General features: G+C 48.9%; 4 protein-coding genes and 1 non-coding gene across 37 annotated transcripts; 1 reads left to right on the top strand and 4 right to left on the bottom strand.

Moving 5' to 3' along the window:
- Positions 1-10,781: 10,781 nt before the first annotated feature.
- On the bottom strand, positions 10,782-19,549 carry CTRC (chymotrypsin C). Its single transcript, XM_009000456.5, has 8 exons — positions 19,487-19,549; positions 17,651-17,742; positions 17,452-17,549; positions 15,445-15,570; positions 13,658-13,794; positions 12,481-12,626; positions 11,490-11,642; positions 10,782-10,857 (listed from the first exon to the last, which is right to left on the bottom strand). Exons 1-8 carry the CDS (start codon positions 19,524-19,526, stop codon positions 10,843-10,845), a joined length of 807 nt encoding a protein of 268 aa, XP_008998704.2. The 5' UTR covers positions 19,527-19,549; the 3' UTR covers positions 10,782-10,842.
- An 8,358-nt stretch (positions 19,550-27,907) lies between these two features.
- On the bottom strand, positions 27,908-48,315 carry EFHD2 (EF-hand domain family member D2). Its single transcript, XM_009000455.5, has 4 exons — positions 47,958-48,315; positions 32,602-32,749; positions 31,419-31,553; positions 27,908-29,623 (listed from the first exon to the last, which is right to left on the bottom strand). Exons 1-4 carry the CDS (start codon positions 48,266-48,268, stop codon positions 29,492-29,494), a joined length of 726 nt encoding a protein of 241 aa, XP_008998703.2. The 5' UTR covers positions 48,269-48,315; the 3' UTR covers positions 27,908-29,491.
- Positions 48,316-57,941: 9,626 nt separating this feature from the next.
- Positions 57,942-206,565, bottom strand: FHAD1 (forkhead associated phosphopeptide binding domain 1). 32 transcript variants are annotated; one of them, XM_035307802.3, is made up of 36 exons: positions 206,422-206,565; positions 205,583-205,747; positions 201,943-202,049; positions 184,391-184,597; positions 167,037-167,304; positions 161,851-161,960; positions 156,964-157,200; positions 151,332-151,455; positions 146,630-146,760; positions 142,444-142,533; positions 140,976-141,080; positions 134,023-134,130; positions 131,270-131,353; positions 130,027-130,179; positions 128,327-128,519; positions 118,436-118,506; positions 115,790-115,939; positions 112,075-112,182; positions 111,736-111,843; positions 107,227-107,334; positions 104,183-104,290; positions 98,948-99,121; positions 96,687-96,912; positions 95,061-95,145; positions 91,424-91,530; positions 88,890-89,049; positions 86,763-86,895; positions 81,952-82,081; positions 81,119-81,246; positions 76,912-77,007; positions 76,278-76,498; positions 75,310-75,475; positions 69,319-69,399; positions 67,457-67,510; positions 61,514-61,623; positions 57,942-58,128 (listed from the first exon to the last, which is right to left on the bottom strand). In XM_035307802.3, exons 3-36 carry the CDS (start codon positions 202,033-202,035, stop codon positions 57,999-58,001), a joined length of 4,557 nt encoding a protein of 1,518 aa, XP_035163693.3. In that variant the 5' UTR covers positions 202,036-202,049; positions 205,583-205,747; positions 206,422-206,565; the 3' UTR covers positions 57,942-57,998. The 32 variants fall into 32 exon arrangements, 27 of the variants coding, with proteins under 27 accessions (XP_035163693.3, XP_078186549.1, XP_035163696.3 ...); XM_078330423.1 differs by lacking the exon at positions 206,422-206,565 and adding an exon at positions 205,845-205,862; XM_035307805.3 differs by lacking the exon at positions 205,583-205,747 and having other exon boundaries at positions 57,942-58,265; positions 61,471-61,623.
- On the bottom strand, positions 60,171-60,277 carry LOC118143351 (U6 spliceosomal RNA). Its single transcript, XR_004727578.1, has one exon. It is a non-coding gene; the product is annotated as a U6 spliceosomal RNA (small nuclear RNA).
- On the top strand, positions 206,268-209,545 carry LOC144576934 (uncharacterized). Of its 2 annotated transcripts, none has more exons than XM_078330428.1 (3): positions 206,268-206,626; positions 208,062-208,195; positions 208,847-209,545. In XM_078330428.1, exons 1-3 carry the CDS (start codon positions 206,283-206,285, stop codon positions 208,891-208,893), a joined length of 525 nt encoding a protein of 174 aa, XP_078186554.1. In that variant the 5' UTR covers positions 206,268-206,282; the 3' UTR covers positions 208,894-209,545. The 2 variants fall into 2 exon arrangements, with proteins under 2 accessions (XP_078186554.1, XP_078186555.1); XM_078330429.1 differs by having other exon boundaries at positions 206,346-206,843.
- Positions 209,546-232,468: the final 22,923 nt, after the last annotated feature.

Genomic DNA, 232,468 nt, shown 5'->3' with positions numbered 1-232,468 from the left:
TTTCTTCTTTTTTATTTTTGAGATGGAGTCTTGCTCTGTCACCAGACTAAAGTGTAGTGGGGTGATCTCGGCTCACCGCAACCTCTGCCTCCTGGGTTCAAGTGATTCTCCTGCCTCAGCCTCCCAAGTAGCTGGGATTATAGGTGTGTACCACCATGCCTGTCTACTTTTTGTATTTTTATTAGAGATGGGGTTTCATCGTGTTGGCCAGGCTGGTATTGAACTCCTGGCCTCAAGTGACCCACCCACCTTGGCCTCCCAAAGGGCTGGGATTACAGGTGTGAGCCACCATGCTTGGCCTGGATTTGTGTTTTCAATGCAAAGATGAAGGTGGCATGCTGAACACACAGCGTTCTAATGCAGTATTTCTCAGTGGGGCTGGTTCAGCCCGCCAGGAGACATTTGGCAGTGTCTGGAGACATTTTGGGGTTGATGTATTGTTGGTATCAGGTGGGCAGAGAGCAGAGCTGCTGCTAAACATCCTACAATGCACTGGACGATAGGACTTGCCCTGTCCCAAATGTCAGTGGTTCTGAGGCTGAGAAAGCCTGTTCTAGGCCATGTCAGGGCTTGCAGTGTGACCTTGCTGAGTCAGGTGCGCCTCTAGACCCATCTGTGAAACAGGGAGAGACCTGTGCCCAGTGTGTTCCACAACATTGTGGTAAGGATTTGGATAATGTGGGGAAGGTGCACACATAGCGATGGCCAGGCAGATAGGCACAGTTGGGGTCTGGCCACCCTAAAGATGGGACAAAGCAGAAAGCCGGCAGAGGAGGGCTTCATTGGGTGGATCAAAACACACTTTATGGCCGGGCGCGGCAGCTCACTCCTGTAATCCCAGAACTTTGGGAGGCCAAGTTGTGTGGATAGCCTGAGGCCAGGAGTTCAAAACCAGTCTGGCCAACATGGTGAAACCCTGTCTCTACCAAAAATACAAAAAAATTAGCTGGACTTAGTGGCTGGTACTTATAGTCCCAGCTACTTGAGCGCCCGAGGCAGGAGAATCGCTTGAACTTCAGAGGTGGAGGATGCCGTGAGTCGAGATCATGTCACTGCATTCTAGTCTGGGGAACAGAGCGAGACTCCATCTCAAAAAAAAAAAAAAAAAAACCAGGCTGGACAACTTAGTGAGACCCCCCTTTCGCTACAATTTTTTTTTTTAAGTTAGCCAGGCGTGGTAGCACACATATGTGGCTCCAGCTACTCCAGAGGCTGAGACAAGAGGGTCACTTGAGACTGGGCAGTCAAGGCTGCAGTGAGCTGTGATCGAGCCACCACAGCCTGGGTGACAGATGCATCTTATTGTCCTCTTCTAAGAGAATAGTGGTTTGTACTTCTCTAATAATGTCACCTCCCAAATAGGGTGAAAGCAGAAGCTTCTTCAGAAGGGAAACAAAAAAGGCAGGCAGACACTCTCCCAGCATCACACAGACGTCAGATGCACTCACATTCCTTACTTAATCTAAGTCTCCTCGGGAAACCCTGTAAAAGGCTTTCTTATTTCACAGGAGGAAGCTGAGCTTCAGAGAGGTAAAGTGACTTGCCCAAGACCATACAGCTCCTAAGTGGCAGAATGGGGATTTGAACCAGGTTGGTCTGATTTCAAAGCCCATGACCTGACGCCACATGAGACAGCATGCTGCCTTACCTCCCAGGATTTCAACGTGTATTGGGGGAACCGTGGAGGGAGCAAGGTTTCCTGGTGGACTTTCTTATTCTTCCCTAGGCCTTCACTCTGTTTGCCTTTTGAAAGAGCACAGTGCCAGACAGGCCCTGATGCTGATGAGAAAACTCTGCTCTGTGATCACAAACTCTAGTTTTTGTCCCAGTCAAAAAAGCAGAAGGGACAGTAAAATTCAGCTCTTCTTTGTGTGTGTGTGAGATGGGAGTCTCTCTCTGTCACCCTGTGGTGCGATCTCTGCTCACTGCAACCTCTGCCTTCTGGGTTCAAGCAATTTTCATGTGTCAGGTTCCTGAGTAGCAGGGATTACAGGCGCCTGCCAACGTGTCTGGCTAAATTCTGTATTTTTAGTAGAGATGGGATTTTATCATGTTGGCCAGGCTGGTTTTGAATTCCTGATCTCAGGAATGATCCGCCTGCCTCAGCCTCCCAAAGTGTTGGGATTACAGGCCTGAGCCATCATGCCTGGCCGGACTTCAACTCTTAAGACTTGAGTTCAAGTCTTTGATCCGTCGATTTTGAGTGTGGTGGTCTGGACAAGCCACTTATCTTCTGGGCTTTAGTTTCCTAGATAAGCATCCCGGCCTGGATTGCAGGATTGTTGTATGGGTAAGAATACTGGTGGGAAAGAATTCTGTAATCTCTCTCTCTCGGATCATACAAAGGTGAGAAAGATTGGTCGGGGGACAGAATCCCTTGGACTGGGTGTCAGAAGACGTGGGTTCCAGTCCCAACTCCATCCCATACTCCCTATAACAGTTTGGACTCGTTTATGGTCTGTGTCAGTCACTACAGCAACCAACTGCTTCTTAAGCCTCATTTTTTTTTGAGATGGAGTCTCATTCTGTTGCCCAGGCTGGAGTGCAGTGGTGCAATCTTGACTCACTGCAACCTCTGCCTCCCGGGCTTAAGCTATTCCCCTGCCTCAGCCTCCCAAGTAGCTGGGACTATAGCTTGTGCCACTATGCCCTGCTAATATACATATATATATATATATACTTTTAGTAGAGACAGGGTTTCACCATATTGATCAGGCTGGTCTTGAACTCCTGATTTTGTGATCCACCTGCCTCAGCCTCCAAAGTGCTAGGATTACAGGCATGAGTCACTGCACCTGGCCACTTAAGCTTCATATTTTATCTTAAAGGTTCATGTGAATTTGGTATTCTGCTCTGTATCTTTGTTTGTTTTAATATAAAACTAAAGTTTGTCCTGTATGAGGCCACTGAACAAACACCTGCTGTGAATTTGCTGTGTGACCTTGGGCCAGTTCCACAGGATTTCCGGCCCTGTAGATTGGGGTGCCAATCTACAAACAGAGAGGAAGAGGAACAGATTCTCGGTCTGTTCCACCATGTTGCTATAGGATTTTTTTTTTTTTTTGAGACAGAGTCTCGCTCTGTCACCGAAGCTGGAATGCAATGGTGTGATCTCAGCTCACTGCAACTTCCACCTCCTGGGTTGAAGCAATTCTCCTGCCTTAGCCTCCTGAGTAGCTGGGATTACAGGTGCCCGCCACCACACCTGGCTAATTTTGTATTTTTTAAGTAGAGATGGGGTTTCACCATGTTGGTCAGGCCGGTCTCTAACTCCTGCCCTCAGGTGATCCACCTGCTTCAGCCTCCCAAAGTGCTGGGATTACAGGTGTGAGCCACCGTGCTTGGCCACTGTCAGGACTGGAAAGTGACACAAAACTTCACTCAGTTGTGCTTAAGCCAAAAGGTAATTCATTGGGCCACAGAATGGCAAAGTCCAGGAGCAGAGCTGGATTCAGGGCCCTGGCGATAGTCCTGGACTTGGCTTTTCTTCATCTTTTCCTTCTGCCTTCGGCTTCGAGGTCTCATCTCAGGCTCCATTAAGTGGCCTGTGGCTGCTCCGGGTTCTCCCTTCCTTGGAGACAAGATCACTGCAGCATCTCTGGTCTAGAGTTTCTCAACTGCAGCAGTGTTGACATTTTGGGTGGGATGATTCTTTGTTATGAGGGCCGTCTCTATGTCCCATGCATTGCAGGAATGTGACCGCATCCCTGGCCCCAGTCTGCTAGATGCCAGTCCCTACCCCTCTCCACAGAGTTGACACAACCAAAAATGTCTGCACACATTGCCAGATGTACCCTGGGGAGCAAAATCATCTCATCACCACCTTCCCCTCTCATTTTGCTTTGTAGCCTCACATCCTCACATTCCCATATTCCCACATCCCCTTATCCCCTGCAGTGAGTGAGTGACAGCCTTCCGGTAGCTCCCTGCAGAAGTCCTGCAATCTCTCTGATTGGACCTGCCTCAGGTCACATGCCCATTCCTGAGCCAATTGCTGTGGTGGGGAGGGGATGCAATGCATTGATTGGCCAGGCCTCTCCCCCTTGGTCCTGGACCAAGAGGTTTCACCCAGAACCTCTGGGATCCGGTGGGGTGGTGCCTGCACAAAAATCCAGGCTTCTGTGCTGGGAGGGGAGGAAAGAGAGGTGGAGGAGGCAGAGTGCGGGAGCTGCTACAGCCCACTTCCTACCCTGGAGCTTAGTTCTCCATTTATATGTTTTGACAATGATGTAACGTGTACAATGATGTACTATACTGAGCTGGGTCCTTGGTGTCTCAGTGGGGCAGGTAGATGAAGATGCGTAATTCTTTTCTTTTTCTGAGTCAGAGTCTTGCTATGTCTCCCAGGCTGGTGTGCAATGACATGATCTCACCTCACTGTAACCTCTGCCCCCCGGGTTGAAGCAATTCTCCTGCCTCATCCTCCCAAGCAGCTGAGATTACAGGTGCCCCCACCATCACCCAAAAATTAGCCTGGCTAATTTTTTGTATTTTAAATAGAGACTGGGTTTTGCCATGTTGGCTAGGCTGGTCTTGAACTCCTAACCTCAGGTGATCTACCCATCCTTCCAAAGTGCTGGGATTACAAGCGTGAGCCACTGCACCCAGCCAGATGCAAAATTCTCATGGGGTTTGTGACTCATTCAGATCAACTGCTCAGAGGAGCCATGTGGCTTAGTGGCTGGGGCCTGGGGTTAAGCCCCGAGTGCCTCTGTATAGTGAGCCTGTGGTTTGGATCCTCTCTATGGAGTGTGGCCTGGGTTGGCAGCAGCAGCACAGCTCGGTCGCTGGTTAGAAATGCAGAATGTCCCATCTTCACTGTCTGTGGTTTAATATAATCTCGGATGATTTCCCTCCTCTGCATATTAACATTTGAGAAGCACTGGGCTAGGGCACATTTCACTCTATTCCTTGGGTTCCTCACCTATCAAAGAGAAACAATAACCATACCATTATGTCTTAGGGTTGTTCGAATGAAACAATAGTTTGATAACTCAGAACAGTAACTGTGCAATAAAGGTTTACTCTTAATTCCTTAGACCTGCAGGCCTCAGATATTAGAATAGCACAGAATTCTTCAAACCTTTTTGTCAAAGAATCCAAGTAGTTTAGCGGTTGGCAAGATTTCTGTGTAAAGGGCCAGACAGTAAATATTTCAGCAGGCCATATGGTCTCTGTCACAACTAGTCAACTTGGCCGTTGCAGTGCAAAAGCAGCCATATGGGCATAGCTGTGTTCCAATAAAACTTTATTTACAAAACAGATTTGGTTCGCAGGCTCTAATTTGCAGTGCAGTGATGATCTGGGGTCGAGCATACAGCACTCACGATAGCCAAATGTCTTGGAAGTCTCATTCCTCATTTGGAAGCTTAATTTGAATTTTGCGACTTCATAACACAGCTGGGTTTATTTCAATATAAAGTTTTTTCTTCCCTCCTGATCGTCACAGAAAATGGATGCGATCGGAGATGCTGCTGTTTATTCTCTGCCTTCACGTGGTCCCATGGCCCACTGCTATGAGAACCTCTGTAGACTCAACCTGTGTCTCAACTTGGTAGGACTCAGTTTCTGGGACGTGGACCCCAAGGATATGCTGGAGGCCTGAGGCCTGAGGCCTGAGGCCTGAGGCCTGCTAGGAATGAGGCTTCCTAAGGAACAAAAAGAGAGAGGGAAGGCCGGGCTCAGTGGCTCATGCCTTTAATCACAGCACTTCGGGAGGCCGAGGCCGGTGGATCACCTGAGGTCAGGAGTTCGAGACTAGGCCGGCCAACATGATGAAACCCCATCTCTACTAAAAATACAAAAAATTAGCTGGGTGTGGTGGCAGGTGCCTGTAATCCCAGCTACTCAGGAGGCTAAGGCAGGAGAATCGCTTGAACATGGGAGGTGGAGATTGCTGTGAGCACACAGCTGCATTCCAGCCTGGGCAATGCAGATTTTTATTTAAAAATAAAAAGACAGAGGGAAGATTTGAGTCCAGGGACTGAGGTCAGTGGTAGTAACGACCCCCTGCCCCATTCACAAGCCTCCATTATTTCATCAGCTCCCAATAAGAAGACAGGGCAGTTGTTCATTTCACAGATGGGGAAAACTAAGGCCCAAAGAGGTTAAGTGACTCGGCCACTGACCGCCTGTTGGTGAGTTCAGAGCTCCAGCCCAGTGAGTACCCTCCCTCTGCCCTGCCTTAGTTTATGCTTCTTGTTTGAGTCAGAGAGAATGTGGCTGTGGTGGCTGGCCAAGATGGCCCTGATTCCTCACCCTCCCTGCACCCATGCCCTTTGCCATGCAGTACCCTCCTGGGAGGTGGGTGAGACCAGGCTGTCCAGTCTGACCCACAGAAGCAGGCTGTCCAGTCTGACCCACACTGGATCAGCCAACCCTGGCTGACCCCTAAAGCTACGAGTGAGTCCAGCCCCAATCAGCAGGGCTGCCTGGCACCCCCAGTTGGGCCCAGACATGTCAGCAATAAGTGCTCATCACTGGATGCCACTGGGAGTTTGGGGTTGGTTGTCAGGCGGCAGTGTCATGCTTCTGGTAGCTGATACAGCAGCTGAAAATCTTTACTGAGCATCTGGGAGCAATAATTCTCCTCTCAAGCCTCTCTCTCTGAGCTTATGGCCGGTTTCATTGAGATTTCTCGGCACCCCCACAGCCTACCTCTCCCTGGTCACTGGAGGAGGTCAGTGTGGGAAGGCATCCTTAGACTTGAGGATTCATGGCAGAGCAACAAGTTGTTTGTTTCACAGGCTCTGGAGTTAGACTACCTGGGTTTAAATCGTGGCGTCCCATTACTAGCTGTGTGATCTGGGCTGAGGTTTGAAATCTCTCTCAGCCTCAGTTTCCTCATCTGTAAAGGGGGATGATAATTAGGGTTGTCATGAGGATGAAGTGAAATTGTATATATGAAGTCTTAGGTGGAGCCTAACACAAATTACCAAGTGCTCAATACATGCTAGCCACGCAATGGCTATTAGGCATGCAGTGGCACACTAGCGGATCAGTGGCTCATGGGGCTCTCAGCAGCCGCTTCTAGGCCTGCCAGCCCCCAGGCAGAAGGTGGAGATGGGAGGTTCATGCCTAAGTTTCCAGTTTCCCTCCCTTCCATCCACCCGTTTGTGACCTCTTGGACAAAGTCCACAAATCCCTACTGTCACCCAAGCCAGATTCCAGGGAATCCTTCCTGACCCCTCCCTCTCCCTCCCCACTACACTCACCACAGTGCACTTTGGATTTGCCTTCTAACCTGGGAGCAAGGATGGTGCATTCGGTTCCTATTGCTGTTGTAACAAATCACAAACTTAGTGGCTAAACACACACATTTATTATCTTACAGTTCTGGAGGTCAGAAGTCCACAGTTTGTCTCACTGGGCTGAAGTCCCAGTATTGGCAGGACTGTTTCTTTCTGGAGGTCTAGAGAAGAATCCATTTCTGTGCCTCTACCAGCTTCCAGAGGCCGCCTGCATTCCTTGGTTCATGGCCCCTTCCTCTGTCTTCAGAGCCAGCAGCCCAGCATCTTCAGATCTCTCTCTGACCCTGACCCTCTTGTCTCCCTCCTCTGAGGACGCTTATTGATTACATAGAGCCCACCCAGATAATCCAAGATGGTCACTCCATGGCGAGACCCTTAATTTAATCATATCTGAAAAATCCCTTTTGCCAAGTAAGGTAACATGTTCACAGGTTCTGGGGATTAGGATACAGACATCTTTTGCAGGGAGCATATTCTGTTTATCATACATAGGCATTGATTATTGGGCACAATAGTGGATCTTGTCCCCAAAGCCGAGAATTTTACCTTTTTTTTTTTTGAGATGGAGTTTCACTCTTTCACCCAGGCTGGAGTGAAGTAGTGCGATCTTGGCTCACTGCAATCTCCACCCCCCGCCCCACCACCTCCCCACCAGGTTCAAGCCATTCTCCTACCTCAGCCTCCCGAGTAGCTGGGATTGTAGGTGCCTGCCACCATGCCCAGCTAATTTTTTGTATTTTTATTAGAGATGGGGTTTTGACATGTTGGCCAGCCTAGTCTCGATCTCCTGACCTCAGGTGATCCAACCCCCTTGGCCTCCCAAAGTGCTAGGATTACAGACGTGAGCCACATGCCTTGCCAAATTTTACACTTCTGTTGAACAAACCGAACTGTGGCTTGTGTTTCACCATGTATTAGCTAACAAATAGTAATTTTTGTGGTGGGTGGTGTTTTTTTTTTTTGAGACAGGGTCTCACTCTGTTGACCAGGCTGGAATGCAGTGGCATGATCATGGCTCACTGCAGCCTTGACCTCCTGGGCGCGAGTGATCCTCCTGTCTCAGCCTCCCAAGTAGCTGCCACCACAGGTACATGCCACTACACCTGGCTAATTTTTGTACTTTTTGTAGAGACGGGGGATCACTATGTTGCCCACACTGGTCTCGAACTCCTGGGCTCAAGCATTCCTTCTGCCTCAGCCTTCCAAGTAGCTGGGATTACAGGTGTACACTACCATGTCTAGGTCCTGATAAATAGTGGTTTTGATAACTAATCAGATTCCTGGAAGTGTATGTAGCTGTGGGGCTGGGGGCCTGCTGCTCAACACTGCAATTGTGCCTCTTAAATAATTACTGAGGCCGAGCACAGTGGCTCACGCCTGTAACCCCAGCACTTTGGGAGTGGATCACAAGGTCAAGAGATCAAGACCATCCTGGCCAACATGATGAAAACCCATCTCTACTAAAAATACAAAACTTAGCTGGGCGTGGTGGCACACACCTGTAATCCCAGCACTTTGGGAGACTGAGGCAGGTGGATCACAAAGTCAAGAGATCTAGACCAGCCTGGCCAATGTGATGAAACTCCGTCTCTACTAAAAATACAAAATTTAGCTGGGCGTGGTAGTATGTGTCTGTAATCCCAGCTACTCAGGAGGCTAAGGCAGGGGAATCGCTTGAACCTGGGAGGCAGAGGTTGTAGTGAGCTGAGATCACACCACTGCACTCCAGCCTGGGCATCAGAGCGAGACTCCATCTCAAAAAGAAAGAAAAAGAAAGTAAAGAGGTTAGCTGGGAATGAAGTTTGGGTTAAGCAAACAGAACTACCTTCTGAACTTGGGTACCTCCCAGTCAAATTTTAAGACCAAGCTTGCTGGCGGTGGCTCACACCTGTAATCCCAGCACATTGGGAGGCCGAGGCGGTCGAATAATGAGGTCAGGAGTTCAAGACCAATCTGGCCAACATAGTGAAACCCCTTCCCTACTAAAAATACCAAAAAGTATCCAGGTATGGTGGTGTGCGCCTGTAATCCCAGCTACTCGGGAGACTGAGGCAGGAGAATCGTGTGAACCAGGGAAGCAGAGGTTGCAATGAGCCGAGATTGCACCATTGCACTCCAGCTCGGGTGATAGTGCGAGACTTGGTCTCAAAACCAAACAAACAAAAAAACCACCAGTCTTGGGTATCATTACCTCCAGGAAGCCACCCTGGACTCCTCCCATCAACTGGCACTGGTTTAAGTGTCCCGTTTCTATGCTCCTGGTCTGCCTTTCTGTTTTCAAATGTATTCCAGGGAATTTAATGATCTATTTACGGGTCTGTCTCCTGCACAGCTGGGGTCCCGTTATCCCTGGGTTCCGGGTCTGGGGGGTGCTGGGCTCCCTGTAGACCCTGTTACTTGTTGAGTAAATCAAGTCTTTCCTGAGAATTGCCTTGGCATCATGGGGGTGTGGGAGTCATGCCATGGTCCTCACTTCTAGGGGACAAAGTCTGGTGGACAAAAGGGACACCTCTTGTGCCAGTCTGAGGCAGCTGCAGCCAAGGGCTCTCCTGCCAGGGGTCCAGAGGCTGGGCTGGTGGGACCTCCACAGAACAGGACATCCCAGGAGCACACCAGCCCAGAGACCCCTATCATCAGGGTCCATTCCTCCTGGCACGTCCCTGCCTGGACACTGGGTCTCTCTCATCTCTGGCTGCTCTTGCCCTTTTGTCAGCTTCAGGAGAACTCTCCTCCTGAGACTCCTGGATCAGGTGTTGCTGGCTGGCCCAGCTCTTTCCCTCTGGGCCTCAGTTCCCCGACCTGTCTAATGCAGTGAAAGCATACCCAGCTCTGACCACTGTGATTCTGTGTGGAATCCATTGCCTTCTTCAAACGTACATCTTCTGAGGGTGGGGTGGGGTCTTCTCCTTCTCCTGTACCCTCACCGTGCTCAGCACAGGGCTGGACACAGAGGCTGGCTCACTAAACATTTCTCAAAGCAGAAGGCCCCGACCAACAGCAGCTGTGGGCTCTGTGCTGTGGGCTGGGAGTGGGGAAGGTCCCTGCCAGGGAGCCCCTTCCCCAGGAGTGGTTGTCCCTGAGCTTTGGCCATCGTCTGTGGCCTGGCCTCTCTGGGCTGGGGGAGGCTGCTTTTGGGGACAATCTATCTTCCACCTGCAGCTGGAGGGCTGTGAGGACCTGCCAGGCCCCCCTCAGTGGAGGTAGGATCAGAGAAGTGAATGATTTCATCAGGGTCTCACCGGCTCACAGCTCGTGAGGTGGAGTGGGGAAGGCTTCTGATGTGTCCTTAACTCCCATTCCCTCCGGCTTCACACAAGACTCCCTGGGATCTCCATCCCCAGCCCCTGCCTCCCATGAATGCCCCAGGAGGCTCCTTCCTAGGCCCTCTCCCTGGGCCTCTGTTTCCCCACCTGTATAATGAGGGGGGGGGGACTGGCTGGGTGGGTGTCTCTGGCTCCACAGTGTGGAAAGGGGCAGCACCAGAGAACCTGGGAAGCAACAGATGCCGTGCAAATCAAGGATCCAGGTGACTCGAGGGAAAGGAGGTTTATTGCTGTTGCAGGCACCCGCTGCCGCCGTTCCCAGCAACAAATCACAGCTGCATTTTCTGGAGGAGTAGAGAACAGTGTGAGGGACTCAGGGCTGTGCCACCTTCAGGGGCAGTACAAGGCTCCACCCAGTGGGTGGGTCTGTGGGGGAATCCCGGCCTTAACATGCCAGCCTTGTCCCTGTCCAAGGGGTCTGAGCCCCTTGGCATTTTAGGCCACTGTGCAAATGGAGTTGGAACACATGCTCTTCCCAGCGGGGATGCCCCCAGCTCTGGGTGCCCCTCTGTTCTCCCATGCTCAAGGTGATAAGTGGTCATCCACACTATCCCCCTCCTCTACTGGGCTATACCCTCAGGGGGTCAGTTTTGGGGGGAGACCGGTGTGGAGCCTGGATGAGGACGTGAGTATTTGCTGAAGGCAGTGGATGAATGGCTGGAGGAGTTGATGCCTGTTTCCTTATTGACATTCAACTCAAGGCCTGCTGCTGTAAGCACTCAGTCAACACTTCTTGAAAGAGAGAGCGAATGTTGAATAAGTGTATGAATGAATCACAGAATGAGTGAGTGAACGTGTGAATGAGTGTATAAATGCATGAATGAGTGAATAAGGGCATGAATGAGTGAATGAGGGAGTGGGCGAGTGTGGGTGAGGGGCTGACAGGTGCAGAGACAGCTGTGGAGGCAGCACCCACCTCGTTGATCCAGTCGATGTAGGCGGACACCCGGGTGTAGACTACAGGCTTCTTGACGGTGTTGCAGCCCAGCCCAGAGCCAAAGCTGACGATGCCAAACACCTCCCAGGAGCCGTTCTCCAACTGGCAGTTCAGTGGGCCACCCGAGTCCCCCTGCAGCAGACCAGGAGGGCATCAGTCCTTCACTAGGCCCCCGAGAGGCAGCTTGGGAAGCGGGGCTGGGTGGGGTGGGGAATTGGGTTGGCTTTCTCAGCCTCAGTAGACAGTTTTGGACTCAGGCTGCCCAAGGCGAGGGAGGCAGAGGAAATGTGTTTGGGGCTGCCTTGGCCCTATTCTGGGAGATCCTGGGGTGTCCGACTAGCTCTTGGTTTGCTGTGTGATCTTGAGATGATGTTATTTCTCTCTGTGGCTCAGTTTCCCTAGCTGTTCAGGTCACCTTGTCTAAGACTCTGTGAGCTACCCAGAGCAGTGACGATGCTGGCATCTGTGCTAGAGGCCTGGGAAGGCGAGGAAGGAGGGCGAGAATGGGGAGAGGGTCGTATGTTTGAAAACAGGTCATTCCCTGATTATCTTAGATGTTTTATGGTTCTGGTCTCCCTGGACTGGTGGAGTAAATGCCATGGAGGAATATGTGTAACGACTTCAGCGACACCTCTTTTGTGTCTTTAGACTCATGTAGTCCTAATCCTGTGAAGTAGTTACTAGAATTCCATTTTACAGATGGAAAAACTGAAGTCAGAGGCTCAATAGCCTTCCCAAGGTTACACAGCTCATAAATGGTGGGACTGGGGCTTGAACTCAGATATTTAAGATCAATGCTCATGCTCTCACCACAGTGCTGGGGGGGTGATAGCCTTCCCCTGAGCCTGCTGGGCCCAGCCAGGGCTTGCTCAGTCTCCTCCTGGGGAAGGGTTTGGCCCATTGCACCCCCTTTGCCCATGTCCACTTGGCCACCGGGAGTAGGGACAAAGTGCAGAACCTAGCCACTCACATTGCAGGCTGAGATGACGCCGTCGCCCCCGGCGCACACCATGGTGTCCTTCACCCTGAAGCCCCACCAGTCACTCCTGGAGCACGTGGCGTGATCCACCACTGGCTGCAGGCCCTGCTGCAGCTCATCTGCAATGGGGCCGTTGGCTGGGGAGAGAGTGGGCAGTGAGCAGGGGGGCAGCCGGCAGCCCAGCCCCTCCCCAGGCCTTCCGGGAGCAGAGGCCTCGGACAGGACCCAGGGGAGTGCCGGCTGAGATGCTGTGAGTACCACACACCTGCCCTTCATCAAGAGGCCAGCCAAGACCCCAGAGGATTGGGAGCAGGCTACTGAGAGCCCTTGGGGGAATAGCCATTGAGTTGAGTTGTCTTTAAATTCATTCTGGGGGGTTAATCGTCGTCATTCCCTGCAGGTCTCTGCCTTTGCTGTCACACATTAAAAACCCTTTCTCACCCCAAGATTTTCTTGTTTTCTTTCCTTCTTTTTTTTGGATACAAGGTCTCACTCTGTTGCTCAGGCTGGAGTGCAGTGGCAAGATCACAGCTCATGGCAGCCTCAAACCCCTCAAGAGATCCTCTGGCCTCAGCCTCCTGAGTGGTTTGGGACTACAGGCACACACCACCATACACCACTATTTAAAGAATGTTTTTTGTAGAGGCAGGATCTCACTATGTTGCTCAAGCTGGTCTTGAACTCCTGGCCTCAAGAGATCTTTCCTCCTTGGCTTCCTAAAATGCCGACATTACAGGCGTGAGCTGCCACACTTGGCCTCTCCCCCAGGATTTTCTAAATAGTGATCTGCATGTTCTTCCATATCCCATAGTTTCATTATTTGCATTTAACTTTTAATTCAGCTGGGATCTATTTGGGCATATGGTATACCATAGATGTCATCCTCCCCACAGACGGTTTATTTTAGTTTATTTATACGACACTACGTGCCAAGTACTGTTCTGAGCACTTGGCAAATTCTAATTCATCTAAGCCTTACCACCTCTCTCAGAGACACTTGTTAGCGCGTCTGTCACATGGTATGTGCTTAATAAATATTAGCTGTTATTGTTACAGGGTTTACAAAGACGTGAAAATGTGAAGGCAAAAGGGAAAGCGGTGGGCAAATGTGGGTGGCATGCTGCTTTCTTCAGGAAGGCTCTTGGGATTTGCCAGGGCCAATACTCACTCCAGAGGCGGCCCCAGCCAGTGACATAGCAGGGGTAGTCCTGGGGGAGCAGGGAGTCCTTCTCTGGCAGGCAGGCCACCTGGATGGTGTCACTCAGCTCCACGTGCTCTGCAAGCTTGATGAGGGCAATGTCATTGCTGGAATCCAAAGTGGAGAAGGTGAGGGGCAGGAGGGCCCTGGCCCCACAAGCCCAAGCTACGGAGCTCAGGCTGTGAGTTGGGAGTCAGGTCAAGGGTGCTCAGGAGTCCTTCACAAACCCAGCTTCTTCTTGGCCTTTGGGGATGCCAGGACAAATGATTCACCATCCAACATGATCGCCTGCCCTGTTGACATAGCTGCTTCTCACATTGTCACCTCGGGGAAGGGCTGACAGAGGGAGATGGGGGGAAGTGTTCCCAACCATTGCTGGCTGTGCTTTAGTGAGAAAGAGGCTATAGCAAGTTGAGAATTCTAATCCCCAAAGATGGCACTTGCAGATGCCAGTTTTAATATTTTCGCGTTATAGGAGTAAAAGCTGACCGCCCCAGACAGACCTGGGGACCTCGGTAGGCTGTGTGACCTTGGACACATTTCTTAACTTCTCTGAGCCTTGGTTCTTTGTCCAGGGCTGTTGTGAGGATTACATAACAAATGGCATATAAAGTGTCTATTGCAATGTGGGCATACAGCAGGCCCAGCCTCTGGAGAGACACTGTGGAGGGCCTTCCTTGTGGATCTTCTTGGGAGCCTGGCCAATGAAGGGATAAGAGGGGTATTTGTCTCCACTTAGCATTGTGCCATTTTGTGTAAGAGAGTCATTTGCTGGCTGTCCAGGGTGAGGATGGGTGTCAGGTGTTAGATGTAGTGAACCCCAAGTTTCTCCTCAAAGAATCAGTATGTCAGTATGTTCAGCTCTCTCATTCTTTAATTCTCTGTTTTAAAGGTTGACTTCCTTGTAGTCCAGTAAACAACCTTCTCCTCTGGTTCTAATCGGTAGTTCACATCTGTTTCCCCGGCCCCCAGCTCCGTCCTGACTCATCCCAGTCATGTGCTCCCATCACCTGCTCTGGTTACGTTCTTTGCCCTCGGTCACCCCTGGCTGCCTGCTCTGACCCGCCCATAACTGTCCTTCCCACCAAACCACCCACCCTGCCACTCCAGCTTGGACCCCTGCTTTCTTTATTTTATTTTTTTGAGACGGAGTTTCACTCTTGTTACCCAGGCAGGAGTGCAATGGCGTGATCTCGGCTTACCGCAACCTCCGCCTCCTGGTTTCAGGCAATTCTCCTGCCTCAGCCTCCCGAGTAGCTGGGATTACAGGCACACGCCACCATGCCCAGCTATTTTTTTGAATTTTTAGTAGAGACGGGGTTTCACCATATTGACCAGGATGGTCTCAATCTCTTGACCTCGTGATCCACCTGCCTTGGCCTCCCAAAGTGCTGGGATTACAGGCTTGAGCCACCACGCCCGGCCCCCTGCTTTCTTTAAAATAGCCAATCGGGATTAGTCTAGCTTGTGTGGTCTAACCCTAGCCAACAGGGGAACGACGCAGCAGTAGAGGCATCCCCCATCAGGAATAAGTGCCCCTTCCTCTCCTTGTCCAGGTGTGCAGCCACCATGGCTCCATCCTTGAGCCTTACCCTTCTATAGAAGTAAACCACCTTGCTGAGATGATTTAGCTTCAACTGCTATTTCTTTGCGGCATTGAAATTTTACTTACAACACAGGTACGGGTGGGACAGGCTCTGTGGCTCCATCTTTCGCACTGCCCCCAACAGCTGTGGGATGAGCAGTTCCTTACTCACCGCACGAGGAAGGAGTTCCATTTCTCATGGACATGGATGGTGTCCACACCCACAAACAGGGATCCTTTCTCATCTTCCACCTCCAGGTTGTTCTTTCCCAGGCCGACACGGTAGGTCAGGGTGTTGCTGGGTGAAGGAAGGGAATCAGGTCAGAGTGGCCCCCTGGTCCTGCCAGCCAGTGGGACAGCGAGGAAGCTCAGGGCTTTAGTGGGACTCATTTGGGGGGAAAAGAGTGTCCCCACTGTCCTTTCCCAGGGTGAGGAGAAAGGGTCCAGGACTTGGGGTCAAGGGACTTGGGTTCATGTTGTGGCCTTTCTGTTCCTGGCTGTGTAGCCTTGTGCCTCAGTTCCCTCACCTGTAAGAAGGAGACAATGCTGGAACTCACTCCCAGGGCGGCTGTGAGCATAAACTCATCCCAGCTTCCACCGCTCTTGCCTGCAGGTTTGCGGCATCCACCTAACTGCCTCTCACCTGCATGCGGGCCTACTCCTGTCTGTTCTGAATTCAGCAGTGTGAGTTACAAAATATCTCAGGCCAGGCGCGGTGGCTCACTCTGTAATCCCAGCACCTTGGGAAGCCAAGATGGGAGGACTGCTTGAGGCCAGGAGTTTGAGAGCAGCCTGGGGCACATGGCAAAACCCCATCTCTACAAAAAATGGAAAAATTATGTTGAGGTTTGGGCTTCTACGTTTTTTTAAAAAATGAAGACGACAAAGAAGAAACATTAGCTGGGAATGTGTGGGGGCCTGTGCTTAGAGTCCCAGCTATTCAAGAGGCTGAGGTGGGAGGACCACTTGAGTTCAGGAGATCGAGGCTACAGTGAGCCATGATGGTGCCACTGCATTCCAGCCTGGGCTATAGAATGAGACCCTGTCTCTACCAAAAAAAAAAAAAAGTATATATGAAATATACAAAATGAAATATATTTAAGTATATATTTTATAAAATATATTAAAAATATTTTATGGAATATAGAAAAATACCTCAGTCCACAACTCTCCTTTGCTCAGAAACCCTTCCAGCAGCTCCATCTTACTCAGGGTCAAAGCGGAAGTCCTGCCACTGACCTGCGCTACGCGGCCCTCACTTCCTCTCCAGCTCACCTCCTCCCGCTCTCCTCCAGCTCACGCTGCCCCTGCCATAGCGGCTTCCTCATTATTTCTCAACCACACCGACAAGTCTCTTCTCCAAGCCTTTGCATGGCTGTTCCCGCCGCCTGGAACACCCTACCCCTAGATCCATCATATCCTCCCTCACTTCCTTTAGGCCTTTGCCCAAATATCCCCCTTTCAGCTCTCTGAAATGTCCCAAATATTTGCCCGAATATCCCCCTTTCAGCTCTTCCCCGGCCATCCCATTTAAAATAGAACCCCTCATTCTGTTTGTCCTCTTCCAAACTTATTTTTGTATTTTTTACTTTCTTGAGATGGAGTCTCGCTCTGTTGCCCAGGCTGGAGTGCAATGGCATAATCTCAGCTCACTGCAAACTCCATCTCCTGTGTTCAAGTGAATCTCCTACCTCGGCCTCCCTAGTAGCTGGGATTATAGGAACCTGCCATCACACCTGGCTAATTTTTTGTATTTTTAGTAGAGACAGGGTTTCACTATGTTGGCCAGGCTGGTCTTGAACTCCTGACCTCAGGTGATCCTCCCACCTTGGCCTCCCAGAGTGTTAGCATTACTGGGTGAGCCGCTGCACCTGGCCAAGACCTTATTTTTTTTTATCACCTGAGGTGTTATATATTTACTTGTTTAATTGTCTGCTGCTCTGCCTTCCAGAAGAATATAAGTTTCCCGAGAGCACAGACTTTGTTTTCACTGCTGTTTCCTGGCACATAGTAGATGCACAATAAATGTTTGACTGAATAAATGCACAGCTGAGTTACTGCATGTGAGTAGCTTATGCAGCCCAGTGCCTGGAGTGTAGAGAAGCTGCTCAGTAAAAGCAGAGTATCAGGCTCCCACCCCTGGATGACGGCCCGGTCTCAGGACGTCATCCCTGCACACCTGATGCAGTGGGCTGCCGTGAGGACGAAGTTGCTGGCAATCAAGGTCCCGCCGCACGTGTGCCTCCATGTGTTGTTCTTGAGGTACTGGAGGGAGATCTGCAGGAGGGTGGGGAGTGCTGTGTGTCAGCCTGTGCATCCGTGGGACCCTCACCCCATCACCCTCTCTATCTCTACCTCCTAGCCCCACACAGGCTTACCTGCCAGGGCCAGCTGTGGGGCCGGGCATTCTCTCCTCCCACCACGCGGGCGGATAGGTTGGGCAGGAAGGTGGGCACCCCGCAGCTGTAGGCTGAGGAGACAGGAGGCCATGAGAGCCGGTGAGGGGGCTGGCTGACCATGAAGAAAGGGGTGGGAGGATGGGCAGATGGAAGGAGCACAGACTTGGCGCGGGGGCAGACACGGGGTTTGTGTTTTACTGTGTGACTTGAGGGGAAGCCATCCAGGTCTCTAGGCTTTGTCTTCCCTTTCTGTGAAATGGGAAGAATCACACTAACCTGGTGAGTTTGTCCTGAGAACTGAATTAGACAACACATAGAAAACAAAGCGTTTGGCCGGGCGCGCCGGCTCACGCCTGTAATCCCATCACTTTGGGAGGCCCAGGTGAGCGGATTACTTGAGATCATGAGTTTGAGACCAGCCTGACCAACATGGCGAAACCCTGTCTTTACTAAAAATACAAAAATTAGCCGGGCATGGTGGTGCACACCTGTAATCCCAGCCATTTGGGAGGCTAAGTCAGGAGAATCGCTTGAGCCTGGGAAGCAGAGGTTGCAGTGAGCTGAGATCGTGCCATTGTACTCCAGCCTGGGCGACAAGAGCAAAACTCCATCTCAAAAAAAAAAAAATGTGTGTGGCGTGTGTGTGAGTGCCTGGTACACCTGTGTTCTTCTGTTACTTTCTAGGCCCCTGCATCATGCTGTGTGTGTGAGAGAGAGAGAGCATTAACTCCAGTGTGATAGCTGGGAAGCTGTGAGGAGTGGTCAAGAACATGTGCCATTCTGCAAGACAGATGTGGACTCAAATTCTGCCTCTTCCACTAACCCGCCACGTGATGTCAGGCAAGATAGTAAGTTGCACTGAACCTCGATGTCCTCGTCTGTAAAATAGACCCTACCTTTTTTTTTGAGATGGAGTTTCACTCTTGTCACCCAGGCTGGAGTTCGATGGCCTGATCTTGGCAACCTCTGCCTCCTGGATTCAAGCGATTCTCCTGCCTTAGCCTCCTGAATAGCTGTGATTATGGGTGCCCACCGCCATGCCGGGCTAATTTTGGTATTTTTAATAGAGACGGGGTTTCACCATGTTGGCCAGGCTGATCTCAAACTCCTGATCTCAAGTCATTTGCCTGCCTTGACCTCCCAAAGTGCTGGGATTACAGGCGTGAGCCACACACCCGGCAATACACCCTACCTCTCAAGGTTGTTTTGTGGATGAAATTGGCTTCTACATGTAAGGGGCCTAGCACAGTGCCTGGCACACACTAAACACACAGGAAGCGGGAGCTGCTGTTGTTACTGCTGTCGTTGCTGTTAGATGGAAAGACTCTTAATTAAGTGCTCATATTTGCCAAAAAAGCCAGTGCAATTTAGAGCGGTGACGTGACTTTTCCGGGTCCCACAGAGAAGAAGTGGCATTTAAGCCAAGTCCCTGGCCTCCTAATCTGGGAAAATGCCACCAAAATGATGGAATGGAGAATCCCCAGGGGGGAGAGAGTGCTGGGAAAGGCAAATCCCAACAGTCCCTGGGGTGACCCCAGGATAGACATCTCGTGTCCCCACCCCTTGCGTGGTGTTTCCACGCCTCATTTCTAACTAGGGGCAGGTCAGATCACCTTCCCTGTTTTGCAGATGTGGAAACAGTTACCAGGCCGGGCTGCGGCTTGTGTGGCACACAGCTGGTTGGTAGCATCTGAACCCACAGGGGACCCTAAGGGGCCTTTCCTGGAGAGCAGAGGCCCCCTCCCATCCTATCCTCACCCTGGAGGCCAGCCCCGGCTCACAGCCTGCCGGCGGCAGCCCCACCCCACCACTTACCGCAGGCCAAGAGTGCGGTGAGGACAGTGATGCCCAGCATGGTGTGGGTGCTCAGGACTGACTGACTGTCAGGGTGGGCAGGCAGCACACTTATAGGCAGAAGCGGGGTGAGTCCACCTGGTCAAGGCCAAACCGCCCCTTGGAGAGGGAAACCTGCGCTGATAAGGCCCTTTCCCTGACCTTGGGTGGTTACTGTTTAATTTGCCTAGGAGACGGGCTTTCTTGGAAGTGTGGATTTTCCAACTATCCTGAGACAGAAAATTCTGAGGTGCAGTGTTTTTTGGTACTCCCCACCCCACTCTGCTTGAGGTGTGCGTTCATTCTCTCTCCCTAACTTATACGTTACTTATTTATTTATTGGAGATGGAGTCTTGCTCTGTAACCCAGGCTAAAGTGCAGTGGTGTGGTCTCAGCAATCTGCAACTTCCACCTCCTGGGCTCAAGTGATTTTTGTGCCTTAGCCTCCTGTGTAGCTGGGATGACAGGTGCCTGCCCCCATGCCAGGCTAATGATTTTGTTTGTTTGTTTTGCTTTTTTTGACACGGAGTCTTGCTCTGTCGCCCAGGCTGTAGTGCACTGGTGCGATCTCAGTTCACTGGGACCTCTGCCTCCTGGGTTCAAGCGATTCTTCTACCTCAGCCTCCTGAGTAGCTGGGACTACAGGCGTATGCTACCATACTTGGCTAATTGCTTGTATTTTTAGGAGAGACAGGGTTTCACCATGTTAGCCAGGATGGTCTCAATCTCCTGACCTTGTGATCTGCCTGCCTAGGCCTCCCAAGGTGCTAGGATTACAGGCATGAGCCACCAAACACAACCACGCCAGGCTAATATTTTAAATTTTATTTATTTATTTTTTTGAGACGGAGTCCTGCTTTGTCACCTAGGCTGCAGGCTTGGCTCACTGTAACCTCTACCTCCTGAGTTCAAGTGATTCTCCTGTCTCAGCCTCCCAAGTAGCTGGGACTACAGATATATGCCACCAATTTTTTTGTATTTTAGTAGAGACACGGCCCAGGGTGGTCTCAAACTCCTGAGCTCAGGCAATCTGCCTGCCTCAGCCTCCCAAGTGCTAGGATTACAGGTGTGCGCCATGGGGTCCGGCCCCTACCTTATTCTTTTTAGTTATTTATTGGGCACCTACTACGTGCCAGGCATTGCGCTCAGGTCTTCTTGTATTATCTCACTCAATTCTTCCAACAATATGAAATAGACACTATTATCTGCTCTGAGATGAGATGGGAAAGGATCAGGCACAGCGGCACATGCCTGCAGTCCCAGCTACTCCTGAGGCCAAGGCTGGAGGATCGCTTGAGCCCAGGAGTTCGAGGCTGCAGTGAGCCGTGATCATGCCACACTGCATTCCAGTGCGGGTGACAGAACAAGACTTTGTGTCTACAAAAATAAAATAAAAGTGAGGAAGCTGAGACTCAGCGGGTAAGTGACCATCTAGGGTCATGCGACTGAGCAGCAGCAGAGCCAGATTTTGAAGTCGGAGCTTCTAACAGCAGCCTGGGGCTTCAAGCCGTGGAGACACACTGCTCCTCCTCTGTCATTCTAGTGCTATTAGATCATTTCCCAACTCTCTTTCTGTCTCATCTATCTAATTGCTGGGCTTGGTGCACTCCTGCCCTACCCCCAGGGCTGTGGTTGGAGGCGGAGGCTCAGGAGACCCTGGAAGGTGCTTAGTTGGCCAGATTCCTTCCTGGAGTCAGCTTTGTTGTAGGCCCTCACTTTCCTCATCTCTAAAATGGGCCGATAGGACCAGATGGACTCTCGGGCTCCTTACAGTCCTGCGATTTCATGACTTGATAGTCAAGGTCAGTGGCAGGTCTGAGGGCCCAAAGCACTGAATGACAGAAGTGCTGTGAGAGCCTCTGGCATTCGGGGCATCTCTTGGAACACGTGGGTTGATCCGTTCACCTCAAGGCCTAGCTTCAGCCTGGCTGTTTAGATTCTGTCTTCCTTTTCCCCTCTACTCATACTGAGCTCCCCCTTGAGGGTTGTTTTCTGAGCTAAGCCCACTGGCCACCTTAGAAATTATTTCCTGAGGCCGGGTGCAATGGCTCACGCCATAATCCCAGCATTTTGGGAGGCCAAAGTGGGTGAATCACAAGGTCAGGAGTTCAAGACCAGCCTGACCAAACCCTGTCTCTACTAACAATACAAAAATTAGCCAGGTGTGGTGGCACGTGCCTGTAATCCCAGCTACTTGGGAGGCTGAGGCAGGAGAATCGCTTGAGCCTGGGAGGCAGGGATTGCAGTGAGCAGAGATTGAGCCACTGAACTCCAGCTTGGGTGATAGAGTGAGATTCTGTCTCAAAAAAAATTTTTTTTTCCTAATAGAAGAGTTCAGAACGCTACACACCCTGCCATTCATAGTGGTTTTCTGGGGGTGAAGGAGGATTCTAATTTAAATTTTTTTTTTTTTTTAGGTGGAGTTTTGCTTTTTAGCCCACGCTGGAGTGAAGTGGCATGATCTCAGCTCACTGCAACCTCCACCCCTGGGCTGGGTTCAAGCAATTCTCTTCTTCCTCAGCCTCCTGAGTAGCTGGGATTATGGGCACCCACCACCATGCTCAGCTAATTTTTTTTTTTTTGAGACAGAATTTTGCTCTGACGCACAGGCTAGAGTGCAGTGGCGCAGTCTTGGCTCACTGCAACCTCTGCCTCCTGAGTTCAGGCAATTCTCCTGCCTCAGCCTCCCAAGTAGGTGGAATTACAGGTGCTTGCCACCATACCTGGTAATTTTTGTAATTTTTTAGTAGAGATGGGGTTTCACCATGTTGGCCAGGCTGGTTTTGAACTCCTGACCTTGTGATCTGTCTGCCTCAGCCTCCCAAAGTGCTGGGATTACAGGTGTGAGTCACCGTGGCTGGCCTCTAACTTAAACACATTTTTATGCAGCTTAAATTCTTTTTAAAAACAAGCCTGTGTTACTTTGGCAATATAAAAGTCAATAAATTGGATTTTCAAAGAAAGACAGACAAGGAATTTGAACATGCTCCGTCTGGCTCCATTTGGCTGTGGTGACTTCAAGGCCTCAGTCCTGGGACATCTGGGGACTTCAGACTGTGGGGATTTTCTGTTTCATTTTGGAGGCTGGTCGTGTGGGCTGCAGGGGTATCAGTGGCTACTGCCCAGTCTGCTTCAGACCCAGGGCTGTTGGTTGCCAAGCCTTGGAAAGGGTCACTCTAGCCTGGAGATGGAGAACATAAGCAGAGATACGGCTTGAGCTAGGTGGCAGGTCTTGGAAATTAGCAGGGTCTGAAGGCAGGAGGCAAGACACCTGACTTCCATCTCAGTCAGTGACGGAATGGGTGACCCCAGACCCTGAGCATCCTCTCTGGGCCTCAGTTTCTCTCATATCCTTTGATCAACCTGGGAAAATGAATTAACTGGGCTTCTTCATGTAGGAGCTCATCAATTCATACTCGGTGATATAGCAACTTCTTAGCACGCATCCCAGGTGCTTATACACGCTCATGGGTGCACAGATATACCCAGACAGGTGACGCACAGACACATGCACACACACGCCTCTCCATGTCCACAGATAGGCACATGCTGATGACATACATCTAAAGCATTTAGTTATGTGTAGAGCCAAGCAGAGCCATGGACCACACATTCAAATGAGTACACAAACATAGAAATAGCCACAAATGGATTGATAATGAGGTGCCAGGTGAAGAGAGGTATTGTTAGCTATTCAAAGGTACACAGAGAAACTGACCTTTTTGGAGGGAGGTTGCTGGCTGCTCAGCTATAGGGATATTCGCTTGTTTTGAGACATCTACAGGAAGGACCCTTTATGTAAGGCAGCACCAAACAATTGTCACCAGAGAAAACTGAGGTCACCCTTAATCTGTTTCAGATGCTAAGGATGGGTGTTGAGTACTTTGCTTAGGGTTGGACTATATCCATCAAGGAGGGAAAAACATCCTAGCTGTGTGACCTTGCAGTTTTGACTCAACCTCTCCGTGCTTCCTTGTTTATAAAGTGAAAGTGAAAAGGGTACCTCCAGGCTGGGCGCAGTGGTTCATGCCTTTACTACCAGCACTTTGGGAGGCCCAGTCGGGCGGATCACCTGAGGTTGGTAGTTCAAGACCAGCGTGGGCCACATAGTAAGATCCCATCTCTACTAAAAATACAAAAATTAGCCAAGTGTGTTGGTGGGTGCCTGTAATCCCAGCTACTCGGGAGGCTGAGGTGGGAAAATTGCTTGAACTTGGGAGGTGGCGATTTCAGTGAGCTTGGATCACAACATTGCACTCCAGCCTCGGTGACTGAGAGAGACTCTGTCTCAAAAAAAAGAAAAAGAAAAGAAAAAGGTACCTTCCTCCTAGGGCTGTTGGAAGAAAAGCCTGGCATATGGTAAGGACCTTCTAAATGTTTTTTGTTGCTATTAGAATTGTTGTCATCTAGATCTTTTGAGAAGGCTTGAGACTGGACTTGGTCATTGAGTACTTTTGCCTTTACTGGCCCCTTTCTCCACTAAAAAAATATTAAAAACCTGCTGGGCGTGGTGGCTCTTGCCTGTAATCCCAGCTACTCAGGAGGCTGAGGTGAGAGAATCCCTTGAGGCCAAGAGTTCAAGACCAGCCTGGGCAACATGGCAAGCCTCCTCTCTCTAAAAGAATTTTTAAAATTAGCTGGGTGTGGTGGCACATGCCTGTAGTCCCAGCTACTGTAGAGGGGAGGCAGGAGGACTGCTTGAGGCCAGGAATCTGAGGCTGCAGTGAGCTATGATCATGCTGCTGCATTCTAGCCTGGGTAACAGAGAGATCCCCATCTCCAAAAAATAAAACATAAAAAAAATAAAAATTATGTTTTCTTCAAAAATAATAATGATAATGTTTTGTTGTATGATTATAACAATGAATGGAATCCAGTTTGGATCCTTTTCATTTTTTTCCTATGGATTTTAAAGAAATAAAAACCTTTTTGTGGGCCCCTAAAGGTGTCATGGGCTCCAGGTTCTGTGGCTCCTCTTTCTGTGAGGTTCTAGAAGACCCAAGGGCTGAGAGAGAGAGAGTGACAGAAAGAGACTGGGGAAAGGTCTGTAGACCCCCCTGAGCACCTTCTCTGGGCCCTGGAGGTGCCTTTAGCTGTGTTCCGGGGCAGCCAGGAGAAACTTGTTCTTGCTGGAAACGGCAGACAGGCGTGGGAACTGCCTTGTGGCACGCGTGAGGTTGGTGCCAGCCCCTCCTGATCCCAGCCCTGGTGCAGGGAGCAGCTGGTCAGAGGACATCATGAGCCCAGTGGCCGGTGACGCTGGGTTGGCTGACTTGATTTTCTGGCCGTGATCACTGAGACTGAAGAAGTACCCAGGGGCCTGTGGGCATCTACGGAGGGAAGCCCTGGGAGAGGGGCTTTCCTGTGATGGGAGGGGTCAGGGCTTGATGTTGGATTAACTTGCGTATTTAAGTCTTGCTCTGTCACCCAGAGCAAGGGTGACATTGCTGGAGTGCCATGACACAATCTTGGCTCACAGCAACCTCTGCTTCCCGAGTTCAAGTGATTCTTGTGCCTCAGCTGCATGAGTAGCTGGGGGTACAGGCATGAGCCATCACGTCCAGCTAATTTTTGTATTAGAGCCAGGTTTCACCATGTTGGCCAGGTTAGTCTCAAACTCCTAATCATCTCAAGTGATCCATCTACTCCGGCTTCCCAAACTGCTGGGATTACAGGTGTGAGCCACCACGCCCAGCCTAACTTGCCTATTTTAAAAATGACTGTTTTGTTTGCCCATATTGTGAGGCACTGACATACCATATATACAGAAAACATTCATTTGCTCATTCATTCATTCCTCCTGCATTCACTGAGCAACTACTGTGTGGAGGCTCCATGATAGGATTGGGTACATAGAGATAATAAGATCCTTGGGGGGGTCTTAATCAGCCTTGGGGAGCTCCCTGCTGGATAGGGCGAGTGTTCCTTGGAGATAATCTCCCTTGGATAGATGGGTCAAGGCATGGAGTTCTGCGTGAGAAGAAACTCGTTCTGGGTGGGAGGCTGATGGGCGGCAGGCAGGGAAAGGATTCCTTCTGTACAGAGTCCATGTCCAAAATGAATCTGAAGCTTTGAGGGTGGGAGAATGCCAGGATTCACCCCTGCCCCACTGCTGAAACCCAGGGGCATTTTCAGGGCCTGGAGTGGGGTCTTCTAGGACTTGGGATCTCAAAGTTCTTGAGCCACTTGGGGCCAGACTGTGCTGGAAAAATAACCACGGGCGACTTGGTAGAGGCAGGCGGGAAGGGGTGGGGGATGGGTCAGGTGGTGTCCTGGGGCCTCAGGAGGAGAAATGCCAGGGTAGGGGTGGGGTGGGGTAAGAGCCTGAGAAAAGAGGCAGGTGTCACTGACAGGACTGGGATTTTCTGGCCGCTGGAAAAGGACTCTCAGGTGGCAGCTGTTATGTCTGGGGTGAGGCCCACTAAGGGACCAGCTGAGGGTCTGGCTGGGCTTCTCCTCCACACCAGATGGAAGAACTGGGGGTTAGAGAGGGCTGTGGGGCTCAGTGAGATGGCATTCAGTGAGAGGTTCATGGTTCTGAGAGGGGCTGAGGGTTCCATGGGGATTTGGAGCTGGGACTCAGTGCAGGGAAGCTTCATGAGAAGAAGGAAACTGGGATTTTTTTTTTTTTTAAGTTGACGGGGTCTTGCTCTGTTGCCCAGTCTGGAGTGCAGTGGTATGATCATAGCTCACTGCATCCTTGAACTTCTGGGCTTATGTGATCCTCCTACTCGGCCTCCTGAGTGAGCTGCCTAGCTAGTTGTTTTAAAATTATTTTTTCAGAGATGAGGTCTCGCTATGTTGCCCAGGCTAGTCTTGAACTACTGGGCTGAAGTGATCCTCCTGCCTCGTCCTCCCAGAGTGCTGGGATTACAGGCATGCAACACTGTGCCCAGCCCCAGAAGGGTTTTAAGGAGTCCTCTCTCTCAATCCCAGGATCACTCCAGGTCTCTTCCCTCCTCAACCTGCTTCCTGCCAGAGCTGGGGGTGGGGGTCTTGTGCAGGCCAAGGCTGGGGAACCCTGATGGGCTGAGACCCTTGGTGGAGGGCCCTGGGATGGGATAGCTGGTCTTGGCCTCCCACGGTCCAAGGACTCGAGGCCCTTGGCCTTCACCATCAGGAGCTATAACATTCAGTATGATTTGTTATATTTTGTAGAGATTGGGTCTCACTATGTTGCCCAGACTGGTCTTGAATTCCTGGCTTCAGGTGATCCTTCCACCTCGGACTCCCAAAGTGCTGGGATTACAGGTGTGAGCCACTGTGCACTCTTCCCTTGTCCCTGTCCCTTGTTCTTGAAGCCCTTTCCAGCAGGATGTCAGGGATGTGGATGTTCCTCCCTTGGGGAAGGGGTTTTGAAAGGCAGTGCGGAACTGAAAGTCCCCAGTTGGTGGTGGGGCACAGCAGCGTCTCAGGCCGTAGGGTAGCACGTGGGAAGAACGCTGCCTTCACCAGGCATCCTGGCTGCTGCAGTACCACCCCTGGCCACCCGGGGGCAGCGATGCCCAGCGTAATCCAAACTCCAGCTCCCACACCCTGCCGGGGAAGACCCCAGACCCTCGCCCACCGTCATATGGAATAGATGGAGAGACTGAGACCCACTGGGGCCCTGATCTGTCCAAAGCCACACACACACAGCTGCTGGTGTCTGCCCCACCACCCCTGGTAAGACTTTGGGTGTCTCCATGACAGGGGGTGCTTGGGGGGTCACTGGGGTACACAAGCCAGAATCCCCAGTGCCTTCATGCCGCTGCCAGCTACCATGTGGCAGCCCCTCCTCTCTGCTCTCCTGGCAGGTTTGCAAGCCATGACCTCAACAGTCTTGGCCCTGCCTCCTGCCGCCCCACTCGCCTTTGTCTCTCTGGGAGACTTTCCAGGCCTCCCTGTTTGTTTGTTTTGAGACAGAGTCTCTCTTTGTCACCCAGGCTGGAGTGCAAGGGCATGATCTCGGCTCGCTGTAACCTCTGCCTCCCAGGTTCAAGCCTTAGCCTCCTGAGTAGCTGGGATTATGGGCATGTGCTACCACACCAAGCTAATTTTTGTATTTTTGGGAGAAATGGGGTTCCACCATGTTGGTCAGGCTGGTCTCGAACTCCTGACCTCAGGTGATCCACCTGCCTCGGCCTCCCAAAGTGTTGGGATTATAGGCGTGAGCCACTGCACCGGGCCACCTCCCTGTTCTTATCTGCAAAAGATGAATAAAAAGATCACCCCTGGCATGGGCTGGTTGCAAGGATTTAAACGAGTTAATAGACACAAAGTGTTAATTAGTTAATAGACACAAACCTCCCCCACTGGGGAGGGTGGCCTCTCCTCCCAGGCTCTGACACCACTGTCCCCGCATCCAGTGACCTTGTCATTCCCTCCCCACTGACCATCAAGAACCACACACACATAGGAATATAGAATTTTATCTTCTTTTAGTTAAAAAAAATAATCGTACCACAGAATGAAGAAGTTGCTTTTTGGGGGGGGGGGGAAAGGAGGGTGAGAAGGGAGGAAAAAAAAAAGCAGAAAGCCCAAATAAAAGAAAAGAACCTTTTATATTCATCTGTATAAACATATCAGCTAAGGCAAACGCAATCCGGGGCCGAGGCTGCTGCGCGGGGCTCGGTGCCTCCTCATCTCTGCAGATTCTAAGGCCAAAAAATAAAACCTCTGCAAGTCCGCGTAGCTTAGAGGACTCCTGGGGCATTTTACTAAAATAAAGAGTTATTGAGTTTACAAAGCAGTGACGCTGTTATGACACACACTGAAAGTTGCATAACTGTGGCCTCAAGGGCCACTCACTTGTTTGGACTGAGTGATGGTCACAGTTTCACAACACAGCAACAGACACCACACACGGGCACACATACGTCAGCGAGCACGCGGGAAGCTGTGGCCGAACCGGGCCGGTGGTGTGGGCCTGACCACGACCTGTCTGGTGCCAGGCACAGGGGGCTAGGGTCCCCATGCTTCCTTGAGGGGGTGGGCATGACAGGCAGGTCGCTGGTGATGAGGCAGTGGACATCACTTGGGGAAGGATGGTGGGAGAGGGCTGGACAGGCCCTTGCTGCCCACTGCCCGGCGCATGCAAACACACTAAAAGCACTTCTCGGACACTTCTCAGAGAATCAAGATGAAACACGCTGGTTTCCTTCCCTAGGAAGGCGCCAATTCCTCCTCCCACCCGTTTCTCCAGAGCCCCCTGGGACCCTTGGGGTGTTCTGGTGGGGTGCTAAGGAGCAGTGTCTCTGACCCCCAGAACATTCCCTGCCCTTGATCCCACAGCATATTTGGCAGGGGGTGGGCCTGTGAGGTAGATTGGCGCAGCTGCCCCCACACCCTGCCTAGCTGGGCCCCAGAGATCTGGGGGTCTCCAAGTCAGCATGGGGGGTCTGGGTCCCTTCACCAGAACAGAAGCTCCCCACCCCCTGCCCCATTTCAGCAGATAGAACAGGCAGAGGTGGACGAAAAGGCCCTGGGGAGGGGTCCCCTGGTGCCTCCAATAAGCCCCTTGGGTCCCACTTTTCAAGGGAAGCCCTGATTCTTTTCTGCTGTCTCCCAGTCTGGGAAGGGGCTGGCAGGGGGCCCCAGCGGCGGTGCGGCCAGCTGGAGGAGGGCAGGGGTCCCTGGGTGGGTGGGAGGTGAATGCATGGAGGGCAGGCACACGGGCCGGGAAGGACCCAGGCCCAGGAGCTGGGCCTGGGGCAGCACTGGAGCAGGCAGCAGGGCAGTCAGGATTGCAAGATCGCCCAGGGATTGCCAGGGAGGGCCGGGCCAGGCAGGGAGCCAGTGCCTGCGTCACAGCCTTGAGAAGAGTGGAAGGGAGTGGGGAGGGCTGGGCCACCTCTGTCAGACCCCTGAACTTGCTCCGATCACAGACATTTTAAAGTTTTTAGTATGGTCCCGTCAGACAGAGGCAAGGATTCAGGCTCGGCCTCCCATGCGCCACCCTTGCCCACCGCACTGGGGCCGGCACAGGGTGGTCAGCTGCAGCCCTCGCTACTTAAAGGTGGACTGCAGCTCCTTGAAGGCCGCTTTCCGCTGCTTCATCTCCTCTGCCTGCTTCTTCCTTTCCTCCTGCTCCGCCTTGATCTCCTCCTCAAAGCGGCTGGACACGTTGATGGCCTGGACCTGCGGGGGTGTGGGGGTGAGGGCGTCAGAGCTGGATGGTGTGTGTTGGGGGTGCTCTGTGCTATGGCTGCTGTTTCTTTTTTGTTTGTTTGTTTTGAGACGGAGTCTTGCTCTGTCTCCCAGGCTGGAGTGCAGTGGTGTAATCTTGGTTCACTGCAACCTCCACCTCCCGAGGTGAAATGATTCTCCTGCCTTAGCCTCCCAAGTAGCTGGGATTACAGGTGCCTGCCACTGCACCCAGCCAATTTTTGTGTTTTTTTTAGTAGAGACAGGGTTTCACCATGTTGGCCAGGCTGTTCTCGAACTCCTGACCTCAGGTGATCCACTCGCCTTGGCCTTCCAAAGTACTGGGATTACAGGCGTAAGCCACCAGGCCTGGTCATTTTTTTTTTTTTGAGATGGAGTCTCGCTCTATTGCCCGGACTGGAGTGTGATGGTGTAATCTCAGCTCACTGAAACCTCTGCCTCAGCCTCCTGAGTAGTTGGGACTAGAGGCACGTGCCACCACACCCGGCTAAATTTTTTTTTTTGAGACAGAGTCTCACTTTGTCACGCAGGCTGGAGTACCATGGCACAATCTTGGCTCACTGCAACCTCCGCCTCCTGGGCTCAAGTGACTCTCCTACCTCAGCCTCCCAAGTAGCTGGGACTACAGGCACCTGCCACCATGCCTAGCTAATATTTCGTATTTTTAGTAGAGATGGGGTTTCACCATGTTGGCCAGGCTGGTCTCGAACTCCTGACCTCAGGTGATCCACCCACCTCGGCCTCCCGAAGTGCTGGTCTTACTCGGCCAGGTATACAGAAATCACTCAATATGTGCTCCCTATGTGAAGGAAGGGATGTCCTCCCTGAAGAGCCACCGAGCCCGGCTATGGCTGCTTTTTCTGCGGTCTCTTCTGGCTCAGGCTTCTGCTGAGTCCTACCTGGCAACACAAGCAGCTTGACCTCACCAGCTCCAACCCTGGGTCAGGCACGTCATTCACCTCCCAGAGCCTCCGTTTTCCTACTTAGAACCTGGCACCAAACAACTCCGATTTTATAGAGTTGTTGAAAGAATTCACAGAGAATGTATGTACTGCGGCTGAAGCAGACCAAGAACGCTTGGAGGGAGTCACTCATGCTGCTGCCATCCTGATCCTCCGCTTCCTGTCCAGGGAGCCCAGCCACCCAGTTCCAGTGATGAACCCCGAAAGGTTCCACCACTGCTTGGAAGCCCAGAGGGCGGTGGGAGGCAGTCCCTGGAAGGAATGTCTTTAGCTTAGCAAAAAATCAGAAACGAGGCGGGAACACTGGGATGCTAGGTGGGCAGGACCCAGGAGCCACTGGACCACATGTGTCCCTTCCGTCTGAGAACCTGCTGGAAGGGGACGGTATGGTGTATGCAGGTGCCCTCTGGGCCCCCAGGCTTCCTCCCAGGCTGGGGCTGGTGGGGCCAGTGTCTCCCGGGAACCCTGGAGAGCCAGTGCTGTTTCTGGGCATGCCCTGCGGTCTCTTGGGCCCTTCCCTCCTAAGGCCCAGTTCTCTGGGGTAGCAGCTCTAGGGCAGCTCAAGGTAGTCCCTGTCCCCTTTTCAAGAGTACACCCCCTCATCCACCCCCTGGCGGCTGCGAAGGCTCTCAGCCAGGAGTGGGAGGGGACAGAAGACAGAGCGCGTGGGCCTGGCCCAGTCTGGCAGGGTATCAGCTCCATCTCTGCAGCCTCAGCAGCAACAGGAAGGGGATGTATTCACTTTGCGCTGACCGAGGGTCCCTGTGTCCTGGAGCGTGGGTCAGGGCACCCCTCGGGCTCCTCACCTTGGCCTCAAAGAAGCTCTTGGCCCCCTTGACGCCCTCACTGGAGACGTCGATCTCGGAGAGGCGGGCCAGCACGCACAGCCCACTGTCCTCCTGAAGCTCCCCAGCCGCCGCCTTTCGGAAGATCAGGAGGAACTGCAGTGGGGAGAGAGGCACGAGGTGTCAAGAAGGGACGGCGGGGAGCCGGAGTCCCTGGCCACACCCAGGTCCCAGTCTCAGGCCTCCCCTGGAGAGAAGGACCGGGGTCCAGTGAGCTGGGTCTCCCCTCGGTGCTCCTGTGGCCCCCCCTGCCCCGGGCTTCTGCTCATTTGTACAATGGGAGGTGATGCGACTCATCTGCACCCCAGGATGCTGGGCCACCACAGCCCTGCCCTGTCCACGCCAGCTCCCGACCACACGGCCTCGGCTGACTTCTTACCTTTGTCTCCCACTGCTCCCCAATGAACCTACTCTGTGTTCCATTTATTGAGTCCTAAAGGTATCATGACAGAATGAGGGAGCCTCCGAGACAGTAAAAGATGTGCCCCAAGTCTCGGTGCCTACAGGTGTCAAAGGGATTTGAACCCGTGTCCTTGAAGCTGTTGCCCCGCACTGCCCACACCTCCCTCCCAGCCACCTGCATGCATCCGCCTGCCCCACTACCTCTCTCCTTCCCTGCATCCTTCATGCTTCCTGCCAGGCCTCCTGGGCCCCACTTGGGCCTTGAGTCACCCACCTAACCCTGTGCTGCCCAGGGTCCAGTATCGCTGCTGTCTGGCCTGGGGCCTCAATTTCCTTCCCTGCAACACAGGCTTGCCCCTGGCTCCCGTCTCAGAGTGAGAGCCCGGGCGTGAAGTCACCCAGTGCGTGGCCCTCTTCCTCTGCATCACAGCACCGATTTCCCTCTGTGGCATCTCCCCCTCTACACGTCCAGGAACCTTCCAGCACAGGGCCTTTCTCTACCCCAGAGCCTGCTCAGGGCATATATGCTCCCTGTGTGAAGGATGGGATGTCCCTCCTTCCTCTTCCTCCCTGAAAGCATCTCAGAACCCTCCCTGGTGCCTGCCCCAACAGGCCCTCTGAAGCCTCACTCAGCCAAGTAGCAGCTGCTTACAGCTGCTGTTCGATGGCATGGTCTCTTCTGGGCCACCAGATCCTCAGGTGAAGCCCCCACTGGGGGAGTGACCCTGGGGACGGGGCTTACCTCCCGGAAGCTCAACTTGCTGTCAAAGTCCTCATCCACCTCCTTGATCATGTTTTTCAGGCCTAGGTGGGTCTGGGGGGCCCCAAGTTTCTCCATCATGAGCTTTAGCTCCATCAGGTCGATGAAGCCGTCCCGCCCGGCATCATATCTGCGGGTGCAAAGAGAGAGGACATCTTGGCACTGGCTCAGTGAGTGAGGCTGCAGGCTTGAGTGCCACAAGACTAGGGGCTCAGAGGACATCTCCCACCAACCATATCATCCCGTCACCGCCAGAAGGGACCTCAGCCCAGGCAGAGGACCCATATATGGCTCAGCTCCTGCTTGGTTACCTCTGATGACGGGGAACTCACCACAGGACCTGGTGGCCTCCTGCATGCAGAACAGCGCTAACTTTTGGACAAGCCTGAGGGACAAGGAAGCTGAAATGACCGCCTCCCTGTGCGGAATATGATGGCACAGACAGTGAGAAGGAATTCTCTGTTTTTCTTTTTTTTTTTGAGATGGAGTCTTGCTCTGTCACCCAGGCTGGAGTGCAGTGGCTCAATCTCGGCTCACTGCAGCCTCCGCCTCCCGGGTTCAAGCGATTCTCCTGCCTCAGCCTCCCAAGTAGCTGGGACTACAGGTGCGCACCACCACACTCAGCTAATTTTTTTATGTTTAGTAAAGACAGTGTTTCACCATGTTGGCCAGGCTGGTCTTGAACTCTTGACCCAAGTGATCCACCCGCCTCGGCCTCCCAAAATGCTGGGATTACAGGTGTGAGCATGGCCAAGAAGGAATTCTCAATACCATGGCAGCGTGGATCAGGCCGTGAGCTGAGCACTCGCTGACCACCTCTGTGACCAGCTGGCTTACTGGCATCTCCATGGGCACTTGGGGGACATCTCAGCCCCACCCTAGGTGGCAGAACCTTGCATGGTTTCTCAACCTCAGACCTTAAACAATCTGGACAGAATAAATCCTTGCCGAAGGGGCTGTCCCTGTGTATTGTGGGATGTTTATGGTAGCATCTTTCCCAAGTTGTGACAGCTAAAAATGTCTGCCAGACATTGACAAATGTCCCTAGGGGGTAAAAGCACTCCCCGTTGAGAGGCACTGGAACAGGGGATGCGATGTGGGTGTGGAAGGCGGCTTCCTTCCATGTGATCAATGACTGTTCTTACTCAGCACCCTCTGTACCAGGGGTGGGGAGGGGTTCTATTTCATGCCCCCAGCTTGCCTTACATACTGGGAAGGAGGGTAAAAAGCACAGAGTAGGTGCTCAAAAATGTGGAATGGAGAGATAAGACGTGAATGAATGAAAGGTATCTAAGGCAGGGTCTCTGCCTTTGTCAAGGGTACAGAGCAGGAGGGAGGTGGGAAGCAGGGTGAGGTCGCAGGAGATGGCCTGGTATGTCCTGGGTGGTACAGTGCCGGCAGGGAGTGGTGGAGACTGGCAGGGCGGTGGAGAAGCCAGGAACAGGCATCAGGTGATATAGACGCCTCCCCTCCGCCCTGCACAGTCTGGTTCTCTTTTTTCTACCACCAACAACCTGGCAGAGACATGGATGGGGTCGGGGGCAGAGTCTAAGTGTTCCTCGACTGGCCTCTTTGTAGTAAGAGTCTAGGTGGCCTCTCTGCCTGTTCCCTGGCTGGGAAGGCGTCAGCAGTTCCTGGAGCGCACAGTCTGGGGCAAGAGGGTGAGGCGCTGTTTGTCCAGCTGGCCTCTCTTATCAACCAAACACCTGCCCCACCGGTATCTGGGAACAGTGTGGGAGGAAGACAAGATTGGGGCTGGGGAAAAGTGATCCTGGAGTTGGTAAAGTTGGCTTTTCTTTTTTTTTTTTTTTTTTTGAGACGGGGTGTCGCTCAGTTGCCCAGGCACGATCACAGCACAGAGGTAGGAGCCTCTACCTCCCAGGCTCAAGCGATCTTCCCACGTCAGCCTCCCAGAGTGCTGGGATTGCAGGCATGCGCCACCTCGCCCCGCTGAAATGGGTTTATCTGCACCTAAATAAGACTTGTGCGGTCCCCAAGGCCTTGAACTGGCTGGGTGACAGTGCTGGCGACAGCAACACAACACAGGGGCTGTTCCAGAACCCTATGTCCTGGGCGCTGGAGATCCTGCATGAATATGTCTCATTTCTGCGCTTTCTTCCAGGCTCCCCAGCTCCCGGCGCCTTCTCTAGATAGGTGTACTTTGAACACCTAACCTAACAGCAACCACCTGCTGAAATTTGTCTTTGTGCTGGGAACTGCTTACTTTACTTGATCCTCCTAATAACCTTATTTTATAACCAAGGCTCAGAGAGGTTAAATGACCCAGCCACAGTCACACAGCAGTAAGGAGGGAGCTGAACTTCCACCCTAGGTCTGCTGGGCTCATAAACTTGCACATTTGCTCTGTACCCAACCCCTCCCCTACATGTCCTGAGGCTGCTGCCGAACACAGACGGCTGGAGCTCAAGAGGAGCATTTGTGCGAGGGGTATAAATAGTTCACAAGCCAGTGAGTCAGGGGTTGGAAGTGACACAGCACAGAAAAGATGGGTCTTGGGAGCCCTGGAGGGAACACAGGGTCCTGAGGCCTTCTGCCCCACTGATGGGCGAGGGCTAGGGTGGAGGCAGATGGGCCAGCAGCCCATGTGGGCAGTGCCCACCTCTGTGGCAGTAGAAGGTGTGGGACTCAGAGGGTCAGGCAGGCCGAAGCTGTCATAGTCCAGCCTCCACCTGGAGCTGGAGGGCTCTGTGGGGCACAGTGGAGGTCCGTCCTGCCATCTCTGGACCCTGTTTGCTGGCTGGTGGAGGGCTGGGCGGGTTCCACATGACTGCAGTGCTGTGCGGGGGCATCTGGTGAGGGACCCAGTCTTTCCTGAGCCGAGTCACAAGGACTCCCCTCCTCAGTGCCCCCCAAGGAAAGTAAAGCCCCTGCCACTTTCTGACCCTGGGCTCCAATGAAGGTCAGCGATGACTCATCGGCCTCTGGATCCAAAGTGCTGCGCTGCTCAGCCACAAAATGCAGCAGCTCTTATGCCGGGGAGCATGTGCCCTCCAGGGGAAATCTGGCAAAGTCTAGAGACGTTTCTGGTTGTCACTCCTGGAGAGAGGGGTATCAGTGGCATCTGGTGGGTGGAGGCCAGAGAAGCTCCTATAGGGCACAGGGTAGACCCACCACAAAGAATGACCTGGCCCCGGCCACACACAGTGGCTCATGCCTGTAATCCCGGCACTTTAGGAGGCCGACATGGGTGGATCACAAGGTGAGGAGTTCAAGACCATCTTGGCCAACATGGTGAAATCTCACCTCTATTAAAAATACAAAAATTAGCTGGATGTGGTGGCACATGCCTGTAATGCCAGCTACCACCTAGTCAGGAGGCTGAGGCAGGAGAATCACTTGAACTCGGGTGGCAGAGATTGCAGTGAGCTGAGACTGTGCCATTGTACTCCAGCCTGATCAACAGAGAGAGACTCCATCTCCGAAAAAAAAGACCTGGCCCCAAATGCCAGTGGTGCTAAGGCTGAGAACCTTCCTGCAATGGGGCCTCTCTCATGGGCCAGTGTGAGGAAGGACTGAGCCCATCCCTGTCAAGCACTCAGCACGGCTCCCAGCACACAGAGCTAGCTGCATAAATGGCAGTCACCGGCACTAAAACAAGATTGAATCACCTTCACTAAACTCCCGACGGGCCAGTACTTTCTCTTTACAACCCCTGCGCTCAGCAACCCTCTGGGTCCAGATTAGGGAAGCCGGGCTGTTACGGGGAGGCTGTCGGCCCCATAACCAGTAGGTCAGGGGTTCGGGCCCCAGCCCTTGGGTCCCACATGCCTTTCCCTGAGCCCCAGCTTTATTTATTGCTCAAGTGCATGGGTTTCTTCTGAAGTCAGGGGCAGCTCAGTTTCAGAGGAAGTGCAGATAAAGTGTCCAGACTTGGATGGAAATGCGGGCTGTGGATCCCTCTGTCTTTGGCAGCTCCCAGCCCTGGCTGGGCTGCAGCTCAAACCATGATTTGAACCGCTGCCTCTATCAGTGAAGGGCCAATCAATTACTGGGCTGGGCTCCATCCAGGGCAGGCTCTGGCCCCCAGGGGGGCAATATAGGGGCTGGCTGAGGTGCCAAAGAGTTCTCACCAAGAGGAGGTGATGGGGGCTGCGAGGGGCCAGGTGGTGGGGTGGGAGGTGAGGCCCCCAGAGGCAACCACGGAGTGGGCCGTTTCCAAGAGACTCCCGGGGAGTGGACATCTGCCCTGTGCCCTGGGCTCTGACGTGCTCTGGGGGCAGGGGATCAGCTAGGTTTTGGGATCAATCTGATTGAAGATGGCCTTGAGGGTTTCTGCTTACATCAAATCCGCTGAGACTGACCTAGATCCAAACCCCAGCTCTGCCACCTGCTGGCAGAGTAACCCTGGTCAAGCTACCAACCCCACAGACCTCAATTTCCTCTTCTATACCATAGAGATAAAAGGACTCATCTCAGGATGGAGGCAAGGATTAAAAGGGATGATACAAGCAGACCCTCAGCACAGAGCCTGGTCCATGGGAAGCACTTCATACACACCTACTATGCTAAGAACCAGTTAGTATTATTGCTAACATCTACCTTTAAGATTATTAAAGAGTAAATGAGGCTGGATGCAGCGGCTCAACAACTGTAATGCCAGCACTTTGGGAGGCTGAGGTGGGAGGCTCACTTGAGCCCAGGAGTTTGAGACCAGCTTGGGCCACACAGGGAGACCACATCTCTTTAAAAAAATAAAAATAAAATTAGCTGGGTATGGTGGTGTATGCCTCTTGTCCCAGCTACTTGGGAGGCTGTGGTGGGAGGATCACGTTAGCCCGGGAGGTTGAGGCTGCAGTGAGCCCTGATTGAACCACTGCACTCCAGCCTGGGCAACAGAGTGAGACCCTGTCTTAAAAAACAAACAACCTGGCCAGGAGCAGTGGCTCATACCTGTAATCCCAGCACTTTGGGAGGCCGAGGCGGGTGGATCACAAGGTCAAGAGATCGAGACCATCCTGGTCAACATGGTGAAACCCTGTCTCTACTAAAAATACAAAAAATTAGCTGGGCATGATGGTGCGTGCCTGTAATCCCAGCTACTCAGGAGGCTGAGGCAGGAGAATTGCCTGAACCCAGGAGGCGGAGGTTGCGATGAGCCAAGATCGCGCCATTGCACTCCAGCCTGGGTAACAAGAGTGAAACTCTGTCTCAAAAAAAAAAAAAACAACAAACATGCTGACTTTTCCCACAGGCTCCAGTCCTGATTGCTGGTACAGGGCTGGGAGGCAGGGCTTGTGGTGGCTTGGCCTGGAACCGGGGGTGGACTCGATGACCCAGGGGTCCCCTCCATCATGGCCCCTCCTTTGAAGCCCACTTCTTTTCCCCTACTAGGCCTGATGCAAAGCCCCAGCATCTCTGGGAGGTGGGAAGATAGATGGCCACCAGACAAAGCCCCTGAACAGGGAGAGAGGAGCCTCAGGGAGCAAGGAACCTTCCCTCGGGGTTGGAGGGAAGTGATAAAGGGGACACTGTCACAGTGCTGGGTGGGGGTGTGAGGGGCATGGGTGAGTCAGAGGGGGAGGGGGACAACTGCCAGCACTGAGAGAACAAGGTTCCATGATGCAGAAACAGGCATCTCCCCGGCTAGGGGGCTTCTCACCCACCAGCCCTTCTCCCTGAGCTGAAACTGATGTTGCAGTTGGCTTAGAGGATCCAGAAAAAGTGAGGTCAGCCCGCAAGATCCACCCAGACAGCCTGCTCTACCTGTTTTACATCATGTAGGGAAACTAGGCCCCAGAGTGGGTAGTGACTGGCCCAAGATCACACAGCTGGCAGATTGCAGGATTTCAACAGCTGGAAGTTCTTCTCCCTGCCCCGCTGCTCTTCTTCCTGGTCCCATGGAGGGTCTGAGTACCTAGCGTGGTGCCTGTTTGGGAAGGCCAATGCCATTCGGTAGGACTGGCAGAAAGCGCCTGGCCTGGGAGCTCAGCACTTCTCTCCAGCACTGGAGGGAGGCTGCAGGCCTGGCACCGTTCCCACATTCCTATCTGCCTCCCCCTGAATAGTTCTCGCCAGGGAGGGCTCAGCAGCTGCACCCTGGGCTGGGGACAGAATCCTGACCCATCCCCCTCTTGAAAGCAGAGCAGCCGGCTACCCCTCAGGACAACTCTTCCCTTTGGGGTGAGCGTGGTCCCCAGCTGGTTGCTTCCCTGCCCCTGCCCCTCTCGCCCGTTCTGATAACTAGGGAGTCACAGGGGTAGGCAGTAGAGGCATCAACCATGCGTAGTGCGGACGCCCCAGCCTTCCATCCAGGCCAGCCCCACGTTATAACCTATCATTATTCCTGGTACTGAGTCTGCTAAGCACTTGCTGTGTGCCAGGCACAATGCTAAATGTTTGCATCAGATCCTCACAAGAAGCCCATGAAGCAGGCATGAACATCCCTCTTTAACAGACAAGGAGACTGAGGCTCAGAGGGGAAGTGACTTGGCCCAGGCTGTAGGTGACAAGAGCGTCTCTGGGCTTTGAACCAGGCCTGATCAAACACATGCACTCTTACTATGCTATGCCCTGAGGCCTATCGGGACACAGAGAACTTCAGGGTTGGAAGGGATATTGGAGGCCATCCCACTCAGCCCTTCCTGAATATCAGATTCCTAATGCAGTTCTCTGTTTAATGCCTTGAATACCTCTGAGGACAGGAAGCTCATTGCGTACCCAAGGGGCCCAGCTTGGCTTTGGAATTATTAGAAAGTTGCTCCTTGGCTGGGGGCAGTGGCTCATACCTGTAATCTCAGCACTTTGGGAGGCTGAGGCAGGCAGATCACTTGAGGCCAGTGTTCGAGACCAGCCTGGCTCGAGACCAGCCTGGCCAACATGGTGAAACGCTGTCTCTACTAAGAATATAAAAATTAGCTGGGTGCGGTGGTGCATGCCTGTAATCCCACCTACTCGGGAGGCTGAGGCAGCAGAATCACTTAAACTCGGGAGACAGAGGCTGCAGTGAGCCAAGACTGTGCCACTGTACTTCAGCCTGGGTGACAGAGCAAGACTCTGTCTCAAAGAAAAAAAAAAAAAAAAGAAAGTTAATCCTCACACAGGCCCCCTGCAGCTGCACTGCACAGTCTGATGGCAGAAGAAAGCAGAGTCATCGCAGCCACTGCACACCGGAAGGTGGGAGCACAGGGGACCCCAATTCTGTCTCTTCTGACTCCTGTCCCAGGCTTTGCTGATGGCCCCTCTGGGTGTGTGGGTTCCAGGAGGACAGACAACTGGATGGGGTGGGTGTTGTGTATGGGCTCAGGAGCCCTCAGGCCCCCCCTGACTCCGGGCTCAGCTGTCCCAGTTCCTGCATGTCCCCACCCCCAGACCATCTGACTCATGGGGAAGCCCAGCGCTCACCACTTCCTCTAGTCCTATCTGGGAATCTCACACTTGATCTGTTGTCCTGGGTCAGCCAAGTAGGGTATGGGGGTGGGGAGGAGAAAGAGAGGGAGGGGGGAGAGAGAGAGAGAGAGAGAGAGAGAGAGAGAGAGAGAGAGAGAGAGAGAGACACAGAGAGACAGAGAGCATACAAGTGTGGTGCTCAGTGCTCCCCCATGGAGGATAAGGTGGGAGCCCCCAAGCAATTTGCTGGCATATGTCAGGGCTCAAAGGCATCCCAACTTGGAGTTCAACAACCTCACGCTGCACCTGCCGGCTGCCCTCTTCACTTCCTGCTCCTAATAATCATTATTATCATAGTGATTATAAAGAATATTTGTTGTATGCCTAATATCGATAGACCCCAGAGCTTATAATGTAACTTATTTACTCCATTCATCTTATCCTCTTACAGCTCAGACAGACAGTTACCTGCCTAAGGATAACCTTAGGTCAACCTCAGGCAAGTGGGGGGAGATGGCCATGCGGGGGCCTCAGTCTCAGCTTAGCGCTTCTTAACCATCCGTGTGTACAGCCGGTGAAGCTGGTTACAGGGCAGATTATGGGCCAGGCTCCATGGCTCATGCCTGTAATCCCTGCACTTTGGGAGGATGAGGTGGGAGGATGGCTTGAGGCCAGGAGTTTGAGACCAGCCTGAGCAACATAACAAGACCCCCATCTCTACAAAAATAAAAAAATTAGCCGGATATGGTGGCATGTACCTCTAGTCCCGGCTACTCAGGAGGCTGAGGTGGGAAGATCACTGAAGCCCGAGAAGTTGAGGCTGCAGTGAGCTATAATTGCACCACTGCATTCCGTCTGGGTGACAGAGCAAGACCCTGCCTCTTGAAAAAATGCAATCTGGTAAATCTGGGGTGGAGCCTGAGCCTCTACATTCCTTTTTTTTTTTTTTTTGAGACACAGTCTCACTCTGTTGCCCAGGCTGGAGTGCAGTGGCGCAATCTGCAACCTCTGCCTCCTGGGTTCAAGCAATTCTCCTGCCTCAGCCTCCTGAGTAGCTGAGATTACAGGGGCATGCCACCATGCCCAGCTGATTTTTGTATTTTTAGTAGAGATGGGTTTCACCATGTTGGTCAGGCTGGTCTCGAACTTCTGACCTCATGATCCTCCCACCTCGGCCTCCCAAAGTGCTGGGATTACAGGCGTGAGCCACCATGCCTGGCCGAGCCTCTGCATTTCTAACACACTCCAGGGTGGTATCGTTGCTGGTATTTGGGCCACTGTAAGCGTTCAGAGGACTTGGAGCCTGGGAGGCCCAGGTTCAAATCCTGCTTCTGCCCACCAGCTATGTGACTTTGGATGGGTCACATACCCCTTCTGAAAGCTTAGCTTCCTCATCTGTGAAATGGGTGAGGATAGTGTTGCAGGATAAGGAAAGACTGAACGGGAGGCAAAGCGCCTGGATGGAAGCGTCTGACAGCTCAGGACTCCCTGGGCGGCCTGGCTCCGATCTGGCCACACCTTTCTGGCAGTGACCCCTGCTTCTCTGCTGTCCTTGAAAAGCGGAAGTCAGCCAAGGAGAAGTCTACCCGGCAGTCAGGGGAACTCAGCTGCTCCAGGGTGGGGACCTTCCCTGCTGAGGCTGCAAAGTGACTCCACCTCTGCCCGCAGGGCTGGGCTTGCAGAAAGGACCTCTGACCTTCCCTGAGGCAGCAGGGCCTGCAGTCCTGGAGCCTAGACTCTCACAGCACCCGGGTCTTGGACCTAGGTGGCATGGGGGAGAGCGAGGAGGCAAAGAGAAGGCAGGGTGTGGACCAAAGAGGAACCAAAAGACCTGGGTTGGGGATGTGGGGGGAGGAGAGGTGACTCAGACACTGAAGCAAGGGGAAGTGGGAGGAGCAGAGTAAGGACTAAGGTCGGGAAATCCTCTGTCCGCAGGGGTGTGGGGCATTCTCCCCACCCCCTGACCCTAAGCTGCAGGTGAAGTACTCCACCTCTCTCAGGCTGGGAGGCTCCCCCAAGCCCCAACCACAAACTTGGCTTCACTTGGCCCCCAGGGGCTCCGTGCAGGAGCATCTGGTTCTAATCCTGTCACTGCCGCTTAATATAATCTTAGACAAGTGACAATCGCTTTGAGCCTCAGACTCCTCATCTGTCAAACGGGGATAAAAATGATAGTATCAGGCTGGGTGCAGTGGCTCACGTCTATCATCCCAGCACTTTGGGAGGCTGAGGCAGGCAAATGACTTGAAGTCAGAAGTTCAAGACCAGCCTGGGCAACATGGTGAAACCCCATGTCTACTCAAAAAAAAAAAAAAACAATAGATGGGTATGGTGGTGTGTCCTGTAGTCCCAGCTACTTGGGAAGCTAAGGCAGGAGAATCACTTGAACCCAGGAGGCGAAGGCTACAGTGAGCCAAGATCACGCCATTGCACTCCAGCCTTGGCAGCAGAGTGAGACTCCCATCTCAAAAAAAAAAAAAAGTATTAATCTCATTTTGCTGGTATGAGAATTCAGTTCAGTTCTCCAAATAACATACAGAGGCTCCTCCAGGAATGGCTGGAACTAGTGGCTCTATTTAACAAGGAGGGGCACAGAGGCAGGGGACTGGCTGCAAAGAGAACATCGGTACAGTGTCATTCATGAAAGCTTTCGGTCCTCCAGGAACGGCTGGAACTAGTGGCTCTATTTAACAAGGAGGGGCACAGAGGCAGGGGACTGGCTGCAAAGAGAACATCGGTACAGTGTCATTCATGAAAGCTTTCGGTCCTCATGGCAGAAAGAAAGAAATCTTCCATTGCTAGCCCTGTGTGTACATCCTCTCTACCCATAAACCTCTACACGTTTGTTCTATCTAAGACTGTAAGCCTCTTGAGGGCAGGAACTTGATTCATTTAACTCTCTGGATCCTGTAGTACATAAACTTAAGAAAATACCTGTTGGAAGAATGACCACGTGTGAACTTTATATTTTTCTTTTTTTTGAGACAGAGTCTCGCTCTGTCACCAGGTTGGTGTGCAGTGGTGCGATTTCGGCTCACTGCACCCTCTACCTCCCGGGTTCAAGCAGTTCTCCTTCCTCAGCCTCCCAAGTAGCTGGGACTACAGGCATGTGCCACCATGCCCAGCTAATTTTTGTATTTTTTTTTAGTAGAGATGGGGTTTCACCATGTTGGCCAGGATGGTCTCGCTCTCTTGACCTCGTGATCCACCCACCTCGGCCTCCCAAAGTGCTGGGATTACAGGTGTGAGCCACCGCGCCCGGCCGAACTTTGTGTTTTTCAAAAACATCATCTATCCTGCAAACAGCCCAGATGCCATGATGGGCTCTTTACAAAGACTCGGCTTTTTTATATCTAATCCTCAGAACTTTACCAGGTAGGTTCTGGAGCCCTAGGGGAAACCGAGGCTCAGAGAAGCTGAGTACCCTGCCTGGAGCAACCCAGCTGGGTGGTGGCAGACAGGGAGAGCCCCCCAGAGCTGTTGTTTGCACTCTCCTTTTTTGTGCCACCTGCCTTCCCCGAAACTAGGTGATAATGAATGCATTTCTCCCTTTTTGTGATTTATCGAAGCCATATGCAGCTGTCAGTCAGAGTGGCTTTCAGCAGGAGAGAAGGAGGGCTCTAACCCTGGGTCCTGTCACTAGGGCCCAAAGCAAAGGGCTGTCGCCAACCGGCAGGCCCAGAAGCTCCATTGGCAGTAAGTGGCGGCAGCCAGTGGGCACTGTGGAGCTGCCCCTGAGCCAGCCGCAGTGACCACTTCCGGGACCCCATGAGGGGCGCTGGAGTGGGTGTATGCTCAGCTGGGGATGGCAGTGCCAGTATTTTAGTAATGATTCACTCTATGCCAAGCACTGGGCTAAGCTCCATACAACAACCCTGTGAGGTGGGTCCCCTGTCATCCCTGTTCCAGGGTGAGGAACAGAAGCTCTGAAGAGCTCCAGGGCTCACGGCTGGATTCAAACCCAGGGCTACAGACTCCAGACCCTGCTGACTGCATCCAGGAAGGGCTCCTGGGAGAGGAGTGTTCCCCAGAGGTGGAGGGGTAGAGAGGAGGGGAGAGGAGGACGGGAGGCCTTCAGAGCCTGTGTAGGGAAGAGCTGGCCAGAGGAAAGGGAAGCCTGCCTCTCTGATGCAAGGTGTCCTGAGATGAAGTGACTGGGGACGAGGGTGGGGACTGTGAGGCTGGGCTAGAAGGCAGACAAAGATCTAGGGCATCGTCCTCAGATTCCACCGAAGCTTCAGAATTACATTTCTGACAGGTCTCGGCTTACAAAACCCTCCAGAGCCCCATCTAGGCTGTTGTCAGCCCAGGGGTGGGCACCCCCTGGGGCTCTCCAGGGCCATCCCATTCACCACCCTGAGAGGAAGGTTCAGAGCCAGCCCTGGAGGGGCAGAGAGAGGGAGGGAGCAGCTGGGGGATCAGAGGTGCTGGGTGTAGCCTGGGGCTGCAAGGGGAGGAGGGGAGAGTCCTGGCTCCCAGGGGCAGGGAGACAAGACTCTAAGTGTGTCATGTCCTCTGAGCCCAACCCTAAGACACCAGGGCCACTCTCTCCACCGTACAAGGTTTCAGCCTCACTGAAAACCTTTCTGTAACCCCGAGCAAGTTACTGCCACACCTTTCTGGGTCTTGGTTCCCTCTTCCGTAAAATGGGGAGAGGGGCTGGAGTCAACCCTCTAGCTCTCTCCCAGGAGGAACCTGAATGACTCTAGCTGTGAGACCAGTGATGGCTAAGAGTGTATCTTCCCCCATCCCCTTTCTTCCCCCTCCATCTCCAGCCTCAGGAAGTACCTGCTGAACCAACACGGGATAGGTGGACCAGAAGGCCCTGGAAGGCAGTTCTAACATCCAGAAGGGCCCAGGACCCCTCAGACATATGCAGGTCAGGGCTGAAGGACCTTTGGGGGTCATCAGGGATAGCCTGCCCTTTTTACAGGTGGGTAGACTGAGGCCCAGGGAAGAGAAGCAGACTAGGGTGGAAGCCCAGCTACCTAGCTCCTGGCCCCCAAGGAAAGGCCGGCTCCCATTCTGCTGCTGGCCTCATGGTCTCCTGCCCTCTGCTCTGGTGACTGGCTTCCCAGGAGGGTAGCCTCTGCTTCTCCCTGCCCTCTGCTCTCCCCAGAGCCCTGGCTCTGATGCTCTGGCTATGATCCGGGGCCCTGCTTGGACCCAGGAGGCTGCAGCCCCACTCGGACAGCAGAAGCAGAACGGGGGTTTTGTCTTCCACGAGAGCCCGTCTGTTGGCAGCGGGGGTGGGCTCCATTGGCACAGTGAAGCCTTGTTTCCTTGAATACACAGTCTGCAGCTTTCCACCCTCTCCCCGGCCCTGGCGGGCGGCACTTCCTTCCTAGAGGTCCAGCTTCCTGGCCCCTGCCTGTCCATCCCATCAGCCCTCCCCAAACGCTGGCAAGTGGTGCCGGTGCCAAGAGGTGGCTTGGAGGGGTCCGGCTCCCCTCAGTCTCCCTCACAGCACCTCTCATCAAACTAGCACCAGAAACAGCCTGTTTAAGAAAAAGTGAGTTTGCTGTGCAAAGAAGCTTCCAGAGTGTGCCCTCAGCCGCATGCCACTTCCAAACTGCAGCCTCCCAAGTCCCACTCATTTGCAGTGTCTGGGTTCTCCCAGCACAGCTCCATCTTTGTTTGGGTGGCCAGTGAGCAGCGAGGCTGTGGAAGCCCAGGAGGAGGCAGGCTCTGGGGGAAAGGAGAGACTGAGGCTGGGGGTCTAGGGGTGGGGACATGAGCGGAAAATCCGACACACACATGGAAGCAGGTGTTGGAGAAGGTTTTCCAACGTGAAAGCAGATGTCTGTGATAGGAAACCCAGGAGGGGAAGAACCTGGGTCTTGGAATCACAGACCTGGGTTTGAATCCTGACTCTAACGTTTTCTAGCTGGGTGGTCCTGGCAAGTTATTTAAGAGTCCTTGTCTGCACAAAGGTGAGGAAGAGCTCTGAGTCCCGGGGCTGTTTGAAGGACCTGGTGAGCCCCTCAGCATTATCAACACGGGGATCTCTGTGGGATCTGAATCAGCTCTGTACTGCCATCCCCCCCTGGGGCCGTGACAGACAGTGACCCAAACTCACCCCTGTGTCCACCCGCCCACCGGAGAGCATTCAAGTTATTCTTCCGGGAACCCTGGAAATCCTGCTCTCCAATCTCGCCAGTCTTTGGCTAGGAAGAAACTTTAGAAGAACTCCAACCCAACACCCTGGAGTCAAGGAGGCAGGCACTCTGGGACTCTCTCAAAGAGGTTCGGAGGGGCCGGGGTCAAGGACTTGATTTTCCCCCAGATGGACCTTGGGAAAGTATGGGACTCCTCAGCCACCCCCAACTGGGAATCAGAAATCTTTCCCCCTGCCTTGAGGCCAAATGTAGAAGCTGCCGCAAGCTGTGGTGAACAGGGGGAGAGCCTTTCTCAAACTGTGGGGTTGCCAAATGCCCCTTCCTTGGCTTCTGGCTTGATGTCTGGGCACGGACAGCTGCATGTGGCTGAGACTCACACCCCTGGTCTGCCCCCACCTCCTGCCCAGCCAAGGGGGAGCTGGCCTTGCGGCACCCTTCCCTTGGCATTGGGATGCGGTGCCAGGTGGGTTAGGCCTCCTGGCTCACCCCCAGGACTCAGCCTCAGGGCAATGCTATCCCTTTCTAGAACCACTCCAGACCAGCACCCAGACCATGGCTCCCTCTCCAGGAGCCAGGGGCAGGGGAACAGGGAACGGGAGGTGGGGAAATGTACCAAGGGGAGGGGCCCTGGCACCTTCCCCACCTCCTGGGCACACACATCTGGGAGAGGGTGGCTGTGCTTCTTAGACCCAACAGAGCGGGACCCAGGGATGGGCCAGAGGGGAGCTAGGCCCTCTCTGTAGCCCCTCTACAGAGACATTACAACTGTTTTGTGGGGGGACAAGGGGATGAGCCCACAGGCCTGGGGGTGCCCATCTACTCTGGTGAGGGCACAGTTTGTGGAATCTGATAGAAAAAGGGTAGGGGTAACAGGGCAGGTCACATAGGAAGGTGCCCCTTTTCCAACTCAGATGGGTGTGGGACATCGGGGGTTCCTGTGGGGAGGGAAGGGGCTATATGGAGTGGGGAGGAGAGACAGGGGGCCTTGCGACAGAAGCAGGGGAGCGGTGACTGCAGGCTGCTGGGTGCAGGGGGGTGGAGCAGGCAGGGGGAGGAGGGAGGGCTTCCAGCACGAGGGGACTCAGCTCCCAGGGATGACTGGGGTGAGGTTTACTCGCCTGCAGAGGGGGAACAGGGCCCAGGGGTCCCTTCCTAGAGAGACCACTGTGCATGAAGGACTTGGGTCCTGGCTAATGAGTGGGTGGGGGCTGGGGGTGGAAGGGGCAAGTCTTTGCCCCCAGTTTGCTGGTAGATGCTGAATGACTGGAGAGGAAGTTGGGGGGGGGTCCCTGCCCAGAACCCACCTTGAGGGACACCTGAGATAAGCAGAGGAAATGAAAAGACCCTAAGGAAAGGAATGTGGTTGGCATGCGGTGTTGCTGGGCGCTGGGGTTGGTGTCTACGGCCAGTGAGTGTTGGGGTGGGGGTGGGGAATGCGAGAGGCTGGGATGCGGGAAGGAAGGCCGCCGAGTCTTCAGCCTGTGTGTGCGGTGTGGGGTAGGGGAGAAACGCCACTAACAGGGCGGGGGCCCCGGGACCCACACGTGTGGTGGTGGTGGCGGGGGTGGGATCGCAGGGTCTGGCGATTATCTGGAAGGAGGCTCAGGGTTCCCCACTCTGTAGGCGCGTCTACGGTGTACCGAGGGCAGCGCAAATACGAGGAGTCGCCGCCTGCAGGGGTCGGGGGTCCCCCAGACCAACGTGCGTGGTGGGGTGCCCGGTCTCGATCTGGAAGGGGCCGGGGCGTCCGGGTTGGGGGAGCTTGGCTGGAGGCAGGGGTCCCGGGGCGGCGCGAGATTCGGGGATCGGGGGGTTCGGGGCCCGAGGCCGGGTCGCGGGGAGGACTGGGGGCCGGGTCGCGCGGGCACTCACTGCTTGAACATCTTCTCCATGTCCTTGATCTGCTTCCTGGAGAACTCCTTGAACTCGGTGTAGGGGTTGAAGACACGGCGGCTGGGCGACTGGGGCTCGCCGATGCCCTGGTTGAGGTCGGCGCGCCGCAGCAGCTTGGCGCTCAGCTCGCAGTCCGCGCTGCCCAGAGCCTCGGCCGCTTCGTCCGGCGCCCCCGCCGCCCCCGCCGCCGCCGCCCCGTTAAGCCCGGGCTGCTCCGTGGCCTCGCCGCCGCCCTCGCCCTCCATCTGCAGCCGCCGGCTCAGCTTGGTGGCCAGCTCGTCCGTGGCCATGGTGGCCCGCGCGGCGCTCGCCTCGGCCCGGCCCCTGCTCGCAGTGCAGCGCCGCCGGCCGCGCTCTTCCTCTTCCTGACACTCCCCGGGCCAGGCGCCGCCCCCGAAGGTGGGACTTGGGCCCCGGCGGGGACCGTGCGCCCCGCCCCCATGCCGGGACCCGCGCGCCTTGCGCGTGATCGCTCCCTGCTGCCGGGTGTTGAGTGTGCCCTGCGCTCTCCGCCCGCCGCCGTGTGCCCCCCGCGAGGCTGGGGAGCGCGGCGGAAAGCCATAACCCCTCTTGGTACCCGCTGTGGCAGCTGAGCGGGAGGGGTCCCGCTGGGGGCCCGGGAGGGAAGGAAGAGGGCTCCTCCCCCGCGGCTTGGGTGGGGAGCGGGGCTCGGGGGGCACCGCCCCACCCCCTTCTCTGGAATCCCCACGCCGTGAAGTCATAATCCTGTGTCTGTGACACCCTGTCGGTTGCCATGGAGACGACTCGCTGTTAAACAGTGGCGTTCCCGATGAGGGCTGCAGGGGTTCCGAGGTGGACCTGGGCAGTAGAAACCCCTGTTTAGGGTGAACCGTGGCGGGCGCCGCTGGCCTCTTGGAAGAGGACAGACTAGCAGCTGCGAAGGAGATGGGGCTGGGCTGCACCCCTGCAAGGGCCCCGGAGACAGGGGATGAGGGACAGGGGAAGGGGCTGGTGGTCCTCTCTCCTGAGGCCCCGCACCGTCACATGGATGACTTGGCAGAATAGCTGCTGGGCCAGTGTTGTCGCCTGTGGCTCTACTTTAGGGAAACTGACTAGGAAATCATGATGTCGCCATTTCGATGGGGTCCCCAGAAGAGAGATGTCCTTCCCAAAAGTTCCTGGACAGGGCTGGGGAAAGAGTTCAGATAATCAGTATCTTGGTGTTCTGGGCTGTTCCCTTACAACTGCACAACTCTGGACCTCCAGCATCAGAACCACTGGGGCCTAGGTTAATAATACAGATTCCCAGGCTCCAATTTGGACAGACGAAACTGATCTCTGGGGTGGGATCCAGGAATCTGCATGTAAACAAGCACCCAGGGGAGTTGTCACTGAAATCTGAGAGTCACTGATTTAGAAGGAGGACTGTGCTGTGTGCTTGTTCTCTGAAATGTTAGGTCAATCAGGACCCCTCTACTGAAACTGCTCCAACCAGCCAAAGTGCAGAGAAAAGATGCGTCCAGGGCCCCAAAGCCAGTGTGCTCTGGAGGCAGGGAGCCCGCGGGAATGTAAAGCCAGCAAGCTGTTACCGAGCGATTTGCACAGAACAGACACTCACTTGATATTTGTCAATTTGCTGTGTTTCAGAACATTGCCGAATTAATCTTTTAAAATTATATTTTGCTGCTGAACTAATTTAAGAGGTATTTTTAAAAGAACGAAATTGAGGGAAAAACCTTCAAGGTTCAGAAAATGGAAAGTTCTCATTTACTTGTTTATGAAATTGTTTTTGAGTCCAATAAAGATGCTCAACTTAAATGATTTTTTTTAAAGCTCAGAATTAAGTTTCTCTTAGTTTGGGGCAGTTTGGTCCAGCTACTTGCAAAAGACAGGCTTCCATATCTCTCATATGCAGCCTTGAAGGTCCCAACAGAAGTAAAACAGTTATTTAAGGAATGTAAAGTACTAAGGACAGGATGTAAATTAAAATGTTTAAAATGATGTCTGCAGATGATGTTTGTAGATGCTTAAGTTTGTCGAACTTTTAGTCTTCCTCACAAAGCAGCTAATTACTTTCAAGACTCTGCGAGATTTATTTTACTCCAGCTTATGATTTCCAATGGTTCTGCTTGAGGCTGGGCTGCTGTTTTATGAAACGGTTTGCATCTGCTTGACGTGGGAGCAAACTTCACAGTGAGGCGATAATGTGAGGGTTTTGCTTTCTTGCAAAACAACTTACATATATGTCGAAAACTTGGGGTTTGGGTTTGAATTATGTGGACTGCGTGTGCGTAGTAAGCTCTCTGGTCAGTTACCCATTTGGCTTGTGTGGACATAGCCCTTGGGAGGGAGGGAGGGCGCGCTCCGGGACACACAGGTTGGAGAATTCCTGTTTATTACCTATAGCATCTTGCAGAAGGGCTGCTGAACGCTGGAGGCTTGCAACTGCGAAACTCAGAACTCAGGAAATGCTGCCCGGATGGGTGAGTCCTTTTAACACCTCTTGGGTTGATTTTCTCACAGGTTTTTGGTGTTTGCAAAGCTCTGAGACTGTGACCTCAAGCTGCTCAGTACTTTGGCCCCATTTCAGAGGCTTTAGGCCTGGGCCAGAGATGAATGCTGCAGGGGCTGTTTTATTCTAAGTTTTTTTCTTCATTGGTCATTTCATTGGTCATTGGGCTTTAAGAAAAGCACTTCTTCAGGATCAAAGAAGCAGTGATGGAAGGAAAAGCAGAGAAACCCAATGAGCCCCGACTGGTGGTGAAACTTCCAGGAAATATCACTTGCCTCTTGATTAGGGGAAATCACTTTTAAATGACCCTGAGTCCTGTGCCCCAAGCATAGATTCTGGCAGAAAGAAACGAGCTGGACTGATGACACACTATGGCATCTGGTCATGGGGAAAGAATGATCTTCAGGAAAAATCACACCCTTGGCAAAGGCTTTTTACAGAGGCAAGGGCGAGCCGGCCAATTCTGACAATGCTCCAGTGTAGCAAGGGAGCCAGGCACTTAGTCATCATTACTTATGTGTCTTCTCTTCCTCCCACGTCTCCTTGTATAACTGTCTTTTGGGGAGGGGTGAAGTGATATTAAGAAAATCAACAGCGCTTTGAAAAAGGGGCAGGGGGAAAAAACAAGAAGGGGAGAAAGAGTTGGGAAGAGCTCTTGGGTGATGGGGAGATGGCATGGGGATATTCTGGAGCCTGACGGAACTGTGTGGTCCCACCAGCCGGAGATGCTGGGAAAACAGGAAGGAATTCGGGAGGTGGCAGAGATGAAGTTGGCTCACAAAATGCAGGGCTCCCTGAGCACTTTACAAATACCAGCTTGCAAATTAATCATGATGAATACTCCCCGGTCATCAGGAAACCCTTGATGGATGGAGGACAATGCACAGAGATCAAAGTTCAGGGGCAGCACCAATATTCATTTGGGGCAGTTGGAGTGAGAGCAGCACGGGGTGACAGCCTGGTTGGCCTCAGAGGCTTTCTCATCTTTTGCAAGATCTGGAAACCATGCAAAGGGTGTAATGGGAGAGGCGCTGACATCAGGCATTATGCGACCACTGAATGGGGGCAAAGAGGCAGGAGGAGAAGTGAGTGATGACGGGTCAACAGCTGCAGGTAGACCCATTTGCAGGTTATCAGAAACTAACTTAACTATTCAGCTCTCTTTTTGTGGTTACCTTGAACGCTGTGAATCTACTTGAAAACCAGGATGATCCTTCGAGTGAGCTGCAGATGTCCAACTGGGCATGTTTTCTGCTTCGAAGTCACAGGTAATTCGGTGTACAAGTTTAACGCCCTGATAGGCCCTAGCCTTAGCTCCGTTTTAAATTCCCAGAGTGTTTTTGTGTCTGTGTGCATGTGGGGGGAACACCTGAAAACCCAGCAATGCTGCTCCCACAGCGATCTCCTGGGCCCCTTCCAAAGATGGTCATATTATGGGCAGCTGGTTTCGATTTTTACATTTGCAACAGCTACTTGGAGGATTGCCAGCAACAGGCAGGCAATCAGGACATATTTATTAAGTGTACTGGGCACCGGGCACTGGTCCTGGAATTCTCCTGGTTGTAAGCAAGTGAGGGGACAGGGAGGTGAGAGCTAGAATAGCCATTTTGAAGTGTGAGATTTATTGGACCCCATACTGGGCAACTGACTGAGAGAGGCTACCAGTCTTCCAGCTAAACTCGCCTCTGGTCAAGAATCAGCAATTGCTTTCCATAGCAAAGTGTTAATACAATATCTGTTACTCCCAACACAACCTCCTGTGGGAAGGGACCATCTGTCTGCTTTAACCTTGGATCCTCAGCGTCCACATCAGGGTACCTGGCCTGAGGTGAGTGCTGTAGAAATAGTTGTTGAACGAATGCATGAAGACCTGCTCTGCCTAAGGGCTGGGGACAGATTGGGAGTCTTCTGTGTCCCCTCCAGAGCATCTGGTGGCCCATTTTTAGGTCTCAAGGTCACTGCCAAGAAAGAGAAGCTGCTAAAGTGACACCTCTGTGCACCCACATGACTTAACACAAAAGTTAACACGAGCTCTTCAAAAACAAACCTCTCAAGTGTCTCCTGCCTTCCCTGAGGACAGCATTGGTGGCATCAGATAGGGGTTGGGGCTGGGTGACCTGCTGGTCCTTGGCCATCACTGTGGCCCAGAGGTCATTTAAGTAGCTCTCTGCTCAGCACACAGGCAGAGGGAATAGATGGAAGGTAAAGGTAAACACTGCATGTGGCCATGGTGAAGGCACTCCAGAGCCTGGGAAACTGAAAGGGACATCATAAAACCAACACATAATGGACCATTGCAGAGACAGGCAAAACCAGTCAGAAGAAATAGCATGGTGCCCAGGCCAGGGACACCTGACCTAAGGTATTTTGTTTTTTTGAGACAGGAGTCGCTCTCTGTCACTCAGGCTGGAGCGCAATGGTGTGATCACAGCTCACTGCAGTCTCAACCTCCCAGGCTCAAGCGATCCTCCCACCTCAGCCTCCTTAGTAGTAGCTGGGACTACAGGTGTGCACCACCACCCCCGGTTAGTTTTTGTATTTTTTCGTAGAGATGAGGTTTTACCATGTTGCCCAGGCTGGTATTGAACTCCTGGACTCAAGAGATCTATCCGCCTTGGCCTCCCAAATTGTTGGGATTATAGGCGTGAGCCACCACACCTGGATGACCTAGGGTATTAACTAAAGAAAGCAGGTGATTCTTAGGGGGGCTATGAAGCCAGCATGCCTAGAGGAAGGGAATGCACCATGAAGGCATTGTCTCCTGAGGCTTGGTCCAGGAGAGACAGGTCTCTTAGACCCAGTGACAGTGCTCCTAGTGTGCAGATGCACCTCTCTGATGACAAAAGGCAGTGTGGTTGTGATATTTTACATATATAGTTTTTGTTATTGTTGTTTTTGGGACTGGGTCTCACTCTGTCACCCAGGCTGGAGTGCAGTGTTAAGAACACGACTCACTGCAGCCTCAAATTCCCAGTTTCAAGTGATCCTTCCACTTCAGCTTCTTGAGTAGCTGTAACTACAGGCATGCACCACCTGGCTAATTTTTCAAAGTTTTTGTAGAGACCGAGTCTTGCTACGTTGCCCAGGCTGGTCTCAAACTCCTGGGCGTAGGCAATCCTCCTGCCTTGGCCTCCCTCAGTGCTGGGGTTATAGGTGTGAGCCACTGCACCAAGCCTATATTTGTTTTTTTGTCCACAGTTCCTGGCCTGTAACTCCCATGGCTCTTGTTATAGTGAACACGATCTCCCTCTCTGACGTCCTTCTACCCCCTTCACCTGCTCACAGCAGGACTCTAATCTGATTCTGGGTCTAATCTCATTCCAGAGAGGGCTCTGCCGAATACCCTAGAGGAAGGAATGCTGCACAGAGAGGCCGAGAAGAATCTGGACAGACAGACCTTGGTGGGTTTAGATCTCTTTTTGTCCAATCCCATTTTGACACAGTTGTCCATGCTTCACTCATGCTTATCCAATGAAGTTTCCATAACAGGCCTGAGAGGACAGGGTTCAGGAGCTTGCAGAGAGCTAAGCAGGTGGAGGTTCCTCGGGGGGGTGTTTCAGGGAGGGAGTGGAAACTCTGCCCCTTCCCCCATATCTTGCCCTATGCATTTTCTTCATCTGTATCCTTTATTTTTCTGAGACAGAGTCTCGCTCTTGTTGCCCAGGCTAGAGTGCAATGGTATGATCTTGACCCACCGCAACCCCCACCTCCAGGGTTCAAGTGATTCTCCTGCCTCAGCCTCCCAAGTAGCTGGGATTACAGGCACCTGCCACCACACCCGGCTAACTTTTGTATTTTTAGTAGAGACGGGGTTTCACCATGTTGGCCAAAGTAGTCTCAAACTCCTGACCTCAGGTGATCCGCCCACCTCAGCCTCCCAAAGTGCTGGGGTTACAGGCATGAGCCACCATGCCTGACCGTATCCTTTATATCTTTTATAAACAGTCAATCAGTAAATGTGTTTCTCTGACTTCTGTGAGATGCTCTAGCAGACTAATCAGATCCACCGAGGGGTCATGGGAACCCCAACCAGAAGCCTGTGGGTCAGAATTTCTGGAGTCCTGGACTTGTGTCTGGTGTCTGAAGTGGGCAAGTCTTCAGGACTGAGCCCTCAACCTGTGGGATCTGATGCTGTCTCCAGGTAGAGAGCAATGGCATTGAATTGGCGGACACCCGGCTGGGGTCTGCTGCAGAGCTGATTGCTTGCTTGGTGGTGGAGAGAAATCTCCCTCCACGTGTGGTCACAGCATCTTCTGTCTGTGTTGATTGCTTTTGGTGCTGATTGAGAGAACAGGAAAAAGCACATCGAATGGTCTTTTTTCCCCATATTCAAAGTGGTGTAATGGTTAGGAGGTGGGTTTGGAAATCCCAGTGGGGTGACCGCGGCCACGTTACCTTTCTGGCCTCAGTTGCATTGTCTATAAAATGGGATCCTCTCAAGCACTCCTATCTCCTCCTGGAATGCTTGAGAGGATTAAATGAGAAAATTTACGGAAAGTGTTTACTGCAGTGCATGGCACATAGTAAGAGCTCAAAATGGTCCCAATGATGAAGATGACAATAATCTGGCTTCTAGGTAGTCACGTGGCAGGCAACAGCTATGCAGATCCTCATAATCTACTTGGGGTGACAGTTTAACACAGGGGTTGGCAATTCTAGCCCACTTCCTATTTTTATAAATAAAGCTTTATTGAAATGCAGCCACGCTCATTCATTTATGGATCACGCTGCACTGGCAGAGTTGAGTGGTGGTGATAGACACCTGTGGTCAATAGAACATAACGGCCCTTTATAGAAGAAAGGGTATACTATTTGGCCCTTTACAGAAAAGGTTTGTCATCCTGTCCTCGTTCATTAGTAGACAACCAGCTGGTTCCTGGACTTCACCGAGGAAAGTGCTATATTAGGCAGTTGTGGGTATAAAGTCTGGGCTCCAACATTTGCTCTGTGACCTTGGGCAAGTTACTTACCTACTCTGGGCTCATCATTTTCACAGAGGAAACAGGAGTGATGACAGTGGGGATGAAGTGGGATACTGTCTGGACCATGCTTTGCATAGTGCCTGATGGCTAGGAAGGACTCTATACGAAGTAGTTACTATGATTAGCTATTATATTTCAACTGACAAAAGGTACAAAGAAACTCCCAGGAAGAGGGTCATTGCTGCATGCTGCTCTCTTTAAAGAACGCCCAGCAGTAATCCCATACAGAGCCAACGAGATATGTGGACATCAAAAGGGAGTGCTCCTATGTAACATACCCAGTAAATTAATGATTCCACTCCCTTTTCATTTAAAGCAGTGGATCAGAATTTGAAAAGGAGTAAAGGTCAAGGCCATGAGGTCTGACTAACATGATAGCATCAGTGCCTGGCCCATAGTAGGCCCCTGGTATCTACTGGCTGAATGGATGGAGCTGGTTGTTTAACTGTAAAACTATCCTCTCTGATGATAAGACCACAGTTACCCAGAAGATAAAGTTTCTGCCTCCAATATTTTTGGGTCTTAGAAAGGAAAACAGTGTGCTAAAGATGACAGGAAACTCAAAACAAGGACCTGCTAATGCTTCTCCCAACTGGATGGAGGCACCGTGATGGATTCCTGGGCAACAGATGGGCAAAGAAAAATGTTTAAAAACAAAAGCTGGGACATAAGGTCATGAATTGGCCCAAAATAACCTGTGACACTGAGCAGACGGATGCAAGCAGTGCACCTGATGGAAATGAGGCCAAGCTGATGAGCTGAAATAGCCTACCCTCACTGGTGCCCTGCGTCCTGCTTCAGGACGCCTCAGCATGGGAAAGAGGCGCGCATTAGCATTATCTGGTTTAGGTTTTCTCACATCCTTAGTGGACTGCTTTCATTCCTAAGTCCCTAAAAAGTTGGAGACCACTCCACTTACCAGGAGCACGCTTTGGAATGCAGATCTGGAAGCTATTTTTTCCCTCCAGACATTTCATGACTCTGGTTTCTACAACAGCAGGCGATGGTGACGTTGCCAAGTTTCAAGAGAAGGGCACCTTATCTGCAAAGTCACGAATCCAAGGATCCAAACGGGCTCCCACTGCCAAGGGCGGAAGGAAGTTGTTTGTCTTAGCTTCTTGAAAGATCAGAAGATTGGGAGGTTTGGGGTATACGGGTACCTCGTTGCACCGTGGTGTACCCCCCAGGGGAAAGACTGCGGTAGCTTCTCAGAATCTGTAGTGGGTGGGGCTGTGTAGCAGAGCGTCTTAGTAAATGCCCATTTGGTTGCAAATGAACAGAAACTCAAACCAGCTGAAGTAAACAGGGGGCATCTATGGGGAAGAAAAGCCAGTTCAACCTCCAAGCCTGACTCTTCAGCTTTGCTTAGCCACTGATTTTCTAATCTTCCTCATTTCCTTCCAATAAACTCTTTCTATTTAAGTTAGCCACAGAAAGTATCTGTTGTTTACAGCCAAGGGATCTTGAGTGATACAAAGGGTCCTAGTGGAACCCAAGGGCAGGCATTGGAACTGGCCTTCCCAAGAAAGGAAACTGGGAATCAGAAAGTCATTGGGAATCAAGGTAACTTTCTCTGAGGTCAGCTGAGAATGTATTTAGCTTCAAATGGCAGATAACCCCATGTGAGTAGACTGTAAAAATTTGGAGCCCCTCCCATACTTACTCTGGCTTTATCTGATGGGATATTAACAAACACAAGGCAAGCAGAGACATGAAAAGTGCTTGTGCACTGGGGCCCATTCTTACCTGCTGCTCTTGGGAACCGTGGCCACCACATGTGAACGGGCCTAGTCCAGCTGGCTGAAGGATGAGTGGGCGTGCTGGGCAGAGACAAAGGGTTGTAGTAGAAGGCCTCTCGAGACCGGGTTTCTCAACCTCAGTGCTATTGACATTTTAGATCAAATAATTATTTGCTGTGGGGAGTTCTTTTGTCTATTGTAGATCATGTTTTTAGCAGCACCTTTGGCCTCTACCTAGTAGATGGGCACCTGCCCCTCCCTCATTGTGACAACCAAAATTATGTCCAGACACAGCCAAAGTTCTCTTGGGAGACAAAATTCTCCTTGTTGAGAACTACTGTCCTAACCCAACTCGCCTGCCAAGGCCAAGTGCATGAAAGAGGCCATTCTAAACCACCCAGCCCCAGCCAAGACAGTCCTGACAGGAGTGTGTAGCTTGACCTGTGGAATCAAAAGAAATAATAAATATCTGTCTTTTTCTTTGAGATGGAGTTTCACTCTTATCATTCAGACTGGAGTGTAGTGGTGCGATCTCAGCTCACTACAACCTCTGTCTCCCAGGTTCAAGCGATTCTTCTGCCTCAGCCTCCTGAGTAGCTGAGACTACAGGTGTGCACCACCATGCCCAGCTAACTTTTGTATTTTTAGTAGAAACGGGGTTTCACCATGTTGACCAGGATGGTCTTGATCTCTTGACCTCGTGATCTGCCCACCTCGGCCTCCCAAAGTGCTGGGATTACAAATATATACACTTGACTACAGGGGCTTAAATACATTGGGATTTATTTGTCTTATACAACAGGAAGTACAGAGGTCGGCAGTTCATTCATGATTCAGAGCTCAGCGATGCCACTGGGTGCCCACCCGGGCCTTCTTGTCCCTCCATTCCACTATCTTTTGGCCTGCTGCTGGTGTCTGCTGATCCCCGAGGCAGCTGCTCCAGCTTCCAGTCAGAGCTCCAGGGGTGAGAAAGGAGACAAGACAAAGGGACCAAGGGTGAATGCTTTCTTCTAGAGAAGCTGGAAGGGAAGTCCTCCACAGGGGCTTTTCCTTACATGCCATTGGCCAGATTGGTACAAATGGCCCGCCCTAGCTGCAAGGGAGGCAGGAAAATCACGGTGATTAGCTTTGAGCCTATATGGTAGAGGGAAATGACGGCTGAGCAATGACTAAGTAGATTTAGTATCTGCTGAGGAGCTGTGGTGTTTGCTGCACTGTCTCTCTGGAGTTCTGTGGGTTTTTGTCTCTCCTTGTTGCATATGTACTCCAGCCTCCTTTTTTTTTCCTGAAGACTGGCTTTTTTTTCATGAACACGAGGGGGAAAATGGCGGCTGTAGCCCTGGAACTGCATGAAGACTCTCAGCTCTATATTTGGGGATATGGTACAGTCTAATACTTTCATGTATTACGTTCTTGAACATTTCTGAGATTTTCTAGAGTATCTGTAAAGTCAAGTTATGCTCCCCTTTCTTACTGACTTTATTTATTTTTGAGACAAGGTCTTGCTCTGTTACCCAGGCTGGAATGCAGTGGCAGAATCATGGCTCACTGTAGCCTCAACCTCCTGGGCTCAAGTGATCCTCCCAGCACAGCCTCCCAAATAGCTGTGACTACTGGCACACACTACCACATCAGCTAATTTTTAAGTTTCTTGTAGAGATAGGTTCTCACTATGTTGCCCAGGCTGAAATGGAATTCCTAGGCTCAAGCAGTTCTCCCACCTCCGCCTTTCAAAGTGTTGGGATTACAGGTGTGAACCACCATGCCTGGCCTCTCACTGGCTTTAGACCCTAACCGCATGGAAGATGTGCCTCCTATACAATATCGCACCAAGAATTTGCCCTATTTCCCCCAGGTTCAATCCGTTTAAAAAATACGTTTTTTAAAAATTATTGTGGCTTTTTAAAAATAAAAACAGTAGGCTGAGTGTGGTAGCTCATGCCTGTAATCCCATCACTTTGGGAGGCCGAGGTGAGCAGATCACCTGAGGTCAAGAGTTTGAGACCAGTCTGGCCCACATAATGACACCCTGTCTATACTAAAAATACAAAAAATTAGCCAGGCATGGTGGTGGGGGCCTATAATCCCGGCTACTTGGGAGGCTGAGGCTGGAGAATTGCTTGAACCTGGGAGGAGGTGGAGGTTGCACTCCACCTGAGCGGAGATGGTGCCCTTGCACTCCAGCCTGTGTGACAAGAGTGAAACTCCGACTCAAAAAAAAAATATTAATGACTTCTGGCTCTTCCAATTTTTTTTTTTTTCTGCCTGGCCACACAGGAATGGCAGTGAGGGGATGGATGGATGGAGAGAAGGCAGAGCTTGGAAGCAGCAAAGAGTACAGCAAAGGAGAATGGGGGTCTCTCCAGACACTGTGGAAAAGGCCCTTGTGAGCTGGGCAGCGTGTGCTCTTTGGTGACTGGGGACTTGGTCTGTCCTTGTGGCCTGGACGGTAACAACTAGGCTATGTGGTGTATTGGAATGGACAGTGTGAGATGGAATTAGAAACCTGGGTTCAAGACCGAACTCTTGAGTTTACTGGCTGTGTGATTTTAGGCAGGCCATGTAAGTTCTCAGGGCCTCAGCTTCCTCATCTGTCAAATGGGGAACATAATACTATTCACCTCCTAGAGCTGGGGAGGATTAAATGAGATGTGTTTTGAAAATTGTCGAGTGCTATATAGATGTTAGTCATTATTATGGAAACAATAAAACGGATTGGTGTTCTAAATTTATTATAATAAACTGAGATTTTTTTTTTTTTGAGATTGAATCTTGCTCTGTCACTCAGGCTAGAGTGCAGGTGTGTGATCTCAGCTCACTGCAACCTCCTGGGTGGAAGTGATTCTCCTGCCCCAGCCTTCCAAGTAGCTAGGATTACAGGTCTGGCAAATTTTTGTATTTTTAAAATATATATCTATATATTTTTATTGCATTTAGGTTCCAGTGTACATGTAAAGAACATGCAGGATTGTTAGGCACATACATGGCAATGTGGTTTGCAAAAATGGAACGCTCCACGAATTTGTGTGTCATCCTTGCGCAGGGGCCACGCTAATCTTCCCTGTATCGTTCCAATTTTAGTATATGTGCTGCCGAAGCAAGCACAATTTTTGTATTTTTAGTAGAGACGGGGTTTCACCATGTTGGCCAGGCTGGTCTCAAACTCCCGAACTCAAGTGATCCACTCGCTTTGGCTTCAAGTTTCACTGGTCTCGAACTCCTGACCTCGTGATCCACTCACCTCAGCCTCCCAAATTACTGGGGTTATAGGTGTGAGCCATCATGCCAGGCCATAACTGAGATTGAAACTCACCGTCTCAAGGCCCTGATAGCTCCAGAGTTACAATTCTGCCTGAGGCTCCAGTGTTAAGTTTCATGTTTTCTCAAGTGTGAGTCTGTTGGAACTCTTAGGAGGTTTGATATTTGGGTACATCATGACCCAATGTGGAACCACATAATTATATCTATGAGGCCTGGACATCTGGGCTACAAACTTCTGTTCTTCATATACCTGAGTTTCTGTACACTCATAGGTGGTTTTTTTTTTTTGAGACAGAGTTTCGCTCTTGTTACCCAGGCTGGAGTGCAATGGCGCAATCTCGGCTCACCGCAACCTCCGCCTCCTGGGTTCAGGCAATTCTCCCGCCTCAGCCTCCTGAGTAGCTGGGATTACAGGCACGCGCCACCATGCCTAGCTAATTTTTTGATTTTTAGTAGAGACGGGGTTTCACCATGTTGACCAGAATGGTCTCGATCTCTTGACCTCGTGATCCACCCGCCTCGGCCTCCCAAAGTGCTGGGATTACAGTCTTGAGCCACCGCACCGGCCGTGTTTTTTTTTTTTTTGAGACGGAGCCTTGCTCTGTCGCCAGGCACCAGGCTGGAGTACTGTGGTGCGATCTCGGCTCACTGCAATCTCCACCTCCCGGGTTCAAACAATTTTCCTGCCTCAGCCTCTTGAGTAGCTAGGACTACAGGCACGTGCCACCACGCCCAGCTAATTTTTGTGTTTTTTAGTAGAGACAGGGTTTCACCATGTTGGCCAGGATGGTTTCGATCTCTTGACCTCATGATCCACCTGCCTTGGCCTCCCAAAGTGCTGGGATTACAGGTGTAAGCCATGGCGCCCGGCCAATAGGCGTTTTTTAAAAAGAACCCTTCTTCCCACACTCTCCAAAATATAATATTGTTCAAAATACCAGTCTAGAAAGCGAAACACCAGGGTAACAATCTTTGAAGTCCTACAAAAGCAACTCAGTATTTTGACACAGTCTACACGGAAGAGTCACATAACTCACAGAGGATCACACAAGGCCTGGTGGGATGAGATTTCTCTAGTACCTTCCACCAGGCTTCGAATGCAAAAGGCTTTGGCTGGACTTGTTGGAGGTCTCTTTTCTCAGCATCTCTCTTTCTTGGTCCATCTTTAGGGTGGCTTTTCTGGTTCCAACCTTTGACAAGCAAGAGAAAAAACCACACAAACTCCATTGCAGTGAGACTCCAATTGTTCCACTCACGTGGTTTTCTTATTTTTTATTTATTTATTTATTTTTAACATGAGGAGGACTAGACACTTCCCATGTATTTTATTGTATTTATTGATTTACTTTTTTCAAAAAATTGAGACAGAATCTTGTCCTGTCGCCCAGGCTGGAGTGCAGTGGTGCGATCTCGGTTGACTGCAACCTCTGCCTCCTGGTTCAAGTGATTCTCCTGCCTCAGCCTCCCAAGCAGCTGGGACTACAGGAACGTGCCACCATACCCAACTAATTTTTGTATTTTTAGTAGAGATGGGGGTTTCACCATGTTGGCCAGGCTGGTTTCAAACTCTTGACCTCAAGTGATCTTCTCACCTCATCCTCCCAAAGTGCTGGATTTACACTTAAGGCATTACAGGCGTGAGCCACCACATCTGGCCGGTTTTGTTATTTTTTTAAGAGATAAAATGATTCATCATTATCATATTACTCAAAGATGAACCTTAGAAAGGTTTTGGGGTGGCCGCTCCAGATACACAGATATTGCTTTCTCTTTCTCTATTCTCTTTTTCTTTTCTTGATGCGTGGTCTCCCTCCACCGCCCAGGCTGGTGTGCAGGGGAGTGATCCCGGCTCACTGCAGCCTTGACCTCCTCAGGCTCAGGTGATTCTCCAACCTCAGCCTCCCAAATAAGCTGGGACTACAGGTACACGACACTATGCCCAGTTAATTATTTTATTTTTTGTAGAGACAAGGTTTTGCCATGTTGCCCAGGCTGGTCTCGAATTCCTGGGCTCAAGTGATCTGCCTTCCTTGGCCTCCCAAAGTGTTGGGATTATAGGCGTGAGCCACCAAGCCAGGTCCATTTACATATTTTTTAGTTTGAAACCTAAAAAGTATGGGGAGGGGGGTCGTTACAGTAAACACATTCGTTGTGATGGTGTTCCTCCTAAAAAGCTGTTACTGAACTGAATGTGTCTAATGTCTCTGATAGCTTAGAACTGGGTGTCCAATCTTTTGGCTTCCCTGGGCTACACTGGAAGAAGAATAGTTGTCTTGGGCCACACGGAAAATATATGAACACTAACAGTAGCTGATGAGCTAAAAAAAAAAAAAAATTCCTATAATGTTTTAAGAAAGTTTACAAATTTGTGTTGGGCTATATTCAAAGCTGTCCTGGGCCTCCAGTTAAACAAGCTTGGCTTAGAAGGGCAAAGTGAAGTATATTTAAGGGAGGGTCTGTTTAACCCTTTGAGCACCTCCCAGCTCGCAGGAGGGGGCATTCTGGTGGCCGGGTGTATGACCCCCTCCCAGGTCGTAGTTGATTGGACACTTGGCACAGCTGGGCTTTTCTGATGCCCACTCCCAAGAGTTGGGGTAATGGGTTGTGAGATGCCACTTGCTCCCTGAGCTGGCCCTTTTAACTGGGGGCCTGGGAGGTTGTCCCTTCCTGTCACACAACTAGAGAGAGAAGAAATAAGCAGAGGGGCAGTATAGAGAAATGACATGGATACATGTGTGTGCCCGAGTGCGCGCATGGACAAGAGACGATGCCTGGGATATCTTCCTAGTTCTCTCCTGGAGCTTTTATGAGGCATTTATTTCTGTATTGTTATAAAAGGCCCCCACTGTGCCCCCTTTCTGAGTAAGTTTTTGTTAACTGCAACCCAAGGTCTCTCTCTCACACAATTCTGGAGACACCGTGGACACTGTGGTTTGCAGGTTTCTTTCCAACAGGATTCACCTTGCCAACCCCATCTCCTGCAAAGCCGTGCCACCAGCCTTCAGGCTGCACATATATCTGGGGCAAGAGGGCTGGGTGGCCAGTCTCATTTCAGCTCTGCCACTCGCTATGTGACCCTCGGTTTCCTCATCTGTCAAACAGGGATGAATATGGATCCTGCCTTCCTCAGAGGGCGGAGAGGAGATTCTGGGAGGATTTCCATGGAAGGGTCTGTTAGGACCATCTCTTAAGCTCTTTGCACCTTAAGATGGATTTAAAAATCACCTCCTGAGGGCCCTGATGGGCGCCTCGAATGCATTTTGAGACTCTGCATTCAAGATCTTTTCAGGGCAAGAAAGGGTAAGCCAGTCTCATGCCAGCCCACATATTGGTCTGAATGCCCAGGGAAAAAGAAAACAGCAAACTCAAAAGACTTCTCCCTAAACAACTCTCTTACTTTTATTCCTTTCATTTGATTTTCAATCAAATTGCTGACTGTGGGTGGTTTCCAAATGCCAGTGCCCTGACCGTGTGGAGTTGGCTGTCAGAGCTGGAGCCAGGGAGTTTGTGAGAGTCCTGGGTCCCCAGGGCTGCCAGGAGCATGGGATGGGAAGCACCACAGAAGGGGCTTTGGTTCTCTTTTTGAAGCGACAAGGGACGGGGCAGCAGAAGGCAGCCTGGACCGCTGACCTGGGAATGGGGGATGTGAAATGCACAGATTCCGCTTGAGATATTTGGAACCACGTGCCTCACCCTTAGAATGAGAAGGCATGGATAGAAGCCAGTCATTTAAATAGCGACACCCAGGTGTGAATGAACTCAGGCCATCCTGGGGTGGCTGCTTCAGGAAACTGCACGCCTCAGCCCTAGGAAGCCCCCTGCCCACTCCCACACTGCCTCGGGTCTGGGTTTAAACATCCCGTCCTCAGGGAGGCCTCTCCTGTAGCTTCAACTGGGGGTGAAGGGGTCTCTGTGACATATGCTCAGCTCAGTCCAGGGGCCTTTGTCTTCCAAACACTGGGCATAAAGTTATTATTTAATCAATATGTGTATTTACTTAAAAAAAAAAAAAAAAAAAGAGGCCAGAGGTGGTGGCTTATGGCTGAAATCCCAGCACTTTGGGAGGCTGAGGTGGGAGGATCACTTGAGCCTGGGGGCTGCAGTGAACTGAGAGTGCACCACTGCACTACAGCCTGGACCACAGAGCAAGACCCAGTCTCCAAAAAACAAAACAAAACAAAAAGCCCAGGACCGTAAGCCAGGCAGGCAGGGATCTCTATGTCTTCATTGATCTAACTCTGTGTTTCTCAACCTTTCTTTAATTATCAACCTCACCCCCTGAGAATTCTTAGAGGTTTTTTTCTAACCCCTTGTGTGTGTGTGTGTGTGTGTGTGTGTGTGTATCCACGTCTATGAAGATACGTCTATTGCTCTAAACATAAACAATGAATTTTGGGCCAGGTGTGGGTGCTCCCTCCACTTTGGGAGGGCACATCACCTGAGGTCAGGAGTTCCAGACTAGCCTGGCCAATATAGTGAAACCCCGTCTATATGAAGAATACAAAAATTAGCCAGGTGTGGTAGTGCACACCTGTAATCCCAGCTTTTCGGGAGGCTGAGGCAGGAGGATTGCTTGAACCTGGGAGGTGGAGGTTGCAGTAAGCTGAGATTACGCTACTGCACTCCAGCCTGGCCTGGGTGACACAGTGAGACTCTGTCTCAAAAAAAAAAGAAAAAGAATTTTTGCCCCATCGGGGGTGATGCTGTCCGCATTGAGCGTCACTGAATCTTAACACCTGGACAGCCCCTGCCATGCTGCCATGTTGCTGACTCTTAATATCTGTTGCGTGAGTGAGTGCCAGGACAGTCTCTGTGTTCGCCCTTCTCTCCTCGGTGCTTAGCATGGTAGGTGGCCTAGCCTAGGTACTCAGTAGGTACTTGTTAACTGGAAGATTTCTCTTTTTAGCATATAGCCCACAAAGAAAAGACTGTTGGTCAAAAAAAAAAAAAAAAAAAAAATCAATGAATGGTATTTTGAAAGACAGAAAAAAACCCATAGGTCCTTGAAAAGAAAAGCACAAATCCAGTTCGGAAGCTTACCAGCGATGGACACTTTTTTATGAGCATACAAGTCTGAAAGGCTGGATTGTCCACATCCCACCTTCCTCAGGGTGGTCATGATGACTCACTCCATCACCTTAAGGACTCAAAGGACGGAGACCCCAAGCTATGTGTTGCAAGGAACCTGGAGAAAACCTTTTTGCACCAAGGAGGTCCAAGACATCAAATCCTTTGCCTTTTGCATCAAAGAAAAATGGACTCTTTTCTCAAGCCGTGTCTAGGGGGCTGGATAAATGGGAAGATCACTCTGTTTTCAGGCAAAGCTCCATCTGCCCCATTCTGTTAAGCCTAAAATTGCAGGGGGTTTCACATCTAAGAGGAACACAATATCCCTACATCCAGGGCTCATCCCAATGTCAACAATCATTTACATCGCCATGTCATTCTCAGCCACACCTGGCGGCGGGTGGTGTCTGCCTGCTCCAGTCTCTCCCAAGTGTGTGGATGTAACAGGCCTCCCCTTCGTTCCCACTTTGCAGGTGGCAAAGGTCTCAGGTCCAGGGAGACCCTGGGGACACTCTCTACCCTCCTAACATCCAGAGCAGCAGCCACCTTCTGGTAGTCTTCGGACAATAGTGTCAGTTAAGAAGAGGCTTCTATTTTCCAAGAGTGTCCCCTGCATAGAGTATCTTCAGTTCTTCCAATGATAATTTTGTCTCAGGGTAACTGTGGCCTTTTATCAAATTTGTTCAATAAGTCTCTCTTATTCGACCAAAATGTGCTTCGCTTTCAAGCTTCCTGAGAACTTGCCTCTACTTTCTGCAAAGCGAGAGTGGATTGAGTCAATTCCAGTTCCAGGGCTGATGTGTGAATGGCAATGATTCAACGTGTTTAAGATTTCATGGATTTGGCCCACGCCTGTAATCCCAGCACTTTGGGAGGCCGAGGTGGGTGGATCATGAGGTCAAGAGATCGAGACCATCCTGGTCAACATGGTGAAACCCCGTCTCTACTAAAAATACAAAAGATTAACTGGGCATGGTGGCGCGTGCCTGTGATCCCAGCTATTCGGGAGGCTGAGGCAGGAGAATTGCCTGAACCCAGGAGGCGGAGGTTGCAGTGAGCCAGGATCGCGCCATTGCACTCCAGCCTGGGTAAAAGAGCAAAACTCCATAAAAAAAAAAAAAAAAAAAAAAAGATTCATAGACTTGATTCTCAACTTTAAAAAAAAGTATTCATCCGGGCATGGTGGCTCACTCCTGTAATCCCAGCACCTTGCGGGGGAGGGCCGAGGCTGGAGGATGGCTTAGGTCCAGGGGTTGGAGAACAACCTGGGCAACACAGCGAGGCCCTCTCTCTTAAAAAACAAAAAACGAGCTGGATGAGGTGAGTCACGCCTGTAATCCCAGCACTTTGGGAGGCCGAGGTGGGCAGATCACCTGAGGTAAGGAGTTCAAGACCAGCCTGACCAACATGAAGAAACCCCATCTCTACAAAAATACAAAATTAGCCAGAAGTGGTGGCGCATGTCTGTAATCCCAGCTACTCAGGAGGCTGAGGCAGGAGAATCACTTGAACCTGGGAGGTAGAGGTTGTGGTGAGCCAAGATTGCGCCACTGCACTCCAGCCTGGGCAACAAGAGCAAAACTCCATCTTAAAAAAAAAAAAGAATTCTAGAGGATGCTTCCTTGAAATTCAAGAGAAATGCCATCCAAACTATATCAGGTTTATTACCTGAAGGAGAGCAAGAAGCACTCGCCTGGTGTTGAATCTGCATTGAATTCCACTGAGTTCTCATACTTAGTTTTGTGGCTCTGGACAAATTAAAGTCTGTGAGCCTCAGACACCTCCTCTGTAAACTGACTCACCCACGGGGTGCTGTGAAGATTGAATGAGAGAATGCATGCCGAGTGTGTGGCCCTGTGCCTGGCGCATACTAAGGGCTCCAGGCAACAGGTGTGGTATTCATGACAACTGGGGTTCCTGCTGACATCCTATTTTCTCTCTGCTCTTTCTGCTCACCTGGGAATTTGGGTTCTGCATCCTGTTCTTCACCATCTCTACAAATACTCGTCTCTTTAATATAGAAAGAACAGGAACAAAATTAAGCTTAGATTCCTCTTTGCCTTTTTCATCAAAGAAAAATGGATTTTTCTCAACTTTCAGATGCTACCCATTTGGAATGCTGGGGCTTCCCAGGGACAGCATTTTAAATGGGAAGCATCTGAAAGTTGAGGAAAATCCATTTTCTTAACAAGAAGGGGGTGCAGCTTTTGGGAGACCTGGAGCCCCATCTTGCTGAGTCTCTTGGTGGCCTCTGTTCCAGATTCCAGCAGAGGTAGAGGCTGCTCACCCCAGGGCCTGTGAGGAACACTGCTCTTCTTGGAGGCCACGTTTGTTTTAGCAGGAGGCCGCGCACCCCAGAGCAGGTGGACGGGGTTGCAGAGGCTCGGTGGTTCACACCTCCACATCCCAGTGGCTCAGGCATGGTGGAGCCCATGATGGTTGAACCCCCCCTCAGGGGGCCTGTTTGAATGCTATTGTCACCTGGAATCTGAAGCCTGCTATTTCCCTGGGTTTGATTTACAATTGCTGACCCTGGGGTCCTCAAGATGTGGCACCTCAGGGACAGTTCTCCTTGAAGAAAGAGCAGCCCCAGATACTGGGGACACCTCAGATAGGGAGGGAGCTGGGCCCCCCTCTCAGAGATCCCCAACCTTCTGTAGGGGTCGCCAACCTCATGCCTACAGGGGCCAGGAAGTCAAAGAAGCCGGTGAGATGGAGATGACAGCAAACCCGGGTCCTTTCTAAAGGGGCTGGAAGCTGGTGGCGTGTTGGACTGTGGACCTAGTGTCCCCAGAGTATCCAAATTTCCCAAAGAAGCCAGAAATCTGGAGTATTCTGGTAAAGTGCCTTTTTTTTTTTGTTGACGGAGTCTGGCTCTGTTGCCCAGGCTGGAGTGCAGTGGTGCAATCTCAGCTCACTGTAACCTCCGCCTCCCTGGTTAAAGTGATTCTCCTGCCTCAGCCTCCCCAGTAGCTGGGACTACAGGCGCCCGCCACCACACCTGACTAAGTTGTATTTTTAGTAGAAATGAGGTTTCACTGTGTTAGCCAGGATGGTCTTGATCTCCTGACCTTGTGATCCGCCCGCCTCAGCCTCCCAAAGTGCTGGGATTACAGGCCAACCTTTACTGGACTCAGCGGGCTGTGATGATATCGATCTGTCTCAAGAGCTGTTCTCAGCCATGGCTTAGGCCACGTCACGGCTTCTGAAGCCGGTTCTTAAAGATGCTGCTCTCTATGTCACACAATGTCCCCTCAAGGGGGAGAGTCCAGCAAGGCCTTTGTTCTAAGAACACTTGCAAGTATCCATCCATTGAATCTTAGGAACACTGTCAACTGCCACCAAGTTGGTTTCCCTTTTCTGGTTGGCTGCCAGGAAGGTGGAGTCAAGCAGGGCTCCCCTCCGGGGTGGAAGTGCTGATGCGAGGCACTTTCAATCTCCTTAGTTCCCAGCTCCGTTTTGTAACCACTCCCACCTTCTTTCACCCTCCTCATTTCATTCTTAGGACAGGGATTCCTGGGGCTCCGCGCTCCTCCCTTCTTCTCTTACAGCCTTGTCTCCAAGTCGCCAAATCACTTAGTGGCCCTGGCTGCTCCATTAGCTAAAGCTGTGCTGGAATGTCCCCTCTGCCTTCTCTCACCTCAATGGACTGGGCTGGACACTGGCTTGTCTCTTAGGTTCTGCATTCAAACTGCAGGCAGGTGGGGCAACAGCTGGGGAGGGAAGGGAGGGAGGTGGGCGTTTGCACACCATGAGCTCTTACCCCCTGTTGAGATTGCCTCTACTCTGTGTCTGCAACATCAGAACACTTCCCCTACCTGCCTCTCTTTCTCTTTGAAGGCACAGTTGCAAGGTGTCGATTCTTTTGTGTTTCTCGGTTCATGCTCCTCTACACGCTCCTGAGTGAAAGTATCAGGTTAGCAAGAGAGTGCTTAGTGTGTCCTTACCTGTTCCCATCTGGGATGTGCCTCTGAGGTTTCTAGGAGACGCTAGGACTCGCTGAATAGGTGGGCAGGAGATTAGGGGATCACTGCGGGGGAGTCTTTTTCTTTTTCTTTTTTAGTTGAGACAGGGTCTCACTCTGTCACACAGGCTGGAGTGCAGTGGCACGACCACGGCTCACTGTAGCCATGACCTCCCAGGCTTAAGCAATCCTCCCACCTTAGCCTCCCAAGTACCTGTGACTACTGGGTGTGCCATCACACCCAGCTAATTTTTAAAAACTTTTAGTAGAGACGGGGTTTTGCCATATTGCCCAGGCTGGTCACCAGCTCCTGGGCTGGCTCCCCCTGAAATGTTTCTACTGAAAATTCCAGCCATCCTCCTACATCAGCCTCACAAAGTACTGGGATTACAGGTGTGAAATCACCACGCCCAGCTAATTTTTTATTTTTTTTTGTAAAGATGGGGATCGTGCTATGTTGCCCAGGCTGGTCTCAAACTCCTGGCCTCAAGTCATCCTTCTGCCTCAGCCTCCCAGAGTGTTAGGATTACAGGTGTGAGCCACCGCACCTGGCCTGGTGCCTGTTTCTTGAGCCATCTTCTATGCACACACTGCAGCAGTCTAGCCAGATCTTACTTCTCCATCCTTGTGAGGGCCTGAGATCACACCCCCAACTCCTATCCCATTCTCATCCTGCACATCTACCAATTGCTACTTTTTGGTCAAAAACACATAGTGGCACTGAAGAAACCAGGATCTTGAAAATACCTGGGCCCAAGAAAATCTTGGGAAACGTTGAGTTCAATGAAACAGTACTGATATGCTGGCCGGGTGCGGTGGCTCATGCCTATAATCCCAGCACTTTGGGAGGCCAAGGTGGGCAGATCACTTGAGCCAGATCAGCCTGGCCAACATGGCAAAACCGCCGTCTCTACTAAACTACAAACATTAGCCAGGCGTGGTGGTGGACACCTATAATCCCAGCTATTTGGGAGGCTGAAGTTGGAGGATCGTTTGAGCCTGGGAGGCGGAGGTTGCAGTGAGCCAAGACTGTGCCATTGCACTCCAGCCTGGGTGACAGAGCGAGACTGGGTCTCAAACAACCAAACAACACACACACACACACACACACACACACAAAGGAAAACAAGAAAAAGAAAAAACAGCATGATTGAGAGGTCCTGTTTGCTTATGGTGTTACACGCGTGCCTTCATGGGATTGACCCTGTGAGTTAGGCACATTTTTATTTTCATCTCAAAGATGAGGGACTTGAGCTCACAATGCAGAGGTCAGGGGGCTCCAACCCAGCTGAGACCACTCGGCAAAGCTGCGGCCAAGCCCCTTGGGCAGGATTTGATTGGCTGGAGCCTGGAAGGGGAGCCAGAAGCAGCTAGGGCATTTCAGTGGTTCTCACACTCCAGTCCTAATGAAGGCCCAAGAAAGAGCTTGCATCCTTCTCCAAGGGCAACTTCTGTGCATTTAAAATGTTTCTATTGAAAATTCAGTCTTAACCATTCATGAAAAGTACTGGCTCTTTCTTGGCTGTGGCCCTACTTGTATTCACCAAATAGAAAAGGCAGCTTTACAAAGGCGCTGCCGGCTCTAGGAGGACCCGGGAAAAAGTCTCAGGGTCTGCAGGATGCGCCAGCGGGCAGGAAGCTCATTGAAAGCAATTCGGGCCTGTCCCCCACCCCCGAGTGGCCTTTTCTCTTCCCCACAGTAACCAAGTAACTGAGCTTGCTCTGTGCCAGGTGCTGCCCGAATTGCACCATTTATCTGCCCCACGAAGCAAGTCCTATCGTGACTGTCACTTCACTGTTGCTGTTTTTGAGAAACTTGCGACAGAGGCAAAGTCACATACTGAGGCTCACTCGGGGCAGAGATGGGCTTGAACCCTAAGCCTTGCCTGTTTCACTCCAAAGTCTGCCTCTTATCTCTGAGAGACTCTGCCACCTTATTTAGCGATGTAGGAAGTGGACTAGATTGGGCACAGTCTGGGTCATCATCACTGTCACACAGTCATTGCAGGAAGCTGTGGACCCAGGGCATCTCAGAGCCAGGAGGCTGATGACCATGAGATTCTCTGAGAATGACCAGTGCTGAGGCTTTTCCCCACATTTTATGATTTGCACAACCAGAGGTATTCGTATAGAACCATGTCTTTTTTCTATTTTAAAGGAGACAATGTCTTGCTCTGTCGCCCAGGCTGGAGGGCAGTGGCGTGATCAAAGCGTACTGCAGCCCCAAACTACTGGGCTCAAGTGATCCTCCCATCTCAGCCTCCCAAGTAGCTGGGACTACAGGTGTGTGGTGCCACGCCTGGCTAATTTGTTTTATTTTTATTTGTAGAGGTGGTGTCTTACTATGCTGCCCAGGCCGTTCTCAAGGGATCCTCCTGCCTCAGCCTCCCAAAGTTCTCATGTTATAGATGTGAGCTATCATGCCCAGCTGGAAGTATGACTTTTGACTCTGGGAAGTTCTGCTCAGTGAAGAGATGTTCAAATGTTAAAACTACAGCGGTCGCCTGTGTGTCAGGGTGGGCAGTTCTGAAACCCAAGGTTAGGAATTTCGTTTCCCAGCGCCTCAACTGCTCCAGCTTTATGAAGGGGTGCTGAGATTTCATACAGGAGACTTGGAAAAATATCGACTCCTTGTGAAAATATTAAGTGTGAAACTTAAAAAAAGGAATTCTACTTTCCTTTAATTTCCTTTAATGAAAATATACTCCTAGGAAGCAGCTGCTGCCCAAACAGATGTATACAGGTTCCCTTTGGAATCTTGCAACACTGGGGAAAAAACCTGTTTTTTTTCTGATGTCGTCAAACTCTTGAAGAACAAGAAAAAAAAAAGAACTTTTTTTCCCCTTAACAAACAAGAGTTTCTGATAACATGTTAGTCACAAACCTTAAATTCAAACTGAGCCCAGGGGTGAACCCCGAGAGAAATGATGATGGGGTAGATGAGTGAATGGGCTGGGAGGGCCAGGATCGGAGGTCGCTGAGGTCCCGTTTCTGTGGCTAAGTAGCGGGTGGCACCGCCCTCTGCCCTCCTCAGTTTCCCCTCTCAGTGGGCAGATGCCTGGCAGCCCTCCTTGCAGTCTGGCATGAGGTGAGGGTGGGCCCTGCCCTGGGTGGTGTGCCTGCCAGCAAGTGCTCCGTAAATCACCCCATCAGCCTTGCTGTGACGGTGGCTCTACTTTCTGTCGGAATCTTGGCTACGTTGTGAATTCCATGAATTCGAAAGTTCCCAGCTCCAGCTGGGGACCCTGACGCAGGTTTGGCTTGGCCACCTAGGACCTTCCTCCTCCTGCTCCGTGGCAGGCTGGCCAGCCCGCATTGTGTGTGCGTCTGTAAGGCAGCCATGAATAATGCATGTGGACTGATTATGTAAATCTGCAGGTTTTCTTTCATTTTCAGCCAGTGCATGATAATGGGCTTTTTGGGGCCCTCTGCTATCCCATTCTGTGGTTTGGTGCCTGTGCTGTGGGCCTGGCCTGCCAAGCCCTGGGGGACGCTGCCTCACTGCCTCAGGAAGAAGCGAGCTCTCCAGCGGGCACATCAAAGGACAGCTCACCCTCTGTTGCTGCCAGATCTCCCAGGCATGGCACTGCGTGAAAGGAAACCATCCCTGCCTGAGGGAGCCCCACGACATGTGCAGACGAGTGGGGGGTGGGCTGTGATGTTTAATTCAGAGTGGTGAGTGCTAGAAAGGCCATGTCCAGAGCAGGACACCACCTTTATTTTTGGGGCTGCAAGCCAGGGAGCCTGTGGTCTGCAAGGTTTGGGGGTTGAAGGCCAGGTCTCTGCAAGGAGCTCATCTGGCTGGTGGAGGGGGCACCCTTCCCTGGGGGCTTGCCCCTCTCTGAGCTCAGGCAAGCAACACACACATACACACACACATAGCATCTCACACAGGAAACCCTTATGCACACGGCACACATGTACATACACACACATACCGGAGCATGCACACACACATAAAAGCTAACAGTTACAAGGAGGGGGACTCAGGGCCAACCCCACAGAGAGCAGGAGAACTGGGATCAGAGGGATCTGGGGTCAGGTCCCAGCCCTCCTTACCAGCCACTGTGTGCAGCTGGGCGCCTCTTAACTCTCTGAGGTGCGGTTTCCTCATCTGTAACATAAGGATCATCGTACCAGGCAGGGCTATTAGAGGCATTAACAAGCCCAATCATGGCTGCAAAGCTCAGAGGAACCCAGTGCCTGGGCTGGAGATGGTCAAGAGGTGGCGGCGGCTGCGGCTCTTTCCCTAGTTTGCCTGACCCCAACACCTTGGGATCTGCTCTACCTTAGGCAAGAGGGAAGGAAAGGGAAAGTCTGGCTCTATGTACAAGTCGCTGTTCCAGTGCCCTGTGGGCTGCAGGGGTGGATGGATGAATATGGAAACTGAAAAGTAGGCAGGAAAGCCCCTCTGCCCAGAGCTTCAGAAGCTCCCTGGGTGCTGTCATGCGTGCCTTGCTGTGGGGAAGCTTTCCAGTATGTGGACCCAACACAGTATGTGTTTGTGTGTGTTGCCTGTCTGAGGCAGGACTCACCCAGGAGAGTGATCATGGGCAGCACGGGTCACGGCAGCGTGGGGAAGGCAGCATTCACCAGCTGGTGCCAGGCCCTGGGCAGGTGCTTCAGAGACGGGACAAGCCCCCTCACCATCTGAAACCACTTGGCTCCCAAGTTTCGACAACAGCAAGAGTGGACAGCAGATAGCGAGGGATGCCTGCATTCTTTTTTTTTTTTTTTTTTGAGATGCAGTATTGCTCTGTCGCCAAGCTGGAGTGCAGTGGCATGACCTGTGACCTTCCAGGACATCCATCCACCAATCCTCCTGTATAATCCTCAGCCCCTCTAGACTGCAACTCTGCCTCCCAGGTTCAAGTGATTCCCTTGCCTCAGCCTCCTGAGTAGCTGAGACTACAGGTGAGTGCCACCATGCCTGGCTAATTTTTTATTATTTTAGTAGAGATGGGGTTTCACCAGGTTGGCCAGGATGGTCTCAATCTCCTGATCTCATGATCCACCTGCCTCAGCCAACCAAACTGCTGGGATTACAGGTGGAGCCACCATGATGGGCCCATGTCTGCATTCTTTCATTCTCATCACCTGCCTGCGAGGCAGGGGCTGGAAGCTTCCATTTACTAATGAGGAAAGCAAGGCTCAGAGAGGCGAAGACACATGCACAAGATTGCACAGTTAATAAGTGCAGGGATTTGAACCCAGGACTGCTGACTCCTGTGCCATGTTACAGATACCAGGGTGCGTGTGTGCATGTGCGTGTGCATGTGCGTGTACATGTGTGTTGGGAGGGAGACCCATTTTTGCTGGATGGCACAGCCCTGGCACCCTTCAGCTATGAAATCCATCCGAAGTCAGCTCTCTGTCTGTCTGTTCCACACTAAGGGATATGTTCTTCCAGGATGTCCATCTGCCCATCCTCCTGTATACTCCTCAGCCATCTATTCATCCATCTGTCCATCGATCAGCCTGTCTGTCCTTCCACCCATCCATTCACCAAATATTTATTGGTATCTACTGCATGCCAGGCACTCAGAATAGTGAACACAAATCTCCACCCTCTGAGAGCATCCCCAGCGCCTGGCAGAATGATATAAATAAACAACAGCCACCATTAAAAGAAATACAAATGAGCACCATGAGTCTCAGAGGGGTTAAGAAACCTATCTAAGGTCACACAGTAAGTCTAGAGCTTTGGTCTGTCTGATGCAAAAGCTACCCAGTCGCCTCCCATGCGTTCTGCGACACCTGGAGCCTCCAGGGACCTCCCCTGGCCATTTCTAACGGGAGCTGTGGGGCAGCCTGGGAGGTTCTGCCCTGGGCAGCAGTGCCTTACCTTCTGCTGCCGGATGGCCCTGTTGATCCTCTTCTCCTGGCACAGCTGGTGCTCCATGCGTTCCAGGGCCTCCTTCAGCAGGGCCTTTTCTTCTGCCTCTTTGTAGATATCATCCTCCAGCTTTGCCACCTGCGACTGGTACATCTCAACAGACACTTTGCTCCGCCTGGGTGCACAGGAGAAAGAAATGGTGTCTTTTTCCCTTATCTTTCCGATTCATCATCAATGTGCCAGACCTGGAAGTCTCTCAAAATACATCCACAGCGGGGGCTCGCTCACGAGTGTCATCACAAGCAGGAGAGCATGATGAAGATTTGGGGCACAGAGAGCGGAACAAGCCTCTCATCAGTCAAACGTGTGCAGTGGGAGGGGATAAAGGATGTGCTACCAGCCCCTCCTGGCATTCTGGGGAGGGGGAACTGTGACTGAAAATATGATGGAGCTGTCAAAGCTACATATGTCGGAAACCATAAGTCAAGGGTCACAAGAGGTGCAGCCTGCACAGAAAAGAGTTCACAGAATGGGGAAACTGAGGCTTCTGCAGCCGTGATCTCAGGGACAGAATTCCCTCTGCCAGGCCTAGTCGGTGTTCCCCCTCTGACATGTGAGGTATTCCATACTCGGGTCTCTGTCCAGGCCTATGTGTCTGCTGTTAGCCTGAGTTTAGCCAGGAGAAGGAAGGTCCAGGCCTTTCCGCGGGATGTGGGGGTGCCGCGGTGCCTGAGCTGGGGACGTGGGGGTGCAGAGGTGCCTGAGCTGGGGACCTGGGGGTGCCGAGGTGCCTGGGCTGGGGACGTGGGGGTGCAGAGGTGCCTGGGCTGGGGACCTGGGGGTGCCGAGGTGCCTGAGCTGGGGACATGGGGGTACAGAGGTGCCTGAGCTGGGGACGTGGGGGTACAGAGGTGCCTGAGCTGGGGATGTGGGGGTGCAGAGGTGCCTGAGCTGGGGACGTGGGGGTGCCGAGGTACCTGAGCTGCTCAATGTCCTTTTCGTATCCTCTCAACAGCTCCTCTTTCCTCTCCAGCCGGTTCTTGAGTTGGGTGATCTTTTCAAACACTAGATTGAGGTCCCTCTGTCGAAGCTGGTTGACCCTCTCCCTCTCCTTGGGGGAGAGGCATTTCATGGATATGTGGCCCGACATGTCCTTGATGTTCATCAGACTTCCGAGGGTTTTGCTCATCTCCAGGTACTACAAGGAAAGCGTTTGTGGATAAGCGGCATTCCCCGGGGCCGCTGGTGGCCGCTTTAAGGAGGCCAGCGTCTGTTTCCTTCACTTTCTGCAATTGCAGAGAACAAACAAATGCTCTGAAAGGAGCGCCACTGGGGCTTTCATTTTCCCCAAGTTCATTTACACTATGCCTTTTTTGAGAACCGGGGGTGAAAAATGACAACAGGTATAAACACTTCATTCTAACTACCCGTGTTTTCAAGGAATGTGGCTATGCGATTCCCGACCCGTGCTGGGATAGTACACAGGTCTTGCAGAGTTATTAGAACAATCAAATAGGCATGTGATGTTTCTATTTAAACTGTCCCGGGTTATCACTGACTGCAGGGACCCAGGTTTCGGACAGAAGTGGGTTGGACGCTGGATGTACGTACCAGCTTTTCACTGAGCTCTAAAGCCTCAGCCACTTCCATCTTCCCTGACTTCTCCATGGCTGAGCTGAACCTTGCGTTGCAAAGGCCATTCTGAGGCTGAAATCAGAAAGAAATAAAAGCCCTCTCTTGACATTCCATTATGACTTTCTATGACCGGAAGCTAAAGCACTGCGTGATCACCAAAGATTAACTCAAGAGAGTGGATTTTCAGTCCGGGTCCTGATCATTCAGTCTGACACCTTTGTCAGCTGCTTTCTCATAACTGCATTCCTCCCCTTCAGAGAATGACTGTCTTTGAAGTCTTCGTAATTGTACATTGCTCATCTTGTTCTTTGATCACTGCCTGTCTTCCCTCTAGAACAGTGGTTCTCAATTGGGGTGGCTTTGTCCCCTCCCCTGGGCCATTTGGCAGTGTTTAGACACATTTCTTGTTGTTACAACTGCAGGCAGGGAGTACCACCAGCATCTAGGGGGCTAGAGAGCAAAGACGCTATGAGATATCCACACATCCCTCCACAAACTGTGCCAGAATTATGGGATCCTAAAACGTCAACAGTGCTAAGGCCTGGAAACTGTGGTCCAGACGAGAGTGCCATCGAAGCAGGGGCTGTGTTGCTGTTTGCTCACTCTCCCCCTCCTTGTGCCCAGCATTGTGCCTGGCACAGAATGGCACAGAATGGGCATGTTTGTCAAATGAATGAATACAGTTTAAATAAAAAATATCCCCCTTCCTTTTATTAAAGGAACTTCATGTTCATGCAGCGGAAACTGGACCCTCACTTCAGACACTTTCCAGAGATGATGCAGCTGTGTACTTGCTAAGACCCTGCTCAGCCGGCTGCCTGCTAAAAACCCCAGCTGAAAGCATAGAAAAGCCACTAGGCCAAGCAGGGAGTCTGGAGGTCACAGACAACCCCATACATCCCCCACAACTAAACTGGGTTTTTTTTGAGATGGAGTTTCTCTCTTGTTACCCAGGCTGGAGTGCAATGGTGCGATCTCAGCTCACCACAACCTCCGCCTCCTGGGTTCAGGCAATTCTCCTGCCTCAGCCTCCCGAGTAGCTGGCATTACAGGCATGTGCCACCATGCCCAGCTAAATTTTTGTATTTTTAATAGAGATGGGGTTTCACCATGTTGATCAGGATGGTGTCGATCTCTTGACCTCGTGATCCACCTGCCTCGGCCTCCCAAAGTGCTGGGATTACGGGCTTGAGCCACCGCGCCCGGCTAAACTGGGTTTTAACTGCTTGCAATGGATACCAACAGCATGTCAGTTCACAGCACATACCGGCTCTACACTATAAACCTGGGAGATTAAAAAAAGCCCACCCAATCCCAAAAACATAACAGCCTAAAGGTGACTGTTGATAGGTTAAGTGTGACTTTTTTTTTTTTTTGAGAATGAGTTTTGCTCTTGTCACCTAGGCTAGAGTGCAATGATGCGATCTCAGCTCCCAGGTTCAAGTGATTCTCCTGCCTCAGCCTCCTGAGTAGTTGGGATTATAGGCACCCACCACCAAGCCCGGCTAATTTTGTATTTCTAGTAGAGATGGGGTTTCTCCATGTTGGTCAGGCTGGTCTCAAACTCTTGACCTGATAATCTGCCTGCCTCAGCCTCCCAAAGTGCTAGGATTATAGGTGTGAGCCACTGAACCTGGCCATATTTGTCTATATTAAAAGTAGACACATTTATCTATCTAGAGATGAGAATAAAGAATGTATTTAAAGACCACAATAAATTGGGCAGATTTCCTACAAAAAGAACCTAAAACGCAGCTCCAAGAGCTGCGTCCTCTGCACTGCCCTTCAGAACCTCCTCTCTTTCCCTGCAGGTGACTGGAGTCCTAAGTGAGGGTGACCTAAGGAGGAGTCTGGGCTGCAGGTTTGATCACACAATCAGACCAGCAGGGTGCAAGAGGCGGGCCTCAGGGACACAGTCCTGGCTCTGTCATTCATTATCTCTGTGACCTTGGGTGACGTGCTTGACCTTCTGAAACCTTATGAACCTAATTTTTCCTTCTCTCTCTCTCTCTCTTTTTTTTTTTTTGAGATAGAGTTTCACGTTGTCGCCCAGGCTGGAGTGCTGTGGTGCATTCTCATTCACTGCAACCTCCGCCTCCTGGGTTCAAGTGATTCTTGTGCCTCAGCATAGATGTGCACCACCATGCTTGGCTAATTTTTGTATTTTTAGTAGAGATGGGGTTTTGCCATGTTTTTGTATTTTTAGTAGAGATGGGGTTTTGCCATGTTGGCCAGGCTGGTCTCTAACTTCTGGCCTCAAGCGATCTGCCTGCTTCAGCCTCCCAGAGAGTTGGGATTACATGAGCCACCATGTCTGGCCTGAAGTCTTAATTTTCCTTATCTGTAAATGGGGATAACAGTGGTAACTGATCCAGGCTGCTGTGTGGTCTAAATGAGATAACGTGTGTGAAGGGCTTTGCTCAATGCCTGGTAAACAGAAAGCACTCAGTAAATGCCAGCTGTTCTTCCTCCTGCCCCTTCTCTTCTTTCTTTTTTTAAGACAGGGTCTCTGTCGCCCAGGCCAGAGTGCAGTGGTGCAATCTCGGCTCACTGCAGCTTCCACTTTCTGGGCTCAAGTGATTCTCTAGCCTCAGCCTCCCGAGTAGCTGGGAATACAGGAGTGGGAACCAATGCCTGGCTCATTTTTTGGTATTTTTATTTTGTAGAGATGGGGCCTCGCCATGTTGCCCAGGCTGGTCTCGAACTCCTGAGCTCAGAGTGATCCACCTGCCTTAGCCTCCCAAAGTGCTGGGATTATAGGCACGAGCCACTGCACTTGGTTCCTTTCGTTCTTTTAATTTGAATTGCTGCCAGCGTTGGAAGATTGAGGTCTTTCGAGAGAGTGGAGAGGTTTCCTGCTGTGTGGTATCCATGGTGGGACTGGGGCCCTGCCGAGGAGAAGGCTTGTCTTGGGAGCAGATCAGTCTGTGGTGGGACTGGGGCTCTGCCAAGGGGAAGGCCTGTTTTCAGAGTGGGTCAGGCTGGGAATGGGCCCAACCTGCAGGCTGCCCCTCCCCGCCCACCTTTGGTGAAGGAGGGTTTGATTTTCTCAAGAAAACCAGCTCATTTCCAAGGACCCTCTTTCTGGACTCTGGCAAATGTCCAGAAAAATGTGCCAAGAGAACGTAGATGGCCTCATTATTTCTTCTAGAAGCCTGGCTGGTGTGGATCCAGCTGCAGTCCTGTGACAGATGCTAACCTGTCACATGTCCGTCAAATGCCCAAACATCCATTTAGGGTAAAAAGGCACCTTCAGCTGCACAATGAGATCACTTCCGAAAATCCTATTGTCCCGGCTAGAGAGCAGTGGGACGATCAGAGCTCACTGTAGCCTTGAACTCCTGGGCTCAAGTGATCTTCCCACCTCAGCCTCCTCAGTAGCCAGGACTGCAGGCACCTGGCACCATGCCTGACTAATGTATTTTTAATTTTTTTTGGTAGAGCTGGGGTCTTACTATGTTTCCCAGGCTGGTCTCAAACTCCTGACCTCAAGAGATCCTCTTTCCTTGGCTTTGCAAAGTGGTGGGATTACAGGCGTGAGCCACCACACCTGGTCTATTTAAACAGGATTTAATAATAATAACATATCATTTATGAAGTTTTTCCTCTGAGCCAGGCACTGGGTTAAGCACTTGGAGAATTACCTCCTTCAGTATTTTCATCGTCATTTTACAGCTGGGAAATGGAGTCCCAGAAAGGTTAAGAGCCTTGCCCAAGGTCACACAGCTTGCAGAGCTTGGATCTGGACATGAGTCCCTCTGACTCTAGAGCTGTGTGCTCTGAATCGCGGCCCCCTTCTCCTCCCTTTTATGTGTCTGTGTTTTTCAGGTGACAGTGAAAAGCAAACTTCAGACAAACTCATGGTGGAACATGATGAATTAGCCTGCTGAACACGTTCAGCATGATGTGAAAAGGGGCCTGTCATGCTTCGGCGATTAATATGGCCCTACGCCACTGCCATGCTAAACCACGCTGTGCAGAAGCAGGCCACCTTTCTGTGCAAACTCTGGACAACTGGCAGGGTGGGGGCACCAACTGGTGAGTATAGGCAACAGCCCATCAGGGAGGACCTGGCCCCAAACCACTGACATGTATGGCTGTGCCAGGGAACCCAGTTCATGTCTGCCCTCAGGCCCCTCCTCTCCACATGCCAATCACAGCAGAGAGGATTTTCTTTGGTTACCGCTAGGATCTCTATTCTTGAGAGAGTTGGCAAATCCGGTTTTGCATCCAACAGTATTTCCTGGACATTGTTTTCCATTCTGAGGTTCTTTAAATCTAGAACTGATTCATTCAGGTGGTGTTTACGATCTATAAAAGGAAGAAAGCAGACTCAAAAGAAAGGCTCAGGAAGAAGTGATTTCAGGTAATGACCATAGCTACTAGTTAGGGGACACTTGCCACAGGCCTGTTTTCATCCTCATGACCACCTCCCTTAGAGATGAGGACACAGGCCTAGAGGGATTAACGGACTCGGCCAAGGTCACCCGGCTCACATGACGGTGCAGCCACACAGGCGTCAGTGCCAAGGCATTGAGGGAGGACTTTGCTAAGGTCCTCCAGCCACAGAACCAGGATGGAACTCGAACCCAGGCTTCCGGGTCCTAGACAGTGCCCAACCCTGCAGTAGACCCAAAGTCTTAGGAGAGCTCAATCCCCTCTACACCGGAACTCTAAGTGGTTCCCCAACATCAAGCCTTAGACAGTGTTGAGCCATGACAAAGTTTTCACCCGGCTCCCTCGAAGTAAGAAAAAGTACAGCAGTGAGTTGTGCATCAAATCCTATTTATTTAATAGGATAAAATCTCCTTCAGTATTTTCTGGGTTCCTTTGGAGCCTGTGGAACAAGGCCTGCACTTGACTCTGAGATCACTGTCTGCCCATTGTTTTGTGTATTACAATGTCCTTTGAGTTCTGAGATGATGTGGATAAAATACGGTACTCCTGGCAAACTGGTCAGTCCTGAATGTGAGCCCGAGTCTGGGGTCCACTGCGATGGCTCGGAAGGAGACTTACCTGGCGAGCGGGCCTTCTCGAGTTCTTTAATTCGTGCTCGAAGTTCAGATAAGGCGTTTTTCTGATGCTGGATGACCTCCTCATGCCGGGACCCTTTGCACTTGACCCCTAGGTCGCTGAAGGATTGCTCCTGTGGGTAGAATGGGGTGGGCAGCCATTGATCAGGGATTAGAAGATTTCTCTTACATTCACAGAAACGTGAACGACTGGTGAAGAGTGGAACGCTGTCACTTAGCACCTTTGGGAAAATATCATTAGGGCTTCAGCACAGACAGAGTTTACATTTTTCATCTCAAATATCAGGTCACATGTAGAAGATTTCCAGCTTTCCTATTTTAGCATTACTGTAAATAAAAGGGCCCCTCCAGTTTCCCTCTCCACGTTTTCTTTTTCTCCTAATACTATTTGATGCCTGGGTCTCCATTTGCTGCCATTCGGGTCTTGTTTCTGAACAATCACAGCAAATTCTACTCCTGGAAGGGCATTTTCAGATGAGAATGCATGATGCTTTCTTTCGACTGGTGATAAGGATGGTTGTTTAATATTTGCTAGGGGGATTTGATAGATTGGCTCTTAGTTGGGCTGGAGAAAGGAAAACCTTCCTCTGAGACTTCGGAGCCTCTGGAATGGCACTGTCCCACAGAACTTCCTGTGGTGAAAGAAATGTTTTAAACCTGCACCGTCCCATATGGTAGCCAACTAGACCCAGATGGACCATCCTAAACAGCTGGGACAAGAGGCGTGTGTGTGTGTGTGTGTGTGTGTGTGTGTGTGTGTATGGGTTCGCGTGCGTGTTGTTTATTTTGGTTTGTGGAGATAGGATCTTGCTCTGTTGCCCAGTCTGGAATGGAATGGCAGGATCACAGCTTACTGTAGCCTCTACTTCTGGGCTCAAGTCATCCTTCCAGCTCTGTAGCTGGGACTACAGGTGTGTGCCACCACACCTGGCTCATTTTTTCTATTTTTTTGTAGAGACAGGTGACACTTTGTTGCCCACACTAGTCTCAAACTCCTGAGCTCAAGCAATCCTCCTGCTTCAGCCTCCCAAGGTGCTGGGATTACTGGCGTGAGCCACTGTGCGCAGCCCAGAGTTGGGTTTACTAAGAGCACAGACGAGGAAGGTCTTTTTCATCTTTTAAGGGTCATGCACCCTTTTAAGATCTGGAAGCATGCAGGGCTTTTTTTTTTTTTCCTCCAGAAAAATTCCCATCGACACAAATATTAGCATACAACTTCCAGAGGGCCAAACCTCCTGAAGCCCATTAATAACTCTGAGTTAAACAACGCTTCTCTCAGGTGAGCAATTCATTCATTCTTTCATCACACATCGATTTATTGAGCACCTCTGTGTGCCAAGCCTGGTTCTGGGCTCTGGGGATTCAGCAGTGGCTAAACCCACAACGGCCCTGTTGTCATAGATTTTGCATCCTCATGTGGGCAGACAGACAACAAGGTGAAAATAGCTGGTAGAAGTGATAAGCAGTAAAGAGAAAATTAAGTGGGGAGGTGGGGTGAGGTGTTGAGAACAGTTTTCAGTTGTAGATAGAGCTGCCAGGGAAGATTAAAGAGAAGAAATTGACAATCTGGCTGTTTTATAATAATTTTTAAAATAACAGTTTTGGTTCACTTCATGCATATACATATATAGCTAGATATAGGTACAGAAGAGAACATCTATGTCGTATGAGGTGAACCAACATTATTAAAAAGCTGCCTGTCCATCTATCTACGGGCCGATAGCAGTGACTGCATGCCAGATGCTGCTCTAGGCAGGGGGCGAGATCAGGGAGTGAGCAGACGAGCCTTGCTGCTGTGGGTGAATTTCTATGGGGCGGACAGATAACAGACAGGCGCACAGATACTCTAATTCCGGAGAGTGATAAGTGTTCTCAGGAAAAGAAAGCAGAGAAGCGCAAAGGAGACATCTGTTTGTTCTTCTTCCTTTGATGGTTCAAATGCTTATCAAAGGCCTGTATGACACACCCTGGCCCTGTGCTAGCCACACTGCCACCGGGGAACGGGGCCCATGGCGTCCTTCAAGGGACTCCACAGTGCTGTCTGAGGTCCCCTGGGATGGTCTCTACCCCCACCCCCATGTCCCCACCACTTGTTCCCTCCCTTCCTTCTGGCTCTGCTTCACGTCTCCTCCAGCACAGGCCTCCCTCACCACCCGACCCCAAAGAGACCTCCTGCCCCCAGGTCACTCTGTGCCGTTCCTCAGAGCACTTATTCCCACTGGACATTTTGCCTGATCTTGGCTGGTTTATTTCCGTGTCTCCCCTTGCAGATGATGGGATCCGTGAGAGTAGTCTTTATCTCCACTGAGGACTGTGCTACTGAGCATCGTAGGTACTCAATAAATATGGAGCCTGCATGAACGGAGGTTAGAAACAGGAGCTGTAAAGAGCTTGCCCCAGCTTTCTGCCTGGGAGCAGGGCTCCGCAGCTTCAAGGGAGAGGCACCCCACCCTGGCTGTGCTTAGTAGGGCCTCGCTTGTCCTCGGATCCCGACTCCAGCCTGCTCACAGCTGCAAGGCTGCTTCCCTTCCGGGGTTGGCTCTACACTGGCCTTGGTCACCTCTTGAGGATGCGTGTTTGCCCTGGGAGTAAACAACTTGGAATGTTCTCCTTCTCTCTCTTTCTCTGTGCATAGCAGGGGGCAGGGGATACTGAGTTTTGGGGGTATAGGGGTAGCCATGGCATTGAGGCTGCATCACAGTCTGTGCTTGGCCTGAGGGGTACCGGGAGCACCACGTGACTCCTCCTCATGGCTCTTCTGGGAATTGGTTTATTTGGGGAGGATGGAGATTCTTTCTCATACAACTCCTAAGCCCTCTGACCCACTCTGGCTTAGAAAGCAGAAAAGAGCCCGAGGGAGGAAAACTATTACAAGAAGGAACAAATACATTTTCCCTTTTATCTTGCAGTTTCCCTCCCCAGTCCTCCTCCACTAATTCCACCACATAATATAAACTAAAAATCAAGGGCATCCCAGTTCAACAATCCAGTCCAACAGATGCGCACAGAGTCCAGGGGCGTTTGGTGTGGGTGGACCCTGTGTGTCTTCTCCTATCCCTGGCGTAGGACCTGGCACATAGCAGATGCTCAATAGTCGCTGAATGAGTGAATGACTATGGGTCAGGTTCTGCTCTAAAAGCCTGGGATTCCAACAGGAGTGCCACACACTCCCTGCCCCATGGAGCTTACGGCCACGTGGACCTGCTGTAGCCACCCCGCTTCCTGGTCGCCCTGAGCAACCAGGAGACACTTGCGTGAAAGTGCTCTGGACAGTGGTCGCTGCCAAGGACAGCTGGCTGGACCTTGAGCCCTTTCATTCAAGCTGTTTGCGGCCCTGGCTCAAAGCTGTCTGGCAGGGGAAGGGCATCTTTGAGTGCGCCAGAAAGCAAGCTGACACATTTGGCCTGGCTTCCCAGCAAAAATCCAATGCCCATTACTGGAACGCCATGCTCTCTAGGCTCAAAAAGCCTCAGGGAAAGAATAGCCCCAGGCTCCAGGAAACCAGGGCCTAGAGGAACCACTGCATCTCACGATTGCATGCTATGGATCACGGGGAGTAGCACAGCCCCAGCGACAGGGACAGAGTGTGAGCACCAGCTTCTAGGATGGCCCAGTAAAGGCTGTTTTCACTCAAAGACAGGCTCCCATCCGATGCTTCCGGGCAGGTGCACAGAACAGCTACCAAGACACAGCCATGGAGCACTCACTGCATGGCTCTTTAGGAAGGCAGTTTGGCTCCATCAAGCACAATTCAGGAAGAACAAGCACATTAAATACAGCGTTGCACGAGAGGATGAATAACCTTGGTGTCCATCCAGAGGGGACTGGTTGGAAAAAAGAAACACAGTGGAATTCCACACAGCCATGTAAAGGGTGAGACAGGTCTTCATATTCTTGCAAAGATGCCCATTAAATAGTGTCTGTGAAAATAAACCCATGCTGCAGAATGTACATGGTTTGATACCATTAGCAAAAAAATCATGTGCTAAACAAATATCTATATGGGCCAGGTGCGGTGGCATATACCTGTAATCCCTGCACTTTGAGAGGCCAAGGCAGGTGGGTCTCTTGAGTCCAGGAGTTCAAGACCAGCCTGGATAACATGGCGAAACCTCATCTCTACTGAAAATACGAAAATTAGCCAGGGGTGGTGGCATGCACCTATAGTCCCAGCTACTAGGGAGGCTGAGGTAGGAGAATCATTTGAAACTTGGGAAGTTGTGGCTGCAGTGAAGTTGTGATTGTACCAATGCACTTCAGCCTGGGTGACAGAGTGGGACCTCGCCTTGAAATAAATATAAATGAATGAATAAGTAAATATCTATATGTATGGGCTTGTGTGTGTTTGTGTGTGTGTATTCAGGTGTGTATATACATAAAATCTATTCCTCAACCAACCCATAAGGTGGGGACGGTCATTACTCTCAGAAAAGGGAACTGGGGCACAGTAACGTCCCCAAGTTCACAGAGTTTCTAAGTGGAGTAGCTGGGATTCGAACGCAGGTGGAGTGAATCCACGCCTGATCTTCATCCACTGCACTTTCTTGACCGTGTGAGAACGTGGGGGCCTCTGCGAGGGAAGATCTCATGGCACACACATCACACTGTGGACAGCTGTGACCTCTGGTGACTGCGACCGAACAGGCAGGATTCTGCGATTTACTTTAAACATTTCACATGGGCAAGTCATACTTTTGGAACTCAGGATGAAAATGTCTTCAAAAGGAAAGAAAGCTGCCACTGGGCCCGGTCTTAGCACGTCCTTCCAGGTGCTCAGGGGTGGGTGGCACTCACCTCTTGGCTGCTGGAGAAGACCTCAGTGTGGACTGGCTCTATCTGCACAGAGGTGTCACACGTTTGGGTCTTCTTCCTGGGCTTCTGTTCCTTCTCTGTGTTCAGCTGGAGTCTGTGTTTCTCTTGGGAAGCCCTAGGGCAGAGAAGAGGCAGATGGCACGAGGTTCTGGGAACCACAAATTAGGTCTGTACTCATTGGAAGACCAGGAAATGAAGCTCTATTTTTTTTTGAAATGGAGTCTCACTCTGTCACCAGGCTGGAATAGAGTGGTGCAATCTCAGCTCGCTGCAATCTCTGCCTCTTGGGTTAAAGCCTTTCTCCTGCCTCACCCTCCTGAGTAGCTGGGATTACAGGTGTGTGCCACCACACTCAGCTAATTTTTGTGTTTTTACTAGAGATGGGGTTTCACCATGTTGGCCAGGATGGTCTTGATCTTCTGACCTCGTGATCTACCTGCCTCAGTCTCCCAAAGTGCTGGGATTACAGGCGTGAGCCAGGGGGTCCAGCCATGGAGCTCTATTTTTATAAGAAACAGAATTCTTTTGAGATTTCAGTTTCCGGCTCCCAGATTTCTAGAGAATTCAGTTTCAGGTGACTCATGGGAGAGTGGCCAGGACAGGGAGCACCTGCCCTTGGTTCCTACACTGGGGCTATGGACACCTGCTGTGACTTTACAGGGACATTCACTGCATGCCCGCTATTTCTATCACTTTATGTGATTTCTCATAACAATCCCACAAGTTAGGTACTCTGCTTGTGCCATTTTACAGACAAGTTAAGAGACACACAGCAATCTGCCTGCAGTCACCCTGCTTGTGGAGGGTCTGGCCTGTTTTTTTAGACGAAGTTTTGTTCTTGTTGCCCAGGCTGGAGTGCAATGGTGTGATCTCAGCTCACTGCAACCTCTACCTCTTAGGTTCAAGTGATTCTCCTGCCTCAGCCTCCCGAGTAGCTGGGACAGGCGTGTGCCACCACACCCGGCTAATTTTGTATTTTTAGTAGAGACGGGGTTTCATTATGTGTTGGCCAGGCTAGTGTCAAACTCCTGACCTTGGGTGATCGGCCCACCTCAGTCTCCCAAAGCACTGGGATTACAGGCGTGAGCCACCGCACCTGGCCTAGCGTCTGGCTTTGAAACCAGGCAGCTGGGTCTGGAGACTGCCCCTTTAGCAACTGTGAATCTGCTTTGGCCACGAGGCACAGGAAGCTACCAGATATCCACGAAACATCAATTTCACTCAAACTTTTTTGTGAAAACATGACTCATTTTAAAATGTGGATAGGATTACGGGTAAAAATGCAAACTCACGGGTATTTTTAAAGATAAACCAATGGGACAATGACACTATTACATATTTTAAGCTGATACCTCCAGTTTATTCATTTGTTAAATAAATATTAATTTCCCTTAGGTACTGGGAATCAACAGTGGGCAAGGTCTACAAAGACCCTGTCCTTGTGGGGAGGGAAGGCGATAAACAGGCAATGGGCCAGGTGTGGTGGCTCACACCTGTAATCCCAGCACTTTGGGAGGCTGAGGTGGGTTGATTACTTGAGGTCAGGAGTTCGAGACCAGCCTGACCAACATGGTGAAACCCTGTCTCTACTAAAAACACAAAAAAATTAGCCAGGCGTGATGGCTTATGCCTGTAATCTCAGCTATTCCAGAGGCTGAGGCACGAGAATGGCTTGAACCCAGGAGGCAGAGGTTGCAGTGAGCCGAGACAACACTACAGCCTGGGTGACAGAGCGAGTGAGACTCCGTCTCAACAAAACAAACAAACAAACAAACAAAAAAAACAGGCAAAGGTAGCTTTGCTGTATGCTAAGTGGTAGGTTAGACAGAGTACAGGGGCCAAGGGAGCCCAAGCACGGCAGGATCCCTTGGCTATGTTTGGTGAGGGTGAGTGGGGGAGGGCTTCTTGGAGGAAGTATCTTTTTAGCAGAGACCTGTCATCTGGAAGATTGGACAAAGAAGTTTGAGAAGCACAGAACTAAGTAAAGCCACGAAACACATATCATTCATTCATTCATTCAACTCCTCAAGCAGCATGTACTGAGCCCTCTCTCTGTGCAAGGCTCAGTGGCTCCCCACACCAGGAGAATGCCCACAACCACCACCCAACCTGAGTGCCTCCTTGAGCGCCTTCAGCTCCCGATCTTTCTTTTCCACCAGGCTGCTCATCTGAACCATCTTCTCCCTGAGCACACTCAGCTCCTTGCTCTGCTGCTGGACCAGTGCCACGTTCCGCTCCAGTTCCATCTTCTGCTTCTCACTCAGCTCCCCTGGGAGTGACAGGAGGGCCGGTGAGGGGGGCTCTGCTAAGGACCACGGCAGATCTGCCAGGCCTACAAGAACCACAAGGCAGGTCTGCCCTCTGGGAATTCTCAGGGGCTTTAGGAACAGCCAGGAGGTCTGCTTGCACCTCAGCAAATAACAGCAAGATCACGCAACTGTCACTGGCTGGCGGTGGCAATGCACCTACATGAGGTGTGTGGGCTCCTGCCCCATCCTCGTCCTGCACCAGTGGATGCTGGCAGGGCTGCACCGGCATCCCTTTGGCATTTCAGGGCACTCCAGCTGGCATTCAGCTGCCTGTTTCTGCATCTCTGCGTAAGGCCTCTGGAGCCTCCTCTGCTATACGGCCACCATACAGGGAGCAAATACCACTGAAGGGCTTGGGACGGGGGCAAGATAAGAGCAGAGGTGTGGTGACCCCCTGCCAGTGGCTGGTGTGGGCTGGAGTCTATACCCCTTAGGTGGGCAGCCCGGGTGCATTTGTTCTCCCTTACGCCCCAGCATTCCCAGCCAAATTAAGCTTCAGTTGCCCCTGTGCCCACGTGACTGACCATGCACTTGCTTTCTTTTCCTTCCAGTCTCCACCCTCCCCGCTCTGCTGGGATTGCTGTTTCCTGCTGGGATTACCTCGAAAATAAACTGCCTGCAGTGGAATTCTGCTCTCTGCGTTTGCTTCTGGGGAAGCTCAAACTCAGTTGTCTCTACTTAACATGAACTCAAATCTGGGTGGCAACCTTACGAGGTAGACACTTCTTTTTTTTGAGACAGAGTCTTCCTCTGTCACCCAAGCTGCGACCTTGGCTCACGGCAACCTCTGCCTCAAGGGTTCAGTGATTTTCCTGCCCCAGCCTCCTGAGTAGCTGGGATCACAGGCATGCACTACCACACCTGGCTAATTTTTGTATTTTCAGTAGAGAAAGGGTTTCACCATGTTGGCCAGGCTGCTCTTTACGCCTGTAGTCCCAGCACCTTGGGAGACCAAGGTGGGTGGATCACTCAGGTGATCACTCAGGTGACCTCCTTGGTCTCCCAAGGTGCTGGGACTATAGGTGTAAGGTAGCTACTATGAACATCCCCACTTCACAGATGCAGAAACTGGGGCTCAAAGAGGTAAGGGATTTGCCTGAGGTCATGCAGCTAAGAGTGAGCAGATTCGGAATCGGGCTCAGCATCTCCCGCCTCGAGAACCAGACACTGTAGCCTCTACCCCACACTTTCTCATACCCTATTATGGAAAAATTCAGCCATAAATGCAACAGCAACAGCTACAGGGAGCAAATACCACTGAAGGGTTTGGGACGGATGCAAGATAAGAGCATTCTTTTCCCTTCCTCCACTTCCCCAGGCTTAGTTCTATCTCCCAGCTCCTGCCTGTCTATCTCCGTCCTTCAGCTTGAGGGAGAGTTAGGATGGGAAAGACAGGCTGCTATCAGATGCAGGAAAGGGGGAGGCAGAAGTAAAAGGACAGAGATAAGGAGGAGCGAAGCGGGAGTATGAAGGCAGCACTGTTTGGGTCTGTCCAAACAGCTCAGAACTTAGTTGTTTTGCCCTGACTCTAGGTAGCCACTGACGTCCATGTCAATCCTAGGAAGAAGTCATGTTGTCTCTACTTGGCATCTGAGGAAGAGGAGGCCTGGAGAGACCCCCTTGCCCTCAGTCCCAAAGCTAGTGAGTGCTGGGGCTTGTGCAAAATGGCCTGCCACAGGCAGAGCCCAAGATTGCCCTCCAAGCCTCTGCTTCCAGAAGCAAATCTGCACTAAAGGAAAATTCTCTCTGAAGAAGGAAGTTGCATTTCAGTGCAGAGGTCCAAAGTCCTCCGGAGAATGTGTCCTGTGCCTTCTGGCATTGAGTCGGGGACTCAGTGGAAGATGGGAATAGGACATATCCAGGATACAGCTTTTGCTGACCCTGAGTTATAAACAAACAAACAACGACAACAAAAAAGACAGTCAAAGGTAGCTTTGCTGTGTGCTAAGTGGTAGGTTAGACAGAGTACAGGGGCTGAGGGAGCCCAAGCATAGCAGGATCTCTTGGCTATGTTTGGTGAGGGTGAGTGAGGGAGGGCTTCCTGGAGGAAGTGGCATTTAAGCAGAGACCTGTCATCTGGAAGATTGGACAAAGAAGTTTGAGAAGCACAGAACTAAGCAAAGCCATGAAACACATATCATTCATTCATTCACTCAACTCCTCAAGCAGCATGTACTGAGCCCTCTCTCTGTGCAAGGCTCAAGCCTTGCCTGAGGTGCTGGGACAGCACAGGGAAGCAGGATTTCTTATGCCAAAGATTTCAACTCTTAAGCCTCATCTCTTTCCTTTCTCTAGTGGGTCAGGACATCAAGAAACACAGGAAATCGTTCAAACCTCTCAAATCTGACATTCTGCTGTGGGCTTCGGTGAGGTCTCTCCTTAACTTCATAATGACCTCCTGCTGAGACAGGATTTCCTTCTGAGCAGCCAGTAAGTCATCTCTGAAATTCACAAAAGCAGGTGAAGTCAGTTCCACTCAAACTCCATGTTATTTCCTGAGTGTCAGGAAGGGACCAAGTACAAATGCAAAGAGATTCTCAATGGTCCATGCGACGCCAGTCCCAGCAAGGGGTGAGGACAGTCTTCAAAAACTCTGAAATAAAAATGACTTTTTTGTTGCACCTTCATTTAAGAAAATACATTGAGGCCGGGCACTGGGCACACACCTGTAATCCCAGCACTTTGGGAGGCCAAGACTGGAGGATCACTTGAGCCCAGGAGTTTGAGACCAGCCTGGGCAACATAAATCAGAACCCCGTTTCTACAAAAAAAAAAAAAAAAAAAAATTAGGCTAGGCATGGTGATTCACACCTGTAATCCCAGCACTTGGGGAGGCCATGATGGTGGATCATGAGGTCAGGAGTTTGAGACCAGCCTGACCAACATGGTAAAACCCTGTTTCTACTAAAAATACAAAAATTAGCTGGGCATGGTGGCACGCACCTGTAGTCCTAGCTACTCAGGAGGCTGAGGCAGAATTGCTTGAACCCAGGAGGCGGAGGTTGCAGTGAGCCAAGATTGTGCCACTGCACACCAGCCTGGCGACGGAGCAAGATTCCGTCTTAAAAAACAAAAAAATGAGCCAGGCATAGTGATGTGTGGCTGTTGTCCCAGCTACTTGGGAGGCTAAGGTGGGAAGACTGCTTGAGTATAGGAGTTGAAGGCTGCACTCCAGCCTGGGTGACAGAGCAAGATCCTGTCTCTAAGAAAAAGAAAGAAAGAAAAAGGAAAATCCATTGAGATAGGACAATGGATCTGGCTGAGTTGAGTCTGAGGCTCAAATATGCCTTGCGTGAGAGTGACACCCACCATCCACCATCATGGATCGACGTGCCTGTGGGCTTCTGATGGTGGAGGGAGAGGGGAAGGCAATTTTGAGGAGGTTCAGGGATTCTTCGGGGACAGGGAAGAAGGAGAGGAAGACAGTGTGGCTTCTCTCATCAGCCTCTTTGACTTCCTGGTGGAGAGAGGCGGGGCTGAATGTGAATGAATGGTGTCCTTGTGGGGAGCCGGCAGAAGAGTGGCCTCGGGAACTAGACAAGCAGCGGGGACAACTCCCCACCACCCGCCAAGGGCAGCACACCTTTGGCACCCTGAGACTTAGAATGGTTGATGGGAGGGGGACTGTGCCCAGTGGGAGGGGTGAAGGGTGCCCGCAGGAACAGCAGGGGAGGTGCCCTGCTGGGGGATTTGAATGGAAGAACACAGAGTGCGCATCTCAGCAAGTTGGGAAACTGCAGCCTTGGGGAGAAAGGTCATGTGTGTGCTGCAGGGAGGAGGTCCTGCCCTTCTGGAAGGGGTTTAGGAGCCTTCGTCTTGGGGCAGGTATTAATACCACTTCATTTGAGTTCACAGGCTTTTGAAATCCAGGCTCTTCTTATATAGACTTCATTTTAAAATATATTTGTATTTTGTTGAGATGGAGTCTTGCTCTGTTGCCCAGGCTGGAGTTCAGTGGTGCAATCTCGGCTTACTGCAACCTCCGCCTCCTGGGTTCAAGTTATTCTCCAGCCTCAGCCTCCTGAGTAGCTGGGACTACAGGTGTCCACCACCTGCCTGACTAATTTTTGTATTTTTAGTAGAGATAGGCTTTCACCATGTTGGCTAGGCTGGTCTCAAACCCCCGACCTCGGGTGATCCACCCACCTCGGCCTCCCAAAGTGCCCAGTCTTATACAGACTTTAGAAGGTACTGTGTTTATTATGAATTACAGTAAAACACTGGCAGATTGCATGTCACACAACAAAAAAAGACCGGCGATCATCAGAATGAAAGTAACTACATATATATAGTATATTCTCTGTGTGCGTGCATGTGTGTGTGTGCACATGAGTGCGTCCTTGGCTGTAACCACAAATCTTCCAACTTGAGGACAGAACCTGAGAACTCAAGCTTGCTCATGCTCTAAGGAAGTGGACCACAGCAGAGCCACGTGGTGCTGAAGCTTCTCCAAGTCATGGGACCACTGTTTCTAAAGTTTAAACAGGAGGAGTTGGGAGCTTTTCACAATGGGGAGTCTGTATATCCCCGTCTTTTTGTAAAAACCCTGTGACATCAGACTTCGGCCACTAGAATTTGGTGCAAGGGTGAGGCAGGTGGTTCTCCTGTTGGGGGACTTCTGAATCCCTCCTCTGCGTCCCATCGGCGTCTCCTTCTGTACGTGCTGCTTTCTGGATCTTTCCCATTCATATGTTTGTTTCTCTGAAAACCATCAGTTCTTTGAGGATAGACTTCTTTATTACACTGGCTCTCAGGGTCAGGAGAGTTGAGGTCATTTATTTAAGGTCATTTATCCGATTCCTCAACTTTTCACCCTTTACAGGACCCCACCCCACCAAGTGGTCTCCTGTTTGAAATCTCTGCTTATAACATCTACTTGGGAAAAATAGCTAATAAGAGTATTAGCTAGCTTTCTCAAGCACTAGGAATGCACAGCCTTACTTCACAAATATGGAAGCTAAGGGTCAGTGAGGTGGTGTGACTTGCCCGGGGTCACATGGCTAGAAAGAGTCCAGCTGGAATCTGCTATGTTTTGAATGTCTGTCCCCTCCAAATCTCAAGTTGAAACTTACCCCACAATGTGGCAGTATTGAGAGGTGGGGCCTTTAGAAAGCAATTGGGTCATGAAGGCACAATTATGGATTAATGGATTTGTGGACTACTGGGTCAGTGGAGTAATGGGTTATCGTGGCAGTGGGACTGTGGATTTATAAAAAGAGGAGGGGAGACCTGAGCTAGCACACTCAGCCCCTGGCCATGTGATGCCCTGCACCACTCCCAGACTCTGCCCAGTCCCCAACAGCAAGAAGGCGCTCACCAGATGCAGCCCCTCAACCTGGGACTTCTCACTTTCCATAACTCTAAGAAACAAGCTCCTTTCTTTTCTTTTCTTTTCTTTTTTTTTTTGAGATGCAGTCTCACTCTGTCACCCAGGCTGGAATGCAGTGGTGCGATCTCAGCTCACTACAACCTCTGCCTCCAGGGTTTAAGCCATTCTCCTGCCTCAGCCTCCTGAGTAGCTGGGATTACAGGTACCTGCCACCATGTCCAGCTAAGTTTTTTATTTTTAGTAGAGACGGGGTTTTATCATGTTGGTCAGGCTGATCTCGAACTCCTGACCTTGTGATCTGCCCACTTCAGTCTCCCAAAGTGCTGGGATTACAGGCATGAGCCACCGTGCCTGGTCAGAAATGAACTCATTTTCATTATAAATTACCCAGTTTTGGGTATTCTGTTATAAACAGCAGAAAACAGGTGGAGGGTCTGAAAGTAGCTCGACCTAAATCTTTCCACGACACCGCCTGCCTTGCTGAAGGGATGGGGAAATGTAAGCAGCACCGGGAAGGCAGCAGGCTGGGCTCCTTGTTTGGCTTCTGACAATATGGCCCCGGTAGGGGCTGGTTTCCTGTTTGCCCCCACCCGGGTGGCACCCGTGAGAATGCCTGGTGCTCACACACCAGCAGGTACTCACATCAGGTGTTCGCACGCCATGTCTTTGGCACTGCTGTCCGTCATGGGAGCCACCGGAGGGTCTTGTGGCCTTTCCTCCTTGTGGGCTGTATTAGAGGGACACGTGAATGTTGTGAGAGGAGGCCATCCTTCCCCTTTGCTTACAAGTGCACCTGTGTCTTTCACAATTTGCAAACCCTGCCTCCACCTGCAGCACTCTCTGCCTTGTGAGACCTGCACGTGTTCAGTGTCACGGGCTGAGGGTTCTCCCCAAGGTCTATGTGACCTTCCCAGCTACTCTATAAAGGTCATAGAGTAGACAATGAAAGGGGCACCAGAGTGATGGAAGCTGCCGAAGATCACTCGGCTAAGCTGGTGAGCAGTGCGGCCTCAGCCCCTGGTCCCACCGCCTGTCCGCCTCTCTTAAAAGAAGAATCTGTGTTTAGGGCCTTTCTCTCCTTGCCTCCCACACCTCAGTGCGCTGCCTCTGGCATCCTGGCTCACTGCTCAGTCATGTGTTCACTCACGTGTTTACTCCTTCAACAAACATTTGGGGAGTGCACACTGGTCTAAGTGTGGGGGTGACAAAGATGCAGTCGCCCTTCAGGTCCCAGCTCAATCTCAAACACCCTCCCTCTGACCTGGACTCTGGGTTGGGAAACTGAACCCCACTTTTTGTCCTCATCAGGGTGCCCTATTCATCCGGGATCACCTGTCAGGGCAATAATTTTGTTATGACAGGGACAAAAACTGGCTTGTCTATCATTGGATCCTGAGTGCCTACATGAGACTGGAACATCACAGAAGCTTCACCGAGAGAGATGAATGAATGAATGAATGAATGATTGAATGCAGTAAGTCCTGATGGCTTGCCAGCTTGCTGGGGACTAGAGCCGTGTTTCTTAACGAGGAGCGAGTTTGCCTCTAGGGGACATTGGGCAATGTCTGGAGACATTTTTGGTTGTCACAACTGGGGTAGGGGTGCCGCTGGCATCTGGTGGGTGGAGGCCAGGGAGTCTGCTAACAACTGACAGTGCCCAGGATAGTCCCATCCATGAAAAAATGATCCTGCCCCAAATGTCAACAGGGCTGAGGCTGGGATACCCTGGCCCCAGTCCTCTACTTCCAGAACTTTCTCCAAGAGCTTAATATCTTTACAATAATACAACTTACCATGGCCATTTGGGGCCAATAAGTGCTCACAAGTCTGAGTTCTTTTTTCAGCCTCTTTCGGGCTTATTTTTCAAGGGAGAAATCCTGGCTGCTAATGAAAGTGCATTGGTCAAGATGCAAAAAGTCGATGGCAGAGAGAAACCTTTGAAAGGCCCCTGCACAAGCTGTTTTCATGTGGAAACGATGATTCCACTTCGCGCTGCTCTCGATGGTCCTGACAGCCCTGGTAGCCTGTGTGTCTCACCGGCTCACTGGGTCGGCACAAAGGATGTCCCAACTCATTGCCATGACTTCTGCTGAACCTGGGCCTCGGAGGGCTTCTGACATCGTTGTGTGACAAGAACAAAAGGGGGCCTCAGAGAATGAATGGCTTTTGAATGAGGCACTTTTCTTAACCATCAGCCCGTTGGGACCCAGGGGACAATCAGAACCTGCCCCTAACACTAAGATTTCCTTGGCCTCCCTTTGGACTTACCTGGATAGTTGTCCTTCAGCGTCGCAATCTCACCTTCTATTTTTTTATGGTGCTGAGTGACTTGCTGGAGTCTCTCCTCAAGACTCACAATTGTCTGGGAGTGCTGTTTGATTTGCTCCTTATATCCCAGGATCTCTTCTTCAAACCCGCGTCTCTGCGATTCCTGCTCATCCTGGAGCGCCTTTACCCTCTGCTGCTGCAGGAATAGCTGGTTTTCCATCATGATCTGGGAAACAGTATCACTCAGTATGATCTTGGGAGCTGGATGTGACAAGAATATGCCCCCTCTGCACACACACAGGTGCTAACCTGGGCCCCGCCCCAGGGCCTTAGCACGTGCTATTCCCTTTGCCTTGTAAACTTCTCCCCCAGCTCCTTGCAGAGTCGACTCCTTGACTTTCAGGGCTCAGCTCTCAGGGCCTCTGAGAGGCCCTCCCTGACCACCTATTGGGAGCAGCCCCAGACACTTTCTGTTCCAGTGCCTGTTTCATTGTCCCCAAAGCCTTTAATCTTGTTTCTTTGTCATGCCCACTAGAATGTAAACTTCGTAACAGCAGAAATGTGTCTTTTTCTATTCACTGCTATGCCCAGAGCATTTGATGTTTGATAAATATTTGTGGAATTAATGAGTGAACAACTTCATAAGAAAAAGTGAATGAATTTGCATTTCTTTCTTTCTTTTTTCTTTTTTTTTGTTGGGGACAGAGTCTTGTTCTGTCACCCAGGTTAGAGTGCAGAGCATGATCTTGGCTCACTGCAACCTCCGCCTCCTGGTTCAAGCGATATTCCTGCCTCAGCCTCCTGAGTAAGTGGGACTACAGGCATGCATCGCCACATTCAGCTAAATTTTGTATTTTTTTTCAGTGGAGATGGGGTTTTGTCATTTGACCAGGCTGGTCTCGAACTCCTGACCTCGGATGATGCACCCACCTTGGCCCCCCAAAGTGCTGGGATTACAGCTGAGAGCCACTGTGCTTGGCCAGAACTTGCATTTCTTAAAAACAAAAACAACTTGCATTTCTTAAAAACGAAAACTTACTGATGATCCCTGAATGGCAAATCAGCTGCTTTCCCACGCCCACTCCCTCCTGGGCTCCCCTTGGTGTTTCCATGTCAATACCTCCTCCTCGCTGCCTGCCTGCTTCTCCAGCCTCACCCTGTCCTGCTCCCTATTCCCAGGTGACATGCTGGGCCGTGGCCTCTGATCTCCCTATGACAGGTACATTCTTTGCCCGACACACACGCTCGCTCTTCCAAAGACCCTGCCTAGGAGGCTGCCTTCCAGATCAGGCTCTCATCTTGCTTTCTTTCCCAAAACTACTGTGTACCCAAAGCTGGGGGGCTTTTGAACTTTGATGCCCTGTCCTTGCCTTCCTCCTCTTCCCCAAAAAAGGATTGCTACAAGAGAGCCCCCCGACAATGATCCCAGACCTCCAGACTCCCATTCCTATGCTGTCCCTATGCCATCATGTCCCCAGGCGCCCTGGCCTGAAGCGTGCCGTCTCCTCTGGCACTGTACTCTCCTTGGCGCTCACATCCCGCCAGCCGTTTTCAAGTCCTGCCATTGTAACTCTCTGCATCGACTCCATCCCTCCCATGCCTCCCCCCCGCCCCTGCCAAGGTCAGGTCCTTATGATTCTGGTCTATACCACGTGCCACACCCAGAGCTGTCTTCTCCAACACCACACCCTCATGAAATTTACTTTGTGCTCTTCTGACAGATTAACCTGCATTACTTCCTTGCCCAGAAACCTGTCAGTTGAATGTATGGATGAGAGAATGAATGCAACATCCAGCCCTGGTTGAGGAGGGCCTCGAATGCCGAGTCTACACTTTAACACAGTCTTAAAGCCGGTGGATAAGTCACTGATCACTAAATCCTGAGTGTTCTCCCTGATCCTGCGAGGACCCTGAAATACATCTCAGAACACCCTGCAGAGAGGGCATCCTAGTTCTCTGTACCTTTCACTCTAAACCGATACTTCTCATTAGGGGATGTTTAAGGGACACTTGGTACTGTCTGCCTTTTTGGTGACCACGACTGTGGGGAGAGGGCTCCTGGCAGCATCTGGTGGGTAGGGGACAGGGACGGTGCTAAATAACCTAAGATGCTCAGGACAGCCCCTACAGGAAAGAGCTACTTGGCCCAGAGCATCCGCAGTGCTGAGGCTGAGAAGCCCCGTTCAAACCACACATTCTCACAGCACTGTAATCTTCCATGGAGAGAAAAAGCCTCCCGTTCCCGGAAGGCAGCGACCTACCATTTTTGTCCTGGCCGCTTCCAGTTCAGCTAATGTTTCATTTAACTGCAAGGCAAGGCTCTCTGCTTTTAGACTTTCAATTGTCTTTGTTTTCTGAGTCTCTTCAACCATGGCCAGTGCGTCACTTAATTTATTATTTAAAACGTCCTGTGTTTGCTCTTTTAATTCCATTTCCTACACAAAAAACAAGTAGCAAAATAACAGAGATTCAGGAATACATACTTACCCAGCCCCCTTCTCCCCCACCTTCAGTGAGGGGGCTATTCTGTAGATCCTTTGAAAGTACAAAGTCTATGCCTTCTCTGGAAGGTTCCAATTATTATAGAACTTGTCTTTATATTCGGCGGAGATCTGTCTCCTTGTGATTTCTGGTCTCTGAGCTCAGTTCTGTTACCTGGAGTTCGTTGAGTATGTTTTATTTCTCTTTTATGAGACAGCCCTTAAAATATTTGAGGAGGGCTGTCATGTCTGTCTCTAAATCTGTTCTCCAGGATGAATGTGCCGAGTCCCTTCTCTCCTTCACTGCATACCTGCCTCCAGGATACCCCGTTTCTTCCAGGGCTCCAGCGGCCCTGTCCTGGGCACCTCATCTTTTGCTCTTTCACAGTCAACATTCTGTTCTTCTCCTTGCGTCCTTCCTGCAATAATGTGGGGTGTGGGCTTCTTGACTGGCACTGTGCTGGCCATCTTATGAATATTGTCTAATCCAATTTCAAATGTATTTGCCGTCCTGAGCATTGTTCAACTCTGTTGGTGGAGGTGCTGTGACCTTTTACATAGTCATTCAGGAACGTGTACTGTGAGCCTGAAAATTATGCATGTCCTGTGACTCAGCAACTCCACTTCAGGGAATTTTTCCTAAGGACATAGAAACTGACGCACAGGGTGGGTCAGCCGAGCATCTTCTGCACTAGTGAAGACCGAGAAACCCCCCCTTACCCTGGCCACAGGGGAGGAGTAAAGAAATCAGGTTCCATCCAGCACACTGCAAACCCAGGCCACGGAACATGGTTCCATGACACTGAGACACTATGCAAAATTCAATCATTCAAACTTCTTTTTTATTTTTTATTTTTAGATGGTGTATCACTCTGTTGCTCAAGCTGGAGTGCAGTGGCGTGATCTTGGCCCACTGCAACCTCCACCTCCTGGGTTCAAGTGATTCTCCTGCCTCAGCCTCCTGAGTAGCTGGGACTATAGGCACCCACCACTGCGCCCGGCTAATTTTTGTATTTTTAGTAGAGACAGGGATTTGCCATGTTGGCCAGGCTGGTTTTGAACTCTTGACCTCAGGTGATCCTCCCACCTCCACCACCCAAAAGTGCTGGGATTACAGGTGTGAGCCACTGCGCCTGGCCAAAATCATTCAAACTTAAAGCAGTTGAAACCTTAAATTATTTTGAGACTCGAGAGGAATGCAGCTGTGTGGCCTGGGTCATGTAGCACGCACCTACAACTTCTGTTCCTTTCTGTAAATAAGTGGGAAAGCCCTGGCAGCGCCAGAGATAAGACTCCTTCAGATGACCGCCCCTCATCCTGGAATATTAAAGCAATTTTCCCAGGAATGTAACAAGCTGTAACCAACCAAAGGGCTATAACCGCATGTGCTGACCTTGTGTGGTAGACACTGCGATCCTGCTCACTGCCTATCAGTGAAACTTTCACCTCCCTGCTTTGAAATGCTGACCCATTCTTTTGGAGTCTGTTTTCTGGGTTGCTGTCCTCAAGCTCTGAGCCCGAATAAACTCCATACTTAGAGAATCTCATGATTTAAGGTTGACACGTCATATGTTAAATATCAAGAACAGCATCCAAAGCAGTGTGCACAGTGTCACTGTAAATCACTAGCTTCGTAATAAATCGGTATTTATGGATGTTATGTTGGGGCTCAGCACAAAGGCGGTCTGGAAGGAATCACATCAAAATGTCGACAGACAGCGACCACTGTGCTCAGTGCACTCTGTTAGTTATTATTTTCTTCCGAGTGATTTTCTGGTTTCTTATTTTTTCAAGTTTTCTAGAATGACAGGTGTGTTTTTTTTGTAATCAGGAAAGAAAACATTTTTTTTTTCAAAAAACAAAATACCTATGCCGTTGTATTGTGTCATTCCCACGAGCCTCGCCCGGGAGTTGCTGCATCCTCCGTGTACCTCTGGCTTAACTGTCTGATTCTTGTTCAGGGTCTTAACCTCACTGTTACTGTTGGGAAATCCCACAGCAGAGCACGTACAGACCTGGCCGAGGAGGCGCTCACAGGGGACACAGGCAGGCATCCCACAGAAGAGCTTGTCACACACAGCTCAGTGACACGCCCCAGGTGTCCCAGAGAATCCACAACAAACTGAACTTGTTTCTTTGAAGAGCTGTGAAGCGGCCCTGCTGTGGGCACTCACACAGCCTGGCATCTTTGCTCCCTGCCGGCTACTCAGCAGCTTGTCCAAGGATAGGAGAACAAAGTTCACTGGCCCCAACACACTTGACATTACTTTCTTCTCTCCTCTCTCCCTTTTCCACATTGCCTATATAGATGAAGCCAATCTTTGATTGCTCTTCTGTGTGTACAAACAATGTGCAAACAAACAACTCTCTGAGTGTACTTGTATTTCCTTGGATATTCCTGGTAAATGGGGAGTCCCTGGGCCGGGTCCTGTTCCTGCTTGTGTAGGGTGATGCCACCTGTCTACTTTGGGGGCTGCCATAAGACCCCACCTTCTTCTTCTTCTTTTTTTTTTTTTTTGAGAGGGAGTCTCACTCTATTGCCCAGGCTGGAGTGCAATGGCACAATCTTGGCTCACTGCAACCTTCACCTCCCTGGTTCAAGAGATTCTCCTGCCTCAGCCTCCCAAGTAGCTGGGATTATAGGCATGCATGAGCAACCACGACTGGCTAATGTTTGTATTTTCAGTAGAGACGAGTTTTCACCATGTTGGTCAGGCCAGGCTTGAACTCCTGACCTCAGGTGATCCACTGGCCTCGGCCTCCCAAAATGCAGGGATTACAGGAATGAGCCACTGCACCCAGCCGAGACCCTACCTTCTGGTGTCACTGTTCTAAGGATACTGCTGAGAAGGTTGCTTGTTGCAGAATCCTCTACATGATGACCCTTAGGAGAGATTCTCGCTGGTATAGTTCCAAGAATGGTCGTATTTCCATGAGTGGTTGGTCCATTTTTGTCTGGTAAACTGTGCAACCAGCTGGGTTTTCCCTTGCACTGTAACTGCTAGAGTAAAAGTTGTGACTCATTCATTGATTTCAAGATACACTTTTTTTTTTTGCATTAGTCTCATTCCCGATCCATTTTATGTCCCAACTCACCTGCCTTTAATGCTTTAACCTCTCCTTTTCGCCTACCCGTAGCGTGTTTCATGGGCGATCCATGGTACATCATTTGGAGGACATGGCTGCTTGGGAAAAGACTGCCTTTCTCAGGCTCTCCCACAGCCTGCAGCATGTGCCTCCCGGCAGGGGTCCTCTGTGACCGTGATGGCCCTGGGCTGAGAAGTCCCACATCTCTTCACCCCACTCTCATCTGCCTTCTCTGGACACAGGGCCAGTCACTCAAGGGCCCTCGTAAAGAGTGGCGTCCAGCGCTGACGGCCTCCTGTATCCTCCCTAGAGCAGCGTTGTTTAAAGTGCATCAGCACCATGGGCTGCTTGTGAAACATGCACATTCCTGAGTCTGTCCTCCACAGGTGGGGTGAGGTCCAAGAAACAGGCATTTAAAATAAATTCCCCCAAGATTCAAATGCATGCTAATGTTTGCAAAGCTTTCTTTGAAGAAAATGATCCCAGTTTGATGTGAATAGAGAGAGACCTTTTTAGTCCTAGCTGCTCCCAAAAATCCTTTGAAGTCATGGTCACCTATATTTAAATTTAACCCATTATTGCCAGGATGCATGTTTGTCACCTGCTTTGACTTTGACATATTGGTCATTGCGTGTGTGCGAGTGTGTGTGTGTGTGTGTGTCTGTGTGTGTGTGTGCCTTGTACTGTTGGGACCCAGCAGAAGCCAATTATGCCCTATTGCTTATGAGGTACCTGCAGGGTAAGACAGGGTCATGTGCAAAATCCACTTCTATTCCTACTGCATTTACAATTCTCAGGGATAACAGTCAAGGCGGCCGGGCGCGGTGGCTCACGCCTGTGATCCCAGCACTTTGAGAGGCTGAGGTGGGAGAATCACAAGGTCAGGAGTTTGAGACCAGCCTGGCCAATATAGTGAAACCTCATCTCTACTAAAAATACTCACACAAAAAATATTAGCTGGGCGTAGTGGCGGGCACCTGTAATCCCAGCTACTAGGTAGGCTGAGGCAGGAGAATTGCTTGAACCCGGGAAGTGGAGGTAGTAGTGAGCTGAGGTCATGCCACTGCAATCCAGGCCTGGTGACGGAGTGAGATTCCGTCTCCAAACAAAAACAAAAACAGTAAATGCATTTTGAGTATGAAGGTGATGATAATGATGATGACACGTTCTGCTGGGAAAACTGATATCAAAGTGATCAGAAACCCAGGTGTCTGTGCCCAGCATCTCCTCTCTCTCTCTTTTCTTTTGAGATGGAGTCTTTCTCTGTTGCCCAGGCTGGAGTGTAATGGCACAATTTCAGCTCCCTTCAACCTCCACCTCCCAGGTTCAAGCAATTCTCCTGCCTCAGCCCCCCAAGTAGCTGAGATTATAGGCACCTGCCACCATGCCCAGCTACTTTTTGTAATTTTAGTAGAGACGGGGTTTCACCATGCTGGCCAGGCTGGTCTTGAACTCTTGACCTCAGATAATCCACCTGCCTCGGCCTCCCAAAGTGCTGGGTGCCCGGCCAACATCTCCCCTCTTATGCCAGGCAGCTGAGCCCACACAAAGCTGCAGTGCAGTAGAGAGGGAGAGGTGATGACTTAGGGTTCGGGAGTCAGACGATCCTGGCTTTGGATCCTGCCCCTCCACAGCCATGAGCTAACATGGGCAGCTGACACGTTCCTGTGGAGTGCTGGGTGCTGGGTGCCTCTCCATGTGTTCTGCATGTATAACTGCAGTCATGTCTCACAACTCAGGGAGATTGATCTGTGGGTATCACCTGCATGTCATAAGTGGGGAAACTAAGGCAGAGAGATGGTAGAGTACTTGCCTAAAGTCCCACAGCCAGGGATGGGGAGAGGTGGGATTTGAACCCAGAGACTGGCTCCAGAGCACTGCCTTGCACCGTGCTGGGCCCTCTCATCTCTCCCTCCCTGAGACTCATACCTCTTTCTGCTTGGTTAAGCGATTCTCCAGGTCTTGCACCTTTTTCTTTTCCTTCTCTATGGCCTCCTTTGCTTTGCGTTGCTCGTAGGCAAGGCTGCTCTCTGAGATCTGAAAGTCAATGGAAATCGTTTAAGGGCCTGTGCCCTCAAAGGGAGATGACACCACAAAGGGAAACCAGGTTGACTCACCATTGAAGCCACCAAGTCAGGGTTAGGGAGAAAGATCTCAAGCAACAAAGCTCCCACTGGGGACAGAGGTGAAAACCGTGGCACGTCCGCCATGGTGAGAACCTGAGAGCCATATCTTAGTCATGTGCGTAAAGGAGTGAGTCATCATTCAAGATCTCAGGGCTGGTGTTCAGGAAGTGACATGCTGGTGAGTGGTTGGGTCCTGTTTGGCATTGAGTCACTGAATAAACCGGGATGTGTTGGCACCAATGCTGGCCTTTGTTGGAAGTACCTGGCTCTTTGGGAGGTGGAGCAGGAGAGATAATGCTGGGACGTGCCTTCTGTCCCTGCAGATCCATGCCAAAGGAGGACCCAGGCAGCCACCTCCAGTCTACAAAGGCATGGGTTTCCAAAATTCCTGTCTAGGTCAGTTTAGAGCTGAGAATACAAACCCCACAGACTTGGTGATGGGGAGGGAGGTGGAGGCCAGACTCTCCTGCACAAGCCCTGGGAGGTAAATAGGGTGGGCTCGAAAAACTCTATCTGCAGCTAACTGTTGAAACTCTTGCAATTATACTCCCTCCCTACCAACATAAAGTTCACAGGAAAAGCATTTTAAATACACGTATATAGGTACAACAGAAGACCAGAGGGGTATGTATTGAAATATAAATGATGTTTATTTCCGGGGGAAATGGGATTATGGCAATCCTTTTTTTTTTTTTTTGAGACGGGATCTTGCTCTGTTGCCCAGGCTGGAGTGCAGTGGCAAGATCTTGGCTCACTGCAGCCTCTGCCTCCCAGGTTCAAGCAATTCTCCCACTTCAGCCTCCCAAGCAGGGAGGATTACAGTTGTACCACCACATCTGGCTAATTTTTGTATTTTTAGTAGAGATGGGGTTTCATCATGTTGGCCAGGCTGGTCTTGAACTGCTGACTTCAGGTGATCCACCTGCCTCCGCCTCTCAAAGTTCTGGGATTTAAGGTGTGAGCCACTGCCTGCCTGTAGCCTGAGCTTCAGGACCCCACCCCTGGCCCGTATGTATAATGGAGGCTCTGGGGGCAGCGGTGACCACAGTTTGGGTCCCACACCTTAGTGAGGCTGTTCCCGTGTCTGTGCTCCCTCTGCCTACCTGGACTCTGACCTCACTTCCTTCCCACTGCCAAGGGCTTTGCTTAAGGCTGTGCAGCCCCCACCCTGCTGTACCCACTCAACTGCCCATCCCACCTGGACTCTGACCTCACCAGCGAGGATGCATCCCAAGGCACAGATGTACTGACTCCTCATATTACACCTTTAGGGAGGTTCTGCCACCAGACCCACAGGACAGATGAGGGCACAGAGAGGGCAAGGGGCTTGCCCAGGGTCACATGGTCTGTTAGCACAGAGCTGAGAATTGAGTCCTTTACTCCCCACAGCTAAATGGACCCTTTAGCTCCCCACAGTCTGCGGCTCCTTCCCTGCCTCTCCTACCTGTTTCCCTCCCCTGTGCCCTGGTGCCTCCCGTCTTGGGCCAGCTTTGGTTTCATTCCTCACCCAGTCCCCTGTCTACCTCCTGGTGAGCTCAGTCCTGACCTACACACCTGTGTCACTTTATCCAGTGGTCCTCTCTGCCCGCAGGCTACTTTTCCCTTCCACTTCTCACTGGAATGTCACTTCCTGAGTGGTCCTGCCCTCGGACACTCTCCAGCCTGCTCCTCGGCTTTGGTTTTGTGGTCCTGGCGCGGCCCCTGCTTCTGCGGGATGTCTGTCTCACCAGCGCTAGGATGGAAGGTCTGGGCAGCCTGACCCTGGTCTGTCTTGCTCACTACGGTGTCCACAGCACCCAGAACCGGGCCTGGCACATGGTGGATGAATGAAACTGAAATTGGTGGGTGGATAAATGAATATCTATGGGCAGATGAATGAAACAGAACTGAACCATCAGAGCCATCAGTTCTGTTTCTAGAAGTTCTGTGGGGGCTGGCATGTGTGTGTTTGTGCCATCTCTGTCCCCGAAGCCCAGCTCATGGAGATGCCATTGTGGGTTCTTGAGTGACCTCCTCCTGACCACCCCTCCTACCCCTGGCTCTTACTTCTGGGCTGTGACCCAGGCATCCGGGTTGACCTGAGGGCCTGCTTTTCATGCTGCTCTGGGCAGGTGTGTCTGGGTAGGCCAGGTCCCTAGGCTGGTGGCATTGGGTTGGGTGGATGTGGATGTCTCTAGCTCTGACCCCTCTTGGCCTCCCCAGCGTCTTTCTGTCCTGGGGTGCCCATTTTCTTGTCCATTCCAGAAGGCACTGACCCCTGGGGCTTATTTGATGTGACAACCATGTGCGCTTACTATGCACCTACCTGCATCATCTCTCTTTGTGTTCTTTGTGTGTTTTACTCCTCAGCCAGTCCTGGGAGGGCCTGCCTCAGAGTCCAGGACACCAGGAGGCTGGGCCAGGAACAGTGCTTTCTCCCGTGGCCATGCCGGGTGTGGCACACATGCTTCTCTACTGTGAGGACGACGCTGGCTAAGTCACTGACCCCGGCTGAAACCCAAGGTTCTCTCCTGGGGAGGATCCCTCTTTCCTAGGTAGCTGAGCCAAAGAGCAGGAAAAGCTTCCCGAGGGCCCTCTAGGCTGCAGGGTGCAGTTCTATGTACTTTATACCTGATAGCATTTAACCCACTGAGCCAGGGACTGTTAGCATTCCCATTTTACAGATGAGGAAACTGATGGATGGGAATATGGCCATCCGCCCGAGGTCACATGGCCAGTAAGTGGCAGATCTTGGCCATTTCAAAGGGAGGTGTGGCTCTGGCCTCTGCCCCATTTCCCATCGTACTCTGCCAGGGCATCTGGGTTTGCTGCTCCTTCCAGAGGGTTTTTTCCTGCTGCTGCTCATACCTCCTTCTGTTGGGTTAAGTGGTTCTCCAGATCCTGAACTTTTCTCTTTTCCGACTCCAAGGCTTCCTTTGCTCTCCTTTTTTCATGGGCTATGCTGCTCTCCAAAACCTGGAAGTCAAGGACCAGTCAGTTCTTTTGGAGGCCTGCACATTTCGGGGGGAAATTGCTACTAATAAGATAATAATGGTAACAATAACAGCCAGAGAGTCGGGGCAGCTATTAGATAGGCCCAGCCCCCTGGCCAGCCCTTCAGTGTCATAGCAGCTCTGTCGGAGGAGTGCTGAGAGTGGCCCATTTTCCACAGGAGGAAACTGAGGAACCGGAAGGCAGAGAGGGTTGAAAGCCACACCTTTTGTCAGCGGTGAGGCCAGGATCTGAAGCCTGCACAGAGGAAAGCATGGAGCCAGAATACAGAGCTCTCGACAGGGAACGGGGAGCAGTGGGGCAGCTACCTATGACGGGCCAAAAAGCCTTTCTGATTGAAAGAAGAGTCTTGTTAATAATGGAATTTTTGGGCCGGGCGGAGTGGCTCACGCCTATAATCCTAGCACTTTAGGAGGCCAAGGTGGGTGGATCACCTGAGGTCAGGAGTTCAAGACCAGCCTGGGCATCATGATGAAACCCCATCTTTTAAAAAAAAAATGGGGGCCAGGCACAGTGGCTCATGCCTGTAATCCCAGCACTTTGGGAGGCTGAGGCAGGTGGATCACGAGGTCAAGAGATCGAGACCATCCTGGTCAACATGGTGAAACACCGTCTCTACTAAAAATACAAAAAATTAGCTGGGCATGGTGGCCCGTGCCTGTAATTCCAGCTACTCAGGAGTCTGAGGCAGGAGAATTGTGTGAACCCAGGAGGTGGAGGTTGCCCTGAGCCGAGATTGCGCCATTGCACTCCAGCCTGGGTAACAAGAGCGAAACTCCGTCTCAAAAAAAAAAAAAAAAAAAAAAAAGAAATTTTTGGCTATGTACAGTGGCTCATGCCTGTAATCCTAGCACTTTCAGAGGCTGAGGTGGGCGGATCATGAGGTCAAGAGATTGAGACCAGCCTGACCAACATGGTGAAAGCCCATCTCTACTAAAAATACAAAAATTAGCTGGGCGTGGTGGTGCGCACCTGCAGTCCCAGCTACTCGGGAGGCTGAGGCAGGAGAATCGCTTGAACCAGAAATGAACCTCTTCAACGGAATTCAGTTTCAAGAGAAGGGCAGTATGCCCAATTAATGAGCCACAATATGCCAGTTTCTGGAAGGGATAAGCGATGTCCTGATAGGGTGTAGGGAAGAAAGTGTGGCCAGTATTTGGTGGCCCTAATCAAGAAGTTTGTCTAGGAAGTTACTTGCTGCTAAGCTATTCAACTAAACAGCTTAATGCGAATCACCAAAGGAAATACATCGCCAGCTTGCTTCCGGTCACCACAAAAAAGGCTGCCTCGATTTTCCAATGGTTTGTCTTTCAAACACCAGGCTGACTGTCAGGCGTTTAGAACTCGGAACGTGATTTCCACGATAACCAGGGGTTAGGGCCCCAGAAGAGCCTGCAAGCAGTCTTTAATCCACAGCATGGCTGAGATATCATATACTTTGCAGTGAAAAATAGCTGACAAAACTCCAACACTCTGCTGTCCCAACACTAGCCTTAAACAAAGCAGAAGAAAACTGGCATCCGAAGAATTCACATTTATTTGGATCCTTTAAAGTGGGTTTCAGGGTAGGTCATTTTCCTGTGAATGGTGAAAGAGAATTTGAAGTGCTTCCTAGGGAATTAGAGTTGGCTTTGCTGTGTCTGACTCTTTGTCTCTACTCACCAGTCCTTCCTCTGCAGATGGGACAGGTGCTACCTGGAAGAGAGGCCTTGCCTAGCTCACCCAGGACCTACCTGCTCAGTTGCTGTGCTCCCAAGTTCACAACAGGTAATGGGAATTAACTTTGAACATGACCTCAAGACCCAGATTATGACCTAGTGATTCTGTCGTCCTAAAAAACCCTGATAATGTGGTGGAAGATGCAATAAAAAAATCAGGCCAGGCACGGTGGCTCGCACCTGTAATCCCAGCACTTTGGGAGGCCAAGGCAGGCAGATCACTTGAGGTCAGGAGTTCAAGACCAGCCTGTCCAACATGGTGAAACCCTGTCTCTACTAGAAATACAAAAAATTAGCCAGGCACGGTGACGTGCACCTGTAGTCCCAGCTACTCGGGAGACTGAGGCACGAGAATCACTAGAACCTGGGAGGCAGAGGTTGCAGTGAGCTGAGATCGTGCCACCGTACTCCAGCTGGGATGACAGAAAAAAAGAAAATCAAATAGCCAATGGCAGTTGAATGGAGCCTGTGGCTGGGGCTGCTCTCTCAAGTTCCCCCAATAGGAAGCCGCAGAGAGGTTCTGCCAGAAGTAGGCTGACATTTTAACAGACCAGGGGTGACCCAACCACAGATCCCCTCTGCAATGAAGCTTACATTTTTCTCCTGAGCCCCATGACCTCAAAGTCTCTAAATTCAAGGATCTTCCCCAGGCCTTTGCTGTTGGCCCCTTGAGGCATTTGACTCAAGTGACTCCTTGGAGACCCTCCTCCTCATCCCCATCCCTGGAGAAATAACTTGGGAGCAAACCTCAGTGACACTCTGCAAGAGGGTTGCAGGGCACAGCTGTGTCAGACTCCAAGGGAGAACCTTTCCCTGTTGTGGGTCGGGTCAAATGGCACAGGCTTTGCCCAGAGGTCTTTTTGTTTCTCCTGCAGTGGTGGGTGGGCAAGGATTATATTTGAGGAGTGAGGGTTGCTGGAAAACAAACGCTCAAACAGAAGAAGGGGCACAGGTGACAGGAGAGACAGCAGTAACAGGTGCCATTTACTCAGCAATAATTCTGGAGGCCAAATCTGAGGCCACAGCCACCCCTTAGAGAAGGGAGGTAGCGACAGATCTGCCGCAATCAGGAAGTTTAGACCATGTCATCTGGCTGCAAAGCCCACATTCCTCTGTGCTGTGCCAGGATTGAGGAATTCATGAAAGCACATGTGAAAAAGGGTCAGGGATCTGAGGGTGACCACAAGCTAAACATGAATCTACAAATGTATCACAGCTTTCCCAAAAGCTAGTTTAGATGTATTAACAGAAGTAGAACATCTTCAATGAGGGAGGGGAAGAGTTCTACCCTAGGCTACCATGGTGGAGAATGGTGGTTCTGGCCGCCTCCCTTTAGGAAGAAAGTGGGTGATGGGTGGCAAACTCAAATGCTTATGAAGCCCATACAGATAGCAAAAGTGACATGGGCTGTGTTTAATGCAATAGGGAGTGGTGAGGACTGTGGCAAACTGCTGCTACCTGGTAAGGCTTCTTGTCCATTTTTGCTAGGTAGAAAAAAGGGCTAGATTTTCTGACTTTTCAGAAGAGGATGGCAATCTGAACTTTTTTTTTTTGAGATGGGGGTCTCACTCTGTCTCCTAGGCTGGAGTGCAGTGCTATGATCTCGGCTCACTGCAACCTCTGCCTCCCGGGTTCAAGTGATTCTCCTGCCTCAGCCTCCCAAGTAGCTGGGATTACAGCTGTACACTACCACGCCTGTCTAATCTTTGTATTTTTAGAGGCAGGGTTTTGCCATGTTGGCCAGGCCGGTCTTGAACTCGCGACCTCAGGTGATCCGCCTGCCTTGGCCTCCCAAAGTGCTGGGATTACAGAGCGTGAACCACTGCGCCGGATGAAATCTGAACTTTTAAATAGATTTTATGAGTTCAAAATAAAACATTCCAGGGCCAAACATACCACCCACAGGCCCTTTTTAGTCACAAGCCACCAGTCTGTGACTTCTGGAGAGCAGCACAGGCCATAGCAGGGTGCCAGCACCAGGCTGCAGTCCTGTGAGGGGCCTGAGGGACCAGGGGGCTTAGGCCTGGGGAGGAGCAGATGCAGGGTGCCAGGGTGCCAGTGCCTCTGTTTTCACACATCTGAGTCATCATGTGGAAGAGGAAGTGGGCCTGTCTTGTGGGAGCGCAGGGGAGGGTGGAGGACTGATACTATTCAGGGGCATAAGTTTGACACAACTCAACCTAAAGGGAAAACTTTCTGCCAGCCTGAGGTACCCATGCTGGGACGGACTGCCCTGGGCTGGAGAACATTCCTCAGGGGTAGTGCTGAAGGCTGGAGGCTTTTAGGATGCTGGTGGGGTCCGTGCAGCCCTGAGGTCCCATGACTCTGTCATTCTCCCGTTTCTGTGCTTTGGAACACAGAAGATGCCCATGTCACCATTCCCAACTCGTCTCCCAAGTTCTCTCTCTCCCTGACGGTATTTCAAACTGTTTACAATTTTTTTCCCAATTGGTTGTCAAGGCTACAACTCCAGGGTTCTCTCCTTGAGTCTCCCACGCTTCCCAAAGTAGCTGAGCCCACCCAAACACAAATTATACAAGGAAGCCTCCACCATGCTCTCACTCTCATCATCGGCGGCTCTCAACTTACTTCCATATGGCTCTCAAGCCAACTGGGGCTACAGCTGACTCGATCTCCCCGAGCGTACCTCCTTCTGATGGGCCAAGCGGTTCATCAGCTCTTGGACTCTTGTCTGTTCTTCCTCTAATGCTTCCTTCACTCTGTTCTTCTCCTGGGTAATGCTTTCCGCCAAAGCCTGATCATTGTTTAACAGACATGGTTACCATGGCAGGAATCTGGGCTCTGCCAGGCACCACATAGATAACCTCTTCCCTCCTGACTGCACCTCCCTGGGAGGACTGTGGGCCTCACTGCCCGGGAACTCAGAGCGTAGGCTGGTGAGCCCAGACCAGAGCTCCAGATCCACCCTTCCTAGCTGCAGGGCCCTGATTTGGGCTGGAGCTGACTGTCTCCCTGAGACGTGTACCTTCTTCTGCTGGGCCAGGAGGTCCTCCTGCTCTTGCCTTCTCTTCCGTTCTTTCTCTAAAGTCTCTTTCACTCTGTTTCTCTCTTGAGTAATGCCTGCCTCCAAAGCCTGGAAACCAATGACCATTGTTGAATAGACAAGGTTACCATGGGAGGAATTTGAGTGCTGCCAGGCACTGCATGGCAAACCTCTCCACTCCTCACCGCACTCCCCTGGGGAGGCTGTGGGCAGCCTAGGAGCTCAGAGCATGTGCTCTGGAGTTGGGAGACCCAGGGTAGAGCCCCAGGTTGATCCTTTCTAGCTGTAAGGCACTGGGTGAGTGAAGCTATCAGAGCCTCAGTTTCTCTGCTTATACAGTGGAGACAGTAATTGTTTTCCTGTGCTGGGTTGATATGAGGGGGTGGATGGTTTAATGAACACGAAATGCTTGGTGCAGTGACAGCCTTTCCACCCTGCAGAGGAGGAAACAGGCTTAAATTAAAGAATCCACCCAGTTTACTAGTAAATCACATGAGCAAGGGATTCTCACTCTCACCCATTTGATTCTGAAGCCTGGGTTCTAAACCAGAGGTTAGCAAACTATGGCTTACAGACCACATCTGGTCTGTTTTTGCAAATAAAGTTTTATTGGAACACTGTGCTGGCTGTGTATCGTCTATGGCTGCTTTTGTAGAGGAGCAGTGAGCACCTGACCTGCAAAACTGAAAATATTTACTATCGGGCTCTTTATGGGACCATTTTGCCAATCCCCGATCGAAAGCGTTGGTGTGTGCACAAATCAAGTGAACGCTGTCAACCATTAGTAATAAGAATGCTGGATTGATAAAGGAACCTAGAAATTTTTTGTTTTGTTTTGTCTTTTCCATTAAAACAAAGTCCTCAGCCAAGTCAAGATTCATGAGAGGGAGCCTGCTTAACGAGTCTGGACACATGTATTTTCAGAAAGGGCGGGTGATGGGAGTCAGAAGGTCTGAGGAAGGTTCAAAGTCAGGACACTTGGCACTGAAGTCTAAGAGGTAACTTTCCTAGGAGTCCCCAGGGTCAAGTCCATCAATCTGAGTGTCGGTGAAAGGGTGACCTTCAAGTGTCACAGTCTGTCTGGCAGGTACCTGATGTCGCTTCTTCCCTCTGCAAGGAGGGTAGGGTGCACCGAGGTTTGCAGGTTTGTAAGGGGCTGACGCCAGCTCTTACACTGCCAGGGCTGTGTCACCGCAGGGCTCTAGGAAGCCCAAGGAGGCATCCAACACAGTGTTTAACATGGGGGTACTGACATACCAGACCCTGACAATGGGAAAAGTCAATCCGGAATTAAGAAGAGAAATAAGAAATAAGGCGTTTGGAATGCCGATGTTGGAAGGAGAAGGTAATCAGAGAGGAGGGAGGAAGTTGGTGGAGAGTTTTGTGAAGATTTTGAAGATGTCTAGGTACTTTCTGGTCTTATTTTCTTCTCTATGGAATGAATGGTGCTGGCTTTTTCCATGTCTAAATGCTCTTCAAAATGTGCCTGCCTTGATTCATAGCTATCATTAATATTACCTTTATGCAGAGTGTACATGATTTGGTCGGATGGCTCTTCCTTTCTAATCTCTTATTTCACTAATGCAGAAAAGCAGAGAAAGAGGCAAAGAGAGGAGGGAGGAGGAGGAGACCGATGTCTTGGGGTGACTGGACACACATGTGAGGATGGAGTCTGAAAGCAGCAGAGGTCTGGAGGGCAGGTGTGTATGATAGAGAAGGAGCTGGGGAAAGATGGGGAAGGTGGCAAGTCCAGTCCTTCTCTGGGGAAGGAAGGAGATGTCTTGGAAGGGTCGGGGTCCAGTGGATCTGGGGCCGCTGTCTTGAGGGAGCTGTGGGGGGGCACCATGCACATGCTGCTTCACGCCCACCCACAACAGTGGCTCGCAACCGTGGCTGCACTTTGAAATCACCCAGGAGTGCTTACAAATTCCAGAGCAGGGACCACACCCCCATCCCACTTAGATCAGAACCTGGAGAGTGAGGGGAGAGGTGCAAAGCATTAGTATTTTTTAATCTCCTAAATTACAAAAGTCATAAAGACAGTAAAATTCATGGGAGGGGTCCCTGAATATCAAAAAGGGCCAACCCAGCTGGGCACGGTGTCTCACGCCTGTAATCCCAGCATTTGGGAGGCTGAGGCAGGTGGATCACAAGGTCAAGAGATAGAGACTATTCTGGCCAACATAGTGAAACCCTGTCTCTACTAAAAAATACAAAAATTAGCTGGGCATGGTGGCGCACCCCTGTAGTCCCAGCTACTTGGGAGGCTGAGGCAGGAGAATCACTTGAACCCAGGAGGTGGAGGTTGCAGTGAGCTGAGATCATGCCACTGCACTCCAGCCTGGGTGACAGGGTCAGAGTCTGTCTCAAAAAACAAACAAGCAAGCAAGCAAACAAACAAAAAGGGCCGGCCCTCGGGTATGGTGGCTCATGCCTGTAATCCCAGAACTTTTGGAGGCTGAGGTAGGAGGATCACTTGATGCCAGGAGTTTGAGACCAGCCTGGGCAACAGAGAGAGAGAAGTGGGGCGGAGGGGGGAGAGAGAGAGAGAGAGAGAGAGAGAGAGAGAGAGAGAGAGACACCCCATTTCTACCAAAAATAAAAATATTAGCTGGGCATGGTGGTTGGTATGTGTCTATGGCTCCAACTACTTGAGAAGTTGAAGTGGGAGGATCACTTGAGCCCAGAAGTTCAAGACCAGCCTGGGCAATGTAGCAAGATTCCACCTCTACCAAAAAATAATAATAATAATTAGTTGGGTGTAGTGCCATATGCCTGTGGTCCCAGCTACTTGGGAGGCTGAGGTGGGAGGACCACTGCAGCCTGGGAGTTTGAGGTTGCAGTGAGCTGTGATCACACCAATGTACTCCAGCCTGGGCAACAGAGCAAGACCCCAGCTTAAGAAAAAAGAAAGGCGGTAACTCTAGGACAGTGATGAGAATCAGCTCATTCAGTGTAGTTCCCCGCCCTCTCCAGATGTTCTGATTTAATGGGTCTGCGGGTGGGGAACAAAATTTGTATTTTTAGCAAAGCATCTGGGTGGTTCTTATCAGGAAACTTTAAGAAAACCTTCCTCTAAGACTTCACCCTAAGAAAATGTGGATCTGCAGACTGGTAGCATCAGCACCATCTGGGAGCTTGTTGGAAATGTAGTGTCTCCGGCTGCGACCCAGGCCTGCTGAGACCGAATCTGCACCTTAACCAGATCCCCAGACGATTCCTGGGCACCTCGGGTTTGAGAGTCGCTGCCGTCTTCAAACTGGCCTGGTTTCTAGAAAAGTCAGTAGCAATTTTGGCCATTTGTTTCCCCTGATATGCATAAAGAGAAAGCCAAAGACTGAAATTTGTCATCTGAAGTTGATCTTGTGCACATTTAGAAACAGTCTGTCAGCTACAAACCAGAACCCGCAGCGATGACTCAGTTTTATAAAGCCGGCTGCAATGCGTATACACACAAGGCACCGTTTCCTGAAATTTCAATCATGCTGCCTTTTCAAGTTGATTTTGCTGTGCGTTTTAGAATTCAAACTGCAGGTTAAATCCTTCCCAATTATTCACTCTGTTTAATTAATTTAGTTCCACAGCACCAAACAGAATAGCTGAGATTTCTCTGTCTAAGCACACACCCTCAACTTCCCATAGAAAAGGCCATTTTATCAGTTTCCAGTAGTAAAGCAAATGGCAGGGACCGCCTTACCGCCTTCTCTTCCATCAGTTGCCTGATTTTGGCATTCAGCTTCTCCTCTTGCTCTAGCATCTCCTTGTTCAGCTTCTCCTTCTCTGTCAGATGCTCCCGCAGCTTTTCTTGCAGTAAAGACTGCTGAGTTTCCTGAGAACTTAACTTGCTCTAAAATGAGAGAAAAGCAAACAGGTACTGATGGCGGACAGGCCTAACTAAAGAATCTTTCCACATCTGTTTAACAATTGTTTACCTTTTGGGGGACAATGGGTTCCCAAAAGTTTCTTAAAATCACAGAACAATGCAGCATGCAGTGGTTAAGAATTTAGACTCTGGGCTGGGCGCTGTGGCTCAATCCTGTAATCCCAGCACTTTGGGAGGCTGAGGCGGGTGGATCACGAGGTCAAGAGATTGAGACCATCCTGGTCAACATGGTGAAACCCCGCCTCTACTAAAAATACAAAAAAATCAGCTGGGCATGGTGGTGCGTGCCTGTAATCCCAGCTACTCGGGAGGCTGAGGTGGGAGAATTGCCTGAACCCAGGAGGCGGAGGTTGCGGTGAGCCGAGATCGCGCCATGGCACTCCAGCCTGGGTAACAAGAGCGAAACTCCGTCTCAAAAAAAAAAAAAAAAGAAAAAGAATTTAGACTCTGGATCTAAAAAGAATTGTAGCTCTAATCTAGAAAGAATCCCAGCTCCAGTTGTTTCTAGACGCTTCCTTATTTAGACAATGAAGTTAATTACAGTATCGACCTTTCAGAGTTGTGAGGATTAAGTGAGATAATGATGGAAAGCTTTTGGCACAGTGCTGAGCACAGAGTAAGTGTTCAGTAAGTGGTAGGTGGGTGTGAGAAAAAAAGCAGTCATGTAGGGGGCGGGAGGCTTGAATATTTGTCTTGATTCTCCACCTGTTCGCTGTGTGACACTGAAATTGTCCTTATCTGGAAAATGAGGAGAAGGGATTAGGCCAGGGGTTGACAAACTGTAGCCCACAGTTCAAATTGGGCCCACTGCCTACTTCTGTAAATACGGTTTTTTGTTTGTTTGTTTTGTTTTTCTTTTGCTCTGTCGCCCAGGCTGGAGTGCAGGGGCTCAATCTCAGCTCCCTGAAACCTCCGCCTCATGTATTCAAGCAATTCTCTTGGCTCAGCCTCCTGAGTAGCTGGGATTACAGGCGCCCACCACCATGCCCAGCTAATTTTGTATTTTTATGTTTTGTATTTTTAGTAGAAACCATGTTGGATAGGCTGGTCTCAAACTCCTGACCTCAGGTGATCCACCCGCCTTGGCCTCCCAAAGTGCAGGGATTACAGGCATGAGCCACGGCACCCAGCCGTAAATAAAGTTTTATTGGAATAGTGCCATGCTTATCATGCCCAGCACTTACATATTGTCTATGGCTGGTTTCATTTTACCATAGCAGAACGGAAGAGGGGTGAATATGGTCTGCAAAGTCTAAACTGTTTACTATCTGGCCCTTTATAGAAAAAATTGCCAATCCCTGTACTCAAGGTTCTGTGGCTGACTGGCATGATGGTCCCTTCTTCACCCCACTCTATCCATGTCTATGGCTATGCAACTTGTAATGCCTCCCCACATTTTGCCTCCAGACACTGAACTCATCCATGTGACTTGCTCTGGCCAATGGGATGTTAGCAGACATAACACAACCAGAAGATTGAAAAACACTACGTGATTGGGCTGCTTTCTCGCGTAGCTCTGCAGTTTCCTGAGAACAGCCCAGGCCTGACTGCTGGGGCATGAGAGATGCACGGAGCTGAGTCACTCCAGCAGAGGCCAGCCTAGATCAACCAAAGGCCAACCAACACACAGACAAGGTCAGCAGAGCCACCTTGCTGCTGACCCCAGACACGTGAGCAGTAAATAGCAATTGCTGAATGCCACTGAAGTTTTGAGGGTATTTATATAACACTGTTATGGCAATAGCTATCAGAATGATATAACCCCTAAAGCTCATTTGCCTCTAGAATATTTCTTTTCTTTTGATAATTCTGCTGCTTGTACTATAGATAGCTGTATTTTGTCCGCTGCATTTAACAAACACAGTTTTCAAAATCTGATAGCATTAAGGCCGGGTGCAGTGGCTCACTCCTGTAATCCCAGCACTTTGGGAGGCCGAGGTGGGCGGATCACTTGAGGTCAGGAGTTTGAGACCAGCCTGGTCACCATGGTGAAACCCTGCCTCTATAAAAATGCAAGAATTAGCCAGGCGTGGTGGCAGGTGCCTGTAATATCAGCTACTTGAGAGGCTGAGGCAGGAGAATCACTTGAACCGAGGAGGCAGAGGATGCAGTGAGCTGAGATCTCGCCACTGCACTCCAGCCTGGGAGACAGAACGAGACTAAAAAAAAAAAAGATCTGATGGCAATAAGTCTTCTGGGCTTTTGAAAGAGGAAAACACACAGTGTGGTTAGCCCAGGAGGCCAGAGGGCAGACCCTGCCATCGTCCTTACCCTCCTGGGAGATCTTAGCCAACCTTTTCTGTGCCTCTTTGTGTGCAAATGGAGCAATCATTTCACCTACTGGAGGGTGTGGAGTGACTAGCTGAGAAAGAAAAAACAGGTTTCAAATGCACAGTGCTATATAAATGCCAAGCAGGGGCCGAAATAAACTTTGGGAAAAAAAGAAATTAAAAGAATTACCTGAAGTTCCTGGGTCTGACTTGTAAGTTTTTTATAATGTTCCAGAAGATATATCAGATACAAAGAGAACCCTTGAAAAAAAGAGAAGCAGGGAGGATGTAAGTATCAATTCAATTCAACTCCAAAGCTTGCAGACAGGTGGATGAAGGCAACACTGCCATCCCATCAAAGCAACATGAACTGCCATCCAACCTGTGATTTTAAGGTAGTGGATAAGCAGCCGGGCACGGTGTCAGGCAGGGCATGGTGGCTCACGCCTCTAATCCTGGAGTCTGAGATGGCCAGATCACCTGAAGTTAGGAGCTCAAGACCAGCCTGGCCAACATGATAAAACCCTGTCTCCACTAAAAGTAGAAAAATTAGCCGTGTGTGGTGGTGCATGCTTGTAATCCAAGCTACTTGGAAGGCTGATGCACGAGAATTGCTTGCACCCAAGAGGCAGAGGTTGCAGTGAGCCCAGATTGTGCCACTGTACTCCAGTGTGGGTGACAGAGGGAGACTCAGTCTCAAAAAAAAAAATAAATAAAAATTTAAAAATGGCTGATAGCTGATAAGCCTTGCTTGAGCTCACATCCAACTTTCTTTTTGGAGGTGGAAAATAAAAACCCATCAACAGAACGCCTGTTTACTGTCTACTGTGTGCGAAGCACGGTGCTGAGGGAGGGGAATGGTCTAAAGCCAAGACCTCCAGGGGCTGCCAGTTTAGTCAGACAGACAGTAAATGCTTGCTGGAAGCATGCAGTGACCCCAAGCGGCATGAGTGACTGCTGAAGGAGAGGGGAGGGTGAGGGTTCAGAGGAGGGAGAGATCATTCATCTGGAGCGAGCAAGTAAGGCCACTTGGTTGAAGAACCACTGGGTGTGGGCGTTGAGGGGTGGGCAGAATTCAGTGAGCCAGAGGAGGGTGCTTCAGAATAGGGGTGCATGGGGCTGAATGATGACCCCCTACAATTCCAGGTCCGAATCCCTGGAACCTGTGGGTGTGACTGTACAGGGCAAAATAACTTCGCAAATACGATAAAATTCAGGATTTCGAGATGGGTGTTATCCTGGATGATCTGGGTGGCCCAATGTAATCACATGGCTTCTTATAAGAAGGAGACAGAGGGAGGCTTGACCACAGCCAGAGGGGAAGGTGATGTGATGGAAGCAGAGAGAGACTGGAAGATGCCACATCACTGGCTTTGATGATGAAGGAAGGGGCCACAAGCCCAGGAATGCAAGGAATGAATGAAGCTCTAGAGGCTGAGGAAGGCCAGGAAATGCATGCTGCCCTAGGGCCTCAGGAAGAAACCAGCCCTGCTGACTCAGTGAAACCAAATGAATCCTGAAGCCACTCTCTTGTGGTCATTTGTTACAACAGTCACAGAAGCCACAGCTTCATGCGGGGATGTGGGGAGGATGAGGGGGGACTAGGAAAAGGTAGTGCTCTTCCGGATAAGTGCTGAGCTTACTTGGGCTGAAGCAGATGATGGGAGAGGGAGGAGCAGATGGTAGAGGAGGTGTGGAAGGGCGAGGTCAAGCTGTGACAGGCCTGAAACCATCGCCTTGAGGGTGGAAACTTGATTTAAACATGATCGAAATGTGCCCAGTGGGTCCCCATTTTATAGATGAGGCAGTGGCGTTCTGAGACGCAGGCCAACTCAATGCCACACAGCAGGCCAGTGTCTGAGCCAGGACTTGGCTCTAATCTGTGTGACTCAGGGTCTGAGTCACTCCTATTCCAGCAGCTGACAGACCAGTGAAGTGGCCTGATGAAGAGCTTTTTTTTTTTCCAGAAAAAGAACTGGGCTGCATTGGAGAGGCTGGAGCTGGCAGGGTTTGTCTGCCGCAGCACTGCTGCTATGTCGGGCCATATTGCTGGTATTGCACGGCTGATACTGTCAAGTCTTTGCTGTGGGGCTGTCTTAGGCATTGGGGCATGGTTAGTAGCATCCCTGGTCTCTACCTGCTGGATGCCAGGGGCACCCCCGCATCACCCCGCCCCAGTTGTGACAACCAAAAATGTCACCAGACGATCCTGGATGTTCCCTGTGACAAGTTCCCATCCTCTGAGTGAGAGGCAGGGAGCTCTGCTAAGAGCCTGGGGGATGTCGGGGTATTCAGTGCTAATCCCCTGAGGGTGGGAGAAGCAGGAATGAGAGGGAAGAAATGGAAAGAAAGCCTTTTTAAGGGGTAGAATGGTGGCCTCGCCATCAGACCAGAGACAGACAGGTTGGAGTGGGGGTGGGGTGTGGCAGGGAGAGAGAAGGAGCCCCCCTGCCCCCAGCTGTTTCAGACATGGTGAATTGGAGGCACTGGCAGGACTCCAGGGAGAGATGGTCAGCAGAGAGATGGACACGCTGATTGGCAAGGCTGGCCCAGCCCAGCCTATCCAGGGTCCTTGTGTGAACTGAGAAAGAGCCCCCTTTCCTCCTGTGGCCATGGCTCCTGGCCAGGGACCCCCCCTGCTGCCTTGGCTGGACCCCCTGCACCACATTCCTGGCAGCCCTGCCTGCAGAGGCGTCCATGTGGATAACATACACAGGAGTGGCTGGGGAAGCATGGGAGTGGAGAGTTTCTTCGTGAGAAAGGAGATGGGGTGGACCAAGGGCTGACTGCAGAGAAGAAAACACCCTCGTTAGGGACAGGAGTTGGTGAAGGGGGCTGCTGAGAATGAATGGGAAAGATCAGGAGAGAAGAAGGGTGCCCAGGGCCTGGAGAGCTGAGGGGCAGCTCAGAGACACAAAAGTTATATATGTTGGTTACAAAAACCCAAATGTTAAAAAACTTCCCAATTGGGGAAGTGTTTGCTGTTGCGTTTTCGTGTTCTGCACGGTGGCTGGCACACAGTAGCCCTCAGTGAACGAACACCTGTTGAACAACTGAATGAAAGTCAAGGTCCAGTGCAATCCCACCCCGCTGGGATAATACTTTTTTCTGAGACGGAATCTCGCTCTGTCACCAGGCTGGAGTGCAGTGGCATGATCACAGCTCACTGTAGCCTCACCTCCTGGGTTCAAGCGATTCTCCTGCCTCAGCCTCCTGAGTAGTTGAGACTACAGGCACCTGCCACCACACCCAGCTAATTTTGTATTTTTAATAGAGACAGGGTTTCACTGTGTTGGCCAGGATGGTCTCGATCTCTTGACTTTGTGATCCAGCTGCCTCGGCCTCCCAAAATGCTGGGATTACAGGCATGAGCCACTGTACCCGGCCTGGGATAATGCTCTTAACAGTTTGAAAACTTTTCCTCCAGGTTGTTCTTTCGGTCAGATGCTGACATTTTTGGAAAATAAAAGCACATCCAGCACATTGCATTGCAACTTGCTTTCTTTTCACTGAAAGACACAGTGTATCTTGGATATCTGAGTGATTTGTCAGGCATGCAGGAAAAGTCTCTTATTTGTAACAAAGTCTTGCAGAAATAGACACAAACAACTGAGCTTGCAGAGAAAAATGTAAAAAGTCCTTTCTTTCCATGATCGAAGGAACCCTGAGAAACCAGGCAGGAGGAGTATTCAGCTGACTTTCAAGGTGCTGCTTAAATGCTCCCAGCTGAACCACACAGCAAACCCTCCACCCATCCCACACACTGGACCCTACAAGGCTCACCTTGCGGGCTGCAAGTGACATCACCAAACAACACCGCTAGTCATTTCCATGATGCTTCCCCCACCTGGATTCCCCCGGAGATTCGTTTCAGTACTTACGTCCTAGCTTGTTACCGTGGTTTTTTGGGGGGGTGGGGTGGGGTGGGGGACAGAGTTTTACTCTTGCTGCCCGGGCTGGAGTGCAATGGCACAATCTTGGCTCACTGCAATCTCTCCCTCCCAGGTTCAAGCAATTCTCCTGCCTCATCTTCCCAAGTAGATGGGATTACAGGCACGTGCCACCACACCTGGCTAATTTTGTATTTTTGGTAGAGATGGCGTTTCTCCATGTTGGTCAGGCTGGTCTCGAACTCCCTACCTCAGGTCATCTGTCCGCCTTGGCCTCCCAAAGTGCTGGGATTACGGGCGCGAGCCACCACACCCGGCATGTTATGCATGTTTTATCTCTTAGGAGGATGTTCTAAGGGGCAGGTAGCCTGGTTGTCAAGAGCAGGGAGTTTGAGGTTGGAGGGACGGGGACTGAGTTGCCACTTGGGCACTTGGCAGCCGGGACTCAAGGCTCACTGTCAAAGACTCTAAGGAGGAGGGCTCTAGAAATGGCTCTTGGCTTCAACCCAGTGGAGGGCTCAGGGCTAAGGAAACCCCATTTACTGCTAAATAGAGACAGACGAGGGGCTCCAGAGGATGTCACCTGGGTGCAAATAAACCAGGCTGTGCTGCCCACGTGCTACCTGGCTGGTGGCTACCCATGTTTAGGTCAGATTAAGTCAACAAGTATTTGAGGCTGACAATGACAGCAGCCACCAGCAATTACGAGCTGCGTGTGACCAGCACTGCCATGCATGTATCCCGTTACTCAGTCCTCACATGACCCTAGGAGACTGGATGGCCATTTCATGAGCAAGTAAATCGGGGCACAGCCACGTCACTTAACTGCCCACACAGCTAGTAGGGGCACAACTGAAATTCAGGCTTTGGCAGTGGGTCCCCAGCTTGGGATCAACATTACTGTGATACAGATGGGCCTTTCTGTGGTTATGGGTCAGGGCAGGAACCAGATGCAGTTTACCTTAGGGAAAGGGAACTCTTAGCTCTGTCTCTGCCTGAGCCGGTGACAGCACCCATCCTCTAGGGATTGGGCATGTGCCTGGTACCTTGCTGCATCTTCGAAGGAAGTGTGTGTGTGTGGTGGTGAAAGGTCAGGGTCATGGGGAAAACACAGGTGTTAGGATCAGAAATACCTCAGTTTGAGTCCTAGCCCTAATGTACCAGCTGTGTGACCCTGGACAGCTTTTTAACGTGACTATGTCTCTGTTTCTTTACTTTTAAAATTAAGGCTGGGCACAGTGGCTGACACCTGTAATCCCAGCACTCTGGGAGTTCAGTGGGTTGCTTGAGCCCAGGAATTTGAGCCTGGGCAACATGGTGAAACCCCATCTCTACAGAAAATACAAAAGTTAGGTGGTGTGGTGGCCCATGCCTGTTAGTCCCAGCTACTTGGGAGGCTGAGGTGGGAGGATCACTTGAGCCTGGAAGGTGGAAGTGTCAATGAGCTGAAATCACACCACTGCACTCCAGCCTGGACAACAGTGCAAGACTTTTACTCGAAAAGAAAGATCGGGTCGGGTGCAGTGGCTCATGCCTGTAATCCTAGCACTTTGGGAGGCCGAAACAGGTGGATCACAAGGTCAAGAGTTCGAGACCAGCCTGGCCAATATGGCAAAACCCTGTCTCTACCAAAAATACAAAAAAAAAAAAAAAAAAAAAAAAGCCTGGTGTGGTGCATGCCTGTAATCCCAGCTACGTGGGAGGCTGAGGTAGGAGAAGTGCTTGAACCCAGGAGGTGGAGGTTGCAGTGAGCTGAGATTGTGCCACTGCACTCCATCCTGGGTGACAGAGTGAGACTCGGTCTTAAAAAAAAAAAAGAAAAGAAAAGAAAAAGAAAATAAAGACAGGAATCTTACCTGCCTCATTGGGTTAGTGGAAGGATAAAGGCACGCAGTGCATGTGAAATACCTAACTCAGTGCTAAGTCCCCAGGACTTAGAGACAGCTCAAATCTCCTTAGGAGGAGCTAAACAACCCATGCTTTCTACCCTTCTCTTAGGAGCTACGAATGCAGGCAGCTTCTGGGAGTGTGTGGGATGGTGGTGAATAGACTGGGGACTCCCTGTCAGCCTCTATAATGTGAAGTGCCTCGAATCACCTTATCCTAGTGGAGCAATCATAAAACCAGCTTTAAGCCAGTTTCCTCATTTCTAAAATGAGGATAATGGGCAAATTATTAACTCACAGAGTTGTTGTGAGGATGAAATTCGATCATGCATATAATATGCTGAGAACAATCTCTAGAATATAAGTGCTCAGTAGTGAATGATCATCATCGCCCCCATAATCACCACCATCACCATCACCATCACCCTCCTTCCTCCTCCTCTTCCCTCCTCCTCCCTATCCTTCCTCCTCTTCTTCCCTCCTCCTCCCCATCCTTCCTCCTCCTCTCCATCCTTCCTTTTCCTCCTCCCCATCCTTTCTCCTCCCCTTCCTCTTCCCCTCCTCCTCCTGGACTAGCTCTGGGTTAGAAATTAGGTACAAGAGTAGAGAATATAGGGCATACTCTGGCTCACCCTTTTTTCCCCAGTCTTTTGGGCACTCGCTGTAATATTGCTTACACTGGAAGAGAAAATGTCTTTCTCTTCTGTTTCCTCTTCTCCTGAGTGGATGAAAGATGGGTCCTACTTACTAAGCTTCTGTCATTCTCCATTCTTTTTTTCCTGACTTCTCAGAACCAGCTAGTCGTAATCACAGAAGATGTAGTCAGCAGACCAGCATTTCCCCCGTGAGGGTTCCAGAACATTATTCCAAGAGGTTATTTGGCGGTGAGGGCATCAAGGAGTCCAGTAGTTTGGAAATACTGCTTTCTTCATCCCCCTCTTGTAGACGCAGCGTGCGTGTTAACAAGGGAGGGATTCTGCAGACACCTGCTTAATGTTGCTCAAATCTTCTGACTCCGTGAAGTCAGGAGAAGAAGAGGGTGGTCTCAGGAATGCTGCCTGCAACGTCTTTCTCAGCCTTTCTGGAATTACTGGGCCTGAAAGCTTGACTTTACAATCCGCATTTACTTATTTATTTTTAGACATGGTCTCACTCTGTCACACAGGCTGCAGTGCAGTGGCACAATCACAGCTCACTGCAGCCTCGAAATCTTGGCCTAAGGGATCCTCCCAGCTCAGCCTCATGAGTAGCTAGGACTGCAGGCCTGTGCCACCATGCCTGGCTAATTTATTATTATTTTTTATTTTTTGGAGATGAGGGGTTTCACTTTGTTGCCCAGGTTGGTCTTGAACTTCTAGCCTTAAACGATCTTCCTGCCTCAGCCTCCCAAGTTGCTGGGATCACAGGCATGAGCCACTACACCTGGCAACAACTCATATTTCTTAACAGTAATATATGGCTAGGTTTACAGACTTAGTCTAGATGACTCAAATGGCCTTGGGAGTGGGAAGGGGACAGTGCACAGGTAGCTTAGCTCTGTTATTACCAGGATGGAGATGGGGGGGTCTTTGTTTTAGTTTTGTAGAATAACCAGAACTCTGCTCCACGTTTTACCTCATTTCAAGTAAGCTCACGACTCTGCCACGATTGCAAGAACAGTAACGCCCTCTGCTATATGATGAGGGGAAGGCTTCTGCGTAAAAATTAACGTTGGCTTTGTCTCTGCTTTTTAAGAATGTGATCCCACCTTCTGGATACTTTGGAAGCATCCTGCTGGGGATGTTGAAGCACCAGAGTTGAAAATCACTCCTCTATTCTTATCCATTGCTGCAAGAATATAAAATTGATGGAGGGTGATTTGGCAAGTAGCAACAGGCTTCCAAATGCTGGAGTTCTTTAAGGGGCTGCCCTGTGCTGTTTCCCTTCTCCCTCGTTAATTTCACGTAGGTCATGCGCTTACATGAAATCAGGCAAAACATGGAGCAGAGTTCTAGCTATTCTTCAAGACTGAAGAACAAATAATCTTCCTAAGTGATACCTTGCATACCTATCTTCCTTCCTTCCTTCCTACATTCTATTCTTCCATCCATCCATCCACCCACCCACCCTAACCCTTTCATCCATCCATCCGTCTGTCTGTCCATCCATCTATACTTCCTTCCATCCATTCCTCCATCCCTCCATCCTACAGATACTTATTAGGCCTGCTGTGTGGCACATGCTCTCCGGGTGCTGGGGATACATCATTATGATCTATCCCCAAACAAGACATCTGGGGAAACGGCAGTCTCTTGGGCATCTCAACTCAGATGTCTCACAGGTACTTCATACTCGTCTTCCCCCTCAAACCTGGGCCTCATCCTGCATTCCTTGCTCTGATTTTAGTGAAGAAATCACGTCCATCTTTTACACACACCGAAAACCTAGAGGTCCTGTTGACTCTTCTCTGTCTTTGCTTCCAACTATCTCCAGTCGTACCACTGATGCCTGCTGATTTACCTCTTATCTGCCCCTGAATCTTTGCTCTTTCCCCATCCCCACCCTGCCCTAGGGTGGCCTTGTCATCTCTTACAGCAGCCTCCCAAGTGGCTCCTGGGGCTCCACGCTGACCACCCTCCAGGACATTGTCCACGTGCCACCAAGGTGATTGTCTCAGAATGCAAGCTTGTCTAGCTCCTCACTTAAGGCTTTCATGGGTTTCTCTCTGCCTTAGAATAAAAAGCTTCTTACTAGGGCCCTGGAATATCCTCCATGACGGCCCTGGGAAGCCCCCTCGCTAGCCTGCCCCGCCCTGCCCCATTTCTGTTGGCCCCGTGTGCTCTCCATGCACTCCCTGCCACCATGCTGCTCCTGCTGCTCAGAATTCTCTCTCTCCCTTCTTAGGCAAACAACTCCTATGCATCCTGCAGCTGCCCTGCCTTCCCTGACCAGATCGAACCCTGCACATCACAGCAATTTTCACCACTGAGCTTTCATGTTTGTTTGAGTGATTTTCCATTAATGTCCACCGCATCCCTCCCCCTGAGACCATAAGCTCTTTGAGGGCAGGGACAGTGCCTGTTTCCCCCCTACCCCAGTATTTTATTATAAAAAATTTCAAATGTAGGATCATAGTGGAAGAATTTTGCAGTGAACCACACACACACGGCCTGATTCTACCTGTTCCTGACCCCATTATGTCTGCTCTGCATAGCACCTGGTGTCTTGTGAGCAAGCATGCAATAAATGTTTGTTGAAAGAAAGCGGTTCAAGTCCCTCCACCTCTAGGAAAATAAAGATAAGATGAGCAGGTGTATGTGCAACAATGTTCATCTCAGCATGATTTATGAGTGTGAAAAACTGGAAATCACCTAAGTGCCCAAGATAGGGGATTATCTAAATAAATAATGGTGATTCCCACACAATGGAATCAGCAATCACGATGATGTAGGTCTGTGTGTGCTGACGTGGAGGGGCTTCCTGATGATGTACCATTCAGAACAGACCAAAGAAAATTGGGGGTAACGTGACACTATTTTTTGTAGAATTGAAAGTCAACAAACATTTAGTAACGCCTGTTGTGTGCCGGGTGCTATTCCAAGTACTTTCCATACGTCACGCATTTTAAGACTCACAACAGCCCTAGGCCGGTGCAGTGGCTCACGCCTGTAATCCCAGCACTCTGGGAGGCTGAGGTGGGTGGATCACTTGAGGTCAGGAGTTTGAGAGCAGCCCGACCAACATGGTGAAACCCTGTCTCTACTAAAAATACAAAACCAGGTGTGGTGGTGCATGCCTGTAATGCCAGCTACTCAGGAGGCTGAGGCAGGAGAATCACTTGAACCCAGGAGGCGGAGGTTGCAGTGAGCCGAGATCACGCCACTGCATTCCAGCCTGGGTGACAAAGTAAGACTCCGTCTCAAAAAAAAAAAAAAAAAAAAAATCACAACAGCCCTAAAGGTGGGTACTCCTTATTAGCCCCATTTTATAGATTTGGAAACCGAGGCATAGACAGGGTAAGTGACTTGCCTAGAATCATGTGGCTATTTCCAAGGGAAAATGCCTTGAAAGTTAAACACCGTAATTAGACTTTGCATAATTTTGCTTTCATTTTTCCTTTGCCTCTGTTCTGTTTCATTTTCCTTCAGTTATCGTGTCTCACTTGTGTATTTTTTTTAATGGATAACTACGTCTCAAGCAGAGAAGCAGGGGAACAGACTTGGCCAGACACCCATGAAGACTTCCTCAACAGATGTCCCATCATGCTGAGCTTCAATGCGACATTTTAGAGTCATGCAACTATGTGAGAAAAAAAATTCCAGTAACCTTTGTCGGTGCTGGAGGGCGGGATTCCCAGGTCCCGGAGGAGCTGCTCTGTCTCCTCCAGCCAGGACAGCGCATGCCTCAGGATGTCCAGAACTGCCTTCTGGAGCCCCGAGACAGGTGGGCTCACCTGGAGGTGCTGAAGAAGGTCGACCTCCTTCTTCAGGTCACTGCCACAGCAGGACATCATGCAAGCCTGCAGAGAGATGAGATCATGAGGAGCCCAGGCCCTGTGGCCAGAAATAGCCCCTGACGCCACCTTTGAGGAACAGCGTTCTCGACTTGAAGCAGGCAGCGCCACACGCTGGCCACCCCGGGAGGGCTGTTTTTTCTTTTCAAAAATTTTTGGCTGGGCTCGGTGGCTCTGGTCTGTAATCCCAGCACTGTGGGAGGCTGAGGCGGGTGGATCAAGAGGTCAGGAGTTCAAGACTAGCCTGGCCAAGATGGTGAAACCCTGTCTGTACTAAAAATACAGAACTAGCCAGACCTGGCGGTGGGTGCCTGTAATCCCAGCTACTGGGGAGGCTGAGGCAGAGAAATGTTTAAACTTGGGAGGCCAAGGTTGCAGTGAGCTGAGATCACGCCACTGCACTCTGGCCTGGGAGACAGAGCAAGATTCCTTCTTAAAAAATAATAATAATAATAATGCTTTGACAGCATTTTTTTTGTACTCTAATATAGACTTTTGACAGTCAAAGTGAGCCCCCTTTTAGGTATATGAAACCCCAAAGCCAAAGTGCCATCGACAGATTGGCAGCAATGAGAGGCAAATGTGGCTACTTCTTTCTTCCATTCATCAGAATTCCTGCCAAGATCAACACACAAGCTGGTCGGAAAGCGTGGTTTCCTGATTTGAAAGAGTGCTGACAAGCCAGCATTTTCACAAACTCCCTAGACAGGAGCTGCTGATTTCTAGAGAGAGCAGAAGCCACCGCCTGCTCAGATAAACCATGTCCCAGTGTGGGGGCCTTGGGGCTGTGGCCAGGTCCTCCGACCCCTGCTCCTCCAGAGTCAAAGGCAAGGGTGTGGAAAATGCTTTTTGTGGCTGGGCCAAAAAAGAAAATGCAAATAAAAAGCAGGAATGGGCCAGGTGTGGTGGCTCACGCCTGTAACCCCAGCACTTTGGGAGGCCGAGGCAGGCAGATCACCTGAGGTCAGGAGTTCAAGACCAGCCTGACCAAAATGGAGAAACCCTGTCTCTACTAAACATAGAAAATTAGCCAGGCATGGTGGTGCATGTCTGCAATCCCAGCTACTCAGGGGGCTGAGGCAAGAGAATGGCTTGAACCCGGGAGGCGGAGGTTGCAGTGAGCTGAGATCACACCATTGCACTCCAGCCTGGGCAACAAGAGCAAAGCTCCATCTTCAAAAAAAAGAGCCAGAATGATGTTTGTTTGGTTTCTCTGGAAATAACATGGGGGCTATGAAAAAATGTCATTTTGTTGGGGATGTACACCGCCCAAAGTCAGGACTTGAAGATGCTCAGGCATCTCTTTTTGGACACACCAAGTTCGCCTGGGAGGGATTTTTTGAGACACTTTGTTTTTTCTTCTCCAACAAGTTTCACCAACAAGAGGAAAAAGTGGATAGAAAAGCCAAGCATTTCTACCCAACTTGCTCCAAAAAAGCTGGGCAATTTCCCAAATAAGCAGCACAAAAATTAGACAAAGGGCCCATGTGTGGGAAGTGCGAGGAGGGGCCACCTGGCAGCTGTCCAGCGACGTCCTCAACTTCTCCACGTTCCCAGTGGTCTCCTCCTGCCTGGAGTTGCTGAGCTGGGTCTCCGTCTGCACGGTCCACTTTTTATGCTGAAAATTGATGTTGTCCTCAGTGACCTTGGTGATTTTCTCTATTAACTGGTGAGAAAAAGAAAAAAAAAAGATGTAATATACAGGGGTGGGGGGCCCTGGGGGAAAGGGAATGGGAGAGATTCAATCTAAGTCCCGGTTTCAGTAGGGGAGGACGGAGGTCCTGATATATTTCAGTGATGGCTCTGGCTCTGAAGGGGGACGCTGGTCCTGTCTCCAGGGCATAAGTCCCAGGATCAAAGATTCCTTTTTGTTTTTTGAGATGGAGTCTCACTGTCACCTAGGCTGGAGTGCAGTGGTGCATTCTTGGCTTACTGCAACCTCTGACTCCCTGGTTCAAGTGATCCTCCTGTCTCAGCCTCCCTAGTAGCTGGGATTACAAGCACACACCACCACATCCAGCTAATTTTTGTATTTTTAGTAGAGACAGGATTTCACCATGTTGGCCAGGATGGTCTCAATCTCCTGGCCTTGTGATCCGGCTGCCTCAGATTCCCAGAGATTTGGGATTACAGGCGTGAGCCACTGTGCCTGGCCCAGATATTCTTTTTAAGATCCGAAGGCCTGTAGTGTGGCCCTGAGTTTGTTCCAGAGTCTTCTGTGTTGCACAGGGATTCAGAACACTGAGCCTGATATTCTGGGCTCATAAGCAGAAGGTCAGGTTCTCCCACGCCCGTTGGAAGCAGCCCACGGCGCGCTTTCCCACCTGTGCTGTGACACAGGGGGCTAGAAAGAGTGACGGAAGAACAGCAAGGCAATGATTACAGCCATATGTCCACCCTCCCACTGCCACTGTCAACCTTTCTCTTCTGAAGGAATGTGCCAGAACACTGGCTGCGGGGAGGTGGCTCCCTTTCTCCCAGTGCTAATGAAGTCTCCACATGTCTGTCTGGAGACCAGAAGTAAGCCCGAATGGTTTAATTTGATTTTCACAGACACATTTCAAGGGAGTTTTAACTGGCTTTTACTTTAAAAGCCAGGAAATCCCATAAAATCAAAACAAATCTTTATGGTGTAGCAACAGTGTGAAAAATATGCCACCAACAAAAAACAGAAACATATGCTCCCAGGGTCTGGAATCCAGATCCCCGAAGAAGACGAAAGTGAAGGCACCACACGGCAGGGACGGCAGACTAACCTGTTGGTCGGTGACAGGCTTGTCCGGGAATGGCTTTGCCCGTCCGTAGGTGGCCTTGATGACTTGACTTCTGAAGTGCTCCAGCTGCAGCAGAAAGGGGGACAAAGAGTAAGGGGGCCGGTGGGGGCTGGCCAGTGGGGGCAGCGTTTCCACGGCAGCGTGCAGAAACACTGCTTAGAAGGGTTTGCACGCCTGAATGATCGTTCTGCGTCATCAGAATCTTCGCTGTTCACCGGGAGTCACGGTACCCAAAGAAGAAAAGAGAACAGCAGGCTTTAATTACTCTTCAGGCGCGCCTGCCTAACCGGACCGATGCCTGTGGTCAATGCAAACACATGTCTCAAGCCTTCAGAAGAGCCTCTTGCTGCCAGTTATCCAATGGGAAGTCTGGGGCCGGGAGCGCTCTTTGGTAATTGCTCGGTTGGCACCAGACTGTGAAATAAATATGGAGGCTGTCAGCCCAAGTAAATTGTGCAGTCAGCAAGGAAGCCCAGGGAGGGGAGAAAGTTCTCTCTTTCTCCATTTCATGCCTGAGCCCATATCGTCCTGAGGACTATGCCCACCATGTTTACCTTGGTCTCCCCAGAGCCCATGACAGTGCCTGGTGTAGAGGAGACACTCAAACACCCAACAAGCCTGCGTTAAATGCCTGGACACAGAAACATCAGCTAAAGCCAAGGGCCTCGACTTCAGGCGGCTTTCACTGGCCCTCCTGGGTGCTAGTGTTTTCGGGTTAAGGCTGATGAAATAGAAGTGACGTTAAGTCCGGGCTTACAGAATCCCAAGTCCAGGGTGTCCTGATTCCATCAGAAGTTAAAGGTAAAAAGGAGCCCGACTTTCTCTGGGAATCTATAAACATGGCAGCCCCTGGCATGAGTCTCCGGTTCACTGGCAAAATGTGGTTATTAAGGCTCTAAGGCAGAGCCTTGAAGAGACCAAAAGGGCTACTGCGTCAACCTAAAAGTCAACGGGGCCCAAGACACAGGTATTTACTGCACAAGGGAGTCCTAATGGCGAATGTCTTAGGGACATCTCTGCAGTGCTCTGCCAGGAGAAGACCAGGTGACATGAGGTTCTCAAAGCCATCTTCTGGCTTCATGGCCAAGGGGAGGGTCCTGGCTCACCCAAAGAATTGGTTGTGTAAAGGAGGTCCTGTGAATTGTGGTTCCCCATTGCCGCCAGGGGCTCCCCATAGGAATGGCTGCCCAGGGCCTTTAGGAGGGAGAGATTATCTTAGACGTGGCTTTGGGCCTGGCGTCACTTGCCTGGGGAAGTGCAGGCTGTTAGGGAGCAGGGCCTTGGAGATGCAGGAGTAGAAGGCCCTCGGAGGGAGAGATGGGGCTGGCCCTTTCTCTCTTGGGTGTAGACCTGGAGCAGTCTCAGTACCTCCAAGGCTCCTCCCAGATGACCTTTGCCCAGAGCTGGAACAAGAACCTTGGCCCTTGGGCAAGGAACACAGGTCAGGCCCTGAAATCAAGTGTGTGTTGAGGGCAGGGCGGGAGTAGCTAAGGTGCACAGGGAGAGGCCCAGACGGGCAGGCTCTCTGCCCTTGATAAGGGGCTGGCAACCCACAGGAGAAATGGTGCTGAGGGTGACAGTGGTGAATATCTGAATTTTAGTGTGAGGGACAAAGGCCTGGTCACACCACCTGGTAAAGCTTGGATGGTAGAAAATGGAACAGCTTTGGGAGCTGAGCTGGGTGCTGTGGAGGGATCCTGGCTTTTAACCTTTTTTGGTAGGTAGTTCACAGACCTGCCTGAGAATCCAGTGGGAGGCCCTCCCTCCCAGTGATCAAAAAGCACACGCACACACACAGTCTTCCCTCCCAGTAATAAAGCGTACTCACACGCACACACACGGCCCTCCTTCCCAGTAATAAAAAGGTGCACACACGCATGCACACACACGGCCCTCCCTCCCAGTGATAAAGCACGCAGACGCTTGTGCACATACACACACAGCCCTCCCTCCCAGTAATAAAAAAGTGCACACATGCGCGCACTTACACACACACATGCATGCACTTGCCCAAACCATTCTGTGGATCCCCCAGAGCTGTGGTTTCCAGGAGAGGGATCCTCGTGGAGGACTCTAGGGTGGCTGCCCCTGGGGGGCCACATTCCGGAAGGTCTTACTCTCCCTTAGCATTTGGTAAAGTCTCGCCTGCACATTCTGGCCCTCACGACTGTGCCACATGTGCCAGGAAGGGCCACCAGCGACCTCAGGCCATAGCATCAGAAAAATGGCACCTGAAGTCCAGGTCATAGCGGCTCACGCACAGCCAGGAGCTTCTCCATCCAGTACCCACTGTGGACACTCTGGGGTTTTAGTTTATTAAGGAAAGTGGCATTTCCTTATAGACACTGAGTGCAATGTCTGCTGTGGCCCGAGGGGAAGGAAATCTGTGGTAAATGTCAGGACTAAGATCGTTAGAGAGAAGATGCTAGAAACACCACTGAGGGTAAGGGACTCGGTTAACTGGGGGCAGGCAGGGAGCTGGGAAGGGCTGCCTGGTCTGGGGCTCAGGTCATTGCAAACTATTTGAGTGGGAGGCCTCCCAACAGTGGAAGCCTCTTTAGCGATGTCCACGGGGACGGAGAGCAGCAGAGAGCCTCTGCCCGTGAGAGAAACAGGAGAAGGAACGGACATCTGTCTACCTACTTTGGGCATCCTCCTCTCTCACCCCTGCCAGATGCTTGGGTGCAATCATTGGGGAGCGTGGGCCAATGAAGGGGGCTCTGGACCATGCCTACCTGACCTACTGCCCTCTCCAAATTGATTTTAATGAGGCTCTCTCTGTTCCCCATTTCTTGCAGCTGAAGCAGTTTCCTTCTGGAATCCTCCTGAAGCTTCTCTTCAACCTAAAATGATGATGAAAGCATGTGCTTGCTGCTAATGTGGTCAGAATGGGGAAATTACTCTAGGACATCTAATGGCCGTGGGGGGTTCCAGAGGGGTAGGTCCATGTGGCAGAGGTCATAGGCGTGCATGGGGTAGAGGTAGGCTCAGGGGGCACTGCTCGTGGGGGAAAGGGCTGGACCCTGCATCTTGGGCTCTAATCCCAGCTCTGTCCCTAACAAGCTGTATGACCTCAGCAAAGTCACTCACTGCTCCATGACTCAGTGTCCTTGTCTGTCAAATGGGGTAATGATACTAGTTCCCTCTTCCCAGAGTTACTGTGGGGATTTAAAGAAGCTTGGAACAGTGACGGCACTTCATAAGGGCTCTCTAAGTGTGTTAGGTGTTGTGAGCTAGTTCAGGTGGATGGGAGTAGCCACCATGCAGTGTCATCCTGACACCGTAAGGAACCACAGCCCATCATGGGCACTCAGTAAATGTTACTGCTGGGTTTATTATCATAACTGCTTGTTGTTACCACTTCCAGCACACTTACCAAGGGAAACAGCTCTGGGAGACTCGCTAAGCAATGGCTAGTAAAGAAGTGCAGCCTGCAAAAGGCAGCGTTTAAAGCAGGGAAACTTGCCTATGTATCCTACTTGCTTGGATAATGGGCAACTCCAGGTGAGCTTGGGCATGTTTGGTGCTGCCCTCTGCTGGCCATGACAGGACCCTGCAGCTGCTCGGTTCATGTCTGAACCATGAAGATTATTTTGGGCATCTGTGGAGCCAGGGCTCAGGCACTCCCAGGAAATGAGACAAACTCTCCCAGGTGAGAGGATTTTGTTCCAAAACAACCTCACAGGGTTTATTAGGAGGCCAGAGAGGAGTCACACAGATTTCATGTAAAACATCCAGAGTAACCTGCAGAGCCTTCTTCTGAGAGGCAGTGTGCAGCCAGTCTCCAGCGAGCTGTGTTTCTGGGAAGGCCAGCTAAGCTCGGTGGGCCTCAGTTTCCCCACTTGCATCCTCTCAGGTGTAAAAATACCCCAGCTTCTGTTTTGGTGGACGTTTTCTTTTTTTTTTGTCCTGAGATGGAGTCTAGCTCTGTTGCCCAGGCTGGAATGCAGTGGCACGATCTCGGCTCACTGCAACCTCTGCCTCCTGGGTTCAAGCGATTCTCCTGCCTCAGCCTCGTAGCTGGTGCCCACCACCACACCCAGCTAATTTTTGTGTTTTTAGTAGACGGTGTTTCACTATGTTGGCCAGGCTGGTCTCCAATTCCTGACCTCGTGATCTGCCTGCCTTGGCTTCCCAAAGTGCTGGCATTACAAACATGAGCCACTGTGCCCAGCCGAGGTGGACGTTTTTCAAATGCTGCAGAAGTAAAGGATGTCCTGGGCTCCACTCTGGGCTTCTCCTCTTAGTAAATGCCCTCCCTGCCACAGCCCCAGCTCTGGCAGTCCTGTTCCTCATATCCCTGCCACACAGCAGGCCCTTGGCACCAACTCTCAGAGATTTATTGAGCTCCTTCCCTGTGCATGGTGAGATGGTTTGGCTGTGTCCCCACCCAAATCTCGACTTCAATGGTATTTCCCAGAATTCCCATGTGTTGTGGGAGGGACCCAGAGGGAGGTAATTGAATCATGGGGGCCAATCTTTTCCATGCTATTCTCGTGACAGTAAGTCTTACGAGATTGATGAGTTTTTCAAGGGTTTCTCCTCCTTTGGTTTCTTCTTCATTTTTCCCCTGTGACCGCCATGTAAGAAGTGCCTTTTGCCTCCCACCATGATTCTAAGCCCTCCCCAGTCATGTGGAACTGCAAGTCCAATTAAACCTCTTTCTCTTCCCAGTTCTGGGTGTGCCTTTATCAGCAACATGAAAACAGACTAATATGCATGGTCTCAGGCTAGGCCCTGAGCACCTTTGGCCGTGATACCTGGCCTCCTTGCCTCTAATTTATTTCCTTCCAGAACATCCTTCCTGGTCCCGTGAGCAGATTGCCAAGTGGAGGGGTAGCACTGTCTGGTAGAACTCTCTGCAATGATGAAATGCCCTAATGCTGTGCTATTCAATACAGTGGCCACTGGCCACATCTGGCTGTTGAGCACTTGAAGTGTGGCTCGTGTGATGGAGGAACTGAATTTTACATTATATTTAATTTCACCTAAATAGCCACACGTGGCTAATGGCTGTGCCATAGTAACGAGTCAGACAGGCCTGGCTTCCCCCGATCTCGGCTTTGCCACTTACTGACTGGTGCCTTTGGGCAGTGACTTGGCTCTGAGCCTTGACTCCCACATTTGTGAAGGCATCTTGAAAAGCTCCAATATATTTAAAAAATTAAATGGGCATAATCAGAGGTGTTGTGAGGATGAAAAGAGATGAAATGTTTGGCATAAAGGTGAGTCCATGAAAAACTGTGGCGATCATTTTCACCATTACCACGAATCCCAAATTTAATCACGTTAGTTCCCTGTTCAAAAGCCTCAGTAACTCCCCACTGCCTAGATAGCTTGCAGCCCAAGCTCCAAAACTAATGGAAAATACCAAGCCCAAGATTCAAGAGGCCCGTATGAACCCCAACAAGATAAATCAAAACAAATTTATACCCAGATACGTCCCAATAAAACTGCTGTAAATCAAAGGAAAAGAAACATTTAAAAAACTAGAATATTAAAAGATGACACAATGGTACAATAGTTAGGTTATAGCTTACTTCTAAATATCAATGATTGGAGCCAAAAGACAGTAGAATGATAGACTTCACATCTATCATGTGCTGAAAGAAAATGACTGGCAGTGCAGAATTCAATACCCAGTCAAAAGATGCTTCATTATGAAGGACAAACATAAACGTTTTCAGACACATGCACATGCATACACACACGCATGAACACACACGCACGCACACACACGCATGCACACATGTACATACACACACATGCCCACACACTCATGCACACACACACGCACATGCACAAAAACACACATGCACATGCATACACACACATACACACACATGCACACACACATACATGCACACACACAAAAACACACATGCACATGCATACACACACATGCACACACACACATGCACACACACACATGCACATACACACTCCTGACAGAATATGACACCAGCAGAGCCATGTTGAAGGAAAATACTAACGGATGTTCTTCAGGCTGAAGAAAAATCTAGATGGATGATCAAAAATGTGGAGAAGATAGAATAGTCATATATAGATATGGATATTGACTTTAGAAAAATACTAATAACGTCTTAGAGTTTCAAATACAGAGAGAAGTTTAGAAAATGACAACAGTGGCATATGAGTCTGGATGGGGAAAGTGAAGTTAAAGTGTCAATGTCTCAGTCATTGTGTTAACAAGAAGAAGGACATCATTATTAATGAATATTGAATTTTGGTGAGTTGAAAATGCATATTGTAAAATTTAGAATAATTGCTAAAATAGTAAAAGTTAAAAACTCACTAAATATTAGATTTGGGTAAGTCATGAATGCATGCTATTGTCTTATGATTACTAAATGAAGAGCAAAAGAGAGAAAGTTTCCAAGCTAATACAGGGAAAAAGGGAATGATAAAAAACTATCAACTCAAAAGAAGCCAAGAATAGAGAGAAAAAGGAACATAACAGGAAGTACAACTGGCCCTGAGCGAGAAGATAAATTTAAATCCCAGTATACCAGCAATGACGTTAAATATACTTGGACTAAAAGACAAAGACGGTCAAACTGTACGAAATCTACATGCTGTTCATATGAGATACACATTTTAAAGGCTGACATAAAAAGTATGAAAAAGATAGTCTATGAAAACCCAAATCAAAAGAAAGCTAGTGTAGCTGATGGAGCTGCCTTAATGACGAAGACTCTAAGGGAAAAACATCTCTAGCAATGAAGAGGAGCATCTTGTGATGGTCAAAGATTTGATTTGATAGGAATGAAATGGTAAATTTATATGCATCTAATAACATGGGCTCAAAATATATAAAGCAAAGACTGACAATATTAAAAAAAGAAACAGACAAATCCACGATCTTGATAGGATCTTTAAACAACATGCCTCTCAGTGGCTGACAAAACACACAGACAAAAAATCAACAAGAGTGTTTAAGTTTTGAGCATTACTGGCAAGCTGCATTTAATATACGGATATAGAATACTATACCCAATGACGGCAGAATGCATATTCTTTGCAAGTGTACGTGTGGAACTGCAGTCGACCACATGCAGGTCATAAAGCAAGTCTCGATTAATATCAAAGGACTGAAGTTACCCAGAAGATGTTCTCTGACCACAGTGTAATTAAGCTAAAAATCAGTAACAGAAAAGGTAAATAGAAAACCCTCATATTTTTAGAAATTAGGAAATAAACTTCCGAGTAACCCATGGGTGAAAGAAGAAATAACACAATGGGATTGGGAAACTCTTTCGATCTGAGTGATAATGAAGATACTACTACGTAATAAGACTTGTGGAATGCAGCCAAAGCCTTGCTTAGAGAAAATCTGATAGCCCAGAGAGCATTTTGACTCCATGTTCATTACTACAACTATTTAAAAGAAAAATATACCGAGTCAATTCATTTTCACTGGGAGGACATTTTCCAGAGCGAAGCTCATTAAACCAATTGTTTAACAGCTTTCCAAATGTTTTCATTTTCACGTTAGTCTCTTTAAAATGTTTTTATCTGGATCGGTTCTTTTGTAGGTAAATTATATTTGACTCATCTATAAGTGTTTCTGGATCCTATCAAATATTTACCAATCACAGGTCTGTCAATGTGTGTTTTCTTTTGTAGTTGTCATTTCTACCATGTCCATTTTCCCCAGATTATATTTTACAAATCTAAACCTTTTCAAGAATATTTGATTTTTTAAGTGATTATTTTAATTTTTCATAGAGACAGGGTCTCACTATGTTTGCCAGGCTTGTCTTGAACTCCTGGCCTGAAGCAATCCTCCTGCCTCAGCCTCTAAAGTGCTGGGATTACAGGTGTGAGCTACCTCACCTGGACAAGAATATTTGATTTTTCTCTTAAGTTTTAATCGATAATAAATTTTACTCTGTGTAGGGTTTTTTTTTTTTTTTGCACCCAGGCTGGAGTGCAATGACTCGATCTCAGCTCACTGCAACCTCCACTTCCTGAGTTCAAGTGATTCTCCTGCCTCAGCCTCCAGAGTAGCTGGGACTACAGGTGTGTGCCACCATGCCTGGCTAATCTTTTTCTTTTCAGTAGAGATGGGGTTTCACTGTGTTAGCCAGGATGGTCTCGATCTCCTGACCTTGTGATCCACCTGCCTCAGCCTCCCAAAGTGCTGGGATTACAGGCATGAGCCACCGCGCTCGGCTCTGTGTAGTTTTAACTGTTGATTTGAATTTTGTGTTAATTATTTCTGCCAAGTCTACTTATGTCTGGCCAACTTTTGCAGGCTTTGATACTATCCCTATGATGTGATCCTGGTGTAGTATACATTTCAGCTTGTGAGGTTTTAATGATTTGATCTCCGGTGACTATACTCACATTCATATTAAATAAAATTGGAGAAAAATCTAGATTTGCTTTTATTTCTCAGATCATACCTGAGAACTTCCCTTCACATAGAATTCCTCTGCCTTTTAGATTTGTTCTTAAAATATTCTCAGTTGTGGTTGGGAGTGGTGTCTCATATCTGTAATCCCAGCACTTTGGGAGGCTGAGGCAGGAGGATTACTTGAAGCCAGGAGTTCAAGACCAGTCTGAGCAACACAGTGAATCTCTATCTTTATTTATTTTAAAAAAAATTATAAGTTTTCTCAATGACAACCATCTTCTAATCAAATAAAGTAGATGATTCAAATGGAAAGAAATAGACTCTGTCCATACTGCTCAGGACTCTTAAATTTTCAGTAAAAAGAAATTAAAATATGTGTGATCCATAAGCATCTTTTATACAACTCTTCAATTGGTCATTGTTGCTTAAAGAGGTCACCATTAGTTTAAAACAATAGGATTTGCTGCGCTGATGAAAATTTCCATATTTGTGCGGTCCAGTGCAGCAGCCGCCAGCTACATGTGGCTACCATGCACTTGGAACGTGGCTGGTGCAACTGAGGAGCGACATTTTGTTTCATTTATTTTAAATTAATTTTAATTTTTTTTTGAGATGTAGTCTTGCTCTGCCGCCCAGGCTGGAGTGCAGTGGCATGACCTTGGCTTGCTGCAACCTCCGCCTCCTGGGTTCAAGTGATTCTCCTGGCTTAGCGTTCTTAGTAGTTGGAATGACAGGCCTGCGCCACCACACCTGGCTAATTTTTGTATTTTCAGTAGAGACGGTGTTTTGCCGTGCTGGCCAGGCTGGTCTTGAACTGACCTCAGGTGATGGATCCATCTGCCTCCACCTCCCAAAGCGCTGGCATTACAGGAGTGAGCTACCATGCCTTGATTTAAATTTAAATAGCCATGCATGGTTAGTGGCTGTAGTGGATAGCACAGGTCTGGAGTGTGCAATTTTTTTTCCCATGATGGGAAGGAGCATTAAAATAATTACGCAACACTAAACTCACAGGGACTGGCAGGCGGGAGGGTCTCATTTACCAAACAAACCAGGAAACAGTCATAGAAGGCAGTGCGGCCTAGTGAGGTTACTCACAGGGCTCTGGAGTCAGACAAACCTGGGTTCAAATCCTGCCACAATTACTTTATCTGTGGAGTGAACATGGTCCCTTTCCCTGTGTGAGCCTCAGTTTTCTCAGCTGTAAGAAGGGTTAATAGCAGCATAGGCCACTTCGAGGACTAACACGGGTGGTGAGTGGGGAGCTCCTGGCCACAGCACTGTCTGGGCCGGGCGTCCACTACGTACCTTGTTCTTTTCTCTCAGGGTCCTAGAGATCACGCTCTGTTCAGTACAACTCTTCCTCAGCTCCGCCCTAAGCTTCTTCATTTCTTTCTCCATGTCTTTGATTTGCTGAGAAAGATTCAACAACAGAGTGAACCTCCCTGCTGGACTGCAGGAGCTGCCTTCCTGGCTGGCTGCGAGGTCTGAGCCCTCGAACCCCTCGCATCCCATTCATTAAGGTGGAACCTTGTGTGGTATCAGCTTGTTTAATTCTTTCTCCCGGGGGAAGGTTTTACAATAACAAGCAAAATAGACTGTTTTTCAACTGATACATTAAAAGTTCTGCATAAAGGAAATTAGTTTCTTTTGGAGGTCAGTTCGGTCCTGGATTAAGCACTACAGGATGTCCATCAGTTCATTAGAAACACCCTGCTCTTGGGGTATATTTTTGAGATGAATCTAAAGGGGCAGCTGTTTGGAAGACACAACAGGCAAGGTCTGGAAGAACAGAACAGCAAAATGTTCCTTTTTTTGTTTGAGGCAGGGAGTAAAATGCTCCTGGCCTGGAGGAACAGCGCTAGTGTGGAGAAGAGCATGCCAGAGAAGCTGAGCTTCCCAATGAATGGAAAATGCACACCTAGTGAGGTGTGCGGTGGATTTGGAGGGCATGGGGAATACACCTCCTTTCACTCTGATGGTCCTGTTATCATTGTATTTATTTTTTTGGTTACCTTCCATATAAAGCAAATAACTTTTTATTTTGTTTTTACAAGTAGATATTAAATGGTTGTGTTTAGGCTGGGTGCAGTGGCTCATGTCTGTAATCACAGCACTATGGGAGGCCGAGGCAGGCGGATCATGAGGTCAAGAGATCGAGACCATCCTAGCCACCATGGTGAAACCTTGTCTCTACTAAAAATTCAAATATTAGCTGGGCGTAGTGGTGGGCGCCTGTAGTCCCAGCTACTTGGGAGGCCGAGGCAGGAGAATCCCTTGAACACGGGAGGCTGGGGTTACAGTGAGCCGAGATCATGCCAATGCACTGCAGACTGGGTGACAGAGCAAGACTCCATCTCAAAAATGAATAAATAAGTAAGTAAATAAATAAATGGTGTGTTTAAATAAATACCTCAGGAAGTGTTAACAACAGTGCGTGTTTAGGATTAAACTTGGGACAGTGGAACATACGTTTGAGACTCACAGGTCGGGGGTAGGGCAGGGGACCATGTGGTGGTCAGCTGGCCAGCCTCCTGTCCCTGTCCCCAGTCTCAACCCCAGCCTGGCTCCTTGAGGGAGCCAGAGCCAACTGCCCAGGGAACCCTGGGGTCCCTTCACCTGTACAGAAGCAGCAGATCAGAGAGTGAGGAGATCACGTTAACAAACAAGCACGCACAGAGCTCCGGGGTTTGGGGCTAAGTGATGCCCAGCACCCCACCAAGAACCCGAAGGTCAGACTCTGGTTTTTCTGGTGGAAGGAGGAAGCTCAACTCACGGTTCTGCAGAGTTTTAACTCTTTCTCCTGGGCTTCCCTGAGCGCCTTGTGAGCACCTTCCTGCTTTAACTCTTCCTTTAGCCCCGAGCACTGTGGAGAACAGGACGACAGAGAAAGAGGCTGATGTTGGCCAAGTAGGGCTGTCGGGGGAAGGAGGGGCTCCGAGGCCACATGTGAGCCCTTGAGAGGGTCACCCGAAGAGATCCCTAAAGGCGACCCCTTGTGTCTGACGGGCACACAGGATCCTGCAGCCATTCCTGGTTCTCCACTCATGAAATCAGACGCATACAGCAAATGCTCTCATCTTCAAAAGCCAACAATGTAAACCACAGGGAAACCCAGCTTCAGAGAGTCTGTGTTGAGGAATTTGTGCTGATGTCCTTGGAGGGTCCCGAGTGCACCTGGACGGCTCTTAGCGCTTTATGCAATTTACTCCCCCAAGATGTCACTGGCCTGGGAGTGGCGGTGGAAATGGAACAGCCACTTCGGAGGGCAATCTGGCGAGGGGCATTAAGAACATAAATAATGTGCCTCTTTTTGACGCAGAAATTCTGCTTGAGGAATGTATAGGGACAATGGCCGGACCGATCAGCAAGTCTGTGTTTAGGGATGTTTTTGAGAGTACTGTTAGCTGTAGTGAGCAGAAAGGAAACGCCCGTGTTCAGTAACCAGGGGCTGTTTGATTCCACTGTGCACAGACAAGAGAGTATAAGGGAGCCTGAAAGACCCATGAGAAAAGCTCTTGTCAATGTGGGAACACAGTGATTGTTTAAAGTTTAAAAAATGGGTATAGTGTAAGGTTGTTGTTATATGTCTATTACATATATATTTTTTTCTAGGTTGTTATAGAAACAAAACAGAAGGCATATGCATTCAAGTCCTGTCCTAGATTTCTTGGGGTAGCATTGCTCTTCTCTCTTTAATTTTGCTTTCCAGTTTTCTCTACTTTTTATTCTAAAATTAACACAGCATATGTAATTTGAAAAATAAAGACAGTCATTTCGGATGTTCACATGAGCAATATCCTTGCTCACGAGGAGCCCTTGTGCTGATGAACGCCAGGTGTGGCCTGGAGAAGATGGCAGCCCTGTCCCAAGGTCAACGGAGAAGGGGACATGGGACAAAAGTAACCCAAATGCATTTGCTGGGTAGAAGAGCCAGAGGCACTGTTTCTCCATATTTCCCCACCTGATGTCAGCTCTATGGCCCTGACACACACCTGCACACCCCACACACTCCATACACATACCTACACACACCTGCACACCCCCGCACACCTATACACACCTGCACACCCCACACACTCCACACACATACCTACACACCCCCACACACCTATACACACCTGCACACCCCACACTCCACACACATACCTACACACACCTGCACACCCCACACACCTACACACACCTGCACACCCCACACACCACACACATACCTACACACACACCTGCACAACCACACATACACACCTACACACACCTGCACACCCCACACACTCCACACACATACCTACACACAACTGCACACCCCACACACTCCACACACACCTACACACACCTGCACACCCCACACACTCCACCCACATACCTACTATACACACCTGCACACCCCCACTCCACACACATACCTACACATACCTGCACACCTCACACACTCCACACATACCTGCACACACCCCACACACCTAAACATACCTGCACAACCCCACCCCACACATACCTACACACACCTGCATACCCCCCACACACCTAAACACAGCTGCACACCCCCACTCCACACACACCTACACACATCTACACACCCGAACACTCCACACACATTCCTAGACACACCTGTATACCACACACACACCTAAACATACCCGCACACCACACACTCCACACACATGCCTACACACACCTGCACACCCCATACACTCCACACACCTGCACACCCCACACTTCACACACATACCTACACACACCTGAACATGCCACACACACACCTACACACACCTGCACACCCCACACACACCCACACACTCCACACATACCTAAACACACCTGCACACCGAACACACACCTAAACACACCTGCACACTGAACACACACCTAAACACACCTGCACAGCCCACACACTCCACACACATGCCTACACACCTGCATACCCCATACACTCCACACACACCTACACACACCTGCACACCCCACACTCCACACACATATCTACACACACCTACACACCCCACACACACCTAAACACAACCGCACATCCCACACTCCACACACATGCCTACCCACACCTGCACACCCCATATACTCCACACACCTACACACACCTGCACACCCCCACACATAAACACACCTGCACACCCCACACACCTAAACACACCTGCACACCCCACACACACCTAAACACACCCGCACACCCCACTCCACACACCTAAACACACTTGCACACCCCACACAGTCAACACATACCTACACACACCTGCACACCCCCACCACATGCACCCTCACCCACACATTCAGACACACCCATACTCATCCACACATCACACATTTACACCCCTCACACCCACACACCTATACATACCCCCACACCCCTACACACATTTGCACCCCTCAGCCATATACACACACACCCCCATATACCTACACACGCCACTCACACACCCACACTGACACCCACACACTCACCCATACACACCTACACATTTACACCTGTCACACTCACACCCACACACATCCACACCCCCCCACACCCTCACTCACATGTCCACATACCCCACACACCCACACTCCCCCCATGCTCATACACCCATACATCCTCCCTCACATGCCCATACAGACCCCACACACCCAGCCACACACACCACACATCACACTCCTCACACACCCACACACACCCTCACACACCCACACCCTTATACATCTCCACCCCCCACACCCCCCCACATACCCACACCCACCCACACTCCCTTACACACCTCACCCTCCCACCCACCTACACACACTTCCACACACCCTCCCACACACCCACATACATCCTCACATCCACATCCACAAACCCACACACCCCACACCTGAAAGAGCGACAACACTTTTAATCCAGGAAGTGACCCTGCTCAGGAGATGGATGCAGAGGGCTTGGCAAGGCGGGCTGACCACACGCCTGTTAAAAATGAGTTTGGTTAATTCTAAACTCATGTGAACATCTGAAATGCCTGTCTTTATTTTTTCAAATAAATAAACCTCACAAATACTGTTAAATCCTATAGATTCAGGATTCTAAAGTCAGAGCATTGAGGTACACTTGCAAATAGTCCAAATTATTATTTTTATTATCATCATCATAATTTTGAGACAGAGTTTGCGGTCCAGGCTGGAGAGCAGTGGCCTGATCTCCGCCCACTGCAACCTCTGCCTCCCAGGATTAAGCGATTCTCTTGCTTCAGCCTCCTGAGCAGCTGGGATGACAGGTGCCCCGCTAATTTTTGTTATTTTTAGTAGAGACGAGGTTTCACCATGTTGGCCAGGCTGGTCTCAAACTCATGACCTTATGTGATCCACCTGCCTCAGCCTCCCAAAGTGCTGGTATTACAGGCATGAGCCACTGTGCCACGCCTCAAAATTACTTTTAAACAGCCCTTGACTGGCCTAGCAGGTTCACTCCTCATAGAACATTCTCACGCACTCTGCAGTCTAAGGGAAGAAGTAAGCCTGTCTAACTGCACTTGGACCTGCAAACATCCTGCTTCGAAGGTGACTGTGTAGATCAGTGGCGACTGGAGGAGGTGAAGCCCACTTTTGCGTGCAGTGATTCTATTCTGCTTTAATATGAAGCCTTGCCAGGGAAGTATTCATGCTGAGAGTGCATTTGCTGCTGGAATTAACCAAACTCCTTTATAATGGGCATTAGAAAACGTTTGCTGGAGTTGAGGCTACATCTTGCTTATTCTGGGCCCCACGCATGCCGTTCTTTGAAAAGCTGCAAAGAACTTGGCCGGCTGTTTTAGTCTTTCTAGGTGAGCATTTCACGTTTGCCCCCCACCCATCCCCCTTCCCCTAGCACCACGGTGTGAGAGGTAGGAATACATTTAAAATAAGGGCCCAGGGTGAATGAAGCAAGACATCGCGTGACTTCACTTTAGTTACTTTTCAGCTGACAGCTACAAGAAGGTGACGCAGCCGTCCTCACTCACTCTGGAGCCAAGCGCTTCCAGCTGGTGATCCTTCTCCTTGTTCTGACTTCTTAGTTGACTGACCTCTTCCTTTAGTTGTTGAACTTGCTCATCCTTTGCTAACATGTCTCTTTGCAAAGATGACACCATCCCTGTAAAAAAGAAGACTCATGGAGGTCAAAGAGGCAGTGAGAATTACTGTCATCGCCGCCACTGTCAGCCAGTTTGTGATGAGCCTGGCACCCAGAAGGGAGGTGTCTCCAAGGATCCCGGGAGCTTGAATGGGGTTGAGACAGCACCCGCTGCACATCACTTGTTCAAGGTCTCAGTGAGGAGAGGTCAGGGCATGTTGCTGGAGATATGAGACATCTGTCGTGGTACCTGTGGGCATCAGCCCTCCCTGGGAACAAAGGCTCAGCAGAGAGAGGGACCGGGAGGGGCCCCGAGATGGGCTTGTGGCAGGAGGGGATGTGCTGGTTCACACTCATCTGAGTTTGGAAACCGTCTCTACCACTTACTAGCTCAGTCGTCTTTTTTCTTGAGATAGGGTCTCACTCTGTCACCCAGGCTGGAGTGCAATGGCACAATCATGGTTCACTGTAGCCTCAACCTCCTGGACTCAGGTGATCCTCCTGCCTCCGCCTCCCAAGTAACTGGGACTACAGGTATGTGCCACCATGCCTGACTAATTTTTGTATTTCTTGTAGACACAGAGTTTTGCCCATGTTGCCCAAGCTGATCTTAAACTCCTGGGCTCAAGCAATCCACCAGCCTCGGCCTCCCAAAGTGCTGGGATCACAGACATGAGCCTAGCTTAGTGGCCTATTTAACCTCTCATTGTATCTGCAAAGTTGTTGTAAGGCTTAAAAAAGATGATATATATAAAGAACATAGTAGAGTGGCTAACACATAGTGTTTATTCCCTGCCACCCATGACTATATGTGGTAGCCAGCTTGCAAAATGGCCCCCGTGATACCTGCCTGTTAGTATTCCTGGCCTTGTGTAACTGGGCTGCCGTGTGTAACTCATATGGCACTGCAGAAGCGGGGAATGTGACTTCCCAGGCTGAGTCATCACAGATGTTATGGTTTCTTCTTTGCTCGCTCTTGGATTACTCAGTCTGGGGAAGGCCAACCGCCATGTTGTGAGGATACTCAAGTGGCCCTAGGGAAGGGCACACATGGTGAGGGACTGAGGCCTCCAGCCAACAGCCATGGGAGCCAGTCATTCCGGAAGGGGATCCTCCAGCCCTAGTCAGGCTTTAGAGGACGTGACAGCAATAGCTCCTGTAACCTCGTGAGAGACCCTGAGCCAGACGAAGTCACTCCCAAGTTCCTGAACCACAGAAAGTGGTTGAAATAAACATATCTGTTGCTTTTTGGGATAACTTGTTATGCAACAGCAGATAGCCAATACAGTATTGTATTATCACATCGAGAAAAAGTGAGAAGAAGGGTGCATAGATGCAGTGGTTTTGGATTATAGGGTCCTTTTCTTAGAAAAACATTCATCCCAGTTTTATTGCTGGGTATCGATCAAGAATCAATCTTTACTGCACAATCAAGAATGTGTAATAAGGAACAACATGATTCAGAATTTTATGTAAAAATGAGTTTTGTCCCAGGACATAGCTAAGTTCCTTGGAGACAGACTGCACTCTCTGGGGCTTCGCTGCATGCTTTGCTGGGTGGGACCAGTGCGGCCTTTTCTCTAGAATGAATTTGGCTCAAGTCTCTCCCACATGCCCTGTGTCATGTAAGCTTTCCCCATTCTGGATGGTGGGAGAGAGTGAGCTACTCTCAGGCCCACGTGGGCTTCGAGTTGGTTCCCTCTGCTCCTCCAGAGTGGTTCCTTCCCCACCCACATGCACGTGCTGATTATGCCTGGCTCTGCTGAAAAATTGAGGGGGACCCTCTGAGATCTCCGGGGTGCTCTCCATGCAGCACCTTCCTGCCTGGCACTGCTAGCCCCACCAGCAAACTCAAGCTGTGCTGGCTTCTCCACCCCCAGCTCCTCAAGTCCAGCCGACTCCTGGGCTCCATCTGGCTTCCCCTCCCTGCTGTGGTCTGGAAACTCCAGCACAAGCTGGGGGCAATCACTGGTTTTATCTTGTCTGTTTCCACTTCCTCCCAGATCACTGTCACTTGCTTCTTGGGGCCAAGATATGGAAACCATTATTTCAGATGTTTTTTCTGTCTTATTTGTTTGTTTGTTTCAGACAGGTGAGGAAATCCAGTCCCTGTTCCTCTGTCTGCCTCTTATGTTGTGTTGGCTTCTGTGAGCCTGGGTCACTGAGTGGTTACAGTGACCAAAGCCCCTACTGACCCACGATGGGCCCAAGGCAGAAGCAGGAAATGGACCTGTCTACTGTGAGCTACTGAGACTTGGGGGACTGTTTGTCACTGCAGCATAACCCGTCCTAGTGCTTCTCAAGCTGGAGTGTGCACATGCAGCAGCCGGGGGCTTGCTAAATGAAGTTTCTGATCGGAAGGTCAGGAGCAGGGCCTGAAATTCCGAGTTTCTCACAAGGGTCCAGGTGATGCTGATGCTGCTGGTCCGGGGACCATACCTGGAGTCGTGAGAGTGTAGTGCATCCCAGGCCATGCCCAAGCCCAGGTCTGTCCACCTCCCTGATTAGAGAAGCAGTGTCTCAGACAGGCTTGCAGCATGGATGGGGTGTGATGGGCAGATGCCAGGGAGGAAGGCAGGGCCCAGCAAGATGCCCCTTATATGCTCAGTGCCCAGAGCAGCCCTGCCTATAGGATGTGCTCACAAGTATCCAAGAATATTGCATGTTAGGGAAGAGCAGAAGTAGAAGTCTGGAGTGGGGAGGAGACTGCAGAGTGAGGCAGAGGGAAAGCCAGGATCAGGGGGCCGGGTCCTGTAGGGACAGCGATTGTGCTTGGGTCACACTAGGCTCAGCTTTCACAGCCGCAGGCACGTTTCCTGTTGTGCAGGGATTTTGGGAGCAATATGCCCAACGCAGACTCATTCTCTGCCCACCCATCTGCTTTCCTCTCTTCCCCCTTTCTCTGTCAATGGCCTCATGATCTGCAAGTCTCTAGACATGTCATTTTCTGCCTTAAAAACCAAATGCACCCCATCACACTTAGAAGAAAACCTGAACCCCTCCCCTGTGTTGTGGCCCCAGCTCTGCCCTGACCCCACTGGGTCCCACAGCCCTGGTTCCCTGACCCAGCCACACTTGCCCACACTTGCCGGCAGCTGCTCTGACATTGCAGACTGGTCCGGCCTCAGGGCCTTTGCACTGTGCTCTGTGCCTGGCACACCATTCCCAGGGGCCTCCCGACAGTCCCTCCCACCTCCTCAGAGATATCCCTACCCAGACACTAAGCCGGGGCAGGGGGTCGTGTCCAATCTTTTGGCTTCCCTGAGCCACGCTGGAAGAATGGTCTTGGGTCATGCATAAAATAAACTCATTCTAACAATAGCTGATGAGCTAAAAAAAAAAAAATCACACACAAATCTCATGACATTTTAGGAAAGTTTATGAATTTGTGTCAGGCCCCATTCAAAGCTGTCCTGGGCTGTATGTGGCCCACAGGTCGTGGGCTGGACAAGCTTGCACTAAGCTATTTGCCTTCACTTCACCCCCGCACCCAAGTGCTTCACCACCACGGTGCCCAGCTTTATTTCCTCTGGAGCACTGACCTCTCTCTGGTATGGGCTTGTTCATTTATCTGTGTACTTCTTATTATCTGTCACCCTCTCCCAAGTGTGAGCCCCATGAGCAGAGGGATCTTGACTGTTTGCTCCAGGCTCTCTCTCCCTAGTGCCTAGAACAGTGCCTGGGGTCTAGCAGGTGCTCCACAAATGTGTTGAATGATAGCCAGGCACGGTGGCTCACACTTGTAATCCCAGCACTTTGGGATGCTGAGGTGGGCAGATCACAAAGTCAAGAGATCAAGCCCATCCTGGCCAACATGGTGAAACCCCACCTATACTAAATATACAAAAATTAGCTAGGCATGGTGACAGGCACCTGTAATCCCAGCTGCTTGGAAGGCTAAGGGAGGAGAATCTCTTGAACCCAGGAGGCAGATATTGCAGTGAGCCGAGATTGTGTCACTACATTCCAGCCTGGCGACAGAGCGAGATACCGTCTCAAAAAAAAAAAAAGAAATGTTATGAATGAACGAATAAATGAATGTATCCAGGCTAAGAAATAGCTATGTCTGGCAAGGGTGGGCCATGAATTGGCTGCCCCATTCCCCAATCGAGTCCTTGAGTATCCGGCTACCTCTCAGCAAAATGCTTTGGCTCAGGCCCCAGTCTACCAGTGTGAGATGGGTAAGAGGCTGGGTGCCTTAAACGGGCAGCCCCATTTTAGCCACATTCTAGTTTGCATTCACAGCAAACTGGCTCATGGGACTGCCTGAGTCACAGCCTGTCCTGTGTGTTTCCTGGTGAGGTCCATGCTCAGCAGGCCTTTTAGCTAAGAGATAACGTTTGCTCAAATATTTATCAAGGGCTGACTCCAAACCAGGCCACAGGCTAGGAACTGGATGGCACATAAACCTTTCCTGAGAACAAACTCAAATTCATGGACAGGAATTGCCTAAAGGTCTGCTGAGAAGAATTCTGAGGCTGCAGCCAAGTTCAGTAACAAGAAGTACGCAGTTGATTGGTGATGTCTGGTGTGGTCAAGAACATGGGGGGCAGGAGTGGCAGCTCCCAGGCCCAACTACAGCAAGGGCTCACCTGATGCGATAGTGTTGTCCCTCTTTAAATTTTCACCCTCATTCTTCAGGGATGTGATTTCTGAGTTCCGCCCGGACAGGGTCTGGCACAGCACCTGGCTGTAGCCTTTCTGTAGGGCAGTGATCTGTGGGAGGAGGTGGCACAGTCAGAGGCGGGCTGGCCCAGTCTGGGAAACACACAGGTACTTCTCACAAGCTGGACGGAAAGGTTCAGATTGATTTTTGGCTGGGGTGTTGGGGAAACCAAGCTTTTTAGTTTTAACTAGTGGAAGGGACAGGGGAGGGCCTGTTCCTTCAAGGACCACTGCTTCCTATGTCATCAGAACATGAACCTTATCTTTGTGTCACTGGGATACCTGGTTCCTTATTGTGCCTTCCAATGACCTTTGGACTCTCAGCCATAAGCAGACCACCTGTTGGTTCCAGGTCGCCCAGTACTGACTGAATATGGAGCAAAGTTCAAGAGAGGGAAGCAGGTTATAAAATTAATTCCCTCAAATGACAGCAATAGTTTATATCTCATAGAACACTCTAGAGCTTACAAAGCACACTCACAGACACTATGGCAATAGAGCCTCATGGCCTCCTCACAGGAGGCTCCTGAGAATGCTCCTGTATGAGTCTGTTTTCATGCTGCTGATAAAGACATACCCGAGGCTGGGAGAAAAGAACTTTAATTGGACTTACAGTTCCTCATGGCTGGGGAGGCCTCAGAATCATGGCAGGAAGTGAAAGGCACTTCTTACATGGCGGCAGTAAGAGAAAATGAGGAAGAAGCAAAAGCGGAAACCTCTGATAAACCCATCAGATCTTGTGAGACTTATTCACTATCACAAGAACAGCATGGGAAAGACCGGCCACCATGATTCAATTACTTCCCCTGGGTCTCTCCCACAATATGTGGAATTTCTGGGAGATACAACTCAAGTTGAGATTTGGTGGGGACACAGCCAGACCATATCAGCTCCCATTCTGCAAGTGAGGAAATCAAGACTCAGAGGGGTGAGCTCACTTGCTTGGGATTGCACGGATCAGTTGGTGGTAGAGCCACCATCCAAATCCAGGCTTTGGTTGCGTGCTTCCAGTTCTTTCCATCTTATCAAGTGGCTCTAGGAACCACCATTAAGAACCAGAGGCCATAGAGCACCTAGGGACTCAGGAGCCAGGTGGCAACCTGCAAAATCTGTATCTGCATGAAAATAGGGAGGACACCAATTCTGACCATTTTTTAAATTCTTTAAGTGGGTGCGGCGACAGTCATAATTTCAGGATTGTTGAAATTATTTAGTAAGTGCATACATGGAAGAGTACTCGGACCTTGCCTGGCTCACCACATAGATACTAGCTGTGATTATTTCATGGTGTGTCTTAGCTTCTGCTTTTCTTGCCTGTCTCCAGGAAGGTAGATTGATAATATTTTTGTGTGCATTTGTGAGCCTTGCCTAAAACACCAGTGTGACTCACTTAAAACACCAGTGTGACTGTCAATAAGAGGAGATGCAAGAATCCCTGCTAATCCTCACATCATGATGCAGGCATATCATAAGATATGACAGGGTGGGAGTGGGGGGACTCCAGCAATGCAGATATGGTGCGCTGTGCACCTGGCCACCAGGTGGCGCTTACAGTCTGTGTTTAGTGTCTGTCTCCGAAAACCGGCTATGACTCCGTGGTAGAATTAACAGAAACATTAAGGTTTAGGCCTGGCGCAGTGGCTCACGCCTGTAATCCCAGCACTTTGGGAGGCCGAGGCAGGTGGATCACGAGGTCAAAAGATCGAGACCATCCTGGTCACCATTGTGAAACTCCGTCTCTACTAAAAACACAAAAAAATTAGCTGGGCATGGTGGCGTGTGCCTGTAATCCCAGCTACTCAGGAGGCTGAGGCAGGAGAATTGCCTGAACCCGGGAGGCGGTGGTTGCGGTGAGCCGAGATCGCGCCATTGCACTCCAGACTGGGTAATAAGAGCGAAACTCCGTCTCAAAAAAAAAAAAAAAAAAAAATTAAGGTTTCACAATTTATACAGCTCATTTCATGCACGACTTACATTTTCCCTTGGGCATCTAATATTGGAGAAGGGGTGCTCACTAGAAGACGGAGGGACACAAGCTGCAATGTCCCCATGCTCTCCAAGGCTATACTTTTGCAGGTCTGACTTTGGAAATTTGGAGTAAAAAAAAATATTTCACCTCTTCTGTTCTCTGTGGGGACATGCAACTCCCCATAAAAAAGGTACTTGGAACTTAAAAAGAAACGTTACAGCTCTTCTCAGCTTAATGCTTTTGTTTGTATACCTGAGGCACAACACAGAGAAACTTCCAGAAGGGATGGGAAAACCCATCCCCCAAAGACTCCAGCGCTGTGTGACAGATAGGAAATGTTTCAATCTAAGCATCAGGGCTGTAGGATTTCAGACTGTGGGAAAACACCACGTAGTCATTAAACATCTTCATCAATTTCATGACCAAAATAAATATCCCTATTGTCTATAATTGGCATAAATCCCCGGGTATTTAGTGCCTGTTATACTGTGTAATAAAATGGGCACTGGGTCATAAGAAAGTTAATAGTGCTAGGAAGACTGATTGCTTCAAGATACGAATTCAGCTGCTAATCAGCACAGGCAGCACAGACCACATGGCACATTGTCTTGGGGTACTGTATTGGATCGAAGGGCTCTCTGAGAGCAGCAAATTGATAGGCACGCACTTTCAGGAGACCCGGGAGAACAAGTAATCAGAACAATAAATCAACCTGCCATGTGGCTTATACGTCTGCTCGAATGTTTTGTTGGCAATAAAATATTTAAGAGACTAAAATGTGAGCAGATGAAACTTGATTTGGATTCAAACCAAATGCATCCTTTATGTAAGAGATGCTTTGTTACAAAATGTCATCTTTCAGTTATGAGTCAAGATCAAGGTGGAGGAAGGAATATTAATAAGTCAGAGTAATTCTTTCTTTCTTTCCTTTTTTTTTTTTTGAGACAGACTCTCACTCTGTTGCCCAGGCTGGAGTGCAGTGGCACGATCTTGGCTCACTACAACCTCTACCTTCTAGGTTCAAGTGATTCTCCTGTCTCAGCCTCCCAAGTAGCTAAGATGACAGACACACACCATCACGCCTGGCTAATTTTTGTATTTTTTAGTAGAGATGGGGTTTCACCATGTTGGCCAGGCTGGTCTTGAACTCCTGACCTCAGGTGATCTGCCTGCCTCAGACTCCCAAAGTGCTGGGATTACAGGTGTGAGCCACCACGCCCAGCCACAGATTAATTATTTCTAGATAATTTCCTGGTGAAAAGACAAGTTTCCAGATAATGTGGGCACTTTAAACAATGCCCAATATGTGACTTGTGAACACAGACTCAAAGATATGTGACAATTACTCATCCTTAACCTTGTAGTCGGACAAGACTTCACTTAGTGCAGGAAAGCTCTGAAATGGGAGTTACTGAAGAACATGGAGATCTGGTTCCAAAACTGGGTTCAGATCAAGAGACAGCGGCTCCTCGATAAGTTAGAGACATGTCCAGGCAGCTGTCTGCAGCAGTCATTCCTATAGAACCAGCTCCCAGCTATGTTCTTTTTTTTTTTTTCTTGAGATGGAGTCTCCCTCTGTTGCCCAGGCTAGTATGCAGTGGTGCAATCTCAGTTCACTGCAACCGCCACCATCCAGGTTCAAGTGATTCTCCTGCCTCAGTCTCCTGAGTAGCTAGGTACAGGCATAATTTTTTGTATTTTTTTAAGTAGAGATGAGGTTTAACTGTGTTAACCAGGATGGTCTCGATCTCCTGACCTTGTGATCTACCCGCCTCGGCCTCCCAACATGCTGGGATTACAGGCATGAGCCACCTCGCCTGGCCAGGACCAGCTACTTTCCTTGTTCTTTCAAAAACAGGTCTGAAGGAGGGTCACTGCTTTAATATTAGGGCATATGTTTGTCTCTCTTCTTGTCTACTCTGCCTCCCTCATCGGAACACACTGTAGGAAGACAAGGATCAGGTCAGCCTTGTTCTCTGCCGAATTCCCAGAGTCCAGAAGAGGGTTTGGCACTGAGTAGTCACTCAACAAATATTTGAATGAATGAATGAATGAACGAATGAATAGACGCTGTCCTATTCTAGAAGGTAACTACGTCTAGCCCTTGCCCTTGCGGAGCTTATAGTCCCTAAAAGACTCTCCTAGGTTCACCATGTCTACCCTAGGGTTTTTTCCAGGGCTTAAACTGTGCACCCTGAATTGCGTTACGGAAGGGAGAGGCCAAAAGCAGTGAATCAGCGAACAGAGGCCCAAGGGACAACCACAGTTTAAGCAGCATGATGCACTGAGGGTGAAATTCACCAGTGGTCCGTTTCTCTTTTAACAACTTTGTTGAGATATAATTGATATACAATATCACTGGTCAATTTTAAAGTTAAAATAAAAAGGAATACGAATCAAGTTTCAAGAGAAGGGAACATGACTGGTAAATTCAGAAGTTCCAGGTGAAGAATTTTGGTTTGATGAAACTTCCTGTAAGTGAACCAGTAACTAACTGCCTTCGGGGTTCCTTCTCCCCACTTAGCTAACTGCCCATAGCTCTCCCTGGCTGGGGCTGGATTGGGGTGAGAAGCAATCACTGAAGTGACAGCATTGTGGGGAAATAGGAAATCGGGGTGACAACATGGGGTCTACAAGGAAGCGGACCTGAGTTCAAAGTGCACCACCACCTCTCACGTGCTGTGCAAGCTGTAAGCAGTTCCCAGGTGTCTCTGGGCCTGACTTAAGACTTTTTTCTTTTTCTTTTTGAGACAGGGTCTCACTGTCACCTGCCTCAGCTTCCCGAGTAGTTGGGATAATTACAGGTGTGCACCACCATACCTGGCAAATTTTTATATTTTTAAAATTTTGTATTTTTAATAGAGACACAGTTTCACCATATTGGCCAGCTGGTCTTGAACTCCTGACCTCAAGGGATCTGCCAGCCTCAGCCTCCAAAAGTGCTGGATTACAGGCATGAGCCACCATGCCCAGCCTGGGCCTGCCTTAGATTCTTCATCTGTAGAATGATGTGTCAGAGGATTGTGAGGTTTAAATAAACAAGGGCTGGGCGCAGTGGCTCACCCCTGTAATCCCAGCACTTTGGGAGGCTGAGGCGGGTGGATCACCTGCGATCAGGAGTTCAAGACCAGCCTGACCAACATGGAGAAACCCTGTCTCTACTTAAAATACAAAATTAGCCGGGCACGGTGGCACATGCCTGTAATCCCAGCTACTTGGGAGGCTGAGGCAGGAGAATCACTTGAACCTGGTAGGCGGAGGTTGCAGTGAATTAAGATTGCACCATTGTACTCCAGCCTGGGAAACACGAGCGAAACTCCATCTCAAAACAATAATAATAATAGTAAATAAATAAGTTAAAGTGCTTTGCACTAGTTCGTGCACATGGCTGGTGCTGAACAAATGCGGATCTTGTTCTTACCATGCTAGGAAACTTCCAAGTCTCTCCGCCTTGTGGATTTGTGTTCTTAACCACCATACTCCACTGACCGCCCGTTCCCTAATTCTGGGTGGCTCACCTTGGTTGGTACTCCTGGGGCCTCCTGGGCCTTGGCCTGAGAGCCATGCTGTACCTCTTGGGCTCCACCCACCTGGCTTTTCAAGCTCTGGATCTCTTTCTGTTTGGCGTCGATGTCTTCATCCAGAACCTGACACTTCTGCGCGATCTCCCGCTCAGTCTGCCTGGCAGTGGAGGTCTCCGACAGCTTCTGACTCAGCTCAGCCACTTCGTTCTGCAGGTTTGCTATTATGACGTCTTTGTATTTGGATTCAATTTCATAATCTGAGAGACGGCTGATCTCTTTTCCCAGCAGCAGAATTATTTCATCCTGGGTGGAGATCAGATGGGAAGCATACTAGGTGTAAGGCTGAGCCCATTAAAAAAAAGGTAGGGGATGGGCACAGTGGCTCACACCTGTAATCCCAGCACTTTGGGAGACTGAGGCGGGTGGATCCCCTGAGGTCAGGAGTTTGAGACCAGCCTGGCCAACATGGTGAAACCCTGTCTCTACTAAGAATAATTAGCTGGCATGGTGGTGGGCACCTGTAATCCCAGCTAATTGGGAGACTGAGACAGGAGAATCGCTTGAACCTGGGAGGCAGAGGTTGCAGTGAGCCGAGACCACGCCATTGCACTCCAGCCTGGGGGACAGGGGTGCAACTCTGTCTCAAAAAAAAAAAAAAAACAGGTAGGAAAATTATAGTGTAATTCTTTTGGGAAAGTGAGAGCAGGCAGGCAGGGAAAAGGCAGACTTTGGGGTTCTCTTTGTCACTTGGAAACTCATAGAGACCAGAGTTTGGTTAAAATGTCTACTTGCATATAGACTCCTATAATGCATGTGCATACCTTAGAGGGACAGAAACTTTCCTTTCCCCTAAAATTACACTTTCACATTAAGAAACACCAACCTGCTTGGGAATTTTTGTTGCCAGAAAGTTTATTTATAATATTGTTAGGAATTAACTTACCAGGCCTCAGTCCAGCATCTGGGGACGAAGGAAAGGTAATTAAGGAAATGACTCTATTCACCACGTTCTGCCTGTAACGGGGCTGTTTAACTTTACACATTGAATACATTCTGAAACAGCTTTTCCTCTTTCCCCTCTTCTGTAATTCCCTGCCTCTTTTGGTTATTCACATAAAAATTTATTCCAGGTAACCGAGTCATGAAAAATAAATGAGAGGGGAACGGTGATTTATGTGCGTAGGCTCTTGTAAACTTCAGGCTGGAAAAAACTTTGAGCTTGGCAGGCTATACCCACAGGTGTCGTTAACCCAGTCCTCCATCTCTCCAAAAGAAAAAGCACTGTAGCCGAAGAATGTTAGGTTTCCCAAAAAAGGGGGGAAAAAATCCCTCAAACTTCTCACCAGAACTCATCAATAAAATATCAGGAGGACTGAAAACCAAAATTCCCTGATGTGTTCCATAGGCAGCTAGTTCCTGATCAGTTACTTTGAGAGGAAACCCTGCTCTCCATGCAATTTTCTGCTGGTTGGAAGGAAGCAGGTGGGCAGTTTCTAGACCTACCACGGGGAGCTTGACCTTCCAGGTTTTGGCCATGATGGAGCCCACTGCTGCCTGGGGTCTGTTTCTGGGTCCCTGTGCGTACTTGTGGAAATAATGTTGAAGGTCAGCCTCAAACAGATTCCATGCTCTGAGCAGCCCCTTGCTTCATCCAAGGAGTTACCCAACAGCTCCATTTCCAGCCAGGTGCTTGTTCAGCATCCACACAACAAATGTGTATTGAGTGTGTGCCACGCTCATGCTGGGCGCTGAAGTATAGAAGGCTCCAGCTCATGGTGCACAGCTATGGTTCCTGCCTTTCTGGTGAGGACCCTGTGACTTCCTTGAGGGAGCGCCCCCTACATGGTCTTGGTGGAAGGGTTAGTGATGTGCAATAATCCTTCCTGTCCCACCTGCCATGTGCACATGACCCAGGCTGGTCAACCGGCATTTTCTCAGAGATTTCATGTATTACTTACAAGAGGAAGAAGCTCTTGCTTCCTTTAGGATCATAAACTTTAAACGGAACTTCAGTTTGTCTACAGTCATGTTTTCCAACATAAGAAGCCAGTCTGCCGCAGAAAGCAAAACTATTAGGGAAACAGTAGAGAAACTGACAGCAAGGAGCAGTCTGATCATTTCAGCTCCTGGATCCAGGCATGCCTGAAGCTGGTTGGCCTTTACATTTTCCAATAAGATAAGCCAGAAAATGTTTTTATTCTTTTTTTTTTTTTTTTTTTTTGAGACAGGGTCTTGCTCTGTTACCCAGACTGGAGAATAGTTGTGCAATTACAGCTCACTGCAGCCTTGATCTCCTGGGCTCAAGTGATTCTCCCACCTCAGCCTCCCTGGTAATTGGGACTACAGGCAAGGTCCACTATGCATGGCTAAGGTTTTTTTTTGTTTTTTTGCAGAGATGGAGTCTTGCTATGTTGCCCAGGCTGGTCTTGAAATCCTGGGCTCAAGTGATCCTCCTGCTTGGCCTCCCAAAGTGCTGGGATTACAGGCATGAGCCACTGCCCAGCCTATTTTTTCTTAAACCAATTTGTTTATTATCACTTGCACTTGAAGGAGTCCTGGTAAGTCCGGGCATAAATAGTTCATAACTAGTAAAAATTTAGAAATGTGGTTGCATCTTAGCTCCAGCTTAACAACTGTGGTGGATCAAAAATGGCTACAAATACTTTGCAGCTTCTGCCATCAAGCAGTGGAGTCTATTTTCCCAGCCCCTAAATCTAGCCTGGCCCGGTGATCTGCTTTGACCAACAGAAAGTGACAGAAGCGATGCTGAGTGGTCTCCAGGCAAGTTCTTAAGAGGCTGTACAGCTTCTGTCCAGGCCCTCTGGAAACCCAGAGGCCACTATACTATGAGGAAGCCGGGATGAAGAACCATGTGCAGAGAGGGCTCACAATTCCAGGTGTCCTTTAGTGGCGAGATTTTGGTGCACCATCACCCAAGCAGTATACACTGTACCATATTTGTAGTCTTTTATCCCTCGTCCCCTTCCCACTCTTCCCCGCAACTCCCCAAAGTCCATTATCATTCTTACGCCTTTGTGTTCTTATAGTTTAGCTCCCACATATCAGTGAGAACATACAGTGCTTGGTTTTCCATTCCTGAGTTAACTCACTTAGAATAGTAGTCTCCAATCTCGTCACTGCAAATGCTGTTAATTCATTCCTTTTTATGGCTGTGTAGTATTCCACTGAATATATATATCATAGTTTCTTTATCCACTCATTGATTGCTGGGCATTTGGGTTAGTTCCATGATTTTGCAATTGTGAACTGTGCCACTATAAACACGCGTGTGCAAGTATCTTTTTCGAATAACGACTTCTTTTCCTCTGGGTAGATGCCCAGTAGTGGGATTGCTGGATCCCGTGGTAGTTCTACTTTCAGTTCTTTAAGGAATCTCCACACTGTTTTCCACAGTGGTTGTGCTAGTTCACTCCTGTAACCAAATACCACCTGTACCCCAATAACTTATGGAAAATTAAAAAAAAAAACTAATAAAAACTCTATAAAAACTTCAAAAAAATAAGATAAATAAATCTGTCTATGGGAAGAAATTAAAACAAACAAACAAACAAAAAAACCAATTCCAGGTGTCCCATTCAAGGTCCCCGACGTGAGAATGAGGCCTTCTGAGACCATCAGCCCCTGCCATGCCACCAGCTGACTGCAGTTGCCTGAGTGAAGCCAGAAGACACTAGCAGGAAATCTTCCAAGGCAACTCATAGAATTGTGGGAAATCAATTGCTGGGTTTTTTTTTTTTTTTTTTTTTGAGACAGAGTCTTGCTTTGTTGCCCAGGCTGGGGTGCAGTGGCGTGATCTCGGCTCACTGCAACCTCTGCCTTCTGGGTTCGAGCAATTCTCTTGCCTCAGCCTCCTGAGTAGCTGGGATGACAGGCATGTGCCACCACACCCAGCTAATTTTTTTTGTATTTTTTTAGTAGAGACGGGGTTTCACCTTATTGGCCAGGCTGGTCTCGAACTCCTGCCCTTGTGATTCACCCACTTCAGCCTCCCAAAGTGCTGGGATTACAGGTGTGAGCCACCACGCCCGGACTAAATTGCTGTTTTAAGCCACTAACTTTCAGGCCAGCTGGTTAACTGACAGAGCATCCAAACCTGGCTTCTCACCTTACTCAACATTGCTGTAGATTCCTGGACATGTCACTCCCATGTGTCAGGAGCTCCAGGTGGTTCTGCTTCTTGTGAACTCTGAGAATTGCTGCAGGCTCAGGCCCTGATCTTTAGGGGAAGCAAGGCATGGTTGGACTATTGCTTTTAGTATTAGGTTGGTGCAAAAGTATTCAATTATAATACAATTTTCAGGTTGTGGCTAACGGAGGTGAAATCAACCTGGATCCATCCTCACCAGGTTTGCTGACATTCATCTGTTCTGACCTGTCTCTCTCCCTGTCTACACATCTCTGGTTCTTTAACAAGTCTTTCTCATTTGCTCAGCCATCTCTGACTTCAGCTCTCACTTCCTCCTGCTAGGGAGGTTAATTCAGGTCTGTTTAACTTTGAAGCTGGTGATGGAAGAGTGGTGGATTCCATCACCAGTTTAGAAGCTAACCAGACCTGGGTTGGAATCCCAATTCTGCCCCTTGTACTATGCAACTTTCGGCAAATTACTTAACCTCTCTGAGCTCCAGTTTCCTCACTGTTAAGTGAGGGTGATAAAAAAATCTATTTTGAAGGCAGCAAAGATTAAATGAATGAATGAATGTCAAGTGCACAGGATGCAGTCTAGCTCACAGTAGGTGCTTAATAAACAGTGGTTGTGGAGGTCGTAATTTAGAAGAAAACAGTTGGTTGAATGTCTTGGGAATAAGAGGTGGTTTCCTGGAAGCAGGATAAGGGCACTTCTGGGCCACAGAAGAGAACAGGCCTTGGCGAGTTGAGAACAGGCAGCAGCACCTGCTGCTGCAGCTCCGCCCCTCCCCAGGCCCCTTCCTCACCTTGTCCTGCTGGGCCAGGTCCTGCTCCATATAAATCTCTGCGGTGGGAACTGCCCCAGGAATCCCCTCGGCCACTGACTGTTCCGACGGTTTCATGGCATTGGTCCACACTAAGGCGTGAGATGAGCAGAGAGCACAAAAGACATCATGAGTTTCACTGAGGCCTCAAGAATATGTTCGCATTAGCCTTCCTGTTTGTTTCTCCCCAGAGACTGCCATTTTATGTAATTTAAAATGACACAGTGCTATGTGTGCGCTCACTGAAAAGCAGTGAGAGCATCACAGAAGGGCTAGAAAGAGAAAGGGCCACCCCATTCCCTCCTCCTGCGCTAACTGTGCTGTCACCCACGGTCATGTGTCTCTTTCCAGACCTTTTTCCTGTGCCACAGAAGAGCTGGTGACTTCGGGCAGGTCATTTGATCTCTTTTAGCCTGAGTTTCCACACATACCGTTTAGGGGCATGAAGAGTCTCTATCATAAAGGGCTACTGTGAGGAGTGAATGAAACGTGAGGTCGAGCAGGGATCGGCAAACTACAGCCCTGGCTGGGGCTGAATCCAGCCCAGCGCCTGTGACGGAAGGGGCAGTTTTCCTGGAATGCAGCCACAGTTACTCATGTATGTATCATCTATGGCTGCTTTTGTGCCACAAACACAGAGCTGAGTAGCTGCAACACAGACTATATGGCCCACAAAGCCTTATTTATATCTGGTTCTGTGATATTGGGATTTATAACAAGAAATAGATACAGCTGGGCCTCCGTATGTGTGGGCTCCACATTTGTGCAGGCAACCAACTGTGGATTAGAAATATATATATATATATATATATATATATATATATATATATATATATATATATATACATTTTTTTGTGACAGAGTTTTGGTCTTGTTACCCAGGCTGCAGTGCAATGACGTGATCTCGGCTCACCGCAACCTCCGCCTCCTGGGTTCAGGCAATTCTCCTGCCTCAGCCTCCTGAGTAGCTGGGATTACAGGCACACGCCACCATGCCCAGCTAATTTTTTGTATTTTTAGTAGAGACGGGGTTTCACCATGTTGACGAGGATGGTCTCAATCTCTTGATCTCGTGGTCCACCTGCCTCGGCCTCCCAAAGTGCTGGGATTACAGGCTTGAGCCACCACGCCCGGCCAATATATATATTTTCTACATATATGTATATTTTCCACACACACACACACACACACACACACACACACACACATTTAGAGAAAGAGAGACAGACAGAGAGGGTCTTGCTCTGTCATCCAGGCTAGAGTGCAGTAGCATGATCATGGGTCACTGTAGCCTCGACCTTCTGGGCTCAACTGATCCTTCCACCTCAGGCTCCCAAGTAGCTGGGACTACAGGTGCATGCTACCATGTTTGGCTAATTTAATTTTTTGTAGAGATGGGATTTTGCTATGTTATCCAGGCTGGTCTCAAACCTCTAAGCTTAAGTGATCCTCCTGTCTCAGCCTCCCAAAGTGCTGCGATTACAGGTGGGAGTCACCATGCCCAGCCAAAAATATATTTTTTAAACCCAATAAAAAATAACAATACAACAATAAAAATTCAGTATATCAACTAGAGACATGGCATTCATATCGTATTTTGTAAGTGAGGGATCTGAGGCACAGGGATGTCAAGAACTTGGCCAAGGTCCCGCAGCTGGTAAGTGTGGAGTTAAGATCTGAACCCAGGTTTGTCTGATTCAGAGCCTGTACTCTCAACCATTATGCAGTAAATGTATTGACCTTCATGATATAGTGTTAAATTTTAAAAAGCAGGATCCCAGTGTTAGGGTCAAACAATCCTGTTATTATCCCATTACTGAGAGTATATATAAATCAGGATGAGACCTTTAAAAACCACCTCATGCATTTCTGCTCTCCATTCTAATTCTTTCTCCCTCACCTGTATGGGCTTTGCCATTAAGATTTGGCCTTGGAGCTGTGACCTCACTGCCTGCTGGAGAAGGGCGAGCACCACCAAGACAGGGGGCCTTGACCAGGGCGATTCTGTCGCCGCCGGGGACATTTGGTATGTCTGCGGACAGTTTCGAGTATCACACCTTGAGTGAGGGGAGAACTGCTACAAGCATCTAGCGAGCAGAAGCCAGGAATGTTGCTAAACACTCAACAGTGCACAGGCTGGGCCAGACCTGGTGGCTCACACCTGTAATCCCAGCACTTTGGGAGGCTGAGGCGGGCTGGTCACTTGAGGACAGGAGTTCAAGACTGGCCTGACCAACATGGCAAAAATCCATCTCTACTAAAAATACAAAAATTAGCCAGGCATGGTGGTGGGCACCTGAATTCTAGACTCGGGGGCTTAATAACAGAAATTAATTTTCCTTTATTAAATTTTTAATTCTTTCTTTTTAAAATAGAGATGGGGTCTTGCTGTTTCCCCAGCTCGTCTTGAACTCCTGGCCTCAAGAAATATTCCTGCCTCAGCCTCTCAAACTGCTGGGATTACAGGGGTGAGCCACTGCACCTGGCTGAAACTGATTTTCTCGAGTTTTAGAGGTGTTGGCCAGGTGGCTTCTCCTGAGGCATCTCTCCTTGGCCTGCAGATGGCTGCCTTCTCACTATGTCCTCACATGGTCTTTCCTCTGGTGTTGCTTGTGTCCTAATTGCCTTCTCTCAGGAGGACAACAGATTGGATTAGGCCCCACCTAACGACCTCATTTTAACTTAGTTACCTCTTTAAAGGCATTCTCAGAGGGCCACATTGGCTCACGCCTGCAATCTCAGCCCTTTGGGAGGCTGAGGCAGGTAGGTCACCTGATGTCAGGAGTTCGAGACCAACATGGAGAAACCCCATCTCTACTAAAAATACAAAAATTAGCCAGGCGTGATGGTGGGTGCCTGTAATCCCAGCTACTCAGGAGGCTGAGGCAGGAGAATCACTTGAACCTGGGAGGCAGAGGTTGCAGTGAGCTGGGATTGCGCCACTGCACTCCGGCCTGGGTTACAGAGTGAGACTCGGTTTCAAAATGAAAGAAAGAAAGAGAGACGGGAAGGGAAGGGGAGAGGAGGGGAGGGAATGGGGGAGAAGGGAGCGGAGGGGAGGAGAGAGGAGGGGAGGGACGAAGAAAGGTAGGCATTCTCTAAATACAGTTAGGTTCTGTGGTACTGGGGATTAGGGCTTCAACATAGACATTTTGAGAGGACACAATTCAGCCATAACAGAGCTTCTACGTAACCAAGGCTACTGCAGAAATGATGGAGTTTGACTCCTGAGGCTGGATCTTAAGAGACATTGTGGCTGCTGCTTTTCTCTCTAGGACCACTCTTTTGGAGGAGGCTGGTGGCCATTTTATGAGGAGACTCAAGTAGCCCAGGAGAGGTGGCAGTGGTGAAGAGCTGAGGCCTCCTCCCACATGCATGTGCATCAGCTCCCCTGGAGATGTGTCCCCAGCCCCAGGCAGGCCTTCAGAGGGCTGCAGCTCTGGTCAAAAGCTTAATGCAAACCTCCTGAGAGTCCCTGAGCCACAGCCATCCTGCCAAGCTACTCCCAAATGCCCGACCCACAGAAATGATATGAGATAATGCATAGGGTTTCTGTATGTTTAGGCTGCTACATTTTAGGGTAATTGGTTATAAACTGGTAACTAATACACACTGTATGTTAATTTTACACAAAAAGACAAAAACTGTTGAACTCTAGTTGATGGTATACCTGCTAAATGTTTAGGCGGAAGTCTACAGCTGTAGGTAACTTATTTTAAAATGTATCCAAAATTGAGGTGGATTAATGAATTAACAGAATGTTTGATAGACAGATAGATATATATAATAAGAGTATAGCAAAATGGGTCAGGTGCGGTTGGCCGATGCCTGTAATCCCAGCACTTTGGGAGATCCAGGTGGGTAGGTCACTTGAGGTCAGGAGTTTGAGACCAACTTGGCCAACATGACAAAACCTCATCTCTACTAAAAATAAAAAAAATTAGCCAGGCATGATGGTACGTGCCTGTAATCCCAGCTATTTGAGAGGCTGAGGCAAGAGAATCGCTTGAACCCAGGAGGTAGAGATGGCGCCACTGTGCTCCAGCCTGGGCAACACAGCAAGGCTCTGTCTCAGAAAAGAAAAAAAGAGCATAGTATGGTGGATTTAGGTGGGGCCGGGGTCACTGCGATATTCTTTTTACTTTGCTGTATGTTTAAAAACTGTTCATGTTAAAATGTGGGTGGGAAATGGCTGAGGCCATTTTCATTGTAGGTGGCAGGTGTGTGGCGGTGCATTTGATGATGATGATGATGATGATGTGAACTGTGGAGACACAGTGCATTTACTCTTCCGTTTGCAAAGTCACAATAATAACTATTATTTTAGTGACTGAGGAAGCTGACTAGGTGAATGGTCTTGAGCAAGACCAGGGGAAGATGTGGAAGCTGCTGAGAGATACCTGGGGACTCGAGGGGTCTCGAGCTGGGACAAAGAGGACAGAGAATGGATCTTGGTGCCAGAGGCCATGGGGGAGCTCTGGGAACCATGCCTGGGACTAAACGGACCAGCTCTTCTGCCGGTGAGGCTGCTGAGGCCAAGAGGACAGTGACAGATGAGGTTTCCTTCCCAAGTACCATGAGGCTTTCAAGGGGGTCAGTGGGGAAGGAAGGAAACCCTGAAGGCTGTGTGTGTCCCAAAGTGACCAGGCTGTGACCGGGCCGTCACCGAGCTCGCCAGCCTTAAATGGGACTGAAAAACATGAGATTAGCTGGGACTGAATATATCTCCTCTGGGGAAGTCTTTTCCTTGATAGGCTTCAGTCTCCCCTCACTTGTAAAATGGTGGTAAAATATTTTAAAACCTCCTAGGGCTGTTGGGGCAAAGGGGATTACAATTACTAATATACTTGCACATCTGAGTCAAACCAGATCGCGGGACACACTCATGTACACACGCACAGAGGTGCGCACCCACTGCGGGCGTACTGGTGTGTGTGTATTGACACAGCACGGAGGCTGGAGGAACCAGAGTCAACAGAGAGACCTTGGGGATAAAGATTATGGCTGATTTTTAACTGTTTCTTACTTTCTGCTTCTTCTGAATTTATTGTTATTTTTTACAATTGAACATGTTCCACTTTTAGAATCAAAACGTAAGGCAAAACCAAGACCCATCCATATGGCTGTGAATCCACCCCCAAGCCACCGATGGCAGCCCTGATGCTTACCTTGCTTGATGATGGGGGGCTTGCGGGCACCATCCACCATGAATGAGAACATCTCCTCTCTGGCGCTCACAGGCCGCCAGTGGGAGGCTGGGGGGACCATGGTAGGTCTGGGGAAGCCCTGGGACCAGCTCCTTTGCACTGGCACTGGCCGGATGCCCTGGTGGAAGGGGATATGTGGCGGTGGGGGGCCCTGGTTCGGTTGCTGTGTGGCACGAAGTGGGTGTGGCCCTGGCCATGGTGCTGGGCCCCTCATCCATGGGTAGGAGACCTGCAGGGGCAGAAAAGGGTCAGGGGAGGTTATGACCACCTGGGAGGGTCTCTATTCTTTTGCCCCAGCCACAGAATTGCTGCCTGAGGTCTTAGTTTATGAGTCACTTCCGGTCAGGCATGGTGGTACATACCTGTAATCCCAACACTTTGGGAGGCCAAAGTGGGAGGTTAGCTAGTTTAAGCTCAGGAGTTCTAGACTAGCCTGGACAACATGGCAAAACCCTGCCTCAACAAAAAATACAAAAATTAGCTGGGTCTTGTGGCCTGCACCTATAGTCCCAGCTACTCGAGAGGCTAAGGTGGGAGGATCACCTGAGCCCAGGAAGCTGAGGCTGCAATGAGCAGTGATAGCACCACTGCACTCCATCCTGGGCAACAGAATGAGACCCTGTCAAAACCAAACAAACAAAAAAACAATGAGTCACTTCCTCCAGGAAGCCTGCCTGGACTCTCCTCAAGTTTAGGACGGGGGTTCTTGCCTGGGCCACATGGCACATATCAACACCACCATTTAGTGAGTGTGTCCTTTACCCAGGCACCCTGCTGAAAGAGTCACCTGCGTTAACTCATTTAATACACTCGACACTCCGTGATGTCAACACTCAGAGGGCACAGGCTGGGCAAGGCCAAGTGACCTCCAACACCACAGATGTGGTACTGAGCCTTTGAGCCAGGAGAATGCCCCCTCTAAGAACTTTGCATGTATCTTTCTTACCGCTGTATCCACAGCCCCTAGAATAAACGCTTGGCTCATACCTAGTGGGTCCTCAAATGTTGGTTGAAATAACAGAACAAGCCAGTCACTGAGATTCCCAGCTCCCTGGGACTCCACAGCCTTTTCTCTTTCTGTTCACACTGTGGGTCTCTCTATCCCTCAGAGTTCAGAGCTCTGTGGTTGCAGGGACGTTGATTGTCTAATTCGCCTTTGCTTTTCCGCACCAGTACACCTGATTCTGGCAGAGGCCCTGGGGAAGATGTTGCAACTGCTTTCAGTGGAGAGCACGTCAAAATCCACCTAACCGTGGGCAAGCAAACCTGGAGTGGTGCTGACGCCTGGCTTTGCCGTGGATCAGTGCTTTAGTGGTGGTTTCTCCATGGTGCCTAGCGGGTGAATGATGCCATTGATGAGCTCTAGTACTTACTGCACCAAGCTATTGATTCCTCACCATGACCCTTTGTGTGAGGCTTCTTCTTATTCCTGTGTTAGAAGTGAGGCTTGGAAAGGTTAAGGAATTTACCCAGCGCAGGAAGTGGTGGACAGAGAACTGGGATCAAGATCTGATGGCCTCTTCCTTCTCTCTCTTTCTCTCTCCCCCCGCCTCTGTCTCCCAATTCTCTCGGCAGAAATAACACTTTCCAGGTAAGAGCTAAATTCAAAGAGTTTGCTTCCTAGGCAGGGTCTCATCCCTTTTTCCCAGGGCTCAGGGTTCTCCTTCTGTAGCCCAGAGAGAATATGAGCTCAGACACACACAATGAGGAACAGGACAGAATGTTTCCAAAATCAGAGCTCCGGCAGACAGCACTTCCTAGAACTTCAGCTGGGTTTTATTCAAGAGGAGGCCCCTCCACTCACTCAGGATTCTAATCTCCAAGCTCCAGTCTGTCTACAGCTGCTCAGGGATCCCATGTATTTCCCCACAAGACTCTTTCTTGGAGTGAGTGAGGAGTGTTCTGGGAAATAATGGCACCAAACTCCGATCAGCTGGTGATACATGGTTTGGCTGTGTTCTCACCCAAATCTCATCTTGAACTGTAGTTCCCACAATCCCCTTAGGAGGGCCTGGGAGGGACCTGGTGGGAGGTAATTGAATCATGGGCGTAGTTACCTCCATTCTGTTCTTGTGATAGTGAGTGATTTCTCATGAGATCTGATGGTTTTGTAAGAGGCTTTCCCATCCCCTCACTCTGAGCTTCTCCTTGCTGCTGGCATGTGAGGAAGCACATGTTTGCTTCCCTTCTGCCATCATTGTAAGTTTTCTGAGACCTCCCCAGCCCTAGGGAACTGTGAGCCAATGAAACCTCTTTCCTTTATAAATAACACACTTTCTGGTATGTTCTTATAGCAGTGTGAGAATGGGCTAATACATCTGGAGATACCCAGCCAGGCATTCATAACGACACTGGCCCACCTGAAATCTGTATTCAGGAGTGGGTCTGGGGAGAGTTCTAGAACTCTGTTATCGTACGTATAGTTTCCCATTTCTCTCCACTGTCAACATCTCAGCCTCTCCACCTACCCTCTCGTCCATTCTTTGGTTTCAGAAGCTGAGGCACTGTGCTTCTGCCCAGGGCTGACTTTGCCATCCATCCTATTCCTCCCCATCCTCGAGGCTGTCTTGCCTCACTCATTCCCGTTACCTTTTCCTATGGGTTTAGTAAGTATTCACTGAATGACTGGGCTGAAGGTGAGAGCAGGTAAACTCCAATGCAATTTACCTCAGCCTTCTAGAACACAAATGCTGAGATTATTGGTTGTGGTGGAGGAATCCACTTTCATGCTGGGACATTCGGTGGGCGGGGCTCTAAGGTAAGGGTGCCTCATGCCAACTAACTGCACAGGTGCTAAGGGGAGTGGCTGTGTCTCATGCCTCAAGGGCAACAGTTCTGCAGTGGCCAGGCCAGAACCCCTCAGCATCTATTGGAGACTGTGGGTAATCTCCCTCCTTCTCTCAGCTCATTATTGTGGGTGTGGCTAAGCATCAAACCATATTCACTGGCCATAGTGATTGGCCAGGGGTGAGGCATGTGATCCAATCAGAGCCAAGGAGACTAGGCTGGACACCAGGATCTCTAGCCACAGATACCTGAGGACTTGAGAATGTTGCCAGTACCAAGGAGTGCAGCCCAGACATTGAAAGAGGGAAGCTGAATGTCTTTTCTCCTTTTTTTTTTGAAACAAGGTCTCACTCCGTCATCCAGGCTGGAGTGCAGCGGCATGATCACAGCTCACTGCAGTGTAACCTTCAGGGCTCAGGTGATTCTCCCGCCTCAACCTTCCAGGTAGCTTGGACTACAGGTGCAGGCAACAAGGCCTAGCTAATTTTTGTATTTTTTGTAGAGATGGGATTTCACCATGTTGCACAGACTGGTCACAAACTCCTGGGCTGAAGTGATCCTCCTGCCTTAGCCTCCCAAAGTGCTAGGATTACACACGTAAGCCCTGACACACAGCCTGTTTTTATTTTTTAATTGTAAAAAACACACATAACAAAATTCTGTATCTTAAAACTTAGGCGTACAGTTCAGTATTTTTAAGTACATTGTAACTGCTGTGAAACAGATCTCCAGAACTTTTTCATCTTGCAAAAGTGAAAATTTATTCTTATGAAATAACTCTCCCTTCCCCTCTCCTCAGAGCCCCTGGTAACCACCATTCCCTTTCTATTTCTACGTATTTAGGTACTCTTTGTCCCTCATATAGCTGGATTCATACATTTGTCCTTTTGTGACTCATTTATTTCACGTAGCAAAATGTCCTTAGGATTCATCCATGTTGTAGCATGTGTCAGAATGTCCTTCCTTTTCATGACTCAATAATATTCCATTGTATGGACAGACCACATTTTGTATCCATTCATCTGTCATGGACACTTGGACTGCGTCCACCTCCTGTATACTGTGCATAATGAACAAACAGAGAAGATGGTTTTGAGCCCTGGCTCGCATTGCACCTGCACTAACTGCTCAGTACTGCGAGGATAGTTAGAGCTGTTTTTGGCATTTGCAGCCCCCACAGTGCTAATGAGAGGGTCTCTAAAGGGGCCGGCGCACCTTGTGTAAATGCAGCAAAGACTGCAGTCAGCTCTTTCAGTTGAAAAAAAAGAAGTTTTACTATGTTTGTTTTTAAATATTTATTTATTTGTTTGTTTGTTTCGTTTTTGAGACAGAGTTTCTTTCTTGTTGCCCAGGCTGCAGTGCAATGGCGTGATCTTGGCTCACTGTAACCTCTCCCTCCCAGGTTCGAGCGATTCTCCTGCCTTAGCCTCCTAAGTAGCTGGTATTACAGGCATGTGCCACCACAGTCGGCTAATTTTTTTTTTTTAAGTAGAGATGGGATTTCACCATGTTGGCCAGGCTGGTCTTCAACTCCTAACCTCAGGTGATCTACCTGCCTCAGCCTCCCAAAGTGCTGGGATTACAGGCGTGAGCCACTTCGCCCAGCCTTGTTCATTTGTTTTTTAAAAGTGTGTTGATTTAAGGTGGCTTTAGTTGGAAGGTAAACATCGGTCTTCTCTAGTTAACAGGCCTACTCTATCATAAGCAAGGTCAAGGTTTTCTCTGAAATTGCTGCTGGTAACTACAAGGAAACAGTGAGCGGGGAAAACAGACATAAGAAAAAGACTCCTGAAAAACTGGCTCCTGGCTGAGCTCACGTTAGAATGTACATGAAGTTTGGGGTCATGGTGTTATCAACAAGTCTGGCTTAGAAACATTAGTTTAAAAACACTTGCTAGTGCCTTCTTTCTTTCATTTCCTTCCCTTCCTTCCTTCCTTCCTTCCTTCCTTCCTTCCTTCCTTCCTTCCTTCCTTCCTTCCTTCCTTCCATTTCCATATGGTAAGTGGCATGGTGGTCTTTTCTTTGTTTATTTTTGAGGCAGCATGTGCTATTCCTGATTTCTTCCACACTGTCGCTAAAATAGCAGGTTGCCAACCACCTGCACCACACCCATAGCTGAATTTCTATCAGCTTGAACAAACACCCAACCAATAATGTCCTCAAGAACTCCAAATCCATTGTTTCTAGATGATCTCCTTGTGTCCTGTGTTATCACACTGACATCTGCTTCTGACACTGTCAAGGCTTCAGGGTGAGAAGGATACCCTAAAACACCAAAAGAGTTTGCACAGAGTCCCACAGGAACCATACATTCTTCCAGGAAGTCCTGGAGGCTGTGGACTTGCCCTTGAAGAGTCTGTCATGTTCTCTGCTATCTGCAATTGTTATCACTTGGCTTTGAACCACCAAGGAGAGAAGGCCCTAGGTGCTAGGCTGTGCTGTGCCCTTTGTATATGTGGCCTCATCTAATTATGAGAATAACTCTGGGGTAGGGGAGGCATTTTTACTCCTATTTTGTGGATTAAGGGGCAGAAGCTCAGTAAGGTTCAATGACTTGCCCAAGGCCCTGAAGCCTGGAAGTGGTGATGCTGTTTGACTCCAAAATCTGTGTTCTTAGAGCTTCTGGGTGATCTGAAGTCATGATTTACACTTGCTTTCCTTCCTTGCAAAAAGGGTTTTAGATGATTGGTTCATGAAGAATAGATTTTCTGAGTTAAAAAGTGAAAATAAGAAATAGATGGTGTGAAAAACCCCAAGATGGTGCATGGGCTGAACAGGATTTTCTAGGAATGTCGTCAGCTCCCTCATGCAAATTTGACTCACAGGGTACGTGCAACACCCTGGATGCCACTCAGAGAACTGCAGCCTCCATCCAGGTAGGTCTGTGGCTGTCACTGCTGTGCCAGGGGAGAGCTGGGGCCTGTTGGCACTGGCCCCTGAGAGCTGATGAGTAAGTGTTCAGAATTCTGTGAGCTGGCTGATAAACACGGCCATTAAAAAATAAATTTTACACACTTACAATTAAATTATACCAGAAACAGCAGTAATAACTACTTAAAATTTAGCCTCCCATTTATTTTACTATATTTTACGATAATCTATGCTCTTAAGATTATTTTTCCTACTGTGTCTGTTGGCAGTGCTACAGAGTGATGTGCTGCTACACAGCTCTCTGTGGCTGTGTGTTAGTGAAGCTTGAAACTGGCCATGATGGTGAGGTAGGGGATGGGATTCAACTCTGGAGGTTTGGCTCAGATACCAGACCAAATTGAGGACAAGCTAAAACAGGGTGGCAGAGACACACCCACCAGTGTGCCACTCAGTTTAGCATTGCCATGGCAACACCCAAAAGGTACCACCCCTTTCCATGGCAATGACCTAACTACCCGGAAGGTAATACCCTTTTCCTGGAAACTTCTGCATAAACTACCCCTTCGTTTCTGTGTAATTAAATGTGGATATGAATATGACTGCAGAGTTGTCTTTGAGCTGCTACTCTGGGCACACTGCCCATGGGGCAGCCCTACTGTGCCAGGAGCAGGCCCCCTGCTGCTGCACTGCTGCTTCAATACAAGGTGCTGTCTAACAACGCTGGTTTGCCCTTGAATTCCTTCCTGGGTGAAGCCAAGAACCCTCTCTGGCTAAGCCCCAACTTTGGGGCTTGCCTATTTTACACTAATGGTTGTATTTACACCACAGAAATCAGGAAATGCTATAAATCAGGGATTCATTTTTTTCTTTTGTTGCTTGTCTATTTTTAAGAAGGTGCTGGATAAAATATTAATAATACAGATGAAATTTTAAAATGTTTTGTGTCGGTAGCCATCACATGAGCACAAAAGTTATGGAAGAAATTTTCTTCTGATATTAGAAAGCTATCATCCAATAGTTTCTTCTGGTATTCAGAAACTATCATCTGACAGCAAAGAAGGTGCTCGTGTCACTGATGAACATGTGAGGTTCCAACACCAATCTTTCTCATTTCACCTTCATCTTACTCATAAAAGTAAAATATATCCCCTAATATTCAGGTTGGAAACTTACTCATTTATCAATTGCTACCATAAGTTGACCAGGGATACAAGAGTTCGGCAAAAATCAATAAAAACCCTCTGTGAGAATCTACAGCTTTATGGAATTTACGATGAATTTGCAATAAAGAGTCTTGTATATTTTGTTACTATTTGTAAAGAATGTGCTATACTTTCTTTGTGTCAGTAAGCTTTATACTATACCTGCATACTTGACTTTTTCAGACACTCACCAGCATAGCACTGGAGGGGCCAGTGCCCAGTGAAGGGCCTGGAACACACTCTAGGTGCCCACTTACCAAACTAAACAATTGGCAAACAGAGCCAAAGTCCAAAAGCCTTTGGCTGATTCTGGGGCTGGGGTAGGGAAAATACATGATGAGCCCAGGGCATCTGGTAACAGCAGAAAGTGAGTAAGTGATCAGAAACAGAAGGTGGGGGCCCTGTTATAGGGATGAACAGCCAATCCAAAAGAGCGCCCAGTGGCCAAGGCTCTAGCTTAATGTGAACTGCAAAATAAATGACATCATGGTGGATTATAGCCTAGAGATCAAATAAATATCCAGGAGTCCATACTGATAGAAATATATGAATAAGCAAATAATTCAATGGGGGAAAAGAGGCACTTCTTTGCAGAAGAATATAACACACGTAGGTAATCCCCATCCAGGAGGTAGAGCTGAATCTTAATCACTGCCCCTTCCTTCCCTCTCCTTTGAGGGTGGGCTAAGCTTAGTGACTTGTTTCCAAAGAACAGATTTATGGACAAGGAAGCAGTAACTTACTGTGGAGAAACCTGACCAACATCCCCTCAACCACTTGATGAAGCTAACATCACAGAGATGCAGGTGGCTATCAGTGCCTCTGAAATGATGAGATGACAGGGACACTCTACCTTTGTGGCAAGCTTTCTGAAAGCTGTGACCCCACTCTAACCAAAGGAAAACGTCAGATGAATCCAGACTGGGGGATGTTTTCTGGGATACCTGGCCAGTATTCTCAGGACTGTCAAGGCCATGGAAATCAAGGCAAGACAGAAATCGTCACAGAACAGGAGATAATGATAATCAAATGAATGTCACGTCCTGGAATGTACCATGGGTCCTGAAGTTTAGCTGATATTAATAATAATGTACTGATGTTGATTTTGTTTGTTTCTTTTGAAAACTGTACTACGGTCATGTCAGATGTTAACCATGAGGAAACTGGGAGGGGTAGACCAGCACTCTGTACAATCATCACAGCTTTTCTGTGAATCTAATATTATTCCAAAATAAAAAGATGATTTAATGCTTTTTTTGTTTTGAGACAGTGTCTTGCTCTGTCACCCAGCCTGGAGTGCAGTGGTATGATTTCAGCTCACTGCAACCTCTGTCTCCTGGATTCAAGCAATTCTTATGACTCAGCCTCCCGAGTAGCTAGGATTACAGGCAGGCGCCACCATGCCTGGATAATTTTTGTATTTTTAGTAGAGATGGGGTTTCGCCATGTGGTCAGGCTGGTGTTGAACTCCTGGCCTCAAGTGATCCACCCACCTTGGCCTTCCAAAGTGCTGGAATTACAGGTGTGAGCCATCACACCTGGCCAGGTTATTTAATTAAAACAAACAAAAAACTTTTTTTTTTAAGAGACTTTTGAGTTACCAGAAAAAAAGTGCAAAATCCACATGGAACTACTAGTATCGCTTATTCAAGTGGCCCTCTGGGTCTACTTTCAGCCTCTACTTCCTCTGATCTTACTCAATTTCACGCTAACAACTACACAATTACAAGGACGGGAAGGGGCAAGAAGGAATCGGGAAAGAGGCACACAGATCCCAGCAGAGAGCAGCAACTGACTTCCAGACCCTAAAAAGCAGACATAGGAGCCCCGAGGCAGCAGAGCGTGCCATGTGGGGCTGGGCAGACAGCCTTCTCCATCTCAACAGCTCCTGGGGAGTTGCCAGGATTCAAAATGGGGCAATAATTCCAAGTCCCCAAGAAACGGATCATTTATGTCTTGGATTTTCCATTCCAGAAATGGGGATTATACATTTTAGAACACAGAACAGCCAAGTTATATACTACTTACATGTTTTAGAGCTGAAAGAAGTAGGTCCCTTTGAGCTATTCAAAAAGGCCATTCATCTGCATTTTGGCCAGGTGGGTGAAGGGACACCCACGTGCATTCTGGCCCATCTTACTTTCTATTTGTGAAAACCTTCTAGCTTAAAGTTTTCCTTTTCCTTTAAGTTCTGGTTCATTTCCTGGCCAGTCCATGAAATGGGAAAGAGAATTGAAAGAGAGAACAGTCATATTTTTGCCAATGGCCTTTTCTACCCCTAGACTCGGCCTGCTTGAGCTCAGTCTTGCCAGGCTGAGTGACTGAATGAACGAATGCACAATCAACTAACTTAGGAAAAGTGGCAACATGGCTGTGGTTTGGGAAGCGTGTGACCTGCAGGAAGCAGCCATGTTTGGTCCCCGGGCATTGGGCCGGGTCCATGTTCTGTTTCACCAGGATGCTAAGGCTTCTGCCTGTGCTCCTCCCTGCAGTCCCCTATGCTGTCTGCACACTCTAGACATCTGAGGACGAAGCAAGCGTCGGGAGTCTGTCCGTGTTTTTGCCGAGAACATTGTGCCTGAGGCTGTCTGCTGTCCCCTGCCCTCCATTTCATGGGCTTTGGAAAATTTCCCTTGATATAAAAAACCTGGTCTCAGGATTTTTCATCACATCAGCAGCCCCCCCACCCCAGGAGTTGTAAAACCACAGTGTAGAGGAAAATACTACACGATCAGGCTGGGAGATGACAAAGCTTGGCTATTGAGACATTGCTTCTGAAGCATGCTGTGCTCTCTGGTTTTCTGCCCAATCCCCAGTTATGAGGCCTTGTTACAGGCAAAGCCACATCTTTCTCAAGAATGTGGAGTACTTAGGCCAGGTGCGGTGGCTCACGCCTGTAATCCCAACACTTTGGGAGGACAAGGCAGGCAGACCACAAGGTCAGGAGATCGAGACCATCCTGGCCAACATGGTGAAACCCCATCTCCACTAAAAATACAAAAATTAGCTAGGTATAGTGGTGTATGCCTGTAATTCTAGCTACTTGGGAGGCTGAGGCACAAGAATTACTTGAACCCAGGAGGCAGAGGTTGCAGTGAGCCAAGATTGCACCATTGCACTCCAGCCTGGTGACAGAGTGAGACTCCCTCTTAAAAAAAAAAAAAAAAAAAGAACGGGGAGTACTTAAAAGGTCCCATTGAAAGGTTTCTTGAAGATGGAAAATGCCTCCTTCCCTGGGATGGATGACTAAATCCCCAACTCTGTGTGTTTCCTGATAGAAAACGGATTATTCATCATTTTCTTTCCCCAAACTCCTAGCCCCAAATCTTATTACAGAGGCTCAGCTTAGGCAGGAGGAATGCTTTCTTATCACGGGCTTTTTCCCCCTATCTTCTGCACTCCTCCCTCCTACAATTCTGAGTCCATTAATTCTCGTGAAGCTCATCCCCTCCACTCCAGGGGAGGGAGTATGCCCCAGCCCTGGCCAGTCAGAGTGTTCCATGTCTCTGGCCTCAGTGATTGTTTCAGGGATAGGCATGTGATCCAAGCCAAGCCAATGAAGAAGCTTGCTCTTTTCCCAGAGCTGCTGAGTTTGGAAGGTGCTGGGGTTGCCAGTGGCTACCTCACTACAGGTGAGGCAAGAATCTGCTTGAGACTGTGAAGCTCACAAAGATGAAAGAGACAGATTCCTGAGCATCCCTTGAGTACCTGGATCCAGCCAGGCCTGAAGCTAGTACTTCTGGCCTCTTTGGTTACATGAACAAGAACTTCAACTACTTCTTCTTCTCTTTCTTTCTCTGCTTAGGCTAGTTTGAGTTGGGTTTCTGACATTTGCAAACAGTAAAATTTCCTGGACAATATGCCTATTGACACTTGAGCACAAACATCACTAGGTACTCAGAATGAAAGGTGTTATACAGGTTCTGACTTGCTTGAATAAAACCCACCAGGCTATAATCATGTACCAAATTTACCTTTCAACTTGTAAAAGTAAAGCAGTGGCCCCAGAGAAGTGATTTAAGACCAAGGAGGAAACCACAGGTAGTGAAACATTGGGTAAAGAAATCTGGAACAAATACACAGTTCTCTAACTACAGCGGGCTCCAGACTATGAACCTCAAATTTCTGTTTCAAAAGTTATACAGGGAAAACATTCCGAAGTTCTAAAAGAAAACTTCCAGTTGAAAAAACGGGTAAAATTTATAAACATTCATCTATTGTGTATGTTACATATCAATGTCAAGCATATTTACCAGATGTGTCAATATGATTATATTATTACTATAGATGCAAATGCATATACTTGTATGTGTAGATTTAGAACCGTGTATCTCCAAGTTCTGTTTTAAAGAGGTAGTGAAGGCTGGTAATCCCGGCACTTTGGGAGGCCAAGGTGGGCAGATCACCTGAGGTCAGGAGTTCGAGACCAGCCTGGCCAACATGGTGAAACCCCATCTCTACTAAAAATACAAAAATTAGCCAGGCATGGTGGTGGGTGCCTGTAATCCCAGCTACTCAGGAGGCTGAGGCAGGAGAATTGCTTGAACCCAGGAGGCAGAGGTTGCTGCAAGACGAGATCGTGCCACTGCACTCCAGCCTGGGAGACAGAGTGAGACTCCATCTTAAGAAAAAAAAAGGTAATGAAGACTGTTCAAAGCCTATTTTTCCTTTTTCCTATTCCTCAGTTAACTAAGTAAGCTATTGAGCAGCACAGTTACTAGCAGACAGTAGGGGCATTCATTCTTTCTCCTATCCCTGTAATTTCCCATCCTCCTTTTTAGTCTTTCTTTCAGAAACTGGGTAAATGAAAGAGACAGTATAGCACAGTGTTCTGAGCAGAGGTTAGTAAGCTTTTGCTTAGAGAGCCAGACAGTAAGTATGTTTGGCTTTCTGTGCCATATGATCTCTGTCTACTCAGCTCTGCCACTGGACCAGGAAAGCAAACACTGGCATCACCAAAATGAATGGAGGTGTTACAATAAAACTTTATTCATAAAAACAGGAGATGGTCTCTATTTGGCCCACGGGATGTGGTCTGCCGACCTCTGCTTAAGATCATGGGATTCAGAATTAAACAGAATTGGTTCAGCTACCTCCTCTGCTTCCTACCACCTGTAACCCTGAAAAGTGTGTTACATTTTGTGCCTCACCTGTAAAATGCAGATGACAACGGATACTTTGTTGTGAGAACTGAATGAGATCATATATGTTAAGTACTTAGGACACTTCCTGGTACATATAATAAATACTCATTAAACATTAGACAAAAAAGAAACTGAAAGGAGGTAATTGAGTTTGTCCAGGAACTTCAGCAACATCCCTGGTGAAAAGTTAGTGGAGGCAAATGAGGAAGCCCATCACTGAAACTGCACTTCCTTCTGTCATCGGTGGCTTTCATTTTCACCCACATGATGTACTGTCCCCCAGGAGCATGTGAGGTGGCGGGCTGGCAGGACTGCAGTGAGGAACTTGGGGCCTGAGCTCTCTGGTTACCGAGGTGCTCTGGGCTGTTGGGAGAGTCGCGGACGGGGACTCGGAGATTTAATCCTGGTTTTGGCTGTAACTGATAAGCAATCTTGGGAAAGTTGCAGGACCTCTTTGGGCATCAGTTTGTACAACGATGGGATGGTCCCAAAGGCCTGTATATAAATTCTGAATGGGGAAATGGAGCCTGTGATGAAAGTGTTCCTACCCAGCCAAAGTTGGAAACTGAGGCTCAGAACGGCTATGTTGCAGTTGGAGTTTGAACTTGAGTCTACCATGCTCCAGAGCCTTTGTGTCCTTCACTGTACCCCCGAAGAGCTTCCCCATGAAAGCAGGGAGTAACCAGGCATGTGGGCACTCATTAGGTTAGGCAGGAGTCATGAGGTTGCAACAGGGACAAAGGACTGCATCCAGAAGTCACGTGGGAAGCTCTGGCTGGAATGGGAGCGGGGCAGAACAGGCCGACGTAAGTTTCCTTACCTCACTGCTTTATGAGAACAGCATCACTGTTCATAGGACAACCCTCACTCACAACGCCTTTCCTGGAAATCATAAAGCACTAAAGACACCAACATGCAAACATCATAATGGCAGGTACGGCACAGCCAGCACATCTGACTTTGTGACTTGGGTTTCCCATGCCTGACACTGAGGCAGACTCCATGTTACTGCTCACCAGAGGCTCTGAGACACCGCAAGTGGCACAACTCCAGGGGCTGCCATCTTTGTGGACTCTACTATGAATGGTGACTCGAGTTGTGCAATGTAGTGGCCCTAGGCCGCTTTTTCTTCTGGAGACAGTCTCACTCTGTTGCCTAGGCTGGAGTGCGGGGTGCGATCTTGGCTCATTGCAACCTCTGCCTCCCGGGTTCAAGAAATTCTCCTGCCTCAGCCTCCTGGGTAGCTTGAACTATAGGTATGCGCCACCATGCCTGGCTAAATTTTTGTATTTTTTGTAGAGATGGGGTTTTACCATGTCAGCCAGGCTGGTCTTGAACTCCTGGTCTCAAGTAATCCTCATGTCCCGGCCTCCCAAAGTGCTAGGATTACAGGCGTGAGCCACTGTGCCAAGCCCCTAGGCTATACTTTGGTGAAAAAGCTATGTTATAGAACATGTAGTCTTGAGCATAGCATGCATGCTAATGTACTTTGTCAACCAAGAGTTTCTGTTTTTCTATCTTGTATGTCATTCCATGGGTAAGTTATTCGCAAAGGCATCCACTTGGTAGCTGGGAGGTGTTGGGAGGTTTCCTGTCCATGGGAAGGCTCACAGTGGAGGCAGGTGGCTGCTAGCATGCTCTTCCGCTTGGTTCTAAAGCTGAGCTGTCTTGCTGCTATCACAGGCGCCAGGTGCTGGGCTAAGCAACTTACAATGACCCGTTTACTACTGCAGTAACCCCACATGGGAGGAACTGTTAGGATTCCTGTTCTACAGAAATGGGAACTGAGGCTCTGAGAGGTGAAGCAACTTGGGCATGATCCCACAGCTGGTCAAGAGCAGGGCCGGGACTGGGCGGGGCAGGCTCACTTGAACTTCAGGACACCCACGCTAGCCACTGCAATGTCTACAAACACGTCTGGGTCTCTAACTTCTGCCTCCACCCGCTGTTCCCTCTTGAAATGGCTGTCATGTCCCTCTCTATTGGTTATGACCACCACAAAGCCTGAAATACATTTTTCCATTTGGGAACTCTTTCTTGGGAAAAGAACAGCCAAGCCTTGCAATATTAGGATGATCCTTCTCCAAAATGAAACATTCCTTGAAAACTTTACCTTGGGGGAGATACAGCGTCCTCTCCAGGTACTCAAATAATTAATCAGAGACAGGAGCATACAGGAATGAAGACAGCTACACATTTCTAAGAAAAACTAGACCCCAAAATGAGATGAGATTTGATGAGACGTTCTTCACTACCTCCGTTTTTCTTTTTTATACCCCAGAGGTCGAGGTCATCAGCCACGTGGAAAGGGAAGCCAAAGGAAGGAGTAACTCAGTCTACGTGGCTGCCTTCACTCAGGCCTGCAAAGGACCCTTCGTCAATAAGAGCTCGGAAGAAACCTGCACGAACACCTCGATCTAAGAACGCTCCGAGAGGGAACCAAGAGCGGTTTTGTGAGGCCAGCGGTGGAGGCGGGGGTCTCATGAGGAAAACCCGGGAGGGACAGAAGCTCAGCTTGCTCCCCCAGGCTACTGTGGGGTGTCCTGGGCATGGGACAGGGGGCATCTGTCTCACAGCCACAGTCCCTTTGCCAATAAAGCAGGAGGCAACTGCACATAGAAATAAGAATTTCAAAAATTCATGTGCAGCCAAAGTGACTGTAAGAGTGTGCTTTGTTGTCTTTGAAAACCAGTTGATGATACTGCCGGAGCCAGCAGCAGACTCACTGGTTTTCTCCCGGTTGTTACCTGCAAGTGGAGACAGAGTTTAATTCACAGCAACTAGCTGTGTGATCCTGGGCAAATTACTTAACTTCTCTGAGTTTCAGTTTCCTTGTCTGTAAAATGGGATTCCTGAGAGAGCCCATGCCACAGGCTGTTGGATTAAATAAGTAAAAGCCGGTCAATCCCTCAGCACAGTGTCCCTCCTGCTCCTCATCATAATTCCATTCTAGTAACGCTACTGATCTCATTCATTGACAAAATATAAACTTTCCCCAAAACAGAACTGTTTACAATACATTCTCTTTCTCCTTCAGTAGTCAAGGTTGGATGTCTCTACCACTGACTGACACACTTACGTGATTAAAACAAAGTACCCCTCCCCACATTTGTGCGCTTAGGTTCACAGCGGCATCATTTGCAATAGGCAAAAGGTGGAAGAAGTCCACGTGTCTGGAAGAACGGGTAAGCAAAATGTGGTCTATCATACAAGGGAGCATTCTTCAGCTTTCAGAGGAAGGACAGTCTGATGTATGCTACACATGGATGAACCTTGACGACGAGGTGCTCAGTGAAATCAGCCAGACACACAAGGACAGATGTTGTATGATTTCACTGATACAAGGTACCCAGAGTAGTCAGATTCACAGACACAGAAAGTAGAATAGTGGTTGCTAGAGGCTGGGGTGAGGGGGCAACAGGGAGACAGTGCATTCATGTTTAATAGGGACAGTTTCAATTTTGCAAAATGAGAAGAGTTCTGCAGATCGATGTGAATTCACTCAACACCAAACTGTACCTTAGAAATGGTGAATACGGTCAGTTTCATGTTATGTGTATTTTACCACAACGTAAAACAAAAAAAAAATTACACAAACCGGCCAGGCACGGTGGCTCGTGCCTGTAATCCCAGCGTTCTGGGAGGCTGAGACGGGCAGATCACTTGAGGTCAGGAGTTCGAGTCCAGCCTGGCCAACATGACGAAATCCTGTCTCTACTAAAAATATGACGATAACAACAACAACAAAATTAGCCAGATGGGATGGCAGGCGCCTATAATCCCAGCTATTCGGAAGGCCGAGGCAAGAGAATAACTTGTACCTGGGAGGCGGAGGTTGCAGTGAGCTGAGATTGCAACATTACACTCCAGCCAGGGCAACAATGCAAGACTCTGTCTCAAAAAAAAAAAAAAATTGCAAAAACCAACACAAAAAGTCAAGTATCTCAGAGGTTTCTTTCTAGGATGTGGTGATGCAAACATTCTGAAAGTCGATTGTGTTGATGGCTGCACCCCTCTGTGCTGAACTGTGCGCTTAAAATGGGCAGGGTTTGTGTCGTATAAATTGTACTTCTGTAAAGCTGCTTAGAGCAAGGAAGCAAACGCTAGGTTCATGAGGAACCCTGTAGTGTGACGGGTGCACTCACTGCCTCAGTTGTGGCCATGGTTTCATGGGTCCATCCACAGGCCCAAACCTAGCAGATGAGGTGCTTTAGGCACGTGAAGTTTTACTGTATGTCAACCACACCTCGATAAAGCTGCATTTAACAAAGCAGCAGAGTTATCCAAATAAGAATGAACCCCTAATACTTTATTAAGCAATGCCCAGGGCATTTAGGTTTCAAATGTTATGTCATTCCAAATAACACTTCAATAAATATCTTCGTATAAAAAAAAAGAAATACAGGTATTGTGCATTCCTCCTCCTCCCTGACTGGCAAGTCACAAAATTAGAATTGCCCATGGAAGGGCCCTGGGAAGTTGTCATTTTACTGAACAGGCCCCCTCAAATTCTTATAATCATACATGTTTAGGGGAGACACTGGCTCGGACTTCACAGACGTGGCTTTTCAGGTGCTTATGTGTTGAGCATCTACTTGGACACCTGAAACTTGTAGAGTTTCAGGCTCTACAGACATTGTCTCCATGCCATGTGCTGTCGAGAAGGCAGAGACCTGGGCATATAAAGAACCCTGGCCCAGGTCACAGAATTAGGAAGGAGCAGAGGGCTGATCTGCCTAAAACCGAACATCCATCTCTGCATTTTCTTTCCCTTTTTTTTTTTTGAGAGGGAGATTGGCTCAGTGCAACCTCCACCATCAAGCGATTCTCCTACCTCAGCCTCCCGAGTAGCTGGGATTACAGGCATGCGCCATCACATCCAGCTAATTTTCTATTTTTAGTAGAGCTTGGGTTTCTCCATGTTGGTCAGGCTGGTCTCGAACTCTCGACCTCCGGTGATTCCCCCGCCTTGGGCTCCCAAAGTGCAGGGAGAGCCACCGCGCCTGGCCAATCTCTGCATTTTCAAAAGCACACCTTGTTTTCCACCTCCTCTCCGGAAGCTGCACATTTTTGGAAAACTGGTTCTATGTGAGCCAATATGCAACTCTAAGAAATGGCCAGAAGAGGGTGCTAAGATTCTCTTCTCCCCGGGACCCGGCGGAATGACTCAGAGCTCCACAGGGTTGACTCTGTCGCTGCCACCTGTGTGTGGTGTGCGATCATGGTGGCACTGCTGTGGATGAGCGCCACCCTGTGGCTGGCTGCACGACGGCGACACGGCCCCTCCATCCCCCAGTGGCCCGGACTCACCATGGGTGGGTTTTCGATGACCAGTTCATAGGTCAGCCCTGCAGACCCAAATCTCAGGATGTCCCCAGGGATGAGCTTCACAGCCACGTTCTGAATGTGGCACTCGTTGACAAACGTGCCGCTGCGGGAATTGAAGTCCTGGAGAACAAAGCTGCACTCCGCCTCGTTATATTCAATGAGCGCGTGGTGGTTGTCAATGTCAGGAGACTGCAAGAGAGAAGGACAGTCGCAGCTGTGACAGCAAAAATTACACAGGCCCTAATGTTTCCAGATGAGTGCTTTACCTGTGTTGCTGTGCGGGACCATCATGACAACCCTCATTTTAAAAGTTAAATGCTGATGATCAGAGAGGTTAAGTGACTTGCCCAAGGCCACACAGCCAGTGCGTGAAGGAGCTGGGATATGTGCTCTGTGTGACACTAGACCTGGGGACAAGTACCCAAATTGTTGGGTGGGGAAATCAGGCTACACAAAGGCAAAGGGATCTTGGGAGAGTCTTATTGGGCAAATATGGGGCCAGGGAATTGGCCATTTCTTTTCCTTTCTTTTTATTTTTTCATTTTACAAAAACCAAAATGGTCAAGGAATTGGCCATTTTCTATTTCCCTGACTCCGTATGGGTACTTATCGTGGCACTCAGTGCCAGGACAGGAGGCAGAAATGGCCCCATCAAGAAATAGAGAAAAGCACTAAAGAAGATGTTACTGTTACTTATAATCCCACAATCTCACCCCCACCAACAGCAGTCATGGTTAACATTGAGGTTCACATCCTTCCATGCTTTTTTTTTGAGATGAAGTCTCACTCTGTCTCCTGGGATGGAGTGCAGTGGTGTGATCTTGGCTCACTGCAACCTCTGCCTCCTGGGTTCAAGTGATTCTCCTGCCTCAGCCTCCTGAGTAGCTGAGATTACAGGTGTGAGCCACCACACCCAGCTAATTTTCATATTTTTAGTAGAGACGGGGTTTCACCATGTTGGTCAGGCTATTCTCAAACTCCTGACCTTGTGATCTGCCCGCCTCAGCCTCCCAAAGTGCTGGGATTACAGGCGTGAGCCACCACGCCCGGCCCTTTCTGTGCTTTTTTCTACGCTTACATTTTTTAAAACTTTTTTTAAACAAAATTAAACGCACTCTACATATATAGCTTTATAACTACCTTTTAAAAACCCTGATGTATAATGAACATTTTCCATCCGATTAGTTATTTCTATTGCTTCTTAAAAGCTACTCAGGGGGCCGGGCGCAGTGGCTCAAGCCTGTAATCCCAGCACTTTGGGAGGCCGAGGCAGGTGGATCACGAGGTCAAGAGATCGAGACCATCCTGGTCAACATGGTGAAACCCCGTCTCTACTAAAAATACAAAAAATTAGCTGGGCATGGTGGTGCGTGCCTGTAATCCCAGCTACTCAGGAGGCTGAGGCAGGAGAATTGCCTGAACCCAGGAGGCAGAGGTTGCGGTGAGCCAAGATTGCGCCATTGCACTCCAGCCTGGGTAACAAGAGTGAAACTCTGTCTCAAAAAAAAAAAAAAGCTACTTGGGATTTGCCTAACCACACATGACCTATTTTTCAAAAGGGGGCTTGATGTGACCATATTTCCCCAAAGGAAAGGGCCCAAGCCAGTGTGTCTGTGAACTGATGGCAGGGGACAGAAGCTCCTCTGTAATTTCACTTTAATAAGAGGACTGAGTGAAGCCCAGCCCAAAGGAGGTGACTGCACATTCCCCTGGCCGCAGGGCCCTGGAGGAACGAAGGGAAATGTTCTGACTGTGAGCAGCAGGGCACATTGGTCTTTGTGGCACTGCCAACCACACATCCACGCCAACTTGAGACTTGGCAATTACTTTCTAAGTTTATCTTCTCAGTGTGCCCTGTCCAGCTTTATAGAAAAGCACTTGCACTTAGACATCTACTGTTCCATAATATAACAACAACCAAGAGCTTGTATTAATAACATATTACCAAGTATATACGAGGGTAACGATAAAACATATTACTTACACAGGAGTTAAAGACCAACCTGGGCATCATGGGAGACCCTGTCTCTACAAAAATAAAATAATTAGCCAAGTGTGGTGGTACACACCTGTGGTCTTAACAACTTGGGAGGTTGAGGTGGGAGGACTGCTTTGGCCCGGGAGGTTGAGGCAGCAGTGAGCCATGATGGCACCACCACACTCTAGCCTGGGCAACAGAGTAAGACCCTGTCTCAAAAAAAAAAAAAAAGTTTATTAAATAAACATTAAAACAGATTAGCTCTTTGGGAAATGCTACCCACATCATCTTCTTCTCCGTTCCTACTGACTACATTTTGTTGTGCTCTATGATCTCTCTCTCCTTCCTTTTTTTTTTGTCTGAGATGTAGTGTTACTCTGTTGCCCAGGCTGGAGTGCAGTGGTGTGATCCTAGCTCACTGCAACCTTCGCATCCTGGGTTCAAACCATTCTCCTCTCTCAGCCTTCCAAGTAGCTGGGATTACAAGCATCTACCATCACACTCAGCTAATTTTGTATTTTTAGTAGAGACAGGGTTTCACTATGTTAGCCAAGCTGGTTTCAAACTCTGGATCTCAGATGATCCACCCGCCTCGGCCTCCCAAAGGGCTGGGATTACAGGTGTGAGCCATTGTACCCGGCCTATGAACTGTTAATAACTTAACAAAGAGATAATTTCTATGTGTTGCATTTTGTTTTTCTCTTACCAAATCCCATTACTTTCAGCTCCTCAAAAGTTGTCAAGCTGTGATTAAGAAATCAAAGCCAACAGGAAGTTTTGGATGATACCACAAAATGGGACAAGCCTCTGCCTTGTGTCAGGCAAGGGAGAGTTTTTGAGGACTGCCTGATAATACCACCCCCTCCTGTATTTAAATAACTGCATAAAACTGGATGTTGGTTAAAAGCTCTCCTGCTAATATAGGCTGAATGTACAAGTTCCACTCTGCTGAGCTGTCTCCTTCTGAGATTCACTGCTGTTTTGTTTTTATTATTATTAGCAGCTAATGTATTTTGAGAACTTCCTGTGAACTGAGCCTTACCAAAGCACTTGTGTTCATTCCCTCATTTAATCTGCAGATCAGCCCTTTACAGGGAGTTCTACTAACATCTCCATATTACAGATGGAGAAGCTGAGGCTCAAAAGGTGAAGTGAGAGACCAGCATTACCCTGTCACTAAAACCAGATGAAGACATGATAAGAAAACTACAGACCAATATCCCTAATGAATATTAATGCAAAAATCCTCAACAAAATAGTAGCAAACAGAATTCAACAGCTTATTGAAAGGATTATACACCATGGCCAAGTGGGATTTATTCCTGGAATGCAGGGATGGTTCAACACGAAAATCAATCTGTGTAATATAACACATTAACAGAATGAAGAGGAAAAACCAGATGGCTATTTTGACTGATGGAGAAAAAGCATTTGGCAAAATTCAACACTCTTTCCATGATAGAAACACTAAAAAAAACTAACGATAGAAGAAAACTACATCAACGTAATAAAGGCCATACATGAAAAGCCCATAGCTAACCTAATTCTCAGTGGTGAAAGACTAAAACTTTTCCTCTAAAACCAGGAATGAGGTAAGTATGCCCACTCTCACCATTTCTATTTGAAATAGTACCGGAAGTCCTGGCTAGAGCAGTTAGGCAAGAAAAAGAAGTGAAAGAAATTCAATATATCCCAGAAGCAAAATTACCTTTTTTGTTAGACATCATGATCTTTACATGTAGAAAGCCCTAAAGATTACACACACAAAAACACACACATATATACACACAGCTCTGTTAGAACCAATAAAAGAATTCGGTGAAGATGCAGGATACAGAATGAGCACACAGAAATCAGTGGTATTTCTGTACACTAATGATGGACAAGGCAAAAAGTAAAATAAGAAAATGATTCGAGGCCGGGCGTGGTGGCTCACACCTGTAATCCCAGCGCTTTGGGAGGCTGAGGAGGGCGGATCATGAGGTCAAGAGATTGAGACCATCCTGGCCAACATGGTGAAACCCCGTCTTTATTAAAAGTACAAAAATTAGGCCGGGTGCGGTGGCTCAAGCCTGTAATCCCAGCACTTTGGGAGGCTGAGACGGGTGGATCACAAGATCAAGAGATTGAGACCATCCTTATCAACATGGTGAAACCCCGTCTCTACTAAAAATACAAAAAAATTAGCTGGGCATGGTGGCGCGTACCTGTAATCCCAGCTACTCAGGAGGCTGAGGCAGGAGAATTGCCTGAACCCAGGAGGCGGAGGTTGCGGTGAGCCGAGATCGCGCCATTGCACTCCAGCCTGGGTAACAAGAGCAAAACTGTGTCTCAAAAAAAAAAAAAAAGTACAAAAATTAGCTGAGCGTTTGGCACGTGCTTGTAGTCCCAGCTACTTGGGAGGCTGAGGCAGGAGAATTGCTTGAACCCGGGAGGTGGAGGTTGTGGTGAGCCGAGACTGCACCACTGTGCTCCAGCAACAGAGCAAGACTCCGTCTCAAAAAAAAAAAGAAAAAAGAAAAGAAAATGATTCCATTTACAATAGCATCAAAAAGAAGAAAATATTAGAAATAAGCTTAACCAAGGAGGCAAAAGACTTGTACATTGAAAACTATACAATGTTGCTGAAAGAAATTAAAGAAGACACAAAGAAACGGAAAGACAACCCGTGTTCACGTGTTCACGAACTGGAAGACCTGATATTGTTTAGAACATCAACACTACCCAAGCAGCCTACAGATATAATGAAATCTTTATCAAAATCCCAATGGTGTTCTTTTACCCAGAAATAGAAAATTTCATTCTAAAATGTACACGAATTCTCAAAGGAACCCTGAGCAGCCAAAGCAATCTTAAAAAAGAAGAATGAAGCTGAAAGTGTATCCTTCCTGGTTTCAAAAGTTATTGAAAAGATAGAGCAATCAAAACAGTGTGGGCCTGGTATTTATGCCAGACACACAGAACAGTGAAACAGATTAGAGAGCCCCAAAATAAACGTTTGTGTATATGGTCAAATGATTTTCGACAAGGATGTCAGTACCAGTCAATGGTGGAAAGGACAGTCTTTTGAACAAATGATGCTGGGAAAACTGGATATCTACACATTTTAATGAAAGAATGAAAGTGGACCCTTAACTTACACCATAAACAAAAATTAGTTCAAAATGGATTAAAGACCTAAACATAAGAGCTAAGACTAGAAAACCTTTAAAAGAAAACATGAAAGAAAAGCTTCAGGACAATAGATGTGACAACTATTTCTTGGCAATGATACCAAGAGTACAGGCAACAAAAACAAAAATAGATAAACTGGATCACATTAACGTTCAAACTTCTGTGTATCAAAGGATACACTCGACACAGTGAAAAGGCAACCTATGGAATGGAAGAAGATATTTGCAAATCACATATCTGAAAAGGGGCTAATATCCATGATATATAAAGAACCCCACAACTCAACAGTAACAAAACCAAAATAACCCTATTAAAAAATGTGCAAAGGACTTGAATGGACTTTCACCAAAGAAGATATGCAAATGGCCAACAAGCATATTAAAAGAGTGCTCAACATTACAAATCATTAAGAAATATAAATCAAGGCTGGACATGGTGGATGGCTCATGCCTGTAATCTCAGCACTTTGGGAGGCAAAGGTGGGTGGATCATGAGGTCAGGAGTTTGAGACCAGCCTGGCCAAGATGGTGAAACCTCATCTGTACTAAAAATACAAAAATTAGCTGGGTGTAGTGGCAGGCACCTGTAATCCCAGCTACTTGGGAGGCTAAGGCAGGAGAATCGCTCGAACCCGGGAAGCGGGGGTTGCAGTAAGCCAAGATCTCGCCGCTGCACTCTAGCCTGGGCAACAGAGCAAGACTCCATCTCAAAAAAAAAAAAAAAAAAGAAAAAAAAGAAAGAAATGCAAATCAAAACCACAAGGTGATACCACTTTGCACCCATTAGGATGGCTACTATAAAAACAGAAAATAAGTGTTGGAGAGGATGTGGAGATATGAAACAGCTGTGCACTGTGGCTGGGAATGTGAAACAGTGCAGCCGCTGTGGAAACAAGATTGTGGTTCCTCAAAATTGTAATAATAGAATTACCATATGATCTGGCAATGCCACTTCTGGGTATATATTCAAAAGAATTCAAAGCAGGGTCTCAAAGAGACTTTTGTACAGTCATGTTCCCAGCAGTGTTATTCACAGTGGCCAAAAGGTGAAAGCAACCCAGGTGTTCATTGACAGATAAATGGACAAACAAAATGTGGTCCATCCAAACAATGGATGTTATTTAGCTTTTAAAAGAAAGGAAATTCTGACACATGCCACAACGTGAATGAATCTTGAGACCATATGCTAGTGAAATAAAGCAGTCACAATATACACATTGTGGCCGGGCAGTGTCGCTCACACCTATAATCCCAGCATTTTATGAGGCTGAGGCAGGAGGATTACTTGAGCCCAGGTGTTAGAGGCCAGCCTGGTGACATAGTGAGACCTTGTTTCCAGCTCTCCTACTTCCTAGTGGGGTGATCTTGGGCAAGTGATCTATTCCCCTGGGACCTCAGTTACCTCATCTGTAAACAGGGATAATATCAGAATAGCCCTTATGGTTTTGTGGTGAAGATGAAATGAAACAGTATATATAAAAAGCACTTAGAAGAGTATTTTAGCCCATAAAGCAGGTGTTAAAACGCTCGCTATTAGGTGCAAAAGGATGGGCTTTGCACTTAGAAAGCCCTGAGTTCAAGTCCCACCTCTGCTGTGTTCCTGCTGTACAGCCTGTGACAAGTTTCTTTGTCTCTCTGAGGCTGCTTCCTATGCTGCAAAAATGAGTGCGATGAGTTGTACCTCAAAGGACTGGCAAAAGATACTATTTGGCAAAATTTTCTGTGTGGTAGGATAACATTTTTTTAAATTGGTTGTGTGTATGTGTGTGTGTGCACATGTGCACTTTTTTGCAAAGACACGGGGACTTGCTATGTTCCCCAGGCTGGAGTGCAGTAGCTATTTCCAGATGCCATTAAAGCATCATAGCGCCTTGAACCCCTGGGCTCCAGTGATCTTCCTGCTTCAGCCACCCGCGTAGCTGGACTACAGGCAGATGTGTGTGTTGAATCACATTGCTTTTTACCTTTTGGTCCTTGGCCATCCCACATCCCCACTCTGACCCCTGCCACTGCCTCAGGAAAGGGATGTAATGGAGAAACAGAAAAAGCTGGGGGTTTCAAAGGAATAGGATGAAATGAGGAAATGGCCAGGGCTCTGGTGAGACTGTTAGTCTGGAGCGGAGGGAAAGAGGAAGTTTTTCCGCTTCCCTGCTGTCAATCAGAGCCTTGCCCAGCTTCTCTGGGGGAGTCCCGAGGAGCAGGCAAGTCCCTGAGAAGATGGTGGTTCGGGGGTATCGCTGAGAGCTCCTCAGAATCAGTGCAGCCCTGAGAGAGGGAGGGAGAGTTCCAAGAGTCCCAAGCGATGGAGTCTGTGACAATTTCCCCTGGTGCACTGAGGGCTCGAAAGAATCTTGAGCGTAGACAGCAACGCTTGCCCACTTGCTAAGCACACACGACGGAGCAGCAATTACTCATCCTCATGCCCACACCCCCATGCCGGAAGTCCTCTTTTCCTGAAGCTCTTTGTCTCTGCATGGTCCCAGATGGCCTGACCATGAATCCCAGCCCTCCGTGCCCTTCCTACATGACCCTGGGCAGGTTCCTTAGTCTGTGCCACAACTTCCTCATCTGTAAAATGAGGAAAAGGATGTCTCTACCTCGTATAGTTGCTGAAAGAATTAAATGAGTTATACACACAAAAGGGCAAAGAACAACGCTTGGCAAAAAATAAGCCCACAATAACTTGAATGATAAAATCATCCTCTTAGCTCATCCACCATCTATCTCTACTGTCCCTGGAAGTGACCCAACTGATTCCTCTGAGAAGCTCTCAACATCCCATAACATTGCCTCCCTCTCCATGGCAAGAGTCCAGGCAAGAGATGGTAATAACTGTGGTTGGCAGAATGGGCCCTCAAAGGTGTCCATGCCCTAATCCCTGGAGCCTGTGAACGTGTTGCTACCTACATGGCAAAGGGATGGTGCAGATATGATAACAATGCCTCATCAGTGATCCTGAATCAGGTTAACTTGGATTATCCAGAGTGGGCTAATCCAACCACGTGAGCCCTTAAAAATGAAGAACTTGGCCGGTCGCAGTGGCTCACACCTGTAATCCCAGCACTTTGGGAGGCCGAGGCAGGTGGATCACCTGAGGTCAGGAGTTCAAGAATAAATAGCTGGGCCAACATGGTGAAACCCCGTCTCTATTAAAAATATGGAAAAATTAGCCAGACATGGTGACGTACGCCTGCAATCCCAGCTACTCAGGAGGCTGAGGCAGGAGAATCGCTTGAACCCAGGCAGCAGAGGTTGGCAGAGAGCTGAGATCATGCCACTGCTCTCCAGCCTGGACAACAGAGTGAGACTGACTCAAATTAAAAAAAAAAAAAAAAGAGGCCGGGCACGGTGGCTCACGCCTGTAATCCCAGCGCTTTGGGAGGCCGAGGCGGGTAGATCACGAGGTCAAGAGCTCGAGACCATCCTGGTCGACATGGTGAAACCCCGTCTCTACTAAAAATACAAAAAGTTAGCTGGGCATGGTGGCACGTGCCTGTAATCCCAGCTACTCAGGAGGCTGAGGCAGGAGAATTGCCTGAACCCAGGAGGCAGAGGTTTCGGTGAGCCGAGATCGCGCCATTGCAATCCAGCCTGGGTAACAAGAGCGAAACTCCATCTCGAAAAAAAAAGAAAAAAAAAGATATCTGTACACTTATGTTCATGGGAGCATAATTCACAGTAGCCAAAAGCCAGAGGCAACCCAGGTGTCCACTGACAGATGACTAGATCAACAAAATATAATTCAGACATGCAGCAGCACACTATTCAGCCTTAAAAAGAAAGGGAAAAAAGGAAGGAAACTCTGACACATGCTGCGAACCTTGAGAACGTTATGCTGAGTGAAATAAGCCAGCTGCAAAAGACACTATATGATTTAACGGCCATGAGGAACCTGTAATAAGCACGCTGAGACAGAAAGCACTTTCTGTCAGAAAGATGGCAGTTGCCAGGGACTGGGGGCCTGAGGGGCTGGGAGAGGAAGGGGAGCTTGTTAGTGGATGTAGACTTTCAGTTTTGCAAGACAAAGAGCGTTCTTGTGGATGGATGGTGGTGGCAGAACAACAATGTGAGGCCAGGTGTGGTGGCTCGCACCTGTAATCCTAGCACTTTGGGAGCCCAAGGCAGGTGGATCACCTGAGGCTGGGAGTTCGAGACTGGCCTGACCAACATAGCGAAACCCAATCTGTGCTAAAAATATAAAAATTAGCCGGGCATGGTGGCACATGTCCATAATCCCAGCTACTCAGGAGGCAGAGGCCACAGTGAGCTAAGATTGTGTCACAACACTCCAGTCTGGGTGACAGAGTGAGCGAGACTCTGTCTCCCCACCCCCACAAAAGAAGAACAACATGAATGCAATTAATGCCACTGAACTGTACACTTAAAATGGCGAAGATGGTAAATTTTGTTATGTGCGTTGAATAAACAGAGATGATGATCTAGTACTTTTCTTGGAACTTCTTGCTCTTGCAAGCCCTGCACATGCTGGAGGGAAAGTAGGCTCATCCATTGCTGTGACATTAGGGGAGAAAAAAGTTCCCTGAGGACTGATGAGATCAGAGGAGGTATGTTGCAGAGCACAGGATGCCCGGTGGGAAGCCAGGGCTGAGTGTGCCAGCATGGCCGAGGCACGGGAAGGTGAACAGCCTGTCCTAATGGGACACTTCCCCCAGGCCTGCTGCCTCGGTGGATTTCATTGCAGCACAGGGGAGGGGTGAGCATCTTTATCCAGGCCCATGCCACCTGTCATCGTCTCTCTCAAAACTTGAAGGGTTCACTCACAGTATGGGAAATGTGAATCAAAATGCCATGGATGCCATGTTTTGCCTCTCAGATGAGAAGAGATTTGTCAAGTAGGTCACACACTTCACTGGGGAGGGGAGGGGGTGCCGCCATTGCTGGGGGGAACCTGACCCTGTAAGCCTTCACTGGAGGGCAGTGTGGCGATGCCACCAGAGCTGCAGCCATACAAGCCCTTTGACACAGCACATGGACTCACACGTCCGTGAAATGATGGGTAAAAGCTATTCAGTGCACCATTGTTTAATAATCATGAAACATACTTTGATGCAGGCTCTGATAGTTCTTATAGGCAGCCCAGAAATGGCAGGTGCCAGGCAAAGGGATATGGCTCACTGGGTTGGATGGCTCTGTTGTGTTTGTGAGATCACTCCTGTGCCGTGACCTTTGATCCCATATGAGAAGGGGTTGACCTGCTATAGAGAACATTCCCCCCAGAGAGAAAAAAGTCAACTAGGAGGATGCTGTCACAAAGGGCGGAAGGGCAGGCACGAGTGTTTCACCCGCATCCCCTGCGGTTTCTGTCCTTTGCTTTTCTCCATGATCTTCACCGTCCTAGCCACGGCACTGCACTCTCTCGGGCTGCCCTACAAGTTAATTGCAAAGGAATCCTGAAACCTCCCCAGTGAAGAGAAGGGTAAGGTCCTAGGGAGAAGATCAACTCTCCACTCTTTTTTTTTTTTTAAGACAGAGTCTCCTTCTGTTGCCCAGCCTGGAGTACAGTGGCATGATCTCAGCTCACTGCAACCTCCCAGGTTCAAGTGATTCTCCTGCCTCAGCCTCCCAAGTAGCTGGGATTACAGGCATGCATCACCACACCTGGCTAATTTTTGTATTTTTAGTAGAGATGGTGTTTCACCATGTTGCCCAGGCTGATCTCAAACTCCTGGCCTCAAGTGATCCTCCCACCTTGGCCTCCCAAAGTGCTGGGATTACAGGCGTGAGCCACTGTGCCCTGCCAGCTTTCCACGCTTTGACCTTTGCTCCTCTTTTCCTCAAAACAAAGTATATTGAAATCATACACAAAAAGAAAAACAAAAAAGAGCAAACAGGTATCAGAATGGAAGAAGCCACTGTCCCTGGAGATGGCACGGCAAGAGGGACGGGAGCATTAAGGCTGGGCTCTCAAGGTGCGGTCCTGGAAGCATCTCCGTGGGGACCCCCACCTGAGCAAAGCAGAGAAATAGGCAGATTCCTGACCTCACCTAATCCCACTGTGTCAGAAGCCTGGGGATTCATGTTTAAAAATCACACTCTTATGCACACGAAAAGCCCAACAACCATTGGCTTGTGACATTGCTGCATTCTGGAAGGATTAAGTCCCTTGCTTATCGGTGTTTAAGTAACAGCCACATCCAACTATAAACATCACAGTTCAAAAACCACACCATATTATATGGATTATAATCAGAAGGTTCAGCTCTGAAATGAGCGAGGCTGGTGCCTGAGGTTTTCCGGCCCTGTGCAATGCGGGAGGGGAGATTCTGAAAGGAGCTTCTGATTTCTGCACACGGTAACCAGGGAGCCCATTTCAACAGGCAGGACTCCCACTTGATGAAAATCCGTCAGTGGCATCTTCCCATCGTTTTTCAGATAAAGACCAAAATCCTTATGGTGGCATGAAGGAGTCCTGCCTGCCTCTTAGCTCTCCCCCTTCCCTCTCTGACCTCTACACACTGGTTTTCTTTCAGTCCAACAGGCTCGCCAGATGCTCTTCCACCCCAGGATCTTTGCACATGCTGCTTCTTCTCTCTCTGCCTAGTTAAGTCTTCCTCATCCCCTATATTCCTTTCCTTTAGGGCCCTGACATAGGCTTGAAACCATCTGCAGAGCAGATCATTTGACCTATGCCTCTCTCCTAGCAGCTTCCTGATTGCAAAGACCATGTGTAAGCCCCAGGCTTACCTCCGTGCTGTGGCTCCAGGAGAATGTCTGGAATGAATGAGTGATAATAACAGCAAAAACCAGGCTGGCTAAAACAGGCTTCCTGTTGCCATTAGGAAACCAAACTCCTTTCACGATACAGAAAAAAAAAAAGTCTGGAGAGCAAAACCCTACAAATATCAATACAGATTGTCCCTGAGTCATATGATTAACAAGTGACTTTTATTTTCTTCTTTACAGTTTGCTTTCTCCCAATGTTTTAAAAACCAATAGGTACATAATTACCTTCCATTATCAGAACATGTGAATGATGTTAGAATATTATAATATCAATAAGCAAAAAAAAATGTCGGCTTTGCAGATAAATATTTTAATAAATCTTTAGAAGCATGGCTCCTATTCTTTAGGATTTATCCAAGTAAATAAAACAATCTTTTTTCTTTGCTAGGTATAACTGCTGAGTAATTTCGATGCTGATTTTTTTCTAGATTCCTGCACCTTATTTAGTGGAATGACTTCTAGTGGCACAAATAAGACAAACGATAAATTGACTGTTGAATTATTACTCAGGGTGGCTTATAGCTGATCATGCATGATTCTCAAGTTAATCAGAAAGGCACAGTGAAGGCAGAAGCAGGGCAATTTTCACCTTATTTTGTCTTATATTTTCTGAAAAATATGGACACCCTGTAGGTTTCAGTTCTTCAAAATGAATCTGTGTCCCCCACATCCCTTCTTAAAGCAAATCTCCTCTCTCAAATCGATTTAAGCTTTGGGAAGAGGATTTGTCTAAGAGAAGATATAAAAGCCCATTAAAAGTCTATTCACAAAGCATCTGGCAATTCATGTATCATCTCTTCTCTCAGGAGCCAATGTAAGTACATGCTTCTGGAAATGCAACTGATTCCTTCATAAATCAATGGAACTGTTGCTGACAGTGGTGACTTACTTTTTAAACCAAGGCCAAGAAGCAGTAAGCAGGCTATGATTTTTATACAGTCAATGCTGCTCAATTTCTCTCTCTCTCTCTCTCTCTCTATGTCCTCTTTAGTTCCCTTTTCCAAATAGCTTGTTAATATCAGTGGATACCCATCTTAACCCCGTGAACAAGAATTCTCAGTCTCCACGTTATGTGAGCATAATAACGATTATGGTGTCATTTATTTAGTAACATGTGCCAGGTACTTTATATGCATTTTCTCATTTAATCCCTGCAACCCTGTGAGATAAGTGGTTTATAGATGGAGAAAATGAGCTCAGCATGATTAAGTAATTTGCTCGAAGTCACACAGACAGAAAACGGTCTAAGAGATTCAAATCCAGGTCTATCTCCAAAGCCTGTGCTTTTAAAAATTACTACAGTTTTCTAATATCATAGTCCAGTTCAAAACAGAGATCGCTGTCTCTACCTTGGCCACTCAGAAAGTAAAACCATCTTAAATCTATCCCTTGTTATGATACAGAAGAAACTATGATTCTTTTTATTTGATTCTTCCTCTTTGCACATGGACAGTTTTTTTTTTTGTTTTTGTAGGGAGATCATGTAGTGGATGACAATCTCGAGGGAAGGTATGTTGGGTTATTTTTAAATCTATTGCATTTAGAACACTCTTAGAAAACTAGAAATACAGAGGGATTGTTCTCCATTTGATAAAGAACATCAACAAAAAACCCTACAGTTAATATCATATTTAATGATGAAAGACTGAATGCTTTTCCCCTAAAATCAGGAACAAGGCAAATATAAAGATTTATACTGCTCTTATGTGACAGAGTGCTAGAAGTCCCAGCCAATGCAATATCTCAAGAAAAGAAAATTGAATGTGTACAGATCAAAAAGGTAAAAATAAAACTGTTTCAATTTGTAGATAACATGGTAATATCCTAAGAAAGTGACAAAAAAAACTTCTAGAAAGTTCAGTTAAGGTTGCAAGATATCATATAAGCATACAAAAATCAATTATGTTTCTATATACTGGCAATGAACGATGGCCACTGAAATTTAAAGTGTAATACTATTTACCATCACCAACAAAAAAGGAGAAATTAAGTACTTAAGTATAAATCCAGCAAAACATGTACAAGATTTGTATGCTGAAAGCTACAAAGTATTCATGAAAGAAATCAAAGAAAATCTAAATCAACACAGAAATATACCATGTTCATGGATTGAAAAACAACATAGTAAATATATAAATTCTTTCCACATTGATATATAGGTTTAAACACAATTTCTATCAACATCTCCATAAGACGGTTCATACACACAGACAGACTTATTCTAAAATTTATATGGAAAGGGAAAGGAAGCAGAAGAGGTAAAACAATTTTGAAAACAAACAATAAAATGGGAGGAATTACTCTATCTGAATTAAGACATACATAGCTGCAGTAGTCAAGATTGTATCATTTGGTAAAAGGGTAGACACATAGATCAATGGAACACAATAGGGAACTCAGAAATAGGCCCCTTACAAGTATGGCCAAATGATTTTTTACAAAAAGGCAAAAGTAATTCAATGGAGAAAGAATAGTCTTTTCAAGAAATGGTGCTGGAGCAACTGGCTATCTATGGTGGAGGGGTAGGGGGTGGGGAAAGAACCTTGACCTAAGCCTCACATTGTATACAAAAATGAACTCAAAATGGTTCATGGACTCAAACATAAAACTCTGAAACTTTTAGAAAAAAAAAAAAAAAAACAGAGGAAAAAAAACTTTAGGATCAAGGACTTAGTGAAGTGTTCATAGACGTGACACTAAACACATGATACACTGGACTTCATCAATATTTCAAACTTTTGCTCTGTGGAAAGCAAAAGTTTCTCCTCTGTTAGAAGAATGAAAAGACAAGCTACATAGACTGGGAAAAAATATTTGCAAACCACGTACCTGACAAGGCACTCATATCTGGAATACATACAGAACTTCCAAAACTCAACAGTAAAAAACCCAAACAGTCTAAGCAGCAAATAGGCCTGAGACCTGAAGAGGCATTCTATCAAAGAGGATATGCAAAAGCCAATTAAGGACATGAAAAGATGTCATGCATCATTAGCCGTTATGGAAATGCAAATTAAGAGCATGATGAGGTATCACTGCATTCTTACAGAACAGCTAAAATAAAAATTAAAAAATGACAACACCAATTGCTAGTGAGGATGCGGAGAAACTATCTCATAGGTTATAGGTGGGAATGTAAAATAGTACAGTCACTCTAGGTAAGTTTTACAGTTTTTTTAGACATCAAACATATACTGACCAGAAGATCTGCAATCACACTCCCAAGTGTCTATCCCAGAGAAAGAAACACGTATGTTTACCCCAAAATTTGTACACAGATATTTATAGCAGACTTATTTGTAACAGCCCCAAACTGGAAATAATAAGAATGTCCTTCAATATGTGAATGGCTAAACAAACAGTGGTACTTCCATACTATGGAATCCTGCTCAGCAACAAAAAGGAACAAACCGACACCCTAAACGGATCTCAAGGCATTATGCTGAGCCAAAGCAAAGCAAAGCAAACAAACGCTCCAGTCTCAAAAGCCACACACTGCATAATTTCATTTCTGAGACAGAGTCTCGCTCTGTCGCCCAGGCTGGAGTGCAGGGGCATGATCTTGGCTCACTGTAACCTCCGTCTCCCAGTTCAAGTGATTCTCCTGCCTCAGCCTTCCAAGTAGCTGCGATTACAGGTGCCCGTCATCATGCCCAGCTAATTTTTGCATCTTTAGTAGAGACAGGGTTTCACCATGTTGGCCAGGCTGGTCTCGAACTCTTGACCTCAAGTGATCCCAAAGTGCTGGGATTATAGCCATGCGCCACCACGCCTGGTCTTATAATTTCATTTCTATAACATTCTCAGAATGACACAATTCTAGAGATGGAGCACAGATGAGTGATTGCCAGGGGTAGGGGTGGTGCAGAGAGAAGGTATTGCGGTTATCAAGACTACCAAAAGGGAGACCTTTGATGAGGGAATAGTTTCATATTTTGATTATAACACAAATCTATTAACATACATGTGATCTATAAAATAATACAGAACTACTGTCTCTCTCTCTCTCTAACACACACACACACACACACACGCACACACAAACACACAGCACCTATGTCAATTTCCTGGATTTGATATTGTTATAGTCACACATAGTTTGTAACCATTGGAGGAAACAGGGTGAAAGGTAGGTGTGATCTCTGTGGAACTTCCTGTGAATCTCTAATTTCAAAATAAAGAGTTAAAAAAGTCTCTTGAGTAAGGTCTGAAAGAGATCTGCTTTTCACAGTTATGAAGAGATTCCACAGCATTTCTCTTTCCACTTCAATATTTTAACCGCCTTCCATATTTTGAAAGGCTCAAAGCCACTGTTTTGATTATTCTTCTTCTTCCTTCAATTTCCTCAGCTGTCAATGAGCTGAGGCTTTGGACCAAACCACAGCTAACTCAAAGAATTAAATGAAAGAATGCCCAGGCTACGCCCAGGACTTGGAGGTCTAGTGCCTCCGTGGCCTCTGGGAGGCCCACAGAAGTCCCATGGGGTTTTGAAAGGGAGAGAGGCCTAGCCCAGAGCAGGCAAAGGCCAAAGCACCAGGTCTATGCCCACCTTCTGAACCACACATTGGGCTGCTGAGGAGATGACCACAGGTGTTAGGTAGGAAGTGGTACTCCACTCTAGAGGTGGGGCTCAGATACCAGACCAGATTGAGGACTAGCTAAAACAGGGCCAAGGTGAAAGCAGTTTTCAATCAGACCTGCCCACCAGTGTGCCATGTCAATTTACTATTGCCAAGGCAACACCTGGGAGTTGCCATCCCTTTCCATGGCACCCAATGATCCAAAATTTATTATCCCTTCCCTGCATAAACCCCTCCTTAATCTGCATGCCATTAAAAGTGAGTATAAGGCCAAGTGTGGTGGCTCACACCTGTAATCCCAGCACTTTGGGAGGCTGAGGCAGGCAGATCACAAGGTCAGGAGTTTAAGACCAGCCTGGCCAACATGGTGAAATCCTATCTCTACTAAAGATACAAAAAATTAGCTGGGCATGGTGGCAAGCACCTGTAATCCCAGCAACTCGGGAGGCTGAGGCAGGAGAACCGCTTGAACCTGGGAGGTGGAGGTTGCAGTGAGCTGAGATCATGCCACTGCACTTCAGCCTGGGTGACAGGGTGAGACTCTGCCTCGGAAAAAAATAAATTAATTAAAATTAAAATTAAAATTAAAGTGTGTATAAATATGACTGCAAACCTGCCCTGAGCTGCTACTCTCTGCCTATGGGGTGGCCCGGCTCTGCAGGAGCAGTCAGACAGCTGTCACACTGCTGCTTCAATGAGGCTGTTTACTTCTACTCCTGGCTTGCCCTTGAGTTCTTTCCCAGGCAAAGCCAAGAACCCTCTCAGGATAAGCCCTACTTTGGGGCTCATCTGCTCTGCATTGGGTGGGACTTCAACAGATGTGTTCAGCAAAGGACAGGGGGTGCATCATGCTCTGCACAGCACTCAGCTTCACTACTTATCCCAGGGAAATGGGGTACCCTTGGCAACTAGCTGTAGGTAGCACACAAAGGAAAGGTAGGGCTGTTTGCCCAAGGCCATGCTGTACAAGACACTGGAGCCCACATAACGCTAAGGTCTGTTGGAGAGGGGAAGGAAGGGGCCAGGGAGGGGAAGGGAACAGGTGGGAAGACTTCTTACCTGTAAAACAAGGTCTGAATCTTCATGCCTTCCAATTGTGGTACTTTTATTTAGGACAAAAAAACCTTCTGCGCTCTTCAGGTAGGCTTTCATCCTCTCTGTTTTCCCTACATAAGGTTTTCAGAAAGAATTGTTAGAAAAATTCAGTCCTCCAATTATTCAGCAACGTCACACTTAGAATGAATGAAATAACCATAGAGTCATGTCCAAAGTGAGAAATTCGAAGAGCGGGGAGTAGATAGATGAGTCAACAATGAAAAGGACAATCCTGCAGGTTTTTAAGATGATGTCTTCTAACCATGGTATCTGGCATAGAAAAGCCTGGTTCTAATAATCAAATAGAGGGCGTTTCTTAAGTAACTCAGGACACAAACAAAAGCTAAAACAACCTGACAACAAATCTGAGTTCCACTGATAATTTGCTCTCCACCTCCCATCAAGCTTAGAATGAGCTTAGTGATCTAACATACCAGAAATTCAAGTTCAGTGTTCCTAACCCATCTCTTACTAGCTCTGTGACCTTGGAGTTACTTATTCACTCTCTGTGACTCAGTTTCCTCATCTATAAAATGGGTTTTGTTTTTGAGACTGGGTCTCAATTTGTCTCAATCAGGGTCTCAGTCTTGGCTCACTGAAGCCTCAATCTCCTGGGCTCAAGCAATCCTCCTGCCTCAGCCTCCTGAGTAGCTGAGCCTACAGGTGCATGCCACCACACCTGGCTAATTTTTTGTAGAGATGGAGTCTTGCTATGTTGCCCAGGCTAGTCTCAAACTCTTGAGCTCAAGCAATCCTCCCACCTTGACCTCCCAAAGTGCTGAGATTACAGATGTGAGCCACCACACCAGCCTAAAATGGGTTTTGTGAGGACTAAATACGATAATACATGTGAGGTATCTAGAATGGTGCCTGGCATACACTGAACACTCATTTGTACTACTCATATTTGTGTTGTTAACCTGGGCTTATTTTATTTGTTCATTCATATTTAGAGATGAGGTCTTGCTCTTTTCCCAGGCTGAGTGCAGTGGCACAATCATAGCTCACTGCAGCCTCGAACTCCTGGGCTCAAGTGATCCTCCTGTCTCAGCCTCCAGAGTAGCTAGGAATACATGCATTCTACCATGCCTGCTTTTAGAGTTCCTTGAAGCGTTATCATTGAAGAGGCAGGCATTCGATGATGTTTTTCTTTTGAAATCACTGTATTTCTTCATTTATTTAGTTAGAGGAAAAAAGATTATTTCTAAAGGCAAAACATCAAGATTATAGCTCAGCCATGTGGTCAGGACCCTGGACAGGATTTCCCCCAACATTTTACTATAAAAATGTCAAACATACCGAGAGGCTGAAAGAAGCAGATAGTGAGCTCCTATGTACTCACCACAGAGATTCTACAATTGGTATTTTGCCATATTTGCTTTATCACATATCGTTCCATCTAACTGTGTTCCATCTTTTATTGTGGTGCATTTTGAAATAAGTTCTATACACATTCTTTTAAGACAGACACTTCAGTGACATTAGAAAGTTCTAAAATGTCAACAGTAATTCATTTCGATGCCTGAATCCGATTTGAGATTAGGTCTAAACATGCAGTGTGATGTCCTCCACCTCAATGCCTTGTCAAAGAAGAACAGTCTCTCTCTTTCCTATCAAGTGAAAAGTCACTGAAATACCTAATTATTGGACTATGGATAAAAACAAAAATCAACTAGTTGGGATGGCACAGAATCTCAGGGCTGGGTCTGCCTGTCACCATTACCTCTGTCATCATTCATGGAGTCCCTATTAAGTGCCGGACACTCTTCCTTGAATATACTCTTTTCACCCTCAGAGCAACTCTGCAAGGTAAGTGTGATTATTGTCCTACTTTACAGACAAGGAGAGAATGAGCTGCAGAGAGGTTAAGGTCACCTAGCATTAGGGTAGGGAGAGAACGCTGAGCCGTTGCATGTCACCACCATATAATCCTCAGGCAGCTCACCTTTTCATACCTCCATCGCTGCTGGATGGGGAGGGGATAGTTTGGAGGAGCAGAGAGAGTGATTGAGTGGGGGAAGGGAGAGGTTGTCTTGTTTTGTTGACACCTGGGACATGAAATAACAGATAGCCCTTAACACCAGAATTCTATCCTCTGAAAAAGAGAAAAGACCCTATCTGGGAGTATGAGAAATAAAAACAAGCCAGGTAGTTTATGCTTGTAAATTCCAAAGCCTATAAGAAACTCTCAGAAATATTAATACTTTCATATTAAGAGAAATAATATTTTTAAGTCTGCTGTCTTTAATAGAGTTAAAAAGACATTTCTTTTTCCAAAAGAACCACACCCTACTGCCCTCAAATTGCCTGAGTTATTAATCTTCAGTTGCAGAGGACTACATTATCAAGCACCACATTCAAAACTGAAGTCAACTTTCGAGAAGAGTCTCTTTTGTGGGAAAGCCACAGGAAATGCCACCAGAGTAAAACCCTGAACCTGGGTGATTGGCTTTTTTTGTTTTTCAGCACTTCCCCCAGATGTGCCCACAGCTGGTGCCTTGTGGTAGCTACCTGGCCACCCCGGCTAAAGGCGACTTCAGTCCCTTCGTTGTCTAGCTAGCATGTGTCGCTGCTGTGGTTCCTTTCTTTTTGTTTTTTTGAGATGGAGTTTCGCTCTTGTCACCCAGGCTGGAGTGCAATGGCACGATCTTGGCTCACCGCAACCTCCGCCTCCTGGGTTCAGGCAATTCTCCTGCCTCAGCCTCCTGAGTAGCTGGGATTACAGGCACGCACCAGCATGCCCGGCTAATTTTTTGTATTTTTAGTAGAGACGGGGTTTCACCATGCTGACCAGGATGGTCTCGATCTCTTGACCTCGTGATCCACCCGCCTCGGCCTCCCAAAGTGCTGGGATTACAGGCATGAGCCACCGTGCCCAACCCTGTGGTTCCTTTCTTAAGCTTATCATTCTCTGTCATTTTCTTGTTCTTTACTTAGCTATCTGTTTACTGTTTCCCTTTCACTAAGACATATGTTCCAAGAGAGCAAGAAAAGTGTAGTTTTTGTTTAAGAGTCAACTCTCCATGGGTTTCTTGTGTTTGTACCCATCTTCAGAGCAAAGACACTGACAGATTTTGTTCCAGACAATCTTTCCAAGGACATCTGCAGGGCAAACTTCCTAGGAGAATAGGGATAGTGTCCCCATCCTGGGCAGAGTATAGATTTGTTTATGATAAAAATGTCATCTCTGGCTGAACATGGTGGCTCACACCTGTAATCCCAGCACCTTGGGATTAGCTGGGCATAATGGCATACACCTGTAGTCCCAGCTACTCTGCAGGTTGAGACAAGAGAATCGCCTGAACCCAGGTGGCAGAGGTTGCAATGAGCCGAGATTGTGCCACTGCACTTCAGCCTGGGCAAGAGAGCAAGACTCGGTCTCAATTTAAAGAGAGAGAGAGAGAGAGAGAGAGAGAGAGATCATTTCTTTCCAGGGCAAAGTTTGGGCACTGGCTAGCAGCTCCTTTTAAAAGACTGGAGTTTCCTGAGTTTGGGGTTCCTTGCTGGGAATCAGACTTGCAGTGTGCACAGCATCCACCTGGGCTGCCCCATCACCCCAGGGGGCTTGCAGGGCAAGCGGAACCAATGCAAACATGAAGCTCACAGTGCCTGCTGTGCTGAGTAATAACATCCTTTGTCTCCGGTCCTGGTGTCTCTGGTCTTCTGCTAGCATCACTTAGCTTGCAGGTAGTTTAAAATCTCAGACCCTTTGCAGTTCCTCACAGTTCTGTTCATTACTCCAACTTCATTTTTCCTTTCAGTATTAATCCTAGATGACATTTTGAAAAAAGTGTCTATTTCTTTAGCTGAATGGGTTGGGCAATATTTCCCCACTTTAATCTTGCCCTGTGAAGTCACCTCCCTACCTGAAAACACTGTAGAAAGTGATTAGATGTGTTAAACTCTGTAAATTAGTTCTATGACATAGGGCACCGACCATGGAAAAGAGCAAAAAAGCTTCAATCATCTGCACTCCCTGCTCCCGGGTCATCACTGAGAGAGAGAAGCAACATGTCTACTGAGGGGGTTACCAGATCTTAAGTGGCCTCTGGGCCTTAGAAATACTTCAATATTTAGGAAGGGAGAGGTTCGGCAAGGGGGTTCTCTCTGACCGCTGGGTGGGTGTCGTCCGTAAGTCAGGGGCAGCAAGGGTGCCCCTCCTAATCCCAGCTGTACCCCCCAGGACTTCCCAGAGTGGCATGACTGGTGCCAAGAAGCGGTCTCAGGCTCCCGGGGTCTTCCTCCGCGGGCGGGGTGGGGGCTGCGCCTGGAAAGGAGGGGTTGATGTTGGGGCAGCTACTGCGATGCTCGTGGGGACCGGAGCCTGGATCCCGGAGGATGGGGCCAGGGAATCACTCCTCCTTCTCACAGCGCTAGTCCTCATGGGGCCGCCCCTTCCGGTCCCCGGTCTCTGCCCGCCGCCCCTTCGCGCGCCGCACTCACCTGGTCGGAGGAGGAAGTCCACGCTACGACGTCCGCCGAGGGCCCTGCCAGCTCGGGAGGCGCCGGGCCCGCTCCCGGGCGAGGCCTCCCGGCTGCGCTCCCGCAGAGTCTCCAGCCGGCACCTGGCACCCCGCGCGCCCGTCCGGCCTGTGTACGCGCGTCGCCATGGCAACGCCGCCGCGCGCCTGGGGGACCGGCCCAACAGGTGGGGGCGTGGCCTGCGCGGCAGACGGGGCCTGGGGCTGCGCCGAGAGCGCCCATCCAGGTTACCGCCTGCCGCGCGCTCCAGGCCTCACGAGACTGCCGGGTTTCACAGATTGGGAAGGGGAGGCTCAGAGGTCACGGAAGTGGCCCAAGGCTTTACGGCGAGGAAAGAGCAGGGAGGAGATTTGATTCAAAAATCCTTTTCATTACCCCTCGCTGTAAGCTGGATGCGTTGAGGGAGGGTGGGGGGCGATAGGAAGAAGTAGGAGATTGTTGGAGAACCTTGGAGGTTAGCATGCCCCCTGCCCTACACAAATCTCCAGTCCTCTCCCTTACAGATCAGAAAATAGAAAGAGTAAGCCAGAGGGGACCTCTGGGAGTGGGGTGGGGATTGGGAAACGGATGGGGCGGACTGAGCAACTTAGAAAGAATGAGGATTTCTAACATGTGCTGGGGTAAAACTCACAATCCTGCTGCCCCTGCTCCTCCCTGTTAAGATTGACATTTATTCATTCTTTTGCTCTTTATCTCTGTGAACATCTTCTGAGTCCTATGAATGTCACACGCTGTGACATAAGGAGTGTCAGGCCCCCCTCCCCACAGGTTTCTGCCTCAGGGCCTTTGTTCTTGCTGCTTCCTCTGCCCAGAATGCACTTCCTCCCAGGATTCTTCTTTGCCTTCTTTACTTTAGCTTTTTACTCATATCATCTTTTCTAAAACTGTTTTTTTTTTTTTTAATAAAACCACCACCACCAAATAAACAGCAAAAAAGAACAAATAAAAACAACAAGAATAACAAAAGCAAATAAAAACAAGAATGGCCAGGCATGGAGGCTCACACCTGTAATCCCAGCACTTTAGGAGGCCAGGGTAGGTGGATCACGAGGTCAGGAGATCGAGACCATCCTGGCCAACATGGTGAAACCCCGTCTCTACTGAAAATACAAAAATTAGCTGGGTGTGGTGCGACATGCCTGTAAACCCAGCTACTTGGGAGGCTGATGCATGAGAATCGCTTCAACCCAGGAGGTGGAGGTTGCAGAGAGCTGAAATCAAGATCATGCCACTGCACTCCAGCCTGGGCGACAGAGCAAGACTGTTTCAAACAAACAAACAAACAAACAAACAAAAGAACAACAAGAGCACATCCAGACAAAATAAAAACCCCAACACTCTATCGGTCTTCCTTTCTTTTTGCTGCCTGCTATAGTTGGGATATTTGACCTCCTCCAAATCTCGATGAAATGTGATCCTCAGTGTTGGAGGTGGGGCCTGGTGGGAGGTGCTTGGGTCATGGGGGCGCATCCCTCATGGATGGCTTGGTGCATGAATACTCACTCTCAGTTTTCACAAGAGCTGATTGTTAGAAGGAGCCTGGCATGTCCCCCTCGCTTGCTCTCACTTCCTCTCTCATCATGTGATCTCTGCACTTGCAGGCTCTACTTTCTGCCAGGAGTGGAAGCAGCCGGAGACCCTCACCAGAAGCAGATGCTGATGCCATGCGTCTTGTACAACCTGCAGAACCGTGAGCCAAATAAACCTCTCTTCTGGATAAGTTACCCAGCCTCAGGTATTACTTTATAGCAACGCAAATGGACTAAGATGCCACTTATCATCAACTCACATACTATTTCTTTTCTTTATTTATGCTCTTTATTGTGTCTCTCTCCCTGATCCCTGGTAGAATCTAAACTCCATAAGGCAGGGATTTTTTTTTTTTTTTCTGTTCTGTTGGCTGCTATGCTACCAGTCCCTAGAACAATGTCTGAATGAATAAATACGCAGGGGGAAGGCCCTGCCACCCTTCTGAATCCTGGCCTCCGGTCCTCTGAGGATGCCGGTTTCTCTAGTCTGCCCAGGCCCTTCTCAGACCCTGCCCAGGCCCGAATACCACCTCCATCCCTACTCCTACCCTTCCAAACTCTTGCTGTTAACATGAACCTGGTGCTGGGAACCAGCCCAACCCTGTACGTGGGTGCCTGGAGTCCCCGCGGTGATGAGGGAGTGAGAAAAGAAGTAAGACAGACAAGAGTAGAAGTTCACAGTATGGTTCCAGGGGTCCAATGGTGACCTCTGTTGGCACTGAACTCTGGGCTGGGTGGGGTGTGGGGGTAGAGGGGGGAGAGCGTGTGTCTTGCAGCATTCAATAGCAAATATGATTCTTCTAAGAAATTCTAACTAAGGACACTGAGTTTTACCACCCATTGTCTATTCTTTCCAGGTGCCTCTGCAACAGAGGCACAGTGGATAATGCGCCACAAGATCTGAGCACACACGATGCATCAAGGGGCTTTTAACTCCTGAGCACTGCGGACACAGAGCAATCAGAATTACTCCATATTCTGCTGGGCGCGGTGATTGATGCCTGTAATCCCAGCACTTTGGGAGGTTGAGGCAGGTGGATCACGAGGTCAAGAGATTGAGACCATCCTGGTCAACGTGGTGAAACCCCGTCTCTACTAAAAATACAAAAAATTAGCTGGGCATAGTGGCGCGTGCCTGTAATCCCAGCTACTCAGGAGGCTGAGGCAGGAGAATTGCCTGAACCCAGGAGGCGGAGGTTGCGGTGAGCCGAGATCGCGCCATTGCACTCCAGCCTGGGTAACAAGAGCGAAACTCCGTCTAAAGAAAAAAAAAAAAAAAAAGACCAAACTCCTGTCTATTGACACTTGAAGTTTCTCTGAGCCCTTAAAATGTGGCCTTTGGGGCCGGGCGCAGTGGCTGACACCTGTAATCCCAGCTACTCAGGAGGCTGAGGCAGAATTGCCTGAACCCAGGAGGCAGAGGTTGCGGTGAGCCGAGATCGCGCCATTGCACTCCAGCCTGCGTAACAAGACCGAAACTCCATCTCAAAAAAAAAAAAAAAAAAGAATTACTCCATATTCTGAGAACATAGGCAGAGCCTATGGCATTTGGTTATCACTGCCCTGCAGGGCTTTCTCGTCTTGCAAGGTCTCATCTGCAAAGACCTTCCTGAGTCTTGTGAGCTCCCTCCCGGAGTTCCTGCACAAGCCCTCTTTAAGAGACCCTCACGCACACCCTAGATTGGGAAGAGATCGTCGGAACAAAGCCGCCTTTGCTGCCTCCCAACCCCACCGCAGCGTTCCGCAGTTTAAAGCGCTCTCAGACAGTCTTCACCAGAGGCCTCCTGTTACCACTTGATCTCACTTTTATTTTACTGCACCATAGTTTGGAGTTTTCTTAATTCAATATTTGATCCATGGCACAAAGCTCAGTATATAAAAAGCAAAGCAAGCTTGTAATCATTTAACTATGAGTAACACAGGTCTGCTCCTGGCCATCTTTTCCTACAACCCAGGACACAAACTTGCTCACTATCCAACAGACCCCAATGAAACCCAGTCCGGCCATGAGCTGAAACAGCCCATGACCCTCACCAGCTTTGAGAGGTCATCTGTGGCTGTTAGTTGATATCTCAATGAAAAAAATAAAGAAACAAACACCTAAACTGAAAGCAAAGCTGGTGCTCGGAATCAGTGAAGCCAAAGTTGCCAAATCTTAATTAAGGATCCTCTGTCCCTTGGATGCCACCATTATCTCAAGGGGTGCAAAATTCTTGAAACCCAATTTTGTATCATCCATTTTCATTTTGTAAACAGAAAATCATAGGGCTTTATGATACCATTTCCTGGGCTGTGTGGGAGAGTTGTACCTTGCAATTAAACAGTGATGGGACATTAAAGATACTGTCCCTGAAAAAAAAATAGGTGTTTCTAGATTATTTGTGCTTCTTGGTAGCACCTACAGTTAATCTTTATCGAACTCTCGGTGACTAGCAAGCCCATATTGTAGGAGATAACGCTCAGAGCAGGGAGAAATGTGCCCAAGGTTCACAGAGGTAGAAAATCTGGCAGGATTTGAATCTAGATGAATGTGGCAAGGAAGGTATTTCCCATGGGGAACTACAGGTGACAGCTGTCACAATCGCAAGATGCCACTCACACACCACCTGCTTTTTTTCACTTCTGAGCAGCCTGCGCTCTTGTCTGTCCAAAGGCTCAGGCAGTGCCCAGGCAGGGAGGGTAGGGAACATATGCCAAGAGGAGGCAGCTCAGGCCTGCCACCCACATTCCCTGCTGATATTGGGCACTGGGCTTCTTTCCTGCAGAACTTCTGCCCCCATAAAATCTCCTTCCTTTCCAGCCACCTACCCTGGGCTGTTCCCGACTGGGGAGAGCCCAGCCATGTGCTCCATCCTCGGAGACCTGCCTGATGTTTCTCCTGCTGCTCTCTGCTCCCTGATGTTGCATTCCAACATGAGATGAGTACTGGCTTCAGGCCCCAGCCCCGGCCAGGAGAGGTGTGGATGCTTCCCCAGCCTCTGTGGCATGAAAGCCAGAGAAAGAGCAAGAGTGAGAGAGTACACGAGTGCAGGAAATAGCCAAGCTGCTGTGCAGGGTGACAGATGACAGAGAGCAGAGGGCCCACTAGAGCCTCCACGGCCCATTAGTAACCTGACCATGTAAGCTCAGGAAGTACGGAGTTTTATATATAGACACACACATACAGACTCATAAAAATCATTTCAAACCATGGAGAGAATCACTAGTAACTGAGGCCTTCTGTAGTTGTCCTTGCCTTTCCCCCGGCAGAAAATGAGAAAACATGCTGCTTCCTCTCAGGCGCGCTCTTGAATGCTGGTTTGGACCATTCATTTATCTTGAAAATCGGTCTTCAAAGTCAGTTCCCCTTGTTTCCTTGTGCTTTGCTGTGGGGGTCTGTCTGTACAATCCATTCAAAAACTGCAAAGTGTGCTGACCTTCCTGTCCTGGGCCTGCTTTTTGTTGCATTTTGTTTGTGCCTCACTTCCCTCGCCTGTAAAATGGGTATAACAACAGCACCGACTGAGAGGATTAAATGGGTTAATATATACGAAAGAGTGGATTAGTGGCTGGTACAACTGAATGGGTCTATGAGTGTCTGCAATGATTACCTATTTTCTTTTCCTCTGATGCTGTGGGAAGAGGGCCCCAGCATCAACCCAGGTCACACACACACTGGAGAACCTTTGATTTGCATCAAGACTCAGTCCCACTCCAGAATAAACTTGATCTCTGGATGACTAGTTTCGTATCATCTGGCTGGCTGCTCTGAGACCTTTCTAGATGTGGAAGTGGATATAAGAGATAGGGTGTGCTCCTTCCTCTAGTCACAACTTGAGGTGATTCCTGGGAACCCAGCAGTCTCTATGGGGTGGCACCTGCAGGACAACTCCATAAATTCTGCTTCCAGGAATGTGGGCAAACCTCTCCTGTTTTTCTGAGTGACAATGAACCTTTATGAAAGTGGTTAACAAAATCAGTTCATATTGTAGCAGAAGTGGCTGTGGGAAACGGATCTCCCTAACACCGAATACAGGAGGAAGGAGTTTATTCGGCTGGGAGCCTGGGCATAATTTGTCCAAAGCTCAGCTCCTCTAACAAAGGAAGGTTCTGCCTTTATATAGGCTTATACTTTAGATATTACATGTGGAAGAATCTTAGGTTTATAGCTTTAGAAATCACATATGAAAAGGTTTCATCATAGTTTTAGGACTCACCTCTGAAAAGGTTTTGGTTTACAGCTTCAGGAATCACATATGAAAAGGTTCCAGTTTACAGTTTTAGGACTCACATGTGAAAAGGTTTTGGTTTATAGTTTCAGGAATCACATATGAAAGGGTTCCGGTTTACAGTTTTAGGACTCACATGTGAAAAGGTTTCTGGTTTGATCTTGTTTTAAGTAAAAATAGTGCCTTCCGGAGAGTTTCCCCAAGACCCAGCCTGCCACCTACAGGAAGGTGAAACAGGAGGCGCCAGCCGGTTAGCCTTTTCTTCTATTGAAATGCAGTGTGATAGTCAAAGGGGAAGTTATCTGAGATGCCTGGGTCTCCCCTTCGATATTTAGTAAGGCTATCAAGGTATCCACCACCATGTCATGCACAGTTTTAATTCTTAGCCCAACTCATTATACAGAAGGAGAAACTGAGGCACAGAAAAGTCAAGTAACTTACCCAGTTACAAGTCTTACAAATGGTAGTTCTGGAATTCAGACTCTGGCTGCTAGACTACAAAGTGCTATACTTTTTGTAAACTTTTTATTGAAGATAATATACATATTGAAAATGCACATTTGTCTTAGTTCATAATTGCACTTTATAGCATTACAAATGGGCTGAGACACCATTTGAATTTTTACTAAATGTATTACTCAGCTAACCAGAATCCAGATCAAGAAGCAAAACATCACCAGCACCCCTAGAAGTCTCCCTGTGACCCCTTCCAGTCATTACCCACCCCCAGGGGTAGCCTCTATCCTGACTTCCAATGTCACAGATTAGTTCTGTTTTGTTTGTTTGTTTGTTTTGAGACAGCATTTCACTCTTTGCCCAGGGTGGGGTGCAATGGCGTAATCTCAGCTCATTACAACACCTGCCTCCTGGATTTAAGAGATTTTCCTGCCTCAGCCTCCCAAGTAGCTGGGAGTACAGACACCGGGCTACCATGCCCAGCTAATGTTTGTATTATTAGTAGAGGTGGGATTTCACCATGTTGGTCAGGAGTTTGACCTCCTGACCTCAGGTGATCCACCTGCCTCACCTCCCACAGTGCTGGGATTACAGTGCTGAGCCACCACGCTCAGCCAGTTCTGTTTATTTTTGAACTTTATGTAAATGGAATCCTACAAATTCCATCTTCTGTCTAGTTTCTTTTGCTCAACATTATGTTTGGGAGACTCAGGCATGTCTTTTCAAGTACCTGTGGTTCATTCATTTTCATTGCTCTGTTGCATTCCATTCTATTGGTTATCTATTGCTGTTTAACAAACTACCACAAACTTAGCAACTCAAAACAACCCACTTTTATCATCTCACTGTTTCTGGGGATCAGGAATTGAGCAGGGCCCTCTGCCTCAGGGTCTCACAGGCTGCAATCAAGGAGTTGGCCAGGGTCTGATCTGAGGCTCAAATGGGGATGGATCTGCTTTCTTTTCTTTTCTTTTCTTTTTTTTTTTGAGACAAGGTCTCTCCTTTTGTCCAGGCTGGAGTGCAGTGGTGTGATCAGAACTCACTGCAGCCTTGATCTCCCAGCCTCAAGCGATCCTCCCACCTCAGCCTCCTGAGTAGCTGGGACCACAGCCATGCACCACTAAGACCAGTTATTTTTTTACTTATATTTTTAGTAGAGACGAGATCTCACTATGTTGCCCGGGCTGGTCTTGAACTCTTGGGCTCAAGTGATCCTCCCACCTTGGCCTCCTAAAGTGCTGAGATTACAGGCATGAGCCATTGCACCTGGCTGGATCCATTTTCAAGCTCACATTTTATTGGTAACATTGAGTTCCTTGAGGGTTGTCAGAAGGAGAGCCTCAGCTCCTTCCTGGGTATCAGCTCAGCTCACCCTTGGTTTCTTGCCACATGGGTCCCTCTGAAAGATGGCTTCTTCATCAATGCCAATAAGAGATAATAGAGTCTGTGACTCTGGACCCTCAGACTCTCAATAGAGAGATGGAAGTTATGATCTTATATAACATAATCACAGAAATTACATCCCATCACTTGTGCTGTTTTTTACACCTTAAATTAAGTTACAGATCCTGCCTTGACTCAAGGGGAGAGGATTCCACAGAGGTGTGAACACGAGGGCTAACTGGGTGCCACTGTATATGTCCTTTGGTATGTGTGCGCGCACATATCTATTAGATATAGACCTTGGAGTAGAGTTGCTGAGTTGCAGATTCAGCAGAGGTTCAGCTTTAAAAGATTCTGCCAAACATTTTTGCAAAGTGTTGGGACCAATCTAGAGCCCCCAGCAGTGCATGAGTACTTGAGTCAGAGCACATGCCTTCAAATATTATTCTCCCCTCTCTTCTTACAGAAGGAGTTTGAACGGGAGTTTCTTGGAACAGGAGGTCCTAAACCTGACCCCATGTCAGAATCACTAAGTTCCTGGGCTGCACCTCCAGACTTTCTGATTGTTGGATGGCTGGGATATAACCTGGAAGCTACACTCCATGTGCTGAAGGTTCTTTGTTTTGGTTTTTGTTTTCAGACAGAGTCTTGCTCTGTCACCCGGGCTGAAGTGCAGTGGTGCAATCTTGGCTCACTGCGACCTCCGCCTTCCAGGTTCAAGAGATTCTCCTGCTTCAGCCTCCCAAGCAGCTGGCACTACAGGCACCCACCACCATGCCCAGCTATTTTTTTGTATTTTTAGTAGAGATGGAGATTCGCCATGTTGGCCAGGTCAGTTTCACCATGTTCGAGACCAGCCTAGCCAACATGGTGAAACCCCATCTCTACTAAAAATACAAAAAAATAGCTGGGTGTGGGGGTGAGAGCCTAACCTCAAGTGATCTGCCCGCCTTGGCCTCCCAAAGTGTTGGGATTACAAGCGTGAGCCACCTCACCTGGCCATTCTTTTCTTGTTCACCCAAGCATCCCTGGTGCTCAGAGCAGTACCTGACATGCAGCCGACATTCAATAAGGATTTTTAAAAAATAAATGAATGAGTTTAGGGGCTGTGCATGGTGGCTCACACCTGTAATTCCAGCACTTTGGGAGGCTGAGGAGAGAGGATCATGTCAGCCCAGGAGTTTGAAACCAGCATAGGCCTGAGGTCATAGAGAGACCTTGTTTTTACAAAAATAAAAAAGTTAGCTGGACATGGTGGCCTGCACTTGTAGTAGTCTCAGTTACTCTGGAGGCTGGGGCAGGAGGATTGCATCAGCCCAGGAGTTCAAGGCTACGGTGAGCTATGATCACACCACTGCACTTCTGCCGGGGTGACTTAGTGAGACCCCATCTCTTAAGATAAAATGAATGAATGAGTGAGTTTAGGACTGTTGTCCAAGGAGACCTAAAGATGGCGTCAGGGAAGGTGCGAACCACTAAAATCGGGAGGAAGCTTTGATGTGTCTGAGCCCATGTGTATTTTTCTGGAAAGAGGGCCCAGAGCCTTGTCCAGACTTCTCCCCAGCAAAGGTTAAGAGCCTCTGTGATTGGAGGTGGTCTGAGGCAGTTGTTTTATCCTATAAAGAAACAGTTGGACCTGGGGAAGGAGGCATGGGGCTGTGTACAAGGCTCTGTGGTCCTTGGCAGGGTTTAGGCCGCGGGAAGAGCGACAGTGTCTGCCTGGGGTAGCGTAGAAGCTGACACCCCTGCTCACTTTGTCCTATGACTTATGGTGGCTCTTTGGGCACACCTAGCCACTGCCTGTCTTCCCGTGCCCCTCCTCTGTCTGTTGATTGAGTAGCAAATTCCAGAAGGCCTTGGTAGCCCTGAGTTTCCATCAGCAGTAAACCGACATGATCCCTACCTTTTCAGAGAGTGGTTTCCAGTCAACCGCAGGCCTCTCTGTTGGTCTAGTTTGAGATGACCTCCACCTTTGTCACCTCTCTGGGTTTCTGGAGGTTTTGTGGTGTCTCACTGCCATCTGCATTCTCCCCTCGTTTCAACAGCGCTGCTCTTTTAGGCGTTGTGCCGTTTCAGGTCATCCCGTCACACACTGCTGATCTTCCCTTCTGAGCCGCTCAGTCCCGTCACTCTGGACTTTGCTTCTCAGGTTTCCTCTGAATCATTTCATTTCGTTTAAATATGTCCAGTTTTTTCCGCCGTCCTTACTGCGCTCAACACAGACCCTCTCTTTGTCCAGAACAACTGTTCTTTTCTTTCCGATACCTCACCCAAATCCTTGCCTTTCACTATGTTTTCTGAGCTCTCCTAAGAACTGATTGTTTTTTGAAACTTAAGTCCCAAAGGTTGTCCCTTCTAACCCAGCTCTGAATTGGAATCATTGTCAAGTAACAAGGGGGTCAGTAATGTTCCTGGATCATTAGGACTCTCAGTAGAAGGGCTGAGTGCTCACCAGGGGCTCCCTGTTGCTCTAGCTGGAGATGATCTCAGCATTTGTCACATGCCCATCCCTGCAGCCAGAGATGGAGTCAGCTCTACCAGGAAGAGACTGAAACTGGTAGAGGAGCTGGAGTTGGAGAGGGAGGGACGTGCTTCCACATTGGACGGAGCTTGTGGGCTCAGAAAGGGCTCTAAGAAAAAGGAATAATTTGACCTGAGTCTTGAAGGTTGGGTAGGATTTCAGGAGGGAGAGAAGGAAGAGAAAGGCATTGCAGGAGGAAGGAGCAGTGGGAACAAGAGCTGGAAGATGGGGGAGAAGGGACAGAGGGAGGTCGGGCCAGGTGCTGAAACTGCAAATGGAAGGCCACAGTCAGCCTTCATCTTTCTTTGGCTTTCACAGTGTGTTAAACTACTTTTAACTAGTCGATGGAAGCTAGAGCCTCTTTCTGTGGAGTGACAAAGAGCCTGTGTTAGTCCATTCTCACGGAGCTATAAAGAACTGCCTGAGAACTGGGTAATTTGCGGAGGAAAGAGGTTTAATTGACTCATAGTTCTGCGGGGCAAGAGAGGCCTGAGGAAATTTACGATCATGGTGGAAGGGGAAGGAAATGCGTCCTTCTTCACGTGGCAGCAGCAAGGAGAAGTGCCAAGCAAAAGAGGAAAGCCCTTGTAAAACCATCAGATCTCTGAGAACTCACTACCAAGAGAACAGCATGAAGGGAGCCGCTCTCATGACTCAATCACCTCCCCCCAACCTGGTCCCTCCCATGACATGTGGGGATTATGGGAACTACAATTCAATAGAAGATTTGGGTGGGGTCGCAGCCAAACCATATCAGAGCCCAGTTCTGTGGAGCCTCAGCATGTTCTCATATAACAGAATTACTAAACGAATTAGCGATATAGTTATATAGTTATTCCTATATCTATAAAATAAATATCACATAGCTATTCATATATAATCACAAACATATACATATATATAATCATATAATATTTAATCTTACTAATAAGTCTCAGGTCAAGAAGTATAGGACTGAAGTGGCATTGGAAAAAAGATGACCTTAAGGCAAGATGCTCTAAGTCCTCTGTCATGCCCACTAAGGGCGGCTGGAGGACGCCTTGGTTGTGCGACAGTGTCAGCGCTGTGAAAGCGCCTGTTGTTTAGCCAGCCAGGGAAGGAGACATCCAAGATGGCCAAGATGTCTCCTTCCTCAGGGGAGTGAGGAGAAAACTCCGCTCTTGCAAGCTCTTGTGGTAGGCCTGACAGCTGTCAGGGAGGCCCACAGACATCCGGGGACTTAACTGTCTCTATGTGGTGCTGTGCTTCAGAGGTCATGTTCCATGTCTATTTTCAAGTTCTGCTTCTGCACCTGGTTCCTCTTTTTCTTAGAAGATAAGAATTAGTAATAGTAGCATAAATCTTAGCGACCTTGTTACTTCTTGACAAGTATGAAAAAGGTGCTGATGCGTTAGGTTTTCTCCTCACCTCGGCTTCTTCAAAGTCTTGGGCCCCTGTCTCCAAGACACGTGATATACCTGACCCTATCACGGACCACCATTACCTCATCCTACCTGCCCTGCCCCCTGCTGGGTACTCAATAAAAGTCAGAGCATGCAGGCACTCGGGGCCAGAGCATGCAGGACTCTTCGCTTGGGTTGGTAGCGGACCCCTGGGCCCAAACTCTCTTTTCTCTATCTCTGTATCTTGTGTCTTTTATTTCTACAGTTTCTCGTCTCCACACCTGTAGAGAGGGACTCACAGGACCCTGTAGGGCTGGACCCTACCCAGTTCAAACTAGCTTCAGTATGAAAGCAAATTAACCTGTTACTATAAATGAAAAGTCTGCAGGGCCCAAGTGATGTCATCAGGCCTCAGTCTCTCTCTAGCTCCTCAGCAATGTTTTTGACCATGTGGATCCAGCCACAGACAGAATCTCTGTATTATGGTTGCAAAAAGGCTGCTGCAGCTCCAGCCCTTACATCTTCTCAGCTTTGGATCCCAAGATTCTCCCAAAGGCCTCATGGCTTCTCATTTTCTCTGATTGAATCACCGACCCACTTCTAAGCCAATTAGTGTGGTCCAGGGGACTGCTCGGCTCTGATTGGCCAAGCTTGAGTCGCACGCCCATCCCTGCAAGCCAGAGATGGAGTCAACTCTACCAGGAAGAGACTGAGACTGGGCTGAGAATAGGAAAGGGGGTGGTCTCCAAAGGGGAATCATATGTAACACCATAATAATTGAGAAGAAAGGTGAATCAATATTGGGTGGCAGAAGCTTCAGATGTCTCCTGCAGTAGCTAACATGTACAAACCATGTTGACTTACATTACACTTCGGATTTGTGTCTTTTCTGGGGAAACTGGAACATCAGAGCAATAATCTGTGAGGATTGGAGAGGCTGCCACCTCTAGGTACAGCCTGGGTCCTCCTTGCCCGGCCCACTTATTCTTATTCCTTCTCATGTTCCATAACTGCTTGAGTTTTTACCCCTGATGTATTTCGATTATGTGGATCTGTTTATCCTACCAGAATGGAAGTGCCAAAAGTACAGGGGTCAAATAGTTCTCCCTGTGTTCCCACAAAGTTCTGAGGTCAAATGCTTGGCCATTAAAAAAATTCAGCTTTTAGCCAGGCATGGTAGCTCATGCCTGCAATCCCAGCACTTTGGGAAGGAAGATCACTTGAGGTGAGGAGTCTGAAACCAGCCTGGCCGACATGGTGAAACCCTGTTTCTACTAAAAATACAATACTTAGTCAGGTGTGGTGGTGGGTGCCTGTAATCCCAGCTACTCGGGAGGCTGAGGCACAAGAATCGCTTGAACTCGGGAGGTGGAAGTTGCAGTGAGCTGAGATCACACCACTGCACTCCAGCCTGGACAACAGAGTGAGACTCTGTTTCAAAAAAATGTGGTACATTTTACATTCTTTATTCAATCCACCATTGATGGGCACCTAAATTGATTCCATGTCTTTGCTATTGTGAATAGTGCTGTGATGAACATCAGAGCGTATGTGTCTTTTTGGTAAAATGATCTTTTTCTTTTTGGGTATGTACCTGGCAATGGGATTGCTGGGTTGAATGGTAGCTCTGTTTTAAGTTCTTTGAGAAATCTCCAAACTGCTTTCCACAGTGGTGGAACTAATTTACATTCCAGCCAACTGTGTATAAGCATTTTCTTTTCTCAACAGCCTTGCTGGCTTCTGCATTTTCTTTTCTTTTTTTTTTTTTGACTTTTTAACAATAGCCATTTTGACTGTTGTGAGATGGTATCTCATTGTGGTTTTGATTTGCATTTCTCTGATGATTACAGATGATGAGCCTGGCCATTTTGATCATCTCTTTCCTTGTTCATTTTTAAATCCTTCTTTGAAGAATGATTTAATACAAAGTAGAATCGGTATCTGGGAATTCCAACACCTGACGTCCTTGGGGTGCAAGGAAGTGTCTCAACCTACTGTTTGTCCTTTCTGCTCACTTTTGCTCATACTGACTTGTTTCTCGGATGGCTAATAATTTTAATGTGATCTCAGTTTTGATTAAAATGTATCTGTGGGAGTCCTGAGGGGTTGGACTCCTGGCTGCATTCCTCTAGGGTTTTTTTGTTTGTTTGTTTGTTTCATTTGGATGCCAGGGCTGCTACCAACCTGTGACCCCTTACACTTACTTCCTCAGCTTGGAGTTTACCCCTTGAATGCACAAAGTGTTAAACGAATTCCTAGTCCCATGTGGTTACAAATCCTCAAGGTTGATAATCATTGTTATTATTGTGGCCATTGTTAATTTTCCCCTCCAGACCCCCTGAAGAGCCCATGGGCTCCCTTTTCTGGCAGTCCAGAAAAATAGACGTAAAGCCTTCCCTTTCTTAGGAAGTAGGCCACCTTTCAAGGTTCTGGCTTAATATGGGCATTGTAGATTTTGCTAGCTCAGTTTCAGAGGCCTGAGGTCTGACTTCTCATTTCCTGCACCTGTTAACTCTCCACGTTGATGGAGGTATTTATCCTCAGGAATCTTTGGATTCCTCATTTTTTTATACTTTGGTTATAGCTAGCTCTGCCTATGTCGTGCATGTGTATGTTCCTTTGGGGCTACTTACTTAAAAAAATTGGGCGTCTTCCAGAAATCTAATTACTGTGTATATACTCAAAAGAAAATAAATCATCCTACTAAAAAGGCACATGCATTTGTCAGTTCATTACTGTGCTATTCACTACGGCAAAGACATGGAATCAATACAGGTGCCCATCAGTGGTAGACTGGAAAGGAAAATGTGGTACATATAAAATTATGGAATACTATGAAGCCATAAAAAAGAATGAGATCATGGCTGGACATGGTGGCTCATGCCTGTAATCCCAGCACTTTGAGAGGCTGAGGCAGGTGGATCACAAGGTCAGGAGTTCAAGACCAGCCTGACCAACACAGCGAAACCCTGTCTCTACTAAAAATACAAAAAAAAGCTGGGTGTGGTGGCATGTGCCTGTAATCCCAGCTACTCAGGAGGCTTAGGCAAGAGAATCACTTGAACCTGGGAGGCAGAGGTTGCAGTCAGCTGAGATCACACCACCGCACTCCTGCCTGGGTGACAGAGCAAGACCCTATCTCGAAAAAAAAAAAATGAGATCATGTCCTTTGCAGCAACATGGACGGAGCTAGAGGCCATAATCCTAAGCAAATTAACTCAGGAACAGAAAACTAAATACTGCATGTTCTCACTTAGAAGTGGGAACTAAGCGTTGAGCACACATAGACATAAATATATAGAGACCATAGACTCTGTGGACTCCTAGAGGGTGAGGGGCAGGTGGGTTAAAAGCTACCCATCAGGCGCTATGCTCACTACCAGCAATGCAGGCTCCATACTCCAAACCTCAGCATCGTTCCATATTCCCATGTACAAATCTGCGCATGTACCCACTGTGTCTAAAATAAAAGTTGAAATTTAAAAAAATTCTAGTAGGTTGGGGGCTAGAAGTAACTAGAAATCAAATTAATCTTCCCATCTATGTTAGAAATGTATTATAGAAGAGAGTTATAGTTTTTAATATAAACTTGTTGCTTTTCTGTGGAAAAAAATTGGGTTTTTTAACGGAGTTTTTTGAAACATAAAACACAGAAGTAGGGAAAAGAGTACCATTAATCTCATGTACCCATAATCTAGCTTCAATATTTTTCCAATCTTTGTTTTATCACTCTTTTCTTCCTTTTTGATTAACTTCCTTTTGGATTAACTTAAAGCACATTGTGTTATTTCACACATAAATACTTCCTAACTAAAAGGAGCTTCCCCCCTTTATGTTACCCCCTACGATATTGTTGCACTAACAATACTAGTAACAGTTTCTGAATCTCATCTGACACCCATCAATGCTCACATTTTTTGATCTCTCAGCGATGCCCTTGTGTTGATGATTTGTTGACATCGGGATCTAGACGCCATCCACACATTGTGCTTAGTTGTTATGTCTTTGAAATATTTTTTATTCCATAATAGCATCCCCTGCGTTTTTCGTATCACTGATCTATTGGAAAAACTGGGTGTTTTGTCCCATAGAATATTTGCACCCTAGATTTGACTGATTGCTTCTTCATAGTTTCAATTAACTTGTTCCTCTCTTCCCCATGTTTCCTGCAAACTGAGAGTTAAATCTTGAGGCCTGATGAGATTTGGTCTTCTTGTCATCAAGAATATTTCCTAGGCAGGCTGTGTGGTTCCTCCTGTATCACATCGTTAACACGTAACATCTTGGTTGGCCTATTTTTAATGGTGCCAAGATGGGTTCAGTAGGATTACTACTAACAGGCTGGTCTGTCCATCATAAAGTTCCCATCAGATTTTTCTCCAGGGACTTTTAATTTTTAACTTTATTTTTTTGAGACAGAGTTTTGCTCTGATATCCAGGCTAGAGTGCAGTGGTGAGATCTTGCCTCACTGCAACCTCCTCCTCCTGGGTTCAAGCAGTCCTCCCATGTCAGCCTCCCAAGTAGCTGGAACTACAGGTGCACACCACCATGTCTGGCTTATTTATATTTTTAGTAGAGATGCAGTTTCACCGCATTGGCCAGGCTAGTCTCAAACCTCCTGACCTCAAATGATCCTCCTGCCTTGGCCTCCGAAATTGCTGGGATTACAGGCCTGAGCCAGCAGGCCTGGCCAGTTTTTATTTTTAATTGTGGTAAAATACACATAACATAAAACTTGCCATGTTAACCATTTTTAGTGTACAGTTCCGTAGTGTTAAGTACATTGGCATCATTGTGCCACCAATCTCTAGAACTTTTTCATCTTGCAAAACTGAAACTCTTTACCCACTAAACACTAACTCTGTAATTCCCTTTCCTCCCAGGCCCTGAGAAATATCATTCTACTTTCTGTTTCTATGAGTTTGGCTATTCTGGATGCCTCCTATAAGTGGCATCACACAGTGTGTGTGTTTGTGACTAGCTTATTTCACTCTGCATGAGACCTTCAGGGTTCCTCATGTTGTAGCATGTGTCAGAATTTCCACCTGTTTTAAGGCTGAATAATATTTAATTGTATGCATAGACCACATGTTGTTTGTCCATTCGTTCATCAGTGGACACTTGGGTTTATCAACTTTTTAATTTTTTTCTAGATGGAGCCTCCCTGTGTTGCCCAGGCTGGAGTACAGTAGCAAGGTCTTGGCTCACTCCAACTTCCACCTCCCGGGTTCAGGCAATTCTCTTGTCTCAGTCTCCTGAGTAGCTGGGACTACAGCAAGTGCCACTATGCCCAGCTAATTTTTGTATTTTTAGTAGAGACAGGGTTTCACCATGTTGGTAAGGTTGGTCTCGAACCCCTGACCTCATGAGATCCTCTCGCCTTGGCCTCCCAAAGTGTTGGGATTGCCAATGTGAGCCACTGTGCCTGGCCTCATCAACTTTTTACCTAATTCTTTGAAAATCATTTCCTAGATCCATTCTTTCCTTTGGGGTTACATAATAGTGATCTTTCTGATATTCCTTTGGTAATTATTGCTAGAATTTTTCTTCATCAACTATTAGTGAATTTTCTTCATCAACTATTATTATTATTTTTGAGACTGGATCTCACTGTGTTGCCCAGGCTGGAGTGCAGTGGTACAATCATGGCTCACTGCAGTCTCAGCCACCTGAGCTCAAGTGATCCTCCTATCCTAGCCTCCCAAGTAGCTGGGACCACAGGCACACACCACCACACTCAGCTAATTTTTAAACTTTTTGTAGAGATGGGGTTTCTCCGTATTACCCAGACTGGTCTCAAACTCCTGAACTCAAGCATCCTCCAGCCTTGGCCTCTCAAAGTGTTGGGATTACAGGCGTGAGCCACTGTGTCAGGCCGACTACATGTTTACCATAAAATACAGTTTGTTCAGGAAAGGCAGAATAAATGATGGATTCTTTATGTATCAATATTCAGAGTAACAAGCAACTTCCCAAAGTGACCAATGAGTTTTTAAAAGTATCATTGGGAATATTTGATTTGGAAATATGTAGGTGTGTTTCAGTCCATGGAAGTCACCATTTGGTTTGATGCTCACATGGTGCCACCTCATGGGGTCCATTTGGTTTGGCTCCTGTTGTTTGTTTCCCTGGGTGGAAACAACTCAGCGTTTCCTTATAATCATCTGTGTTTGTGAAGCATTAGTGTGGCCTTTAGGCAAATATCTTTTTACTCCGTTTTCCTTTCCTGCACAAGAAAGCTGAACAAGATGAACTCTAGAACGATTTCTCATTAAAATTCTGTTTTTTGTAGCATGTAATTTAACTCATTTGATTCTCCCAGATTTGTGGCCCAATGCAATAATCAATATTTCATTTTTCAAACATGGCAATTGCCACTCAGATGACAATCTTTTTTTCTCCTTCTCCGTACTCCATCCCGCCCCCTGCCCCAGGAGACCTAAAGCTACAGTTTGTACAGGTTTTAACCTTGGGCATTTTACCCCCTGACCCAGGCCCCCAGAAGACTTTTAACAATGCTTCAGGACATTTTTGATTGCCACAGCTGGGCAGTGTTTCTGGCATCTAGATGCTGTAAACTTCCTATAAGGAACAGTAACAGCCTTCTACCTCCCCACGCCTTGCCAGTGTCAGTGTTACCTAGCCCAAAATGTCAATATAGTGCTAAGGTTCAGAAACCTAGACTTGGATCAATTCACAGAGATAAAACCACATTCCACCTAATTCAGTGTTTGTTCAATGGAGGGGTGTATGATAATGTACACATCTATGAAACTGACTATATAGGAAGTAGGAGCATGGGATAGTCTGCTTTCAGCATACACATAGGACTCAGTCAGTGGTGTTCTCCTCCCACTCTGGTCTTATTCCTGGTTCCTATTTTGCCCAGTGAGACCTTTCTATTATTGGCCTAAGGGAAGATTAGTGGATGATTTTTACTACTTTTAGCCATTGGAAAAATTTTAGGCATTAAAACTTTTTTAACTGGAAAAATAAACATCAAAATCAAGGTTTATCCCAAATAGCAGCTAGAATTTTTGTCCTGATTTCTCCTTGCATTTGTTTTTTGAGACAGGGTCTCTCTCTGCCACCCAGGCTGGAGTGCAGTGGCAGGATCTCAGCTCACTGCAACCTCCACCTCCCGGGTTCAAGCAATTCTCCTACCTCAGCCTCCGGAGTAGCTGGGATTACAGGCGTGTGCCACCACACCCAGCTAATTTTTGTGTTTTTAGTAGAAACAGGGTTTCACCATGTTGGCTGGGCGGGTCTCAAACTCCTGACCTCAGGTGATCTCCCTGCCTTGACCTCCCAAAGGGCTGAGATTACAGGCATGAACCACTGTGCCCAGCCCCCTTCTTGCCATTTTCATTGATTCAATGGATGTTTTAAATAAACTTCGGATTACCTTTTAAAGTCAGCAAGATTATTGCCATCATATGCCCCAGCTTCTCCTATAAAATTATATTCCTATTTTCTTTTCTCTACTGCATTTGTGATTTAAAAACAAACAAACAAACAAAAACAGCCAGGCGCAGTGGCTCATGCCTTTAATCTCAACACTTTGGGAAGCTGAGGTGGGTGGATCACCTGAGGTCAGGAGTTTGAGACCAGCCTGGCCAACATGGTGAAACCCCATTGCTACTAAAAATACAAAATTAACCAGGCATGGCGGCACATGCCTGCAATCCCAGCTACTCAGGAGGCTGAGGCAGGAGAATTGCTTGAACCCGGGAGATGGAGGTTGTGGTGAGTCGAGATCGCGCCACTGCACTCCAGCCTGGGCAACAAGAGTGAAACTCCATCTCAAAAAGAAAACAAACAAATTAAAAAAAAAAAAAAAAGAGAGAGAGAGTGAAAACCTCACAAAACAAAGTACTAAACCTAGCTTATCTCTCAGAAACATGCTGTATTATCTGATACTATTCTTCTAAGATGATTTATAACCCAGAAAAAGTCACGCTATAATTTTTGCTTCCGAAATTGTATTCCATTTGTTTTATTTTGTTACATACCTTTCATTGGTTGTAAGGATGGTTTTCAATAGTCTAAAGTTTCTCAGAGTCCATTTGAGTTTGCAAGTATTGTACCACTATCTTTCCCACACCCTTTATATTCTAGTGAATACATATCGGGTTTTTGATGAACAGATGTTGGGCTGAGAATGGATGGAGAAAAGGAGAAAGGAAGAGATATCTGTGTATACCATGGTGTGGAGAATTCAATGGACAGTTCTGGGATGGGGGAAGGAGAGAAAACAGTCTTGACAGGTTTTTAAAAGAAAAATGATAAGCAATGCAGGGATGACTGTTTCTTGCCTTTTTTCGATGGGGTCCACACTGAGTCACCAGGCTGTATGACCTCAGTCCCCACTGCCCAAAAGCATGTAGGGCAGGGCTTCTCAACCCCCGCACTAGTGACATTTGGGGCAAGATCATTCTTTGCTGTGGGGATCGTCCTGGGCATTGCAGGAGGGTTAGCAGCATCCCTGGCCTCCTAGATGCCCGTAGCCTCCCCCAACCACTGTAACATTGCCAAGTGCTGCCCGGGCACAAAATCAGTCCTGGTGGAGAGTCACTGACCTAAGGTGAAACGGAGAGTTCTGGTGTTGGTGCAACCATTTAACAGCCTTACTGGGTGCGAAGAATGTTTCATCATATACGTCGCATCTGGGGGTTGGTTGGTTTGTATGGATGTGTGTTCCATCTGACTGCCTTCCTGGAATATGCAGAATTCCAAGGACTGCTTGTCCCCTGGAGCATTGGTGTGGAGGAAAAGCACGTGGCAGGTGGCCTGGTTGGCCCTGAGGATACCTCTGTTGCAAGGGCCGTGTTTTCAAGGCCTGTGGTGTGTGGGGATGTGTGTTCTCTCCAGTGGCTTTTCTGGACAGTGGCATCCACATGTTTTTTCCTGTCTCTTGGGGTCTTTTCCTCCCTCTCCTGGTTAGCTTGCTCTGTGGGATCTGAGGACAGCTGGTATCTGACTTCTCCATCCATGATTGGAGGATCTGAGATGCATGTGTTGGAGCTCACTGTCACAGCTCAGCTTCAGGCATTCTCAGACATCATTTCCTAGATGCTTTGCAAAGAAGAGACAGGGACAGCTTTTTCCTGGTAGCCTGATGTGAAGGAATGAGCTGGAAGTGATTCGAAAACCACCCCAGAGGGCAAACTGTCACCCACACTGATGGCAAAAGCTCAGGGAAGCATCCACACCTCTTCACGGTGGAGGGCTGTCATGAGGGGGCAAGCTTCCCTTCAGAGGCACTTCGAGATCAGGGGTGGACACAGGCAGGGCAGCAGTGGGTCTGAGAGCTGGGAGGCCCCAGGTGCCTGTGTCTGGCTTGTCCTGGATCCACAGTCTTGACCACCTCCCGTGGATTGTCAGGTGCTGGGGCGATCTTGGTGGCTTGCCTTAGCTGGTGTTCTGTGATCTGAATGCCACCCAGTGAGGAGGCGAACGGATATCTTTGTCTACAAGTTGTGGGACTTTGGATAAGTGTCTGGTCCTCTCTCGGCCCATTTCTGCCTGCTGTAGAAGGATTGGCTTTGGCTCCATCATCATTCCCTGTTGTGTGTTCTGTGAATGCTGGCCATGGATAAGGCTTTGTGGGGAAAGGGGGCCTGTGTTAAATTGGTTTGGCAAATGCTATGTCCTGCAGTACCTCCTTTGAGATTTATAATGCACATGAGCGTATGAGAGGCTTTCTGGAATTCCCTGTGCCCAGATGCCTCTGGGGCTTACTTCCTGCTTTTCTTCAGTGTTACCCCCCAGAGGCTCTTCCGGAGAGTGAGCCCGTCACCTCCTGTTCTTCATCCTGCTTTTTCTTCTTATTTTCTGACATTATACCATAGATGTATTTTTCAGCAACTGTTCTGGCTCCACCCAGAATATCACCTCTGTATCAGCAAGGTCCATTTTTTTGCAGCTTTATCCAGAGCACCTGGCACATGGTGCTGTCATTTTCCATCTCAGCTTCAGGCATTCTCGGACCTCATTTCCGAATCGCTGCGAAGAGACAAGCGCACAGCTTTGCTGGCTCATAGGTGCACAATAAAGTGTTGAATGCACAGACTTTGTTTAGCTTGGGGATTTCCCAATGGATCTAATTAGGAACCTTTCCCACACCCACCCATTAACACCCAGCAGAACACACTTGAGGAATCGCCAGGAAATGGAAAGTCCTGACAACTGTGGCCTCTAAGAGTCCTGGTTTTAAGACAAGCTGCTCCCTTCTGAGTGTGCTGACAACATGGCATTAGACTGAAAACCAAACCAAATAGACTGACATGTCCACTCTCCTTGACGGAGAAACCACTGCCTCAGCCAGGCTGACCCAGGGGGCTGCCTCAGTTGGCTCTTGTTGTGCAGTCCCACTGCTGTTTCCCTGAAGCCAGCTGTAAAGATGCCTCACAGACTTGGGGCATCTGGTGAATTTTCTCAGAACACACTTGTGGAAATGAGTGTGAGGCTCATAGTAGGAGAAGTGCTTCGATTTCAGGTCAATTTTCCGTCCAATTGTGACTTCATCACAGCTCTTCCCTCCCTCCCTCCCTTCCTTCCTTCCAACAGTTTCACTCTGCCACCCAGACTGGAGCGCAATGGTGCGATCTCAGCTCACTGCAACCTCCGCCTCCCAGATTCAAGTGATTCTCGTGCCTCAGCCTCCCAATTAGCAGGGAACAGGCATGTGTCACCATGTCTGACTACATTTTGCATTTTTAATAGAGAAGGGGTCTTACCATCTTGGTCAGACTGGTCCAGAGCCCCTGACCTCAAGTGATCCATCTTGACCTCCTAAAGAGCTGGGATTATAGGCGGGAGCCACCGTGCCCAGCCTCCTTGCTTTCTCTGTGCCAGGTGCAGCTTGGACACTTTACCTGTGTTGGTTTCAGGTACTCCTCACAAAATGAGGAACCTCCATTTTGCTGGTGAAGAGATTGAGGCTCAGATGGGAAAGCTTTCTCCCACCCTCTGTGCTTGCAGACATAACAGGGGCTGTCCTTCTGTAACTCCACACCGGAATATGCAGCACAGTTTGTCCCAGGAGCTAGATGGTGCTTGTCAGGGCCTTTAGAACAAGAAATATGTCCACTAATCCTCAGAAGGGCTTCCACTAATCCTCAGAAGGCCTTTTCATGGACTGCCTTTTAGAGCCTGTGGTTCAGTTGATTCGTGCATTTCCAGCGATGCAGCTGTGTCCCATTTTCAGTATCTCAGGATGCTTATGGATTGATTTCAGCTTTGCCATCTCACGCTTGTCCATGCAGAACTGAGTCGTTTCAGGACATGTGGCTTCAAATGACAGAAGCCCACTCCAACTTGCTTAAGCAAAGATAGGCATGATTGAGAGCAGACTGGGGCATTGTGTATACCCGAAGGCCATGGTGTGTGGCCAGGCTCCCCAACCAGGAACTGCAAAGCAGCAAATCTGTCTCTTCCTGTGAAGGGCTGTTTCCTCCATGCCCTTCTGCTTCCTTCATCTCTTCCTGCAGGACTGGCTTACTCTGTGCACGTGGTTACCCTGCAGCTCTCAAATGTATTGCACCCAATTCTAGTCAGTTCAGAATAGATCACCCAAAAGTGATTGTCACCCAAGTCCACAGGACCTGCTTTGGGAATCAGTGCCCCTGTATGAACCTTTCCCATGAAGAGCGAGCTTTAGCTTCACTGCTATATCCTGGAGCCTATAGCCATGCCTGACGTCTAACAGGTGCTGAATAAGCATTCGTGGAAATGGATGGGTCCAGCTGGTTCCACTGCACTCCCCAGACAGTGGTCTACACTGCAGTCACAGTCACGCTCCAGTCTTGTGCCTTAATCATCTGCTCCTGGCGCCCCTTCACCAGAACTGCAACCAGTCAGAGGAAGGGAAAATCAAACTCGAGGTTAGGTGGAGTACCAACTGTGGGCCCAGCACTGTGGACAATGGAAAGGCAGCTCTGTTCTCAAGGATTTCAGTTAAACTCAAGATCAAAGCTGGCCAGGTACGGTGGCTCATGCCTGTAATCCCAGCACTTTGGGAGGCCAAGGCAGGTGGATGACTTGATGTCAGGAGTTCGAGACCAGCCTGACCAACATGGTGACACCCTGTCTCTACTAAAAATACAAAATTAGCCTGGTGTGGTAGCACACGCCTGTAATCCCAGCTACTTGGGAGGGTGAGGCAGGAGAATCACTTGAACCCAGGAGGTGGAGGTTGCAGTGAGCCAAAATCATGCCACTGCACTCCAGCCTGGGCAACAAGAGCAAAACTCCATCTCAAGGAAAAAAAAAACAAAAAAAACAAAGATTAATGCTAAAGAAAGAAATTGACTGAGGGACACCATCTCTCAATACAGCTGGGCTTCTCAAGGACCAAGTACCAGAAAGTCACCAGGAGGCAGCAGTCTCTGAGGCTCATTTTTCATGGCTTCGTCTTTGAGCAGTTAGCTCCATTCTCTCTCTGCAGAGTGGCTTTTTCTGCTTCATGTGTCTGTGGCCCATCCTGACGGCCCCCAAACAGTTACCTAACCCCTGAGACCACATTACTCAGCTGAACTCTCTATCCCAAGCCTGGCTCCTGGGGAAGACTTGCCTAGTCAAACTCAGCTTCTGATTGATTCTCCCTGGGTATCCTGGATCCATACCTCTGATCCAATCAGCTGTGACCTGAGAGCATGGAGGTCACATGATCCCAACAGGGTGCTGAGGAATGTTTGAGTAGGGTGGGAATGCTGAATGGGGCTTAAAAAAACCCAGAATTCATTCATATTTCTTCTTGCTGCTCGCTGATAGCCCTGGGGCCATGTGGGTTGCTACTTCCATTTCCCCCATCTTTGTGCTTTTATATTTACTTTAGGAATAAAAACATGATTGAGAGGAAAGAACTAGAATCTTCTGGTTCTTGCCTTCTTAGCTTCTCCCTACCTCCCCATTTCCTTCCCTCCCCTTTCTTCCCCTCCCCTTCCCCCTCATCCCTTCCTTCCCCTTCTCTCTCCTCCCTTCCCCTCACTTCCCTTCCCTTCATTTCCTTTCCCTTCCGTCCTTCCTTTTCTCCTCCCTTCCTTCCCCTTCTATTCATCTTCCTTCCTCTTTTCTCTCCTTTCTTTTTCTTCTTCTTTTCTAGTCCAAAGAGAGAGTCCTGAGGATGATAATACTAGCTCTGAACCAACAAGCAAACACAACAAATGCACTTTGGGGAATTTTGAGTGAAGGTGGCCTCCTGCTTTGACAGGTGGTTTTAACTCAATACTGCAGAGAATTTCCTTGCCTTGAGGCACTATTTAGGACTCCAAACCTGGGGTTAAAGCTACCAGCTAACATTCTCTCTGCCTTCATTTTAGAAAGAGGTGAGCCTATGCACTATATTGTATATCACTACATATCCATTATAATCTAAATAATTTTCTACTTGATCATTTCCAGGCATACAAGCAAGGTTCCTACATGCTATTTCCATTGCACTCCCATCTGTGGGAAGAGTCATGAACTGTTGAGGCCAAAGCAGGGCCTCTAGTGAGTTGAAGATTGAGCCTTTATTGGTTTCCTATGAACTCTCTAACAAATTGTTACAAACTTGGTGACCAATAACAGCAGAGACGTGTTCTCTCACAGTTCTGGAGGCCAGAAGCCCAAAATCATATTAACTGGTTTGAAATCAAGGTGTCAGTAGGGGGCTGCATCCTTCAGGGGCCCTAGGGGAGAATCTGTTCCTTGCGTCTTCCTGATTCCAGTGTCTGCCGGCATTCCTGGACTTGTAGATTCATCACTTTCATCTCGGCCTCTGGGATCACATTGCCTCCTTCTCTTCTGTGGATATACTCTCCCCTTTTGCTTGTGAGGACATTTGTGGTTGGCATTAAGAGCCCACCTGGCAAATCCAGGACAATCCCATCATCTCCAAGCCTTAATTTAATCACAGCTGCAAAAATTTTACAAGATAATATTCACTGGTTCCAGGGATCAGGGTCTGATACCTTTGGGGACCACCCATCAGCCCACCCAAGCCCCACAACTCCTTCTCCCCCATGGAGGGTCTAGACTAGGGAGACATCCCAAAAGGTGTCTTCCAGAAGCCAGATTGAGAGCTCTTCCACAAAGTCATGTGTCAACTCATCTGGGTCCTTGCTCTTCTGTTTTCCTCCCATTTATCCCCTGGTTGGGAAGAAGCGCAGAGAGTAACAGGAAAGCAAGCCCAGCCCAGGGACATGAGACACAAAGAGACATGAGTCAGCTCAGGAGTGGCTGGGAAACAGACCAGGCCTCTGGGTGTCCCATGCCGCAAAGCCAATCCCAACATCTCCCCTTTTAATAATGCATTGCATAAGGAAAGTGAAACCTTGGAACTTTAGTTGCTGCTGCCAATCTTGAGATAAAAGGTGAGCACTGCCTAACTGTCATCCCTTCCCTCTCCACCGGAGCTTGTTAGGAAACATCTGGGCCTGGGAATTTTCTTCCCACCAGGTTTGACACCAGCAGGCTGGCTCCATGCCCACCAATAGCAGGAAGGCTTCCTTTGGACTTGTTTTCCCGCACTCTCACTTCATGGT

This window comes from Callithrix jacchus, chromosome 7 (genome assembly GCF_049354715.1).
Source record: "Callithrix jacchus isolate 240 chromosome 7, calJac240_pri, whole genome shotgun sequence".
Classification (NCBI taxonomy): Eukaryota; Metazoa; Chordata; class Mammalia; order Primates; family Cebidae; genus Callithrix; species Callithrix jacchus.
The sequence above is the reverse complement of the archived record's forward strand: the minus strand, read 5'-3'. Positions and strand labels throughout refer to the sequence as shown.

Excerpts from the sequence above, each read along its gene's own strand:
- CTRC (XM_009000456.5), bottom strand. The coding sequence starts at position 19,526 with ATGCTGGGCATCACTGTCCTCACCGCACTCTTGGCCTGCG. Across the intron at positions 17,743-19,486 it reads CACCGCACTCTTGGCCTGCG|CCTACAGCTGCGGGGTGCCC; the intron begins GTAAGTGGTGGG and ends CTGTCTCCTCAG. Across the intron at positions 11,643-12,480 it reads GCGTCATCTCAGCCTGCAAT|GGGGACTCGGGTGGCCCACT; the intron begins GTGAGTGGCTAG and ends GGTCTGCTGCAG.
- EFHD2 (XM_009000455.5), bottom strand. The coding sequence starts at position 48,268 with ATGGCCACGGACGAGCTGGCCACCAAGCTGAGCCGGCGGCTGCAGATG. Across the intron at positions 32,750-47,957 it reads ATGGAGAAGATGTTCAAGCA|ATATGATGCCGGGCGGGACG; the intron begins GTGAGTGCCCGC and ends TTGCACCCGCAG. Across the intron at positions 29,624-31,418 it reads AGAGCTTCTTTGAGGCCAAG|GTCCAGGCCATCAACGTGTC; the intron begins GTGAGGAGCCCG and ends ACACCCCCGCAG.
- FHAD1 (XM_035307802.3), bottom strand. The coding sequence starts at position 202,035 with ATGAAAGCCTACCTGAAGAGCGCAGAAGGTTTTTTTGTCCTAAATAAA. Across the intron at positions 75,476-76,277 it reads AAGGACATTGAGCAGCTCAG|GCGGAGCAAAGTGTCTGTTG; the intron begins GTACCTCGGCAC and ends CTGTGCACCCAG. Across the intron at positions 58,129-61,513 it reads CATTCGAAGCCTGGTGGAAG|CTCTGACTGGAAGCTGGAGC; the intron begins GTACTAGAGAAA and ends TCACCCCTGGAG.
- LOC144576934 (XM_078330429.1), top strand. The coding sequence starts at position 206,361 with ATGGGGCCGCCCCTTCCGGTCCCCGGTCTCTGCCCGCCGCCCCTTCGC. Across the intron at positions 206,844-208,061 it reads CCTTTTCATTACCCCTCGCT|GCTCTACTTTCTGCCAGGAG; the intron begins GTAAGCTGGATG and ends CTGCACTTGCAG.